This window comes from Larimichthys crocea, chromosome XVI (assembly GCF_000972845.2).
Source record: "Larimichthys crocea isolate SSNF chromosome XVI, L_crocea_2.0, whole genome shotgun sequence".
Lineage (NCBI taxonomy): Eukaryota > Metazoa > Chordata > Actinopteri > Sciaenidae > Larimichthys > Larimichthys crocea.
The window spans coordinates 17,292,243-17,547,157 of NC_040026.1; the positions used below are offsets into that span (position 1 = coordinate 17,292,243).

General features: G+C 40.9%; 10 protein-coding genes across 21 annotated transcripts in view; 3 read left to right on the top strand and 7 right to left on the bottom strand.

Moving 5' to 3' along the window:
• The window catches only part of LOC104931469 (adenosine kinase), a 104,155-nt gene extending 86,244 nt beyond the window's left edge, over positions 1–17,911 (bottom strand). The window contains exons 1-5 of one of the 3 annotated variants that reach the window (XM_010746517.3): positions 17,843–17,911; positions 17,563–17,761; positions 14,105–14,179; positions 13,944–13,997; positions 1,245–1,323 (exon numbers count right to left, since the gene is read on the bottom strand). In XM_010746517.3, coding sequence (XP_010744819.1) covers positions 1,245–1,323; positions 13,944–13,997; positions 14,105–14,179; positions 17,563–17,591 — 237 coding nt within the window. In that variant the 5' untranslated portion in view covers positions 17,592–17,761; positions 17,843–17,911. The other 2 variants (XM_027289291.1, XM_010746594.3) reach the window with 2 other exon arrangements.
• Positions 17,912–20,981: 3,070 nt separating this feature from the next.
• Positions 20,982–44,467, bottom strand: LOC109139843 (vinculin). The gene is made up of 21 exons (XM_019264794.2): positions 44,300–44,467; positions 34,060–34,130; positions 31,750–31,900; positions 30,146–30,254; positions 29,555–29,677; positions 29,311–29,471; positions 26,867–26,957; positions 26,613–26,760; positions 25,899–26,052; positions 25,627–25,802; positions 24,725–24,915; positions 23,750–23,949; positions 23,102–23,230; positions 22,825–22,974; positions 22,564–22,672; positions 22,185–22,487; positions 21,969–22,093; positions 21,695–21,880; positions 21,404–21,607; positions 21,212–21,316; positions 20,982–21,128 (listed from the first exon to the last, which is right to left on the bottom strand). The coding sequence occupies exons 1-21, from the start codon at positions 44,465–44,467 to the stop codon at positions 20,982–20,984; spliced, it is 3,201 nt and encodes a 1,066-aa protein (XP_019120339.1).
• An 8,403-nt stretch (positions 44,468–52,870) lies between these two features.
• Positions 52,871–57,781, top strand: LOC104931779 (C1q-related factor). Its single transcript, XM_010746902.3, has 2 exons — positions 52,871–53,801; positions 56,698–57,781. The coding sequence occupies exons 1-2, from the start codon at positions 53,154–53,156 to the stop codon at positions 56,875–56,877; spliced, it is 828 nt and encodes a 275-aa protein (XP_010745204.1). The 5' UTR covers positions 52,871–53,153; the 3' UTR covers positions 56,878–57,781.
• Positions 57,782–66,926: 9,145 nt separating this feature from the next.
• dcakd (dephospho-CoA kinase domain containing) lies at positions 66,927–72,371 on the bottom strand. Its single transcript, XM_010747012.3, has 5 exons — positions 72,038–72,371; positions 69,623–69,734; positions 68,936–69,139; positions 68,363–68,450; positions 66,927–68,099 (listed from the first exon to the last, which is right to left on the bottom strand). Exons 2-5 carry the CDS (start codon positions 69,732–69,734, stop codon positions 67,814–67,816), a joined length of 690 nt encoding a protein of 229 aa, XP_010745314.1. The 5' UTR covers positions 72,038–72,371; the 3' UTR covers positions 66,927–67,813.
• A 4,980-nt stretch (positions 72,372–77,351) lies between these two features.
• Positions 77,352–80,499, bottom strand: pus3 (pseudouridylate synthase 3). Of its 2 annotated transcripts, none has more exons than XM_019264740.2 (7): positions 80,369–80,499; positions 79,688–80,084; positions 79,319–79,596; positions 79,054–79,237; positions 78,737–78,846; positions 78,434–78,606; positions 77,352–77,777 (listed from the first exon to the last, which is right to left on the bottom strand). In XM_019264740.2, the coding sequence occupies exons 2-7, from the start codon at positions 80,081–80,083 to the stop codon at positions 77,530–77,532; spliced, it is 1,389 nt and encodes a 462-aa protein (XP_019120285.1). In that variant the 5' UTR covers position 80,084; positions 80,369–80,499; the 3' UTR covers positions 77,352–77,529. The 2 variants fall into 2 exon arrangements, with proteins under 2 accessions (XP_019120285.1, XP_019120284.1); XM_019264739.2 differs by having other exon boundaries at positions 79,688–80,087; positions 80,369–80,496.
• On the bottom strand, positions 80,471–85,997 carry LOC104935520 (CD63 antigen). 2 transcript variants are annotated; one of them, XM_027289487.1, is made up of 8 exons: positions 85,901–85,997; positions 84,806–84,994; positions 84,462–84,536; positions 84,255–84,359; positions 83,145–83,282; positions 82,970–83,053; positions 82,311–82,399; positions 80,471–80,508 (listed from the first exon to the last, which is right to left on the bottom strand). In XM_027289487.1, the coding sequence occupies exons 1-7, from the start codon at positions 85,952–85,954 to the stop codon at positions 82,328–82,330; spliced, it is 717 nt and encodes a 238-aa protein (XP_027145288.1). In that variant the 5' UTR covers positions 85,955–85,997; the 3' UTR covers positions 80,471–80,508; positions 82,311–82,327. The 2 variants fall into 2 exon arrangements, with proteins under 2 accessions (XP_027145288.1, XP_019120288.2); XM_019264743.2 differs by lacking the exon at positions 80,471–80,508 and having other exon boundaries at positions 82,169–82,399.
• A 3,914-nt stretch (positions 85,998–89,911) lies between these two features.
• Positions 89,912–98,570, top strand: LOC104932056 (myosin light chain kinase, smooth muscle). Its single transcript, XM_027289486.1, has 19 exons — positions 89,912–90,042; positions 90,533–90,684; positions 91,378–91,524; positions 91,704–91,832; positions 91,930–92,061; positions 92,308–92,346; positions 92,455–92,585; positions 92,675–92,831; positions 92,946–93,248; positions 93,349–93,445; positions 93,574–93,777; positions 93,988–94,205; positions 94,842–94,897; positions 94,943–95,010; positions 95,651–95,803; positions 96,188–96,317; positions 96,452–96,533; positions 96,733–96,873; positions 97,936–98,570. The coding sequence occupies exons 1-19, from the start codon at positions 90,026–90,028 to the stop codon at positions 98,139–98,141; spliced, it is 2,562 nt and encodes an 853-aa protein (XP_027145287.1). The 5' UTR covers positions 89,912–90,025; the 3' UTR covers positions 98,142–98,570.
• A 556-nt stretch (positions 98,571–99,126) lies between these two features.
• Positions 99,127–106,656, bottom strand: coasy (CoA synthase). 2 transcript variants are annotated; one of them, XM_010747351.3, is made up of 10 exons: positions 106,515–106,654; positions 103,918–104,692; positions 103,614–103,828; positions 103,186–103,317; positions 102,827–103,016; positions 102,641–102,705; positions 102,464–102,548; positions 101,678–101,775; positions 101,151–101,297; positions 99,127–101,025 (listed from the first exon to the last, which is right to left on the bottom strand). In XM_010747351.3, exons 2-10 carry the CDS (start codon positions 104,603–104,605, stop codon positions 100,966–100,968), a joined length of 1,680 nt encoding a protein of 559 aa, XP_010745653.2. In that variant the 5' UTR covers positions 104,606–104,692; positions 106,515–106,654; the 3' UTR covers positions 99,127–100,965. The 2 variants fall into 2 exon arrangements, with proteins under 2 accessions (XP_010745653.2, XP_027145372.1); XM_027289571.1 differs by lacking the exon at positions 99,127–101,025 and having other exon boundaries at positions 101,073–101,297; positions 106,515–106,656.
• A 1,137-nt stretch (positions 106,657–107,793) lies between these two features.
• zdhhc6 (zDHHC palmitoyltransferase 6) lies at positions 107,794–114,882 on the bottom strand. Of its 3 annotated transcripts, none has more exons than XM_019264708.2 (11): positions 114,802–114,882; positions 112,751–113,297; positions 112,484–112,575; positions 111,566–111,725; positions 111,255–111,413; positions 110,806–110,859; positions 110,322–110,489; positions 110,058–110,099; positions 108,776–108,924; positions 108,575–108,621; positions 107,794–108,483 (listed from the first exon to the last, which is right to left on the bottom strand). In XM_019264708.2, exons 2-11 carry the CDS (start codon positions 113,015–113,017, stop codon positions 108,383–108,385), a joined length of 1,239 nt encoding a protein of 412 aa, XP_019120253.1. In that variant the 5' UTR covers positions 113,018–113,297; positions 114,802–114,882; the 3' UTR covers positions 107,794–108,382. The 3 variants fall into 3 exon arrangements, with proteins under 3 accessions (XP_019120253.1, XP_019120255.1, XP_019120252.1); XM_019264710.2 differs by having other exon boundaries at positions 108,776–108,921; positions 114,729–114,866; XM_019264707.2 differs by having other exon boundaries at positions 114,729–114,866.
• Positions 114,883–115,049: 167 nt separating this feature from the next.
• vti1a (vesicle transport through interaction with t-SNAREs 1A) lies at positions 115,050–231,319 on the top strand. 5 transcript variants are annotated; one of them, XR_003463985.1, is made up of 10 exons: positions 115,050–115,253; positions 121,234–121,292; positions 122,189–122,299; positions 138,564–138,641; positions 143,922–143,942; positions 150,543–150,627; positions 189,786–189,856; positions 193,708–193,769; positions 207,642–207,766; positions 226,518–226,626. XR_003463985.1 is itself a non-coding variant. In XM_019264777.2 (9 exons), exons 1-9 carry the CDS (start codon positions 115,160–115,162, stop codon positions 226,609–226,611), a joined length of 675 nt encoding a protein of 224 aa, XP_019120322.1. In that variant the 5' UTR covers positions 115,050–115,159; the 3' UTR covers positions 226,612–231,319. The 5 variants fall into 5 exon arrangements, 4 of the variants coding, with proteins under 4 accessions (XP_019120322.1, XP_019120323.1, XP_010745952.1 ...); XM_019264777.2 differs by lacking the exon at positions 207,642–207,766 and having other exon boundaries at positions 226,518–231,319; XM_019264778.2 differs by lacking the exon at positions 207,642–207,766 and having other exon boundaries at positions 193,708–193,776; positions 226,518–226,639.
• The last annotated feature ends 23,596 nt before the right edge of the window (positions 231,320–254,915 follow it).

A 254,915-nucleotide genomic window follows, 5' to 3' on the forward strand; every position in this document is an offset into this window, starting at 1 on the left:
GGCCATGACGGCTCTCTCTCTCCGGCTTGGGCCAGAAATAAAGATCTCCTTCTCCATCTGATTTCACGAGGGAGTTGATATGAAACTTGGGGAACTTCCTTCTTAAATGAAACATGAAAAATCTTGTCAAGGTCTATGTCTGGCTGAACTAAATCTTACGCTTTGGCGAGTGCAATGACAAGAAAGGATGGAAATAATCTCTACCGGAAATTTGGCAATTCCAATTTTCATGGATATTATTCACTCAATTGGAAAAGCGAGTTGTTTTTAATGCAACTGCATCAATCACGCAAGAAAATAGGGGAAGTTATTTTCCAAGGAACTTGATTTTAAGTTGGCATTTAATGTTTGTGAGTGACTGTAGTTTATGTTAACGCTTCTGATCTTGATAATTAAAGAGTGTTTGTATGGAGATGCACAGCTCCGCGTGTCTTCTTTAAAGGATGCTTACCGTCTCCAAAGCAGAGACATGGTGGCAGCCTGAGGGCCTGCCTGCTTTCTTTTCCCTCTCTCTCTCTCTCTCTCTCTTTCTCTGTATCTATCTTGTGCTAAATACACACAAACACACATAGAAACGCTGTGCACTGCACTGACACATACAAAAACAAAAACCCACACACAAGAAAGAGTCGGAGATTTCACAAACAACCCCCTCTCAATTAGCTTCTGCACTCATTTTTTTTTTTTCTTGGAAGAGAATTATTTTTCAGCTGGATGCTTTTTCTTTGTTTATTGTGAGCAGACCAAAGCCTTATCGGCGGCTAATCACTGCACGTCAAATTCACAGACTCGCTGCAGTCACTTAAAAAAAAAGAAAAGAAAAAAGGATTGAGTGAATGATCTTCTCAAGTTTAGATTGCCATTTTAGATTTTAACAATCATCAGTTTCTTTTAGATGCTAAAATCTGTCTAACAGCCAGGGAGAAGATCAGCGTTTCTTTGATATAATTTGTTGTGACATGTTAATTGCATCTACTTGTAATTCTCTCTAATTGATGTTTGATATGTCTCAGGAAATTAGGCCAACTAGATAACACTGCAAATATTATGAATCCTCCCCGCCTTTCTCTTTCCGTGGCAGGGCTGATGAATTCACAACACCTAAAACTGTAATGTGTCAACATGCTGTGCAGCTATGCTCTCTATTCCCAGGGCTGCCAGGCTGACAAATCTAAGGTTACAAGCATACCACTGTATATTCAAAACACATTCAGGCACATTGTAGAGGGCCAGAGAGGACTAACCTGAGCAATTTTCACTGAGTTTTGGGTCGAGCCACCGGCATGGTATTCAACTTTGTTCCTCTTGACAATTTCATCAAACCTGAAATGAAGAGAAGCACAAGACTTGTTACAAAAGACGTTCAGGATTAACTACAAAGTGAATTAGACCAGAGCTTTTGATAAAGGCTTAGTGTAAAACACCAGATACAACCACCTGTAACATGAGCAGGCTACAGGTTTCTCAACACTTGTCACATTACAACATGTGTGGGAGGAGTGCGGCATGAGCGCCACAAATTGGTCAATACAAAATCCATCAGGAGAGGTTACATGGGTATAGTTGAAGAGCAGCTGTGAACAAAGAGGATGTGAAATTTCCGTAAAGTATCTTAAAACCATTAGACAGACTGCCGTGAAATCTGATAAAGACATTCGTGGTCTCCAGAGAATTGATCCTGATGACTCTGGTGATCCCTCAACCTTTTTAAATCACTATCAACATGTCATAGTTTCCACTAGACCAACATCAATCACAACAACCAAGAGAGTCCAGGGAGTCTCAGTTGTAATATGAACCAAGCTAGCATATGATAAAACACTCATGTTACAATCACAACCTACTAATATGCCAAACACTTCTGAGTATACTTACATAACATACTAAACCTGCCAAATACGTTTCCATGTTAAGTGATAGATTACGATGTTGCCATGTGTCTTTAGTATCTGCTTGGAAGGCGTACTGACATGAAGTGCTTATAATCTTAAGCATGATAACATGCGACCATTATTTTAGCATGTTAAGTTGCACTAATTACTATTTTCAAATAGCTCACTTGCAGCTGTAAACTTATCACCAGACTCCCTTCAGTTCTACACAGCATTTTAGTCTTTTTCAGCTTATTGTTTTGGTTTTATAGCCCACAAATTTATTGTTTTGGTTCTGTCTCGCTGCTCTGATAAAATCGTGTTTCTAGTGTTTAATGAAAACATTTTTTTAAGCAGAAAAACGCAAACTAAACCAATTAACTCAACTATTTTCCCAGTAGGTGAACCGTCACGGCAGAGAAAGTTAGCAACTAGCTAGCTATAGTAAACATATGTGACGGTTTAGCAGCTTAAGAGTGAAATATTTTGTAAATTTGGAATTGGTGGAGACAAAAACGGAGCTAAAATGACATTAGACGTTGGACAGATACGTGACCCCCAATTAATGCTAACGAATAACGAATGTTCAGATGTTTACAGCATGCTGTATGTGGATATATTTTTCTAATCAAAAAAGAGCTACACTGGGTTAAGTCACCCCCATTTCGGTCTGTCTGTCAAGCAGTATGTCAACCCTACAATATTATAAACTTTAAAGTGGCACAGAGTTTTTGCCATCCTTCAACTGTGACATTCCAGGTGCAAGTTGTTTATATGAGCTAAAAGAAAAAGAAAAAAAAAATGCAGCGAGCGAATGCTGGATTTTGTTAAATGGGATACTTGACCACAAATGTTGCCTGAGTTGAAAAGAGCCAGTTAGGGTCTGAATGTCAGCTTGATAAAAGCAAAAGAGGAACATTGTCCACACATGGTTGTAGTTAAGCGTACAGTATTAAAGCAAGATGAGCAGAGAAAGTTATTTCTGAAGAAGTTCTTCCTCAAAGAGATGCACGAGATAAAAGAAACTATTCATCTTTCTCTTGGCAGAGATAGGCAGGCTATTTTCTGTTTTATAGGTGCTGTTTTCGGAGTAATTACAAAAACAAGTTATACAATTTCCTTGTGCAGAAAAAAACTCATAGCTCATAACTTGTTCAGGGAGGGATCGCATCTGATTAAATGTTTGATGTATGAACCATACAGCAAAGTTTAGAGACAACTGTAACAGACTAAACACAATGAGTCAAGAAAACAGGCATGACATTGGGGAATAGGGAGTAAACAATTGCTGAGTTTTTCAGACATGAACCACAGGAACACCCTTTGGTCTGCAGCGAAATACTGAAGGCGGTTCTATCATTTTTGTATTTTCCCCCCATCATAATGCCATTTCAAACATCAATAGCTGCTATGCTTGGGCATAACATGATGTAAAGCTGGGCTACGCTGCCAGATAGAGTCTTTATCTGGGGAGCTGAGGACATGAATAATGTGTATTCTCCACGTCGTTCATACAAACAACCTCCCAGGGGCCGGCTATATAAACGTGTCCACCCTGCTAAGGAAATTGACCTAACTGCAGTCAAGATGATACGCCACATTAGGAGGTCCTTGGCTTTTTTTCTCCCCCCTCAACTGTAAATTGAAGACTGTCCATTTGTGAGTGTATTTACATCATGGGAAATAATCCACTGACATGGTAAATAGTTCAAGGTGCACCATACCATTCCCAATGGTGTTATGTGTAATTCCACATTAAATTAACTGCGTAAGAGGGGTTGTTGAGAAAATGCTTGAGTGTAATCCCAAGGGGTGCCGGTTATGCAACAGAGTACCAATGCATTCCCTTTTAAGGATTAAAAAAAAAACGGTTTCCAGGGAGGTCAAAGGTTGCACGTGTTGGGGAGCAAACTCGTTGAACCTAGAAATATGTCAATCTATTGCGTATACTCGCTCACAGACAGGAGTAATATGTATGCAAAGTGCATCATGGCTTACAAACATCTGTCAGCCAGAGGTGTTCAATGCTTCAGCACAAACCTGGTTTAACTAGGCATGGCCAAATTTTGAGCGAGTGTGAAAGTAACCTTTACTGCTTCAAAGAAAGTCTGCATATCATGTCTCAAGGCTAGGGGTCTACCCAGGGCAGAATGTTCCTAATAAAGAAAAAAAAACTTTCCATGCAAGTGGAAAATATGCTAACCGGGAAAAAAAAAAATCCTTCCTGAGACACCTGTTATGACTCCTTGACAAAGGAAGAATTTGAGCACTGTGGGTGTTTATAACATGAAGGCAGCCAAGGGACTCCAGAACCCATTTCAAATAGACACACAGCTTCTGAGGATTTTAGTTTTTTTTTTTTTTTTCCCTTCCTAGAAGTATTTGCTCCACCTTTCAGTGCAGACAGCATGGGGCCCTGGTCTTGGATGCCTTGAAAATCCCATCCGAAAAGGAGCAGCTGCCTCGAGACCTTTACACCCTCAAACATCATGTGATCCCATAGTAGTGACACCGTAAACGGCCCCCTTGGCCATTTAGGAAGAGAAAATCCCTTTCCATCTACTGCAGTCTAAGCTCACTCTGCGATGGGAGGGAGCAGACAAAAATGAAATTGTTTTGAACAAAATGTCCTCAGCCTGTAACCTCTGCTTTTAAACCCCACTGGTGCTGTTCACTGGAAGAGCAATTCCAACTATGCCGTGCATTCCACTAATGTATGGACAATCTGTTATATAACACACATGCTTTACAAGGGACTGCCCCTGACTCTGGTTAAATACCACTCTTAACTAAAGGCACTGTGTTATTTTTCAATTTCATACCTTCCAATTTGAGACTAATAGAGCACTTATTTATTCAGCTTAAATCAAATTAGGGGAATTAGGCTACTGAAAGGAATATTTATATTCAGAGGATAGGAGAGTCCTCTTCAAAAACCTAATACCTCTCCATCTCCCTGGTTTAACACATTCAAATTGTTGGGACAGATCACACAAGTCAGGAACATCGTGTTGTTTACATTCCTGGGAATAGAGCCCCCACCGTTGTTTCCCATCAAGGGAAATCTGAGAGCTTCCAAAGTACTATGAGTGTTCTCTGCCCCCAAGTGACTCATGAGTTCCTCTCTCACCTCCCCAAAAAACCCAGCCAAGTAGATTATTTACATGAGGCAATAATTCAAGATTTGCTCCTCTAAGTCTCTTACATGGAGGGCAAGGCGAGCCCATTTACCCAATCCCTCTTCATTCGCCTTTGATGTTAGCCTATCTCGATAAGACCGGATGAGTGCCCTAAAATCCCCGTCGAGTGATTTCACAGGAAGAACAAGTCTCTGTTAATCAATGGCTAGATTGGATCTGGATCCTCGGGAGTGGTCTGCGTGAAAGTCCTCCCGAGTGTTTGAGTGCACACCGGGGTAATTCATCGCTAATGATCACCGTGGCACCCACTCTCCTCCGTTCGTCCTTATTTAATTGCCTCGTTCACGTTTAAACAGCTTACAAATCACAAGGACAGGCAGGGAAACATGATCAAACAGCCCCTATCACTAATCAGAGGAGGGCAAAGGAAGAAGTGAGAGGACTGGGGCTTCTTTGCCGCTCTCCTTGGGGGATTAGGGAGGAGGAGGGTTGTACAGGAACACTAAATTATCTCTGCTTCAGCCATAGCAGGCAGGTACATTTAAACAGGCAGATCCATCTTTCTCTTTCTCTGACAGAAGCAGAGAGGGGGCAACGTAGCTAAAAAGCTTCGGTAATCCCAGTTTCAACACAGGCATCTGGAGTGGAGACAGGTTCCACCATTGATTAGATTCGCCCCAATCAGTGTGTGCATCCTACACCAGCCTTCCTTGGTAGTCTGGAGGCAGTACAAGGCCTGATGCACAGTAATTGTTTCCATAGGTCAGGCGGAGGAAAAACAGCTCGGGGACGTGATGAAAGGGAGATGGAAAGGGTGAGGAATATTGTTGTTTTTCCCCCCAATTAAATTGTTTGTCAAACCCTTCACAAAGGGTTACGCAGTTTATCTGTTTAAAATCAATACGCTCGTCTCAGTGTGAAAGCTTGTCCCGACACAAGACAGGCCCATTAATTATTCTGTTCTGCGCGCTATCGCCGGGCCGCTCAAGGTTGAGCCTTATCTTTTCTTATTTCAAATCAATAATTATCTTCTAGCGTGCTCGCGCTCCCCCTCAGAAATGGATGTGCTTTTCATTCAATGCCTGTGGAGTTTCTCTCTCTCTCTCTTCGTCTCTCTTGTGTAGCAACTGGTAAAGAACGCAGAATGAATAGGACATTCTTATCAGTGGAACATTAGGGCAGGATGGGAATAGATGGCGAAGAATGAGACGTATAAAAGTACTGAACACAAATGAGTCATGATTCAAACAGCGAGCAAGGCCTTGTTCCCGTCCTCTGACATCTTCTAATACACGGTAACAGTAAAAGGATGAATGTTGATTTGCACAAAAGCATTGCGATATCGCCATCGCTCAGGTATCTCAGTTGGGCTGAGAAAACCAGGGTCCCTCTGTGGAGAAAAGCGGTAGCCTCGATGAGCCTCCCTACATTTTAGACTGGATGCACAATTAATGACTGCACAATTACATGGTCATAATGGGTGAGTAATTGCATTAGAATGCCGAAACAACAAATGTGCATCCCTTTAATAATCAGCCGATCCAGCAGCAGCAGCAGCAGCGGCGGCGGCGGCGGCAGCCCATTTGTTGGCATTAACCAAGGACTGCTGTTTGTACTTAATTAGGCTGCACTCAAGGATTAGGCGGCGGGGGCAGAATCTGGTCATGGAGGATGAGTTCATATTATTTCCTCTAAAATGTCACAGGTTTTTTGGCTTTCGCGCTGCAGAGGGTGGCGTTGTTTGTCACACTGTACTGTGTGGATGCGGGAGAGGGAGTGTGAGAGTGTGTGTGTGTTTGTGTGTGAGAGGACATGAAAGGGAGAGAGAGAAAGAGGGACACATTGAGGGAGAGAGTGGGAAGACGGAGTGTGTAAGCAAGGATGGGGCTTCTGGTGTTCTCCTGAGGATTGAGATTTGAAGCCAGAGCACAAAGCCTTTGAGACATTCCCCTTATCTTGGAGGTTGATACCAGGATCTCGGTGATTCAGAGCGCTCTGTGTGAATAATTCCACCAACACCCCCTACTGCGGGGACCATATGGCCCAGTGTGAACTTTAAACACACGGGGAGTGTTGCTGCTCACCAGTCAGGCCTCCCATCTCTACCCCCGCACAGGCTAGGTGTAGAGAAATGATCAGCACAGATAGTATACTAACTAGTCTACATGTATGAGGGCTGCTGCCATCAGTGGCTTTTCCTGTGTGGCTGCTGGGGATCAAAGATGACTAAAAATAGCCCTGAGCATGCTTTTCTGAACTGAACATGCTGTATGTACTGGCTGAGACGCCCACATTTTAATTATAAAACGCTCTTTAAAAAAGGGGGAGTCGGAGGGAAGAGGAGGGGAAGAGGAGGAGGAGGAGGAGGGGAGGGGGACGCCCACATGCACAGAGATGTGGATTATGTTTGTTACACTCCCTTTGACTTGTGATGTTTCCTTCTGGCACCACCTGCTGGCAGCCGCCGTCAACAAGAGAGAGGGGAGGCACGTTTGCAGCTCCGGCGAGGACGAGCCTTAATTATGATTGCATCAGCCATCTCTCATGATGCAGCATGTACGCTTTAAACGCAGAGCGATCGCGCTGCATCGCCGCGCACGAACCCATTTCATCAAAAGGGGCGACGGCAGAACAAGATATGAGCTCTCTTTTATTTCCATTATTTGAAAAGTTTTATTGTTTTATAATTCAAAAAAGGTCTGGATCCACATTTCATTGAGGTTGAGTACAGCTCTGGTGGTGAGCATGTCAGATTTATGCAAGCGGCCCCGAATCGTCAGATTCATGCATATCAATAAAACATCAAGAGCAGCACGCGGTTGGCGGCTGAACATGTTTCTGATGTCTCAATTACCAGTTGAGTGCCATTAATCTCTGCTCTCTCTCTCTTTGGCTCAGAGGCTGGCTGATGGATGCAGGCCGGCGACCTTTGCCCTTAGCTGCAGGGGGAGCCGGATGTTTTGACCCCCCAGCGGGCCGGCGGAGGTGAGTTTAAGTACTGTAGTACAGCACTCAGTCTCAGCAACAGACAAGGGAGCTGAGAAGGTAAAAAAAACAAAAAAAAACAAGGAAGGTGGGGGGGGGGGGTTGTAATGTGTCTACACACTCAGTCAAGCATGAGTGCATCCAGTGAAGTGGCACCATGGCAAGCACATGCAGCTTCTGCACGCATGCTTGCATGTGAGCACACACAAACACACACACACACACACGAGGGGGGAGTAGTGTTTCTCCTCCTGACACACCAGGATAGCTCTGCCGGGGGTTTCTAGCACTCACGATTCGCTTCGAATGTATGTAATGTATTAAAAAAATAAAAATAAATAAAAAAAGAGGGGTAGAGTCAAGTATGTTTACAGAGCAGAATCTATCACACACACACACACACACCCACCCAGGAGCCAGAGTGTTTAGCATGTACTCAGTGAGAGAGGCCTTTGTTGTTTTCCTCCCAGTAAGCAGATTGAGCTGCACGGCAGCAGCAGGGGTGTGTAAGATGTACACAGACAGCGGGGTGTGTGAGTGGAGAGGCACCTCCACTGATCTCCCGTGTCGTGTGATGATGTGTGTGTGATGTGTGTCTCAATCCACGGCTGATCCCCCTGAGTCAGCCCTGTCAGTGATATGAGCCTCTACCTCTCTCCCTCTCTTTCTCTTCATCCGGAATGCTAATAACAGCCAGCCACTAACGCTGCAGCCATGAATTATTCATGCAGCAGAGGGTCACACGGCATAATGAGGAGTTTACTCTCATTCTGGATGCGATTGTGACGCTGCTAATCTGCATTTAGCACAGAGAAAGGGAGAAAAGGAGGGAGAGGGTAGGTGTAGTAGTGAGTATGTAGTTATTAGGAGTCACTTATGAACTTAATTGCTGTGAGCAAACAACCTCTGAAAAGAGTCACGCCATCATCCAGAGATGAGAAAGTAAACAATTAATTATCATTGGACAGAGGGAGTCATAAAACAAATGTTTGAACAGGACTAATATTCAAGAGCCAGCTGATGTTTTTTTTTTTTCCCTCTCCCTCTGAGGTGACAATGCACTCACTGTAACAATGACTCATTGTCATTTGACACGCTAATAATCATTAGCTCTAATACGATATGGTTAACAAGCCCAAGAGGCTGCGGGAGGATGGTATGGTATGAAATGCTGCATGTCCTTAACAACCTGTAATGCCTAGTTATCCTAACATAAAATGTCTATTTGCCCACATTATAATCTCCTGCAGAAAGAGGCGTGTTTTCATTATGTTGACATGTTGTTTCCTATGGAGACTCCTTGGGGTAAAAACAGCAGGCTACTGTTGCCCCCTGCTGGACATAAAAAGGCACATACCCCCTTTTTACTGCAACTCTAACACTGACAAAAATGTAAAAATGACATATCAACCTGCTGCTAACAATGTAAACATATAAAAAGCCTCCAGTCAGAAAGTTAAATGCAACAATCTGAACTAAAAGAGACACAACTTAGCCTCATACATTGTTTTCCTTATTTGTCTGATCATCACCCCAAGTCTTTGCAAGTTACACAAAGGTATTACATATTCCCCTCCTTGCAGGTACCAAACTTAAGCCACATGATGGCAGCAGTGACTACAAGACACGAGCGAGACCTCCAGCGTTACATCTCATAATATCTCCCGCAGAAATGTATAATGATGCATATCTCGGCAGGCAGAGAGGAAGTCAAACACAGTGCTTTGGTTTCCTTTCGCAGCCCAGTTTCAAAAACACACAAGGCTTTCTATGAAAAAAGAAACAACCCTTTCAACTGCAGCTCAAAAACCACAGTGGAAAAATTCTTCGAATAAAAGCAGTTACAGTGCAAAACCTGCGCGTTCGGTACAACATGACTCACAAACCACTGCACTGTAAACTTTAAAAGCTGATACTGATTGATTGGTATGGCGGTGTTTGAGATTGAGCTACATGATTTATGGATTTACTTTATTTGGAAGTATTTGTTTGCATTTTCGGGGGGCCTTTATTTCACAGGAGAAAGTATAAACACCAACAGGAAAGAGAGACTGCGGTGAACAGTAGAATGCAACAAAAGTCTGAGGCCGGAAATGAACTGGGACACTGTGGTTACATGGTATGCGTCTTAACCACCAGGAAACCAGGACACCCAGGAAGTCAGTGGATACTTCAGCAGAGCAAATACAGTACTCCAGTACAGTTCATTTTGGCTGCAACTAGTGACTACTTTCATTAACAATTCTCAATCTCGATTTGTAATTTAGGCTATGGTGGTGAATTATTTTAATTATCTTTTATTTTATGCTTATTTTCCTTGATAATTATCTTCAAATTGCTCTTTAAAAACTCAATATTCACTATACTATCATAGACAACTAAGAAAACCACAAATATTCACATTCGAGAAGTGAATGTTTTGGCTTTTTTTAAATAACAAAATAGTTGCTGAATAATTTTCTGATGATCAATTATTCGATTGATTATCCATTTTCCAGCGCCCAATGTGACATCTTTAAACATTTGTTTTGTCCAACCAATCGTCTTAAATTCAAAGATATTCAGTTTATAATGACGTAAATCGGAGACAAGAAGCACATCTTCATATTTCAGAACTAATTTTTTTTGTTTTTTGCTCGATAAATGACAAACAATTCTCAATTTATCAATTAATCAACTATTTATTTCAGCTCTAGTTTCCACAGTGAGACACTAAAGCCTTTTGAATTAAAACTGGGAATTAATTGTAACTTGTGAAACATTTGACACGACTTGAAAGGCATCAAACTCACAGTTGAGGCGTTTTCAGGGGGGGGAAACAACAACAACAACAAAAAAAAACATTAAGTCCCCAGCCAGTACTAACAGGGATGTTGATGGTTTCTACAGCAGGCAATTTCTCAGCCACAACAGGATTATATGGGCTCTGCTGTGACTAGATAATTGAATTCAGGCATGGCCACAGTGCACTGCATCCAATGATCTCTCTCCCACCAGGGTGATGGGGAGAAAAAATGAATCGTGTTACACTCTGTAGATTCAGAAGCACAACAATGGTGTTAGTGGACTAGCCTGGTAAGTCTATTGTGGCCTTTTAAGTAATGATGTTATTTGTCACAACACTTCCTCTTCCATGGACCGATGACCTTGTGAATGACCTCTTTGCACTTTAAAATTTGAGTGTCACTCCACCAAAATCCTTAATAGGAACGCTGCAGCTCATATCACAGCATCTAAAGTTGTCCAGAAGTCAATAGATAATGAAAAGTGATGTAAAAATACCACATGTACATTCAGATTTAAACTGACTGACATGAGGGCGAGTATGCGGCTGTGTGTGGTATTGAAGGGAACATGCATTGAAATGCATTGTGCTGGGAATAAACCACCAAAGCCGCATGTTAATCCTGCCCTGACCTTGCGCAGAATGTAGAGTGAACGGTGTCTGTGGGGCTAAAGATAACACCGCTGCCTTTGTGCTGGAGGAGAACAACACTGCTGATGATGCTGCTTTGTGCTGCTGCTGCTGCTGCCGCCGCCGCCCAAGGTCACATGTGTCTCTTTGTCAAGTAACAAGACCTGACAAGGTAGCCTATTGTGAAGGTACAGCCGTTCTGATGTACTGATCTGTCTTTATATTGTATATGCATGAGTCCGGTGCTCTGATGTGTGATTTGCTTGGAATCCATCACTTCTCAGGTCTGAAATCGATCAACAAGCACTTTTGAAGCGACTGAGACGTGTCAGATGAGTTCAGAAAATGACATGACTAACTTTGAAACTCTCTGTGCGAGATGAATTAATCTCTATCTCTCTGCTCAAGGTGGCCTCAGCGTGTCATCGAGCCACCCTTTAAGGACCGCCCACAAAATTCTGGACTGAAAAACTGTTTTAACCTCTAACTCTAACACATGTTTTCAGTAACTATTTTCCAACATATTTAATGTATTTTGAAAGAAACCTCAGAATTGCCTTCACACAGACTTTAAGCTACCAAAAATATGTATCTGTATTTACAATAGTGATGTACCTGAAGATGTGTCTCCAGTATACAGTATGTGTAACTGATCTATCCAAAAAGTCTCTCCTCCCATTGTCAGTGAGGCATCTAAGTGTGTAACTTAAGATTGCACATACTGTACAAATACTGTGAAGAAGTGTGCAAAAACCATGCTTGCTATAGGCTGTCATCCCCAGACCAAAAGGATGAAACTGGGTTAAGGTATTTAAAAAGAAGAGCACTTGTCCCTCCCTCCTCATTACCACCGCTGAGGTGCCCTTGAGCAAGGTACTTAACACCAAGTGTTCAAGTGGAGCTGCTCAGTGGCCAGCAGATAAGAGTTCTGCTGTTATCTAACATCCAACAGATAAGGCTGCTGTACCAGGCAGCTTGGAGGTGTGAGTGTGCCCAAGTGTGGAGGAGCAATGAATTCCTGTAGAAGAGCATTTGTGCTCAGTGACCCGGGTGAAATAAAGGCCAAAAAAAAAAAAAAAAAGGAAAGTCATTTGTGGCACCCTTGTGAAAGCGGGCCGAGTGAAGGAAAGCAATCTGGCCACAGGCTACGTCTGAATATTACACAGTGTGTCTGGTAAGCTCCATCATGAGCAAAATGAACAAGAGAAGCTCAGGGATCCTATCAGTGAAGCCATGAGTCACCACAGGAGCTGCAGGACCAGTAATCTCATTTATGACTGAACGATGTGTGTAAAAACTTTAAAATAAAAAATATGAAGCAAAACTGTGACATAACAGCCTGATTGATTTACCAAAGACGAGACAAACACTGTCTCAGGATTCCTCCAAATTTAAATCATATCTTGTTTTCTCAACAGTGTTTTTTAGTATCTTCCTGATATAGAACTGATCCTTAAAAACACATATATTTTACACGTTTCTCATATTTGTATGATACATTTCTATTTCTATTTATGTTCTTTTGCAGCACTTCTTTGTTCTTCTCTCTTTTTATGTTTGTTGTACTGCATCAAAAGGAAAACTCCTTTTATATAAAAACCTACCTGGTAATAAACAATAATGATTAATCCCTAAAACAAAAGACAGACATTCAGCCTGGTGTGAAATGTGCCTCATAAAATTCATGAAAACCCAAGGCCACGGTTTACAAGCTCCAGGGAGTCTTGTGTCATTTGCTGGCAAGGTAATTATTAAAGATTATTCAGTGCTAATTAACAAATCAAACATGTACAATCTCATTTATAATGTAACTAGCACTAAACAAACGATTACATATCCCAGATATGGACTATGTTATCTACTCATGAATGTTAAAATCGCTTGTTTCAGACTTCAAAGAAAACTCAAACACTGTCATCTTACTTACAGATGGTGAACTTTTTTTATGTCTGCGCTAAGATGAACACAGACCATCTGCACGCTGTCAAACAGAGGGAAGAGGGCAGCGTAAAATCAGTCAATAATTAAGGCCTTTCATTTTAGCTAGTTTCTGTTGTTTACAGTCTAAGTTTACCTCCAGGTGCAGTTCAAAAGATTGGAGTATTACATTCAGGGAGCCCCCGACCACGTTTTCGAGGAAGGATATAATATTACTGATGTAGCCGCTTGCAGTGTGAAGGAGGGAGGGTACCCTTCTCTGAATAAATACTAACTATTCATTCATTTTGTGTCAATCTAATGGCATGCAGTTCAAATATCTATGTAGAGCTAGTCGAGCAGTAGTAAATTCAGACCATCTTGGTAAAGTTTGGAACAAATTTAGTATGGGAAGAATGTGGGTGGGTCCAGTTCTGAGGCTCCCAGTTACAGAGGCTTGATTTATAGCTTTGCTATTTTGAGCACAGCTTGAGTGTCAAGATGGTAGTAGTATGAATGACCAGTGTACCCCTTATTTGGTTCCACATAATTTTAAAAAGACTCTGCACGTTACACTACAGAAGCACGTGCTGTCCCGGTGAAGTTTTGACTCACAAGGCTTTGTGTTTGTCTTCAGCGAGGATCTGGTCATTAGGCTTCAGTCCAAACCTTTAAAGAAAGACGACAAAAAAAGAGGAAAGAAATAACGCCGGTGTGTTTTAGGACACAGAAATGTGAAATAGTCAGTGGGGAAGAAATGAGCCACTCGGCCTTACTTGTCAAGGAAATCTTTGTCCACAACAGCTGAAATGTCGAGCAAGGGATTTCCCATCCCAAAGAGCGTGTTTTCACTGTGGGGAGACAGAAACATATTGTATTATGCAAACTCCCACTCACCAACTCTGCACAAAAAGAAGACACAAACAATCTGCTGTGATACAGAAAATCATCTGTTTCAGATTTTGTTGAATTAAATGAATGAATCTATGATGAGGGACGACTCTGTTACCTGATCTCCTCTGTACAGTCAACACGTGTTCAACACAAGCTGCAAAATCACCGTACAATTGCAAATGTATGAGATCATAACTAAGTCTAATGTATGCTTTTTTATTCCTTTGGGAGAGATCATTTCCTTAGCTTGCAGTGAGAAATATAAAACTGCTAATGACAGCTTATTCTGGCCCTATTCAGATGGGGATTAGTCAAATGAAAAGCAGGCACGATCAAAATAAAGGATTATCATTCTCCACACAAATGATTTGTCAGTGTTCTCAAGTACAGACATGCCAGCCAAAAGCTTTAGGGTAAAATCAGTTGATGTGTCAAGACAGGAAAAACTGGATTCTCTTTGAATTGTTTTGAATGTTTTCCCCTCCATGACCCTTCCATCTCCAACGAGATATCGTAGTGGTCAAAGTCTACACCTGACAACACGAGTCTTCGTAGCACAAGACACAAATGTGCTGAATGCCTAGTCGAGAAATAACTGCACTCCTGGGCAGTGGTTTGACTTTTACATGATCCGTATTAACACATCCAGACATCCTGAAGCCTTAAACTCTGACACACGCTTTCTTGCAGCATGTTCAATCAACCTATTGACAGACTGGCAGCACATGTTTGTTTTTTTTAAAGACAATCACAAGAGTAGATTTGTTCCCCATGGAAACACAGGTGGGTATAATCATTTGGATCTTACCGTGCGGTTGGCTTCATTTTTTAGAAAAACCCAGCAGTCTAACCAGATGATTAAAATGCTCAACAGCTTCCTCCTCTCTGTCAAAGCAATGTGCTTTTTGACTACAGGAACTGGAGCTGCACTTTGGCCAACACTGACTGGTTGGTGGAGGAAGTGGGTGGGCCTCAGTGTCTTGTAGGCATATGATTGGCTATACATGTTCCAATTATTGTAAAGCTTTCTATGCTGCATTTGAGGCCAATGGGAAAGAAGGTGCATATTGTAAATCTTAAACAGTTTGAGTTATATATAGAAAAATCTGCATTTTTCATATTTTGTCAACTGATCACAATGGAAACTATCATGTTTTATTCATATTTTTTGTTGTACTTTTATTCTAACTGTAGTACACTTGATGCTATGTATCAAGATTCATTGATACCGAATTTAATCAGAATTAAATCCTCTTAAGGGGGAAGAATGATTTCATGACATTGAAATAGACTGGACATGATTACATGCTAGATTAAGCCTAACATATTGCATAAGCATCTCTTGCGTGTTCATGTATATGTTATATGTATTTTGTGTCGTTTTATTATGCGTTCAATAAAATGTTCAAGTTTTGTCACTGTATGCAAACATTAAACACTCTCGCAGGATCAGAAAACATCTAAAACTATCTTAATCTAAACTGGAGTAATAGCAAATTACTTTAAAATAATTAATAACAACCATAATTTCACAACTTAGGGTTTTATGGGAGATTTAGCAATATAAGCTTATCATCCTAGTGGTGCTGCCAAGAGGTGGCCTGTCGGGGAACCATGTTCTCCCTGATACAATCACTGGACCTACTTCTTGTTCCCCACATTAGGTGCTATTCATTTAAATCAAAATGTACATGTAAAGTAAAATAACAAATGTATAAACAGCCATCTCTGCATCACACTCCAATCCTAGTTTACTATCATTGAGAATATGTAATTAAGTGTAACTTAAATTTCATTGATGTTGTTAAGTATTTATTGTGTTCAGATGTCGGTGGTAACTGCTCACCTGCATCTTTGTCATCTTTAAATCAACACCCACAATAGACTATGACCATATTACTCTGATTCTAGCCTCCCTCCACTGGCCTCAGAGACCTGAGATGCTCTGAACAACAACCTGTCAGTTCCTGGGTGCAGGACTGGTGCTATGGTGACATGACTCTTTCAATAGCAACACGCAAACTATGCAAATAGGGTTCTCATAGTAAGCAAAGCACAGGTGTTAAGAATAACTAACATTGGCTCTGTTCTATTGAAGTGTCCCAGTAAGTAACAGCAAGTGAGCCAGCATGCACAATACTAGGCCCCTGAAACTGAAAGATAGATGTTTTCTATCTTTCGTCACTCTCCTGAGGTTCACACTTTAAACTAATTTTTACTCCTTGGCCAAAACATACCTGCTCCTATATTACTTCTGAAGCATTAAGTTGTTTGTGGTTTCTCTGTTAGTCATGACCATGTGATTGATAGATAGATAGATAGATAGATAGATAGATAGATAGATAGATGGCATAGAAGAAAAATATACACATTAACTCTCTCTCATTGTGCACTAAGCAGAGTGCAAGTTGTGTAAAAGTGTCCATCATAGTTATTAATAACATCCTTTTTGCAGTAGAGCTGCAAGAGTCTCCGACTGAATCTGCTTATGTTGAGATGCAGTGTAGCAATTCTGAGAATTGGTTTTGACGAAAGCAATTTTAAAAATGTAAAAAATAACTTGCTCAATTGCTTTTACACACTGACAAGACTCGTGGACTATGGAGAATAATAAAAAAAGTTTTCCACAAGTCAAGTGAACGCACCATTCACTTAACATTACTGAAAATGTCAACAAGACACTAGCTGCATGCCAACATTGCATTATGTTCTGCTCATGAAACAGAAAATAGTGAAACTCTGGGCTAATGTTTGAATTAAAGACACATAGTACATTATTAAACATTATCCTGCTATTTTTTTTTTCATATTTCACAGTTCCTAATATATGTTAATAATTGCAATTAATTTTTTTTAATTATTAAAATATATAAAACACTTGATGCTGAACTTTAACTTTATAGCAAATGTCAAATTATATAATTAATTAACCTATTTAAAACAAACCTTTTCCCGCTTTTTTCACGCCAACCTGACGATATTTTGTCATTTAATAACCACAGGTTGTTATAGGTGTTACGGCAATTCTTGCTTCCCAGTCAACTGATGCACCCACCCTTTCTCTCCTGCTAGCCGTAGTTAGCATCGTAACGGGGCGAACAAACGGCGTCTAACGGCTGTTAGCAGTTTGATGTAACGGTTGAAAAAACGGTTCAAACCGCTCACTGCTCCTTGTCGCCCTGCACCTCCTACTGACAGTTTACCACAACAGCACAACACTGTGAATTAAAAAAAAAAAACAGCTAAATACAGCTGCGAATACAAGGCAAGGCTAACTGACTGAACACAGCATCACGCTTGGCGTTAGATAACACACATTTACAGTCGGTGTGTGTTTTACCTGAGCGGTATTTTCCTCCCTGTCGACATGTTTGTTTTGTTGGTTGTGTTGAGGCTGCTTGTAGAGACAGGAGAAGCCGAAGCTCACTCACTGCTGCTGGGGGAAGAGTAAGTAAAGAGAGGAGGCTGCTGCTGGTGCTGCGGCGGCTTTCTTCTTCCCCACAGATGATGGTGAAGAAACTGGTCAACCAGCAGGCAACCTAAGGGAGAAAATTTATGGTTATTATGTGGGGAAGGAGCCGAGCCGAGCCGAGCCGAGCCTGTGTGTGCATTGGACTCACATTAAGAGGAGAAAGATATCGCGGGGCTTTCCCTTTGCACTTGTTCCTCCTTAACTTCAGACAGCCCATTTCACACATAGGATATTTAGTGTGGCAGTGTTGCTGACTTCAACATATTATTATATTATCAAAACAGTTATTATTTACAGGATTTTGTTGCATTAATGTGTCATATCTCATAGTTCAATTTTTAAGGGCTGATAACCAAACACAGACCCCTGGCTGAAGGTCCCAGAGGGGCCCACATTCATTTCAGGTTGACTGGTTAAGAGTAATTTCATTGACTGGCAAATTAGTCTGGTAATATGCAAACTAAAGAACAGCATAATCTACTTTATTATAACCAGATTTGTCTTCTCATAGCACCAATTTACATGGTCCATATTTCCAAATACATTTGTGTTTAATCAAATTACCAGTAACAGGACGACAGAGACGTTTTAATGATATTAAATGACATAATTCAGATCATTTATATAAGTTAAACCATAAGAACCATAAGAAATATTATGGTCTGCAGTGGTAAAAATGCATGCAAGGTTTGTTTTTTTTAGTTTGAATCTATGCTATTATTATTGTACACTATCCAATACAAAGGACAATAAAATAATAATTATAAAGAGAAGGATGCCTGAAATTCTGGGCGAATAAAACTGTCTGCATGGCTGAATATCACAAAAATGAGGATATGTTTTATAACCAACTATAAAAAATAAAATTAAAATGTATGTCTTTAACAATCATCAGTTCAGGTCCAGCTTTACTCATACAGTCACCAGCGTGCCTAGTTTACTAATATGCACCATGTCAATATGTGTTAACAGTAGTATAATAATATTTAGTTTGTTGAGATTGTTCTTATTGCATATGCATATCTCTAAATTACTTTAGTGTGTAGTTAATTAAATTCTCTCAAACACAGAGCAAACCTAGGGGCAGGTAAAATTCCAGTCGTGGTTTCTTGGGCTCCAGGCAAAATATAATTAATCTGCCATGTGTGGTCTGCTTTGTAAACTGTTCTTTATGCATACTTGACAGTGACAGAGTGCAACAGAACAATGGGTCAGTGCAGCTTATTTTAGCCCCAGGGACCCCCAGTGGGTTAATTCAGCCATGGTTAAAGCAAATTCAGGAACATTTTTTAATATTTTAACTGTGGAATAAGGGTTAATTTAGTCTGTTTGTGTCCAGAGAAAGTACCCGAGTCTAATGGGCAGAGGTTAAGAACAAGCAGAGCCTTTACATGCTGACTGAGACATCTGATCAGCACCTGCAGGCTGATCCAGGCGGTGTAGCAGAGGTCAGCAAGAGGTTAGATACAGTATACTCAGCTATTCACACAGTGTAATGTAGGCACCTGTTATATCAAATTTAAGCAGTTTCGCTGTAATTTTTTGCACTCATAACAAGCAGGCTATGACCTGAACATAACTGCTGACCCACAGGAACAGAATTTTAAAAGGATAATGCGAGAATGTCTTTTCGCACAGAAAAGAGAAATGATGCTTTTGAAGCAATCTTACTCTAACATGAGCTTCCTCATCATGTTTGGTACACATCCTCGATATAAGAGGAACAGAAATTATTGAGCAAACACACCTAAAAGTGCTATAAAATGCTTTATTACAAAATTGTGAACATTGCCTCATCAAAATATCGTTCAGGCCTGTTTAACCCCAACTGAGTTGCATAATTTTGATATCCTTTCAAACAAACTTTCTCATGGTTTGCATAGAGCATAATTTGACTTGAAGTTAAAGTCATGAAGCAGATTTAACTTTATAGAAGAATCATGTACAACAAGTGTGTTTTTTTTACCTTGTACAAATGATACAAAAACTCTATTGCAAATAAAGTTTCTTTCACAAGGCACATCAGTTGGTATTAGTTAAAGACACATTCACACCAACGGTCTTCAGACATTGCAAAGTATTGACTACGCTAGCCACAAACGGTGGCTAGTTATGTTTAGTGTATTGAGACATGTTGAGACAAATGTAGAACAGAAAATGAAGATTTCATCACCAGCTGCAGATGACACTGTGCTTCATCTCTAAACTCTGGTCATTTCCCTTGACTACCTAGGAGAAGTGTGCAATTCATACATGACAAAAAAAAAAGATTGTGCACGACATTATGAGACGGACAACTGTGTGCGGTGTTTAGAAAAAAAAAAAACAGCAGTCAAGACGAGCCTCTCTAAAAAATGCTAAGCTTGCTGTGAAATTATAATTTTTTGGCCTTTGGGCCTCATATTGTAGCACAAGCCTGTTTCTTACACGTAATCTCAATGCAACATGTGAAACATTAAACGTCTAGAAAGAGTCGAATGCAAGCTTACAAGCTGTTTGCGTCTTTACCTGCTGTTGGTAGAAATCTTATTTACTCGTTTTTAATTAGCTTGTCTAAAAAAAAAGTAGCCCTTAAAACTCAAAATACGTATTGCGGACCAACGAAAGTCACTTTCAAAGATCATGGCAGAATGTCTTTGGCAGAATTCGTATGAAAATAAAGATTGCTACAGTTGCATTACAGTATGTAAAATAATAAACAGTGTTTCTCTCTCACTTGTGATAATATAGAATAGTGTAAACAGGTGTAATACCACTGAATATATTTTGCATGTGCTTGAGCGTAGGGCTATACTGTACTTGTAACAACTCCTAAAGTTCATGTGCTTGCTATCCGAGCAAAGAGGCGAATGAATGATAGTGATCTTAAAATTTTCAGTACAAAGATATAAAAATGTACGGAGAGTCTTTTTTTTTTTAAACTTAAGGTTTGTGTTTCAAAGAGGCCAAAAACAGCCATGTATTATATCAACTCCAACCTAATTTAAACATATATATTCTAGGGATTTGTCAAAATAAGATTTAAAACACATTTTTTACACACTTTAGAAAAGAAAAAAAATAATTTCCCAGGAAGAATCTAACCCATAACTCGCACTGATAGTCCCATTGTTTACATTCTACCAGGACAGCAACTGTTACAGACAGGACATGGGACTAATACAGAAACCTTCCCCATAATAGGGCACTGATATCATAGCTCTGATAATGTATATATCTGTCCATTCAATGTCCTCCTGGACGGCTGGGTAGAACCAGCATGAAGCAGAGGAACAGTGGCCCTTCTCTTACTGGTACCAGGGGGTCTTTCTGACCCAGTGGAGGGTAAAGCCTGCATCTGTTCGGATCTTAATGGAAGCTGCCTCGGCCTCCCTGACCGTCTCCTTCACAGACTGCATCAGGTTCTGAGCATTGTGCACCAACATCTCAGTAGCCTGTCGGAGAAGAAACACAGTGATGAGGAAGGCTGTTTTGAGAAAATACGATCGGACACACTCATAACAAAGACGCTGCTCACCTGCTCTGACTCCTCTTCGCTGATGTTGGTACGACCCAACATGGTGGCCTTGACTGTGGACAGGATTTTGAGCTGAGTGCTGATGGTGGGAATGCGCTCGCACACCTGGAACAAGGTAAGAAAGTTAGATGAGATCAAAAGTTTGACGCCGAAGCAAGTTTAGTTTTAGCTGATGAAGACGACTGAACAGACCTGGAGGAGGTTAGTCCGGATACGCTTGTCAGTGCACTGCTTGGCCACTTCCTTAGCCAGCCGCGTGACTTCATCAGAGGCCTTCGCGATGTCCTTGGCGCACTGGATGAGCGCACGCTTGTTTCCGCTGCCTCCGCGCACCAGACGTGACATCTCTGCCATGAGCAAGGCCATTCGTTTGGCAGCACCGATGATGTCATTTCCCTACAAGTTACAAGAGGAACATGATCAATCTGAAAGTATGGGATTTCAAAGTAAAAGTCTGTTAATGTGTTTGCAGTGTTTGCTTACTTTGCTGGACCACTTGCGAGCTTCATCGTGGAGCTGCCTGGCAGCCACCATCATGGGCTCGTTGACCATATCACCAGCCTTCTGCTCGGGGAACTCCTCATCTTTCTCCTCTGGGGGAGGAGGCCTGGGTGGAGGAACCTCGCCCTCAGGAAGAGGAGGTTTGGGTGGTGCTGCCTCATCATTAAGCTACAAGGACAAGTGAAAGTAATTATGGTTTAGTGGTCAAAGCAGCTTCAGATGATTTTCCAAATTCAAAGTTGTTTACTTCACTTACAGTAAGCTGTTCCAGTTCAGGAGGAGGTGGTGGGAAGTCTGGCTCCTGGGGCTGGAATGCCTCCCTGACCTTTGCCACAGCACCGAGAATCTTATAACCTGAGTCCAAAAAGCCTTTCTGAAGACCTGGTGATCACAAAACAAACACATTCATCACTAATCAGAAGGTTTCACACACGCATAAAACATAACCCTAAACCCTGCGACATCAACTTACTTGGATCCTGGATGTTTCCAGCCACCGCCTTAGCATCCATCACCATAGGAGAAATCGTCTGGCTCAGTTCATCTGATGCAGCCTTCACCATCGCCCTGAATTTAGGATCCTCTGAGTTCTCCACCTCTCGCTTTGCCACCAAGAGGATACGGTTGGCTCTGCGGGCGATGCTGGTGGCACCGGCGACCAGCATCTGAGGCTGGTGGTTGGCCATGGCCACACGGCACTTGTCCAGGTCCTTCTTGATGGCCTCCTCTGAGGCGTCCAGCAAAGATTTGGTATCGATGGCCTCGTCCACCAAACCTAAAACATCCATAACATGTTAAAGAGTGGAAATAGCGATCATCAGTGAATTTACAGTGTCTTTATTGCACCTCACCTGTCATTTTCTCCACGTTGTCAATCCACTGATTCTTCATGGTTTCAAAATGCTCATATGCAGCTTGGTTTCCAGGGTTTCTCAGCAGAATACGAGCAGCAGACACCACCTGAAGAAAAAAAAACAATTAATTGTCAGTCCAAAGACAACTGTTAAAGACTTGGCTCCAGAAGCGAGAAACACTTAAGCTCCGTGACTCGCGATGCGGAGTGGAGGGCAGACACAAACGGAAACAGATATAAACACTAAACCGTGACATACTTGTGGTGTTAAGTCTCTTGTTGACTTGACGGCAGCCTGGATTCCCTCCACTGTGCTCTTGTTGGCAGTGCCGACAGCAGCAGCCTTCTCTGCTGTGGTGCCAAGCTTATTGGCGTGGTTCTCAAAGTTGGCAGCCCTCTCGTCAAAGACCTACACATGATCAAATAAAACAATTATCCAAATGGCTTGTTAGAAAGTATACAACACCCTGCCAATAAATATAACAGCACTGATGGAGGCAGATCACAGTGAGGGGCAGTGTGACTGTACCACTGACCTCATCTCTGTTGGGGACATCCAGAGGGGCCGTGGCAGCCACTGCCAGTAACTTGATGGGGGTGGTGGTGTCACTGAAGATGTCGGACACCTCCTGAGTCATCGCTTCTTGCATCTTCCCTTTCAGGTCCTGGGTGAGGACAAACAGATGTTACAAATAGTCATAAATACATTTAAGGTGACTCACTGAGATTACAGATACATGTGCTACATCAGGACTGGTGATTAAGAGATGAATTAGCAAATGTTTCAGAGCTAAACTGAGTATATGTATTCTGTAGAACCTGTTGTGAGGTTGTATTTGTATACTGTATGTCCATTTTTGGAGAATTCATACTTTTACTTCACAACAACTCATAGCTGTTGTTTACATTCAATTTGGACAAAAGGTTTCTACAAAATGCAGACTTGTAGGGAACTAAAAAACTTGTTTCACAATGAGATTATTTCAAGAGTTTTAGGGAAGTTTCTCAGCCTGTAGCATGTAATCTTTCAAATTATCTAGAAGGGTGGAAATTTTGTATATTTTTGTATTTCTTCCACCACTGATAACCAGCAGAGGGGGTTGTTTCTCCGTCTCCACGTTTGAATGCTGCCCTATCACGGTGAAGCTGCAGATCTAAATGAAAATGTGTGTGAGCAGTCTTACTTTCAAAGCCGCCTGGAGTTGCTGAGCCACAGCACGTGCCTGAGGGGAGTCTCCTTCACCGCGGGCAGCCAGGTCAGCCAAATGGGCCATGAGCTGCTCCACCTGCTCACATTTACCCAGCATCTCCTGCCTGTAAGGACCCGGCAGAGCGTTGGCCAGCCTGCGGCCCTCTGCCACCAGCCCGCGGATGGCTGCCTGGCCTAAACAGACACAAAAAAACAACATTGTCCTTGTTAATGGCTGATCACATTGGGTTAATACCTCTTTGTGCATCAATGCTAACAAACTTATGTACTCAGGACAGTCAGGACATAAATATCCCTTCAAAACTATTTAGTATATTTTTTTATCATGCCACTTCACTGTTAAGATGATTTTCTTTTTGATTTATTGATCAATCATCTAGAAAATGACCTAAATTGTGAAAAATGTCCATCACATTCCCACAGTGACATTTTCAAATTGCTTGTTTTATAGGACAAAATCCCAGAAAACCAACACCAAAAAATGTTCAAATTACAATGACATAAATATTACACCGATACTGTTTCAGCACTACTCAACTGTAAAATGAGCTTGTAAATAGCAGGGTTGTACTTCCTGCAAAGAGCAGTTAACATTAAACTGTGTGGTTTTGGTATTTTGCTGGGTGGTATCAACACTGGAGGTTAAAGAAAGCCTTGACTTCCTGTGTATTCTCTGTGTTTCTTTGAGGTAAGCACTACCTCCACTATCATTCTTAGAGCAACCAGCCTACGGCTCTTTTGTAAACTTATAAAGACGATGTCCAGGTTTGAGAGCAGGACGAGCCAAAACCAAAAGATTACAGTGTGGGGAGAGCGTGGAGTGTCGAGTACAGTGGAGAGCAACATGTACACAAAGTGTCTGGCCACAGGAGCGGTGGAAAGAATGTGAATGAGGGCGAGAGAAAGATAGAGGGATGAGGAAGTCGGAGAAGATGAGTGTCCGACTCACCAACACCGCTGTCATCGATGGTGGGATTGTCAATCCAGCGCTGTGCCTGCTCAATCTTTCCTTCCAAGTGCACAGCTGCCTTCGCAGGCCTGCTGTTGGCCACAGCTTTGTTGGTCTTGGACTGCAGATTCTGGAGAGCTGTTGCAATCTGTTTAGCCAAAGCTCTGGCTTCAGGAGTGTCACCTTTACCCCTATAAGGAAGTAAAAAACAAAAATGTCTGTGGTGGTGTTTTATTAATGAAGGCATGGCTGAAATGTGGTATGTCCATAGCCAGCTAAAATTCACACTGCCAGTTTAGTCCTAAATTTGGAGAAGATGAGAAATGTGAAAAATTACTTTGTATTTTGCAATTCCTGTTGCACAACAAAAACCCATACCCCAGTCCATGTGTACAAGGTGGAATGAGAACAGTACAAGTTCAATTGAAGTACGAAACCAGTACTCCCACAGGAAGATTAACAGGAGAACCGTTGAAGGGTAAACAGAAGAGATAAAATATTTCGCTGATCTATGTGGAAGAGAAGAACTTTTTTTTTTGAGATTTTTTTTTGGCCTTTTCAAGTTTATTGGACAGAGACACGACTGTGGGGAGAGAGAGATGGAGAAGGTGAAGAAGAGAAGGAGAAGATGGGGCGGATGCTATACCAACTGAGCTCATCGACACCCCAGAGAAAAACTCAGAAAGCATTACTCAGCACTGATTCCACAAAATGTTTCCGCATACATGAAAACAAACACTGTTTAGCACACATAGCAACAGCGATAAACAGATGTGCCTTCATGATGAAAAGTCTTGAATGATTCAAGAAATAAATTAAACAACTGTAATTAAATCTAAAAGCAGACCAGTGGGGTTAAGAAGAAGGAAGTATAAAAAAATGATTCAATATTTCCAGCTTACTGTCTTCTGAGATCAGACAGCTTGGCAGTCATGGCAGCAATCTCTCCAATAGAGCGCAAGATGTCATCTCTTTCTTTGGGGTCTTCACACATGTCTGCAATCTTTTTGGCCTCGGTGAGCAGGGCCTTGATGTTCTCTTCTCCCTCTGGGTTGGCGTTAGGGTCTGCCAGCCAGTTCTGCAGCGGCAGGAAACACACGGAACATCGTCAAGCGCTTTGCATTTTAGAGTTTTGAATCCATGTTTTGTGAGGAAAACGGCGTTAATGACTCACCTGTGCAGCATCAATCCTTTTGGCGATGGCCTGCTTGGAGTTAGTCATGGCCTCCAGCTTGCGAGCAGCATTTCCCACCTTGCCAGTAAGCACGTCGAGCCCCTGGGAGACCTGCTGTGCCTTCTGCATGGCGGCTGGGGATGCGCCCTGACCTCTGGGGTGGACAGAGAAAACACATGGATCCCATAAACTGCAGCTTTGCTACGCCTTTAAAAGGCCACACACGCGGGCTTCTATGTTTGTTTACTCAAACCCTTATGGTCCTGCTGTTTAAGAATAATATTTCCTGACTTAATGCCTCTATTTCCCGGCAAGGCTCAGAGGCATCTCTCAGTTTTCAAGGAAGTAAGTCAACCAGGGGTTAAAGTCGATTATGGATTAATGCCAGACAGCTGCTTTTAATCTAGCGTGACTCAGGGTCCCTGGTGACCATCAGATTTCATATCAGAAGGATATCACTTCCACTCTTACACACTACTGTATAATCCTCTCTAACATGCCTCACACTCTCTACCCTTTAAGGATGGAAAATGAAACCACTGTAGCATGTATCAATAAGTATATTCAATAAAAATGATTAAATATAGGCAACATCCAGTAACCGGACATGAAACTATCCAATGAAAGCAACATGGACTGCATGAAATATGGGTCATCTTGTCATAGTTATGACACATGACAGAAAATAATGTTTTTTTATAATGTATTGTTCACCTGGCCCTCATCTCAGACACCTGGTCGGTCATCTGGCCCAGAGTCTTAGCTGTGCCAAGAATATCTCTGCGCTCCTTCCCAGCGCACAGCTCACCGACTTTTCCAGCTTCATCGAGGATCTGGCGGATGGCCTGCTCGCCTGCATCCCCTAAAAGCACGACACAAAGTCGGACACATCAGTAACAAGTCAATAGATATGACTAGATTTCCAGCCCGAGGATGTGATTAGTGTAGAGGACACGGATGTTCGTTACCTGGTGGAGCGTTTGGATCCCTCAGCCAGTTCTTAGCCTGGGCCATCTTTGAGTCGATAAGCCCCAGAGCCCTCTTCATGGCCTCTGTGTCCTTTGGGTTTTAAAGACAGAATAAATGAATAACATAAAAAGGGAATCAATGCAACCAAAGAAAACAAAAAATAAATAAATCAATGTCATCATTCTATGTATACATGTTTCTCTCTACAAATTACGATCACTAGACACACTGGAGTTTATATTTTTCTCTTCAGTATTTCCTGTGAGACTGAGGTTAACACATGTTGTGTTGCTATAATTATATACTTTAGACTCATAGGGTGTCATTAGGTACTCATTGAAACTGAGCTTGGTGTGTGTGACCTCCTGAGTCAAGAAAAGCTCCAAGATCTCGTCATCGTTGTGGTCAAACCCTAGTGTTTAGTTAAAAAAACATAAAATCAAAGTCCATGTGCAGCATCGCTAACATCTGTCAGGCACAACCACGTAGCGCATGCCGTTTCCACCATTCTCCTACGTGATAACGAGCGTGTCATGTTATAAAAGCCAAACGACTCTCCGTTGTATCTCAATCAGAGTGGATGGAAATACAACAATCTGTCCAACAGCGGCTGACTCGACAATGAGTCCAGTCATTGTCTGAGTCTGCAAAACAAAGCAGAGTCCTGTAGGACATGGAGCAAAGCAGGAGACCAGAGTGGGATGAATGAGTGGTTACATGAGCTTATTTTATATGGTACAATAATAGAGATTCAGAAAACCCAAATGACTATTCATCATAATGCAGCTTGATTTTTTATTACAGAGTCCAGCAAGAGTTGTTTTAAAAAACATCCATCACAAAATATGTCCGAGTCCTCACAGAAATCCTTTTGTCAGAATGAAAGAGAACCAAAAAGTATGTTTGTTTTCGCGTAACTAGGAGTGTGGAAGCAGAGCTGAACGAGAGAGGGGGGGGGGGAACAGGAAGCACAAAGGTGTGAAGTGATGTTGCCAGAGCTGTGTGGGTGTGATAGTCTACTGTTTAAACTTGTGCAGCTGCTGTTCTGATGGTAACAATCAGTCTGTGTGAGTGACAAAGTCAGAGAAGTGAAATGTAGGATCTCTGCAAACACACATTCATTTCAGTCTATAATCAAACGCAGAATACTGTTACTCAAAAATTAGACGAGGTGTGGTCCATGGTATTAGTAATAGGGATTATGGGAAGTGAAAGGGCATGTAGAGTGTTGAAATAAAAGTTTTGATCAAATTATGTCACATCTGTTGGATTAAAGCAAAATATTATCCATTTAGACAACAAAATCCATCTTGTTTTTTTCTATATGCTCTCCTCCTGTGGCTGTCAAAGCAAGTACACACCAGGAAAGACCTTAAAAGGTGAATGCTGATTGCTCATTGATGACAGCAAAATCAATACCACGTGAGTCAGGTCAATCAATAATTAGACAGGTTAAGGACATGCATATAGTGAGGTTTAAACGACACAGGAGGAGGACACATAGATGTCAATAAGTTATGAAGCAAAACAAATCAAAAAGGGGGCAAAAGAATACTGCATATGTCAACAATTCAGCAAGTCAACCTGCTTAACACTTCAATAAATCACATTCCATTAGCAGTACAAACGTATTCGGACTGCTAATTTACTCTTTTAATAGTCGACCTCGCTATTGATGAGCACACAATGGCACCACAAAGCAGACAGCACACACATCTGTCAGACATGCTGCCGCACAACCAAGGGGGGCGAGAGAGGGTAAGGCTTACCTTCTACAGGGAGTGAAGGGAGAAAGGAAACGGTAAAAAGAAAGGACATGAATACAAATGTTGAACTGGACATACCAACTGAGAGCAACAACAACAACAACATCAAAAAATATAAAAAAGCGTCACGGAAAGAAAAGGGTAGCACAGGAAAAGAGTTATCTGAAGAGTGCCGACACAGGAAGGAAGAAGAATGTGCAAAGAAGAAGCAGAAACAACAAAAGTACACAGAAGATTAATCATCTACCAAGAGACACAGAGAAAGTCAAAGCATTTCTACTTTAATTAATGACTGTACGTAACCTTAAACTATAGCAAAAGCATGTTTCAAACCTGTCAACCTTGAAACAAAATCCATGCCTTGTTAAGAAAGGAAAATATATACATCGAATGAGAATCACTCCAGAATCTCTTCAGTCTGCAGCCTCCTGCCAAAAGCATTCTGGGAGCGTGTGAGAGCACAGTGGGTAGCCGACAAAATTAAAATTTTTGCTCACACAGACTCTGCTTCCAGCTGTGATCCACAAAGAATGCATAAAAACAAAGTGTAAACACTCAAAAGGGCAAAGTCTCGTGTTCCTTATGTATATTTAAAACACAACAGTGTGTGTGCATGTGACATTGAAGGCCATGGACAGACTGAGGTGAAAGCAGGGACAAGCGTTTCTTGTACATACCTTGTTAGCCCAGGCGTCCTCGTCCCAGGAGGTAAGCTGCAGCACTCTGATGATCTCGTTGATCTCGGCGCTCATCTTCTCAAAAGTGAACTCACGGTTCTTCAAGGCTTCCTCCACGCCCTGGCTGCCAGATGTCTTGGTTGTCACAAAGATTTTGATACCTTAAAGACAAAAAATAATGTGAAATAAACAAAAAAGAGCAACAAGCAATACCTAGGAATCCCCTCTTCATGAAGATGATTACCTGAGATGAGGATGGGCAGCAGCTCTTTGACTGTGTTCATGGAGTTGACCAACATCACGCGGTGCTCCTGGTGCGTCAGCTCCTGCTGTCGCTCGTCTATCATCTTTGCCATCTTTGTCATCCCTGGATACAAGCAAGAAACCAGAAGATCATGAAATATGATTGGATGTATTTCCAAAATAAAAACCTTTCAGCGACTAATAAAACAGACTTGTTTTAGCCTGAGGATAATTTTGGACCTTCTCTTAAGAGCTTTAGAGAATTTAATCAACATGTGGAGGAGCATGTAATCCTTCAACTAATCTGAAAACATAAGACCCCTTGAAATTGGAGGTTGGGGGATTTACTGTTGCATAAATAATTCAACAATGTGATGGACACTTCTTTAGATTTATATTTTATGCTGCTGCTACACATTTTAGAAGAATACAAAGCTTTTACTTGTGATTAAGTATTTTGGCACGGAAGAATTACTGCTTCTACTTTTTTTTGGGTACTATTTTCACCACTGCAACAAACTCTGTAAAGTGTCAACCAAGACAGGAAATCCTTAAGATACTGTCAAGATTTCAAGACTGTATCAGCACTGACCTGGCCCCAAGTTCTTTGTGTATGTGATCAAGTCCTCCATTGACTCCACCACCTCAGCCACTGTCAGGTACTCCAGGATGCCTTTGCACACGCGGATAATTTTGCGGACCTACGATAAATGACGGGATAAAACGACAACAAAAGCCGATTGAAAAACAATGTGGTATTCCCAGAGAAAGTGATTGTGTATACACAGCCCCCCCCTCTTCCTGCTCACTCTTTAATTACACTCTGATAATGCTGCCTACTGACATTCCAGCCTTTTTGTCCCCAGCTTTATGTGGATTGCTGGAGTCACCACTCATGCTTATACAGAGCAATGCCTGAGCTGCACTGGGAAACATGATGGCACCGCTGACAGATGACTCCTGCCGAGTCCTGCTGACTACTGCAGACAGCACTGGGACGCCTGATGTCTGCTCCCAGAGAGCTGATGTGCAACTTTATTCTACTCTCCATCCCTGAGAGGGCCTGATAGATGATACTCCTGCCTGGTTCAAGATTTAAGAAGTGTTTGTGTGAGAAATATGGAGAGTTCCACAGACGTGTGGTATATTTATCTACCTCCCTGTCTTCATTATAAGCTTTTACAGTGCCCAAGAGGAAAGCAGGAATGGATACTGTCCTTGTATCAGAACAGTCTGTGGCAGCAGGTCCCTGCTATGCTGAAGTGTCCATTAAAAAGACACTAAAGTCCTTTCAGGTCACTGAAAATCAATTGTACAACCTTTAACGCAGTCACAAGTATATTAGTTTTGTTCTGTCCATTTCTCAACTTCTGTTGCCTGGCAGTGTTTGATTTAAGTCAATGTATACCCACAACTTTCTATGACACAAAGACATCTTATTTACAGCCTGACAAATACTTACCTTTATTGTTAATAAATGAGGGCAATTGTCAATCAAAAAAACATTTAACTTGAATTAAAGTTGAAATTAAGGTCAAATGTCCATAAATATGCTGTGTACAAAATATGTATCACCCTTTCTTTTTGCATGCTCACTGTATATTTTACTTGCTAAACCTCGTTCAGTGTTAGGCTCCCTCGGTGTTGCAGCTGACTTGCATTCGTAGCTTGCCATTGTTGTATATGGTTGCACTGCAGGTCCTCAGCTTATCACAAATACTGCTTCCTGCTTTTGTTTATGTTTAGAATAAGCCGAGCACACGAGAAATGATGTCATATTGAGGCATTTTCAGTCATGTGAAACGTTATCTGGAAAGCATGAGGCCAGTCCAAGAAAAGAATAAATAAATCAAAGCACGTGTAAGCGTTCACCATTTTGCACCAATTCTTTATTAATGCGCTGGGAGATCTCCAGAGCGCAAGAGGCAAAGAAATCAATTCCTCCACTGTCAGGCATCTCAATAAAGCATTATTAAATTCACATGTGTTTCTGAAGTCGGGGCACAAACGCATCCTGAAAAATGTAGGAAATCACTATCACATGGATGAGTTGTGCTAGAACACACCAAACCTCTAAAACTGGAGATATCTATCTAACAGTGTCACCTCCTTTCCTGTAAAGTCTTCCCTGACAACCTGCTGATTAACTGACTTTTCAAATAAAATAAAAGAAAGAAAGAAAGAAAGAATGAATACCTCAGCCTCATCAAATGTCAGGAGAAGGTCAGAGGTCCCGGAGAGGATTCCCCGGGAGCCATCGATGAGGTAATCCCGAGCAGGCACAGAGTATGGATCAGCTTTCAGCATGGAGGCAGCCTGCACCAGCTTAGTGCACGCATTCTCCACTCTGTGGAAGAGCAGAAGACGATTAATTTAAAGAAAGAAAAAAAAATCCTCAAAACAAGTCATGCCGATAATATGAAGCTCTTAAAAAAGCCAGATGGAAATTACGCATGAAAACAGCAAAATTGCCTACAGCAGAAACAGATGGAAGCTTTGGGATACAGATAGCCATAACATACGATAGCTGAACTGCTGTCTAAGCGTGACTTTTTAAAAAAAAGTTTACTCGTCTTTTTTTAAACAAATACTAACGCGAAAGCCGATGGAGTTAATCCCAGATGATTTTCTACAACATCTTCCAGGGGTTAAATTGGAAATAAAGAAGGCGGCGGTCCTCTCTACACCTTTAGTCAAAGCCTAAATCAATAATTCTTTACATTTTTTTTACAGTGTATGACTCTAAAATGACACAATGTGACTAGATTTGAACCGATGCTGGGTGTTATCAAAAATAACTAACACACGACAAAAATGAATATATTAAAGAAAAAAAAATTCACACGGTTCACAGGTGGTTCACACTTCACTTCACTGTGATGTTACACATCCTACTACTATTTTTAGCAGTCATATCGAGGAAGCGTTGATAGGTAGGTGTTGCACAAACTGATTAAAAGAAGTGAAATAGAGTGTTTTGGGACTTTTTGAGGTATCGAAACACAATGTTCTCACAGAGTAAACTGTGTGTTGTGGTACTGTTACCCTGAAGGGAGTCTGTAAGAAACAGACAAATAAAGTGAGCTTGAATGTTCGTTCTGAACTGACCTGAGTTAAGTTTTTTTGTCAAAAAGCAGAATAAATGAAAGCGGATGGGTCAGTCATTTTATTTCTCAAAGAATTCTTGAGTGAGTGTGATATGGGCAAACTTTTAACTGTTTTAAAGGTTTGGAGAGATAAGAATAGAGGGTGTTGTGTGCTGTACAGATTATAAAGATACATTTCTGACTTGTGATTTCGGCTGTATGAATAAAACTGACTTGTGACTTTAACTCAATGTGCATCTGCAGCTTGAGTATAGAAATCACTTGCTCTAACAGGATATGATTTGGAGGAGGTGGAGCTCCACTCCAGCTGGCTCCAGCCCAATTTAACCCCTGTTTCCACAGAAATGTCAATGATTGATAGTTGCCCCGCTGGGTGTGATGCACTCGGTGAACTGCAGAGCAGCCAAACCTGCAGGCTCAGTCCTTCGATTCAGCGTCATACATGCCACCTGCATAATATCATAACAGCCATATTGCACATCGAAACAGGCAACAAGCCAAGGGTCGACATATGTTCTCATCCCCATACTATATTGTCCAAATGTTGCCATAGTAACAAGGGATCATGATTGCTATTTTCCACATTTTTAGGTATTGCGAAGGGGCCAAAAAAAGAGGAGCTCAGTTTCCATTCTTCTGAAGGAGCAAGTCTCCTGCAGGATAAAGGATAATGTATGTGCATGACATCAAGGTTGACATGAATGTGTGTATGTCTTTGCAGAGCCAGCCAGCAGTGCCCTTCAGCGTGCACTAGCGAGAAACAGCCATGCATTAACCGGATCCCGTCAGACACTATATTTAGTGAAGGAGACGCATTCCAGCACATGTGCTGATGGATGACGACAGGGTGACGATGTGACTTCGAGGCGCCAAATGTGTGGAGCCTGATGACCTGCGCCTGCCAATGCGTTTCATCCCTGACCTTGGGCGGGGGGGAGGCTGTGATATGAACAGACAGCAGCTGGGCACGAGTTAATGATTTAGCTGATGTGGAGTGAGTCAGGACAAGAAATACACTGAATAAATATGTACATCTCTCCTCTTCCACATGTATACGTAAACCCTCTTGTGTGTTTTATGTTTTTAAACATAAACCAAGCCAGCAGCAGCCCTTATATATGAGAACATGGATGAGTTTGTTGCCCTTTAGGGTAAAGGAACTCCTCCGCGCGCAAAAAAGTATTTATGTTACACCAGGGCAAGATTCTGAGGCACTTAACATGCCATGTCTGACCTTTGCTTGGGCACAACCAGCCATTACTGCAACAGATAAAGAGAGAAAGAGAGCCAAAGAGAGGCTAGTGGGTTTCACATACTGTAGAGAGAGAAAGTATTTCATCGAAATACATTTGTCACTGTATGAAATTGACGTCTATAAAAGAGAGCTGTCTGTGCTTACTTGATAAAAGCTGGTGGCATGTCTCTTTTCATGATCTGGTCCTCTGTGGTTTGTACAGTCTCCTTTCCCACCTGGAAAACACAGATTCAAATCAATGATGATTTAATGGAACACGTTTTGATGAAATAAAGAGGTGCTTTAACATATCAAAGACATGACACGCCATTTACAGTCCTTCATTCTTAACAGGAAGACATTCTGTGCAGGTCATTTGTCCATTGCTGCATCAGCACATATGCCGTACAATCACATTCTTGCAACAATTTCGAGTTGTGTGAGGACTGAAAACTGTGGCAGGTGACCCAGATCTTTATATGAGATCAGGTTAAGTGTTTTAATCAACTGAAACATTTAAAACTGAGCCACCATGCCGTGAATCATTGCAGTAAATGACATTAGATGATTGTAACATTATTCTTTGGATAGCTTTGCCTTTTTTTTTCACATCGTGGCTTTATGTGAAACCAAGATAAGTCATGTGCTGATGTCAGTTGACTGCACTCATATTATATTATTGATTCAAATGCTGACTGAAAACATATTTATTTGAATCAGGTTTTTATTAAATGTCAAACAGAGATTGTGTTTCTTTGGACGCCTCATCGGAGCACTCTCTGCTGACAGCACTGATGATGTTAGGAAATAGAACAGATAATACATATTTCTGGATGCTTGGACAGTTTCAGTTCCTTCTCAAATATAGTTCAGATATTCAACCGTTATAGATCAGTACACAAGATCAAACTGCAGTTACTATAGAAACAGCACTGATACTTGTGATTCTACTTCAGTTGAGTTACAAACAAGATTTGAAACCATGGTATAAACATGATAATGCAATATAGATGCAAATGGATTTAGCCGAGTTCCATTATCTCCTTATATTGGCAGAATTGTCATGAACTTAATAATTGGTTATGATTTTGACAATTAAACTGCAAATTACTGGGTTATAACAAAATCCAGATCCGTTCATTGATGTTACAAAAGAAGTAATGCTTTAACTTTACCCCCTGTTTTTAGAAAGATGCTTCATGTTGTTTCTTCATTGATGAAAAGTATCTCTGTCATATTTAGATAGTGGTGAAGGTGGCACTAAGGGTGGTCAAACACCCCCCCCACCCTCGTCTCAGCGCTGATGACTAGTTCATCAGTCATGAGGATTTTGTATCAGTCAACACTTTAAGCTTGGGCGCTATGTTTCAGAGGAGTTGGCCCAGTTGCGCTGCCTGAGAAATATTCAGTTTCCAAACTTTTATGCAATTTGAGCGCACATAATATACATCAATAGCATGTCATATGCATGAGTAAAACTTTGTTACCACAACATTCCCCCTAAGGGAGTTTTGTCTTTAATCATGCAGTTTTCCAGACTGACGTCCTGTTACTTGTCCAACGCACCATTATTTCAACAAGGCAGCTGCTGGGGGGATGCCAGGCCTCGGTACAGTTATAATGTGTAAAGCAGCTGAACGCCTCCTCTCCCTCAAATGCCAAAATGACTCACCTCCCCCATCATGACCTCAGCTCTGTAGGGAGACACGACTCACCCACGTTGAGCCGCCATGGGTGAGAGATCACAGGCGTTCATGCCGGGACATGGATCACGCTGACTGGGTCAAATGAGCTACATCCATACCCAACAGGGAGACATTAAACCATTTTCTTTTACATTATTATAACAAATATTAACTACATGAGGGATTACCTCACTGTCACATAAATAATTTATATGTTTCACTGTGTTGAACACCGCTGCACAGTCCTGTACCTACTAAATAACAGGGTATAAGCTGGTCAAGGTTTACTTGATGTCCATTTTAGGCATCATAAAGAATACAAGGTGGGAATGAGTGCGGAAACAGTTTTGTAAAACAATTTTTACAATTGGTGGATTGTTTTGGTCATTTAGTAAATGAGCTTGAGTCATTTATATAATTGGAAATTTCATATCTTTGGGTTTTGGATAGAAGGTCAGACAAAACAGTAATTAAGGCATTACACAAGGCTCTGGGAATAGTTAATGGCACTGTTTAGGCACTATTTAAAGATATTTTATAGACTAAACAATTAACAGAATAATCATAACATAATCAAGCAGCTCTACTGGAAATTATTTTAAAATAATTTTACGTAGATTGTGCTTTTCTTTTGGAGATTTTGGATGTAGTCTTGATGCTGTGTCCAGCACTCCCAGAGAGCTTGTCAACGTGTCCAGCTACAGGCAGTAGCAGAGTCATTCCAGGTGGTTGACGTGGAGGCTGTAATGGAGCAGAGCAGACATACATCTCCTCACTCTCTTTTCACCAGACCGGAGGGACTCACTGACTAACGGTGGGGTTATAAATTAGGGCCAAAGGTTGTGCCGAACTAAAACTGGAGCTTAGCAGAGGCTGTCCATCTCGTAGAGAAGTGGCAGCATTCGTATACCACCCTTACATTCCACCAATGAGTGGCTCTGAACAAAAGCCAAGAGTAACAACTAAAGCTGTTCTGTCCCGTTCAACTAAAGGGCAGCAGATGTGGGATATAGAGCACTGATGGGGTAGTAAACATAAGTGAAGGGGGGGAGGAAGTCCCACAAAGACCTTATAACCTTGCCAACACAACAGAACACAGTAACTACCCTTAAGAAAGTAATATACCTCTCCTGCCTTGTGACTAATATACAAGCAAGAGGTGTTGCCAATGTATGATACATATTTTCACTGACTGACATTGGAGGACAACTTTTCTAAGACACTGAACTGCAACTCTGACTGAAAAACCTGCTTGAGTAATCTCATAGCGGCACAGTTAACGCAACCCTAACATTTATATGAGATCAAGTCAAGTTTAGACATGACCTAATCTGAACAAAACGAGAGAAGACAGACTACATTATAGGCCAACAATGTGGAGGCCAAAAGCGGAGTGCAAGTTGTGTTTAACAAGTGCCGAGTCGCCCACAAAACATCGTGCAGAAGTGTGTGAAACCAAGCAGAGTTGAGACTTTTTGGTGCTGTACTCAAGAAGGTCAGTGCTGTCTTCCTTTTCCTCCTCCACAGGGATTTTCTCCCTCCTGTCTGAAGTTCAAACACAGTCTGCAGTCCAACAGCGATCCAAACAATTCGCTGTAAAAATAGAACTGTGGCCCAAGTTTATTATTGTTGTTGTCAAGCAGCTCATGATTGGCCTGGCCTTTCCTCGCTATTTTGAGCCTCTGACAAAATTTTGGACCACATGCTTATGATAGAAACACTGACCAGGCTTGACATTAGGGCTGCAACTATTGATTAATCTGTTGGGTTTTGGGGCGTTAAACATTCATAGTTTACTCTACACCATCTGAAAATTTCCATCTGTAGTTCCAGAAGTCCCGTTGCATCTTCAAATTGCACATTTTGTCTGACTAACACAATTGATCTGCTTTTTGCCTTTATTTGGTAAATGATAGTGGAGACAGGAAACAACACCGGGGAGAGGGTAAAAGATGACGCAAGGACGTACAGTGTCAACTCAGCTGAAACCCGTGGGCCAAAACCACAACACAAATATCCTGTTCCTTCAATAGATTCGAGTAAACCACTTTAAGGAAGGGCAGTTGTTCACTTCCACCTTCTTTTTAAAACCTTTCATTGATTCAGTGTCATCCTTTTCCAAGCTGTCACATACCACACTACTGGCTGACACTCTCATTTACCATTTGTGTCTGGAGTGGAAACACTGACACTCCCTTTTACCATCCGGGAGCACTGTGTTGAAACTCTGTTGTGAAGTAGCTTGATAAAGTGGCCGCTCCTTCAGAACAGACTCGGCTTTGTTGACAGCAGCCCATCGCTCTGCCGGGAGAAGAAAGGCCACTCTGAAAGCCTCAAGGCTGCCCAAGACACAGCCTGCCTTTCACATGTTGGGTAGTTTTAGCACAATGCTGTGTTAGTCATGGTGACCACTAAAGATCTATGATGGCAAATTTCTGGCAAGCACAGTCACTGCTGCCCTTAGTGATGTCCTACAAATAAACTCTACGTTATTCTGCAGAGGTTTAGTCCTTCAAAGTGCAACTCGGACACCGATTCCCACCCAAAAGTGACTTTGTACTGCAATCTGATGAGGCCTGCTCAGACAAACTGATGGCGCAGCACTCCATTAGCTCTCAATCAATAGTCTCAAAAACCAGCAAGTGCTGCTTTCTGAGATATCAAATGACATCTGACTAATAATGACTCAGAGGGTCATCTGAGAGGTTCTATTAAAGGCCAAACCCTTGATTTATACAGCCGTCAAGTGGTGTCAACATGGTCTTATCAATTTGATTCAGGAAGTGGCTACAGAAGGTGAGCCAAAGGCGATGAAAGTCACAAATCAAATTCCCTGCTTGGTTAAGGCGAAACGGACCATGCAGTCAGAGAGAATATATCACAACTGTCCATCTCATGTTACAGGAGCTTAGCAGCTCATACAGAGTTACCGGGGAGGGGCACTCATCAGTGTGAATCCTCCTCATAAAAAGAAGAGTTAGTCAATGCAAAGTTCGTCATGGATGAGCTGTCATTTTTCTCAAAACTTGCTGCACAAAGATTACTTTTTTTGGCTTTTTATGCCTTTATTGATAGTACAGCTGAAGATAGACAGGAAGCAGGGGGCAGAGAGAGGGGGAGTGACACGCAGTAAATTAGGCGTCCGATGCGGGATTGGAGCCGGAGCCAGCTGCAGCGAGGACTATGCCTCCACACACGGGGCGGCCGCTTAACCCACTACGCTACCGACCGCCCCCCACAAAGATCACTTTATTACATTTACTAAGGTTTGGGGAGGTAGAGACAAGAACACACCCAGGCACCCAATCAGGGTTGCAACGGATGATAAACCTATTTATCTTTTAAATCTTTCAGTGTATTGTAGAACTACCACTTTGTATAGTTAAATACGCATACCTACAATTTAAAACTCGCAAAGAGTAAAGCAATTAGTCTTATTATTAGAATTTTGAGTTCTGTTCCATAGATGGCAAAATTATGGATGAATGTGGTGCTTGAAATAGACCAATACTCACCAATAGGGAACACAGACTTATTACTCAGTGATGACACTTTCTAATGAGTGTATGTACACGTGATACAAGCCATACTGGCCTGTTTTCTACTTGAAAGAAGCAGCTGCTAAGTGAGGTACAATATGTGGTCTAATTCAGTTGGGAAATGGCTCAATAAAAACTATATACGAATGCTATATTTATGCTCGCCCTTCTGAAATCCTGGCAGCTACTTTTTGTGAGTAAGCACAGGATAGAAGAAAGATTTCTCTGACTTTATAAAATCCAACACAGGGTACATGGTTCCTGCTCCAACAAAGTGTTTGTTCTCAAACTTCACTATTTTGGAAAATGTGACAGGCCAACTGCATTGTCTTCTTTGTCATGGTGTGCAGCCATAACCATCTCGCTGCAGATGGAGAGGGGTTTCCCCTTCATTGGCTCACACTCTTGTTCCCGAGTGGGGCCGACAGCTGCCAGGTCTTCCTGACTTGGCTTCCTGCATTTCCTCATCAATTCTCTCACGCACTCCTCCGTGTCCTCTTATCCGGACACATTTTCATCCCAAAAAAAAAAAAAGAAATAGACTGCATGTGCGGTTTGAATCCATAACATAACAATGTGTTTCTGTAAAGACTAGATTATGTTTTCATTGGAGACAAACATTTCAGACTCTATGAGTCTTTCCTTGTATTGTTGCCAAGATGACAGAATTGTATAATGCTGCATGCATACAGCATGAAATGATTTCCCTGGACGAATCACAGGAAGCATTAATACAAGGCAATAGGAAGTGTTTTCTTTTGTATGCATATAAGCACTTTAACTAATGAACACTTTTGTTTCCCGTCTGTAAAGGACATAAAGAAGTAGGTCTTTGAAATTACTGTTCGAGAGCTCATCGCACGCTGATCGACCATACCTTAGAAGTTAAAAACATTCTCATGCTGTATTTCTCTCAAACTTTCAGAGGTTAAACACTCCACACAACTCAAAGACTACAGTTGTGCCCAACTTCCAGTATTTGCATTTTTTGGTGTTGTTGCATAGAGCACAGTGGTATTTCATAACTGAAACAGCATTTGCATAATATGGTACTTTTTTTAAGATCAGCTGTACAGCTACTGAGTAATCTGCACACAGAAGCATATATACAAAACATGTAAGCCTGTGCAATCTGTGCAAACCGGAAGGCTAACACTTACTACTTCATCCGCTCCAGGAGTGTGCATCACTGGCATTCTTTCCTATTACAAAAAGGAGCTATAAAAACAATGAGCTACAACTGGCCTGACATAAAAAGGGCCTGTGTAGTTAACTCAATAGAATGACTGCTGACACACAGCAACATGTTGTTCTTCCATTTACCACAGTAGGGAAAATACCTAAACCTCTTAATATAAGCATTCCTGTGTGTGTGTTTAGCTGCGATGCCTCATGTAATGGTTAAAAACATTTCAGCTCCACGTTCTCAGCTTTAAATTTGAAAACCTGACAGGGATGAGACAAATCTAGACTGCTCCACCAACCACCAGAGATGCATGAAATTACAGGACAAACATTGGTTTCTTACATCGTGAGCACATTTAGGCCCTGTTACCAAGTTAGTTATTTATCTTAGTTTATGTCATCATTGCACAAGACATTGCTGCAATGGCGTATGGTTTGTTTATTGCACAAGCATTGAAGACAAAGCCTGTCAGACCTATCTAAACGCACCATTTACCCAGAGTTTTATTGACCAGAGATACCCACATCCTGTTAGTTAAGACCAGTTTTATGCTGCAGCTTTGTATCACACACAGATATTACAGACATGAACAGTTGTGTGAACACTTTTCTCAGAGGAAAAAATGATAATTGTACTTAATATTTTAAGAAAATTGTTCATTCAAAAGATCAACTCAACCCCCCACTACCCCCCTCTGAGCAGAGACGCATTCCTGCTTGCTGGGAATTCTTCAGATTCCTCACATTCATCTTTAATTGAGGTCATTGTTTCAATCAGGAAACACTGAAGTCAGAAATGCTGAGCACTTGTGAAGGGGTCTCGGTTAGAGCGACTAACCATTTGACTCACACTGGTTTGTGGTCATGCTGCGTTTAAAATACTGGGTCAGTTTATGGGAGCTGCATTTTTTATCTCCATGCATCTGGAATGATAAGATTAGGCCTTTTGAGATTATTAATTTAAAAAGGTCTACACATTTATCACAGTGGGTGCACCAGATCTCATCAGACTCAATCATCCGAGCGCATCCTGAAAGCTTGCCTTCCTTTTTTTTGTCTAGCAATCGAAAGCAACCATCAGAATATGTCATTTCAAAAGTACAATCATTTGTCATCCAAAATCCCCCTTGATCAAGTGTTTAGCTTCTGGCTCAAGATATTTTGAACAGAGTTCAGGAAGGAGGAAGTCTCTGCAACATGTGGTTTTTCTGAGCAACATGGACAATGAGGTAAATAGCTTTCCTTTGACACAGCCCCTCCCTGAGCATGTCTAGAGAAATTCAATTAGACAGACTCATCCCTCTCCCCTGCGAGGATTCACTTGAGGCTCCAGTAGATGTTTACCAGACTCACTTAAACTGCTAACAGGTGCAAATGACTAAAGATGCTAGAAATCCAAGATTTTAAAATGAATAAAACTTGCAAATGCAAAAGTGGAAAGTTTGAAGCAGAGTCATGTTTCCTGAGAATATTCAACCGTGACTACTAACAAAGAACTCAAAGATAAGAGACACAGACTGCGTTCATTTTCTTATTTGAGCTCTGCGATGTATGACTCACAGGACCGGTGGGATTGAAACCAGAAGAAATTACATCTGATCCTGAACTTCAATGAAAACATAACACTGTCCATGTTGTAATGTTGCTACGGCAACTGGAAATAATTACAAGTCCCATCCATTCATTCATGCCACTGTTGGAAACATCTGATCACAATTCAGAATGTTCAGAGAGGCTGGACCGTTTCACCCCCAGGCTACGCTCAAGTTGGACAGCACATCTGATGCTAACAAGAACTCCATTAATCAGTAACAATATAGTGTTTTTTTATTTGAAGCTGCATTCGATTTTCAAGCCGCTTTGACGGCAATAAACTTTCAAGCAAGCTGATGTGTTATACGATCAAACATCTTCCATAAGTAGCATCGATGAAGTTTAAACAGGCTGAAGACTTCTCAGCGGCTTCATCACTGCAAGCAATATACCTTTCGATTCATTATTAATATATAAAAGTACAGATTAATGGAACTTTTAGCACTATTGCAATATTTTCCACTTTACCGAACACACTTGAACTTTGCATCTGAGCAATGTTTAAAATGAGAAATGCCTTCGAAGGACAGATTTGTAGATGAATCTTCAATAACCCTTCAACAACGCTGTTATACTTTACATCCAGATCGCTTCATGATTCGTACCCACATCTAATTACAAACCTAAAAAACATAATTGGTAAGCAACTTTTACCATATATTCAAGTCAAAGGTTTTACTATGTGCAACCAAGAACTGTTATCCAAGGTATTACTGCAGTACGCTTTGGTAGAGGGTCTTCTGCCAACATATAACATCAAAATCCATATGCAAACAACTCTCTATAATGCACCTCAGAGGAAGGAAGTCTTGTGGGTGTAGACAATTATACACACAATGGGGCACAAAACTATAGTTTGAGAGTGGGCACTGAGGAAAAACAAAGGCTTAAGAATTAAGTCAAGCAGCTAGAAAATGTTTATGGACCATAAACTGCTGCTTAATGGTAGGCAATACCTCTAAACAAAGAATTCCTTTTCTGACAGGAGACGCCAGAGCAATTGTCCAAATTTATCACCCAACAACTGTCAGAGGCTCTGTGCTTGGACCAGAATGACAGCGAGGACACCACACAGGAACCAAGACTGCCTGAATTTAGTCTTTATCTCTTTCCTTTCCATGCAAGCAACAATATCTAACATCCTCTGTATAGCTCCTTCTTTCCTTTCTAAGAAACATTCCATGTACTGGTTTGTGTGTCAGGCTAACATTGTCATTTCCTTAATTGTTACCATGACAGTTACAGTGCAGCTCGATGCAGCTTGTGGTTAGGTTTATTCTAAAATATGCACGAAAACCACGGCTGCATCTGGTCAAGAGGTGAACATCAATTTAATGTTTTTAAAAAGTGCATAATTGATAGCCCGAAAGACATTTTAACTGCTTTGTGTGGGTAGAAAAACATCACGGGCACCGACTAGATGTGATGATGTATGAGCACTTAGTGCCATAGTGGGTAAAGAATGAGTCACAATTACAGCTAGCGTATGTCTACCATGGAGGTTATATTTTTAGTTTAGTTCACTTGTTTGTTGGCAGGTTCAGTTCTGGTTAAACCTTGTGGTTCTGGGTTCAAATGATCAGTTCATGTTCATTTTGATGCGTATTCTCTTTCTGACTTTGTCCAGACCTGCAGTATTCACTGTTGACTGCACATTTCTGCTATCATACCTATTAAAATGGGGTCACAGTTATCAAAATACATTATGTAACCACAGTTTTTTTTTGCATAAGTAATATACAGCTGAGGTTCCTAATCAGGCCATCCAAACTGATGTGTGTGCACATAATTGTCCTGTTAGTGTCCTATCTTTTTATTTCATTGCATTAGACAGAGCATAGACAGCTGACGTGAAATATGACTTCACATGAGTGAGCAATCATTTCTGATAACTGTCCCATGCAGAGCCTGATTGCAAAAAAAAACTGCCCCACCTACTAAAGTGATTTAGAGAACTGAGGTTTGAGGTTCATTCATATTCTCATTCACAGCCATATTCAGTGACAACCACTTGAACCAGTTTCTTTAAATGGGGGGGAAAGAAAGGGAGTGAGTGCAGCCTGCTCCAGCACCTGGTTCATACATACAAGCAGCAGTGCCTACGTCAAGATATGGCAGTCAGGCAGATACAGGAGGAGGCAGGGCATAGTTTCAAGGGGAAAAGGGCGTCACTGCCCTTTGCCCCGAGTCAAACAACTCCAAGAAACTTTCCTTAGCATGAATTAAACCGCTCTAATATTAAAAACAAACGAACGCAGAGCAAGGCTGCGTTTGTCATTTCGTTCGTTTAATTCGAGAGTGGACGGTGGCGGGACAAAGAGCAGCGACAGGTAGCCTACAAAACACCCGTTGGGGCAAGCCTTTACTTTTAGGTATAATTTTAAATGGAGGAAAGTTACTCACCCGAACAAGGTTGCTAACAGCCGCCTGTACGGCAGCCACCGGTGCCGTCAGATCTGGGATAGCTTTCCCGTCAACTTCACCTTCTTCGTGCATAATCACCAGATGGGATATCTGCTGAGCCACCGGCTCCAGGATACTTTCTATCGTTTTCGTGTGAAAAACCGGCATTGTGGCAACTTTTAGAGCACTATCCAAGAGAAAAACAAGTCAAGCTCCTACCACCTAAGGTAGTTTTCTCCCAAACCCCTTTTACAAAAGCCTAAAATAGCTTTCTCTACCCCCTCCAGGACAGTTTCTCTCTCCGGTATGAAGACTACAACAACTCCCGTGAAACCGTCAACGTAAAAAAAAAAAAAAAGAGCTCCCAGCCTGAGAGAGGGAGCACCAACCTACGGCGTCACGCACGTTGGTAACCCCCGTCTGACCAATCAGCGAGCGAGAAGGCGAGTTCCACAGCGTCTGATTGGTGGACATGAGTGCCGCTCTCTCTCTCTCTCTCAGCCACCTCCCGCTTTAAATACAGGCGAGTTTGCTAGAGCTCCTGAAATTACGTAATAGATTCTCATGCCCTAAAAAGGGAAATATGTGTCTACTGTTAGTGAGGAGTAGATTCCAGCCGCTGTAAAAATCACTGGACAAGCTTTTGGAGCTGTGAGTGACTTAACAGGATATTCCTACTTAAGCTGATCCTTCCAAATATAGGCCTATCCATAAAAAAGGGATAATGAAATGTCCTTTCACAGCTATTTTTGTCAAGACACTGTAAAAACCCACTGTGTGTGTACTGTTTCAAAATAAGAGACTGCATTCCTTTGTCCGCTTATTATAGATGACACCAGCCATACACAGTTGTTGACAAACTCATGTACATATTTGTCAAAAGAAAAAAACATGGACACATTTTTTCAATTCCTTCTCCATCCCCAACCTCACACCCTTGAAATAACAATATTCGTGCATGGATTGAAAAACCAACTGTCAAGCAAGCCAGCTAAGGAATTCCCACAGAATCCCAAGAGGGACTGCAAGGCAGCGGCCTATTTCCTAAAAAGGAAGAGTCCTAAAAAGAAAGAATTAGCTTGAACCCTTGTGTAAACATACAAGGGGCTGGTATGCTTTCCTTTTATATAAGGGGCTGTTGTACCAGATGTCAATGAAAGATAACTACACAGAAGGGATATTATGTTGACTTTGACTATGAGTTATCAACACTGCAGACACCTACTTTTAAGTAAACACACACAAGATAAAAAAGGTAATTAAACAATTGCGAAATATTTTTCCACCATGCATCTCCCAAAAGTCAAAGAAAGTCACTATCGAAGCAGGGTCCATCCTGAATATAGACGTCAAAGATGGCCTGCCGTTTCCACAGCTCTCCAGTTGCTGACAGGGCTGACCGTCCTGTGTCCACACTGGAATGTAAGCAGGGCTGCAGAAGATGGGTGGTCTAGACCTTCACCACCACCCTCTCTGTGATAAGACTGGTTCCTGCTGCTGCATGAGGGTGGAGATAACATCCTGACAGAGCAGTGTAAACAGTGTGTGTACTCAACACCATAAATCTTGAATTTGTAGTGCACAAAACATACAGACAATAGACAGTCTTTTATGTGGATGCTTTTAAATACACATCGCGACCAAATTAGTGACCAAGTGTTACTCAATATGGCAATATTGACAAAAAAGATTTTAATATAAGGCTCTTCATTGTGGCCCAGTTATTAGTTATTATAGTGCCAGCTATGCTATGTTATTGCTGTTAATCCTCTCTTTTTAAATGTCTACAAGAGTGAGCAGTGGGCGACATCCTCTGGTTGAAAGAAGTAAATGCAACCAGTGAAACAGGAATATGGAGAACATATATCAACAGTACTAGTCAAAAGTTTGAAGACATCTTCTCATTCACTGGGTTTTGGTTTCTTTATTTCTATTATTTCCATGTATTATTTTCTGAGCTTCTTGCAGTAGCTCAGTTTGTAGGGTTTGGCTTGGGAACTGGAGGGTGGCCAGTTCAAGTCCAGCATGGACCAACGTATGGAGGGTGGATTGGTAGCAGGTGCCAGTTTACCTCCTGGTGCTGAGATGCCCTTGAGCAAGTTACTGAACTCCTAACTGCTCCCAGGGTGCTGCTTGTTGGCAATCACTTCACAATCTCTCCACATTTGCACGTCTATGAGCCCTCTATGTGTGTGGTTGTATTTCAGGGTAAAATGTATGTAAAAAGGGATCAATAAAGTATATATTCTTCACTGAAGCCATCATTACTATGAAACAGCACATAGTGTTCTTTAAAGATTAAGTATAAAACCATAGGAAGAGAAACTCACACCTGATATTTCTCTAACAGAGGTTTCCTATCAGGAAGATCAGGGATATATATGGGATGGACTCCTACTTGATTAACAAACAACAAATTTGCCACAACCAAATTACACAGTTGATAAATAGATCTGTTAGAGAAGCTGCTTTCCCTGATTGTTTAACAGCTGCTGTTATCGCACATTTTTGTCTTGGCCAACTATAGACCAGTTAACTTCCAAACATGGTGGCTAAGAAGCTAATAGGCCTTTTTAATGATGGTCACCATTGTCTGAATCCAATGTAGTTTGTTTTTTAGATCACACAACTCAACAGAAACAGCTCTTCTCTACTCTGTTTAATAGTTAAATACATTTTGGATAAAGGGGGGGTGGTAGCAGCCATACTTGACTTGAAAGAGTCAATAAAAGCGTGTTGTTATCTAAATTATAAACTCATAATGTATCAGAAAATACTTTTGAATAGGTGGCATTATATCTGAATTATAGACAACAAAGTACAAGAATTAAAGGGACAGCCTCATAATTTCTTACTTAATATCTATTTTATCTACCATCCATCTGTTCAGAAGTTAATATTTAATTGTGCCCAGTAGACAAGGTAATTTATGTACATGCTAATTCTAAACAGTAAGCTGCATCTTTACATGGAGAAATTAGCAGATTGGATGACTTACTCATGCTTGACATTTTCCATTAGAGGAAGTCATTCTGGAGGACAGAGATTACAGGATGTTCAACATGTTAAATATTTAGTTCATTGTTGATATCAGTTTAAACTTCAAATAATAAATAATAACATAGCCCATTTTAGATGTATAAGAAATCAATTTAGTACAGATGCAGCAAAACTGTACATATGCGCAATGATGTTATTATTATATTATTATATTATTATATTTTTGTGTACTGGTCTCAGGCGAAATTAATGCAACCACTTCAAATTTTGTGTAAAAATTTGAAATAGCGCCCATCAGTATTGTAATATAGTTTCAAAAGTATAATCTTTTGACATTTGAAAACTTTATGTTTTTGTCCAATGCATCTTTATCTTTTGACATTTGAAAACTTTATGTTTTTGTCCAATGCATCTTTAATAATAAAGTTTGTAAAAGTTTGTAAGAACATGCAGACCTTGCTCAAGGTTACCAAAACCTTTCTCCAGAGGAGTCTGGAAATTTTCTCTCCACAACATATGGGCAAAGCTGATTCAGGCAGCCGGGATGTGGAATTCTTTTCCACAGAGTATCACAGTGCAGTACTTTTAAACATTTTAAATTTAGTTTGACATGGTTGAAGGACAATCAGGTCAATGCTGTAGGCATTGAGCTGTGAAAACACTGAATGTGGCCAGCATGAGTGTTTGGGTTTTTGTATTCACGAAGTGTCTGTTTTTAATGGTGTTGGGATTGCAGATGGAGTGCTCCTCAGGGGAAGCCTATTGTTCTTCTGTTGTTTGTTTTGGGGTGGTTGTTACTTTTGGTTATATTTCTTATTTTTCATATGGTGTTTTGTTTTGTCTGTTTTTTTTAAATGAGTTTAAGGTTTTAATTGCCTGCTACTGATATTTTATTATCGTGACTACACATCACCAGATGACAATGAGCTTTTAGCTACATCTGGTACAATACACGTATTGTGCATTTTCCCTGCTGAATAAATAACATATAAATAAATAAATAAAATATACTTTTTACTATTACTGATGTTGGCTCCATGTTTAATACACAAATTACTTTGTTGTACTTCCCATAGAGGATTAATGTTGGTGTTTCAATGGTAAAACTTCCTCCTGGCTTGAGGAACCATGTAACTAATTTCACAATTTCTCTATACTTTTTTGAATACAGAAGTAGGTTTGTCAGTCCATCACTTTGATCCAGACTGAAATTTCTCTACAACTACGACATGGTTGAGATTCTTTACTTTTAATTGAATATTTGAACAAGTATCAGACAGATTGCCAGGGAATTTGGTACCGATATCCGTAGGGCGAAGAGGCTGTATTCTATTGACATGAGGGATCCCCTGACTTTACCTTTAGCACCATCATGAGGTCACTGCACAAAATTTCGTCAAGGCATTCATAGTTCCCAGATGATGTATCATAATGACTAGTCTTGCTGGTGATTTCGCTGGTTTGGTGTTCTCTGCTGCAAACTGTTACCTTGAAGCTTTGTTATTATTACCTCTCCCAATGCGGTTATGTTTTTGGTGCTGTTTGTTTGTTTGTCTGTGAGCAGGATTTCCCAAATTTAAGGGTAAGTAAGGGTCAAGGCAGGATCCATTACATTTTGGAAGGGATCTGAATTACAAGGCAGATACACTAATTATTTTTCAGGTCAATTGTAATGCCAATTGATACCCTATGACAGAATTAACTTGTGCATGCTCAAATCCATCATAATTAAAGTGAATGGCGTGTTACTGTGACTAAACTAAGCCTCCTCAAACACTGTATAAACAAAACACCTTTGTGGAGCCCTGAGCTCTCCGATTACCCTTCTAGTTGAAACGGTGTTTGTCTCACTGTACAGCTTTGAATCTAATCACATGAGGGCAGAAGAATGTGACAAAGAGAAGTCATGTGCTGTGTGGATTAAATATTTTGTAATAACATAAAAGGCCACATGAGGGCACTAAAGTCTCTGAATAGAGCAAAGTCTTTGTGCAGCAGTTTATAGAGAAGACCGGCCTACATTCATAGATTGATACAATGCATGTCCAAGTTTAAAAATGTACAGGTTTAAAGTACATTATTTTGACTAATTTGGCTTATGTTTGGTTCTCTTGGGTTGATGGGTAGCTAGGCTGGTGCTTGCGCTGTAAGCCTGGTGTGATTACTCTTCAAGTATTATAATTTTATCAGTCCTCTAACATAGAATAGAATAGAATAGAAAGCTTTTATTGTCATTGTAAAACAGACATACTGCAAGTACAACAAAATTACAGGGGGCTTCAACGAGGTGCTGGTCCTCAATATAGATAAGATAAAACCACAATATAAATACAAATGCAATGTTAAAAATATAGATGCTATACAAAAATACAAGGGGTATTCATCATCATCATAATCATCTTTTTATAGGTTTGGTGTTTTTGTCTGTCCCATGTGTTCACAACAATAGTTTCTATTGAACATAATATATGATATACGTGGGCATGTAGAATATTTTAGATGATAAAAGATTTAAGAAGATTAAATACCCTTTCCACCCTCTCTGATTCAGTGTGTATTGTCGTCAGCATGAAAGACTCAGCATAAAGCACTGCTCAAGGTGTCTGACTCAGTACCATTTTTCGTATCCTGTGACAACAGCAGCATCAAAAATGTGGAGAGGGCTCACAAAATTACTCTGTGCTTACTGTCATGAAAATCGAATATCACTGGATGATTCCAGCATTTTTAGTATGTGTATGTATATGTGTATAGTTGACAGATGAACACATTGTACCTACACTACGTCTTTGCATTTCTAAATTGCATGAAATGGGACAATCTAGATGTTTTGGGCATTCTTTAAGACACATTTTCATCTATTGCAGCATTGCAGCATTACATATGTAGTACACTTGGAAATGTAGGGTCTTCCTTAAATTTTAAATAAATATTCTAAAGATATGGACAATGCCTTCATGCACAACAGCCAGCTGTAACAATTAACAGGGTCTAAATTAAAATAAGCCAGCAAATAAAATTCCTCTTGGAATATGTAGTAGGATAGCAGTTACATGACTGAACATATTCTCTATATTACATTCATGAATGAATGAATCAATACATAGTTTTACATGACTCACCCCACACATTAATATATTGTAAATATTGTTTTAAAAACTGTTGACTGAACAGTCTGCTGGCAATGGTTACTGATCAAGCAGAGTCCTACAGACCGAGTTTGGTGAGTGTGAGTTTACTCAGCCAACTCATGTGGAACGGATATATTTTTTAAAAAAAGAAAAAATCCTGAATATGTAATGTCGATGTGATAATGCATTGACGTCTTCATTTCCCTCAAGCGTACACTGAATCAAGAACAGCAAAGAGCTAAACATCTTATCAAGATATGGAGTCCAGCAGCAGCAGCTATTATGTAATCCACTGCATGAGGACACCATTCGCCACAAGGACATCCTTCAACAAAACATCTCTAACAAGTACAAAGAATATACCATATTAAAATGAAGACTGATACACATGTAAGATGAGAAATCCACGTGAAATGTAGCAGCAGACTAATACTCATCAGCTATGCAGGTGTTATTACTAACTTAAGCATGTTAAACTCACAAACATAGCAGCAGACAACTCTGCTAATGTGATGTTACACAGCAGCATTAATCAATAGTGCAGATTATGACTATAGTCTATATGGCGTACAGTAGATAGACAGTTGAACAGGTGTTCTGCAGTTTAGGTGTAATTATGATGACTAGTGAAAGAAACTAAGATAAATATGTTTATTCTGAGTTATATTTGTTTAAATCTTTAACGAAAACGTGTGTGTAGCAAATGTAAATGTGTCTGCCTTGATCTGTGGTGCCAACCTGTCTTGTGTGTGACAAATCTGTGTTGAATTTCCTTTGCCAATGTTATAGAAAAAGAAATATGCGAATGGATGCTGTGTGCAAGACAACATTAATATTTAAAGCCCTGTAGCCAAAACAATGTGTGCTTATAGTTTGCAGGGAGCCAACAGCATAGGACAAATAAAATATGTGCCAAAATAATATATATTTGAAATGTTTATGAAAGGTTGCAAAAACTTAAATGATTCTTCCACCACGTTTCATGAAAATCGGGCCAGTTGTTTTCTCTGTAATTCTGCCGATAGATAAACAAACAAACACTAAAAACATAACTTCGTTGGTGGAGGTAATCATAAATCCACAAGTAATACCAATTAAATATTAACACAGGTAGATAACAATATCATAAAAACATAAATTATCAATACAGCTGACACTATAATGGTGCCATAAACAGATAAGCGGGAAAACTATTAAAGCAGCTAGCAGCCTTAGCAGCAGACTGGTGAAGGGAAGCTGTGGTCCTTTGTATATCAGAGGAAAAGTCTCAGAATATTCAAAATATTTAACTTTGAAATAAAATTTAATTGTCCTGGAAATGAAATTTTAGCCTAGTGTGCGTACTGAAATACTACAAGAGCAAGCAACCAAACAACCAACCATTTTCCCTGTTATCACCATGTTTTATTGAACCATCTGCTATTGCTGCTAAGTTGTTGCAACAGGGGATTTTTAAAGCTGACATTTCACATGTTCTAGCAGTAGAACATGTGAAATGTCAGCTCATTAACAATATTCATACCAGGTGCGTTATGTTGAGGTGTGCCTGTTCCACGACTCTCCTCCTGTGAGTCCAGATTCACTGTCACAGCTTACTTTGACATCTTAAAGCCGTGTTTGAATAATGTAATAATCACCTTTGATTTCAGAAATGATGCAGGTCTTGGTTGTGATCAGTTTCAGTGCCATTTACTCTACTGGTGTCTGATCTAGTGATGTTGACACACAACTCCAGATCTGAGAAATTTAGCGAGCAAGATCCTTTCATATCCATAATCGAACCGAATGTTACCTACAAATTCTGAACTGCCCCTTTAAAAGTTTGCAGATTTTGTGAAGGTCACAGCTTGACTGACCACAGATGCTTGGCATCACTCCAGTATACAAGAGCCCCCGCTACATAAATACTCACAAACATGTAGGCAGAAGAATACACACGATCTGACCTTGATAAAGATAAAGACTCGCTTTAAACTAAGAAACTATATCAGCCTAAATCTATATCTCTACCTGGCCGCAGACTATTAAATGTCTCAAATGACTTTTTCATGCACTCAAAATAAAATATTGTAAGTGCAGAAAATCAATGCCGACTGTTTAATATTATTGAAAAATGTATAGCACACAGCCCTGAAAACTGGGCAGCAGTGATATTTAAATCCTTCTTATCAAGCAAATTTCACTCTAATCTTTTACTCCACCTCTATCTTCATCATCCGATAAACATGAATCAATTGTGCTCTTTTTCTCTGTGCTCTGTATATCACACTCCTTCTTTTTGTCTTCCCTGGCTTTTCACATCTGCCAGTAGGAAAGTGCCCTCCTCAGCCCTGACTCAGATGGTTACAGAGTGCATGTTGCTCACTCTCTCCTCCCCTTGCTTCTTTTTTTTTTCTTCTCTCAAGCTGTCTTACTCTCTCCCTCCTCCTCTTCTCTTACTCTCTCTCCTCAATCTCTCTCTCCTTTTGATCACTTCGGTCCCTTGCTCCACTCCCTCTCCCTTACTCCTACACTGCTCTGTCACTCACTCACACACTCATACCAGCTCTCCCTGGGCACCATCTCCACCATCGGAGATCCTCTGTAGTGTGTCTGCGTTTTGCCAGGTGGACGCACGCCCCACAGTCACCATTTCCACCCCGGAGAGTTCCACGGTGGCTGCGCAGCCCCTTCCCCGGCTGAGCATCGGGCGGAAGACCCTGGTGGCAGCTGCTGTGGGGGTCATGCTGGTCCTTGTTCTGGTGGTCCTCATCCCTGTGCTGGTCAGCTCAGTTGGCACAGGCGGCATAGATGACAGTGCGAGCCACTTCGAGATGCTGGGTACCTGCCGCATGGTTTGTGACCCCTTTGCCAGCACGGGCACGGCTGGCACAGGTGTGCACACAGGAACAGATACAGCAACCACAGGCCTACAGGTGGACAACGACGCGGATCTGGGTGATCACAGCATTGGCCCACCGCTGCCTACTTACAGTGCTCATGGCCCACAAGGCAAACCAGGACGTCCGGGCAAGCCTGGACCCCCAGGACCACCTGGAGAGCCAGGCCCACCAGGACCCAAGGGACCACCGGGAGATGGTGTGGACATTGTACGGACGGGGATTTTAGGTTTAGGGGGTAAAGGGGCGGTTAGCACAACTACCTACAACACCACACCCAGGGTGGCATTTTATGCAGGACTTCGAAACCCTCAAGAAGGTTATGATATTCTGCGATTTGATGATGTGGTGACTAATATTGGTGGTAACTATGAGGGCGCAACGGGCAAGTTCACCTGTAAGATTCCTGGCACCTACTTTTTCATCTACAATGTGCTGATGAGGGGAGGAGATGGCACCAGCATGTGGGCTGACCTGATCAAGAATGGTCTGGTGGGTAAACTCTTCAAACACTTTCTAATGTTTAATGTTTTTAACAAATGTAATAAGCTCTCTTCCTCAACGTACAAATATTAGAGAAGTATCCATTTACTGATGTTATGAGTTCCCTGAATCATACAGTGGGATGAACCCACATCAAAATGCTCAGTGTAACCAGTGTGCTGGCAGTCTAAATTGAGTAGTCATGCATTCATGTGGATAGTGATTTCAGGTCTGTCTTGGTTGGTGTAGTTGTCCAGTATAATGACAATGCACAGTGGCACACTGCCAGATTGTGTATCTGTGCATATTACACATCCAATGATGTACACGTTGAAGTGAGTGCAAGGAGTGCAGCGCTATCTCAACTCTGCACACATCAAAACGCAGCCTGGGGTAGTGGCTAGTTCAAAGCTGGTGCCCTTTGAAATACAACAAACTTCATGGAGCCATGATGGGCTAGTATGCATTATCAGACTGCCTGTCAGGCCCAGGCGTTTCACTATCAAAATCATCATATTTGCTATGTTCATGGATAATTTTGCAATGTCTTTAAAGCCCCAGGTGATGACACTGATCAAACACCATGTAAATCTGAGACTCGACATTTCCCTGCAAACATCTCAGCCTGTCTGCAACAGGCAGGGAGTGGACACAATAACATAAACACCTGTGCGTTATCCAGCAATCTCGTACAATAACCACACGTTTGTGACGTTAATGGAGATTTCATAAAACTGTAGGTTCAACTCTGTGGCCATCATTTTTAGTGTTTTACTGGGTTGCATTGCAAGACCTACAGCACACTAAACATATTTTGTTGTCTTATTTGTTCCAGAGAACAAAATACACTGCAATCAACACCATCCTCTCCATCCACCCCCACATAAATAAACATATTAGGTATTTCTTGGAAGGCTACATATTGATAGTATTAGATATACTTTGGGTATATAATATTAATATTACCCCCCCACCTCCAATGTATCGTGACTGTGAGCTTGTATTTTGGTAAATAAGGGTTACAAGCAGGACTGTGCACAGACTTTTTAAGGGGCAGTGGCCACATTTAAAAATAAAAAATAGACACCGCCACCCTTCCTCAGTCCTCATCCCCACATTTTTAATGTAAGTCCAAACACACACATACTTCACTTCTTATCACAAAGAATATCTTTTATCGAACTAAAATGCATAAAAAGCTCATTAAAATTATAAAATTGATGATAAAAAAGGTATTAGAGTTACAGTCCATAAAATTGGCTTAATTTTTAACTTCAAACGGAAGAAAGAGAAACATATTGTTACTGTAGACACAGTAAGAACTGGCTAGATGTTTTAATAATAGTGATTCACCTGACTGTTACCTTGTAGACTTATGGAAGCTGCCTCCTCCAGCTCTTAACTTCTCTGCCTGTCTGCTTTTTTTTTAAGGTCAATGACACTGTGTGTAACACTAGATATAAAGTATCATATATAGAGCTATATTTACCTAACTTTACCACAGTCAGAAATATCTATTACAGCCTCCCACCATGAGCTCCAAGATGAAACTCCATGAAACCAATAATATAGCTTTTTCAGTGTGGGCATTTCTTTGAAAAATATTTAAGCATTACTGGAATCCTAGCGCACATGATCAAGGTTCTTCTTGTTACATAACACTTACCGAGAAAACAAACACAAATACAGTGTCTGTGTTTAACAAGGACTAATTAAGAACAAAACAATCAGCAGTCAGGAAACTTGGCTTCAGGCAAACATGCATATCAACTGTAACCGCTGATTAAATCACCTGAATAATAATACAACTCAATTTGATGAATTAATGAACAGCTTTAACAACAACATGATTATTAATTATGTATTCATTTGGTCCGAGGGGAGAGCGCTTCAACAACAGAATGAGGGTAAAAAGTGGCGTTGAATCACTGAGTTCACATAAATTATGTTTACATATTACTGTAAATAAAATATTCACTCAGTGGTGGACATCATGCTGCTGCAGGAGAGAGGGTGGGCACAGGGAGGGGAGAGAGTTTAAGCTGCATTGACCTCGTGTCTCAGAAATCCATCATCATGTCATGTCATCATCTGTCATCTGTGGCTCAACCTCTCCTCTCAAACCCTACGGCCTCCTTGATATACACTTTTGAACTCCTTTGGCACTAATTAGAACTCCATGTTTCTATTTTGGTTCTAACTTTAAGACCTGTCGCCACAAACCGGTCGAAGCAGGGATTACACTTTTATGCTTGGTGTGGTGAGGTTGCAGTGTAACGGCCGACCTGGCAACTTAGATCATTGCAAATTAGCTAAAGCTTAGAGGGGATATGTCCTTCAGTGGCCAGCATGCAAAGCAACTTCTAACACCCTTAGTAATTACCCCCACGATGACACTTATTCAGGAAAACATGACGTTTTCAGTGCTCCACCCAGAAAAAAAATGTGGATGTACTGTAAGAGTGGCACATGAGGCAAAGGGATAGTATGCGATGCCATGCCTTCTCAGAGGCAGACTGACTCAAGCCTGACCCTTTCAGTTGAGCCATAAGAGAAAAAAAACAAAGATATTCACCACATGAGAACACTACACTGGTTCTCAAATTCAGGCCACGCTTTTTGCAAAATATTATTTTGTGCAATAAGCAATCTGTTTGGTCAACTCACAAATGTGACAAATAAGTGGAGGAGCGAGTCATTTAGTGCATCAAATTAAGCATTTGTTTGTTTTTTCTCTAATGCCATCTTAATATTAGCCTTTTGCTTATTGGTAATAATTTATGGTGATTCAAATCTGCATTTTGTGATAATAAGTGACTGCATTTTGCTGACATCCATTAGTAACTAAGTACTGTATTCTAACATTTCTTCACTTCCTCTCTGTTATCTCTGTGTCATATTCCAGGTCAGGGCGAGCGCCATTGCCCAAGATCAGGACCAGAGTTATGACTACGCCAGCAACAGTGTCATCCTTCACTTGGATGCAGGCGATGAAGTTTTCATAAAATTGGATGGGGGCAAGGCTCACGGGGGCAACAGCAACAAATACAGCACCTTCTCAGGGTTCATCCTCTACGCCGACTGAGGACTGCGCAGGACATGGGCTCAGAGGTGAAAGGTCGCGGCAAGAAGACTGACTGACTTTCACTTGGCTCTCGCACTAAGGTTAATGTTGCCCATAGCCACTGATCCGCAGTCAGATTGTTTTAACAGATGCGTGAGATTAACATTGATACAGCGACTGAGGCTGTGAATCTGTGGTTATGGGTAACTGTCTACCTCCTCATCCATATGTACCATCCATTGTATACAGGGTGCCTATGGCGCTATTTTGATGGACGCGAGTGACGTAACAGTGACAGTCACTGCCATGTGTCATGCTGAGGTGCAGTAACAATTCTGACAGTGCAGGAGCCTCGCCATCATTTTTGAGCTGTCATTTCAAATTCGAGTCTGGAAATGTGGCGACCGCGGTGTTTGTAAATGTGCTGTTTAGATCTCTGTTTTCTCATGCTGTTTGTATGTTAAGATGTTGTACTTCGACGACTGAGGAGATATATTCTGTCCCAAGAAAATTTATATGCATTTGTCAAAATATTGGATGCCAAAGTCAGATTATGCTTGTGTTGAATGGCAGTGTCACAAAATGTATTGTGTCTTGGTGTGATGAACATGTCATATCAGCTCATTATATTTGGCATATTGTTAGTGTATATAAGAATCTTGATGTCTGAACACAGTCAAAGTAGTGTCCATACACCATATTGTGTGTCTATTAAAGAATATAGCTATTGATAGATTGTACAATTATATCATGTAATGGTTAATGTGCTCACTTGTTAAAGGTTTATTTATTTAACTCATGCATGCAACAAGTGTGTGCGAAATGTTCTGTATGTTTCCACCAATGATAAAGAGAAATACAGTGATTTTAAACAGCTAGACGTGGCTAGCTGTTGCTTTTGCTTTTAATATCCATGATTTTTCATTAAAATGTTGTTGTTTTTCGCATCTCCTCACACATTATGTGGTTAATGTCACCCATCTCATCTATTTCTTGATCAACCGTTCCCATTTCTAGCAAAACCAGCATTTAGTCCCGAAAATGTTACAAGCAAGAGAGCCACACCATCTCAGTGAGAGGCAATCAACGCAGAGGTGATCACTGAGGCAAAAGGAGAGGAAATCGCAGCTGTGTTAAATGCCAAATGAAGCAGGAGATGATTGTGTTTCACAATCAAAGGAGTTGTTTTTTTTTTCTCTCCTCGAATGGGTGAAGAGATGTTGAGATATAGCTGGAGAAAGTCAGGGGACGGGTGTTAGAACATATCACGATAAAAGCTTATATCAGTGTCGGAAAGTAATCCAGGGCAAATTAGGCTCTACTGTGACGGCGACACAAGTGTCAAGAGACAAGAATACAGCTTCCAGGCCTAAACTGTAGAAACTAATATATTTTTCTGTTTTCTTAAGAGCTCACTTTTATATTGTGAAATCCTTTGGACATGACTCTCCTTTGAGATTGGCTGCGTAGGCTCCAAAACTGTCTCTTATATAGTTTGGAAGTTAAAAGTTTAAGAACTAGAAGTTTTGACAGTGTGAAGAAATGGAAACTAGGAAACCATGTCAAAATGCGCATTTGCTCATTCACTGACGCTAATAAAAACTGAATGTCAGCCCAGTGTTACCTCTCAAAATGCCACTTGAAGCTCAATTAAATTCAGCATTTTATGAGCTGTAAATTGGTATAAAAGTGTACAGATTAAAATGACAGAAAGAGACTAGATTGCCGCACTGTGCAGCGTTCGAACATCCTGTTATCTGTTTAACTGTTCCATGCAGAGAAGGCCAGGAAGCCCTCAGGTCTAAACTCAACTTAACTGTCTTAAGACAGCAGAATTCCTCCAGTCACAATTAATACTGAGGGGTCTGTGCCTAAGCAGAGGTCACCCGAGCCACGGGGCAGCTGAGCACTAGCACGGGTTGTTTTCTCCTTGCAGGGTGTATGAGCACATCGTCAAATTAGAGACTTCATGTCAAAGTGTCAAAGACAAAACGCCCCAAGTCGACGAGAAACAGCTTTCGTTCCCACAGCTAGAGGAACTGAACATTGCCCGAGAGTCTGCAACATCTGTACTATTCCTGAAGTCCTTGGGGAGAAACACAAATGCACCATTCTTACATAAAAATGCTTAAGAGACAGTATTTACTGTGAGGGAAGAAAATGCAAAAAACAAACAAACACCTGAATTCATCTGTAGGCAGTTTGTACATGTGTTCTTTCCCAGAAGTAGGCGACTTTAGTCGTGCTGTCACGTTAGCAAATAACACTAATTATTGCATCACATTGCATGGATAAAATGAACCCCCCCATTAAGCCATCTATACATCCTTTTTTGAGGTCAGAGTCACACTGGTGACAGGGGTAAGCCCAAAACCAACAAAGTCTGTGGAAACCTCTGTATAAAACGTAGAGAAATCTTCTTGGCAGGCACCGCCTTCGCCTCATCCTGCAAAACTGGGTTATCCTTACTCAAGCTATTGTGTTGTTTCCTCAGGGTTTGATGGTGACTTGGCAGAACAATCTAGCCAACAGGATACTGATACGGGACAGATGTTTTAATTTGAGATGAAACAGCACCTGGACTGTACATGACTCTTGAACCTTTGACTGACATTTCATCTCATGTCCTTCCTGACTTTAAGCAGGTCCAGGGTTTGAAGATAAGTCCTCCCTCTGAGAAGCGCTGTAAGCTGCTTTTTGTTGACGTAAGCTTCGTCTCATGGATTCAGCTGTGGGGATATTTTGAGATTTTCTACTACTGTATCTCTTTTCATCATGTGTAAGTAGAGGGATTTGAAAGATTATGCCTCTGCTACAGACTTGTTTTAATTTAGGTAATCTCCAGAGTATGCAAACGTAACTGAAGGAAATTTTGATTCATTCACTCCCACCCACTCACTCACTCCCTATCAGTAAACTGAGATGGCTTCAGCCTGACATTTGCAGAGGCCAATTGGTGAGGTGTGAGGCTTATCAGCCTACTGCAGAGTGCTCGTCCATGTTAGCGGGTGTGTGTGTGTGTGTGTGTGTGTGTGTGTCTGTGTGTGTGTTTTTGGGTCAGTGTATGGGTCAGTGTTCGTGTGTGTTCCTGCATGTGTCTTTAGTTCAAACGAGACAGGAAAATGCGTGGCTCAGAGAGACTACCTCCTCTGAAATGTCTGAAGTGACGTTAATAAGCCCTTGGTGGTGTTATCTTGAGCGTCCCCACTTAGCTCACCAGGGGGACATCCAAATTAGAGATGGATGCTTTAATTGTCGAGCAAAATTACCCTTTGTGCTTGTGTACATTTCCTCCCACCAAGTACATTCACAAAGCACTGTGTGAGTGTGCATCTAAGATGTTTTCTTTGGATCTTAGCACGGAGGCTATAAAATCTCTATTTGGCTGCACAAATGGTCACATAGTTATTTTTGACAAACAGCAAGCACATCGGAGAAAACACAAGAGTGATGCTAGCATCTCTGTGAGGATGCAGTCTGAGTGGTCCTTTGATACAATAATATTGTTAACATACTGATATACTGTATAATATTGCTGGGGTTTATAGGAATGTCATGAGTTTTGGTAATATTTAAAGCAACATTCAGTAGAAAATAGTAAAATAACAGTCATAAATATGGACAGTTGTAGTGTATTTGTTATAATTGTATTAATTATGATCAAAAACTGGCTAGTTGACAACTTTGCTGGTCACTTTCTCACTTAATTTGCTCCATCAACGTTCCCTTAGGTCTTACGTCCATCTCTGTTAATATGCCCATAGAGGCTTTGCCCACTTGCCCAGCTCTAATTCTTGCCCCAGGCTGAAAATTTCCTTTTCCAGGTGGTCCAAAACACCTGTGCTACAAACACTCCACTGGTGCGCTGGACTCACAGTCTGGGCAGCCAAGCTAACAGACTGAGCTAACATTTGCTAACAGCAGCTATAGTTTGAAGCAGTTTACTGTCCATCAGAAAACGGTGTAAATCATTGAGAGTTTTCTCCATAAAATATGATCAATTTTCCCCCAAACAAGTGAAATAGTTGGTGTTCTGCAAAAGACGGAGACACCATTCATCTGATAACATCTGTGTAGCATCAAAATGATTTAAATCTGTTATTTTATGATAGAAAAAGTTAGGCAATGTTTCTTTAATAAGGAAGCAAACTATTGGAAATACTAACTAGATGGTGGAACTGGATGAAGTGAACGGATCACCAATGTTACAATTCATCCTTGGGGGACATGACTATGTATACCAAATTTGAGGGTGATCTATCCAAAACTTGTCGAGACATTTCACTCAAAACCCCAAATGTGAACCTCGTGGTTGGAGGAAAAGTCAATGTGAAGAGAATTCATCATCTGTTAAACAATGACTGCTTGTACAAACCTTCATTGCAACCCATCAAATATTTGTCAAAACATTTCAGCCAAAGCCAGAAATGTCAACCTGCTAGTGGCGCTAGAGGAAACGTCGGGACCATCAAAGTCACTAGGCTTCATCGTCTATCCGTACCAAATCTCATGGCAATCCATCAAGTACTTTTTGAAATATTTCAGTCTCGACCAAAGTGGTGGACTGACCGACAGACTGACATTGCAATCCCCAGAGCTGTGCTGCTAGCATGGCTTAAAATCAGTGTCTCCTCAACACTGTCTGGCTGTCAATAACCACTGACATCGAACAGAATCTTTCCAGCTGCCCTGCCATCCTCTCCAGACCTGATATCTCAAGGGTCACCACTAGCCTGTATGTATCACCTTGAATACTAAAACTAAACAAAGTGTTATGTGTACACTAGCTGAACTTATCCTTCAGGCTACAATCTGATACAGCATACTCTGAGCACCTCTCTGTAGTTTGTACTAAGATACAAAGAGTTCTATTGTCAGCAGTGCCGTGTTTATGCATCATTTTATAAGGTTGGTTAACAGTTGCAATATTTTTTTTTTACACGTCATGCAGCAATCATGTCCTGCCTGTGCAAGAAGGACCCTGTTAACATGGAAACCTGGTTCACAGTATGTCCTCAGAATCTTACTGATTATAATGAAAGGCATGATCACAAGGAAGTAGCACGTAGTGACTATAAATCTTGCTTGTATTGTAAAAAGGACAATACTCTCATCAGTTTCTTTAAGGCAAATTGATCGTCAAAAACTCAGGAGACATTTGTTATTAGCTCTCCCACTGCAGTGATTTAAGTCGTAGTGGTAATGCTTAAGAGCAGACATGACTTGACTGACCCTAAGTACTGGGTGCAGTACTGGGAAACAAAACTGAAGTAGGGGAAAATTTTGTTTTGTCTAAAAATGACCAAATCGAACTGAAGAAAAGTAGCAAATCTTGGAATAATGTTGGACTTGTTAATCATCAAGCAACTTAAATAAACACATTTAAACTAGTATTTTTACAATTCAGCACCCCCAAATGTGAGAGTGCTATCATACAAAAAATTTAACACTAAGTGGTTTAGATTTCACAAACCCTGAAACCCCCCACCCATTCCCAACCCTCAGCTCTGCTCCCTGTTAACATTAGCCCACACTCCGGGGCTGAAAACTACAGTGGTCCAAAACGCTCACAGTCTGGGCATCCCAGCTTACGAACTGAGCCAACGTTAGCTAACAGCAGCTGTAGTTTGCAACAGTTTACTGTCCATCAGGAAACTCTGAGAATTGAGGACAGCAGAGAACATTTTCTCCTTAAAATATGATCCAGTTCCACCAAAATTGGTGGTGGGTGACTCAAAACATTACGTGCTTCTTGTGGCTGATCATACATGAAGTTACACTGTGCAAGAACAATGGGGGGAAAGATACACAATGTTGCTTTAGGAGGTTAACACAAGCCCACTGCATCCGTGATTTAGCCTGACGACACAGTAGATGCCGTTCTTATGGTAAAAACAGTAGTACAACAAATGATGGTTCTCCCTTTTGCTCATGGCAGTTGTTAGGTAAGGTTGCCTGAATAATACACATAGTCGAAGATGTGGGGCAGACATACAGGTGCAAAGTCACTACATTAGAGGATGTGTTACCCCTTCTCCTAGCACTCTTTGGGAGAGCATGACAACATGCATCCCCTACGTTCCTTCCCATCATTGTGCTTGATCTGGGGACTGTCCAGCGTGTCAGTGACTCAATACTAATGTCCTTGTTCCCTCATGGCCCTGACTGAGCTCGGACTAACACGTAGGGACAGGTTGAGTCATGTGGCTGGGGACGCTCCGCTGGCGTGTTGCCTGTCTCTTCACCTCACCGCAGTCTTGTGGATGCAGTTTGACAATGGGCTACGGAGGCGCTGCGAGTGCCCCTTCCTCAGCATGACACCAGATGCCAGAGTTCAAGAACACTACAGTCGTTACAGTCGCACAGGCCAATTTATTCTACCCGTTGGTGTCGAGCTGCATCTGTGACCTGTTAGGGGAGTGGGAACATTGGTGGCTTTGTGGGTTTTTCCAACGTTGATCTCTTTGTCGATTTGTGCTTGATCAAAATGACCAAAACCTGAATCAACATTTTAATATTTCATCTTGAAGAAGTGGTCCTCAACTGTCAATAATTCACAAATTCTTATGTATTTAAAATACAAATCCACCCTAGAGATCAACAATATGTTGTATTATATTTTTTTCTGTACTCGTGTTGCATTCAGTGTTTTCAATTTAATATTTCCAAGAAAGACCTTTGTCAACCCAGAGAGCTGAAACTCCCTACTGTGTGTTCCTAAGCTACAATAATTGTGACTATTAATAGCAAGTTTTCCCGTCAAGTAAAAGTACCAAATAATGTGAAACCTTGGCAATTATGTATGAAAAAAGATCAGATTACCAAACCATTAAACGTCAAGACATATATGTTTTATTTTCTGGTACACTGAGGTAAGTGGTCTCAGAACAAGTCACAAACAGATTTACTATTGACGTTTTAGATGGCTACAAAATGATGTGCAATCAAACATTGCAGCTACATAGAGAAAGTCTTGGCGGATGTTTGAGTCATCTACTCTAATACGTCAGTCCACCACTTCAGAAAATACCTCAGCAAATATTGATTGCCTCCTCTAGAACTAGCATGAGGTTGACTTTTGTGTTTTTGAGTGAAATGTCTCGATAACTATTGGATTAATTGCAGTGTAATTTGATACACGCATTAAAGTTGTCCTTCAGATGAATTTTAATCACTTTAAAACAAAAACATTTTAATCAATTGTCTGTCTAGCAACTTTTCCAGCATTTGCCTTGCGAAAATACAAATATAACACAAATATACTACTCACATTTTAATATTGCAGTGTTCCCAGCAACTGCTTCAGCTCCAGCAGCTTCCTGGGCCGCCATTTTCACAATACCATGTGGTCTGACACTCAACATTTTGACCGATATGCACTACCTGGGTACTCACAGTACACTGCATTTTGACATAACTGACAGTGTGAACGTGCCTATGTACTAAAAATAGCAAGTATAAATATGAAAGTATGAGAATAGACCTTCATGAAAGTCATGCCATCATAACAACTGCTACAAAACAGGACAGTGAGGAAATATCAACTGAACATGGCATGTGCAGTCCTGAGAGAAGATCTGATTAGTCAATAAAACTGTGTACGGACTTTAACATGGAGATCCAAGTCAGTTTTGGGACTTCACTCTTGCATATAGAAGAGTTGTCATCCTCCACACACTCATTTTAATGAATACTAAAAATATATCTATATCCGCCAACTGATAATTCACTAAAATTGTACAACTGAATTGCTTGTAACAGCCTCTGATGAATACTGAAAGTCCATTGCCCTCTGGGATGGCACGTACTTTCATTGTGGTGAAAAGAAAATTAGCCCCTTGAGTAAATAATTCAAAACTAGGGGCAGAATTTTTTCAAAACTAAAAACAAGACTGTCTAATGAGTTATTGAAAATTAACTCAGACTGTCAATTATCCAGAGTTGCGGCTGAGTTTGTTGCAAAGCTATTTATTTTGTTTGCCTTTGCACAAGCTGTTTTACCTTCCCTGACGGCAGTAGGCGGAGGGAAAATGATGAAAAACCACTCAGACAGGAGATTCCAAAATGTCGACACACTGTGGTGCCGTAGGCCAACTCTTTGAGCATGATGGTGAGATTATAGAAGTCTTTACCCCCTGCCATCAGAAAATTATTTACTCTGCTCCGGGAGAGGACGCACAACACACAATAAAGCAGCGGGTTGAGCCTGCATCCGTGCACTTTTACAAAGTATAACAAGGCGACTTAAGACTTTCACCTTTTAGCTTGACACCTTCAGAATTAAACCCAATTTATATTCAGACTGAGACTTCGCCACCATTCTTTGCCTAAGGCATTCACACTTGCTGGTACAGATATAGTCTTCCTTCCATGCTCTGCATCTGGCCTCTGTCTGTGTCTGAGAAAAAAGACTGAGAAAAGGCGCACTTGAAAATCTCTGCTGAACAGCTGGCTGCCCAGTAAAGCATGTTACCCCCCACCGGATTGCGGTGGAGCCAGGTTTAAAAAAAAAAAAAAAAAAACACCCTATGAATAGATCTCATGCTTCATCATGCCTCTGAATGACAGACAATGCCGGATTGATTACGTATGTACACTGGGATTGTGTGTATTATGTGGACACTTGTATGTGAGTAAAGGATTGCATTGTGTTTATAGCTGTGATTTTGTGTATTATGTATGTATCCAAATGTGTAGCCATGCAGCTTTGGTTCACTTCCCTGACTCCCGCCCACCGCAGTCCAAGTCACTTTGCATTAATTCTGCAATGGCTTGATAAAAACACAGAGCAGACCAGTAGGGGCTTTAGACAAGAGCCAAGTGAGCCACGCAGCCTAGTGGGACCTCACTGCCAGGATGATGTCACCACGCCTGCCTGCCTGCCTGCGGGTCCAAATTTTCATGCTTAAGCTTTAATGTGGACAAGAGCAAGGGCATCACAACAACTGACCATTAACACAAGTTCATTATTTTCTTCTCTTTTCCTTTTTTTGTCGACAATATTTGGTTGGATGTTGATGAATTTCAATAATTACAATTATACAATTAATAAATCAGTTGATTAGTTGATCTGAAAATGATCTATCAACTGTTTTGATACATGAATATTAATTATACAGTATTATCTGATATATATATAGATATATTATACCATGCTATACTATCATCTATTTGGGGGGTAAGTTTTAACCAAAAATGCCAAACATTCCTCAAATGTGACTTTAAATCTTTATCTTTTTGAAGATCTCCCCTTTGTGGGAAATTTAAACTTTTTTTTCAGTACTTCCTATGAGAAACATGATGAAGAACAATACTTAGTTGCAGCTTTACTGCTCCTCCTGGATAATTGCGATGTCATCAAGGATATGCTGGATTGATTTAAGACTTGAGAAGGTCAAACAAGCATAACACTACTTTCACAAGCAAGGGGCACAACATCAACATAAAACGTTTAAATGATTTAACAAAAGATTGTAAACGAAGTGTGAACTCTTGTACTTGCATTGCGGGGAAGCATCAGGCGGGTAGAGGGTATGAATGTATTTATAGGAATGTTGTGTCATGGTTGAGGCGTGCTCCTGAAACTAAAAAGTTTCAATAAGTGTTTTTTGGAGTTGGACCGATACTTGTGACTAAAAGTCAGGATATCTGGCCTTTTGAAAATTTTATTATTTTATTTCAGCTCTGTCTCTATTAAGTCTGTAAACTTAATGAAGGTCCAATGCTTAATCGCTGGAGTAACCCTTTAATTTCTTCATTAACTTTTCACTATTATCTTGACGAAAGGAGGCCAAAGTTGTATAAAGATTCCTTCCGGACATGTTCGAAAATGTTAATTCCTTAAAATTACATCTACTCCTTCTCTCTCAAACCAGAATCTACAAGTAGACTCAGTCCATTCTCAATGTGTGGTCTCTCTTGTGTGAGCTGCATATTGGACCAAATTCCACATTACTGCAAACTGCAGAATCATAATTATGCACAGCAAAGCTCAAACATCCCGGAGAGGTAACAATAAAAACAAAAAAAGTTTCACCTGAAATGTTGAAAAAAAGACACCACCTGACAGCTACTTTAAAACAGTAGTATTGGATCATTTATATTTCATTTAAGCAGCTACATGTTACAAATGTTATGTTTAGTTACACGTGAGTGTGGACAGAAAAAAACAAACAAAAAAAACAAAGATCACACACTTGGTATTTACAGAGGACAGCTTCAAGTGTAAGAAAATACAGTGATACATATAAAGTCTGTTAATTCACACTGTTCCCATTAAAAATGGATTGTCAGTTACATTCTGTCATACATCTTCATTATACAGCTCATTAGCATACAATCGTTACATATTCTGTGGGCGTCAGATCGTTCCTAAACAGCATTTTAATTTTAAAATCTTCGTGGCTGGGGATTGATAGTTTGTTTGTGACGTACGTCTGTGTTCGTACAGCCTTCTAACGTTTTCATCTGCTCTCTCTACTGTCCGGTGTTTGTATTTACAATCTATACAAATCACCCAAAACGTCAATTTCATAAGGTGTAAAAGGTGTAACAAAATAAAATCTCTCAGTTTGTACATGTGTTAGAGTTGATTTTTAAGCAGATGCACCAAAATGAAAAGTTTAACAGCTTTATAGGCCCCAAACTGCGACCACCGTTAAGAGCATCTGGGAGCTTCTGAAGGGATCACCCTCCTTGTTTAAGTGTCTCAGAGTAAAAACAAATAGAAATTGCACATAGAAACCCTTCACACCAAACCACGTATGTCAGTGCATGTTGTGTCGATAATGTAAGTCTGTGTTAACTGCAAACAGAGCAAGTCACACCTGTTGTGGGCGCTATGAAACTAATCTCACAGTAAACACCGGAACCCCCGATGTGCCTTTGCCTGCTCCTATTCACACCCTTGACCACATCCTGCACCAAAGAAACCTCTCTTCCCATCATCTGTCCTCTGTTAGGACAAAAACATCTTGGCTGCATAAAGCAGTATCCCACTTAGACCAGCAGTGGCTGCAACAGCAATGACCCTCACTAAGAGGAAGTCCATGGAGTCCTCCAGCTTTGTGTGCAACCGCAGGACCTGCCGGTGGGTGTCCTCTCGGCTGCCTGAGTTCTCGATAACGTGATTGGCCAAGCCGCGCTTTTCATTGAGGGGCATCTGGGCAGCCACGCGCTGCTCGGCCTGCTCCTGGGTCAGGCCGTCCCTCTGCATCAGGCGCGATAGCTGAGTGGCAGGGTCACTGAAAAGGAACAGACAATGGAGGTTATTTATGGTGCAAGCCAGGGTGCCTTGTTAAAAAATCCAGAGGCGGTGAGTCATGCTAATAAGGCACAGAGAGGGATGGAGGAAGGTAACCAATAGCACACAAAACCGGGCTTAATGGCCATATTCTGTCAGAAACAAAGCAACAAATATTGACGGATTTTAAAATATGAAACCTGTAAACAAACAATTTACAGTGATGGAGGCGGATAACTGAGAAAACTGAGCGTGTGGTCTTACCAGTAAACTACGACAGTGTGGTTTAGAAACTGAGTGAGACGCCTCGTTTCGAAGAGAAGGGGCACATCCAGCACCACATAGCGGTATCCTGGGGAGAGGAAAGAAGGGAGAGATGAAGAGGAAGTACTGTGAAACGGAATTAATTAGCGTCAGCGCATTTACACTCCAACGTTGTGAGCACACTGCTATCACAATTAAGTTAATGACTTTTTAACAACATGCAACAAGAGGTGTATGAGAAGTTTATTTTAAAACGCTTTTTTTCCGCAGTTGCTAAAGAATTAATGTAGCGAGCGAGAGTCACAGCTGGGTTTTTTTCTTAAAGTTTGAAATGTTTACAGCAGAAGTGAGCACTTTTATTTCCCTTCACCTCTGACATAATAAAATGTTGGGAATATTCTGAAATATCTTTACTTTCTGGCTCGCAGAGACTAAAATCATAAAGCTTTGTGAGAAACAGCCTAAAACCCTGAAGCCCATCGCTGCACTGCTAAAACAGCCTTGGCTCATTTTCAGTAAATAATCCTCCTTTTCTAACTGATGACTGAGCCAAACTCAGTTCCTTCACCTCACCTCTGAGGAAGTAGAACAGGATCTCTTTGAGCATTGCTTTATGGATCTCTGGGTGGGTGATAGAGTTCAGCAGCTTCCTCTTCTCCTCGCTGGTGAAGATGAGCTGACCCAGCTTCTGCCGGTCGATCTCCCCGTTCTCGAGAAGGATCTCTGGCCCGAAGTGGTAGACGATGCGGGAATAGGCAGGAGTGTGCGGCTCCACCACTGGTATCGAGACAAGGCAGTGACATTTGGTTTAAACTATGTGTTTAAATGACTGAATAACTCAATTTTGTAGCAATTTTGTAACGGTTAGTATGAGTCGTCAAAAAAAATGGATGTGGGGATCCGAAAATATTTAAATGTATCTAATACGGGCTCATCAACCACCTGAGTGTTTAGACTCGTGCCTATTACTTCCTCCTCTGTTCATCCACAGTACTTCTGTGACCTTTTCCACTACATAACTAAAGCGTCATCCCCGCAGTCAGCCAGAGACAGCCGTCATGATTCATGTTCTCTCTTCAAGCGTTTGTCTTAATGAACCTCCTAAAGGCTTCAGCCTCTTTATATCCGATTCACTGTAATAACAAACCTTATTACACCGATGTGAGCCAATCGTATTCCCACAACGGAGTTTATTTTATTTCAGCTGGATGACTTTGTAAAATATAAATCGTCTGCAGCAGAGGGGAGATATTCACTTACCTTTCCTGGCCACAACGTCAGCATCAATAATGGGACACCCCAGCTCTCGCAGCATTGAGGACACTGTGCTTTTCCCCGAGGAAATACCTCCAGTCAGCCCCACCAGGAACATCTTAAAGCACAGCAACGCAGCAACGTTAGCAAATGAATAATACTGTTACTAAATGCTGAGTCATAGAAGCTCAGCAGAAGGAGATAAGAGCGGCTAAAGTTGGACTAGTTTGTAGATAACAGCAATGAAGAAACAAGAAATGTAAAACATGAAATGTCACTTCTCATTGAAAGTGAAAACACATATTTAAAACAGCCCACCCTGCAATGATAGGGACGTTGACTTGCCTGGTTATATAACTGGGTGTGGTTTTAATGTTACCTTGCTCCTGAGATGTTAATATTGTGACAGAGAGAGTATCGATGTGACCCTGTGGACAGCCCGGCAGCCTTTTGCTCTGTTCTGTTTGGTGTTGTACCTTTTTAAAAAGGACATGCAAACTCATCTCATCTCACCCGCCTGTTTCAAGTATGAAGGAGAAACTTCAGTAAAAGGTCCTTATCTAGAGCCCCAGTGTTAGGTTTGTCTGTTCTGGGCTGCTGTCGGACTCCGTAGAAGAGGACTCTGTAGATGTAAAAGTCTCATTCTAAAGAAAAACCATGAAGCCAATGCGAAAGTGCTCAAACTCCTTGATCTCCATAAGCGCATGTATTAAAGTGCCAAACTTTACAGCAGGAATAAACATGTTTACCGCCTCAGGTCTGCTAATGATCGACGTCTTTGCCGAGTTTCAGATTAACAGGGTTTTCAGCTTTAAAAAAAAACAGATCTACGGAAACCTACGTGTGACGTCACTCATGCTCTGTCCATTCTTTATACCGTCATTGGTTAATGTTATGGAATTTTCTATCCTTAGGTTACACAAGGTCACGTGTGGGCCTTGAGGTCCTCAGCAGTATTACTTGTTTGGCTTTGGTTGAGAACAGTAGGTGCCAGTCTATCTCAACACTGTGGTGGCCAGGGTCGAAGAGACCTGTTGCTGCCTGTGAGACCGACTCAGGCACTTCTGATGAACTTTGACAGTGTCTCTAATTTTCAGCATCAGTAAATAATACAGCATAAGACATCAGAGGCTCCTGAACACTTTCTTCCTTCCTGACCTCACCATTGACTTTAGCAATTTCTCCACAACAGTTAATAGACACAAATTAAAACATAGTTCTAAGTTATTATATTTAATTTCACTCACTGCACCTTTAAAACACACTTTGCTGACGTAACATTCGTAACCAGGCTGTATATAAATTAGATAGAGTATATCAGAAAAAGGAGAAAAGACACTTTTAATCACTCGAGGGGAAACTATTTTTTAACGCAGACACACACACTCAGGGGCGCCGTATAGGAGGGAAAAGTTAGGACAATTCCAGGGGCCCCAAACAATAGGTAAACACCAATATATAATTATTAAACCATCATCATTGAGTATATATATATTTCAAATATAATAATGAAATTAATCATCTCTTTGTTTTTACGTGTTTTGGCCAGTAAAAGTTAAATAAAAATGGCCTTTAGCACATTTTTATAGGTAAAAGTTAAATAAAAATGGCCTTTAGCACATTTTTATAGTGGCTTTTAATCCTGCATCAAATAGTGATACTGTATGCAGACTTGCATGCATGCACAAATCATCAGCAGTAAATATTGTGCTAGTACTAGTATTGAACTACAAGACGCAAAACAGCTGCAAGCCTTTGATTAGAGTTATGTAAAGCTTTGGATGGGATATTTAGGTCCTAGAGATGTGGGGACAACAACTGCGCAGAGGAGGGGGGCCCAATTTGATTTTTTTTTTGTTGTTGTCATGGGGCCCAAAATTCCTGGCGGTGCCCCTGCAAACGAGTATCGATATATCGATACCACAGAATTAATACTCCCATCTATAGTCACCAGTTAACACGGTCACTAGTTAAACCGAAACACCGGCCCTGCTTCGTACAGTCTTTATGTTCACATGCAAACGTGGAGAGAGGTGGAGAAGCACCCTGCGAGTAGTTGGGGGCGGTTTGGTGCCTTGCTCAAGGGCACCTCTCCATAACCAAGTCCCTATGGACTGAGCTACTGCCTGTGCAGCCATTATCCAGTGTCAATGAACTTTAAAGTGACTTACAGGGAGTTACATTAAAGAGCTCTAGGTGTGTACACAGTGCTCTGCGTGTTTCTTGCTGAGTATTTAAAGACTCCCCACGGCTGACATGAGGTTTAACAACACGCCCCCTGCTGTGGAGGTGCCGGGCTACACTCCTTAAACACTTTATGTAAGTTTGGGAGTGAAACTTTGAACCCTGACGAGGCTTCACAGCTTCCAACACACACACAGCTTTTAGTTGCTGTCATCCACACACACTCGTCGTGTTTACCTCTTCAGTGTGTGCGTGCTGCTCCCTTAAATCAACAGTCCGTGCAGAGACACAGCAGCTAACACAGGCTAACGTTAGCACAAGTGTCTAACAGGCCAGAGAGAGCTCAGACACGAAGCCACACGAAGCCGCAGCCATGTCCACTCCCGTCCGGTTCAATGTGCAGTCAGACAGAGCAGGGTGGAGACAGGTTCCTGTTTGCTGGATGTCTCTCCGTCTGCGACTCTTGACTTGTACTCAACTGACTGCTAGCGACCTAGCTCCTTAGCTTTGACAGACGCCACCTCAAAATCCTTCCCTGCTTCACACGTTGGTTCCGTCTCGGTCATCTCCAAAAGTTCCCATTCACAGTACCAAGTCAAGTCAATTTATTTATATAGCACATTTAAAAAAAACAACAGAAGTTGGCTCAAAGTGCTTTACAGTCAGAGCAGATCGCAAGGATAAAAACAATAATGTTATAGGGAGGGAAAGTTAGGACAATTCTAAGGGCCCACGACTTGTTATAGGGAGGGAAAGTTAGGACAATTCTAAGGGCCCACGACTCACAGGGGCCCCAAACAATAGGTAAACACCGATATAAAATTATTAAACCATCATCACTGAGTATATATATTTCAAATATAATAATGAAATTAATTATCTCTTTGTTTTTACGTGTTTTGGGCAGTAAAAGTTAAGTTAAGTGGCTTTTAATCTTGCATCAAATAGTGATACTGTATGCAGACTTGCATGCATGCACAAATCCCCAGCAGTAAATATTGTGCTAGTACTAGTATTGAACTACAAGACGCAAAACAGTTGCAAGCCTTTAAATTAGAGTTATGTAAAGCTTTTGATGGAATATTTGGTCCTAGAGATGTGGTGACAACAACTGTGCAGAGGGGGGGCCCCAATTAGATTTATTTTTTTATTTTTTTTGTCATGGGGCCCAAAATTATATAATAATATAAGAGGGATAAGAGGGAAACACAATTTCAATTCTCTGTATGTCCTGTACATATGACAGCATTGATTGAACATTTGCATAGAAAATAAATACATAACTGTGTTAAGAAGTTAACCCGTGCTATACACATAGAAAAAATAGAAAAATGTTTTATAAAAACATGAGATACAACTACAAATGGCTGTAAACAGATGAATGAAAGTCCAGGAAGTAGTGCAGAAGTAGGTGAGGGTGATCTGAGGAGATTGCAATGTGATTATACCACTAGAGGCAACTAAATCTTACACACTGGAGTAGCAACACTAGAGCATAGAAGATTCCTTGTATGTGTAAACATATCTGGCCAATTAAAGAGATCCTGAAATACTAATTATTCAGAATGACCCATTTCAGATTCATAGTGGATTACTGGATTATAATCGTTAATGCATTAACATGTAGACCAGTTAAAGAGGTGGAGTATTTACTTTATATACTGTTTGGTAGCTTACCCTATATGTTAGCATGCTGGTTATGTATGTTCTGTATTAATAATCTTTAGCCGCAAAGTAACTAGTATATCTTTAAAAAATACATTTGCCTCCAAAACAAAGTGGAGTAGATTTAAAAAACTACTTTAAAATTAAAATACTCAAATAAGTACAAGTATCACTACAGCTGTGTTGTAAATCAAACTTAGCGACAGCCACTTTCTGCAAAATGTATTTATTCCAAAAGCAAAACAAATATTTGCATGAGTGAAAATGTGAATACACATTTACACAAGATAAGGGTATAACCTGTCCTGTATCAGATTTTAGCACATGAGCATGCTAATATGTGGAAAATGGACAAAACTGCTGTAACTGAGCTAAAAAAAAAAAAAAAACTGTCGGACTGACAGTTCAACACATCAATAACGTTAAGTCTAACACATGCCGCAGAAGGTTTGACAGCAATAAACAAACCCAGATTTCCCTTTTCTTCAAAATGAGAAAACAAAATGCTGAACTGGAAAGCAGCAGCTTCCTATGTGTCCAAAATATGAATGTGGGAGCTTGGATTTAACTCTAAATTAAAACAAAACAAAAACAAAAAATAACACAGCAGGAAGTGTTTACTGACTTTAACACCATATATGGGCACAGAACCTTCCTGTTCCAGAAGCAGAATTCTGGAGTTCTGGTCTGCCTATGATCTCCAGAACCAAAACACAACACAACACAACACAACCAACACTCACCTAATTACTTCAGCAGAGGCAGAGCGAGCAGACCCGCGGGAAGATGGGTGGTTTGATCCCCTCCTCGACCAAAAAAGACAGAAACCCCCCAAAAAGCTGCTGAAGGCATCATAAATGTGTAAGTACACGTGTGTGAGTGATGTGTGCACATGTGTGAATTAGTTAAGTAACTTTATGATCAGCTGTTGTAATTGGCACTTTGCATTACTGTTAGGGTATGAAAAGAAGTAACATAAAACCAGATTTTAAGGGTATTAAACAAAAGGTATTTTATCAAATGAAAATTCAAATCGTTAACAAAAGGAGGTGAGGCAAAAGGTAACTAAGGGCGAGCGAGTGCTGTTAAATGAATAAATATGACAAAAAGAGAACTCTAAACAGAGCCTATATTATCTAAGTAGCAAACCAAAACGAGAAAGAAAAACCTCACTAACTAAGCTACTATCTAATGACAAAAAACACATCAAAAACAGCACTCCTAAACTAATGGGTCTAACAGAAATCTTCTCAGGTGCAATCAGTCACTAAGGGTCTAAACTAATCCCTGCCCAGTCCCAGAAGAAATCCTCACCGATTTTTAACAGTTTCGAAATACGATTTTAGTAAGACAAAACGAGGTGAGCGCATAACCATAATACACAATGAAGCTGCCACGATGCTCTGGCGGCTGCTGTTTAAATTGCCCTTTTGGGCCCCGCGGATTGGTCGGCCGGGAGAGGATGCGGAGGATCTCGCAGGCAATCCCAATCCCATTGGATTCCGGGATCGGCGCCGTCAGGATCCAACCCCTCACCAGCAACCGCAGACCTAGAATTACATAAAGGGTAGACACCATACACACATATGCGCCAGGGCGAAACGGTGGCGGCCGTAACAATTACAGAGTCTGAAATGCTGTGTGTGGTCACCACCCCTCCACCAGAAGAAAGGGAATGATCAGGATGTTGTCGCTCTGAAGAAAACCGTTGCGTATTTTATTTTATTTATTTCATTTCTTATGATCAAGAAAAAAGCAGTCATTACTATTTCAAAAAGGGTGCAGTGTGTAACATTTAGAGAGAATGGCAGGAATGAAATATAATGTTCATTACTGTGTTTTTATCTGTGTATATCAACCTGAGAATAAGAATCAGGTTTAGGTACTGCAAGGAGTCCCCCAGTTTTTGCAGCAAGCCTGAGCTGCCACTGACTTACCGCGGCAGTTGCTGGTGTCTGAGGCAGCTGCCACTGCCTTAGCGGTGTCTGAGGCAGATGCCTCTGCCCTAGCGGTGTCTGAGGCACCTGCCACTGTCTTAGCGGTGTCTGAGGCAGCTGCCACTGCCCTAGCGGTGTCTGAGGCAGCTACCACTGACCTGCTGCGGCAGTTGCCGGTGTCTGAGGCACCTGCCACTGCCCTAGCGGTGTCTGAGGCAGCTGCCACTGCCCTAGCGGTGTCTGAAGCAGGTGCCACTGACCTGCCGCGTCAGATGCCGGTATCTGAGGCAGCTGCCACTGACCTAGCGGTGTCTGATGCAGCTGCCACTGACCTGCCGTGGCGGTTGCCAGTGTCTGAGGCAGCTGCCACTGCCTTAGCGGTGTCCGAGGCAGCTGCCACTGACCTGCTGCGGCAGTTGCCGGTGTCTGAGGCAGTTGCCACTACCTTAGTGGTGTCTGAGGTAGCTTCCACTGACCTGCCGCGGCAGCTGCCAGGCAAGTCAATGCCACTACTAGCTGCCGCTGCCACGAATTGAGCTAGCCCTCTCTCAATTTTTGTCATAATAATTGACAATTTTTTACCAAAATAATGGTCCAAAGACGCACAGCTACTGATATTTAGTAACCAATAAAAATAATTATGCATGGACCCTTTAATCAATCATGATCATAAATCAGCTAATTACCCAGCATATGTTAATAGGGTGAAGATAAAGTTAAATTGGGTAAATATAAAAGGTATCATAAACCAGCCTTAAAATGTGACATGTGACACCTTTTAAAATATTAATTACATCAGGAGTATTCCAACCTTTTTCAGCCCAAGGATCCAAGGGTTCTTGGTTGAAGACCCCTGATCTACAGTATATCAACCTGTAAATAAGAATTTTTATTGTCTTATAAGCTGTTTTCCAGAGTCCACCATGTTGAATTGCTATGTTGTTTCTATAGTAGCTAATAACAGACAAGCTAAAATATGTCTTTAGATAGGACCTTTTCTGTTTTTTGCGCATTTTTACAGCCAGTAGTTTAGTGAGGTGAACAGTATCCAGTTGGTTGTAATCTGCTACTAAATCTTACACGCTGCACCTTTAATGATTGCTTTTCGCTTAATGTTTGTTGTTTTTTAATGAATGCATTTAACATCTGAAACTGTAAAATGTTTTTTATTTCCTTTTTATACCCCTAGAAAGTGTCTAAGTTTGTTTAAGTCTGGCAAAGTGTTCAGCTCGGGTCTGTCAGACACACCTGTACCAACAAACAAAAAAACACCTTTATCTAGGGTGGGGACAGCGCAGGGACAAGAGTCTACCTCACAGACAGGGCATGAAGATTTAGGTTGTGAACTCTCGTCTTCTCTGTCGGGAGTGACTACGACCCTGCTTTGCCGTGGGTTTACCCTGGGGCCTCTCCGGTTTCCTCCCACACACGAAATAATTTCGGCCCAATCTGACCCTGCTACACATCGGCACTTAGGGCTGAGGTGTAGATATTGAATTTCAATAAATGATAACTGTTAACTGTAGTTGATGATTGTGCATGTCTTCTGTTTACTCCTACCACGGTCAGAATACTTTTAGAGAAAGGTTTGCTAAGTTGAGGGTAAAAGAGTCAGCTGGTCACCAGCAAACTTCATTCAGACCACCAACTTTTAACATCGGACTCTTGTTGCCAACAACAAATCGTCTCCTTCATTTTCACTTTTCTTAAAGTTTTTAAATCTCTGAGAAGCCCTCTCAACTCACTGAGAACAAAGGTTTAGACTCTTCTGAGGACGTCCTTGTTGCTAATGCTCAGTTTACCAAAAACACTTTAGCGCTTGCATCACCTGTATCCCAGTATAAGCCGGTGGAAAGGAGAGAAACTTGATTCTTTCAGGGAGAAGTGATTTGTAACAAGTCTCAGAGCTCAGGCCAGGGAATTTCTGACAGAAGATGCAAACACAAAAAGCTATTTAACGAACAAATGTATTAATATGACACAGTTTATCTGTACCATCACATCAAAACAAGGGATCTGTGAGATGAGATCAATTATTTTGCTTGCTGGAATGAAATGTAAATACAACAACTAAACAACAAAAATGACTGCAAAATAAACTCAAGTCCTTTTTCTTGTGAGAAAATGTCAATCTTCTTTTTGATCTGTTCTCTGTTTTGTCGACATGCTGGGGGAATGGTGGGAATGTTTGGACCTTTTCCCTCTGTGGACCATTTCACCTCCGTTCTCTCCTTCCTCCCGCTCCAGCCTTCCTCTTTTGACAAAATGGTTTATCCTGGACTCGAGGCTCTCGCAGCACGGACGTTCGAGCAGGGGCCGGTAGTTTTTCTGTCTGGTGCCTTCGACTAGCCAGCAATGCTTAGAGGACACTCCACCTGTGGACGGAGCGAGGCGAAACGATTTACATTTGACCTTTTGATGTGTGTAATACTTTAGGGCTCAGCAACATATTAAGAGGCTACCTAAGGATGTAAGCCTATAAATACCAGTTGGTGCCATCAGTGTTGAAGACATTTATGACCAAATTAATTTACATAGAATACCATGAAGGAAATATAATGGTGCTGAGTGGGAGCACTTTAGAAAGGAGGAAAGCCTTGAGGAAAGTGCAGATAAATTCTCCAAAATTAGAAGAGCAAGAGACATGGTTGGTGTGTAAAAAATAATAGCAGGGTCATGCCATACTAAGGCCCAACGGAAGAAAGGCTAGGTGCAAAACAAACAGCATCGAAAGTGCACAAAAACTATATATTAATATTTTTTTTAGCCTTAATTATTTAAGTGCAGTTAACTTACTCTTAAAAATTAAAGATACTTTGCTTGTTGGTTTGTTTTTAAATATTTTGGGTGTTTTCTAATAATAAAATAAAAGATGTTATTGGCATAAACATTTAACACACCCAAAAAAAGATGTTCTGTTATGAATTTGTGGATATGGGCCTGGGCTGACGATAGATTCTTGACTGGAATTATCAAAACAGAATATATTTCAAAATGTCAGAGTTTGTTCGCCTCTCATTGAACATCTCACCGATGGCTTCCAAACCCTGGATCATCCCGTGGATGACGTGGGTCTGGACTACACTCTGGGTCCAGTGTTGCTGTAGGTCAGACAGGACATGGTTCACCTCTTCATTCTCCTGTTTCCAGCTCAAACCTTCAAAGTGGCAGTCGTACAGCACAAGCGGGTAGTCGACCGCCATGCTGGAAGGGAAATGTTTAAGAAACAAGATCAAATTTAACTGCACCATTACTTATTTAGTTTCTACAGGAAAACTTATTATTCCTGCACAACCCCGACCCCCTCCAACGCTTTCAACAGCAGTCGCTTCACCTGTATTGAGGCTTTCTGGGATTATTCTGAACATCCAGGAGCTGATTGATGATGTCTGGGGCTTCCAGTTTCTGCCCTATCAGGAGAAGCAGGGCCATCATGCATCGAACCTGCAATAAATCAAAAACAGGAAATTTACGGCAGTAAGATACTGTAAACCTCTTGTTGAGACTAGCTCAACAAGAGGTTGTACCTAATTTGCAAAGATCAGAACTGGTCTTACGGTTAGTGAAAGCTGTTTTTATTATTATTATTATTATTATTATTAGCTTATATACTAATAGCAATTAAAGGCATGAGTTTGTGTCTCTTGATACCTGGTGGTAAAGGAAGGCCAGTCCTTTGATCTCAAATATGAAGAGGTCGTACTGGTCTGTGCTGGAGTTGTGCTGAGGCTGCACAGGGTTCACTGATGCCGATAAGATTGTCCTCTCGAACTGCAGCACTCCGTTGCCCACATCCATTTTGCACACATTGCGAAAGTCGTGAGTCCCTTCATATCTGTCGAGCGTGTCAAAAAGGTCTTCAAAATCAGAACTGTGACTTCAAGGGCTGAAATTAGCGCTTTGTGTCTTCACCCACCTTTTTGCAGCATCCGCCATCAACGCCACGTCTAAGGATCCACGGGGGAAGTAGTACCGGTACGTGCGGGACTGACAGTCGAAGCGTGCGCTGAAGCCATCTGCTACTGGTGCCCAGTCCAAGATCCTAATGTCCTGAGGGAGGACTCTGTTCAGCATCTTCACGTAGGGAAGCTCGGAGCCAGTAGCTTTATTCTTGGTACTAACGTCAACGTTTTCAGGCAGCGTGACACCCAGTCCTCCAGAAAACTGGGTAGAGCGCAAATCGATGGTTATAACCTGCGGAGAAGAGACAAGTTCACTCAACATCTGCATGGGAAAGGAGACATATATAAATTTATTGTTGCGCTTTGAGTCTCCGTGAACTCACTTGGGAAAAAGCGCTGACTCCTTTATCGGTGCGGCCACACCGGTGATAGTTGGAGGTCTGTCGGCTCTCGATCAGCCTCGTCTTTAGCAAAGCTTCAAAGAGTCTGGCCTCCACGGTGTTCTCCGTGTTCTCCTGAACTGCAAACCCCTGGTAGGCCCATCCCAGATAAGCCAGCCGCAGAGCCACATGACGCCGAGGGTGTGCAGAGAAGTCAAACGGGCGGTCTTTGCTTGCCTTTTTGCCCTTTTTGCCGCTTGTGGTGTTGCCATCCGGCTTGAAGTCTGTGTTTTCATTAAGAGGTGGGTCCAGGTCTGCACTGCTCTCCTTCAGCTGGGACTTGAGCTTCTCCAGCTCTGCCTCCAGCTCCTTTATTCGCTGGATCACAGCCTCTGACATGCTGCTTAATAAAAGATAATAACTCCAATATTTAGACAAATAATGAGCACCTCTGTTGCCTAACACATAACACACACTCTTTATTAATTTTCTTCACATGGTGAAACAAAGTTAAGCAGTATAATCTAGACTTTTTGTTAAAATAAATCTGGATGTATTCAGCTTAAGTCTGCATACTGTGTGTTTACAGGCTAAATGTTAGCCGGTGTGCTAACCTCCATAACAAACCGATATCAACACAGGTGCTGCTGTTTTTATAACAACACAATAAAACTCTTTCTTTACCTTTGATTTAGTCTCAGTTTCTCGCTGATAAACTTTGTTTTTCAGTCAGTTTTGTCGGTCGCTGCCGCACACGTTACTTCTCATGCTGTTGCCAAAAGTCGGACCGATTTGAGAACGGACGCCTTTCCTGTAAAGGGATTCTGGGAAATGTAGTGCACTACTTAAAGCGAGCCAGTTTACCTAGATTTAAGGTATTACTAAATACAAAAGTATTAATGAACATTTTAATACATTATTCTAGTAAAATATTGGACAGATTTACACATTATACTGTTATACTTTTACTTATATTGTATTTTCTATAATCTGTGTTTGTGAAATATGACTATACTTTTCAGCTTCTTATCTCTGTGACTTAATACAAGGCACGGTCAAAAGTTTAGGTAGTAACTTATGTCTAGTATAACTGGCTGTTATTCATGAGGAGTTATTTTGATAACATTCAAGGCCAGGATAAGGATTCACATGGATAACGACTGAACTCCAGTTGAACTCATAATGGGCATGAACTGTGTAAATGTATGTTGCTTTTTCTGAACCACCTTGTATGTGTGAGGATCTCTGACTTTTCAGCTGTAATACTTCAATACCAATAACTTTTCTATGACATTCTGTGACATTCTTGTACTCATTTGCTCATATTGTCTTATTTTCTTCTTATTCTGTTGAATAAATCAACAATAAAGACAATTCTGGAGTCATTTTGTTTGTGTATTTGTCTCTCACTGAAATTTCCTCCACATAATGTTTCATTTTACTACTGAGAGTATTGGTACTTTTTTTTATTTTATTTCAACTCTTTCACTTACACAGAATCTACAGAATATATGTGACAATGCATGAACATACCCTTATTAAAATGGTTTTGTGCCTGAGCCTAACCAAACCTTAACCTCAGTGTTAAGTGAACTGTTGAATGTAAGTTCTTGAAATGTCACAAATGATCTGTAGGCGGACTCTCCAGATAAAGTATTTTACCTCTTCGGTTTGGCTGCTGTTCCTCGAAAATTCTCAGCATGTGATGATACAGTTTGAATACAAGCCAAAGAAATTTGGACTCACAAACGGCAACATGTTGATCATCCTCCTCCATATTTGATATCCTTGCACTGTGCACAGTTCAGCAGTGGAAGAAGTGTTCAGACTTTTTACTGAAGTAAACACACCAATACTATACTTTGAAAAATCCTACGAGTAAAAGATTTGCATTCAAACCTGTAGTTAAGTAAACATTTGTCAGTATTATCTGCAAGTACTCATTGTGTGAGTGTTTTTGGATGCTTTATTATTACTGCTGCACTAATCTGTATGTTGCATTTTACTACTGTAGATGTAGATGAAGGTCAAGCTTGTTTTAACTTCTTTACATACTGCTGGATAGTTTGATTTACAGCAATTCATCGGATGAAAAATTGTAACCAGACAGCAGTATGGTGTAAAGTACAATATAAATGATTAATTAACAGCGTTTATCTTATGTGATGTTGTTGATCGATATTGAACAACTGTTACTCTACTGAAGTATTTATGGTCCATGCTGAACTCTTCAACTCACAAACCTGTTTGAAATGAGCTCAAAGGAAGTTCTCAGTGATCACATGCAAGGGGTGTCGAATGTGCAGACTGAAGCAGACAATGTATCTCACATTTATTTTAAAACATTCATAGTTTGCATGAAATTTAAACTTGATTATAACAGGTGTTTTCAATGTCTTACACCCATAAGAGACCAAAAAAATGTTCAATTGTTTGATAACATATTGATATTTAAGCATGAAAGTAACAATAAGGTATCTTTTTACTTGTTTTTCCAAACATATCAGCAAAATATGAACTACATATTTAAACTTTAGGTCACATTTTTAGAAAGCGTAGCACGAATAAACTGAGAAATCAAACCCAATAGATCAAATCTGCGGCTGCTGTGAGAAATCATCCATACTTGAGAAGGATGACACATCACTCGATGTTTTGGTATTTGTTTCGTCTTATGGTCATACAGAAGCACACCCCGAGTACCACTCCGAAAACCTGTAACAGGTAAAAAGGTTACAACTTACTGGCAGCAAACAAACTCAGAGACGGGTCAGAAAGGTTCTTTTCTCTTTCTGAAATTCTAATTAAGTCTGGATTTCACTTCCCGAGGCAAACGGGATGAGATAGGCTTTATTATCATTCATGCCATCCCCTACTTACTTTTTAAATGTCTGCATTACCATTGGTTATCTGAACATTTTCTCATGCAAATTGTTGAAAAGTGTATCGAAATAGCTGATTTAAATAAATTAGCAAATCTTGCAGGGAAATATGCAATTTTTTAGTTTGTCTCAAAATGCATTTATACATTTCTGTTTGACTTCTCTGCCTGTAATGGAAGATAAAATATTTTTTTTAAAACAGCCTTTTGGGCTAACTCTGCCTCATTTACAGTCTCCTCTTCATCAATAAGAAATTAAACTAAACTAATTAATGGCAGAGAAAGGGGGAAAGGGATGACATGCAACAAGTATCTTGGATTTGTATTATCATGGACCCTCCATACGAGTATAATTTATTACACAACATTCTCATATCAGGATGAATATGTGAAAAACAGTTTACCTCTAGAATCCCAAGAGTAATGCAGAGAGCGCCGACCCACACCAGATTCTTTAGCAGAAATATGTTGATGGCCTCGACACAACCCTGAGGGGGAGCATAAAATAAGTTATAAAATACTGAATCATTTTCTCCACAGAAATTAGCAGAAATGGTTGTGATCTTTAAATAAGCAGACCGATTCGTATGCGTTCTTCAGGTCCTTCCCACAATCATCACTCTTCTCCTTGCAGCAGGAATCTGGCACGGCATCGTGGTTTTCCCAGCCCACACTCGAGGACCAATCACCGGGGCTCATTGCACCACAGCATTTAAACTGTAAGGTAAGTATGATATATAATATGTGAGGATTGCACTAAAGCACTCATACTGCCTCTACAGTATGTGCGTCTCTCTATGCAAAGCCAAAAAAATAAAAAGATGCTCACATGTGCATTGACACACAAAATGGAGGTTGATCTTTCATATTGCAAAGGTGAGATCTCTTCATGACCAATATGGACAGTAGGAACAGATACAGCAGCTCAAAAACGCCGCCCTTTAAAGAAACTGTGGACTTTTGACTGAAATGGATGGTTAGGAACAAAGACCACGCCTAGAACTCACCTCAAGTAAACCTTCTCCATCTCTCTCCTTTTTCTCTTCTCTCTCTTTCATTCACGTGACGAAGAGACAGCTCCACCACTCACCGCTCACCTCCTGGTTCCCACCTGTCTTACCCCCAACTAGCTGACTCGATCCATCTCTGAACTCCCCCATCCATTTACAGCCCTTATTTCTGCTCTTGCCTCTTACCCCTCCATCCACCTACCCTTTATCCCTCTACGCTCATCCCTTCATCTCACAGCCCTCGACCCTTGACCCACATCCATTCGTCTCTCATCCCTCCTGCAGTACATCATCTTAGTCCCTGTCTAAATCTAAATCCATGTTGCTCTGGTCTTTGTTGGTGTAATGCCTATGTTGATTGCTAAAAATAGGAATTATAGTAAAGGGGTGGGAGACGATCGATCAGAATGTAACTAAACCTACAGTGATTGACTCTGAGAAAGACCTGAAGACTTCAGGTTAACTGTCCACAAAAAATATAATTACAGGGGCCTCAAGGGGACACACAACTGCATGTGCATCATGTCCCAGAGAGGACTTTTAATTTCAGTTTGTCAGTTTGTATTGTGTTGATATGGTGCAATTCCCTGAATATTTAAAGTGATTTCTAATTACAGCTATACAATGCACAGAGAGTGAATGTTATCTGAAATGCAAAACAGAAATCTTTGCATGTCACCTTTTCCTGAATTCTGTTGATGGCGTGTCTCTTCTCTTGACTGTATTCATGGACCGCCCCTGAAGCTTTTTTCTTCATAGCACTTTTCATCTTCAGGAGGGCAGTCTACAGACATGATAAGATAATAATATCTTAATAATTAGGAAGTTAATGTTTTGACTTTGATCTCTAATCATTTCATTCATGGGCAGAATTTAAGTGTCTCACCTTGCTGCGGAAGAAATAAAAAGCAGCCCCTGTGAGTATCTCCATTATGATGATCGCTATGAGGACACAGATGAACTTAAAGAAACAGAGTGAAACAGTGTTAAAGGTCAGTCGTGTCTCATATCCTTTAAAGAACATTACAGCAACTTTCCCGTCAGTTACATTTCTGTTGAAACATCTCTTTGGACAGTTTTCATTTAATCTACTTTCAGCTCTTCAACCACAAAAATCCATAACCAAAATACTGACATTCAATATCCTCAGAAGATTGTCCCACAGGCTTGTTCTTAATAAAATTTAGGGGAAACAATTTCAAACTCATTAAGGGACATTATGTTACTTACACAAGTCACCATCGGACTACTATTAAAGCATGCCCCAATGTGACCCAGGAAAGAGACGAGTGTTATGGTGACACCCACTGCGATGAGGACTATAGCGATTTTAGACAGGGCGCTCCCTGCGAAAGTGCCTATCTGCATGTAAGTGGTGTGTTGCAGTACTCCGACGACGATGAGGGCAACCCCAGATGCCTAAAAGACAAAAAGAAAAAAACCCAACAAATTTAACAAACTGGAAAATTAATGCAGCGGTTTATATAGCGACATTAAACTCAATGAACCCAGTTCTGCTGCTGCAGTGTGGAACTAAAAACATTGTAAGGAGGAAAGCCAGGAGCAAATAAATGGTGCAAAATGAGACTAAACACTAAAATCAAGTTTATATCATCACATTTTCTCAATCTATGAAATTTTGCATGTAAGGTTGGTTTAAAATGTTGACTTTAATACTCTTACATTGGTCATTTTGCTTTAAATAAAAGCAGATTTTCACTTAAATTAACAACTGGGTTACATTTTATATTCTGTGCTGTTGGGTTACATTTTTTAAAATCTACACCTGTTAATCATCACAACTTTCCCAGTTAATCATTTTAGCATGCTGGCACCCTGCATGCCTACCCAGGACCCCCCATCGGTACATCCCCCTAATAAGTCGGACTGATTATCTGCCACACTTGTTGCTGTTCCCTCAACTCGGCCCGTCCACTGAGACCCCCGAGACCATTTAATATGAATATGTTTGATACAGCCGAAGGAACAAATTAATTCTCTTTCAAATGATGCCACAAATTACTTCCACCCTCCTGCGACTTCTTTTGAGTTTCCTTGCATGCATTACCAACATCTGACAGATTACAGTCACTGTGGACTTCCTGTACTTCTTCAAAGTCGTGTATTGTCACGAGAGTGAAAATGATTGTGTCTAATAATTTGCAGAAAGATAATAATTTCCCATAGTGTGTTTAATTCTATTCAATCAATTCTACACTTATATCAGCCAAAAAAACCCCAAAAAACTGGAGATGCAGTTTAGTAGAAAATCAGAAAATCTTCTTTTACTAATTATAATACAGTTTAAAAAATCACATTTCTTACCATGAACAGCACATTGAAGAAAACAAATGCACATTTACAGCTGCAAATTTTCATGCTTATTGTGAAGCCTTGATGCGGACAATCCAATGTGTGTGCTGTATTGTAGATAGACGGAAAGCGAGTGTGAAGAGACAAGGGCTGTGTATCTAAATGTTATTCAGTGGCGAGGGTGTCACATGATCTTATGAAAATGAACAGGTGTCCTGATAACACTTAAATATTCATGTGATCTGTTAGATGATTTGAATGAAGATCATAAAGAACCATAAAATGCCATCATGTGAATATTGGGTTGTAGTCTTGATGTAACCAGTGGCCTAAAGGAGCCTGTTTAGGTAATTAATTTAAAATAAGACGGTAAAGACAGAAGGTTCACTCCAATATAAATCCTCATTCTTGGATCTTATGAGTTATTATGGTACTCCTGCAGTTTACTGTACAAATAAACTGTCCAAATACAGCCACGAAATCATTTTGCCTCCATAAAATATAAATAAACTCACAGAAAAATAACAAGAGGGTATGAATCTTTATTCTTAGAGAAATATAGAAATGCAGTTTCTTTCTGTCGCACAGCTTTGCTTAAAGCTGTCTCGCTACTGGAACTTGCTTCTGGGCTCCTTCCATCCTTTTGAGGACCGAGCTCTTCCCCAGAGCATCTCCACCAACATATGGAGCAGCTGCAGGAAACCTGACCCGACTCCAGGGGCTGGAAGAGGACCGAGGCCTCTGGCTGCAGCACAGTAATCTTCATCACAGTAGAGCAAGCGAAGGATGCTTGTGACACACAGTGTCCTCTGTTCTTCACATCTCTTTCTATCCATTTATGTCTTCTTTTTTTTTTGCGTCCTTCACCCTCCTTTTTTCTTTTTTTTTTTTGCTTTCTTAGAGCTCGAGCCAAAGTGCATCAGGCTGTGAAGGACCATGCTGCTTTCTAATTTCAGACATAGCATCAGAAATTCCGTTTTCTTTACTCTGTCCTCATTAGCACAGCAGTTTCACAGCGGACTCCTTGAATATATGTGCGGGGGGAAAAAGATTGTGACAAAACACACTCAGCTGTTGGCTGAGTCACAAAGTTGAGTCTGTCTGGTGAGAGGATAGTTGACACGAGTGAGAGGCTTTGTCTTTCTATTTGCTCATCACTCAGTCCCTGTCCGTGTAGCCTTATCTACACCCTCTGATTTGCCTGCAAAGAAATTCAGTCTGAGGAGATACAGAGGAATATTTCAGGCGACTGAAGCTTGCATCAGTTCTCACTGTATTAAAACAATGTGATCTATTGTTATTTTCAACATTTAACTGATTTTAGTCGACTTCAGTGGTCTCGATTTGATCGTCAGTGTGATCATTTCTGGTGGGCAACCACAGGAGGGCCCCATTCCACTTTTGTTTTTAAATGACCAATGGCCTTCAGCGTCTGAGTTGCCACGCTCAACGGAGAGATGTGTTTGAAGGAGTTTGTGGGAACAGGATGACACAGAGTCATGTCTTTGAAACACTTCTCTGGAACAGGAAGCAACTCAATTACGATAATTGAAATCACAGAGAGAGAACATTGTGCTTTCCCCTCTTTCTTTTTCCTGTTTTGAATTCCATACGAATTGGTCAAAGCCTTGTATGATGTCTGGCTGATAAGGATAATTGTCCGGGATGTTGGCTGGTATGTTTTCACCTTATATGGGTCTTTCTAAGGAATGTTCCAAAGCTCAGAGGATCTGAACACAACCCAGAACATGTCTTTTTTCCGAGGGTGACGTCATGCGCTCTGAAGTTCTTTTCATTTATTATCTTCATGCTTTTCAACACTAGTCAGATTTACTTGTATAACAAACTTTTGTGAACAATCATTTTGAATGGTCCGACATTTTGGTAATTGGGGTTTATATACTACACCACATAAACAAGGCAGTGGCTGTTGTGGAGAATTGTATTTATCAATTGTCAGTTCATGCAAATGCATGAACAAGGCGTGTATATAGTTTATATTTTTTAATACTTGATGCTTGTTATGCACCACGACACATTCCTGGTAGGAGAAAACTTACTTGGCAATAAACCTTTTTCTGGTTCTGATGTTTTATTAACGATGCCTCCTCATTCTCTGGCTCAACTAGTCCGTGTCCATAAATTGTCATACTCAATGCATACTTAATGCTGAGCTGACTGGTTCCTCTTGTCCAACAACACGTTTCATTGTTTTGTTGACCCTGTGTTAACCTGCATATGATAAATAAACCCGAAACTTGGAACTTGAACAAACACTGACTACAGTATTTACAGAGTTCGGCTGGAAGGCTCCAAACCTCTCAGCTTTGCTGTCTGCTGTAGTTGCTGCCCTTTGCTTTACATTTACTTTTTTTAGCCACGAAGCACATCTGTGTAAACTGTTATCATTGAAATGTTGGTGCTTGTGTGTTTGTTACGTAATGTATGTGACTTTCCTTTATATAGGAGCGTTTAGAAATGGGCGGAGCTGCTCTGTCCGCCAGTGAGCACTTAAGCTTGTGTTGATAACTGCTCCATCAATCAAGCGCCATGGGAATGTTACATACCTCCCACCATATGGTACAACTTACTCGTACCGGTTTGTGTTAGTGCTTCTTTACATTCTTGTACTGTTGAGTGAAATGTGACCATTTAAAAACACAACATGACACAGGAACCTCTCTATCTGAGGCTCGCTTTCAGAAAAAGTATTATGCAACCATTGTTATTGTTGTAGCATTGTATGTGTGTTGTGCAGGAATCAGTCAGTGTTTATCTCTAATCAGCCACGAATGTCGTGCTCATTCCATATTTCCATGCTAATATGTGTAAACAGTCATTTGTGGTTAATACCAAAGCCATATATCAATATAATTGTACGGTATAATCAATATGATGTGTATCTACACAAATGATAATAATCCATAGGTTTATTGCACTGATTAAACTAACAAATAAATATACAATATGAGGATGAATGTATTGTACTGATCTCACATTTAACAGGCACATTGATTTTTACATTTGCTGTGGCTCTAATTCAGTGGATTGACAGGAGGCAGGTGTGTCTGTGTGTTCCACCTGTCTGTGGTTTATGGTTTTACGTCACATGCAGCAAACACTCACATCCATCTGTTGTGCACAGCAGGGTCCACTCCAGGTGGCTGTGGTTTACAGGGTTCCCGTAGGCTGAATTGTGTTGCATGGTGGTGGAAGCAAGCATCCTAAACTCCAGCCTTGGACAAGTAAAATGTCATTGAGCACTTAGACTGTTTCCCCCTCCTCCTCCCTTCCTCTTGACTGTTTCCCTCTTTTTTAAACAGAATTAGAAACATGCCGTATTTATTTCAGAGTTTGGCTTCCTGGAGGCTAAATTGTGTTACACGGTGGCGGTAATGGGTTAGAGACAGCTGCTGTAGGGATAACATGTGAAGGAAGCAAGCGACCCGACCTCCAGCAGTCGACAGTGGAGTGTCTGTTTTCCCCGTCCCTTCCTGCTATCTTCCTCTCGAGTATTTCCCTCTTTATAAACATTTGGGGAATTACCCTTGAGCCAGATTTATTTCTCTTTGATTTGAACAGATTTAATACAATCAACTGAGCTTGTAAACCCTTTTTAAGAGTGCCTGAAACTGCAGGCCCCTCTGCAAAGGACAACACTGGCTGATGAAATGAATTGAAGTACGTGAGGCTTCTGAACAATGCCCTATCAAGGGTGCTAAGATAAGGTAAAACCAGTCTGCAGTGAACATCCATTTAACAAAAGGTAAATGAGAGCACACCTTGGAGACACGCCCAACCAGCTGCTCGTCCCATTCCCATATCAATAGAGCTAAATGTGTCTTATTTACAAGTGAAGCTTGTTCGTTTTTGGTCACATGACTCCACTTCTCCACTTTCATTCAAAGACACTCTACCCCGGAAATCCACAGAGCCACTTCAGTGATTTTTCTTCATGTTGTCTGTCGCACAGTAGTAAATGCGTGCAGAAAGCTGCCCTACAGGCTCTACTTGATTCCTGTGGCGACTGGCAGTGTGTCCCGATCCACAGTTGGGTGTTTTCAGGGACTTTTTTGTTTACAGGAGGTAAAATGGCAAAAAGAAGCTGACAGTGGGAATCTGTAATTAAGTGTTTTTATGACGAGGACAGCCAGGTAAAATGCTTTTATGCTTCTTTGTGTGAGTTTCTTTTTATCTACCTGTTTGCTCTGTTTCTCTTCAGCTTGAATGTTTATTCTCTCCCACACACATTTCCCTACCCTGTCTTACTATCACATGTGTTTCTGCTTCACTCTCTCTGTTCTCAGCACAGAGGGACAGTTGTGGGGGCTGGACATGTGTGTTTTTAATTGGCCTTTCCGATAAAACTGGCTGTTTCCTGTGTACTGTGGGGCTAAGCAGTGGGTAGTGATTTCAGAGGCAGTCAGAAAGCAGAAGCCCCTCCTGTTACCATCTCAGTGGATGTGTGAACAGAGACAGGGTGAAAATTCAACACTTCAGCTTCACGTTACATGTATACACACTGAGAATAACACACCGCAAACCAAGAGAAAAAGAAGAAGAGGAGGAGGAGGAGGAGGTGTGACTGCTGAGTGATACTTTGACAACTCAGGTTGTTGTCTGGTTATCATTTTTCTACTCAAGAATGGACAAGGATGGTAAGAAGCCAAAGACTTATGTGTCTACTTTCCGGTTGGCCCTCAAACCTCAAGCCAGACCTCTCTGTGTGGACAAGAAGAAAGACGATAACAGGACATTTGTGGGGAACAACAAACTGGGAGTCTCGTCTGCAACAGGTAAAGACAAATGTTAATGATGTGTTTGAAATTGTAGCATAACTGAGATAACATGATAACATTTACCACAGTTACACCTAATCCCAAACCTCAGCCTACTGCAACCCCCTGCAGGCACTTTATGTTTTAATTTGAACTTCCTTTGCATGAGGGGCTTTGCAAAGTGAAACCAGAAATACTGGAATTGGTTGATTACATACAGTATTATGCAGTGAGCTCCTGTGTTATTACTGTAATTGTGTTGTAGTCGTCAGAATTGTCCTTGGGCACTATGCAGTAGTGGCACGCAACTTGGCTCCCCCATTTCTTCCCTTAAATGCACACAAACACAGATGGCATGCCGCGTCCCCCCTCCCCCTGACTGACCGCTCAGTACTCGGCCTGCTGGACATTCCAACAGGCAACATGTGTAAACACACATGGTGAGAAAAATGTTGTAAACACACCCCAAACTGTAACACAGAGCAGAGCATACGGTCACAGGTAACTGATTAACTGAAGTGCCGTGCTACCTGGAGGCATTTTTGGCACCAGCATCTAAAGTTCAGTTCAGTTTGATTGGTTATCCCCCTAAAATACAGTTGTTTTGCATAACTGGCACGATTTTTGTTTGGTTTTGAATAAGGCAGTTAAGGAAACACTGGTGTATACACTTTGCAAACCCATTGTCCCTAACTTCTCCTCTCTGCTAAGCCTCCAAACCGACCCCAGTCCAGTGGGTGAAAACATCTCACTTCAAACAACCTCTCGGCGACTGCACAGACTGTGAAGGAAGTGATGCTACTTTTCAAGGTGTTATCACAGGAAGTCGACCTCTGAACGCTTCCTGGCAACACAATGGTAAATGACTGATTACTGTACTTTCAAAATGTCTACATGCTCTCCATTGTGAACAAGAAAATGATGCTCGAATATGTGAATCGAAAGTCTAAGCCTCTATATCCAGTATTTAGAAGGATTTTAATAATTACCAGCTACAGTAAAATCTGTGTTTTCCCTTCCCTTTTTTTATCATTCAGACAAGAGGGTGAATTCAAATAAGACTTCCTTCAAAAATAGTGATGCAAGCCCAGCTCAGACTCGGTGTTCATCAGGAGATGCTGGGACGTATATAAAACAGTCAAGCAGTGCTGTGCTTCATAACGCAGGTAAAACGGGGTTAAAGTGTCGAGTTAGAAACATCAAGCACAGTGTAAGTTGTCCTTGAATTAACCATATTGAATTGATCTGTGTGCAATGGAACAGCATCAAAGCAAATCTCCAGAACAAGTGACCGCGGGCTGCACGGTGAGGTCACGTCCAAGGCTGCGTCACCTGGAAACGTCCAATTGTCTCCGGCTTCTAAAGAGGAAAGCCATCAGAGACGGGAAGACAAAGGTAAATAAATTACAAACATTTGTCAAGCTTCCTAAAAAGCCTTTGTGTTGTTACACACCCATGCTTTCCTTCTTACAAAGAAATCCTCCAGCAAATTCTTAGTAAATATGCTAATAATAGAGGATAGGGAGGCAGCAACAAACATGCCCAGCAACCACCTAGCAACTACTGACCAAACATGACTGCTCACATGTGATTGGTTAGATACTTCCTATCATTATGCACACACCTGTTTGGTCTCCACAGATATCACAGACCTTCAAACAAAAGTCTCCACTAACAAAGGTGAGTAGAGGGCACTGCAAGGTGTGAGAAACTGGGGGGGAAAAAAGCTTCATTTTGTTGCACTTTAGTCATGTTTTATTGATACAAGCAAACTCTTCTTCTCCTCAGGACCTCCTGTGGAGTTTCTAGACCCGCCTGAGCAGGTGGAGGTTCGAGCAGGAGAGCAGGCCCGGCTACACTGTGAGTTCAGGAGCAGCTCTGTCCCTGTGGTCTGCTGCTGGATTTACAACAGAGACAAGGTAACAGTGGTTGTTAGTATCCATCACTTTATACTTTTTCAGTGCTAGTGAAGGTCTTGATATGTACTTCCACCTTGCTTTCTCTACAGGTGGTAGAAGGAGGGCCGAGGATGTCTTTGAGGAGCAGTGAGACACAAAGTGATGTGGAGGTCTTTCACACCTGTCCAGCCGACACAGGCTCATACACCGTTATAGTACAGAACAGAAAAGGCTCTGCCCAGCATACAGTCTCCCTCAGTGTCATAGGTGAGACTCACTTTGGTCTAAGTCGATGCAGCACTGGTATTCGTTGTGCTTCTTGTTGTGCAGAGATTTCGATTTATTTATAACAAATATTGGCATTCTGCTCTTGAATTTCAGATCGACCTGATCCACCTGCATCCCAACCTGTTGTTTCCCAGATGACCACTCAATCCCTGGTCCTGTCCTGGACCGGTCCAAGCTATGATGGTGGCACAGCTGTGTTGGGTTACGTCGTGGAAGTGAGGAGTAAAGGGGCCCAGGACTGGACTGAAGTAATAAGTCGCTGTAAAAACACATCTTACCATGTCCAGTCAGGCCTGGAGCCTCAGGGGCTGTACCGCTTCCGTGTGAGAGCCTACAACTCAGCAGGGATCAGTGAACCAAGCCAGGAGTCTGAGTGGGTGAACATGGCGACTGCAGGTAAGCGATTTTGTAAAATGTTTGAGGATATTTCATGTTTTCTGCCGTCTGTCAGGAGGCGTATTTGTCATCTCTGTGTATTTTTATTTTGTGTTTGAAGAGAAAAAGAAGGAAGAGCGTATGACGTATATCACCGTGACCATTGACACCAAACACAAGGTCAAAGACCACTACAACGTTCACGAAAAACTTGGAGTGTAAGCATCTTTTTAAAAAATATTTAACACAAACTTCAAACTTGCCAGATGAGCGGTACATTCAACACAGTTCAGATTATTCTCTGACTCAAACTGAAGTCAAACTGTACTGCCTCATATATTTCCAGTGGGAAGTTTGGCCAAGTGTTCCGGCTGTCCCACAAAGAGACGGGTCAGGTGTGTGCTGGGAAGTTCTACCGAGCCCGAACCTCCAAGGAGAGGGCGGCAGCTCGCAAAGAGATCGAACTAATGAACTGTCTTCACCACTCAAAACTGGTCCAATGTCTGGCAGCCTACGACACACGCCCAGAGATGGTCATGATCATGGAATAGTAAGTAAATTAGTAGAAAGTAGAAAAGTGATTTTGATCTGGTAAAATCATGTGTATTTTGTGATGCTGCTAACAAAGCCACGAGTGATTTATTGTCCAGGTAGAGTAGGGAGTCCCTTGCAAGGTGACACTAGTGGCTTTTCTGTTTGGCATGACTATCCCAAAAAGATCTCATGAAATGCCATATCTGAATGATATTTGTCTGCCCAGTATTGCAGGTGGAGAGCTCTTTGAACGCATCGTGGACGACAGCTTTGAGCACACCGAGCCCACCAGTGCCCGCTACATGCAACAGATCCTGGAGGGCATGCGGTATGTCCACAAGCAGAATATTGTCCATTTGGACCTCAAACCAGAGAACATCGTCTGCGTGGATACGACTGGCACACAGATCAAGATCATCGACTTTGGCTTGGCTAGTAAACTGGGTGAGTTTGCTGGTGGATATAATGATCTCACTGGGACCTCTTTTTATAACTTTTGCAGTTGTTCTCTAGGGGAAGCAAATAAATCACCCAATGAATTCTAATGAATGACACATCCTGTTTATCATCTAGTAAAAACATACAATACAGGGAAATCCAAGAGTCCTTATAAGGTCTCAGTCAATGCTGTGAAGCCGAACTTTGTGTCACTGGCTTTGTGCACCCAGCACAGAGGCTGAAATGCTTCCTGCATAAAACTCTGCAAATATATTTTAGTAACTTGCCAACATGAGTTTACCATATTTTATCCTGACAACACAGCAAGGTCTGCAAGGATCACACGCTTTAACATATACCAAAATAACCAAAGATAACATCAAGGAATGTCCTAGAGGGCCATAATGCCGGGCTATGTAATAGCTCCTCCTTAGCTCAACTAGATAAATGTAGCAAAAACACTGTGAAGCCAATTCAAGCAGAAAATTGGTGATGCTCCAGCCGCTGCAGCTCCACACTGGGTGGTCTATTTAGAGATAACAAGAGCCATCTGTAAATAGGCTAATACAAACAGACAAATCCAAAACATTCAGTGGGGGGGTGTTTTTATTTATTTATTTAAATTTTTGTCTTGTTCTTTAGAGGATGATAAACCTCTGATGGTGATGCACGGGACGCCTGAATTTGTGGCCCCTGAGGTGATCAGCTTCGAGCCTGTGGCGCCTGAATTTGTGGCCCCTGAGGTGATCAGCTTCGAGCCTGTGGGCCTGGAGACGGACATGTGGAGCATCGGAGTCATCTGCTTCATCTTGTAAGTTGAACAAAGGCTGTAGTCGTTTAAAACTATATCCACAGTAACATCCACTGAAAGAGAGAATTTCCGTTATTTATAATATTTATTAAGTTGAGATCTATAGGTGAAGTCATATGAAAATAGTTTGAAGTGAAGTGAATACTTTACCAGCTTGGATTATGCCAATGATGCCAGTTTAAGTAAAATCTGTCCAAATGATGTCGATTCAAATACAAATGCAGATTTGGCGCCATCTACTGGTAATGATATATCACTACAGTCCTACATAATATAATAGTACTAAAATATTGTGCATAATTTCAACCGAACCCAGCAGTACCTCAAGGGATTAATTAACTCAAGACAATTAATTTCCCCCAGGTAAATGTTAAAGAACATTCCCCCTTTTTTTTTTAAAAAAAAAATTTTTTTGGCCTTTTCAAGCTTTATTTTCGATAGACAGCTGAAGAGTGACAGGAATGCAGGGAGAGGGACATGGGGAATGACATGCAGGAAAGAGCCACAGGTCGGATTCGAACCGTGGGCTCGCTTTTTTAATGAGTACAAACACTCAAGGTTAGAATGTGCTGTCTATACAGAAACATGACACTTGGGTACATACATGCTTCATCCATAGTTATGTTGTTTTGTGTCCTAGGCTCAGTGGAGAGTCTCCCTTCCAGGGGAACAGCGATCCTGAGACTTTAGCTCTTGTCACTGCCGCTCGCTACGAGTTTGACCAGGAGAGTTTTGAGGACATCTCTGATCAAGCTAAAGACTTTATCAGCTCCCTGCTGAAAAAAGACCGGAGGTTGGTCTGGTTTTTATTTCTTTTCCCCCTCTCTTTTTTTTTTCTTTTTAATGATTATGGCCTGTAGCAAATTCTCACCATGGTTACACATATATAATACACTCTGGATTCAAGTTTGTGATACAGAAGGTTTTAAGCGTCTGGAAAGCTGCCACAAGAGTATGGGAAATGGATTCCCTCTAGCTGATAATGTCACCTTTATAAGTCACACATCCTTGTGACATTTCCAAACATTTGCAGACAATTTGCATGGTTCCAAACTGTTTAGCAGGCTCTGAAATATGAGTTGGGGGGGAGAGAGTCATGATCTCATTTATGCAGCAGAAAATCTCAGGAGACTGCTGACAGCCTTTGCTTCTCCTCCTCGATCCACTTGTATTCCAGATGTCGACTGTCGTGTGCCGAGGCCCTTGCCCATCCCTGGATGGTCTCTTTTACCCCTCTGAACCGCAGACCTACAAAATCCCTCAATAAGGGGAAGATGAGGCGCTTTCTGGCCAAACGCAAGTGGAAGGTAACACAGCTGAAAAAGCACAATTTTCTTATCGGTGCTTCCCTACGATGACCTTTTAAATCCATTGTCCTATATGGACCTGAAGCTTGGTTATGACTGTCATCCAGAGCTATTTGTCCTTTTTAAACTTCTAGAAAACTGGCAAGGCTGTTTTGGCCCTACAGCGGATGGCTAACCTCTCTAACAGGCCAGACTCTCCTGGCAGCTCCTCAGAGGGTAAGACAGATAAAAAAATAAAAAAATAAATAAAGGACACATGCACACACAATGCCGTTCTGTCCTAGAGCCATATACATATGGCAGATGACTCACGGTTTACGATTGTCACTTCAAGTTTACCCTTTTGTGATCAGTAAAGCCTTGTTTTTGTTTTATTTGTCATCATCCTCTCTCTCTCTCTCTGTTTCTCATCCAGAGCCAAGCTGGAGCCAAGAGGCAGAGGAGGCCATTCGGTCATTGGATAAGCAGCTTCAGAGTGAACCTCGCTTCCAGCAGGCCCTGAAGGACACCACCCTTCCCAGAGGAGCAACTGCCCGGCTAACATGCCTTGTCAATGGTAGAGTGACAGGACTGTGATGCACTTCATTAAATAATGCCCCACCACATTCCACAAGAGCCACGGGCAAAAAAAAGCCAAGCTGTCTGAAATGACAGAACTAAACTGCACAAACTTGAAGCTGCTATGATTCATATTTTTATAATATAATCATTTAAACTATGGATCTAATTACTATCCAGAAAGGGATCACTCATAGGAACAAACCCACAGATAACAGAGCATGTCACCATCTTTCAGCTCACTGTAGTGATACTAATAATAAAACTTTGTGGTTTTATGTGGCATGTGAAGATGGTGAAGAAAGGAAGGTCTTTGTTACCATTTGGACAGTTCGGCAGTCTTTGTGCCAAGGTTTATATCTACTGTGTATTGCAGTGTACTTGGTCTCAAAGATAAAACTTGAAACATTTTAAAAATCAGCTTTATCTGAAACATCTTCGCTGCTAAAAACATTTTGGGTAGCTTGAATGGAAATGCAAGTTATTTTTTTAGGATAATATTGAATACTGTTTACTTAGAACATACCATTTTTGTTTAAAGATATTATTTGTTTGGTCTTTTTTGAGCTTTATTTTGATAGAGACAGCTGAAGAGTGACAGGAAATGTAGGGAGAGAGAGATGGGGAGTGAATACAGCCATTCAGACATTTGATGTTGGTGTATTTGATTATTTAAAGGTCCAGTCTATCAGATTTTGGGGTCTCTATTTACAGAATGTAACAGAAATGGAATGTAATATTTATAACTATATTTTCATTAGTATATATTTACCTGAAGATAAGATTAGTTATGTTTTTGTTTGAGCATTTTTATATCTACACACATCACTGGTCTTCTTCCACATTGTCTTCCTCCAGTAGCCCAGAACTGACAAACCAAACGCTCACTCTTGATAGGGTTGTTTTGTGGCCACCTCAGTTTCTCCTTTTTAAGGGGTTACGGTTGCAATCCACATCCTACACCACTAGACGGCACTAAATCCTACACATCGATGCTTTAATCTCCTGTGTTATTTCATGTTCTTGACTCTGCTGTAACGTCTTATTGTTTCAATCTTAGGTTACCCGCAGCCGGAGTTGAAGTGGCTTCACGATGAGAAGCCAGTGTGTGAATCGTGCAGAGTGACCATGGAGCAAAACGAAGACGGACTTTGTTCTTTGGTTGTGGCTGATTTGGAGTCTTCTGACTCTGGGATTTACGTGTGCAAGGCCAGCAACAAACTGGGAGAAGCAATGTGCTCTGCCAAACTGAAAGTGGAGATGTAACTGTGACGGAAACGACTTCAGATTTCCGACATTTGGAAGGAGACTCTTTAGAAGTAGACTTGATTTTAATGATTTGGTGAAGCCTGGACTTGGACAGGACATGTCAGTATATGGGTGGACTGTTATTCACCGCTGCACAAAAGGCTGCTTACACAATTTCAAGGCCAGGAGCATGTGTTGTGGTTTTCTATCACGGGGATAATGAGGTTTGGGTATATATTCCCAGAGCCCTTTGTTTCACAAGTCACCAGTTACTAGTGCACATACTCAAGTCTGCATTCTTTTAATGTATGGCTAACGTTCAATGCACAAGGTTTTGTTGTACTGAAATTAGGTGATAAGATAAGATACCTTGTCTGAGCTTGGCACTGGTCACATGAAAATTGTATATTTTGCACATTTAAATGCATTAAAATTAAAAAAGCTGAATTTAAAAAAAATTACTTCATTGAAAAAATCAAAGAAATGCATACATTTAAAAATAGTTGCTGAAAAGACTTTGAACGATATATTACTGAAGTGAGTTAGAGTTAAACCAGTTTTTCATCAGTTTTCAGTCTATGATTTTTGTGGGCGGTCCTTAAAGGGTGGCTCGATGACACGCTGAGCATACCCCTGCACCCCTAGCAGAGAGATAGAGATTTATTCATCTCGCTCAGTGTTTCAAAGTTAGTCATGTCACTTTCTGAACTCATCCGACACATTTCAGTCGCTTCAAAATTTATGCTTGACTTCTCCCACGAGTGGGCGGCGCTTCAGCACATTCAGTGGACACGCCTCCACAGTCCTGGAGCTGAGAATACTGCTCATTTTTACCTGGGTGGTTAATAACATTTTCTTCTTTGGTCTGTCAAACTAATATATTTCACGCATATTTAATCTTACTTTACACAGACTTTATAAAAACAAACAAATCCAAACTAAGTTTTCAGACTGATAAACTTTAACACCAAATAACAATAATTTGAGGAAAAAAACAGATCACTTGGAGGTTAAACATTTCATTTAATGCCAGTTTATTAAAGTGTTCCAGTGAGATAACATGCAGGACGATGAGAATCAAAGACACTTGACATTTCTCACAAACCGTATTGACCACATTACATTATTATTACATAATTGGACAAGTCTTGTAATGTTGAAGGTATGGCTAAAGCAACAAAGCAGTATTTTAGTCTCACGTAAACAATTGTTTTTAATTTTTTATGCTGTGGTATCGGAGAAGATGAAATTTACTAAAACACATCATGACTTATTTCCACTCTGCTGTCCTTTTTAGCTTTTTCCGCTACTTTCAGAGACATTATTTTTGAAAGATCAGAATTTCATGAACGTTCCTAAGATATTTATCTCAGCCTGATAACTTTAACTATTTCATTAATCAACTCATGACCTTTCTTTTCATTTCCAAGTATATTTTGCCATTCAACATGACCACAGCACTGACAATCATTCTCATCTATTGCACATAATTCTACATAATGTACCTTGTGTGGTCATTTATAGTGAATTATTTAAAAAAATTATCTGAGCACTGAAGCTTCAATAATAAACATTTCATTCTATGTATGATTTCCACAGTTTCAACATGTTATCTCACTTTTCCCGTACCATTAGTCACTTTTCTAAACTCCATTTATTTTATTAGACTTTTAAAATGATGTAGGAATCACTGAATGTTGGGCTGTATCATTTAACCAACAGTATCCATTTAAAGCAACATCACACAACTATTTCATACTAAAACAGCAGCTTCAAAATCATTCGATTCTCACCCAGTGCCCTGACCGCCTGTCGTTCTTTTACTTAAATTGGGCTGAGCAGGTACGATCCTCAAGCTTTATGGCACTAAGTCTCACACCGCCACCAAGTATGGGTCTCCAGTTAAAGAGAGGTTCCATGAAACACGACAGCTATGGTAACTTGGAAAATAGCAATATGCTGCAGTGAATTTGTTTATCAAAACATGAATGAGACTAGAATTTGGAAAAGAAAAGGAGATGCCAGAGCAGAGTGTTTATTTTTTTATTTAGTATTTATTTAGTATATACCTTAATCAGTGATTCTGGTAAAACTAGATAATATTCCATGGAGAATATCTGATTTATACTGTTTTCCTAATGGACAGATAGCTTGACCTGTTGCTTAAGTAACCACCAAAGGTGCTGCTTATAGTTAGTTAGCTCGGTTAACCAAGCCCCTGACCCTGCCTGTAGTATGGGTGTTTACAGCCCTAGCACAGAAACCGGGCCTGGAAATCTGTCCATTGGGAAACTCCATAAAATCACGAGAGTTGAGGCAGAGCAGCAATTTCTCATAAACAGGATTCAAATCACAGTCCTGGTTGGTCTGGCCTCCATATGACAGTAGTGTAAAATTAAATTGCACTCTGAAACTGTAATGGCAAGTTGCATAGTGATGCTTTAAAAAGGAAGGTGGGCCATTCATAAAAACATATTTGGATGAAAACAGACCTACAATTCTTTGGATAACACTTTATTAATCCCAAGCATCCAGATTTCCAGAAATCATTTTGTTAGGGATCATTTCTAAAGCTGTGTTTTTCCTCGTCCATCGATATTTAATTTTCGCTAAGCATCTAGAACTAGAGTTTAAAAACCTGTGGAAAGTCAATCAGGCACTGAGTCTTGGTCAAAGAAGAAGCTCGCTGGGTTTTGCTGCAAAAGCACAGTAACCACCCTCGCTTCTTTCTAAGGCAGCGTTTCCTCGTGTGGATCGGTCATTTGTGTGCACGTGACCCTGGGCCCGATACATGCTTGATCTGTACGTCACAGCTGAGATGATGTAGTGATAAAGCACATTCCTACTGTGCCTGTTGCCTTTTCTGGAGTCTCTTCTGAAGAAGATCCCACGCTTTCAGTACCTTTTTAAATAAAAGACAACGTGGAAATTAAGACAAGAATACAGTTTTCTTACATTACATAATCAAATGCTCTTATGTAATGCAGATCTGTAGACCCCACACTGATGGCATGGTGAGTGTCTGACCTGTTTTCGAGTGACCTCTGGCTGCCACAGCGTGCTGAGCACCACGTTGGCGTGCTCTACTTGCTTGCTGTTGGACCACTGACTCTGTAGCCGACGCAGGGCTTCTTCTTTGGTCACACCGTCTCGCTCCGTTATCCTCGTCACTGCCTGGAAGAGGGAAGTTGGTTATATAGTGTTTATTTTGGTAAAGCCAGTGTGTGTAGAATTTGAAAATGTCTAACTTTAGTGCCCCCAAGTGGTAGTATTAGTCTTAACTTTAGCAATATGTGCATCATTAAACTGGTTTTACCACTTGATTTAATATGTAACTACATTTGTTACTTTGCTGCTCTCTGTAGCCTTTGCTTTCAGTGAGGAATGACACAGCAAAAAACTTGTTTTTGCTCCATGGATTGATATATACAGTATACAGTAAAAACTCTTCACAATCTGTGATGAGCTGCAGTCACCTTTACAACACTACACTTTCCTTCCGGTCAGTCAAGCTGATGTGACTCCACGTGTGCAGACACAAACACAAATATTACCTCCTCTTCGGGGATGACGGTGACCCAGACCTCGTGGACCATGTCCGTCCAGCTGGCCTCCAGAAGAACTGCCGCGTCCACCACGCAAACCTGTTTACCTGCAAAGAGCAGAAAAGGAAAAAATGACCACTGGGGAAATCTCTTCCTATACAAACAGTGGTGAATCACATTTTCAGTGACTAATTAGAGAAGCAGAAGATATTGAAACTATGAATGCCATCACTCCACAATTGAATGCATACATGTTGCATGCTATAAATCAGCGGTCCCAAGCACCTGGGTCATTTGCCGCACAAAAAGAATGATTAAAAAACATATTTTATTGATTATTGGAGTCTAAGAGATGTTTTATTTTGAAAAACGACCAGCTATAGCTCTGTAGTCTGTGCGTCTGTGCGTCTTGACACAAGTTAAGACGTGTCAGGATGCTTGTGTTGATGATGAAACATTCTTTGGAAGTAGAGTAGGGAACATGAGGAACACACTTTGGGTGTCATTGTCTCACATTACCCCTCAATGAAACCGTCTCGTTGCAGAGAAGCAAGCTCAGGGCTCTCGCACTAATTCAGCATAATGATGAGTTGTATTTTTATTTTATTTATTTGTTTTTATGCTGGTCGTATCATTTTATTTTGCCATATTCATCCCCCACACCTTGAAGGCCGGTCTGTTTCTTACATGAAACTGGAGAACACTGCTATAAATGGTCTGTGTATACAAATACACCTGCAAAAAACAGTTCTGCAGTATTTGGATCAATAAATCTGGGTTCATACTGTGCAGTACCTTCCTCTCTGGCTTGGCTGATTATGCTCTTCACCAGAAGTGCAATCTCAGGCCACACAATGTCTGTTAGGGCTTTTAACCGCTCCTGCAGGAAAAATAACATCTTTGCTTATTTGCAGTCAACATTTTTTTTTAAACCCTGTAATGTGCTGAAATAGGTCAGACTTGTTGTATTACCTGGTTTCCAAAAACCTTCTTTCCTAGTGCTCGTCTGTTGATGGTTTTATCTTCATTCAGGAGATCTAAAAGTGATGCAAAAAAACTCATCATCATTGCACTGCTGTGCTCCAAATCATCTAATCAGATTAATATCCCCAACCCCCTCTAATAGTTACATGTCCTCTGTGTAGATTGTTTCCTCACCTGACCCAAATTCTTCAAGCACTCTGTGATAAGCTGCTGTGCCTGGCTGGTACACCTCATGGCCCAGCTTGTCGCAGTCAATCCGGACTGCACCCAAAGCCTCCAGCTGCCTGGCGATGGAGCTCTTTCCACTGCCGCTGCCTCCTGTCAGGCCGATCACGTATGGAAGGGGAGGGAGATGGGATGTGTCCTAGTGAAGTCGAAAGAGGAGATATTAAAAACGGCGTAGGAAATGATGAAAACTCAAGAATATTACAGCATGGTGATGGTATGAAAACTATTCCTCACCATGCTGTGAGAAAACAGCTGCGCGTTTAACAATCAAACGCAGTCTCGAGCACCACTTGACAATGACCTACTTTAGGTGGAGTAAGGAGGGTGCCCAGCAGACGAGAGCGCAGACTGGAGGAGCTGATCTTCTCTTCCTCTATCTCAGTGTGGTGGGCATCTTTGAGCAACTGGATCTCGTGGAGGATGAGAGCTGGAAGGCCCTGGTTTAGGAAGCAGACAAAACTAAATATCAAATATGTGCTCATGTGTAGTCAGGCTAGGATTGCTCATGTCTGGACCAACAAGCTCCTCTGGAATAGAACTGTTTTAGACGGTCAATCTCTCAGTTTTATTTCAATAACTCACAATAAAATCAGCTTGACACATGAAAAAGGACAAATCTACATAAATCTAGTAGCTACTCCTAAAGAGACATATCTACCAACTAGAAAAAGTCCTGGGAAAAGAGAATGGGAAAGCTCTGCATAACACCTATTTATTCAGTTTGCTAACTTACATTTTCTGCGCGTTTCTTGTTGACAGCCTCGCCTCCCTTTCTAGTCTCCTCGCTAACCACAATGCACTGCAGCAAGGGGTCAACGATAGAGGCTCCAAAGGGGTCATCAAGGGGCACGATCTCCACGTTCAGCGAAGGTTTGACGTCTTGCAGGAACTCTTCTAGTTTCTGGACCCGCAGAGAGTAGGGCTGGATCAGCTCCTTTAGCACTTTTTCTAGATCAGTGAAGAAAAGGATGTTAGCGGGGGAGGCTGTCTTCTGATTTGTCACACATCATCACGCAAAAATACTGAAAACTACTCACTTTTCAGCATTGCTTGGTCACACACACCAATGAGGAACCTTCTGTCGGCTAGCAGGCATGAGATGTTGAGCAGAGTCCTGTGAGCCCCGTGGAGCCGATCAAACGTCCCCCCTACCACCACGTCACTGTAGGTCTCCAAAGGTTTTGCCTTTTCTTCGGGCTCTTTCAGCCCTTCCTCTTTCTCCTGCAGCTTCATTATTTGCGGGTAAAGCAGCTCTGAGTGCAGGCTGGGGCTGCAGACATAGCAGCGGCCCGTGTACCTCTGCAGACATTGCTTAACCTGATGGGACTGACCGGGGTCCTGCAGAGGAAAGTCTGTTAGCACCACCTCGGGGGAGTGAGACAGAGATTGTGGTGTCGGGAAAGGGCAGTTTGGGATCGCCTGGTTCCCGTTGCAGGCGGCTGACTGAGCGTGAACGTTGGTGAGCAAAACACGGACATCCAGGTGCCCGCACACGTTAGCAGCGTTGCTGTAAAGGCGGGAAATGACCGCAGACAGGTCCACCACCGGTGGAATGAAGACTGGCCGAGGCTGGCTCCCACTTCCCAGGTTGAGCCCGGGGTGGAGGTGGACGTACAGCGTGCGCTCTACAAGCTGAGCAGCTGAGCTGAGCACTGGAGCGATGCGCAGGGGGAGTGTGTGGAGAGGAGACGTCAGCACCAGGATGCCCGTACTGAACATGGACATGTTACTGGCTGATATCGCAGAGAATCATCACAGTCGTCACAGGGTCTGAGGAGTCTCGGTGAGGGGGTGGGTAAACGCTGGAAGGAGCTGAAAAATAAGTCAGAAACAAAAAACATCTGAGCACAATGGACATGAGGTAACATATGGCTGTATAAGGGTGTGCAGTAACCTAGACGTGAGATGACCACAGCCTGTATCCGGAGCTTGGTAGCACGTTGACTCAAGTAAGGCCTGATTTTTCTTATGTTGTTAAGTGCAAAGCGACACGACAAAATATACCCTGAGACGTATCAACACAAGTTTTTGTCCTGTCTGCCATTTTTTTCCACGCACTAACGATGTTTATTACATAACATCTGGTTCACACTCTCATATCGGCTGTTATTCATTGTTTGTAGTTACTGATAAGCTCCACTGTCTAAACCAGGCGGAGAACGTCTAAATTAGAGATAATATTATCAACATACTTGCAGTGTCTCTATGGATGTTCTGTTTACCTGATGGACTGTGTACAATGGAACCATTTACTAACACTGACAATAGCACTCTTATTTACAAAAAGTTCCGGTCTGCTGATACTACAACTCAGCAGGTCTTGCAGGTCTGAAAGCTCGCTAAAAAAAACAACACTGCAGTATGTTCGTATTGGCAAACAACACGAATAGTTACTCATAAATACACTCCAACCTTGCTGCAGGGGAGCTCACTGTGTGCATGATAAAATAACAAAGGTTTATACCAACAAAGTAAACTCAGGTCTTCCTTCCCAGTGAACCTTTGAACAGAAATCTGACAAATCCTCAGACAGAGCAGTAAAAATGATTTATATCTTTAACTCCTGTTGTGTGTGTGATCCCACTTGATGGACTGATAGGTCTACTCCATCTCCCTCTTGTCATTGTGGGAACAAAAGTTGAATGAGACACCTCCTTTAAGAACAGTTAAACATTAAAGTTTTCCAAAGACTGACCTGCATGTTTGTTACAAAATCCCTAGCTGCCATTTCTTGTATGAAAACAATATGTCAGACTAGATTAGATAAAGGTTATACTTTATTTATCCCACAACGGGAAAATTCACTTGTAACAGCAGCAAAGAAAAAAAAAGCAATATACATTATAGAAATAAATTAAAATGGGAAAGCACTACGATCAGGCAGAAGTATCTTTCAGCAATAAACAAACTGAGTACTAAAGATAGAAGTGGGCATAATATGAATATTATAAATAATATTGCACACATTTTCTCCCCATCCTGTGAGAAAACAAGTTGCATGTTTTACAAAGAATTTCATGAATCAGAAATGAACTGGAGAGCAGGAAAAGATGGAGCAACAATAAAGTCTGATCAATCTGTTTAATGGCTGCACAATAAAATTAAAAACCATACAGATAAATGTGCATGATCTAAAAGCAGCTAGACTTATTGATACAGATGTTTAGGTGTTGCTTGGCAACAGTACAGTCCCAGTCCAGTTGTTGGCGGAAGAAACAAACCATCATGTTGTCACTTATTACTGTTAATTAATAACAGAGCTGTTCTAAAAAATAAAAAAACAATATCACACTCGAGGTCGTGATGTTATAACTCAATATCGGCACAGCTGTGCGATTATCTTCGGCCTGCGGCCTCGGGTCCACGGTCACGGTGTCACAGCCGTGCCGATATTCAGCATAACATCACGACCTGCACTGCTTCACTCGAGCTGCGCTTCGTCCACCATGACTTCTGATTAACTAGCTGACAGCTGGAGGTGAACTTATCTGTGTAAGCAATGTCGTAGCAGGCGGAGAAAAAAAAAGTCTGTGATGTTACTTAACAGAGCAGGCTGTGTTTAGTCATTAACACTCAGCTGTGACCCGCCTACCGAGCTATTGTTGCACAGTGTGGAGGTTTCTCGTGGGCTTACCTGTGTTTAACGAGTCCAGAAGCGACGTGGACGACAGGTAAATCTCACAGTATCAACACAAACCTGTCCACATATCTACTGAACACGACAGAGCGCTTCCTGCTAATCTTCAACGAGGACGAGGATTGGTTCGGGGGGAAAGCAGTGGATGATGGGATATGTAGTCGTCTGCATCATTAGGGCGCAACATATATATAGCTGAATTGCTCTCGTGTCTTTATTTAAAATAAATAAATATATGTTTATATATATGTTCCAAACTCTGGAGCGACCTGCCCGAGAAGATAAGGCTCGCTCAATCAGTGAATCCTTTTCAATCACTTCTTAAAACTCATTTTTACAGACTTGCCTTTTTGTGAAGTTGTCTATTTTTATTTTATTTTTTTAAATCAACTTAAAAAAAAAAATCTTTTCATCTATTAATTTCCTATGTTTATTAATTGTCCTTTTGTCATTTCTTTTATTATCTTTGAATCTGTTAATATGCAGTGTCACCTGTTCTTACATGGTGTTGCCTTCTGTTGTCTACTGCTCTGTAAAGCACTTTGTAAAACTCTAAATAAATAGTTATTATTATTATATTAAATATTATAAACCAATAGATTAATTGTTTCACTTACATGCATATTTTTCATATCCTATTTTAGTATATTTTATATATTTATTTATTATATTGTTTTTTTACTTCTTTTTTTCTTAGTGCTCTTAATGCTGAGCCGACCGGTTCCTCACGTCCAACACACTGTATTGTATTGTTGGCCTTGTGTTAACGTACATATGACAAATAAACCTGTGTCCCTGTTCTGTTTTGCACCTGTTAAGGCAGGACAAACTGCACCCTCCATCACTCTCATTGGTACAGCTTTGTGATTAGTGAGCATGTTTTAAAAACACCTGTGTGAGTGTGCAGGGCCTTCAAGAACTAATGCCAAAGATACCTGACACCTTCAGACAGGTTGTTCCAAAGCAAAGGCTCCAGTTACAAACTTAAAATACCGGTTAGAGGCTTTTAGGGTGCGCACTTTAAGTTTGTTTATGACACGTAGATTTCTTCTTTATAAAATGCCAATCAGCGTAAACCTGAAAATGTAAGAACAAGGCATTACATCAAAATTAATTTAGGCTAAATCCAATCAGCAGCAGCATAAACGTGTGTATGACACTGCAAATGCAGAATTACTTTTTTTTTTGACGTCAAGCCCAAGGCACTTTAATAAATTATATTAAAATGAATATGTATTAAAACATTAAAAAACAAAGACAGAGATAAAACAGCAACTCTTGCGGAAGATTTTTAATTTTCAATTTATACTTTGAGGCCAACAATTAGTTTTTACAAAAATAATAAAAAGAAATTAAGTGTTATCTCCATACTGTAGAAAGAGTTGCATGATGAAGCCCCCGGGGGTTAGCTGGACAGAGGCATTGCATAATTAGCAAAAACGGACATCAACACAAGTAAAAACAACAGATTCAAGTAAAAAGTCATGTAATCACAATGCAGTCACATTAAAGCCTGGTGGCAATTCTTGGAAATTAAGACTCTTGCTGGGTTTCAAATTCTGGTCAGAGGAGTCAAACTGAACCCAAGGGACCAGTCCATCTCAACTGTCCAACAATGTACTCCTCTTCAAGACTTTATTTGACAGCAAGGCGCTCAGTAAGACTTATAGAACTGTGTTACCTTTTAAAAAATTCAAGTTGGGTTTGAAATATGTGAGAAATTTGAATCAAAGTATGAAATTCTTGATGGTGGGCCTGAAGCATCAGGCATGACATCTTCTGTGGATGTAGATCGATGAACACGGACACGCACCTCTTGTTCAGTTTAACTCCCCTGCTCTACATAAAGCCTGCTCAAATATATATTAATTTACTTTCTTATCGCTGGTGCTATCACTGGCAGCTGTGTCATAATGGCACTTCTCCACACATCGCCTTGGAAACCATCCCCTCACACGCTCCCCCGCTGAAAGAAAGAAAAAAAAAGGAAGAAAAATAGGACACCGTTAACACGTTTGTTGAATTTTAATACTTTACCACAGGAAATCTCAACTCACCTCTTATTTGCTCCTCGCTCAAAGCTTTGTCTCCATACATCCACCATCTGAAGGTAAAGAGCAGTAATTAGAAGAATTCACATAGACGATGCAGTTTCAGTCTCATGGATTCAAAATAAATCCTAATTAGATGTGTAAAAATCCAGACTTCAACAAACAACCATGATCATTGTTCTGTTTGCTCAGCCTAAATGAACTCACTTGGTACCACGAGTGGCCAGGATGGTGTCCCCCTTTCTGAGTGGGATCCTGGGTTCCTCTGTGCAGGGGGTTCTGAAAAAGGTTTGGAGACCTTTGCTCACCGGACAGCAAGCTCCATTATAGTCCTCCACTGCGCGGTACTGGACCTGCTGGCCGAAGAATACAAGAGATCTGATTATTCTACTGATCTGACCTAAATTCAGACAAAATACAGATACGTGTTTATAAAGTCTGACCAGCTATATAACAGCTATATACAGCATGAGCTGGTCATTTTACTGTACAGTGTAGTCATGGTGACTGATCAGAATGTGCTGGTATTTGTCTTAATTACATGTTTATAACTGTTTGATATCATAACATATGTTTTCTGACTGTTTGTTAGTTACACCATTAACCCTAACCTGCATTATTGTTCTGTTAAGTTAGCTGTTAAGATAACAACATACAAAAAGCTACTGAGCTAGTTAATAATGAACGTAATTTTGTAAATATCTGGTAGATGTGTTGTCACAGAAAATGACCTAAAAAGTGCAGACTTGGGTTCCCAAATTTGAGAAATTCACATGATGGTGTGCGTGGCCTGAACAGGCTAAAGATTCAGCAATAACAAACTGAAGTTAAGAGACAAAACTGGAAGTGGAACAAATAACAGAAGTGGCCGACCACAGAAGGTCAAACAGTGCAAGCCGGATTTTTCACTCTATTTTCTTACATTTGAAAATTGTCTTCCTTCCTTCTTTTGTCTATTATTCTATTATGAAGAAATGTTTCCTAAAGTTTAAAAAGACAATTTCCAATGTAATCCTAAGTGTAGATAAGTTCCCACAATAAAGGAACGCCAAATTCTGTTTCCCGATTTCCCGACCTTGTAGTTTGGCACGCACAGCAAATTCAAGTAAACTGACATGCTAAGGCTTTGATCGCAGGAAAGACTCCGTTGGATTAGTTAGTTTAATCTTGTGAACCTCCAAGATTCAATTTATGATACGACTCATTACATATAAAGGGCAAAAAGCACTGGACAATGGGTGAAATAACACTGCATCCTGCTTATATGCACACCAACATGATACACACTAAGCTGCAATGACATTTCTAATGAACTTTTTATAAGAGTCTGTGAGTACTACACGTGGGGAGCTTTAAATACAAACTCAAACTTTTCTCTGAAGTCACACACATCCTAACCAGTCATGCTTAAAATCTACTTTTTTGTGTGTGTGCTTTGTGTAAATCAACACCACAAAGATGACACAATAGGGATTTGGCAGGTACTTACACTTCTCACTCGTTTATCAGCTTTCTGCTTCAGTTGCTCAATCTGTTTAAAGATGAATGAGACTATTGTAATCACTATTGTTCGACAACTTACGGAACTTTTCTCTCACTGTTTAACAGGAAATGTATCGAGAAGACTTAACAATACCTACTCCCTAAAATGCTTTCATACAGTCTACAAATTAAACATTATTTATCATTTAATAAGTGCACATAAGAGCAGTAACGGACAAATCAAAAACAGCATCACATGCAGTGGACATACAGTTAAGGTGTGCTGGTGACACTTGGGATGGACTATCCATTCAAGGCCATCACCCTTGGGCGTCCCTGACCACGTGAAGACTTGCTTGAAGTTCAGCCAGCGGCTGCCGAGGTCGTAGGGGAAGATGAAGTCCTCCCCTGTTTGGTAGTGCTGTATTCTGTCTTTGGCCTAGTGGAAAACACACAGGGAGTGGTTGTGTGTGAGTGTGTGTGTGTCAGAGGGATCGGATGTGTGGGGTGGTGTCTTCTTTCTGTAATCAGCGCACTACAATTGTACTGACAGATGATTCATTCGTTATAGAAGGGGACTTGTTTGATTTAAAGAGCGTTGAAAACAGGTTAATTTAAAGACGTATGTAATGGATACACTCAAAAAGATGACATCCTAGATTGTTGTTTGTAACTCAAACAATAAACATAAAAAGTTATCCATCTGAAACGACTCTAACTTTGCAAAATGTCACCGCAAAACAAAGTCAACTGACCTTTTCCTCGATCCAGGACTCGATCGAGGTCTTATTTCGAAGGATGACTTTCATCTGAAAAGGAGAAAAAGTAGATCAGTTTGTACATTTCTGACTCTAACATGTATAAATAAATGTTTTTTTTGTTTGTTCATGTTCTGTGTCTATTCATTTCACTTGACATTTATACTGTGTTTACAGTTTCTTTCTTACACGGCTGCGAGTAAATCAGAATAAATAAGGATAAGCCATACATTTGTAGAACCGTACTGTCTTCATCTGATACACCTAACTATAAATATTTATTGATGAGCTATGGAAATTTCATATAGGAGCAAGTCAAATCATTGTCTAAATATGACACGATCGATCATATTTCCTACAAACGGCTTTTGTTTTTTGCAAGGTTAAATATCACATTTCATAGCCAGCTGATTGTGTGAACTGTAAACTCCGATGAAAAAACTTGCCTGTATGAAGAAAAGCATGCCAACAGCAATAGTAGTGCCCAGTGCTAAGCCTAAGGCAAAGAGTGTGGCAGCAAAGGCGGGTACACTGAAGGGCATGAGAGGCTGGAACTGACGCACAGCACTCATGTCAATTTTCACGGTGCTCCAGCCGAATGATATCTGCAGTGAGGGAAAGAAAGAAAAAAAAACAACAGTCTGACATGTGTGGTAACATCACTATGAAATGTTCAAATGAACGAGACGTCTGTAGATAAAAGCCGTGGTGATAATAGACCATCGAAAGCAGAGCGCAACCGGGTGAGGACACTCACTCTCTCATATAGCTGCGTGTACATGGTCATAATGAAGATGATGGCAGCGTGTGAGCAGCCCAGCGGAGCCAGCAGCAGGAAACTGGTGAAGTAGGCGTGGTTCAGGTGGCCGCAGCAGTTGTTGATCCAGGGGCAGTGGTGGTCCATCTTCATCACGCACCTGGGGGGAGGGGAGGCAGAGGAGGAGAGGAGTGCTGGGGGAATTGACTGGTTGTTTGGGAGGACACAGAGTGACAAGTTCATCAGCGAGTCACACTGCATCGGTTTTTTAAAATCTGTTTAACGTCACATAAATAGATTATGTGACGCAGCGCTTTATGGGCTGCACAGAGACCTTACAGCACTGAGTGGGCACAAACAACATGGACAAACTATATACACGCGCAAGTAAAATCTAATTTACTGTGCTAGAAAATAAGGATGCAGACTGACTTTTAAACTGCGGTTTATAATGTCACAGATTGTAAATGTAAAGGCTCAGCTACACAGAGGGGTTTTTTTACACTTACGATCATTCAAATAGCCGTGAATTAATAGTTGGGCCTTCAGTGTGACATAAACCAACAGCAATAAAGCAGGAAAATGAACATTGTGCCGTTCATAAATTTAATGCTCACCAAAAAGGTACGTAATCCCCTCAAGGGCTTTTTTTACTAAAATGGCAAAAAACAAACACTTAAACTGAAAATATGCTGATGTGATTTTATTTGTTTGTAGTGTTGTAAAAAAAAAAAGCATTACAATCGTGAAATCAGGGTTTTTACTCAAGACTATAATCGCATAATGAAAGTCTATAATCGTTGCATCCCTACTGATTTCCTAGCTAGAGTTGCACTGGGTGGTTTTATTCTGTTTAGGTCAGAAGCCAGAAAAAAACAACAACTACTCTTACTTTGGTAATAAATTTTCAGTAGCTACCTGTTACACTTGCGACAATGGTGGGATCTGGGGGCCTTGTACCCTTGACACACTCTGCAGTACTGTAGATACTGGGTTTCCTGTTGATTCTCCTGTTTCGAGACAAACACATACAGTTTACAGCCAAACATCTGGTGCAACACCCTTCCTATAATTAAGTCATTTATCTCTACATTACATCTTTATGTGGTAACTTCGCAGACATGGTCCCATTTGTTCTATTTAAATGAACACCACTGACAAATGCCATAAGCTTTTCGTCCTTACTGGTTTCCAGCCAAGAGGGATGTATCCAGGTCCAACAAACATAGCGTTGAAGTAGTTGTAGAGGATGAGGACAGTCCAGTTGAGGAGCATGATGAAGTTAATGCTGCCTCCTGTAGTGTCTAGCGGCCAGTACCAGATAATGGAGTCCAGAACAGCCATGGTGGAGCATATAGCAATGACAGACAAGGCTATGATGGGACCCCAGTGGCACAATCTCCGAACCTCATGGAGGTTCTCAAATGTCACAAAGGTTGACAGGAAGTTCATCTTTTTGCAACAAAGTTATTACTAATATTTTGGCTGTTGAGTTCCTGAAATGTATCGACTGAGCTTCAGTGTGTTACTTTTTTTCCTCTGCTATCTTTCAAAGTCAGCGGTGCAGACGATGCACATGTTTTTTCTCTTCTTCTGAGTACCCAGCAACTGGCCTGGTCTTGGGTCACTGGGGCTCTCTGCATCCCATTGTTGCTTGTGCCGGCAAAGAGCAGCATCCTCTCCTGACAATCTTTAAAGCACACTATCCTTGTGACAGACTCAAATCCCCCATCTAAGAGACAGAGAGAAACATTAGAACCGGCGCATATACACAAAGCTATATCCGGTGACCATGTTTGCTGTAGTCTATGTACACGCCAGTGTATTAAGCACACATACCTAAAACGAATGCAGCAAAATATAACAGCCCTGTAATAAATCATGCATTTATAAAGAGTTTAATGTTCAGCTTTTGTTTGTATCGGTTTAAAGAGGTGCTGATTCAACTCTGAGCTTCCAATATTGAGTCTAACACCTAATAGGCCAGGCTTTTACCTAAGGTGCCTTATGTCCTGATCACTCCCTGTTATTTTTTATCTCTGGTACTTATTTACTGTACAGGTCTTATCTATTTTTACCGCAACTGTTCTTAAATTATGCCTTTTACCCTATTTAAATTTTCTTCTTATTTGTTTCGTTTGTGTAGTTTTATGCTTCTTACTTTTCTTCTAATCTCTATTTTTTTTAATGCAACTGTTCTCTTACCTTAAGAACTGTTAGTTGTCTATTTCTGTTTTTACTCTGCTCTGTGAATCACTTCACTACAATTCTGTATGAAAGGTGCTATATAAATAAATAAAGTTGAAGTTTTAGTTAATATATAATGCCAATGGTCTAACCCAGGGGTCTTCAACCAGGAGTCCACGACCCCAAGGGGGTCCACTGAAGTAATGCATGAGGGTCCACCAATTTTCACCAAAAATAACGGTGACTGTGCGTGTGCAGATAATTGAGAAAATGCAGAGGCATTTGCACTGTCCAAAGACGCACAGCTCTTGGTATTTAATAACCAATAATAATAATTATGCATTAACTATTTTATCAATCATAAACACACATGAGCTAATAACCCAGCATATAAATATGTTAATAAGATGAAAGTTAAACAAAGTAAATATAAAAGTTATAACAGTGTGACACATGTGGGGGGTCCTCATACATATCAAACATATCAGATGAGAAAGCTTTAATTATCATTTCTACTGCCTTATTTTCTGAACTCAACTTTTAGAAATTATTTAACAGCTGATATATTAAAAGGAAGCACGCTAAAAAAGGGTGAAATAATATGAAACAAACACACCAACGCGGTCAGTGCAAGATGCAAAGCGATCAACAGCAGTGACAGCCACCCAACTTCAATTAGCTCAAGCTACCAAGCAAGCAGGAAAACACTGCGTTGTAAACATTGTATTCGCGTGTAAGCAGTGTCTAGCATATTCACAAGCTTTAAAAAGAAACAGAAAATACAATAAAAACACAACCCAAGTGTTGATATCTTTGTCACAAAAAAAAAATGTCTCGGTTTAGCACAAAGGCTAGCAGCTAGCCTGGTTAGCTCCCTTGCTCGCTCGCTTTGACAGAACTAAACGCGTCAGACTGGATTAACTGCCACAAACTGGATGATTCAGCACATTAAAGATTTAATAAAAGAGATGCTCACCGGTACAGGCATACGCGCATTGTTTTTGTTGTTGTTTTTTTATGAATGAAACTGTCACTTTAAATTAACCAACCTGGACACTTCCTCGGTTTTTCTTCTGTGTACACAGGGAGGAACCTTCCTCATCATGGTGTCTCAGAAAACTGTTCCCCTCCAACCGTTGGGGACGTTTTTAAAAAAAAAATCAAAAAATACTACTCAACATTCACATAATTGCAAAAAAATAAAAGAAAAGAATGTTAATTCACGTTCGGCAAAAATAAAAGTGGCTGCTTTTATTTTTTTATTTTATTTATCGTCTAGCTCAGTGTCGGAAATCTTACCGAGCACATTATACTGTGACTCCAAAGGAAGGGACTCCATTCGAGCCTTGTTGTTATTATTCCGAGCTAACTGTCAAGTCACCTGTTTCCAAGCCCAAAACTGTCGAAATGTCTTCAGATTTTGAAGCCTACGAGCAGGACTTTGGCACCCTCACAGCAGAAGTAACCAACAAGATCGGAAGAATCCCCAAACTAAGCGGAGGTAAGACGGTTTAGATGAGTTTATTAGCCGCAGTCGCTAAGCTATCGGTTGCTATCAACATCTCTCAGCTGACGGGCAGCAGGTGTAGCTTACAGAGCTGGTTGTGTCATTTAATTAATTAATCTGGTGTTTTATCGCTCTCGGTGGTGTTTGAGTGTGTTCTCGGCTTGGATACATCACGTAATACTGGCTGTCTTGATAGCTTGGTGTGTCTAATGGATGTAGCCATTGTGAAAATGTTTAACACTGAGCTTCGAGGTTGAAAACATGTTGAATAAATGTTTTTTGGGGGGAGCTGCTGTGGCTCAGGTTAGTGGTTCGAGCCCCAGCTCCTCCAGTCTGCATGTCCAAGTGTCCTTAGGCATGATACTGAACCCCAAGTTGCTCCACTTTGTATAAAAGCGTCAGCTGAATGACTACATGTAAGTCTAGTGTTCATATGATGGGAGTGAACCCAACAAAGCTTAATTCAATAAAGATTTGTTGATGAAATTAACATTACTAGGGGGGTTTCCTAGGCTGTCACCGTGACAACACAGCAGTTTCGGTGCATCAAAATGAAACTGACATCCATGACAGGACATTAACAAACATAAGGTAGTAAGCTTTAGGTAAACATAAGGTGGCTCAGGAGTTGTCCACTAATCAGATGATCGGTGGTTCGATCCCCAGCTCTTCCAGTCTGCATGTCGAAGTGCTCCCTGTAAGTCACTTTGGATAAAGCGTCAGCTAAATGTAATTCTAGTAGAAGTATTCACATGATTCTCCAGAATACTGTTTCTATTAATGTTAATGTAAGAGGAGAACATGGTCCTTTTTAGTCACGTGTGTTACATTGTTTGAAATCATAGAAATGAATGGATAGCGACTGACATTTCACTGGTAAACCCAAGACAACTTAATTTAATAGAGATTTGTTTATGAAATTAACATTACTAGGGGGTTTCCTAGGCTGTCGTTGTGACAACACAGCAGTTTTATTTTCTATGTTCGGTGCATCAAAATGAAATGACACCCATGACAGGACATTAACAAACACAAGAACACAAGGTAGTAGAGTGGGTTGTCCACTAATCAGATGATCGGTGGTTCGATCCCCAGCTCCTCCAGTCTGCTTGTCGAAATGTCCTTGGGCAAGATACTGAACCCCAAATTGCTCCCTGTAAGTAGCTTTGGATAAAAGCGTCAGCTAAATGTAAATCTAAATGCAACTTTTCTATATTTGGTGCATCAAAATAAAACTGACACCCATGATAGGACCTTAACAAACATATGGTAGTAAGCTTTGTCGTCTAACGACAAGAGGTCAGACTTGTGCGCATGTGGCGCGTGTGGGTGCTTTCAACACTCCAGAAACATGTCATGTCAGAAGAAACTGTCAAAAATAAATTGTCCAAACGTGTGAATGAGTATCTGTCAAACATTTTATGTCAGCCAGATAACCCTTCAACTATTCAAATGGGAGTACCTATTTACTAAAGTCAATATTTGTTGTTTCACATGAATGCATTACTGAATAATGTTTGATTGGCTTGAATAGAGAATTTTTGTCCTGTAATCTCTACATTAAAACGATTATACTCCGTAGACTCTGTTGTCCCATGACTCGGCCCGATGTACATCGTATCAGCATACCAGGCTCAGAAACAGCACGTTTACACTGAAAATAATTTTTCTTGGTGGCTTCCAGGTATAGGCAATTCACAGATGGTTCATATTCATAACCAAATGACTTTGCAACTAATATCATGTATAGTAACTGTCATTGACACCTTTAGTTACGTACACACACAAATATGATATGATATATAATACGGAGTCCCACTCACGATGTTTGGACCAAAGCATACACTGCAAGGCTCAGTGTGTTCATGATTATTGAGCACATTTGTGTACCCATGTCTACAATGTTTAAGCTCATTTATAAATGGGCGGCGACAGGCACGGCCCTTTGTATACAGGATAAAGGTGGGATAGATCATATGCTCATGTGGTGCTGCTATACTCACAGGTAGGAGCCACGTAGCAGAAGCTACGGGTGAGAAATGGTTCCCTCTTTTGTTATTATAAAATGCAATTTTTGGTCCATCCATCTATATTCGTTAATATTTAGGTCAAAAATGAGATACAAAGAGTTTTAACAGACAGAGAGTTGTAGTCTATTACATAACACACGTGTGCCTCTCTGTAGATTGATACACCGGTTTGACTAATTTTCATCTTTTCAAAATGTTATTATTATTTTTAAACTTGATTAGATTCTAATGTTTTTTATTCAGCATGCTGTCATGGCATGTTTTTAGTCAGACAATATTTCCTCGTGTTCAAAGACGACTCGATATATATGGCTCCATTTCAAAACACAGCCCTCATCACTCGCCAGTTGTGCACAGTGTATGAAGACCGGCCCTTATTTACACAGATTAAATAGTGACTTTGCAGTGCACATAATATCTTTTTTATACATTTGAGTTGCTCAGTGAATACAAATCACATTTGGAAGTGAAAATATGTAAAACCACAGAAAGAACTGTTCTGTACAGCATATCTTATCTAACAGTTACTGTAAGTAATTCAGCTTGTATTGTGAAATACACTGCATGGTTTTGATTATCATCAGCTGCAGCCATAAAGTGTTGTATAAGTGTTGTACAATAAATGTAAATGCAGTGATGTTTGTTGAATGGTATTGTCTACAACTAGTTCACTCCTGCTAGTTGTTTGTTTTTCAGTTTCGAATGCTAAAACCTGCTTCCATCCCCTACTTGGAACATTTATCTCTTTCTCTGGACTGGCTCATTGGTTTTTCAAAGGGCATTGCTTCTCACAAAACTTCGCCCGACTGAATATTTCTGGTTTGGAATTGGCATCTTTTGAGGATTTATGGCAGCCCATTCCACGGCGTAATTCCACATCGCCTCCCCTCGCCATCTGTTGACTGTGTCAGAGTAAGCCCATATGAATATGTACAAAGCCAGGAAACGCATTACAACCACAAGTCGTTGTTCAACGTCTTTTGCCACCAACAGAATAGTTTACAGTTGAATTTTAATTCCCTTCCTTCTCATTAAGGGTTTTCTTCTTTCCTTTCTTAAGTCCCTTTGGCTCTTCTTCCTGAAGTGGCTGATTTTTTTTTTCACCCCGTTGTTTGACAGCACTCTATTTAATACATTAATATAGCTCTGGACAAAGGGCTTTTGTCATTGCTGTTGTTGTATCACTCTATTTCACATGTGCACAATCACTGATAATGGCCAGGGCATGTGGAAAAACTGTCCTTGACTGTCTTCATTCATGTAACAATGGAATGAATGTGTGTTTATATATTTATGTCTTACCATCCCCCAAAACCCAAGGTTCAAGGAACATTTGAATGAGGATACAATGAAATATTAGGCCTTGTTCCATGAAACATGAATGTCATTTTTCCCCCCTTCCTCCACCTTTGAGTGTTTATGGCAAGAGGGTGCTTGTCAATCATTGCAACTCAAATCTAGAACATTTTTTTCAAGTAACCAAAATATTTTCCAAGCCCTGCTTCTTCTTTATTCGCCTTACTATTGTGTACAAAACTCCTCATCCGTCTGTCAGCAGGTTGTAGTCTTGGTAAATATCCATACATATTTCACAGCCCTCCAGCTCGGGCCTGAGTTTGAGCAAGAAAGCATCATCTCACCTTTCAGTGAATTGCCTCTGGCTGTTTATTCTGTAGGCTGTGGGGTTGGACACAGGTTTTAAAAATGAATTTGAGGACTAGCAAAAGGTAATGTTGGCCCATGGTGCCCGAGAAATGAAGATCTTGGCTTAGCTTTTTATTTTTATTTTTTTTTCCGTGCGATATTGCAATCCCACAAGTGATAACCTTGTGATTTGAAGTTTTGTTGACTTTGAATTTTAATTATTTAAGATGATCTTAATTATTTATCAGGTTAAAGGCACAACACTTGATTCTTGATTCATTTGATTCAAACATTTTCAAAAAATAGTTACTTTTAAGAATATATCTGCCATTAATTTAAAAGAGAAACATTTGAATTTATCTGAATGACTTTTGTTTTTAAGAGAGATTGGTCCTACTCTGTGTTGGATCACTTCGTTTCTGCTTATATAGTGGGAATACTGACATGCTGATATCACAGTGTCCTCTGATAAAGATGCCAAAACTGATTAACAGAGATTGGCTGTCTTTTCAAAGATGTCAAGTGCTTCCTATACTTTTTTTTTCTGCTGATAATCACTATTAGAATCTGCTGAAACGTCATTGTTTTGTTTTGGCGGACAGTAGTCGGTAATTCTTGGGTGTATATTATCTTCTGAGATTTGTAGTTTTAGGGATGCTTAATACGTTTTGTTCAGGTTTGCCAGACTTCAAGGACATTTGCAAAAATGAGAAGAATGTCAGCCTGTATCTATACTATTCATTCATAAGGCTGATTTCAACGATTTAGCTTAAATGTAGAAACTAGTTGAACCTTGGTTCATGGCTAACACACAAGCACACTTGAGTAAAATGTACACTAATAATATAACACTACAGTTGTGGGAGTCTGGGGAGACATGTCAGAGTAAGAAAGGTACACGTGTAAATAATAAAATAAATCTGAACTCTACTTAGCTGCTTTCATTTGAGGGGCCTGGTGTAGTGCTGTCAATTGACACTATTTTCCCTCAATACAATGAATATAGCAAATGGAGGCTCACAGCTGGAAATTGTTAAAAGTATTAAATCTGAAGACCGACACTTTGCCTTTGTGAGGTTTAATTAGCGGTTTGATTGACGTCTGTTGTTACACATATTGAATCATGTCCATATAAAGTGTGTAGATTTCATTTGATTCTTTCTGTATATGAACTGTTTAATTAGTTTAAAAAGCCAATTAGTGAGAAGTATATACTGTATAGAATTATTATGAATCTGGGACACCCGAATGGAACTGGGCCATCGTTCATGTTCAGGCCTGTCCATTAATTCATATATTAATTTATTATTACTATTATTTTATTATGATGTTAACAACTAAACTCTGGTTTAAGACTGTACAAGCATTTCGTCTGTAAGCTCTGTACTAGAGCTATGACTTACCATTGTAACATGCAGTAATTTGTTTTATTATTTGCTTAATCATCTTTAAATAAATGAAATAATAATAATAACACATGCCCATCACATTATGAGAGCTCAATCTGATGTCTTGAAATATTTTTTCTGTTTGGCTGACCCCCCAAAACTACATTTTTTTAAATTGCTGGGATTGCTAAACATTTGAGTCTGTAACGTGTATTTTTGTTTCATGTTTTCTGGTTAGATGCTGTTAACAACAACTCTGTGGCAATACCTAAAATACCTAAAATTCAAAGACATTCTTTCATCATTATTTCAATGTTTAAGTCAGTCTTCTCTCCTTTCTTATCTCCATTAAAACACTAAACTACCGGACAGGACCTGGTTTAGTTCCACTGCAAAGAGCTGATTTCAGAACAAAGACCAGTTCTTATATGAACAGAAGCAAAGTGGAAATGTTGCTACCCTAAATAACGACGGGGTGTACTGTAGTTTACGCGCTTCTTTGGAGCGCTCGCAAGTCGTAATAAGTTTCAATGGGTAAATGTGGAAGAGCAGCCACGGGGTGAGGTGCAGAACGGCGTGTTAGTCATTCTGAGTGGGACTCATACTTCTGGCAAGTAAGCAAAGCTGACACCTCCCTTCCCTTTGAGTTGGCACGAGGTGTCTCACTGCTCCTCAACAGAAACCAACAAAGGCCTCATAGACGCCAATAACTAAGAGACATCAAATGTTGGCTCGTCATGTAGAGAGAATGTGTAAATATATCTTCAAATGTGTCCTCGTGTGTTGTTTTCTCCCAGTCTCTTTCTTTCTCTCTCCCCCTCTCTTCCCCCGTTGCGGGGGAGTTAGGTTGTTGTCATGAAGCGCTGTTCCTCTGTCGGCTGATCAATATGTTGCTGTTTTTTTCCCTTTCAGAGGAGAAGACACAGCTGGTTCTAAATGTCGACAAACAGCTTGAAGAAGTCAGAGAGTTGGTACGTCTTTGATCAGTAATTTTCTCCTCTTCCCATTTCCTAAATAATGAATTTGTGCAAAGAGGGAGGGGACAATTTTCACTGGCACCAGACAACAGCACCTGTATTATCCCGGTGGTGACATGACATGCAGACACACACTTCACGTGGCGGAAAGGAGGCTTCCTCCTCGCATGATTACTTTCCAGTAATCTGCTTTTAAGTGACACCCCTATGACACATTTCAAGCCATTATCTTGAGGTGGGAGTCTTCATGTTGCTGTTTTAAAAATGAGCAAAGTCACCTGACAGAAACAAATTGTTGTCGCAGTTGTCTTGTTATGTCACAGTGATTAGTTTCCTCCAAATCCGCCACACAGAGACCTGTCTAGCCATGCATCAAATGTACTTTTACTTCATTCACTGTGACATTGTTGGGCCTGTGCATGTCGCTGCAATGAAGGGGGGCCTCATATCTGATTGTGTGTTTATTTACAGAACATCCTTCCTCTGTCGCAACTTTTATCACAGCTGAGTGACGTGAGAAGGGAGACATTTTCTTCTTACAATCAACACCGGATTATATTAAAGTTAATGTCGCTGAAGTTGTTTCAGGAAGTTTTATATATTCAGAGTTGTCACAATTTCTATTTTGAGCAACTTTCTGTCATAGAAAATAACCTTTTTTTTAGCCTTAGCATTATAACATTTGCAGAAATGTGTATATACGCTAAGAGAAATATGATCAATAGAGGCGTAGATTTTTTAGCATCTGATGGGAGTGCTTTAAACAGGATGTGTTTTAACCTGTGAATTTAGTAATAAATCATATTCCAAATTGTTTGTTAGTTGTAGAATTGATCTTAAAATGTTGGCCAGGAAAAAATATGTATGAAATGAACTGGATTTAATTTTAGTTGGAGCAGATGGATCTCGAGGTGCGGGAGATCCCCATCCAGAGCCGAGCCATGTACAACAGCAGACTGAAGAGCTACAAGCAGGAGATAGAGAAGCTTGAGAAAGACTTTGTAAGTACTTCAACTTCTTCTTAAATCTTTTTTAATGGTTATTCGAATGTTAAAAACATATTACATACAATAAAACTTTCAAAATGCTGTCCATACATATGACATCTGTCAAGTCCTTTGTGGTTTATATCCACATCCACATTGTGGCCCCTCGACCAAACTCTCTCTCTAACACACACACGCATACACACATACACAGTCCTGCGCTGAAGCTCGGTGGTGCATCCACTGAGGTTAATTCAGGGTTCGTATTTGAACTTGCGAATGATGCCTATTGAGAACAGGTTGTGTGTGTTTGTGTTGTTGCTGCAGAATCTGGCCTTGTTTAGTAATTCATAAATCACTGTATGTCTTGACTTGATCTCTAGCCTCTATCAAAGCTTAATGAACAGCCCAGTCTTGTGGGTCCCTTGCTTTTAGTCCATATTGTTGGCAACCAATGTTGCTCAAGGTATCTCACTTAATCGATAATATGATAGAAATTAGCATTTACCTGTAATGTAAATGAAACTCAAATTAAATGTTCTGTTTTTTGTCCTGCCATCGTAGCTTTTCCTATTACCCTAAGTTGTTGAAGAATCTTTAATTCATTGTTTGTATTCAGATATTTACCTTGTAAAAATATGTATCTTTAATGATATCTTTATTTTGTCTATTGTCTGTTATTGTTTTTTGTTGTCAGCTTTGTTGTGCTGGTGCTCACAGCATCGTAATAAACCCGTAGTGTAAATGCAACCGACCTTGAGTCCGAGAGCAGACGAGTCCTTCCACAAATCAAATACGATGTGAAATAAATCCACAACCTCCAAATGGGCTGGAGAAGTAAATACTGAATCGGACGTTTAAGAACTTTTAAAATGTAATTCTCAAATGACTGACCCGGAGTAGGAGCAACATTTAATCTTGTCCTTGATGTGGTTTCAATGAAGATTTGTTATTTTAGATTTTGGCAAAAATAATCAACAAAACCTTGAAATGAACTGAAATTGTAGCTTTCCTCCCAAATGTGAACATTTCTTTACTTCACTGGAGCATTCATTGTTGGGTAGCTAAAGCTTGGAGGAAAAGATTTCAGGAAATAGTGGTCACTACAAAACTCACCATTGACAGTGCACCAGTTTAGAACAATTGTCTTTTGAAGTAAAGGCATTATAGTCAGAACCGTAAGTATAAAATGTTGCAAAATGAAATGTGAGAATCACATTTAATCTAAATGGAATGATCAGTGTATATACGATACTCAATATTTTGAATGTTCCTATAAATGTTGTGTAAAATAATGCTGTCTGTGTGTGTCTCAAACTACCACAGTCCATGCTCCTACCTACTTGAGACAAACAAAAATAATCTGAATTAAACCTGTTTATATTTCACCCTCAAACATTTCCTTAATATTCAGTATCATTCACCGCAACGTACTTCTTACAACCGGTTTGAATCAAATTAGGGAACATGACAACATTTCCCCCCTCCAACACATCACTATTCCAAGTGCAGAACAAACAAGTAAACATGCATAAACAACACATTTGGATGAAGATATCTTGTGCTAGTCATCTGTGAGCGCACCACAGAGATGTGCAAACTGAGATCACAGAGGAGATTCCCGTGCCAAGACAGTTTACTTTCCTCGCCATGGGCATTTAATTGGCTGCTGATTAATCTTTAACTTTTTTTTCTCCCAACACTTACCGTGCTTAATCATCAAGCAGTAAACACCTGCTGGGGCTGATATCGGTGCTAATTTTTTATTACTTGCGTTTTTAATGCCCGTCTTAGGGACTTTATGTTTCTTTATCCTGGGAAAAACGTTGCATTGTCCTCCATCCACTTGCTAAAACTAAACCTTGCATGCATAGTAGCAGGACACGGCAGAAGGTAGCAGTAGTGGATAAAGAATATTGCCCAGTTTGTAACTGTGACTTCCCCAGTTCGAATGAGTCATTTTCATTTATACACCTCTGTGTGTGGTATGGCGACCTCAGTGTACATTTAAACTAGGATCACCCACCTCACACAGTAACATCTAGTATATCTGGTCTCCTGCAAATCTGATGCAAGTGTTCAGAAGGCAAGAACTTTAGCCCCCTCAGATGTGCCTCAGATGTGCCAAATGCTCTAGCCGAGCTCAGCCCCTCGCTTCCTGCAGGCCTAGGGAGGACATGACACTCTGCTCGAAAGGCGTCTAGTGGAAAAAAGGCAATCTCCTTTCTTTTTAATGTAAAAAGCTCCGGCTTTGTTGTGCTTTCCGTGGATATCAAGGCCTTTCCACTCCCTCACTACCCAATCTCCCCTCTAACCCCACCCCCTACTGGCCTCCCACGGGTGTCTCCCCCCTTAACCTGCTCTCTCATCCTCCCATTCACCCGTGGTTTGAAGTCTTCCTACCACCGGTGTGCCAGCTTGAGACCTCATTCCTGCTCCTTTCCAGACAGGGCCCTAGTCGACCTTAGTAACCCAGCCATTTCATCCAGGAAGACAACTTATCAAACGGGCATCCCAAAGGTGTATATATGAGATTCCGCTTTGTTGGCCTGGCTGACAGCTTCATTGTGATAATAGAGGGGACAGTAGGGGTCTTAAAGTTGCTGGGTCGTGGCAAATGGGCATTGCAGCAGCAAAAGGGGATGCCAGCCTGACCAGAAAAAAAGTCAGAGAGTGAAAAAAAATAAAAAAGGACAATGAAAATCCTATTTGATGGAGTCGGCTTGTTCAAGTCAGGGGAAGCAGGGTGGCATGGCTCTTAGCAGCAGCTTTGATCAGGCAAAGAAGAGGCCTAACGTAAGCTTAATTTAATGAAATCTATCGGGTAAACAGAGCCAGCATCTTCAAAGGGCCACCTTTGGTCCATCCCAGTAGGGAAGGTGGGGGTCTGCAGACGTCTGCTGTGTCTCTCACGGAACACAATCCATTTTTTTGTGGATGTGACTCAAATTATGTACCACGCTAATTGCAAATGTGTGATGCCTATGACATGAGCATGACGGGATGTCAGAAGCTGTCATAAACCAACTCGGAGATTGTTAGGTGGTTTTGTCAGTCCTGGAAACTCGTGGTGGTGTCTTCTCTGTTGTCAGTACATATTTTTAATATCAAAGCCCCTTCCTTTCTCGCCCTTTTCAAAGCGGTTCCATGTTGTATTGTTCGCTCTCTGCTTGAATATGTTGAGTAGATCGGATATATTATTAGTCTCACGCAGGTCTCAGTGAACCTACAGTTAAAGGTAACTGTAGGAGTATGTAAGATTTAGGGGTTTCTATCTACAGAATATGGCAGAAGTTGACTAATATGTGTAATTATGTTTTCATTCTTGTATAATCACCTGGAAATAAGAATTATTATGTTTTTATTTCCCTTTAAAATGAACCTTTTTATATCTACATATCCCACGGGTCCTCTCCCATGGACTCCTCTATATTGAACTGTATTAGCACAGAATGGACAAACTTAACACTGGCTCGAATTAGGACACAAAGTTTGTCGCACATTTAGCGGCTACCGTAGTTTCTCCTTCATACAAGGAGAGGGTGAGACGGGGAGGTTGCAATCAGTATCTACACAACCAGATGCCCCTAAATCCAACACATCGGTCCTTTTTTAAGGATGTGTCTTAACTAAATTAACTTAAACACCTTTTTAATGATGGGAAAAACAGAAACAACTGTGTCAAACCTTCCAGATTGTTAAATACATGTGACATCACAAATATGAAACTTGCATCACTAAATTCACTGTCAGTACTTCACATTAGTTACAAACCACTTAGTTTAGAACATTCTGTCTTCTTAAAGTTATTACTTGAATCTGCATCTTATTTTATCAGTACCTAATCTCAAATCTGCAGTGTTTTGAAGTCCCTCTTAACTGTGTTTCATAGATAACACGGTGTGTGGAGAGACTTTGAGGTCAGTATGATTCGGTTGTTGATGCCTTTGTGCAGCAGATGGCGGTATTGCTCTAAGAATTTATCCTGCTTAAGGTATACGACAAAGACAATATTGAGCACATTTACCAATTACGTTGCTTTTCTAATGTATGAGTGGACTTGCTATGATAAATCCTTCCACTTATTATTAAGCATGACCTCACCCTTTATGCTTTGTAATTGAGATTGAAAATAATGTTATGAAAAATGTCCTTGTGGAGAAAGCCCATTTAATACAAAGTGTCATATAGTAGTCAGACTTCCAACTTAATGTATTTTCTGTAGTTCACGCAGTCGTTTTCTTAATGTTAATTATGGAAGCCAAACAAAATGTGAATGAATTAATGCCTCCTCAGCAAAGTGGAATGCCTTTTTATTTATTTATTTTTTTTAAAGATATTTTTTTGGCCTTTTTCAAGCTTTATTGTATAGATGCAGCTGAACCGTGACAGAAATGTGGAGAGAGATAGGGGGAATGACACTCAGCAAAGGGCTTGCAGGTCAGATTCGAACCCTGGGCCGCTGCGACATGTTGTACATGGGGCGGCTGCTCTACCAACTCAGCTAAACAATGCTCCAAAGTGGAATGTCTTTTTGAAATGACATTATAAACATTTCTCTCACATGTCCTTTCCTACTTAATCTTTCTGACATTAGATGTCAGTTGTGCTTAAAGAAGTGATTCTCTTTCTTTCTTTCTTTCTTTCTTTCTTTCTTTCTTTCTTTCTTTCTTTCTTTCTTTCTTTCTTTCTTTCTTTGCCTTTTGTAATAACAAAAATACTTGTGAGAGGCTTTGTGTTCAAGGATCCTTGACTGGTTAATTGATAGTCATTAAATAACTTTCCCAAGTTTTGTTGTTGAACACTTTGAACACAAGACATAAGGTGTGAATTGGTGCCAGTAATGGTCAAGGCAGTCATTGGGTAATTCTTTGGTAGCAGGATGAATTTTGTTAGATCAACGTCAGTTCAAAATAAAAAGCTATTCTTGTCATAATATTCTTCATCAAGGTCCATGGAGATATCATTCATTGGCCAAGCACCAGTATTCCTTTTGAAAAATATATGATTACCCAGTCTTTATATGATTACATTTTATTTGTAAATATGTTATCACTGTACATAATCCAAGTTATTACGAGATGTGAAAAATGTGATACTGTCACATTTTTGATTCACCTGGAGTACAGAACATCACTTCAAAAGAAACCTATTCAGCAAACTTTCACATTATGATGGAATGGTTTTTCTTCGTCATTCCTAACTTAATTTATTCCATTATTGATATTGTGATAGTTGATCTCGCCTGAGTTTTTCTGATATTGAATCACAAGGCCAACTGTCACAGGGCTATAACGGACATTGCCTAATTTCTAATTGTCTAATGGGTTATTGTTTGGAGTAACAGTCATGGTCAAGTACGATGTCTGTACTGCCTTTTCCTTTTAATAAAAACCTTTCGATGGAATGCCTCCTAGTGTCCGCCCAGGGAGATAATTAATGCATTTCCAAAGACTGAGCCAACCTTGAAATATTGAACAGTTTATTTGCCAGGTACACTGAGGTGAACTGAATAAAAAAGCCGTTGGTACTGATTCCACTTTTTATCTCTTGATTTTCCTTCTTTTTCTTTTTTCTTTTTTTTTAAATCTCTGTATATCAATTTCATAAGTGGTATGACCTTCTGCAGATAACTTGAAATGTAGCTGTCAGTTGGGGCAAACACTGAGTGCTGTACTTAATGAACTGGCATATTGGACCTTTCAAGAGCATCTTGTGATTGAGGAGAAATGGTTTGATTTGAAATATGGAAACACAAACAAGATCAGTTATTCATCAGATTGGATGTGTATCAAAAGTGAAGACGACTCTGTTGAGGCCAAGACAAACTTCTGTAACTCATGATTCTTATTTGATCCCAACGTGTCAGAATAAATGGACTTGTTGTGAAAGAACTAATGAATGACTCTTGACTTAAAAACATACAGCTCAGCTCTACATGGTTTAGTTGCCAGTAAGAATACTATCAGAAGTTTTCCATAAGCCTCTACTCCTTATTCCAAACCACAGAGCTATTTGTTGCCTCTCCATCTGAGGGTCGTCCACGGTCAGTTTATCACTGGCAATGAATTAACATTTTTCTGTTTTTAAAAAAAAATACCTTAGAAAGTATAGGGTATTGTGTCTATGTGAATGCTTTCTTTTCTAGTGTGGGAACTGTTATTTACTCTTCACCGAGAACACAGGCCAAATAGATGAGGGTGAGAGTGCCCTTCATTTATGTAATGAATGAATGTTCATGCTGATTTTTTTTTTTTTTTTTTTTTTTTTTAAATTGGTGGTCATGGACAATTCAAGGTTGTGGAGACTATACAGCTGACAGTGGCCATTAAATCATTATGTTTAGCACACTTAGCAACCTAAGTGGGGAAAGAAGAGTTTGCAAAGTCATTTATTACAAAGTCGTATCGTCGTCTTAAGAAGCTCTGACATAAATTTGATTTTATAAACCAGATGCTGATAATTATGTTGAGATTTAGGTTTTGATGGACTGTAGGACTGTACTTTCCACGCTAGAAGCACACTAATAGTGATTATAAATTAGCCTTGTTGTAATCCATCTTGAGGGGTTCCTGTTGTTTGCCCCCTGTCCTCATTATGATGACTCCTGCAAACAGACAACATGACAGACCGACATTAGTTGGATGTTAGACACTTTAAATCGCCTTAGGTTGCCTTGGCTTACTTGCTCTTATTAAACTCAGAGGAGTAAAGACAGATTGACTCTTTTCATGGTTTGTTGCCTAACAACCCATCAATGACACCAAAGTCTAATCACTCATAACCACTTTTAAAAGGAGTCCCTCAATTGACAGGGATTTTTTTCTGTATACTTCCTCTGAGCTGAGATGTAAACAAATAGATCTGCTTTTCTACTTATGAAATACGTCTTTCATTTGGAAGTTGTTGTGCGCAGTATGTCTTCCTCGAGCCCTTTGTGGATTTGTGGCATTGGAGGCTTTTGCATGTCTTCTTTATGAACACGAAGATGGGATTCATTTGCGGATTAGCCTTTTGTCCGTCGTGTTAAAAAACATTTTTTATTGGTTTGATGGTGCAGTGGCAGCAGTGGGTCAAACCTGGGTTGAAGGACAGTGTCACAATAAGGACAAAAGGATGAAAAACATGAGTGACGCACAAACCAGAATTAATTCTTTTTGTTACTCTTTAGCGAATAAAATGTATAGATATGTTAGGTTTAAATTATATAAGACGCTAATGTCAAACCAACTCTGAAAAATGTTGTTTGTTTGATCCTTCCTACACAGTGACTAATTAATAAGTAATCGTTTTCACTCTGTGACATGTATAGCATGTTGTCAACCAGATGCAATGGCAGTTGAGCATGAATAGTGGATTATACAAGTCTTCAACTCCATTTTTCTACTGCTGCTATAACAGTCTATGTTCAAGTTAACACTTTAGAGTCATTAAGTAAGTTATTAGCACCATTAATGACCACTGGAAGTAATAAAACTGAAACCATGCTGGCCAGTCTTACACTGGTGTTAACTTTATTTCAACGAGACCTGATTTTTTTTGCACAGAAATATGTTTGCCAACCATTTTAAAGATATGATAAAGTATTAGGATGAGTATCCCAGACAGACATGTGGGAATAAATTTTGGGGTCATTTGCTTTCCTGTCATCCTTATGAGTTTTACGGTCGTTAACAAGATGAGTCCTTGTCAGTAGTCGACTTGCAGGAACCACATATCCTGTAATTTGTAAGCAGATCACCCCCAACTCCCTCTCCGTCTCTTTATGTTAACACTTGTCTGTATGGAACGGGTATCTGCATTATGCCTGGAGCACAGGTTTTGTTTGGCAGTGTGCAAATTTGGCCGTTATCCTTCCACGCGATCGTTTCCTCTCTCGCTTATCTCTCCTGGCCCCTCCAAAGTCGCCGTACTTCCACACACACTGACAGTGATCAGTATAGCTTTCAGACGCTTGTCTGGCTGAGTCTGCCATGAAGCGAAGGCCCTCCCAGGTCCCCTCGCTGTCCTCAGGGCTTGTGTGATTGAGTGACTGGAGTGAGTGGGGGCCAAAGATAATAAGGGGGAAAATATAAAGACATGGGGCGATGATATGATAACACCCCCTTCCTCCCCCTTCCCCTCCTCCCTCTCTTTACTCCCCTTTCCACCTCCCCTTCACTTTTCCTTCTGTTCTTCTTTCTGTCCTACCCCCGATTTCCGTGCACTGAGCCTGTCCCACGCAGTAGTGTAAACCAGAAGTGACATGTGACACCCACTCCCCAGTGATGTGCTGACAAGCGGGTACTAGAATAGGTGACAATGTTTTCTTTTTTTGCCAGACTGGCTTAAGTATGGTGAAGGGATTCATGAAGTATTTATGAAATATATTATGAATCATTGGGTCTGTGTTTTTCCTCTGTATTTTAGGCAGTGGCATTTGCTTTTTAATAAGTAAGCCTCAGAGAAAGCAAGAGTCAGGAAAGGGGTAAATAGAGGAAGAGTTTTTTTTTTTTCATATTGCATCTTGACTAGCGTTTCTTCATAGTTAAAGTGCCATGTTTACAAATGTTTTAACCCCGGCTCACACCCCCTTCATACACAAACAGGCACACACATGCAGACACACAATTAAACTTAGTTTCTTCCTCTCATCCTAAGTGTTTCTAATGAGGGAGTGTGCCGGAAAGAAAGGGATCGTGTTTTTGCTCTCAGCGACCAACAGTTTTGCCTTTTCTCTGCTGTTTTTGAAGCCTGCAGTGGAATCTGGCTGTGGCCTTGATCAGAATTACATTGTGGAAGATGAATTACTTTTTCTTTTTCTTTTTTTTTTCAATTATCCCAGAGATTGGCCACCATTAGAGCATCAGCCTACTCCTGCAGTGAGACTAAACTCTTTAGTTTTATTGCCCTCATCACCACAGAGCACTTGTTTGTTCTGCATTGTCAAACTTTTTGCACATTTTTGTCTTTGTGCACTTTTATTCAGAAGTGACCCGTTTCACACATTCTCTGCTTTAAGTGCTGGTATCAAATGGCCAACAATTCCCAGTAGGAACAAAAAAAAATCTGCTGCCTTTTTAATAAAACAAAAACAATCAAATTATCAAATGGCTTATTAAAACTGTTATATGTGTAATTTTTACTTTGCAGCAGCAGTCCTTTTTATATTTACTGCTACTTTTTTTTTTAACGAATGAACCGCAGATTGTTGTGTGTTAATTATTCAACTCTGCTGTTTATTCCTGATTTGAATATAGCGAACACTATTTGCTGTATGCATTTGTTTTTTAAATCCGATTAAGAGGTGTAAGCAGGTCTTCGCCGTAGCCTTCACTTGGCTATTTCTCATAATTTTTGAACCACTGTTGCAAATTCCAGTACAAAACCTGCAGACTCCCAGGAAACTGCTAAGTGTATTGGGAAGTTCAGGAGGGCACATGTTGGAAGGGCTTTGGAGGGGGGCCTTACTGGCCTCATCAGCATTTGAATGTGTTCCGGCTAGTGAAATAACAAAGTATACATAAATATATAGAGATAATGATCTGGCTAAGTCCCTATATGTGCTGCTGTATTCTTATGCTAATGAGCGGGCTATTCAGCGCCAACAATGGTCACATTACAAGAAAAGGCAAAGCACTGAAGGAGATAGTCTTCTGTGCGTGTCCACTGACGGACGCGCACACGCACATGCTCAGCAGGCCCGACTCTTCTCCCTTTGTGTCTAGGTTTTCTTTTTTTTTCATTTTTTTTTTATTACATTTTCAATTTTAGATAACACTCCAAGAATAGACATCAAACAAAAATGAATCATAAATCGAGGTCAGGAGTGAACCTCCTTCCAAAGCAGAGAAAGGGTTAAAAGTGAAGGTATTTCTTTCTTTAAAAAAGATGGGAAGACTGATAGGAGAGGAGCTCTTCTCAGCAGAGGGTTCAGTGAACCATATGTAGGTAGCCACAGGCTAATGGGCCGGTTGGTCCCTGGCTTGCCAGGTATCCTGCAATGCACATCTCCTAACACCCCCACCACCGACACCCCCCACCTCCTCCACACACACTTTTTCCTCTCCTCGTCATCCTCCCAACACCCACCTCTACCACCCCTCCCACCTTCACTCTGTGAAAATCCCTCCTCCACTTTCCTCTAATCTCACCTTTTTCTCTGGTGCTGACCCGGGGAGGCCCACTTTATTCCCCACTGCACGCCAGAAGCCAGCGTTGTGATCGGAGCCCGAGCCCCTGTGCTGGTTCCCCCTCTCCTCTCCTCTCCTTGCCCTGGCTGCCCGCCTCCCCGATGGCTCTGCTCTATTGATTTACTCCTCCAACCAATGCTGTCTGTCTCTGTTTTGCACCACCAGCACCTAGGTCCCTCATCTCTATAACCCTCCCTCTTTCCCCATTTTCTCTCTTTCCTTCCCTTGCTCTCTTCTTTCTTTCTTTCTTTTCATACTTTCAGTCTCTCTCTCTGTCCCCTCCTACACAACCACAGGCTAGGGGAGAAAACCTGACAGAACATGAGAGAAGGAGGGAGAAAGAGATGGAAGGATGGGGGTGTGGGAAGGGAAACGGGGCCTTTGATTTTTCATTAGAAGCGCCTCCATATTTTAATATTGGGTTTAATCGGGCCCTCATGCCTTAAAGAAATAACCATTGAGAGATGATCCCTCGGCCTTCAAAAAGTATATGGCGCTTCTTCAATCAAAGCCCTCCTCGAATTTGCTCTTTTTGTTTGGAGTTCACTTGCAACCTCCCCCCCCCAACTCTCTCGTCTCTTGCCGCCTCTCGGCCTCTCGCTTTGTGGGTACAGTCGTTAGGCTTATTGACTGATCTCGGCTGTACTTAGCAATAGAAATGACTTTGACAGAGAAATACACCACCAGGTATCACAGAGGTACAAGCATGAAAGGCCCATATCAGAATAACATACTCTTTTCACCAGCGAGAGGCTAGGTATTTCCCCCACAGAGATAAAATCCTGTTTATTTGTGGCCTAATATAAAAATCTGATAGACTCAGTGATATTATGCTAAAATAGGAATTAAGGTTTCAGTTTTTTTATGGAATTAAACTAATTAAGAAAAGTTTTTTCACAGTTTTCTTTGGCCACGTCTGTTTTTGTTTTTCTTTGACATATCATCCATTTGAAGCTGATACCCTCTGTCACCCTAAAAAAAAAAAAAAAAAAAAAAAGTCTCTCATACCTGTTGTAGATGTGTCGCACGTTCATTTATTACCTTGCCTTGGTTGATCATTCACCTTTATTTGTGTTTTCGACAACCGCTTTTCTGAGACTCCTTGAGGTTTTTCATGGAAGTGGAACACAATGCCGCGTACGTAGAAGCCACCAAAGCACCAACCTGTGAGCTAATGAGAGGCCCCATGCTGTTATCTAAGGCTCCGGCTTCTCCACCACTGCTGCACTTCTATTAGGGGAGAGAACACACACCGGGCTACTGTTCACATATGTCGCGTGCGTGCGTACGTTCTCTAAAGGAGGTTTTCCCCGGCAATGCAAAGGCTTGTGGGAGCCTCCGCCTTTCACACAGTAGCCCACGCGCACGCGTACGCTTACACAAAGCACACACACAACAGTCAGAAGTGGAGGATTCGATGGCACCAAAGACCACAATAAAACAAAGGCACAAATGACACCCTCCTGTGACAATCCCAGTTGTAGCTACTTGCCTTTGTCTGATAATATATCAGATGCATTAAAGAAAAGCACTTACTTAATTGAACAACCTCTCCCGATTTTGTTTGTGTTAAAGGAGAGTTGAAGACTAGACAACAATTTGTGTGTGTGTTTGTTTTCCTTTGTGCCGGGTGTGCGCGTGTCTGTGTTAAACCCCTGCCAAGCAGAGATGCATTATTTAAGATGCTGTTGTGATACTTGTGCCTGCTTAAAGGTCTCAGCTTCCTTTTTAACGCCATGCCGCATCAGTCCACCTCTGCCCCCGCTTGTGGGGGGAAACCAGAGTGGGACCTGCTGGCACTGGTCCACACATCACCTGGGAAAATATCACAGCAGGGGGAGGAAAGGAAATGATATAGATAACCTTTTGAGTTTAGCACACATTTTCAAGAACATAGATGCATTTTATTCCAACTTTATTGTCATGTCATTGCTGACTTTAGACTTTTGTATTTCTCTTAAGGATTTTAAAGGTGCCAACCTGAAAGTTATTTTTAAAATGATTGTTTTGAAGGAGTAGCTCTGATGGTCAGGAAAATAAAAGGTTTAAATACTAGTTTCAGACAACCACATAGAGCTGGACATGAGTATTATTAGGTCTAAATCTGGAAATGCCCTGCCACTCTCCTGCTGGTGAAAAAGCCTGTAATGGAACATAGTATTGTAAATTGAATATGGTTAATTACTCTTCATGCTATGCCACCAGCCGTGTGTGCTGGGCGTAAAGGAAAAGCTTGGGAAAGTAGAGGAAAAAGCATCTGCAGAGGAACTTCAGGGCCCCTCATTACACTCTGCCCCTGGGTATTTTTACGCCTTTTATTTCCCATCTAATGAACTGTTTACATTTTTCAGCGTTCCAGGCGCCACAATAATTTGCGCTTGTCCTTGTATCACTCATTGCACGGGGCAAAAAAAGCAAGGAGAAGTGTTGGAGGGCATTGAAATGTGTGTATAAATCTCTGTTTATTTGATTTTAATTATTGTGAATTTTCTCTTTTTGTAGATATGGAACTTTTACATTACAAAGGCTATTGTTATTGTCGACCGCTTGAAATTAGGAAAGGTCACTGTTTTGCAATTATTGATACACTTTCTGTAAACAGATGTTTTTAAAGATTTACTTTCTTCTTTCTGAACTATGAAGCAACTTAAAAATCCACGTTAATTCAGACAATATATACACATGCATGCCCATATATAGTAGAAAGAAACTGTACACAAAGAAAAGATCCATATATTAGCTATAATTAAATAAATATCATTTGCTGCTTAGAGGATTATGCCAGCCTGATTAGCATATCTGATATGAATTGTTATGCATGCATATGTAATTACATTTTGATGGGTAAAGAAGAGTGTTTTTTTTTCTTCTGCTGTCCATGTCAACAGAGGTAAAATGTGTGTTTTTGACAGGACACCAGCACCTCCATCGCTGCATTTGACGGGATGTGTAGAGTTTTAAAAGGCAGGCCACTTTGCATAAAGTTAAGATGTACCTTTGTACTTCTCTTGTGTGCTTCCGGGAATAGAAGCAAACTCTCACCCAAGATTAAAAAAGTGACAAAAGACAGACCTTTCAAAAGGATTTAAAAAAAAGCTCCCTCTTTTTCTTCTCTGAGCAATAAGGTATCTTCTGAAAGCGCTCAGTCTTTTTTAGATTACAAAGCCTGATTAGGTGGTTTTGTCTTAGGATGCGGACCTCAGTCTCTCATTGCAGTTACATACTGTAACTTCACTTGTCTTCATAGAATAGAAGATATCTACTTTCCTGACCTCAAGAGTGATCCCTGTTGTCACTTAGCTTTTTTTTATTATTATTTGTGCAAAAATCCTAACTCAAAATCATAATCTGCTACTGTATTAGGCAGTCGATATTGCACAGCTGTTTATGTTTTACATCAAATGAGCAGTAGTAATCACTCAGGAATCTGTTGTTTTCCAGAGGGGGAATCCAAAAACTGGAGTGTATACTGTAGGAACAGGGGAAGTAGCGGCAACACTTTCATTTCAATGACATTTTCCATTCTTTATACTTTCTTTGTTATCTTCACTGCTCTCATTGCAGAAAACGCTTCATACATTCATCTGTAACAGACAGCTATTTAGAAATACCAAAAAAACCCTGCATATAGTTTGAAGGCGACGTAAGCCTTAACATTCAAATCAATGCTTCTCCCAGGCTTCCTCGTCTCAATTACTGGTGAAGTCATCTTTCCCCCTAAGTTGCACTGCAGCTCTTTAAGATGAAACTCGACTTAAATGGAATATGTGGGTGTTTTCATGGCAACAAATATATGTGTGTGTGAGTGTGCCTTGTGTACAAGTGTTACATGCTGTTTCCAAATTGATGCTTATTGTCTTTCTGGTTTTACTCAAATATGAAATTCCTTTTTAAAGTCCTGACGGCAACAAAGTGACCACTTATTTACCCCTGCACAGATGATGGGTCTCAAAAATGTTGACATTAGTATTAAGATATAAAGTCAGCATAAACAAAACAAATTTTAGAGCGACGAATATGAACACTTTAATTATTTTTTTGTATATATTTTCCTCCAGATATCAACAAAGGATGAAGAAGACAGAAAAAACCCCAGTTATTATTATACTATATATGCATGTTTATGTCACATATATTTACCACACAGCGACATCAAGAAAGCAAATTGACTTGTGTGATTTAAAAAATATATTTTTTTTTCTATATATTTTGGAATTTGGGTGTTGCAACAATTATAAGAAACTTAAAAGTTTAATAACTGAGCCAAGTGTTGTATGGCACAATCACAAAAAACATCTTGAACAGCACATTTTGACACAGTGCTCCAGTGTGTGGAAGGAGGGGGTGGCGGTTGTGTTTTATTTGACTCAGTGCTGCAGATCTTCTTCTTTTTCCCCACAGTAGGCGTTCTGTGGTTTAGCTTAGGTCCCCGCGGTTGAGTATTGTTTGGGTGCGCTCTTTATCTAATAGGTTTTGTGGTCTGGGTCAATCAGGCCCTCCGTCTAGTCAGTAATTACTCCAGAGAACTGTGGCCCTCACCACCATGATAATAACAACCAAATCACATCAGCCATGACTTTCCACTCAGTGCTCCAGATTATGAGGAGAGACAAAAAAAAAAAAAAAAAAAAAAAAAAAAAAAAAAAAAAAAAAAAAAAAAAAAAAAAAAAAAAAAAAAAAAAAAAAAAAAATCAACTGGCTCGATTGTGATTGGTTCCAAAGTTATTTCAATCAAGGAACTTGATATCATCACTCTTGAGGTTCGAATTGGCTTTTTCAAGTTTGATTTGTGCTTTTCTTAAGAAAGGTACCATCAAAGTACTGCAATAGCTTCTTCAAACTTTAACTGATAATAAAGAGATACTGGGAAGGAATACTGTATTTGAGGAAAAAAAAAAGTCCCCACCAGGTAATTGGTGTTCCTCCACTGATTCTCTTACTTTGTTTTATTTATTTAGAGTCGAGAACTAAATAAATATAGAAAATAGAAAGAATTCGTGTTGTGAAAAAGTGATATTTTCATTCCTATGCTGGTATTTGTCTTTGATTTTTGCCCACCTCCTGCAGCCCACCTAGAAACCCTGTCAAGGCAGGGAGAGAAAGCGAAGGAGGCTTAGTAAACACTTTCTGTGTCTGCTGCTGGTGTGTATTTAGTTTAGAGGGCATGCCAAGAGGCTGTTTTTCCATGGGTCGGGCGTCTGTAAACAAGCGGTACAACGGCAGCCCACTCTTCGACAATCGGAGGTGGCACGCTCTGAAGTGTGCATGAAATGTGTGTGTCTGAGTGTTTGTCTTTTTGGGTTGCTTTTTTTTTTTTTTTTTGGACATGGCATTCCCTCTTATTCTAGCCTATCTGGAGACAGAGAAAGAGAGAGAGTGAGAGAGGGTTTGTGTGTGTGTGTGTATACGTGTGTGTGTGTGTGTGTGAGAGAGAGAGATAGATAGAGAGAGAGAGAGAAAGAGAGAGAGAGAGAGGCAACCCCAAATCCGATGGGCCGCCAATGGGTGATGAATTATTCCCTGTCTGAGTCTCAGCATTGGTGTTATCACAGAGCCTGCCACTGCACTGGGATGACAGCGGTGACAGCCCCCAGAAAAGATTTAGCGCTGACAAGTGATACTTCCTCATAATACATCTCCCTGGCCCTCTCCCCTGTCCCCCTGTTCCACAGCCTCTCCATGCACACAAGATGAGGTTCTTTATCCCTCAACTTATATTTGTTTAAGTGGGCAAGGTGGTCGGGGGGGGGCTCTTTGCCACCACTTCTGTGGCACAAGTGCACTAGGTACAGTAGATCACCTCGGAAGGGAGTCACGGGCACAAACCTAGATGTGCTTGTTTTCAGTACATGTGTTGTAAGGGTACACACACACACACACACACGCTCCCGCAGACACATTCGCAGACATACTCACAACCTGCAAGTGTATGACTTGTCACCGAGTTCCATTAGGGGGCTCTCGTGCTTAAGGAATGCCTGTTGTGTTTTTGCATCAACAACAGTACTAAGCCATATTTCCCCACTTGTTTTCTCTTTTTGCTCTCCTCTGTTTCTCCCTTCTCTTCTTCTTTTTGTCCTTCTTCCTCATTCCTCCTCCCCCTGCAGAAAAGGTCACGTATTGCCTACAGTGATGAGGTGCGCAACGAGCTCCTGGGGGATGACGCCAGCTCCTCGGAGAACCAGGTGAGGTGCTAATCAGGGGCCCAAACGACACCAGTGTGGGTGGCTGACTGGCCCCTAGGGTGAGGAGGTGGGCCCCTCATAGGGGCCATCGAGAGCTGAAACCACAGTATTGTTACCAAGTCATGCGGAAGGAACACTGTTTAATGCAAAGCTGTGCTGCCAGTGAGTGGGCTTGGGGCATGGGACTAGTGTCTGGCTAAAGCCAGATTGTGACCGGCACGCACGCACACACACACACTCTTATGCACATCTAAACCAAAAACCCGGCATCCCAACTCCAACCGTCCCACAGCTGTTCTCCAGCCGGGTGTGGACTTAAGGCCAATAATAGATCCTCCATCCTCGCATCAAGTTCCACAGACATACGTGCACACGCAGGATCGCTAAATATCGTTCTCTTTAAACTCCAAGGGTGACAAACCTGTACATTGCAGATACTCTGATATAATTCAGGTTGTCACATTGTTGACAACTGATATAAAAAATAAAAATAAAAATCACTGAAATATTTTGGTGTAGTACTCCATAGAAAATTATCCTTTCACCTCTACATATTTATTATTATTTAATGTCAGCCTTTAATCAAAAATATTAAATTCTATTTGACTTCTTAATCACAGTATTCACAATTGTTTTATCATTTATTAAAACACAATGACATTTTCTTTGAATATCAGTTTAGCCTGTTGAATTGGGGACACAAACAAAAGATAAAGAGCACATTAACAATTTCCATTCATTGTCAGCAATGTCTACCAAAGATTAATTCACAGCAGTCGTGAAAATGGCAACGAAGAACAGCAATTATCGTGAATTGTGATCTTAATTGGCCAAAATAAGCCACATGTTATTTTAAACTTAAGCTGTTTTGAACAAGCACTTTTGGATAAATGCAGAACTGCATCAAAACAGCGATACATCAATGGATTCAGCAAACAGCGTTTTAACATTTAAGATGCACTTACCTATTGCTCACCTGCACAGCTGCCACTCATACGCAGCCACTCTCAACTATGACCAAACGTCTTTTGACTAATTATATATTGCCTTTTACAATCGGCTGTCAACTTGGAGGGGTTACTGTGTCTCAAGGCACACACAATCACACGCTCACATGCAAATAAATACTTATGCATTGCAAACGTGCACATTCAAAAAAGAAAGAAGACAGAGATGAATACTCAAATGCATATTTGCACATTTAGTCCCACAGTGCTTTATGAGTATATTTAGATGATTCACAGCTAAACAAAGCCAAATAAAGTTGTCTGTTTTGTTTTTTTGAACGTTTCCCTATTACCATTTCAATGATGACCCATGAACTGCACATCTTGCAAACATATGTATCACGAGCCACGATGTGTAATTGAAATGCATATTCCCGGCAAATTAGTGAGACACAAAAGTGACTCTGACATTTTATGCACAAGTTGGAAGAAGATTTGCTGTCAGAAATGTCACGTTTGAGACACGGATGAGTTCTATCAGAATCCTGTCATGGAAAAGCTGGATCACATTTAATTTTAAAACCTATTCTCCTTTCATTAAAAAATTATCTAAAAATATTTAGAAATAAATATTAAGAAATACAGAATTTACACATCTCAAAGAAAATTCTAGGAAAATAAAATGTAATAGTGTGGAATTAATATTGTGGAATGATCTTCAACATTTATATTCAAATTTTTGGAAATTGTTGTTTTATTATTGCAATTATTGTTTTAAAAATAATTACTATTCTTGACAATAATTATCACATTTATTTTATAGTGTTTTATGACAAATTATTTCATTTCGAAATGGGGGAAAAAATAAAATGTTGAGCTACTTCAATCTGTGCATGCACACATGTCAGGAAGAATAGAGGTAACAGAATGTGACATCTGTGAACACTATCCACTGCTTCATTCCCAGTTCACATCATCATAATAAATGTTAAATATCATTTATAAAATCAAAGGTTATGTTAAAATATATAAGATATATTTACCATAAAACAAATTTATAGCCAAACATGATACATTAATATACCAGGCTTCATTTTATCTTATTCTCCCAATTTCTGTTTTGCAAAAAAGACTCCAATCCTTAATATGTTTAAAACATACACTCTAAATGATTTCAATTAGGAAAAACACAGTAATAATTAGCAATAATAATGTCTAATGTTAAACTTCAAAAATTGTAATTATACAATATATCTAAAACACGCCCAACAAAGCTTTGGAAAGAGTTCATGCCAGGGGCAGAAGCAACGTAAACAGATGGTATACATTTTCCCCTTTTCTCCCAGGTGCCGCATTTACCTCATTTTCATTTTAAAACTTGTGGAGATAATACTTGTCTTGGTCTTGCTGTGAGTGGAGTACTCAGAACTTCAGGGTTTTTTTTTTTTTTTTTTTTTTTTATCTAAAGAGACGGCGGTGATAGGAGAGGGGAAAAGATGGTGGGGGCCGGGGCAAGTCGGTCAATTTAATTCCTGACGATCTGAAAGAGGTCAGGATCATTTCATATAGCCCTGGCTGAGCAGATCATTACCAGTCACAAATCTGTTGGTTACATGGCAAGGATTTATTGCTAAGTAAATAGGGAACCGTCATAAGTTCTGAAAATGGCGTGTTGGCCCTGCGATAATGGCTAAAGGACGATTTAATAGAGTTCGGCATTTATTCGTTATCTGTATGCGGACAGAGACTGAATTGGCACTATCGCTCGTTTTTTTAATAATGTGGTAGGCTACTATTGCACATTTTTTCTTTCTGTTTCCTCTACATGCAACACACGCACAAATGTTGGTGCACACACACACACACACACACACACACACACACAGGCGCCACACACAAAGCAGCAAATGCACACACATTTTTCACACACGAACACTATACGGAATAGTTTCGATTTCAGTCACAGCAGAAGGCTTGGCCACAAGAGATTGTGCTGGTTTGAGCCGGCATGGACCAGATTTTACAGGCTACAAAGGAAGCAGATTACCACTTGTATCGAATTCCGTATTGGATAAAAAAAATAAAAAAAATCTTTTGTTTGAAAAAAAAAAAAAAGAAAAAAGAAAAATTGCTGATTATCATAACAGAAAAATTGCAGCAGTGCAATTTTGAATACTGGCTGGCATCACAAAAACACAAGGAAAGGCGCTCATGCAGGAGTAATTATAACATTTACAATATTCTGTATTTACTGCTCTATATCTCTTGAGCAACGCGAGCATCGTTGGTTGTACTAAAGAATGGATGCCAAAGAAAAATAAAGCTAAACAGGAAGAAACAAGAAACACAGCTCAACATGCCCCTCGTATAGTTTTAACAAATCCTCCATGAGGACTTGCAATCAGTCAGGCAGCACAAATGAGCTAGAACAAGTTTTGTTTGGTACCCATTGACTGATGGCAGAGCTGGGGTGAGGGATCGCAGATTCTGCCGGGTGTTTTTTTTAAGCCCCAAATAACCACATCCACAGTGTAGTTTTAAACTTTAGCCTCTTCAATAATGCATTCTTAGTGGGGAGTTGCTGCTTAAGTTAGAGAAGACAGTTTCCACTCTTAAGTGCGTCTTGTTACTGCCAACATTTTCAAGGAAAAGAAAGCTCTTTAGAAAAACATGCAATTATACTTGTTTACCTCCCACATGACAGATATTGACAATATGTTTATATTTGCAATATTGCGGTGAGACATGGTAGATGTATTTTTTGATTGGTGGAAAAAACAAAACACAAAAGTGATGCAGGAACTATTTTTGAGATGCTCCTAAAATGACAAGGAGGAAACGCTGTGACAAATGTAAGATTGTTATGTGTGAAGTACCTGATGTATTTGTTTGTGTTTTATATAGTATAGATTGCTCCTGGATTTATTATTGTATGACAAATTTCTTTCTGTTTACTAGCGGTGTAATATAAATAGAGGCAAATGTATGCAGTACGGCGTTGTTTTTGGTTATGCAGGTTTTCGCTATAATGTTAAATGTTAGCTCTTTAATTTATTCTGGTCACAAGAGCAAGTAGAAGGACCTGATGCTTCACTTGCCCCCCTTTGTCACTTGTTTTAAATTATTTGAACACAAAGATGCCATTTTCTGACCCTCTCCCAGATGCATTTCTAACCTTTGAAAGTTAGCAATCAAGTTTGTAATTCAGGATCTAAGAACTACGTCCTTTTATGTATATAATATGAAATTATTCCAGACTCACAAAATTTGCAATAAACAGCAGAAGCAATACTGGCCCTGAGCCTCCCTTTAGATCTGCTAACCTTTAATGTTCACCAAGAAATGTGGATTTAAAAAAACAAATCACCTCTGAAAGGCTTGCAAATCAAGAAATATGTCCTTCCCCTTTTTTCTTCCAAACGTGTTGCATTCCCACGATAAGCCCCATCCCTCTTTCCTTCTCTACAGCCCTCGCTTAAGAACAGGCAAGGGAAGCAACCTTTCTAATTGTGATTAGGCATAATTAATGGCAAATGGGATTGTTGCACTCCCACAAATGTCTGATTCATTATCAGAGATGCAAGGTTTCCCAGGACAGGGAATAGGAATAGCATTTCTTATTTACTTCACTTTAAATTCGCTATTCTCTTTCATCAAAAATGTATAGCTATGCTAAGATTCATTTTTCATGATCTGTAGCTGTCCCAATAATAAGCTGCACTGTATGTATATACAGTGGTAGCCTCACATGGCTTTCCACACATAATCTACACCACATGCACCTTTACTGAGATGCATAAGCTGCATGAAATATTGACAGCATATCAGCATTGATAAACAGTTGTACAAATGGAGTGGCTCAGCATTTCTCTAACTTGGTTCCAAAGGGCACATGATTCTTTTTATCCATATCCAGAGAATTCAGCAAATTGACAGATAAAAAATATTTTTCCACAACATTTAAAACTGTAACTGTGCAGACTATATTTTGCTCTATTTCTTCTTCCCTTTTGCTATATCAGCGTTTGTGATGTGACTTTCTTGATAATGTAAGTGGAGCGATCCATTCCCTCTCTTTGTTTAATGTGACAGCGCCAGGACTTGATCTTTGTTTGTTCAAAAAAGTCAGCCGGAGCGGCGTGTTTAGCTTCGTTTAATGTGTTTGTCTTGTGATTTCCAAATGCTAAACATGCAAACGGGTAAATCGCCAAGGTTAATTCTGTACCCAGCCACATGATTGATCTTCTTCCTGCCATGTTCTTCTGCTTTTTTTTTATCTCTCCTTCACTCTCTTCCATCTTTCTCCCTTCTCCCTTTTGCTCTCATGATGCAGTTGATTAAGTTACGTGAAGAGGTAAGTGCTTCTCCGCTATAACAATTTAAGTTCTGCTTTCCCACTGAAATTTAAATTTGCTCTCCTTTTTCTTGTATCAAATTAAAATCGGCTCATTTGGACACTTTTTTGCGTCTCTGATTTAGCAGCTTACGGGTCAAGCCAAAGATAATGAATTCACTGAAGACCAGTTCCTCCAGTTTACTTACCTCGAATACCAGAAAGTGGAGATAATATGGTATTTCTGATCCCCCCTTTTTGAAGACAAATATTGGGGATTGAAGCAAGGCGTACAGTAGCTTCGGTTATCCTGGCCCAACACAGTTTCTTTAACTTTTTAGCTTCAAGAGGGAACCGCTGCTTACAAGATTAACTTTGCCTTCATTTTCTTGAATGGGGCCATATTAGTTTCTCTTTGCCTTTTGCAGTGAATGGGATTGAGGTTACATGTTATGCTATACATAGCAACAGACTGTAGGGTAGTTATTGTTTTGTCATTCACCACTGCATTCACGTCACCACCATTGTCAAAGATTACTGAACTCGAATCATTTCAATCTGTTTCATTGTTTGTATCCTATAATGTGCAATGAACGCTGCCAGGTACAGTCTGTGTCAACTTCTAGCTTTATAGTTGGTGCTCAATGAAAATGTAGATCAGCTCCAACAAACAAAAATATTAAGAAACATGTCAGCTGTTAGGCACTGTACATTGTTTACCTGTAGATTATGTTTTTTATGAAGATGCAACACTTAAAATACCATTTTGATACAGCAGATAAAGGTAACTACAATACACAGTAAGCAGAAACACAAATTATGGTTAGCGTTTCACAGGTTTTAGGTTTTGTGAATTGATTAGAACCAAGTGAGAAGTTAAGCTAATACGCATAAATGATTATTTTGCTATTCATGTAACTTGGTGGTGTTTAACGAAAGGCACTGATGCTGGAATTAAAATTGTGGTTCCATGAACCTTTGTTTTAGCTGTAACTTTAATACAGATGCTCTAATTGAGCCGCTCCACTCATAATTAAAAACAAATTAACTTTGTAAATTGAATTCATCTTTCAGTTGAAACAGCTAATTGAAACAAATATGATATTGGACTGCCATGACAACCTGTCTATTTGTCATTAGTTTTTTTTTTTTTTTAAAGACTGAAACGTCATCAAACGTTATTTAGCCAGCGTAATAATTCAAATCTTCAGCCTAAGAATGCCTGAAATGATGATTTAGTGGCAGCGAAGTTAGATAGTGGTATTTAAAAATCACATAAACTTACATTGAGCATACACAGCCATTTAGATTTTAAACTTTAAACATTGGTTCCTGGACGGTCCAGCAGTAATACTCATATAAGCTCAAATGCCATCATACTTTACATTACATTACATTTAGCAGACGCTTTTATCCAAAGCGACTACTTACACCTGTAATGTCAATTTTATAATATAACTGCTTCTCTAAATATAAGATATGGCCGATATTATCATAATGTTAATAATCAACGCTCAGTAGTATTTTAAGTAATGCTCCAAAACATATTTTAGAGATATTTCTCTCTAATTGATGCCGATTTTGTGTGTTTGTGTTTGTAGGTTACATTAAATTGTCCTTTGAAGCATGACTGAACTTGTATTTGCAGGTGTACTTACAGTATGTTGTTAAATGTTGCCTTTGAGTGAGGCTGTGATCAAGAGAGCTGCTGCTGAAACAGAGTAATTCAGTTCCTATCAAAGCCTCACCATTCACACCTATCCATAATTTAGAGCGCCATCCTGCCCCAGATGCCATGTTATCATGTTTTTTTTCTTTTATTTAGCTGTACTTTTGTTTCCCCTCCTTCTCCCTACGTTTTTATGCATCCCTTCCTAGCCTGAGATTCAGAAGACGTCTTGAGTTACCTCACCTGTCTAACCCCTTTGGATTGGCCCAATCTGTGTAATCGGGCTTGATTCTGCGCCCTCTTCTCCATTGCACTTCTCCATTGCAGTCTTTTACCCTTCTGCTCTTCCTGCATTTGAATCAAAGGCTGGTACAGCTTATACACACTTAAGCCTTGCTTTTAAAAAACTATACTTTTTTTTTTCTTCGGCTGAAAAACATGTTTAAATATTTAGCACCCATATTCACAGCTGTTTGACACTTGTAATTCCTCGTCTTACAAGTCCCAAACAAACGGCACAGAAGATCACACAGTCAGTCTGAATCACAGCTGTCATCATTATTCACTTTGACTCTCCCCCACCCTTATTGAAATAATAAGGAAATCATCTGAACTTTGGAAAATGGTGATAGTAACCGCCTGTGTTTGATATTGAAAAAAGGCAGGAGAGCGAAAGAAGAGGGGAGAGATTTCTTTTGAGCTACAGCTGCATTGTTCTGGGGCTCCCTGTTAATAACTTACAACTGAAGAGTGTTTCTTGACGCAAAAAAGCACAACAAAAAAACACCATTTTCATGGTTCCTAAGAAGATCTTTGTTCAAAATGTAGGTGTCAGATGAAAAGGCATACATGCATGGGCGTGCATGTGGAGGGGGGTGCACAACTGCACTCAGAGATGCACAATATTTATCATATATTGTATTTAAATCCTTTGTTAGAACGTTCCACGAGACAATCAGATGTGATTTTGGTGAGATCCTTCTTTTTGCTGAAGTAGATTAATGGCAGATATGAATTATAAGCCGGTATTCGAGCTGGAATAGATGTTAGGGTATGTGTGCCTTTGCTTTATTCTGAAGGTTTTCACCATGGTTATATCAGTACCACGGGGGTCAAGTCTTGATATGTGACGTTGTAGCACAGTAGGGGCTGGCAGACACTTTGCATTTTCCTCGACAAAAATGCTGACAAGTATGTCTTGGATTTTGCTTGCTAACTGCAGAATAAAATGGTAGCTGAACGCTTCGATACATTCACATTTTTGTGGTTGTTGTGTGACATTTGCATATTGGAACAAAATTGCTTTCCTGAAAAAAGTAAGTCACTTCATTTCAGATTAAGTTTGTAGACATAATCTCTCTATCAGCCTCGACTGTGACTACGCACTGTAGGATGTTTTTAGTTTTAATTGTACATGTTCCTTTTCATTATTTTTCCACAGTATCATCCTGTGTCCATGGCTGGATTGTTTCATTATTAGGGCCATCACAGTGCACCATTACTGGATTCTTAGTGGCTGAACTCTCACCCTTTCCTTCAGGTTCTGTCACCGTCAAACTCGGGGCGCATTATTCTAATGATCACACACACATATACACAGCCATTGCCACCACTACTACCCCCCAGCAACCCCCCCCTCTCTCTCCCACCTCACGCACCCACCCACACTCACCCTCCCTTCCCCCAGGCCCTAAAAGAAGACAGAACGAGGTAGAGAAAAGAGAGAGAGAGGGAGAGAGAGAGAGAGAAATTCAGGAGGAGAAAGCTTTGAAGTGGCTTTCCATCGCAGTGAGTCTGCCGGCCGTCTCCCCGAGACGTGTCACCTTTGCCGAGAGGGAATAGGAAAATCACGTTTCGAATGGTAATGATAACATACTAATCACTTGAGCTCTTTGAAGAACCCGGGGAGTGCGCTACTCTGTCAGTATCCCTGGCTGCCTCATGCTCCCAGGCACACGCAGGCACTGCAGCCATGGTCTAGGTGTATTAGCTTAAGCATTGCATGTCAATACGTCCCCTCTGATCCATAGGGGCTCATTATAGCCCAAGCTTGGTATCCATTTTCTCCTGCGTGCACACTGCCACTTTCTCTGCCGGTGCCACTGCCACTTCCACACCCATGTAACCCCTCCCTGAAATCCCCTACCACACCCTTCCCTCCAAAAAAAAAAAATGCATCCTGTCCCGCTCACCGTCTCGTCATTACTCTCCTCCCTACCAGCAGCCCATTTTACCACCCACCCGCCTGTTCCCATATCCCTCCATCCTCCCCCTGCCCTCCCTTTAACTATTAAAAAGTATCTCTGCAATTTTAAATGACATCTGTCAGCGGCACGAAGAAAAAGGAAGCGAGGGAAAGAAAAGAGTTCAGAGGGAGTTTTCTCCACCCTGCTCCCATCCCTCTTATTGTCAAACTTTGAAAAGTGTGTCGTTGACTTTTTTTTTTTTTTTCCTCCACGTTTTTCATTTCCTCTGAGTGATTAGCTGGTACACATTTTGACAGCCTAACCAAAACTAGAGATTTCACTTCTCCCCCTGTCCCCTTCGCTCATGTGATGGGCATAAACCCTTGTCAGAGAGGCGGTTGTCATTCGTCGGGTTGTTTTTGAGTGTCAAGTACGTTACATCTGATCAGTTTCTTAACATAGCACATTAGAAAGGCCATCAAAACCAACATCGTTCGAGTAAACATTTAAGTCTTCCATATTTATGCTGTTTATGATCCTCTCTACTGAATCCAGTCTGGATTTAATGAAAGCTGGGTCTTAGTTTGGACTTGCAGGTGTATATATACATCTGAAGTTTATGTGTTAGGTAGATACAGATTAAGGACATACTAAACTGAAATGACACTGATTACATGATGGTATTGACTACTTTTTTTATATGGCAATATGGTATAGAGAATAAACTTGAGTTATTGTAGGTAGTCCTTTAAATACATCTAAACGTTTGCCGGACAGTTTGTAGCATGGTGAAAGTACTAAGTTAATTTTGAAGCAATCACCAAAACACTTTGTTCAATCTGTAACATATGTCACCAGTAAGCATGATGATGAAATAAAAGGGCAACAAAGGAAAGAACTTAGCTATAATTATTAATATCCAGGCATTATTTGCAACAAAGAATGATCAAACAGATTCTTCCATGATTATCCTTCTTCTCATATAGTACACCAGCCTCATTTAATGAGAGACACAGCTTATTAGATCTTGGAAACACAGAATCACATGTAATATAGACATTTGGGAAACACCCTTAAATAAACAGACCATCCTCATGACAGTTACAGGTCATGGGGAACTGTACCATTGGTTTGAGGTGGAGGGGAACCTCCATCGTAAAGCTATAGTAAAAACTACCATTATCCAGTACTGGCATTTTATGGCAACAACCAAAGCAAGTGAGATCAGTGATAGTTAGTGAGCCTCTTTTTGTACAATGATTGCAAAAAAATGATGTCACGTTTAAAACATTAAATTGGGTATTATCCAGCAAGAGATTTAATGGTTACTTAAAATATGGTTTCCAGCCCTCAGATTGACTACCTGTAGCTCTTAGCTGCAATGAAACTCAGGGTGCCCTGATGGTGGCAGTGGGAAGAATTGTGTATAAACCAAATCTAAGACAATCACTGGCAACATGTGTACAAAACTCACTAAAATCCCACTAATTGCTGAAAAGGTTAACCTAACTAATTCAGTCATTGTCGTTAACTCAAGATTTTGTCTTGATGTAGCATTGGTTCCACGTTGTTAATTTTTATTTGGATGTAAGAAAATGTTTGTGTTTCTATTTTTCCATAGAACAGCATACATGTTTTAAAAGTATATCTCTTAATACGTGCTGCAGTGATTGAATATGTGAACACAACGAAAAAACCCCCCCCATAAAAGTACATTCCTGCGTTTGAGAGCCCTTAAGATGGAATTCAAGGCCATCAGTCAACCGATCAGATCTTCTCTCGCCTTGCTTATCAGACATGAATTGTTTAGCTATAGAGAAGAAACTCAAACCACTGATTTTTCTCGGTGTCCAAGGAACAGCTATCAGTTGATATGTGTACACATGATATTTGAGCCCTGCCTAACACCTTGATACTCATAAACATCCACTTTGAAAAAAATGATCAAATTGCTTATTTAATTATTTATGAAACGCATCTTTTTCTTGATATGCTCTGTGAACTGCATGCTTTCAACGGGCAGCCTTGTCAATTGTTGATAGCTGTGAGTAAGCCAAGGGGGGATGCCGGAGCTCATATATGATGAATAGTGTTTTGGTCCTCCTAATGTGGAAAAACAACAAGCAGAAAATAAATGTGATGCTTTAGTTAAGGATAATTAACATCTCACACATCTGTAATGCTATGTTTTATATAATGATAATAATGATAATAATAATAATAACAATAATAATACTTACACTTACTCATCTCATTACTATCTGTAGTTGAGGTGTCAGTTGTTGGTTTTGTTTTAAATTTCTTGGACTGAGTTGGAAGCTTCACCTGGACAAGATTTTTCCTTTTTTACCTGGAAAGCTTCAGATAAAATGTTATTTTATTTTAATTCGCTCCACCTCCCTGCCTTAACTTTTCTCTGCGTGCAGCAGAAGGCTGTGTTGTGAAACAATACAAGGAGGCAACAAACCTCAAAGTAGTTCTTGTTTTTATGTCCAAGATGAGGCGGCAGCGCGTCTTACATTGTCAGCCTCAACATGCATATGCTTGATATTCCATCAGCATATAACACATTGTCATCCATGAAGGTTATTGCCAACCTGGCTTTATTATGCTGTTGCTGTGGATGTGGTCTGTCTGTTTAGGTGACAGTGTTGATGTGTTTCTTTGAAATGGGTCCCAGCCCTCTCAATCAATTTTTTTTTTTTTTGTGTGTGTGTGTTTGTTTCTCTGGCTTTATTTATTTATTTTTTTTTCCATTTGTTGCAGAGAGCGCATCTGTTGGACAACACAGAGAAGCTGGAAAGGTCATCACGGAGACTGGAAGCCGGCTACCAGATAGCAGTAGAAACTGGTACGTATTCTGTTTTGGATTGGGTTAGGAAAAGAGTAAGGGTGGTGTTGGGCGGGGGTTCAAGATAGTGGTGAGGATGAGTGAGCGACAGCAAATTGTCTTGCTCATATGCGAGATGTGTGTGTGTGTGTGCGTGTGTTTGGGGGGGCGGGTGGGGGGTCGAAAAAAAAAAAAAAACTCTTTCCTTGACGCCTGATGACATTTTCGGGAGCACATCAAAGGCGAGCCAGGGAGTGAGAGAGAGAGGTGTACCGGCGACAGATCGGGCGCCGCTTCTCCTCGCACTGCTCCCGAAGAAAATTCGTGCATCACTGTGGCTGTGTGTGTTGTGCATGCATGCGTGTGTGTTGGGTGGGTGGTGGTGTGTTTTTCTTTTTTTTTTCCCCCTACAAACAGACAGGGGGTCTATGAAAATAAACAACGTCAGCGTTCCTCCTGAAGTTCTTAATTCAGGTGTGCAGAAGCAAGAAAAAAAACCCATAATATCACTTTCTAAATAAACCATCCAAAAAAAAAAACACACACAACTCCTTTTTTCCTCATTATCAAGGATGGTTTTTATCTTAAAATAGGAAAAAAAGCTCATTGAGATCTTAAATAGATTTAACCAGTTAGCATATTTTTTTTCTTCTTCCTGTCTTCCTTCCTGACAGTCACCACATTATTGAGGCAGAGTGTATTCCTCAGAGATGTATCAAAGCTCATTCTTGAAGTATCAACCAGCTTTCTGTGGCTTCCGTTGTAGTTTTGAAAAAGTTTGTCAATTTACACTATAATCGCGGGGTGGCTGGTGTGTGCGACATCGACAGATTTAATAATTCAAGTCAAGGAAGGTTCGCACGCAGACCACCGGCTTTTGATGTTCTCTGTAACTTGCATTCACAAATTCATAAATACAATCTACATTCTCTGCTTAAAAATGTTGATCCAAATGCCTCAGATGATCAACCGATATCCAAGTTTCTCAACTGTGTTGAATTCTGCGAAAGCCGTAATGTTTTCTAAAAAAAAAAAAAAGAATTCTACCCAGTCGCGTCATTCGCTGGAGTGGCTCGTTTTTTGATGTTTTCCCTCACAGCTTGGTTGGTGTTAAAGAAGTGGGCCGTGGCTTAACAGTGTTCAACACCTACTGGGCCCTAGTGGTTTCTCCTGCTGTAGTCGTCCACAATGGCCCCTGACCCTTTGTCACTGGTGGCCATCTTATCCACTGAGTGTGCGTCTAGCTAAGAACAATGCTCGTTTATCCTGCCTTGGTCCCACACACTTGGCTTGGTCCACACCAGCTGGGGCTGTGTTTGTGTTTTGGTGGGGAAGCTTCGCCCTGCGTCTTTAATCCATGACCCCTTCCTTTACTCCGCTGTCGATACCAACCCTCCGCTCAGATGCACAACCTGAAATGGCAGTGTCTCCGGGTCAAACAGGGAATACATTTGCACAAAGAACACAGATACACAGGGAATATGCACTCCACCACCACCACCCTAATTACTATATATGCCAAGCTCTCAAATTCAACAATCACACTGGGAACAAACATTAGGCAGCCATATTTATCCTCTGGTTTATAAGGTTTGACAGGGTTCGCCATCTGATCCCGAATTCAGTTTGGTCTTTAATTTAGTGTTGTTCACCCATCTCAAACTATATATTTACTCTTGCGGTTCCACTATGGCTCGTCACAACACTTCCCAGACATCTCCATGAAATCCTGCACTATTCAGATCATAGTCCTGCCATAGTTCTTAAGAGTATTGAGACAGAGTACGCTATGGACTGGGATTAGTCCTTTTGCAAACACTAAACTGTTTATTTTTATAGTCCAACCAAAGTTCAGTTTATTGTAGTTCCTTCTCTTTCACACCAGCACATACAAAACAATGAAATAAAAGTGCACCCTCTTTATTCATGCACATTATGAGAATGGCATTGGCAATTGTTGAGGAATAAGCTTTGAGTTTTAAAACACAGAGGTGTGGCACCCATGGACGTTAAACAAGAATAATTAGAGCATTAAGTATTTCTCTAATCAGACACTTTCTAGTCATACTGTAAATACTTTCCTTGCCACAAACCTCAACTCTCCTCAGACATCTAAGCCGTGCTTTTTACGAAGTGCAGTTTAACGTCGTTATTTTGCAGTAATTCAAAGTTGCATTTTCCATCCACAATGACACAGTAGCCCTTAAGAACTGTAATTGACCAATGGGGGAAGTGGAACTAAAAGATTTTTTTTTTCAAAGAGATAGATCCCGAACAAAGAAATGGCGTAGAAACTCAGCTTTGCCCCCTTTTCTCTTCAGTGGCGACAATATATCTCTTAATGACCAGGAACCAAAAAGCCAGGATGCTTCTAGGTCACATTTAAGTGAAAAAAGAGGACTCTCAGTTCTAAGGAAAGATGAATCTTCAGACAGTACCATTTTATCAGATTTAAGCTTTTTTTTTTCTACCATTCTCAGTGTCTCCAGTGTATTTAGCAAAAACAAAGGCTTGCCAAAAGCAGTGAGAGTCCTCAGAGGGATATAGAGGAGACTCTTTGGACATGCAGAGTTATTTACCACACGCACCCTCAAGAACCAGGGTCCTCTGTTTGTCTCATAAATAAAGTATAGAACTTCATTAGTGAAGAGCACTGACTTAAAAGCCCAGGCATAGCAACAAGCAGACATGGGGGCTAGCCCAGTTAAAGAGGGCCCTAAATAAAGAGGGAGGGCATGCAGTTAGCCAATTTAAAGACATTTGAGTCAGGGGTATTTGAAATGCCCAAATGTAGTGGCCCGACTGATGTTAAATCAAAGACATGCCAGATTTTAGTCCTTCCCTCCCCAGTTGAAAAGATTTTGAATGATTTATGATTGCTTGTTTAGAAATAAATAGCATGTCAGATAAGACATCTAAGTTGCAATGATTAGCTGTTCCACCTTTTTGATTATTATTCATCGAGGGGGAGACAGTCGAGTCTTGAGATGCTGATCGACAGTACATACAAGACGTGGCTGAAAAATGTTCCATCAAACTCCTGCTGAATTTTCCAGTTATGCTCATAAAAAACAACAACAAAATTTTGTTTACTGCCATCACTCTAATAATCAAATAGCTGTGTCAACACAGAAGATGGCACTGTAAATGTGCAGTAGGACATTAATAGTAACTGTAAACTTGAAGGTAAACTCTAAATTTGAATTGTGACCTCATCATAACAACAGTAGTAGTAACTTTTTAGATTAAATTTCAAGATATGTAAAGGCTTTTAAATTTTATTATTATGAATGAATGAATGGACCCTTTTAGCAATGTTTAGAAATTGTATGACAACCAGCAAACGCAGAGTTAATTTACTTTGAAAATTCATCCCCCTTTATGCTTGTTCAGTTGACACAAATAACTTAGCAATGCCAGCAGAATGAGCGGCTGAAACAAAGACGGAGACAGACAAAAGCGTCGCTGCTGTGCATTTTAAAGGTGGCCAGCAAGAGGCTGAGAACACTTCATAGGCGAATGTTCTTGGTGTTTAGGGGCCTGTAATCAATCCTGCGAAATGAAAACAGCTCATTAGGGATTGATTTCAGTCCCGTTTAGATAAGCAGAGAGGGCTGGGACCAGCCCCCAGGGGCCCTAGCCTAGCCCAAAGTTCACACCATTCCAGGTAGAGAGCAGCACCACAGGCTATCAACTTTATTAGGATGGAGATAAGCTGATTAGACCATGTCAATCAAAGGTGCCAGTGACTCAATCATGATCCAGGGGACTTTTCTTTCTGTCTCTCCCATTTTCTCTCTCTTCCCACTCTCACAATCTCCCTCTCTCTTTTTTTTTTTTTTTTTTTGTGATAAATCATTGAAGCGACCAACAAAGTGGCAGCCATCGCTGGGCTAAGCTAAGCAGCCCTGCAGTTGTCACCAAGGCAGACGCGTGGGGACCCTGTGATGATGTGACGACTATATTAAAGAGTACATCAATTTGTTTTAGAGCAGTTTGATTTTCAACTGCAGTGGTATTAAAAGAGAAGAGGGGTGAGAGAAAAGAGGGGAGGGAGCGGCGTGTCAGCGTCATCGAACATGATTCCAGTGGCAGAGCAAGGGGTGCTGGGACAGCAAAAAAGAAAAAAAAAAATAGATAAATGACAGAGTGACGAGAAATAAATAAATATGTTTTTGTAAACATTAAAAAAAAAAAAAATCTTCATGGCTCCCTTTTGAAGCAGAGTGTGGCTTTGAGTCTTGCTGAGAGTCCATGGGCGCTGGAGTGGCCCAGTAACACAGCACACGTTTGTCCTGATTCTCTATCTCTCCCCCTCCATCTTTGTCTCGTTCTCTGTTTCTCTCCCACTCGCTTTATTTCTCCCTGTTCCCTCTAAAGATCAGACTCGATGGTTCTTTTGGTGCTGGGCCACCAAAGTGGCGCTCGCTCCTCAAATCCATAAGCAAACACTTAGCAAATGACATAATCAAGTTACATTCATGAAGTGATATTTTGAGGCTATTATTAGCTCTCGACACACGTTACTTTATTATTTACAATATTTAGTTCATCCAGAGCAATACACAATCATTTGTTTTTATGTTGATAAAACTTATTCCTACAAATTAAAACCCTACAATAAAATAATTTTAAAGAATGAATGTTTTACATTACATGTTTTTATTTTTAGAAATTAATTCATTTTTAGAAATTGTTCCAAAAGTCCTAAATAAAGTCACCATAACATCATTTATTTTTTAAGTAAAGCAGTGTTAAATTATTTTTGTTAATTCCCTTTTAACAGATCAATTTTAAATTAAGTTTATATTATTCATTTGAAGTTTTGTATAACCAGCTAATACACCACCATGTACTTCCTGATATTAAGTTGTTTTTTTTCTGTCACTGCATAAATGATTTGTAGAATTAGATACAGTATATATGCAATCTAAATCTTTTTCTCATGAACATGCAGCTGAATCTCTTCCCACTTCTATTTTTAGTTTATTCTCTCTGTTATACAATGTAGTCTGAATATTTTAAGAATCTCTTTTTCATTTCTCTTTTTAAAAGGACAGTTTGCTAAAGTGGATTTCCTTTAGGTATAGCATAATAAATTACTTTTTTTGTAGGCCGATACAATCAGCATGTTGTATTGTCTTCAAAAAGAATATGAAGTTATTTGATAATTGTTTGATTGCTGCAGCTGAGAGCTAGAACTTAAATATTTCACAGCTTGAGTTTTCAGCTGAGAAAAAAGAAGTTTAAAAAAAAAATTAAAGGAAAACTATGTTTCCTATAGCTATTTAAACAGAAAATAATTATTCAAAACGCTACCGAAATTTCGCTTGAGACCATATTTCCTAAATATATATGCTTCAACGCATCACATCTCACCCTCAGAAAATCTAGCCGTGGGTGAGCTGTTTATCGGTAAACCCCCGGTGGATGAAAGGCATAGCAATAATGATTTTTTCTCTCCTAATCGGACCTTGTCAGCAAGGCGTCTTATCGTGGAGAGGAAAATGACACCGATCCTATCGAAGAGCCTGGAGTCCGAGTCGGCGGCGTGTGTCCCCCCCAATCATGGCCGGCCGTGGCCCAGCCATATCTAGCGCCGCCACAAACGGCGAGCGACGCTTTTTTCATGTGGACTTCAAAAACGTTGCGAGTCATTAAAATTGCACCCGCGTTCGGCAGCGGGGATCAGCCGCTCTGGAGCGAAAATGGGATGTGGGAAGAGGAGACTCGCTAAATGTGTTAATTCCATCCTCACATGTTTAAGGCTTAATTTTAATCTGTTTGAGGACGATTGGAAAGGGGGGCGGGAGGGGCAATGAGAAAGCCTCGCACTGCAATAAATCGCCATTATCTTTGACACCCTAGGACTCAGCTGTTCCAGGGATTTAGGGGTCCACTGGCAACAGTGTATATCGTAGGGCATGAAAACACTGTTTACGCTTGAACTGCGGTAGCTAAGGTGCAATCACCAGTTTCAGGCTGCCCAGACAAAAGGCCTTACGTGCACAATGGACAGCTAGCATACGCACCCTCAATGGAAGAGCTGAACCAACAGACTCGAGTATGTGTTTGTGTGTGTGTGCACCCCGTTTCCCTGTGTGTGCATGAGCAAGTCTGTGTCTCCCTGTGCAGCGACAGGTGTTGTCGCAAACGTCCAAATATTAGCTTAAGTTAAGTGGACCTACAAAGATCGCAATAAGTGAGACGTTTGTGTAAAATTAGATCGATAGAAAGACTGAAAAACGTTGCTTCAGTCGGGTCTAGCGTCCTCGTGTCCCTCTGTTAGGTCTGCACAAGGTGTTAGCTAGCATTAATAAAATTACGAGAAAATCTAATAATTAGACCTTTAGTCGGTTATTAGCTTCAACAAGCCTCTCAACATAATGAGACTCTTGGAAGTAATGATCTGACTAGAGAGCTCATTGGAGCTCTCAGGCTCAGTAAAAAAAAACGGGGCATCATTGAGAAATATTGGGTTTTCCATTTTAAAATGTTGCTTCCATTGTCAAATAAAATCTGAACTTTGTAAGAATTATTTCAAAGGTGCCCAGATGTAATCAAATAAATATTTAAGACAGGTCTTAAAGTGTAATAAATAACTTTTCACACATTTAAAAGACTTCACACAAGCGTCACATGATTGTGATTGCCGTGCGGTGAAAACACCGGAGATTGACCACGTAACATTAACTCGAATATGTTCGGAGGCAGCAGCATTAGCATAGTTGACTGAACACACGCGACCCAACGACCTGATCAACGTTTTTGTCAATAGCAGACCATAAAGAACGTCCACGATCACGGTGAATGTGACCGTGTTCACTCCACTACACCACAGATGGAACAATGTATTGAATAAAAGAAAACATTGCTGGTTTCAGCTTTGAATAACGCACAGTGCCACTCAGTAATAACCTTGAAAATTAAGTCATTTTGCCACAGTTTGTAAATTGCTCTATATTCTTGATCAAACCTCATCCAAATCATTTATTGATATGATCTAATCCTTATCTCAAGATACGAAACACCCTCCAATTGCTAGATAGTGGTGTGCCACTATATCTTAAAAGACACCTTCGTCCCAACCTTTAAACAGATTTTTTTTTTTCTATTTTTAGGTTACAATAACTAAAAAGATACCCCCTGCCTTCATGCACGCAGAAGAAAAAAGTGTAGCATTGACCTCTGGCTGACACAGAGAAAGCTGAGGCAGGGAGGGGTGGCGGAGAAAAAGAAAGCAGAAGAAAGCGCGACAGAGTGGAGAGAGCTAAGACAACAACTGTGAAGAGCCGCATAGGGTTAAAGAAAAACTGTTTCAGAAGGAAATGGGAGACAAAAGAGAGGACTTGGAGCCCCCATGGGCGCTTTAAAGAGCCGCTACATCTGAGGCGGGGAAATATAAAAAAAAAAAAACGGAAAGGGAGAACCAAAAACAGAAAAAGAAAAAAAAAATGAAATAGTGAAATAAAGTAAAGGAGTGGCAGTGAGAGAGAATTGTGCCACCTTATCACCCGAGGACGTATATCAGAAATATTAATTTGGTGATGAGAATGACGCGCTGGATGACAAGAGGATCGATGTCAGTTAAAAACCCTAAAAGAAGTTTAAAAAAAAAAAAGGGACATTTATCAGAGTGACTGTGGATAGGGCTGCTGTATAGGTACAAGAGATGGAGACCGGGAAGGAGATGACTGCATTCACAACAGCCACATCAAACCTTTTTTATATATATATAGATATATTTTTCCATTTTTCCACTTGTTTACAATAAAAGAAAAAAATCTCCTCTTTGACCAGTCACCTCCTTTTTACATTTGATCTCATCGTAAAGTGACGACCATCTTATTTGAAAAGAGGCAAGAGGCATGCGACTACAAAGCACTTGAGTAATGACAACTGAGCCAAACTACCATTAGCAGTGTGTCTTCACAGTGAGACTTCTGTCAAGCTGTCACACATAAATGGGCAGTTTCTTGATGCAGATTCAACAGTTTTAAGGAAGGAGGTTGTATAGCCATTACTGCTTATCAAGACTTCCATTTCGCCTTTCTTATAGTTATATAAAATGTAAATATTAGTTGGTCACAATAAAATTTGAATGGATTTTAGCCATGCATCATGCTGTCAGTAGTAATACCTTTTTTTTTTTTAATAGATCCAACAACAGTGTTTTTTTAATGTAATTAATTACTTAATTATTTGTTTGCGTTCGAGTGAAACTATAATTTTAAAAAGGGATAACACCCATTGTTTGACACACATGACAGAAGTTAGGAACTAACATGTAACTGATCTATGACTGTCAGCCACTTATAAACTTATTAAAAATCTTACCCCTTATTGACCCTAAAGGCACAAGAATGAACTCTAGTATTCAAAGATAAAAAAGAAAAAAAAAGAAAAATCACATTCACAGTGCTGTTGAAGTTGTGTGTCAGATTCAGCAGTAGTAAGCAGACAGTTACCAATAGCAGCTTGCTACCCAGCTGAGTGCTGATGCCATTTTAATGTTGGTAGTCTGCTATCATTCTCCTACTGTAGATGGATACATAAAAGTCAGAGTCTGCAAAATATATTTTTTAGGTCTCTGCCTCAATGTAACAGTGAAATACTCAATACAAGAAATAATTAGTATTATTATTTTTCTAAACTTAAATACTTTGCTCACCAAAACATTGAATAAATTAGGTTTTTTAAATAAATCTTCTTCTCTTTCCCCTCGTGCCCTCACTATCTTAAATATTCTCGTTTCTCAGTTTTCTCTTAATGGTTGTCACTTTTAACAGTAAATATAAACAATACATTTTTCTAGGAAAAAGTATGCACATTCACTTTGTGACTCATGCAGTATTTGAAATGCACACTGAAGAGTTATGAATGATATATTGTAATAATATTATCTTATGTTAAATTTCTTCATGAAAGGTTCCCGCAATTCGGTACTTACTTAATAGTATTTATAATACTTCGATGCGATGCAGTTTGTTTGTTAAATTGTAGATAAAAGTTCCACTAGGTAACCCTGCGGAAATATTGTCATTTACTTTTACGAGATCATGGCAACAACAATAGTCACATTTCATCTGTTAATGTGTTTTAGTATGCGTGCCAGTATGTTATAGGTCATCACTGCTTTTCAATAGTCTAGAGGTTTTTAAGGTTTATTATATTATTATTATTACTTTTTTAAGTCATCAGTAAATAATTTTGAAAGTAACTTTTCCAGATGGGGACTACATCCAAAGGTCTGTGAGGTAGCAAACCAACAACAACGACTCCTTTTAGCTTAAGACGGTGAAGCTGGTGCTTTGTTGTCAGAGTCATTCAGTGAATGCACTGTGTCGGTTCTTGTATAGTCACACAGATGTTTTACAGTTGCACAAATAGAGACCCTGTCGCCTCACGTCTGCAAACTGCAATGTGGTACCTTTTGTGTTACAAGAAGGGAAGGCTAGTACTCAGATTTAAATTACTTAAAAAAATAAAATAAAAACACAACTGCTCACGATCCCTGCAACAGTAGGTGCTGGCTTTAGCCTTGAGGAAAATATTTGATCCTGTGTCAGAAAACCATATAGGGCTAAATGCGGTCATTAGCTCTTTATTAATCTGCATCTTCTGTAGAAGTTCCCTGAGCCTCCCGCCCTGCAAGACACACAATTATACTGTACAAACACAGTGAAGCACATTAGCCATCTCCGTCTGTCCTTGCTCCTCTTTTCCTCAATGGTAGCCCCAAGGAGCACAACCCCCCCTCCCCTGTCAAAGGAGCTTCCTCCTTGGCTGTCCTGTGCCCATCAGACAGGGTGCCCGCCCGTTTAAGACACCCAGGGAACATGAAACAGAGCCGGGCCGAGATGTCAGCTGGTTGCCCCATCTGCCAGTCAGTGGGATGGTAAAGCTTTTGTCCTGGGGGGTAACCTTAGGAGTGCTCTGTGTGCTGCTCAAGCGTGTTTGTGTGCGCGCATGTGTGCGTGTTGCTTTGGGACGGGAGACTCCGCTTCATGGTTTCGAGCAAAGCTAGCCACAAACGGCATGCTGACACTGTCTTTTTAATTTATGTGTCACATGTGTGCACAATACAGATTTAGTTTGCACATTTTGACCAAGAATGACCCAAAATTTTAAATTTGGATTCTCTGTTGTGCAACGAGGGCAAAGTAACCGCTGTGTGTAACACAACATTTTTGAATGGCAGAGATTTCAAGGGAATAAAATGTGTAGGTCTCAAAGAATCGTTCTCGGCTGGATTGAAGTTAATTGGTCTCATTTCAGATCTGCTCACTTCTTATGGATACCACAGTTGGTGGAGAACTCATCAGAATTTTAAATTGCCTGGAACTTGTTTCTATCCTTTCCCTGTTCCCCTGTTAAATAACATAACCTTGACAGTACAAACAGTTTGACTCCCATATAAATGAACCAAGCCACCGAGTGGATGGAGGCTTGGCCGGGCTGGTTTGAAATAAAGCACAGATCCACTCATGCATTCTATCATTTGGTAGATAGGCCGCGCCCTTGAGCTGCTTTAGGAGGGAGGCGCCGCTTGTTCTCACTCTGTAAGAAGGTGCTGAAAGGGGGCCTCTGTGCACGCACGAATGCACGTACATAATCCTTTGGACGGGTCTATGTGAGCCCAAGAGTTCCTAAAAAGAAAATGCACGCAGACAGCATGAACTTATTTATTTACCACTGAGTTATGCTTTTGTAGTTGTGCCTGTCAAGGATATCGGCACAAGTTAATATGTGTGCTTTTCTGTGTGTGTGTGTATGTCTGGATGTGTGTATCTTCTAGTAATATGTGCATGTTGCACGTGCTTTGCACCTCGGTTGTTTGAGGCTCAGATAAAATGTGATTTCTAACAACAAAGTCATCCCTTTCCTGTGTTGTAATCATTTTTAGTCAACTTTGACTGTTGACTGCCACGTAGACAGCTTCCCTTAAGTGGTCTACATAGTCCCCATGCTCACATCAGTCAGTCTCACCGCATGATGTATGTACTGTAGTGGTAGTCCTGAAGGGCTGATGTATGCACAGCTCTGCACCGGCAAGTCCTCTCTGAGCACATCTATGATCTTGGGTTACTCAATCATCAATCAAGGCCAACTGCAGCGTACTGTACAGTCGCCCATCTTTTAAAGCTCAGTTGTGAAGGACTGGCTAAGATGGCCTAAGGGACACTTTCCTTGGTCTGGCCCATCTCAGGTTTGATGTGAATATGGGCGTAGTTATGACTACACACAGAACAGAGTCGACGCATTGATGTAGACTTTTTTAATGTTTGGTGAAGGCCACCTGATAGTAGGGATGTGTTTTTTATTTTTTTATTTTTTTTAAAGATTTTTCTAGTATTTTCTTTGGAAAACATTTTTCAGTAATTAGTTTGACATTTTCCTGCTCTAATTCTGGATCCTCTCATTTTCAACTTTCAGCCTCGTAATCCATGAAATAAAATGGAAGAGGAAATCAGAATTTAGATATATATTTTAGATGCATTATTTACTTGCTACGTAGTGAATTATTTAAATAAATAATAAATCATTTATTCTGAGATAACACAATATAGAATGTCCTTTGTTATCTTGTACCAGTCTGTACTTTAAATTGTGTATTCATTATTTTTAGAAAAAAGGTAGTTTTCTTGTATGAGAAATAAAATGCTAAATCTTTTTCCTGACAATGAATTGATGTAATATTACTGCCAGATTCATCTCATCCAGAATGAGGCTTACCTGAAAAATGCAAAGACTAAATTTTAGACAGTATGGACAGAGGGAGCAGACAAAGAAGGCACAGTGCAAGAAAACTGTGCCAGAGAATCAAAAAGAAATATACAGTACATTCACTTTCTCCACAAAGGCTACTCAGAATTCATTATATTATCCAGAATGGACATTCAGAACCATGCGATATTGCAGCGATAGAGTTGTATGCCAATTTTCCTGTGTGCTTGAAGTGAGGTATTGTGCTATTTTAATGAGCTGTTTAGACTAGTGGCCGGTTGCATTTGGGCTGTAACAACCAGCTCAATGAATAATTGTTATTGCCTCTTAAAGGCCAGATGTATGGAATTCATGCAAATTTAGAGCAAAGGGAAATGTTGGTGTGTGTGTGAGGGTGTCTTGGAATAATTGTATTCCAGATGTCCTTCTTTCATGTGAACCACACACACATGCACATGCACACACACACAAACACACACTAAAAGGACAGAACAGATGATGGTGATGATGATTAAGATCTTAAGCATATGGAGATACGGTGTTGGTTTAATGTTTGTGTGCATGTGTGTGTGTGCGTCTTTGGCATTTTTTATTTTTTTATTTTTTTGAACATTTCTGCTCCCTCAGTCTTATGTGACAGGTTCACCCATCTCTCCTGGGGAGGCCTTCACTCCCAATTTAGACGCAAGCGTCGTCAAGTGACAGCAATGGCTTCGGCACCCTACCTTTGCAATATGACTACAGTTAACTTAACAAGTCTCGATATGTGAGCTCCATCTTTGATGTAATTGATTTGAGTGGTTTTGCGCGTCTTTCTCACAGAGAAGTTGAAATTTTTGGTAGATCTGTCAAGATGATCTTCAGAGGGATGCAGGTCATTTCTGTCACGTTTTAAACTAAAAAAAAAAAAAGATTACATCTTCTCACATTTCTCATAATCCGCACTGTATTGTGTGTGTGTGTGTGTGCTTGAAGACGTGCTTCCTCTTGTCGCTGTATGTCAGCTTCATTAAATTCACAGTCATCAGTATGGGCATGTGTGGCCACAGTGTACCAAGGGCTCTAAACAGGAGCAGAGAAATACAATAGTACAATCCGCCCGAGCCTTCTTGTTGCACAGTGATCATAAATGCCAAAAGAAGAACAAAAATCAAAGAGCCCTCTGGTACAAAACTGTGAGGAAGGTGGTACAAGCACAAGCAAATGTTGCATTTCAATATGTTTAATGTATGCATTGGACCTTCCGTGGGTCGGGCTTTAGTGTAGATGTGGACATATTCTGTAGGGGCTTTTGGTGATGAGATTCAAATACATTGTGTCTGTTGTTTGCTCTCGTCTTTGGTGTTGTTGTTGTTTTGTTTTTTTGTACTGCCTCTGCAACACCTTAAGCTTGGATGTTACATCTGCTTTATAAAAAAGTGAGGAACCACTGTACTGCAGTAAAATGAGCACATCAATATAATATGTACAAAAAAACAAAGAAGTACATTAAACAGAATTAACAGTCGGATAATAATGTAGGTAAAAAAAAGAAGTAATCTGAATCAATCTGCATCAATTGTTTAAATTAAATGAAAGTTCTTGATTCATTCTTAAATTATCTGAGGAGCTTTGAATTCACAGCATAACAACAGATATTGTCTCCCTGTCAGTTATGCTCATAAAGCTTTAAGCAGATTTCAGGGAACTGCAAGTGTGTGAGTGTATCTGAGTGTGTGCATGTCATCACGTGTGTGTGTGTTTTTGTGGGGGCGGTGAAGTTGCGTTGAATGACAAGGGCATGCGTCTTGAGCCACCTGGATTTATTTGGGCCAAACAAGAGGGGCCCATGTCTGTCTGGGCAGTGGGGCCTCAGAGCCACGAACAGAAGGTGCCTCCTCACAACTCACACCTGAGCTCCTCCCAGCCTGGGACCAACCTCTCTCTCTCTCTCTCTCTCTCTCTCTCTTTCCCTCTCTCCATCCATACAGCCTCTTCTGTCTCTCTTTCTTTCACTACCTCTGTATCCCCTCCACTTCTCTCCCAGGCCATGACCTGGCCTACTTTTACCTTTTCCACTCTGGACCTTTTTGATGTCGACTATGTTGTCCCTTTTTTTTACAGATCATGTGTATGTTTGCAAATGGCCCCTTTGCTCAATCCTCAGTCTGTTTATGAATATACATTTCACAAACAGGATATGTAGTTAATGGTCTACAAAGAGAAGCATTCTCTCTCATGTATTAGCTGTGCTTATCACAGTAAATGATGCTACGGTTCACAGTGAAAACCACTCTTCCGTTCACTTGATTCTCTCCGTTCTTTTTCAGTCACTGCTGAGTTTTGTTTCCCTTTGTTGTTTACATTTTTTCCCCCCTATGAATCTCCCAACTCAGTTCCTGGAAAAGAGGCTTTATTCTGGGAGGAAATGTGTGTTTGCTTGTCTGTTAGCATCTTTTTCATTTAGTCTTGAAGTGACAGGGTGTGAAGCCGGGTAGGCGTGTGCATCTCAGAAGTCAAAAGCACAAACACTAACAAGACACCAAGTTGGCTGCTTTATTTTTGAAGGTAAAATGAACTCAAAATCAAGAGGACTCGTATTTCTCTGGTCAGTTTGGCACTGTATCAGAGCATTGTCACATGATATAAATGTATTATAGCAGATCTCTCAGAATCTTAGAGATGAGACTTTGCCTTTAGCTACAGAGAACCATTCATAATGCACATTGGTTCAGATGGAAAGACTTGTGCAAATGCTACGAGCGCAAACTTGTAAACTGACCTTTGATCCAACAAGAAAAATAGACCATACTTTATCCCTCAATGGTAAAATTCAGCCTCGAACTGTGAAAGTTATTGGTTTGATTGTTCCATCTTCTGAGTGATACTTTCTGGAATGTTCTTCTTTTTTCTTTCTCTAACAAATACAATTTATTATAAATAGGAAAAAAAACTAAATATATTGTTTGTCACACAATAATTCAGTATGTCACTTAGTGCAACAAAATGGTTTTCTGATGCATGTAATAGTTTTGGACAGTTTCTATATGTAGGCATGTAAGATATGATCCTACTCGTAATGCTCGCAGGATATATTTATTGTTGGTTTTCGTCTCTTGAGGTGGAAGTGTTGATAAAAATAAAAAGATGAGATAATATCACCCTCAATCTTTAGCTGTGGCTGTGGTTGTAGTTACTATAGTCCTAGAATGCACTTAGCATTTCCCCATCTTAGAAACCTGTTTTGCAAAACTGCATTGCTCGCTCAATATAGTTCCAACTGACATATTTCCTGGCTTTTTATTTTTGGCCATCCGTCGCCACCAAGGCTGTGCAACATCATCATCACAGCGTGATGGGGAGCACATCCTCGATGAACTCACTTCAAGTTTCTTACATTCAGTTCCATTATTCAGTTTGCATTATGGCAGTTTCTTGTCACCCCTTCTATGTATAGTTTCTCTCTGTGTGCGAGTAGAGTTATGAAACTACCTCTGAGGGACTGAAGTGGTAACCTCAGTCATCAGGTTTCAAATTCTCATCCCAACCAACTTCAGTGCATATATCTATATATATGCAGAATTCACAACTAAATTTAACTGATTGTAATAGGGCATATTTCTTTAAAAAAATGTCTTCTGATAACACAGACCCATTATCCATTATCCACTTTTCCACATTAATCATAACATTAGAGTTGCTGTATTTGGACCATTTATCTGCTGTTGTTATAACAGTCTCTGGACTCTAAATCACAAGGCCAATTGGCAATCGGATATGTTTATAGTTCATTCTTGTCAACCTCTTTTTTATGACCGCTTTGCTTTCTGGGAAAAGGCCAGCACACACACACTACAACTGTTGACCCTACAAGGTAAATGGGTGGAATGTACAGTGCACCAAAGTGCTAATCAGTGTCCCTGTTGTCAGTTCTTCCACACAAAAGTTTGGATAAAGCATTTAGTGTCCTGATTTCCTCCCGGTAACTGGCTTGGTGTAGTTAGTGATCAACACTAATTGATCCAAACCGGTCTTAATAGGCGAAGCAGCATGTGGCTCACAATCGTAACTAGTGGCATGGGAACCATGGCAATTAATGGGACATAGTAGATGTCTCAGATTTAGTGGTATCAATAGAAAGTCGCCCCCTCACACTGCAGCAATGGTGCAGTAATTGAGCCATCAGTGTCCTTGGGCTCTTTCAGTCATAGAAGCTGAACCCTGGATCCAAATGTTAAATTGCTTTGAAAGTGTTAGTAGAGCCACTATTACGTAAAATCTAGAGGTCATCATTAAATTATGAATATTGGGACAGACAATTAAGATAAAGAGGTTTCTTAAAACCGACACACTGTTCTTAAAAGTCACCTGCAGTGCCAATACAGGTTTTTGAATGTCCGTCCACTCATATGTGTGTGTTGAAGAGGCTGTCTTTTCTCTATCAGACTAATAGCGTGTTAGTCCATTCTTCAAGATGTCTGAGACTGTAATTAGTGGATTGCTTTGAGTCAGGCCAGCCCAGGGCGATGGGAGGGACTGCAAGGAGTGAAGGGAGCAACAACATGAGGGTGGCTAGAGAAGAAAAGGGCCGCCCATTTTATAGTCCTGATGGAGGTTATATTTTCTGTGACAACTGGACCAGAGTAATCAAAATGTGTTAATAATCCCTTCAAAGGGCCTGGCGGCACATCAGTGAGACGCCTCAGTGAACGCCAATCCCTCGCTAGACCCTGGTTCTGGCTGCCCCACCCTCATTGACCCCTCCGTCACTCTCTCTTTCTCCCTGTCCTGCTCTGTCTTCACGTCTTTTGATCTTGATCTTATCTGTCATGTTCAACCAGTGTTTCAATTGACCGTGTCTAGACAAACTTGCATCAAAGTTGCATATCAAACTGAATATCCTTATTTCCAAATCACACAAATAGCCAAGCATATGTGTCACACATTTTGTCAGGTTGCAGTAGAGGCCAGATCCCAGAAGGGGGCATTGGTCTGAGTTTTAGAGTCTGTTTTGGCACCCTGCCGCCTGGGTCTAAACCCCCCTTGGGAAGCTTCCAGGTCAGACTGTATAGGTTCCAATAAGTTCTATCTTTTGTTTGGGGATTAACACAAAGGTCAAAGTTTATAAAGATGGCCAGATGGGGTCTCAAGTGCTAAATATCCATACCTTCCGCTCCTAAAAGGAGGTTGAGCGTCAGGATCAATGGAGTCAATCGATGGGCATAGTGGTGGAGGTAATGCTGGCGAAAAGTTTGATTGCATGCATATTGATCAGAGTGAGGCTAAGAGGCTGTAAGGCTATTGATTTTATTTTGGAATTACACTCTTAGCTCATATAATTTGATCCACATGTTTAGATGAAATATAGTTAACACACACAGGCACAGGTAATGGTAATTATCTAGATATTTGAATGACGCCAGTGTTAACTACTAAGAGTCAAGTACTACTTCTAATCTATTGATTAAATTATGGAATTAAAATGGAAATGCAATTTCACTAACACTTTAAAATGTTTCGCCTGCAACAAAACAAGTAAGTAAACGAAATGATATTTCCAGTAAATTTCTGGACATACTATATGCAAGAACTCCACAGTAACTTGAGTTTAAACACTTATAATGCCTTCACAGGCACAACTTGTCATACTATCCTTGTGGAAACCCTTCATTAGCATCATTTAAGGCCCTTTCGGACCAGGATGTGGTCATCTGCTGTGTTCAGAGGCTTTGTTAACCACTCCAGCAGCAAATCCACCACCGCTTGGCACTCAGTGGAATGAATAGTCTGCAGCTTGCCACTTTACAATCTGAAAAACCCTTAACCATTGTCCTAACCATCAGAAATACATGCCTAACCTAATTCAGTCTAATTCTAACTTTAACCCCTAACTCATATCATTAAAATAACAGTTAACCTCATAGAAATGTGTTTTTAGACCCAGAAATACACATTTGATATTTATGATATTGTTATTAATATGAATGTCTTTTTACAGTTATGTTAACTTGAATTTCAACTTAAATTAAGTCTTTGCCAATTAGAGAAACTCTGCCTCATTTAGTAGTCTTGTCTGAAGCTGCGTGTCAGGATCAGTTTGAGGCATTTAAAAATGCATGGGGTCCAGGTGAGCTGCCCGAGCCCCAATGTGACCTGGGAGCAGTTTGTGTGGCGTCTCAGGAGAGGCTTTGTCCAGTGTAGGGCAGGAGAAGGGACAGCGCTTATTAATAGAGTCACAGTATCAAAAGATGTAGAGTACAGCTGGCTGACTTTTTTTTTTTTGGTGCTCCATATTTCAATGTAAGCTTACATCGAGTGTTTTGGTGCACAACACCTTTTTATATGCAGGATATGCTGTGTATATAGCATTATAGTGCGTTTCTGTGTGCACATGGATGTTCACAATAGGGCCCTCACTAGGTGGTGTGGCTCCCTGGGAAGGCTCGCGTAGCTGCAAGCGCTAGAGGACTCATTGACTTTCTAATGATTAGTGGTCAGGCCCCCAGCCCATGCTAGTACCAGGGGTTTGGCCTAGCCACTGCTGCTAGCCTCTGGCCACTGCCGCGCACCACTATCGACTCACCCCCAGCCCCCTCTCTCTTTGGCCTGCTGGCGATGTGTCAAAACCCATTAGCACAGAGTTCCGTAACTATAGAGAGGGATCATTTTAGGTTTATCTTTCTTGCTCTCCTCTCACTTCTCCGCAGCCGTCTCCTCTCTCTCCCCCTCTCGTTCGTTCTCTCTCTCTCTGTCTCCTCATCCTCCTCCGCCCTTGCTAAAATGAAGAGAGAAACACAGAGAAAAAGGAGTAACCTTTGACAGGAGTTGTTCCAGTTGTGGTATGTATGGCTGCGTATTGATCTGCATTGGCTTTAGGAACTATAGAGAAGACAGACAGCGAGTTGCCGCTGCTTTCAAGTCCCACACAGTTTTTTTTCTGGGGAAAGACAAGGAAGTTTTAGATGCATGTTGACCTCCTTAGGTCCCATAAGCTATGGAGATTTGTTTAGAGATAGAGGTGGGGTGTTGTAACATGTATATGCGTTAGAAAAAAGTTCAGACTCTATGACTCTATGATCCCATATGTTATCTTCTATCATGTTAATTTCCGTTGTGTGTGTGTTTTTTTTTTATGCGTGTGTGTGTACATAAAAAAGAGAGAGGAAGTGTGTGTTTTTGTACTCCGTTGTATTGTGTACTATGTATAATGTATCCGTCTGCTCCCTTGTTGAGTCTGACCTCTCGACACACTTGGTTGTTTCTTTCAAGTTATTGACCGACCCAGCCAGTTTATCCAGATAACTATTTTACAGAGTGGAACTTATTTATTTCTAAAAAGCTAAGCCATGGTTTGAATTAGAATAGTCCTCCACACACACACATACTCACTCACACACACACAGCTCAGCGAGACAGCATCCTTCTAACCCAGCATTTCTTTTTCTGATAAGCTCAATCTCCCAAGGGACAAGTGCCTGTCAAAGACTTTGTCCAAACAACAAGAAATCTGTGGAAAGAACCCCCCCCAAAAAAACCAAATACTTCTACATCACTGTTCATCAATCCATCTAGTTGTGAATTCATTATTTATTTATGGAACTTTGAAGCGCGTTATTTGAATAATGCGGGGTGCGACGAAGGGGGGAGCTGTACGAAAAACAACAAAATGACAACCACACCAAAACCACCCGAGGGCACATGCCAACACATCGCATCAGTGTCATCCTTCCTCGCTTTGCCCCTCTGGGCTCACCGCTCAGCAGGTAGCCACACATATACACGCACACTTGTGCATTATTACTTACTATATAATATTCTAAAACATGCATAAATCTTATAAATGCGCTCTCTCTCTCCTGCTCTCTCACACTAAAAAAAAAAAAAAAAACCCAGAGTCAATAGTTTTCTGATAGACAAATATAGACTAACAAACTTACTTTGACTCTCTCATACACACAGACACATGCACACACACAGACGTATGCACCACGCCCTCAGGCCCTGGAGACGGCAGCAGTAGCATCAGCGGTCTGATAGATAGATCCTGTCTCCTTGTGATCTCCACTTGTCAGACAAGCGTCACACAAAGCCCAAACACAAATCAAAAACACAGGTATGGGGCACATGTCAGTTTGATAGGACCTTGCGGATGCCTCCCCATCCATCAGCAGCTAAGATGCTCATCCATCGACTTGCAATGAGGGTGTTAACCTGGGGGCTGTCAGGGTGTTTGGGCTATTGATGTATCTGGTTTGCAGACTAATGGGTTGAACAGTTTTGTTTGGTTTACGCTGTTAGTGCTGTTATGTTGAGCTTTGTTGTCAGTGAGAAACAGACGGGGGCATTAATAGTGGTTTTGGAATTGGCCGGAATAGTTCTGTACCATTTGTCCCAGTATGTGTTTACCCAAACATAGTTGAACATCTTTGGATCAGAACGCAATACCTTGTTGGGTTAGGAAGCTAAGAAAGCACCCTTCACCACCACCATCCTCCACAACCAGATACACACATGAATAAATTCTTACTCAAGCGTGATCCTACAGTTCCTACAACTTTTGCTTCCAGTTGTGGATCTGTCTCCCCACACCTAGCAACTGCTGTTCACGTAACACTTGAATGTCACAGGCAAACCCCAAAGACACGCCAACTTGTCCAACAACACGACGCAGCACCTTACCCCCTCATGCTTGCCAGACAGGAACAGCCCAAACCAGACCACAACAAAAAAGAAGGAGAGCCCACCTTTTGTTTACTATTCTCAAAGGTGCATCACGGGCCAGGACTGGTAAGGGATTGTGACAGAGGTGATGTCTAAATTAATCATTCATGCTCTTTCACATGGGCTACAGTAACAGCCCTGAAATATTAATGACAGCTGCAGAATAAATTTGATTCCCTTTTCTCTCTGATTATAATCCACAAGCGCGCTCACACACACATGTTTATTTATGCCCTGGAGATGAGGTATGGGGTCACTATCAGGAGTTTGTCTGCACACATACACACACACACACACACTCTTTCCCTCTTCCTGTTGCCACTTGCACTTGTGTACCACCTCATTGTTTTGGAATATGTACATATTTTTCACATGTGGTGGGCGAGTGGGCTATACATTATACATTATATGCTTGCACCGTCTAGGTATGATATACAGTATGAATACTGTGCAGCTGGCAGGCAGGGTTTTTTGTTTGTTATTTTAATTAGGTGAGGGGCTTTTTTTTTTTGTACTTTTTTTTTGGAGAGCATGACCTGAGTGGAGAAAAGAGGGTGTAGGATGTGTTGCGGTGTTCCCACCTCTTGGTGGAAATTCAACTTACTGTGTTGAAGTAATCTGACTTGCAAAATGAGACACGCCTCTGTTTAGGTCATGCCACTTTCGGGTTTTAGTAGCTCCACTATTTTACACTTTGTGGAACATTTCAGACAACAACTCCCAGCAAATGCTTTAAAGCAATTTAATCCGTCTTTTAAAGTCATAAACATGACAGAATATATACAGTATGTGACACATTCTTCGAATTAAGTATGCTAAAAGTTTCGCTGAAAGTCAGCGATCAAAATGACCCCTTCCTTAGCTGTGACCACTTGACAACTCTGCAGCAGAGTGAAGGTTGTCTGTCATAAAATGTCTTGGGATTTTGTTTTTCCCCATCTCAGACATCATTGCTGCAAGCCTAACTCACAGCAACATAACCTGGGCTTGGTGCACAGATAACTATCAGCTGTTTATGTCTCAACATGTCATCTGAGATCTCTGTCTTTCTCTGTCACCTCCTTGTATCCCTCCTTCCCTCTGTTCACCCCCATGCTTCCTCCTCTGTAATGAGGAATACAGAACAAGCCAACAGGATAGAAACCCGAGCTATTTCTTTAAAAAAAAAAAAAAAAAAAAAAAAAAGCTCATACAGAAATCCAAGTTTCTCACGGTTCTGGCAAAAATAAAAAACAGACTGCAGCCTCACTAAAATTCATTTGAGACATTAAAATATTTCTAACTAAATAGGTGCTTGTTGAGACAAGGTGTCTCAAAACGGGTTTGGTCGAGCTGCAGTTCAGTTTTCACTTAGTTTACTGGTTGGTCTCACAGTAATTTTACATTGGCTAGAGGCATTTACATAAAAAGTTGTCTGGTAGATTTGCTTTTATCCCTGTTGTTTGTCTCTTCAGCCCCTGTTTGGACAATTAAACAAGCGATGAGCCTAATTGCACATCATTCACTTGTCATCTCCTCTTCTCTGTCATACTCCCCAAGTTTGCTCATTTAAATTCATCACAGTGAGCTAATGTTGTTGTCACGCCTGTCTTCTGCTGTCCGTGTATCAAAGAATATTTTGCTGCTATTTAGAGTTAAAAATAAAAGACGAGTTTCGGGGTCAGGATCTGATTTGATGTATTTGGCATCAGTCCCTGTTGGTTAATTTTTCATTTCTCTCGTTTGTTAGAGCCACCAGAAGTATTCATGCCGATTTTGAAATTGGTTTCTTACCCACTGCAGGTGCTTCTCTTTATGACACCATATGGCCACCGGTTTTTAGCTCGCAAGACTGTCAGGTAATTTCAGGCTAATCAGTTTTAATAAAAGTGTGCTGGCAGTGATGTGTGTTTTCTATTATGTCATGCCCTGTGGAATTACGCTCAGTCATGTGTTTATGTTTATATTAAGGCTGTGTATAACTAAAATGTAGTATGTCATATAATCTGTTTTTTCCTGTCTGTCTTAGTTGTGTTTAGCCTTGTCTGGCTCCGCAACAGTGTTCTTGCCACTCTGACATGACAGCGGCCACGACGTCATGCTCTGTTTGAGGTAGAAGATATCAGTCAAGAGATGTTTTCTTTCTTTTTTCTGTGCAAGCAGGCATGCACACAATTTCACAAATGTCTGAGGGAGTGCATGCAAGTATTCTGTACATGAATATTTGTGCGTTGATGTGTGTATTTGTATATTTGTGTGTGTGATCCTAATGATGCCTTCCTCCTCTACTCTATTGGGCTGTCAGCACGGTGCTGGTGACTGTCACACACACCGGCCCCCCTCCAAATCTTGCTGAGATAGGTCATTTTTCAGTGTCAGGACAGACGATTCACGTTGGCACTAGATAGATCCGGGACACGTTGGACTCATTATTCTCTGTTTGCATGTGTCTGCTTCATACAGAAATACAAGTTGACACGTACAGAAGGCTTGAGCTGAAAAACCTATAGCACTTCTCAGTGCTTTGTTACCATTAGCCTAAACAAACTGGTTCGCTGTATATCTCAGGTGTGGTACAAGTGTGGAAGAACTATCCAGCACTCATAGATTAGGAACTGTGTGTTCTTGATTGCTCTCTGCTCTGGTGTTTTATGAAGTTTAACTAACACAGAAGTCTGACAAAAATTCAAAAACGTATACATGGAAAAAATACAGCAGTCAGCAGTTGTTAGCAGTAGAAGACATACTCGATACTTAGTAGGAGGAATGCATAGGGGATCCCAGGAGAGCACATGTAGGATTTAATCCTAGATTTCAGTGTAGGATTTAAGACATATATTCTGTATCATATTTCATCGTGTATCTGTTTTGTTTTGTCTTTTTCTATTTCTTTCTGGCTTCATTTTGCCTTTTTTTCTTTCGCTGTTCACTCTTCTCCCCATATTATTTTTTATTAAAAGTCAGCCTACCTATTCCTAACTGAAAGTCCAATTACTCTTCATCGACTGTCTCTTTTTAACATCTCTCACCTTTGCCAGCGTTCCTCGCTCTGTCTCTCTCCTCCCCTCTCTTTCAACAGGGTGGGTGACTGTGTGGGTAGACATGTGGCAAATGTGGGGGTAGTTGGGGGGTCAAGGCTTGTGCCCCAGGAGTGTGGTATTTTAATCTGGGCTATTTGTAATGACAGGCCTCCTATGAGCACAGAGGAGTGGCAGGTTGAGAGGCTCTGACAGGTTCTAATCGCTGTCAGGAAAAGTAGCTGAAGAATGTGCCAGCTACCCCCCCACCCCTTCCTGTCCTCTCCCATAGCTGTTGTTCTCTGCTGTCTGTGTGTCTCCCTCTGTGCTCTTTTTGACTTGCACCTCTTAAATGTGAGTAAAGGATCTTTGTCTCCCCCTATTTTCTTTCTTTTCTTCCCCCCTTTCTTTATTTTGGCTGGCATCCAGGAGCAACTACCTGCCAGTGTAATTACTTCATCCTTCCTCCCCTTCCTTTCTCTTCTCCCTCCATAGTCCCCCACCTCTCCTTCTTTTCCACTGCTGTGGACAGTTGTTGACATTCCTTGGGCATAAAGGCCAGGCCTGTCCCGGTGTGTCCCATGGTCATTGGCAGCTTGCCTGGTTTAGTGTCTTTGCCAAATCAAATTGGCCAGTATGTGATAAATGAAAGGATGAACTGTGATAATATGACTTGTGTGTGTGTGTGTATGTGTGTATATATATATATAGATATAATATAGATATAGATATATAATATATATATATATATATATATATATTATTTTATTTTATTTTTTTACACAACTTGTAGTATGCAAATCATTTTCATGACAAGAAAACATGACAGACTATTATTAAACTACCTTATAAGGTAGAAAATGATCATTTTCATAATTTAAACACACATTTCTAACAGGGATTCAGTATTTTTGCCACAAGGTGAGTCCTGTCCTGTAGACCAAGGCGTTTCACTGTCATGATCACCTTTACCCAAAACTCAAAAGTCTAAGCATTACACATTCCAAGATTATGTCAAAAGCAATTCTGATAGAAAACATAATAAAGGAGCATACACGATTATTATCAGCAACATTTCAACATTTTCTCACTCCATTCAGCACTCATTTACCATTTAGTTTTATTGTCATGTAGTGCACTGCTTTGTCGTTGCATGACTGTTATATGTCAAAAGATTTAAAGAAAAATATGTATTTGTACTCAAGAATAAACATTACTTACATATAAGACAGATAGACAGTGCTTTAAGCTCCAGTGCTACAATACAACCAATTCAATTCATTTTTTTTGTTATAATATTCTTATTGTTTACTTTTTTTCTTGAGACATGTCAAATATGTTCATTCAACTCTCTTCACTTTAAACATAATGGTTATCTCTGAGGCTATTTGTGCTATTTTATTGGAGTGCATTATATTACAAGGTGTTCAAGAGTATATTGTTTAAAACATATACAGTAAAAATAATAAATTAGAAACAGTCTACCTTAATCCTACTTAACTTATTTTCCATATGTGACATACTCTCACACATTGAAATGAGGGAGCCAAAGAGCTGTGGCTGTGAAAATGCTAATTAAGTGACTGGTTGTCATTGCCATAAATGTGAGATTCAGTCTGTATTCAGGGTGACACAGGATATATTTTGACGGCGATTAATAATAAAATTTCAGCAGTGTTGTGTCTAGGCTGTGGATGACTCACAGCTGGAGTGTAACCTAAATTCCACGTTGTGAGGCTAATCAGAGAAGAGAGATTAGATCATCGCAACCCAAAATCAGATTCGAAAGAATATCTGAAAAATGTAATGAAACATACCGGTGAAAACATAAACGTATAACAGTAGGTTCATAAAGTTAAGGTACACTTTGACTCTAAATCAGTGAGCGTCTCTGTACTGTTAACAAGTTCATTTATTGAGTATTTGACTCATTTTACTCACTGTTCTGTTGAGCCTATAGCGGGTATTTTTTAATTTGAACATCCCAACTCTTACACAATTTTTACACTTGTTTATCTTGTTTGCTTGTTTGCTACAAAGTTTTAAGGGCATATATAGGCTGACACAATAGAGAACACATTTTTCATTTCCCCTCTCAAGGACTCAACGATGAGCAAAAATAAAAAAAATATATAAAATACAAATATAAAAGTGCCTCAAATAAAAAACAAGAACTTTTCAGGTTCAACACAAACTTCCTGCTCTGCCTCTCTTCTCCTTTGGCACAAGACAAGGGTGGCCAAGCTTTGCCCAGGTGCCGTCTGTGCCATTGGCGTTAAAGCGAGGAGAAGCTGGCACACTTTGGGCATGGCTGCGGCCCCTTCTTCCTCAAAGGCTTGCCTCGTCTCCCTTCTTTCCCCTCATGGTCCCTGCTGCTCCATAGCCCAGGGAGCTCATTAGGCCAGACTTCCTCTTCATTTAATCCATTTTTCATAGCCTAAAAAACAGTCCCTGATCTTAAAAATCCTGGCTAATTTAAGCCTGGATGTTGGGGAAAAGAGTAAAAATATCATGAAAAAGGCAGGCCCGTGCATGCTTTTTCATATTTCTGATGTCAAAATTAAATGTTTTTATAGAGTAGTGCTATGGTCAGAATAGGAAGCTGCAGAACCAGCACTAATGTGAACAGTTCTTGAACAGAGTTTTAGACCCTAGTAGGCAGCATCCTATCCACTTCCTTGCCTGTTGTCTGTAGCTCTTGGGGGAGACCAATGTGTTAACTTGGCCTAATGAAAACATTGGTAATAACATGCTCCCTCTCCGTGTTCCTTTAATTATGTATCTCCGACTGGATACCAGAAGGCCCCTGTAGGCTTCCAGCTCCACTTGTTGTGGAAGTGAAGTTTCATTTGTAACTTGGATCCTGGTGGGGAGGATCTGTACAGAGAAACTAACGCGTTTTCTTGCTCTTTCTTTCATGCTTGTTCTTTTCCTGAAACTCCCTTGCTCTCTCTCCAACATCATGTTATTCCTATCTATCTCAGTAACTTATTGATCAAGAGAAACCTTATATAAATATAGCTTCTTTTTTTCTAAAACACATGATCATGTATTAGTATTTCCGATGCCTGTGATCGGTCTCTGTTTCTGAGACGTGCTTTTATACCTTTCACATTATATCCACATCAACACCGCCAAAGTTAACATCCTTAAAAGTTGTCCAAGGCTTTGTCCTTTATCTCTCTCCATGAGGACAAAGCTTTTTTTTTTTCTTCCCTCTTCCAGGAAACCATCACAGCATTAATATACCTCCCAGGTATAAAGTGTTGATGAGTGCCTGTCTCCCCAGCCTGACACTTATTTCACCAAAGGTCTTAGAGCAGGGGGGAGGAGGAACACTGAGGGAAGAGAGGAAAAAAGAGCTGCTTGCATATCCAGCCAACGGATGTGGTGGAATTGTTAAGCAGTCTCGGCTGCCCTCTCGTTAGCCTCCGAGATGCCTGGTGACAGAGGTGAGGCAGCGAAAAGTTGCGGTGAGTTGAGAGGGGGAGGGTCAGTGCCCCTAAGGGTACCATGCCATGGCCGTGCCAGGCCAGGACCCTGTACCACTGTCTCCGGTGCCTCCTCTGTCAGCACGCCCTATGCCCTGGGCCACTGCAGAGAGGGCACATGGGGGGCTGTCATGCGTCGGCCTCAATTACAATCAGGGGATAAAGCATGCAAAGGCTGCCCACTGTCACGGCTCATATTGCAGTTGTAATAGCTGCACTGTATCATATCCTGTCTCCCATGCCGATAATGTTTGCTTGGGATCTACTGACAATGGATTTTCAGTTTCTTTTCTTATTCCATTATTGACAAACCTAGGAAACCTTACATATGCATCTATAAAGCTATTAATATTTGATAGGAGTCCAGAATTGACATTTTATTTCAAAAATATTCACTGTTCACTTTTGAATTTCCTATTCTTGTATTCAGCCTTAACCTTATGAGTAATGGCTTTTGACAACCCACTAAAATGAGAGATTTTACTAAATAAAAACCACCTGAGAACCTTGGGATACATTTCTTCAGTCAAAGGACACACTGAATTGTAATCTAATTTGTTTGTTCCTGTTGAAGTTGTCGAAGGAAAGTTATTTTATTAGATGAGGTCTGCTTCTATTTTTCATACTGCACAAGAGATGACCTTAAATTAGAGCTGTCAAACTTAGAGTGTGCTCATTTCCATTATATGCCATAAATATTTCCATGCAGACTAACAAAATAGTGTCTAGTACTGTAGTTGTTGGTGCACTTTTAAAAGATGTCAGTAGTTTCATAAAATTGACTCATCTATTCAAGTTAAAGGTGCCCTGTGTGTTTTCTTGTGAACAAAAGTTTACATTCACAGTTTGTCACCAAAATACATGGTGTGTGTCCTTGAGGTCTAACAAACATGTTCAATGTATTTCCTTCCTCATAAAAAACTTGAGAGCTGTTTTTCTTTAATGTTTCAAATCCTGCAAAGTTTACATACTTTGGTACTTCTTTGCCTTTGTTGACACTTTGCTATGTTTCTTTGAGCGTAAACGGCCAACAGTTGGCGATCTGCCGAGTAACATGAACATAAATATCATTGCTACATAGTACTATTAGTGGACAAATACTCCAACGGATTCCTTTTAACAATGCAATCAGCAATATTTCTTCATCAACACTGAATTAGATAACTCATTGTTTTTGTTCTCTTCGCCTGCACATAGACTGAATTGTTGAGTCTCGCTGCTGACATCCATTCCTCATATAAAAGTGAAGGTAACTATTTCTGTCAAACAAGCAGATAAACCAAGCCTTCAACTTTAATTCTTGGTGGACACGTGCCCAGAATCAGTATGTGCAGGGATGTTAATGTAGGTCTGTGTCTGTTGGACATCTACTTGGCTGACAAATTAACTGCAATGAGAACTAAGATTTTCTTTCTGCCCCCTAGTGGCCCAAAATTCCTAAATGTACATTTATATAATACCTTGAGGCTGCCTACATATGATTTGTATGCTGCACTGTTAGGTTTAGAGTGGACAGTGTACAGTTTTTAAGTACTCTCAAATGATAAAAACATGTGTATATGAGCCCTGCCATAAGGTATTATAAGTGTCCTGTGCCTACTCTGTCACAGTAAATATATTGCAAGCACTGAAGTTCTTGTTGGTTTTTTTTTTTTCCATTTCGGCTGCCTGGTTATGAGGACCACATGCTGATTTGCACAGAGGATCCACATACTTATGTGAGGAATCAGCATATTAGTATTAGTTTCTCACTATAGGGTGTTGTAGCCCTGCCTGCCTACTGCTGTTCCTGTCAGTCATGACAGGGTCACATACCATCGTCCTACCCCTGAAGAGAAAATGACACCTGGCTAAAAGAACCACTGTGTGTAAAAGAAATTTTGTCCCACCTCCTGGTGGCCAACCTGTCTAAGCAACGTTATGGCAAGATTAGCTTTGCCAGATGGCATACATTATTCATGAGAGGAACATAAAATGTATCTAAGGTTGTGTTATTACAGACTTGATGACTCTATTGTGGCTTTCTTTTTTTCTCTATGGTTGAAGCTATACCCAGCTCAGCATGCCGTAGAAATCCACAGGGAAAGAAACTCACCCTATTGTCACCTTCATCGGCAAACTTCAAAAATAAAACAAAAAAAAGCAATTTTGTTCTGCAGCAACAATGACAATGTGTATTGCTCAGTTATAGATTAAAAACGAAGGACTGGCAATAAAAGAAAAAGTCCAAGACAAAAGAGAGCGACAGGCAGGAGAAGGTTAAGAAAAAGGGCCAGCAGCGGAGTTGACAATTGAGTTATAATATCATGTCCTTTATGAATAATTAATTTGATGGTGCGGAGGTCTCTTAGAAGGTAGATTAAATTAGTTCTGCCATGTCTTAAAACTTAGATATGCTTCATTAGTGTGGAGGATGGCAGCAGCCGTGTTGGGTATTCAGTTAAGCCTGCTTCAGTTCACGATGAGGAGTAGGAGACACCATGTCACCCCAGCAGTGGTGCAGAGTGTTATATTACATTTATGTCAGTTAACGGACAAATCCAGGAATCTGTTGTTCCCTCGATGTCTGCTGGTTGGGAGATTCTGGATATACCGTAGTCTTCTTTCTGTATTTGGTTCTGGATTTCACGTAATGCAGTATGCAGCCAGTGTGTTTCGTAGAACCAGTATTAAAGGAATTTATTGAGGTTTGTAGTTTCTTTCCACTTTCCAATGTTATGAACCCCTTGAACAGTCATAGCTGTTGTACGTCACAGATATGTTGTAGGTGAAGACGTCTGTTCAGAATTTCCATCAACTTCCAATGATGCTTTCAAAGAGAATACTTAAAGGATTGAATTATTGAAACTGTAAAGACTGTTCACAATAAGTAATCTCGAATAAACAATGTATACTGTACGCAAGACCTTTGACGTGCCCTGACATGCCGTGCCATGTTGTGTTTATTCACACTGGAAGCTGACAATAATCTGCCTTCAACTCTGTGGCCCCGGTCATTGTTAAATGAGGCGCATGATGTGTCTCTCTCTTGTGAGTCCTCTCTGTGCCTCATATTCCCCTTATAATAGCAGTATTATTTTCCTTTTACCAGAGCAGGGAAGTGTGATGGTGTTACCCTAAAGTAAAACACAAACTTCTGTTTGTGCTGTCCGTCAGAGCAGACACAATGACGCAGTGTTCGGATAACAGGCTCCAACTGTTGCTTGCTCAAAAGAAATTGTCAGAGCACCTTATTGCTAAAGAGAATTTGATTTATCATGTGTGAATAATAGAGCAACTATGCCTGTTGCAGTGAAGGAGTGAAACGCATGCCATCAATACAAGCATAAAATATTGACATTAAGTTGTAATACAAGAAAATATATATGTGTGTGTGTCAGTCATCAAGAAAGTTGAATAATCCTTTCTGCCTTCAACTTATTATGTTATTGTGTAGTTTTGTTTATCATTCTTATGATGCAGAAACACTCCAACGTATTTAAACTTTTTTTCAGTATAAATCTATTTAACCATTTAATTAATTAATCTATTGAACCACTTCTTCACCAAAAATGTCTTTTAAATTGTACATCGTAAGTGTTAGATTCGATTACGTGCTTACAAATGTTTGCACAAAGAAACTGTGACAATATTGTGTTTAATTAACAGACAAATAATTGCTCAAATCAAGGACATGAGTTGCAAGTTAGCTCACATACAGTAGATACCTTGTTAATTGTCATTAATATTGCTCTCACCCTGGGAATATTGAGAAGCTATTTGTGTGAGTGTCGGAACGTTTTGGTCCCATCAGAGGTTCTTCTACTGGAGAAACAACCATTCTCAAGATCGTTAAAAGATCTATTGATCATTAGATCAGTGCGATGAGTGAGCTTTAGAGTGTTCAAATCAGGTTGACAATAATCTACGTATTTTCATTTCATGTGAACATTTCTTTCACAAGACAGTTTTGTTAAATTAGCTCAGTTTACATTAGCTCTTGAGGTTTATCCGTTTCTTTTTTTCTTTCGGAGATCAGTCATTAGTTTGCATTATTTGATGTACTGAGTCATAAAGAAAAAAATAGAAGCAATCTAGGCTTTATATTCCAAAATAAAATGTCCCTAAGAGATGAAGCGGAACAGATGTAACCAGGAAACTAGTTACCATGCTAATTGGTACCATGAACATGAGCTTCATTCACAGAGGTTGAACTGGTCTCCGTGGTACAACCTGTCACTCTACAGCCAGCTTCAACACCATCTCTCCCCTCTTTTGCTGTGTTTTGGGAGCCCTTTCTCAGCTCATGAGTATTAATGAATTCGAAGTTTGAGGAAAATAATCTTTAAGTGTTTCCAACTGTCAGATCCTGTCAGTGCAACCACTTCTAATGGCCTGCGCCTTCCATTCAGGCTAATGTTTGATGTGTCGCTTTCATGCCCTCCTTTTTCTCCATTGCTAAATTGCTGCCGACAGTCCTGTGTCCCCGCAGATTGTTTGTTTGTTTTCGACCATGCTTGTTTTACATATCATCAACGTAACGAGGATTCATTTAGTGAGCTCTTAATGGGGGAAGGGACAGAATGGTCTATTGCTTTCTTATGTGCTTTCTTATATTCAAATAGGATGCGATCACGAGTCAGGTAGCAATCTGTTGTAGCGCCGAATGTGCTAAGGAACATGTTGGACTTTTGCGAACCTCCAAAGCGTTGCCAAATCTTTTCTAAAAGTCGTACAGTTTTTTCATGTCTAAACCACTTGACAGGGAACAGCTGGGAACAGTCAGGCTGCGGAAGGCGTCACATCCTCATCAGTTTGAACAAGCGTGGTGATCAAGCATTGATCAAGACAGTCTAGAGGCTCCTTTGTGTGTACTTCACTCAGTGTTTGCATCGGTTCTAACTTTAACTCACAAACCGTAGGGGCTGGGTGGGCGAATACAACAAGCACATTTAACAAGTTATTCCATTCATTTAGCAACAAAAACCTATTATCAGTAGGTGTTGAGAAGTGCTAAATACTCCTAGCACTCTGAAGAAAAATAGAGAGAGGCTCCCAACAGGCCCTGTCAAAACATGCAAATGAGCTTGACGCCAAGTCCGATTTTGACAAACATAATTAAGGTGTTCCAATTCGGGACATGTTAATAAAGAAGACTGCAGGCCTCCCCCAGGTCTTCGCTAATCATAAAGCCTTAAAGCTTTGTGTGCGGCTGTGTGTATTTGTGTGTGTATTTTCTCTCCCCCCATCTCCCGTTTTATTGGATAATGAACTGTTGTAGAGTGTTAGATCTCCTTTCGGAGTCTTTCGCTGAGTTTGAGGAGATAGGCAGGGAAGAGCTGCCCGAGGTGTGGTGTTGTACAGATAATTAAAAGGCAAGAAATTTGTGTTTCGCTCTTTGATCTGCCTGTCAACGTTCTGATTAGAGACGTAAAACTCTTTAATCAACTGTAATGTGATGATTAACGCTCCTAAACTGTTGAAAACGAACCAGAGGAGCGTCGAGTTTAACCCTCCTCCTTCATACATCTCTGTCTGAGTCCGTTTCTGACAAATTTGCAAACTTTTCTCTTTCTTTTGCTCGATGTGTTTGTTTTCCAAATCCAACAGAATGTGTTTCTATTAGCCTTTGCCAAGGTCTTTGTATAACTCTGACCTTAAGCTTAGATATGGTCATTATGTTTTGCCCATATACTATGGCACAACCATTTATACAGCTACTCAGCTGATAATAAGATCAAATTAATTTAGGTTGCAGACTAAAGTACTTAAACTCTGGTTTTATTATTTAGGCGGACTGTGTTCGAATAAAGTTTGATGTACTGGTGTTTGTTTTGTTTTTTTTATTCATGCACTATTTTTTTTTTTTTTATATTTTACATGCAGTGTGGCCAGCACAATTGTGTGACACAAATGTCAGCACTATGAATAATGCATACACAAATTAGCTCATTCGAATATGACTTTTAATTCTTCACTTCATACATTTTTTACGATTTTGACCAAGTTTAATCAACACATAAAAAATAATTTTCCCAGGACTGGAAATGGAATTAATAAGTCCGCTCTGATTGAGCTTCACAATTGACCAATTGGGATACACGTAGAATAGGTGTATGGGCTGACCAGCCGTCTGTAGAAATTCCCTGGTTTTTAATTGAAGACCTCAGAAAGCAATGCTCCTGCCCACACATTGTTGCATGTGGGGCAATCACAGCAAGCACCCAAGTCCATTAGTTTTCATTTGGATGGTTCAGTAAGGCTGGTTGATTAAGTCCAGGCAATTTACTCGTAGGAACCCTCATTCTCCACTCACCCCTCCTGCTTCTCAGCCCTCTGCCACCAGAAGGGTTGTCGTTCAGGTTAATTTAATCTGGTTTGTTAGAAATTTTTAACACAATACCTTTGTGGCTGTCTAGATTCCTTAGCACAGTATAGGGAGTTTTCTGTAGTTTATTAAGGCATTACTTTGCATATGAATTCTCTTAGACGTCTGATTGTATTGGTAAATACGCTTACAGTCAAAAGTTTGTTTACATTGTCACTAACCAATGGAAAGAAATGTAATATACGAGTGTCCATGTCAGAGTGTCTGCAGCTTCGTCCACAGGTGCATGTAGGTTTGGGTAATTTCATAAACGTAAAACAAACTATTCCTTTCCAAGCCTCATCAATTCTCATTGAATGAGAGTGAAGGAGACTTTGCTTTTTAAAAGAAATGTAAATCTGGTGATCTGACAATTTGACTTTGAGGCTGAGGTGAAGGGAAAAGAGGAGGGGGAGCTCAAATAGAAGGAAAATGCAGCTTTCAATTCTCTCCACCCCAGTTCAGCTTTAAACAAATGGTTCTATTACCAGCTGCTCTCCTGCAGGCCCGGTCATTTATACCCATTAAACTTGCGTCTTATCACCCATAAGACGGTCTTACGTCTCTCCATCCACCAATTGTCTATAATCAGCCATTTAAAACAGCAGCGGAAATTTCTTTTGCGGCTCGCTTCGGTCTGACGGACAGGCAAACGAGCCGAGAGGAGGAGGCATGGGGGAGGAGAGAGGGATATTTTCTATGGAATGATGAATAGGCCAAGTTGAGTGGCTCACTAACAGAGATCTGTCTTAATCAGAAGTGATTTGTCAGAACAGGAGCTCTGCAGGGTCAGGGCGCAGGCGATGAATAAAACAGAGGCTGGCGGAGTGAAGAAAGGCCTCAGAAATCCACCCTGACTGCCCACCACCACTCATGCACATGCAAAGGGAAGCGCCGATGCATGGGCTAAGTCAGGATGGACTGTTATGGCCCTGCTTCTGCCTGCCCAGAATATTAGTTGTTTGGGCTTTTTAACTGCTTAGACTTTTGCAAGAACAGACCAGAGCCTCCTCTACTATGTAAGGCTCAGTACAGTGTACAGTGTCCCGTTAAAGAAGAATCAGTGTCAAACACAGGGTGGAAACGTCAAAATTTTGAGGACAGTGCATCAACTCTAAAGTCCTTTCTTGCCGATCTTGCAAAGTAGCAGTTCCTCCAGATACAACATGTCCCCCTGTGACCTAGTACTTGGCACCTCTTTATTTTGTGCTATAGCTCAGTGCATAGGCGCTAGCCTCATGGCCTGTGGGCTCAGCATTACAAATACATCCCAGTGTGGGTACAACTTTGATGGAGGTGATGAAAGTGTGTCACTAGGCGGTTTGAGGACTTGAGAAGTCCTTAAAAAAGCTTCTCTGGAAGTGTACAAAGACAGGTAACTTTATTCATGTGGGAGTCAGACATATAAGTTGACTGCTGCATCGGTGTGTATCTGTGTCTATTTGTGAGTGTGTGTGTGTGTGTGAGTGATAGACAGAGCTTGTGAGAAAGAAAATGTATGGTCTAACATTTATCAGGCTCCTCCTTACTTCCCCTCAACCCTCCCATGGGTTTCCATACCCCGTTTGTTGGAGTGTGTGGCTTGTGTCCGGAAACAAGTGTGTGTGGTAACCTTCAAAAAGTGGTCTCAACTGCTTAATGAAAAGGAGCTGTGCTGAGCCTCAGAGCACACCACTGTCAGGTCTTGTACCCTTTCAGCTCTGGGGACGGAGGGAGCAGGCTTAAAAAAAAAATGTAACACAGAAAGAGAGACAGAGCCCTTAGACAGTGTGTAACTGCTCAGAAACAGTTCCTGTAAAATAGATGATGCCTCCAATTAAATGTGTCCATGAACTGGAGAAAGTTGAAGACTGTGGAGGTTTGGATGGTGCCAGAATAGGCTTTCGGAGGTGTATTGCCTTGTGCCAGGCTGGGCGGAAATAGAAAGGTTTTTTTTTACATTTTACTCTGATTTATAAATGAATACTTGAGGATTTTCTTTACAACATCTGACAAGTGAATTAGAATCAGATTATTATCATTATCAATTAATCTGCTGTTGATTCCTTGCTCTGTAAAATGCCAGAAAATAGTAAAAAATTTAGCTTGAGTCTAAAAGAATTTCCTCAAATTGCTTTTGTTGTTCCTCCAACCGTACACAACACAAAGATATACAGTTCACTATTAAGAAGAAAACCATCATCCTTATAATTAAGTAGACTTGAACTTGGGAAAGTTTGGCATTTTTGCTTGAGAAATAGCTTAAACCATGAATAATATATAGATAGATAATATATATATAGTTGTCTTTTAATCGACCAGTTGTCGCGGCTCAATTACTGTAAAGAGTCAGAGCAGACAGAAATGTTTGAGTCTGTTTGGCTCGTTTTATGGCGCTTGCTTGTTAGCATTACAGATTACATTACTGCATATACTAGCAAAGTTAATTGTCCAGTAAATATATTTTCCCGTCCACCTTATTATTATTATTAGCAAAAACGGTGAAGTGTTGAGCTGAGATAAAATAGAGCTATGTCACTAGTGTGTCTTGTTCCTGGTCCAGACGCTATTTCCCAATTTCCCAATCTAATTTATGTCTTCAACTTTCCTATACTAATTCTTTTCTACAGTTACATTAGAGGAATGAGTTAAATTAAGGCTCTCTGGTGCTGGTGTGAGTGTAATGTAATGGAATAATGGGCTTGTTAAATGGACCTTGGGGGATGGGGATCTTTAACAAGTGAGTCAGAGCAAGGCCTCTGGGCCAGGGTTATTTAAATTGTTAATAGCTGTTTAAACAGGAGGGGAATATTTTATACACTAACGAGCAACAAGTCAGGGGCATTAAGAGTAAATTATTTCTCCTCTCCTGCTTTGTTTTTATCAACATTTATATGTTAAAAATATTTTTTTTCTCTCTCTCTCATTTATTTTGTTTTGTGCAATTAAAGATAATGTATGAACTGAATGTTAAAAATGCTAAATCATATGCAACAGGATGCAATTTAAGGTCAATAAAGACTAAAAACATTCCCACATCAACATGACCTAAGATAATATTACTGCAGGGACCAGTTCTTTGTATTTTCTTTCGCAGGTGTTGACAGTTTTCGGGGTGGAAGCCTTGTCCACATCATGATGATGAATCGGTATATCACATTATGGGAGTATTCTGTTACTTGAGCGACCTTTTCATTTTGTTTTTAACTCAATAATTTGCGCCATTTGTTGCCCAACAAGTTCCACCACCCCCCAGTAACTAATGAAGTTTTACACAGACCACTGGACAGAAAGACTTAAATAAGATGAATGGAAATGTAGATACATGCCAGAGAATGAGTAATGCACGGAAAGATACATGATAAAGACAATAAACACCGTACATTCCCTCGGGAGGTGTTGCGGTGGGGTGGGGGAAACCCAGAAAGTATTGATGAGAGATTTTGGACGACTGGAGAGAGACCTTAATGGTCGCATAGCGAAGGAAAATGTTTATTTTAACAAGCTATGATGAAATCTTTTGTCAGCCATTGGGGTGTCTTCACTGTCATACAATTTCTTTTTCTTCTATTAACATATAATAAATTATCGGCCATCTTGTGTAATGACTCTGCTCTCGTAGTGATCAAGGTTGTGCATTGGAGCTCTCTTCTAACAAGGAAGGATAAAAACAATCTCAGTTTAAGTATAAAGAATTGTATGATTTGTTCATTTCTATTCAGCAGGTGATACATGTGGGTCACCATTCATGTATGGATCATCTGTATGTTCGCTCAGTATAGACAACATGCAGAGGTGGTTGTCTGTATTTACAGAGCTCTGCTGTAAACCTTGGTGTCATGTCATTCTTTAGAAAGCACTGCCACTGTTCTCTCTACAGCACTCAACAACTGACCAAGGTTATTAGTAACATGATTTTATAACTTTATTTGCTTCAAATGTCGCAGATTGCTAAATGAATAGTCTCCCACCCTTCACCCTCTTCTGCCAAGCATGTAGGAAAAACTCTGGCTACCAAATTCATATTAATTTATAAAGGCCATATCCAGATCAGTTAGAGTTTGTCTGTTCTGAGCTACTGTACAAAAATGACTCCATGGAAGAGGACCCGCTCTTACTGTAGATATAAAGGGCTCATTTTAAGAACAAACAAAAACACATTGATTCATACATTCAGGTTATTATACACTAACGAAAACATACTAATCAATATTATATTTAATTCTTGCAAAGAAATACTCACAAGTCTTACACACTGGACCATTTATGTCAACCGTGATTGTCTTGCAAATAGATCATTAGAGGCCTTTTCTCCCACCACCTCATTCGTCTTTTGGCACATTGCAAACCTTTCCAATAATGCACTTGCCATCAAAAAAACTCTTCTGCTGCTGCAGTTCTTGTCACACTCATTTATTTAAAAGAAAAAGCCTAAACCCTGACAGAGATGGATAGATGTGCTTATTTGTCTCTTTTAACAGAAGATTTCCGCTACAACTCCCTTCCTGTTTATCCCTTGTTCTTCTCCAGCGGGGACGGGGGAGGGCTTGTATTTTTATGGTTATTAATACCTGCACTCAGTCTTTTAATCTGCCCTATTTGTCACATGTGACTGTCTGACTGCACTGTTTAATCTGGGTATCCTTCAATCTGTCTCGTCCCAGATTAGAAATTAATGAAGGCAGGAAGAGACACATTCGAGTCAGTTACAGTGTAGGGGGGGTAAAAAAGAATGGATGAATGGGAGACGAATGTCGTTCATTTGACAGTGCTTTTCTCTTTTTTCTACTTTTCCCTCATCCCCTTTCTCTGTCTCTCCCTCTCCATCTTTCCTCTCTATTCCTCTCTCTTCTCTTGTTTAGCTGCCAGATGTAGCCCATTTTTGCACTACTCCCCCCAAACAGGCGCTCAGCACGTGGGCCCTTTGGTGTGCGGCACCTGTGTAGTGTAATACAGTCAGCAACTGCGTTGTTTATTCCGGATTTGTTTGGTGTGCTTGAAAGCCCGTCTTTGATCCATGCAAAGATTCTTCACTTCTTTTCCTTTTTTTCCCCCCCGATTCATCGTCTACCTCTCTCATTTTTAAACGCTAATGCTGTAGCAGTATGGTTACATTGATGGCAGCACTGTTTTTTTTTTTTTGGGGATGATGGGGGGGCAGCTTATTTGATTCCTTTTTTTTTTTTTTTTTTTTTAAAGCTTTCTTTTCTCATCCCCAACCCAAGAGACAGGAAAATGACAGTGACCACTGACAAGCTTGTCAGGTGCCTTGTTGGGGATGTTTTATAACTGTGCGTTAATGTGTTTACATCTACAACTGACGTGAGGCATTTAAAAAAGAATGGCTTAATGAATATTACATTGGCTGAGTGGACCCCACTGGCAGGCTGGATGCTGGGGTATTGTTGCCTAGAACTTCATGTCTATTTATCTCATCATTTTGAGAAGGTTTTAAAAAGAAAAAAAACATTTCCCATAGCTATAATATTCTACTGTCTGCCCACCTGACACACTGTAAACTTTGTGTACAAAATTGTGCACAATGACATACACAATACGGTTTCCATTAAAAAGACTCACTGAGTGAATCCAGGTATAAACAACACACACATTCATTTCACAATATTTCCACTGAGACATAGCTGAAGGAGACAGAAAAGCAAAAAAAAAAAAAGTGTTTTATACACTTGACTTGACATGACTTGTCTAAAAGGGACAACAAATCATTAGAGGCCACTCTTAATGTTAGAGATATTCCAAGAATGGATGGATATGACATCTTTGCAAGTGTACAAGTGACAATTTTCCATTCTTTCTTTACTTTTCTTTTTTCTTTTTTTTTCGATTCATGAATTTTATTATCGGTCCCAACATTTTGACATTTTCATTTTGTAAATGTGAGACACATCTCTGCTCACACTGCGTCTGCTTCTCTTACAGAACAAGTGGGTCAGGAGATTCTTTCCAACCTGCACGGTGACCGTGAGAAGATCCAAAGAGCCAGAGAAAGAGTGAGCGCACACACACACACACACACACACGCCACCTGCACACACTCATCTGTCTATTCTAACAAGTGTTCGTGAGGCCGTAAAGGTGTTACAACTGCTAAGCAATGTTGACAGCATTCACCACTTTCTGCATGTCTACACACACACTCACACACACACACACACACACACTGTCTTCGGTATGCTTACACTGGTGCACTTACTAAGTCAGCAGGATTGTATTGACAAGGTACTGCATGTGTACTATATACTGATAGCAAGGAGATATTTTTAGTCATGAGTAGCACCTCACAGTTTGAATTTGAATGTTTTTCTTTAGTTTAATTAGACGTAAAATACATATTGTTGGTACCCGTGCACCTTTTATACACGATATTCCACCTTCTTCTCACCTGAGTGGGGTTAACTTTACCAGCTACCATCCTTCCTCACCCACGCTCCATTTACTTCTCAGCACTCCTCTCCAGTTTCCCCCTCACACCTTCCCACTTTCCCTCAGAGAGTCCCCCACAGTCCTTACCAGTGCCCCTCCTTACACCCAGCCAGCCAAACAGACAGGTAGGCAGACATAGAAAAGACCAAACACAGGAAGGGGGCCCAGACCTGACGGCACCCTCAACGCAGAATGTTTAAAGACCACAACATGGCAGTGGGCCTCGCACAGGCGATTTCAAAGGAAATCAAACATCTCCTTTCAAAACGGTCCACAGTGTCTACTGAGAGTACCTGCTCTCTCTTTCTTTTGCTTTCTTTCTCTCTCTCTGTCTCTCTCTCCATTCTTCCCATGAGTCTTCTTTGCTGAACCCTCCCACCACATGTACACACATGCACACACACACACACACACACACACACACACACACATTCAAAGGGATTTAAAGGCAGTTTGTGGGGCAAAAGTAAAAAAGAAATCAAGATGTAAAGACACAGGATGGAAAGGCCGGTTTAACAGCTCTCTCGCATTGAAGAGATGGAAGGTGTAGGAGGTATAGTTTTAGCATAAATGCCAACACGTGGATATAAAAACACACACAAACACACACACACCTCGATGCTCAGCAGGGGGTGTGGCCTTTTGTTTTGCTTTTATGGTACGAAGAGAAGTCAATGACAGGTTTTAACACTGGGTCGAAGCAGGATGCTCCCAACTCTAAACCAACGACTGGATTGAATTATGGGGTTTAACTATTCTCCAGACTAACTCATAGGGAATCTGACAGGTAGCAGAGTAGAAAGTTTTAATATTTGTTCCTTAACATGACTAATTTAGAACCTTGAATTAATAATTCCTCTCTAATAAAATATTAATTTTAGGGTAGGATATACTTATTTCAGGGAACAAAATAAGGAATTTGCGTGCACAAATTATTAATTTGTTCCCTGAAATGAATCATTCTTGTCCTCAAATGACTAAATTGTGCTATCAGGTCACTACATTTATGCTCTCTCTCCTGTATTGATTTGATAGATCTTTTTTATTTAGTTCAGAATCTTTGTATTTAATGCCACAGATTAGGCACCATGAATAAAGTCATTTGAGGGCACCTCAACACTAAGACCTAGGTGTTTCCCCTCTTTTCCCTAAAGTGACCAGACTAACCACGACAAGCTGCAACTTCAGTGCAAACAGTAGCAATAACTAAGCTATTCATTTAAGGGAGTTGAATAAGAATTTTGAGGAGCAGGATTTAGTTATTCGAGAGCACAGATTATTAATATAAGAGGATTAATGGTAATTTGAGGAAACAAATTAGTAATTTTGTTTCCCTTATCATGCTCAGTAAGATTACAAGCCATAATACTAAAATAATTGCATCATCATTTTGCACTTTCTATCCTCAAGGCTGTACTTTTTTCTTTATTAAATGCTCTGTTTAAATAGATATATTGAAAGGTTATAGATCAGAGACTACTTTGAGTTCTTTACATAATATTAGTTTTATGTTATAATGATGGTAACAGTTTTGAATCCTGGAAAGTGGCCTAGAGTTATATTATTTTTAGCTGTACATTCAAATAAAACACAGAGGAAACATCTTACTCTCTTTTTTACCATATAGACAAACTGTTTATTTAAGCACTTTAGTGCACTGGTTTCCATTTCAGGTTAAGGAGGAAAGTATGAGATTCTGCGAGAGGCTGTGGGGAGAGAAAGAGGAATGGAAAGAAGGAATGATTCAGAGATGTATTTTGGGAGAAAGTGTGAAGTATCTAGGGGACAGATCTGTGGGTAGAGGCAGACATCAGGCAACTGCAGGACTTGTTGTCTTTGCCAGAGGGCCCAAACCCCAGGTCCCCCACCTCCTACCCCGAACCACATGTATCCTTGGCTCTCGCAACCTGCATCGCACCAACACAGGCTGCCAGAGGGTAGGAAGGAAGGATGGAGGAAGAGAGGAAAAAGTAGCAGCAAAGGAGGGGTAGGAAGAGTGATGACTGCAAGGTGAGCCAGAACAAACAGGAAAAAAGAGTGATGCTGGAACCATTGTGGAGAAGAGGAAGGTTCTAAGAAGATATGTTAGGACGAGGAATTAAAAATAGAATAGCATATAGTATAATACACTGATGAAAACACACTGAGTGAGAGTGGCTTTATTGGGAGAGCAGTTATTATCTCAGAGAGCGATGAAGATGAATGACTCCCTGCTGACTCTAGAGAGAACCTCTCTGCAAAGATTCTTCCCCACAATCCCTCATCATCCTCTAGAAATGCGACTACAGGTAGACGTTAGTGGCAGCTCACTCAGTGCAGTGTCAGCACTTTTTTTTTTCTTACAGTCACACTCACACCTTGTCTGCAACATCTCTGCAAATTCCTTTTCCAAGTGAAAGTCCCTACACCTCATAAGAGGGTGGAATGAAAACATCTCTGTGACCCCTGAGGGGAAAAAAAAAGGCAGAGAGAAAGAAAAGACAGAAGATGGAGCAAGAAAAGGGAAAATATACAAGGCAATTAGCCCTGAAATAACCATGATCATTATTTCAACTGTGCCTTCATGGACTCCCCGTGCTTGCTATGCATGTCAAAAGTAAAGGGCCTATCTCACTCTTTTTCGTACATCATTCTAACATTTGCTTTGCAGCCAGATGAGCAGTAGGCTATTAGGATGACATGTCCTCCTAAGCAGGAAACCATTGGCTACTTGTGTAAACTTGCAGTGATTTTCTATCTATCATGATCACTCTAGTTTATCGGCTTACCTAAAAAAGCAAACACAGATTTAATTTATGGGAGCAATTTGTTTTTTCAGTAACCCATGCAACTTCTATCTGAAAGTATGTTTAAAAGTAGGTTTAGTAAGAGGTTGTCTCTAGAGAAGTGAACCCGTAACCTAAAGGTTAAAAAAAAAGAAAGCTTCAAATCAAAGGATCTCTGAGCCGCAACTAACAACTTTGAGTGGAAGGATAAAGCATCAAACTTTAGAGGGCTTTCTCACCTTGCCCTTGAGCACAATACTTTGCCTCAAGGCCGGTGGTACAAGGCTGTGCAACAGTATAGCCTTGCACAAGCCTAAGGTATTGCGGTAATTATTGTAAAGACTTTAATGATTCAACACCTTTTCAGCAATTATACAATATATTATGTAGCCATGTATACCTTGGCATTAATCCATCAGACTGGTGCTGATATTAAAATGCACTGTGTTCATTGCTAGTTTTCAGTTATGTAAGAGTTTAACTTAGTTTCCTTTTCTGTCTTTTAATTGTATAATGAGATCAGTTGTCGTAGCAATGTAATTTGGCACTAGAGGACATTTTTCTGCTCTTTCATTTTATTGAGTCGTTAGATCAGAATGGAAACTAAAACCTGTCCTTCTCTCCCGCCCCCCCCTCCTCTTCTCTCTCCCCAGCTGAGAGAAACAGACGCCAACCTGGGCAAGAGTTCTCGCATCCTTACCGGCATGCTGAGAAGGTAAGAGGTAGGTAGGGACCTTGTTTCTGCACCTCTCTGTATGTGCCGTGCTCCAACTGTGCTGCTCCAAGTCATCACCATCTAATAAAGTTTATAATTAGATCGAAATTATCCATCTTTTCCCCTTTCCATTTATAATTGGTCTTAAAGACGGTGTTGCTGTTGGCCGCATTTATTTCCATTACATCGCTTTTCCAGAGAACACGGGTTAGGATGGATAAACAAATAAATGAACATGTGAATTAATGGGCGAATGTAAACCAAAGTGTTTACATTTTAAAGGAAATATAGTTGTATCATAATCCATCACCTGTAGTCACTTGTTAAACTTTGACTAGTTGCTTTTGGTCCACTACTCAACAATGTACATTATTTAGGCACTTTTTTCTGCAGTATAATCAACTCAAAATCTCGAGGGTAATATTTTATTCTAAAATACTTTTTGATTTTAATCATCCTGATTATTGTCCCATCAATATGACACTTACTGTATGTGTTAATGAACACATTAACTAATCTAATAATGTGAATCCTTGTTCTGGTACATGCACTGTTTTCGGTGTTTAGTGTCTGGGTAGACTGAGAAAAGAATTGCACAGCATAGCACGCTGCAGAAAAGGGCTGGAAAAGATAAATGCATACTGTACATGTCTCCATTCTTTTCTTCTCTTTGTCTTTGTTTTTCACAAAATGCACTTATCCAACTTGCAGTCTTTGTCTTCTCTTGCTCGCTAGCTCGTGCACAAGGCAGCCCCCAACAATCACACAAACACAGGCATTCACACGCAAATATTTCAATAGTCCTTGCATTATCTTATGCAGTCGCCGCCACCTAACACACACGCACAGTCACACAGTCCCACACACACACACACACACACCGTAATGTCTTGTCACATCTCCATTTCATAAAGTGCCTGTGTGCCTACCCCTGAACCGTGACGCCACGGTTTTGTTTCTCGCTCCCTCTTTCTTGTTTTTTTTTTTCTCTCTCCCTGTCGCCCACTGTGGATTTTGATTAAGAGTAATATGTAAATGACACAGACTAAATGTAAAATCCTGGGGCCAGGAAGGAAGTGCCAATTGAAATAGATGCTTCAGTGCCCGTAGACAATTTGGAGGGCGGCTCACAGGGCGGCCGGCAGTTACTAGAGAGGGAAGGCCTGAGAAGGGCTGTGACGCCGACTGTAACCAATATTTCTGCATATGTCTCCATTTTGTCAAGTCTGATTATGGGAAGAGGAGGAGGATCGCGGGGGGGGTCAGCTTGCCTGGCATGTCACCCGAAGCTGTCCAGAAATCATTCATCATTCCCTCCTCCTCTCCTCTCTTCTTCCCTCCACCCCCCTCCGGTGCTGAAGTAAATAACACACTTATTTCAATATTATCATATTAATGTTAAAGTTCAGCTGTCACCTAATGGGAAGACTTAATCAGACGTAGCATTTTAAGAGGCAAGCTGCCACCCCCTCCCCGCTACCACTCTCCAGCCCCCCTGTCTTGACGTGCCTCTCCTCCTCTGGTTAGCGCCCCGCTCAAATCAGGATTTATGAGGGCCTTCCAAAGTGGGGCCCGGCTGCGAGCCTCTCCGACTACCACCCGCCTTTCTGCTTGATGGGAGCAGCACAACATACACCCCCCTCCCCGTCTTTCTTTAACAAAAAGTCTTTTTTTTTTCTCTTTTCGTTTCTTTGCTGTTTGAATAAAAGACAGTGTGTTTTGTTGTAAGCTTGTGGGCTGGAAACGTCAAATCTGAAGTCATTTATAACCAGAGATAGAGAACTGAGAGCGAAAAGTGAGTTCAGGATGGTTCAATGATATCTCGCCCCCCCACCCCCTTTTAGGCAATTCTTCCTCATTTCGCCATTCATTTCATTATTTGCTCCCCTGGTTTTATGCCTTTTGATTAATTGTGTATTTGTGTGCAGTGTCAGAGCAATTGTAGTTTCTTTACACTGCTGTTGGAGTCGGGGGTGTGGTTGGTTTGTCATTCTCCACTTGTTTGTCGCAGCTATAGAAGTAGTGCATTGATTTAGGTCTGCCATGAATATGTAAAGTTACGTGAAAGTAAACCTTTTCCTGTTCTGTATTATAAACTCTGTGCGTGTGATATGAACCTGAGGTTGACACAGATATGTACTTAATTACGGGATGATAAATATTACATCTTTTGTTAAATTATTTTGTTTTTATTTTTGTTATAAAAGGCGACATTTAGCAAAATTTGAAAGCCGGTATCATATTTGTGTCCAGGCCAACAATTGTTTTACCTCCACAGAGAGGTAATGAGGACATACATAAATTTCGAAGCAATTCCAGGTTAATTTTGAACAGTCAACAGTTTGGTTTTGATCCATGGTCAAACATCAGTGTGTAAGTGCAGGGATTTTCATTGTGATCCACTAAACAGTGTATTTTTTTCCATTGTTGATGTCGTTTCTTTTAAACTCACACCTCTTCTTGAAGTGTCTTTATGGTCTGGTGCATATCACCCCAGCTGAGAAACAATTAGACACTCATTATGTTAGCTGTCAGGGTTCAAGAAAGCCAATTAACTTAAAGACTCTGTGAATATCACTTATAGTAAGAAAACATTCAGACACACACACATCTCAGATAGCTGTTGCTTTGTTTGAAAATGAATCTTTACAACTTTATGACTGTGAAAGTCATCACTGCCAATGAGGATAATTACTATAAAACACTGCCTATAGGTGCTGTTGATTGGCTGGGTCACGGTTGATGACTTGTCTCACAAACATAGCTTCTGTTTTATGTCATCCCTATTCATCTATTCAGTGGATGTCAGCGGTCGAGTGGTGAGGATCCACTCTTAGTTAATTTGTAATTCAATTTTCTGAAATCCTTTGGGTTTTAATTATATGGTGACAGGCACAGTGATCCCAATGAGGCAGAAAAGCAATCCTGATATTATATTAATATAATATGATCATCAAATGATCTATTATCATTCTATTTAGCACCACCACCACAACTTTGATTGGTTGAATTCCTCATTAAAGGAAGTTGATCTTTAGCGTAGATAATATTGGATACATGAAATATAAAATATTAACAGCACCTTAATCCTATTAGCATTACATGTCAGCATTTTAGTACTAGTCCTAAATTCACAAACCTTTTAGAGTGGTGGCTTTAGTTCTTAAAAAAACATACACCTTATCTCAGGCCAAAGTCATTTCTTTGAGCCTTGATCAGGCTCACAGATATTAGCTGAACGCTCTGATGTCAAAGACTTTAAATGTTCACTTTGTCTAGTGGATTTTACTTTCAACTAATTGGTCTAATTGGTTTGGGTTTGGTACAGTCAGCATTAGGAACGGATGTAGCTCATAGTGTGGATTAGAGAAGCCACAGACCTTTTGATAAGACCTCTGTTATTTCTATGATACACTGACACTATGGCTTCCCGTAAATACAAAATGGCCCTATGAACTGTGTACTGTGAGCCTTCCTGCTGCCATACTGAGCATCTCACCCACCACGGTCAGAACCGTTGGGAATGGGATGCAGCTCCAGACCCAGTTAGGATCGCTGGGTCTCCTGGCAGCTTCACGGAAGGAGGGGGCACAGTGAAGGGCAATGAAGCAGGGAGGATGGGGGATGTGTGGGGGGGGGTGATGTATATTTTGAAGCAGAGGGGTTGTCTGCTCTCGCTGGCAGCTGATCCCACATGCAGGTGGTCGACTCAGTCGCCAGGCAGATCAAAAAGTCAAGGCCCCGGGTGGACCTCCCTTTGAAATGGGAATGGGGCCTAGATATCAGACAGAAAACATAAGCAAGCTCCCAGCCACAGAACAGCTCCATATTCATGGCTGGGACTGGCAGTAGCGACGTGCAGACAGGATGGACACAGCCTCAGCCTTCAGAAGAGGACTCATGCACACTCTGGACACTGATTAAGAGATCAGCCCATGAGCTGTGGTGAGGAAGATGCAGTTGCTCACAAGCTAGTGCGGCTGAACTGTTACCAAGACACTAACATCTGGACAAGCTGTCTTAATGTGTGGCCAAGTTTGTTTCCCTAATTTTACACTTACATGCAGCGAATTCAGTGTGAATATAATAAGCTAACCAAGAAGTAAGCTTACAACCTTCTGAGTTCTGTTTTCTGTTGTTCTTTTACTAAAATAAAAAAATTGATTTATATGATTAATTGATGTACGGAGAGCTAGTATCGGAAAATCAAACGTTTCCTGGCTGTGTTATTAACAGGCAACCGTTTTTCCTCATTTGGCCTAATAAACCTAAGTACGATCAGTGTCATGGCACAAGAGACCAAAGTGCATGGCCCCAGAAAAGCATCTGGAGAAGGGAACTTTTGATTCCCTAAGATCTACAAGTTTTGCCTCTCTTCCTGTATTATTGGCAAATATATACTCTCTCTCTCTATCCGTCTGTCTGGAATATTAACTACTGGTATATGTAGGTCACATAAATTAATGGAATTTAACTGTACCAGTGAGCTGCGGTGGGATCGGAGTCTTGGGGCCCTCTTGAAGTCGCGTTATGTAGTTGAACAAAAAGATCAGATTTTTTTTTAATTGAAGCTGAAACATGGGGCAGTTCAGATGTTTTTTTTTTCCTTCCTCCCCTTTTTCTTTTTATTTATTTATTCGTGTTGCCCTGTTTTTTAGGTTTGAGAAGAGCGGACGAAATACTTCATGGTGGTGGGTCATGAAAGTCAACCCAGTGGAACAGTGGCAGGATTCCTGACACTATGTCCTATTATACCCACAATCATATGCAACATGCATCTACAATCCAACTCGCTGATATATTTCCCCCTGTGTTTCATCAGAATATATATATACTCCATGTCTATGACATCGTGTAAGACATGTCCGCCTATTTTACATTCTATTGTACATTGTATTACAGCTGAACTCATCATAGTAGCCATAGCCGAGCTTCATGTTTTCCGTCCCGAGAGTGGCAGATCACTCCCAGTGGATCACAACTCTCTCTGATCTCTTGCTGCCATGTTAATTCCATGTACTACATTTAAACGCATTCCCTTTGCTTTGCAATTTGTTCGGCCTGGCATCATTACCACCCCACTCAACTCCCTCAACTCCCCATCCCTTCGGGGTCAGTCCTATCCCTGGCCCTTTTCGGCCCCCTCCAAAGGGTAGCATTCTGCGCTTTTTATGTCCGGTCTGTTTTTATTCTGGCAAAAGAGCAAAGTGCTAAAGCATGAATCGTATCTGCCCTCACCGCAACCCCTAGATAAACTTTTTACATATCAAGATGAGCGCAGATGTTGCGTGTGTGTGTGTGTGTGTGTGTGTGCATGCATGCACATTATGTTCAGTAGATTAAGGATAGCATTTTAGCCTACTGTAGGAAGAGATTTGGTGTTAGTCGCAGTATTCCTGCTGTTGGGAGACAAACAAGTAATACTGAAAGACCTTGATTATCTCACATTTTCTTCAGCAAGAAAAGCAAATGCAAAATTTCATCAGCTGCTCATGTCCACACGGACGTCTGGGGCATCTGTGTACAGTGACCACTCAGATTTCTAACCATACAGACATAGTGTAGTGTGCTGACCACTTAATTACTGTAGTGGAGATACATTTTGATATTAAATTACTGTTTTATTTTTATCAAGGCATTTCACTTCTCTTTTTTTTTTTATGGTTTTGAATGTCAGATAAGTGTCTTGTTTGGACATGGGAGATACTTTTTAATGTTCCTGTGTGTCTATGTGTGTGTGTGTCTGTGGCTACAGGCTGCTGCTGGGACAATGACAGGGTGCGCCTCAGCCTCATTACTCACTGCTCCTGAGCCAAACAAGCACCACTGCCACCTCTCTCTCTCGCTCTCCCTCCTGCTTTATCTCTGTCTTTTTCTCTTTTCCTCCACCTCGCCCATTAGAGAGTGCTGATGGGACGTTTTTTGCAGAAAGAAAAAGATACACACACACACACACACACACACACACAAGCCTGGGCTGTAGAGGAAGGGGTTGTTGACAAGGGCAAAGACGTGTTGTTGTTTTATATAAGGGATGCATTTGTCTGTTGAGGATTGACTCGCTTTAGCTGGCTGCCAAAGCCCCTTTTTTCTCCCTACATATCTCCTTCTCTCTATTTCATAGCCCATAGCTAGTTTCTGTTTTTTCATAGGTCAGGGCAGAGTTGAATTCAAATTATTCCAAGTGTGATTTTTTATTTATTTATTAAAAAAACCCAAATTCATGCAAAAAATGTCAGCGTTTCAGACAGACAGCTAGCTTTAAAGATGGTAATTCATTTTAAGGTTGATGGCATTCGCGATCAAAGCACAACAAGCAAAAACTAGACACATCACGATTGAACCTGCTATATCAGCACAATTACATATGACTCTTGAACCGGGCATCAATGCTGAACTTGGCAACTCCAACAAAGAACACTCTTTGCACCATCACTTCTCCAGTGCTCTAGGGTCAACCAGCCACGACATTGAGGTGATGTTTCGTTCGACCTCGCTCATACCATCCTAGTTGATGGAGCTTCTTTTTTTTCCCCCCCTCCTTTAACCCTGACAGACTGTCGTTCTGACGAGATGACTGGAGATCAGTGGCGCTCTCATCCCTTGAAGTGGCTCCAGGTGTCACTCCAAGGGTACCCGCCCTGTTTGATCTGCCGTCGAGCGCCTGTCGGGCCGCGGCACCCTCTGATTTCCCGGTCAGAGGGGAAACAGGCTCTCCTGTCCAAAAGTTCCACTGCTACTTTTGAGTGACAGCAAGGGAGAGGGATTGGCGTCCGTAGAGCAAACCATAACCGTAACTGTTTGGGAATGAAATGTTTCCTCCTGTTATGATTCCCCAGCTCACGTTTAGCAGCTATAGGGAACTCTCTCACATACCCCCTCAGGAGATCATTGTATAGAGGTGATCTTGATTTGATATGCCAGGCCCCAGCAGTCCAAATAAAAGGAAAGGAAACAAAATAAACATCAGATGAAACCAAACCATTTTCACTGATCATGCTGTGGGCCTTGTCTTAAGAAGAAGAAAAAAAACATCCTCTCAAACAACTTCAGATGCTGTCCAAAGGAGGTCCCTGTTTTCACTGAGGAGCTGCACAAACAAAAAGGACAGATGAAACAAAATGGAGGAATGGAGGTATATATCTTTTCAGCAAACATAGATGCCTGTATCCTTCCTCCCTTTCATTTTATTATATCCGTTACGTTTTTCCCCCACCTACTGTGAGCTTCTGTAGAAATTACAGGTGAGATCTCAGTCTGTGGCAGGGCCTGCCTTTCGTCTAGAGAGAGCAAGGGGAAGGGTGGGGTGGGGGGGGTTTGGGGGGGGGGGGGGGTTTGAGAGGGGAGGAAAGACTGAGAAGGAGAGGAAAAAGAGATTCATGCTTTGCAGTACTGCTGTGTTGTTTGTGGCACTCTTCCCTTTGTGTGTCTGGCGATAACTTATTCAGCACAGGGCCATTCATCCAGGGGTTGAGCGCGGGCGTCCGTCAAGACGGAAAATAATGAGGCGACAGCAGCGCAGAGGATAGCTTTCTCCCTCTGCCTAGGTCGCCCCCCTCCTCTACTCCTACTCCTCCTCCCCCATCTCCATCTCCTCCTCCTCCTCCTAGCCTCCCATTATCAGCCGATTTAAATAGATAATAGGGGGCCTTCTTCAGGACATTTTGAAGCAATTAGAACCTATCACATTGTCTCTTATCTGACTGTTGTTCCCTCCCAGCAAGCCATTGTGCATACTTCTGGGCTTACTATGCAACAGCTGCCTGGAATATTGTGGAATGCCACAGCATTACTGGATGCCAGTATTTGTGACAAGGAGAGAGAAAAAAAGGCTATTTTGTTTCCTATATCTTTGCAATAGACTCTGTACCCATATGTGCATGTCAGGCACTATTCCATCTCGAGCTATGCCAAGACATGGGATCCCTTTGCCATGATAAGGTACTGTTTGGCTGCATTGCTTGGCAGAATAAAGTGGCTCCTGCCCAAACACTTGCACTGTACATGCCTTCCCTGCACTTTGAGTCAGCTCTCATTTAATTCTTCCTCTCACCATCACTGTGCAGTCCATTTTGTTGGCTCAAAACGTACAGTGACATACAGCAGTGGAAAGAGAAGATCATGTACCCATGTACTCTTGAATTTAATACAAATTATGACAGCTCGTAACCTAATAGAAAAGCATGTTCGATAGGGTCCACAGGTCTAGATTGTTACTGTATATAGTTGTATTTATAACAAAGACATCTAAATAGTTTTTCCAAAACTGTGATTGTCTCAACAAGAGAGAAGAGACAAGTCAGCTGTCTAAGTCATGTTTGCATCAGGATAGATGGTTAAGCATAGTTTTTGCTGTTATTGGTGTTGGCCCTCAGATCAATCTTTGGAAGGGTGCAAGAGCTTGAAATATTTACAAATGCTGAATTTTGACTTGTTTCTTTTTTTTTCTTCTCTTTTTAATATTTTCTTCTAACCCATCAATCATTTACTCTGTCTGTATCTCATCCTGGCAGACCCCCAGGATGGTGCAATGTAACAAAGGCAGTACATTGTTGCCATGCCGTTGATGGCATAAAAGATCCCCTTTATCACAATGGGCAGAACAATAAAAAGACAGACACTTTTTTTTTTCAAGGAAGTAAGGTTGTAAGGCAATCCATTTATAGGCCTCAGGATTTAAGAGGATTTTCCATCAAAATACTTAAGCAATGCATTGGTCTCTTTTCTAAGCAAAACACTCCTAACCTTGAGTGCTTTCATACTAAACACAAAAATAGAAATGTATTTCTTCTAACCCAAAGACAAGAAGCTAAAGGGACAGACCTCCTTGCCCCTCCTATTCAATACTTTGGTTTGGTGGTGCTTGGTGTGAAGGGCATTCCATGATGTGTATAACGACATTTTTGACAAGAAGAGCTTTCAAAATATCTTTTTTGCTAAATCTAATCTCACAATGGAGTCTACTATTATCCAAAAAAAAAAAAAAATCAATCTGAATCTTTCTTTGAATCCCTTCTATTGTCATATGAAAGTTTTCGTCTGATTGTCTGCTAACAGGATACAAGCATCACAGACAAAATAAAACAACAAAAGAAGTCTAGTGAGTGCAAAGTAAATCTGCACTTTTTTGTTTTTTGAGTCATTGTATTTCAGTTCAATAGTTTCATTTGTCAATAGTTGTAAATAATGAAATTTCTTCTCACCTTTTGACTGATGTTTATCCAAAGAGGTTTTGTGTCTGTAGCGACTGAATGTCAGCCTTGCAACACTAGCCTAACAATGCCTTTGTTTTATTGTATTAAAAGGGCTGTGATAGCAGCTTAGGTCATGGTGGAATAGGTGTACACAGCTCCTGTTTGTTCGGCTCACTTAAGTACACCCTCGAACTAGATTCAGTAGAGCTGCTTATTGCTAGGTGATGCTGTATGTAAAATAACGTTAAATGTTTATTGTGCCATCATGTGCCATCTCATAAACTCTTAAATGCTAATTTCTTTTTAAATCAAGGAAAATACCAAAAACATGTATTATTGGTCTTCTCAGACTATTATTTAATTACATAATTTTTGACCAGCTCACCTGAAAAGGTTTGAGTTCGATCTGTTTCACGAATATTTGTGGTATATGAACTCTAACTAGATCTTAATATGCTAATGTATGTAGTGATGTTTCAGTGTCGGAGCACGTTTAGAGCAGTTCCTTGTTTTCTCACCCTAAAAATGATAAGACTCATTCGAAGGGCCCACTGACTCTTCCTGCTTAGGCATTGTTAACATATAGTTATTTGAAAAACGAAATGCTGCAATAGAATGACAGCGATGTTTGAGATGGTGCATGTGACAAATGAACAAAACGGAGACAGATCCATAGTTATTTGAATTAGTAGGCTCTGACAATGAGTCGGGCATGACCACTGAGATGTCTTGTATGCTTTTGTGTGGATGCAGACAATTGAATTATGGCACTAAACCCACTGAAACACTGTTTCTCTCTGTGTGTGAGTATTGACCGTGTCAGTTTGTGACACAGGTTGTTTTGTTTGTTACTCCCTAGATGCCTTTGTCCCAGCGGTACATTCCAGCGAAAGCATAGTTGGTTGGACACTGAATCGTAACAGTCATCCCTCTGACTGATTCATATTTAGTGATGTTGAAAAGGCCTTTTTTCATGATGGATGCCTCAAACCATCATGTGTTGTAGCCAAAATCATAAAGACAAAGCAGAGTTGTGCCACAAAAGCTTTTAGAACCTTGATCAGTGGAGAAATCCCCAGTGAAGTCCAATGCCCATAGAGTCCATTTTTAGCCCGGGGACCATAGGAAGTTTTCTAGATGTTGTATAATTAGACGGCATACAGTTAATCTTAAGAGACTGTTTGGCAGGCGCCATCTTTCCACTCTCAAGTTTTTCACTCTTTGTCAGCCATGACTTTAAAATCTTTAAAACCTTTTTATTGCTTCAAGAAGTGTTGACAATTATGGTAAACATTATTTACAAAGGGTAAATATAAACACATACCTTGATATACTGACAGTCTAATAATTCTGAAAAGGGATTCTCTGATGACATACCCTGGCCCGGAAATTTGAGTCAAGTGCAGTACACGTTCAAGCCCTTGGCCTGGCTTGGGTTTTGGGGAGTGAACCAGCCATGCACGGCTGGTAATGACAGGTTCCATGTTGCCCGTGGCTTGTGGCCCACTGCACTGTTTGTTTGGAGAGTGGTGCTCGGCCGTGAAGTGCTGGCCCAGCTGGCAGCAGTTCCATTGCCCCTTTGGCCCGATGGCTGGGGCTTGTTTGGCCCACACCAACCAGGCAGACTGGCATCCAGGAGGCTGTGGAGGAAGAGGTGGCGCGGGGTGGGGGTCTGACAGAGGAGAGGAGCTGTTGGCTGAGCACCCTGGTGCTAGGCCAGGCCTGCTGCCAACTGGAGAGAAGACTTCCCCGCTCACACCACGATCTTCACGTCTCTGTGGCGACAGGGATCTTAGTTTGCACCTCAAGGGTCAACATCATCCCATCGTGATCTGTCTCAACAACCTTGCTCACAGAACAGCACTGAAAACCTTGCAAATATATTTTTTTCATATTCCTTTTGGCAGCCAGTATTTTTTTTGGTCGATTACCACAAGCCTGTATTTTAGACAACTGGCCACTTTGTTTATTTCATGTTTTTATTGCATTTCTGAGTACCCCTGTAGTGTATTATAACACAAATAATGTTATTTACACACACATACATATACTTTGCCTCCACAGTCAAAAAGTTCAGTTGACCGTCTTGCATCTGCCAACATTCTTGCAGGGTTGTGAAAATGAAAAATGCTGCCCCGTGAAGTCATTCCCTTCACTCTTTCGAATGTTAATTTCAGGACTATATACTACACTCCAACAGATTTGATTATATATGCAGCTGTGTTTAACAAGAGACCCTGAACTCTCACCTCTGACCCTTAGTGCACCTGTACGGCCAGATGTAACTCTTTCAATGTGCCGTGGACACATGCTGTAAATTTAATTAGTTAAAGAATTATGTGCAACATACAGCTGGTAGGGAAAAATAAACATGACAGTTGTACATAACCTGTAGCATAGCCTGGTAGCCATGAAGATAACCCCTGTACAAATATCCAGTCCTTTCTAAACCGTCACTTAAAGCCCTGAAAACCATTGCCTTTCGAAATTTAGAGCTGCTTTGTTTATTTTCTGAGTGTTTGCTGGGTCACATGGGTACATCCTGTCAGCCATCGTATAAACTTTAAACCCCACCCCATATTCTGATGGCGCCAGGGCTAACATTGCTTCAGTGTTAAAGGGAAGTTGTGAGGACATTGATGTCTTGGCCTAGCATCCTAGTGTCACTTTCCCAGCCTGTTTGTGGAGCCCGCCAGTCCCCTCATTCTCCTCAGCTGACCTGAATGCATCACTGAGTATCACACACATGTGAGGAGCCTGATATCCCAGCCAGCAACAAATGTTTTCCTACCGTTACCATTGCATTACTATTGTACACAGCCTTCGTCCTTTGACCTGGCTCACACTGAGTCTCTGTTGGTCAGATGTTTTGCCTGACTCTTTAGGCCAAGACTCTATTTTGTTTAACAAGACGTTGATGCACACCCATCTCATCTAAAAGTTTCCCTGTGGTATGGCATTTCAGAACAGACTTGACATAAACCATTTCTAAACACTGGTTTCATTTCACCAATCTTTAATTACATCGTTTGGTAGAGACCGAGGTACAGAGTCGAAGCTAAGCACCATGTTAGCAAAGCGTATAATAGTGAGGGATACCACAGCCAGAGGACAGTGGGTCGAGAAGAGGGAAAAATATCGTACACAAACAAATACTGAAAAAAAGCTTTAGGTGTTACAGACTTTTAAATGTGATTTTGATAAATTGCTCATGGCCTAGATGGCTGTGTCTACATTTAGCTTTTTAAAACAATTTGATTCATAATGGGATGTCTGGTTTGTGACGACAGTGGTGGAAAGTTATTAAGTGGAAAGTTATGTGGTCTTTTTTAGAGTATCTTAAGTTAGTGGTCATCCACTTAACTGTGCACAATGTACTACATATTATATAGAAGACGTTATCGCAGTTCCTTTGCCATGACCTTTGTATAAACTTCAATACTACTCCACTTTCCCCGTCTAGGTATTAATTTTCATTCAATATGTATTTCGGGATTCACAACTGACGCCAGCACTGTACCAACATTGTTACAAATTAAATTGGTGCAGTTATTTTGTGCCTGTATTTTTATTTATTTTACCCTGTTACCTTATTGCTCAACATATTTCAGCTTAGCGTCAAGAAGCTAGCCACGGTCAGTCAATTAATTGTAGGTTTTCAAACCATTGGGTTGCATTCCAGTTGCACAGTGTTTCAGTGTATTATGGTGCCCTGAAGAATATCATTGTAGCCCAGAGCGATGGTTAAGCCTTCCTCCAGCTCTGTGACAAAGGCGGCTGTGAGGTCGTGCCCGAGGCCAGGGCTATCAGAGCTATCAGTACAGCAGAGAAAGAGCATAACAACAAGCCCTGTCAAATAATGGTGTCAACAGTGGGATTGTTTAGCTTCATTTGTGCAAGGAATGTCCCCGGTTTAATGGTGACGTGCCGCTGTCTATTGACTCAATGGGTCGGATTTTACCCTGTCGTTGATTCCGCTTCTCTTTCTCTGAGCGTGTTTTGCTATATAATGCTATATTGTAATGTATGCTGTGCGTTGATTTAAAATATTTCCCTTTTTTTTCAAACTTTTAAGATGTCAGAAAGGTCAGTTGTCAAGGATAGTTGGCCTAAAGACAGATGTGGGAGGTGACATGATAACTCTTTTTTTATTTGTATTTTTATTCAAGCTTTTCTTGCCTCCCACTGAGACCTGTAGTCTGATCAGCAAGAGTTTTTTCTTCCTTGTTTATTAAGTTTGGTTGTAGTTCGGTCATCAATATTTACAAGTATAATCCTGGAAGTCAGGCGATGAGAGTCAGTTGATGGGCAGCAGTGTAGGATTTATTGTCCCTGTGTTGAACTTGCAAATGGATAATCGCTTCTTAGTGATCTTGTGTCTGCAGTCACGATGGGCAGACAGCAAAGTATCTATGGAAAGTTTTGCTTATTAAATGTGGCTTTTCCGAGCAATAAGATCACCGTTAAAGCAAAAGAGAAAAGAGTTTTCAGTGTTTATTTTAGCCATGCCATTGTGAAGTAGTCTTTCCAGGGTTCCGGATGCTAGTTGCTCTCTGAACTGTCAGAATGCCTGTTATTATTGAACCCATTCTGCCATGCCTTACCCTCTGACTTTCAGCACTTCCTTTACCTGACTCACTGGATAAAATGATTTCTTTTCTCCCCTTTTCTTCTCTAGTCTGAATATTGCTTCCCCCCACCACCACGCCACATCCCCATCCCTCTCTCCTAACGGTAAACGCTAAGATCCAGGAGTGGATCAATGGCTGTTATCCTTTGATGTGCTAGGACGCATTACGAGCGGTGAGTTCTAATTGGAGCAGAGAGCTGAGGATCAATGTTGGCTGTAATTGCCTGACACAGGGATGGGTGTGAGACTTTATTATCATTAATATTTAGACATGATGTGGGAGGACCCAGCCGAGGCTAAATGTACAACGGCGGTGCAAGCCTTTGATCTTAGGAGATAAGCAGATCGATTGGATGTTGGTGGGGGGTGGCTGAAGGAAAAGAGGTCGCGGAAGTGTGGCGAGCTGGACGCACGAATTAGCGAGGCCCACACCCTGGATTTTATCGGATTTCTCTCGGAAGTTTCCCATCAGCTTGGGAAAGGTCATTCTAGGCCTCAGTCCTCCCCATGGCCTGGCATCTGGTCAGTGTCAAAGAACGAAAGAGGGCTAGTAAGTTTAATTTCAAGTTCGGTCACAAATTTACAGAATGGACAACATTATTTATTCATTAATTCAGTTCCAAAATAAGCATGCCCGTGCTGTTGTCTAGGTGGTTTTGTGATGAGATGGTTTAGTTTTGTCCAGGATTCTAAGTAGTTTCGGGATAGATTTAGATTTAGCAGTGAAAAGGAGGAGGATTGAAGAGATATTTAGTGTTTGTCTTTTTGACAGGGTCCATTGTTTGCAGGACGTAACAGAATATGACGGAGGACAGAGGCCCTATGGGGCTCGAGGCTGCTTACTTGGTGTCAGCAAACACAAGACGATGTTACCTAATCTTATGGGTGAAGGAGGGGGGTTAGACTGTCTGATGGAACACTCCCTGTCTAGCAGCGTGACCAGAGGGAACAGGGGCTATCCCCCGTGTCCATTGAGGCTAAAGCCATGCTGAAACTGTAAGGCATATATAGGCAGGGTATATGTTCAATTCTGTCTCCTCCTTTTTGTCACTTGGTTCCCCAGGGACTGATACCTTAATCATTGTACTTAGCGAGACAAAGCTAGGTAACAGGTCTCACAATAGCAGGTGTGTTAGTTTTCATGGCTGTGACCTGCTGCCTGATATTGGACAAAGTGAGAAATGCAGCAGGATTCAGGTCAACGGGGATAATGATCCTGAAAAGAGGCAGACTTAAATCCACCGATCAATTATTCACACAAACTTTACTTTATTTATATATTTAGAAGACATGCAGCTCAAAGTGTTTTAAAGTTACAAACACAGAAAATTACAGGTGAATACATAAAAAAGCAACAAATGTCCCAGTGCATAATCAAAAATTACATGAAAACATGTTGCAGCATGAACTATTGTTGGAAAAAGTGTGTTTCAATCCCATTTTGGGTTTTTCTGTTTTGAATTAGGGTACTGTGGTTATCGTTTATTTGAATTCCCATTAGTTGTTGCCTTGTCAACAACTACTTTTGGCGTCAACGACACTTCCTGGGGTCTATATTAAAAATAGACACTATAATTACGCTGTAGTGTTTACACTTTCGCTACACGCAGTAAACAATACAGTGTGTTTTTTGGTTCGGATAGCTGCAAGAAAATTAGGCTCATGTCAAAAATGACCTAAATTTAATTAGATTTTACATCATACAAGCAAAAGTGGATTATAGTAGAGTAGCTGAATACCAGATTTCTCTCTTTTTCTGTTTTATTTTTTAAATTAAAAGCCTATAGTTGTTGGGGTTTTGCAGTGGTTATTGATGATAGGTCTACTTTGTCTCAACAGTCGTGGCTTTCCATTCTAGTGTACATCTCTTACAGTACATTGTGCCGATGTTTGTACCATTGTGGAAAACCTCAGGGTTGCACAACAAATGGCCCATTGTAACATTTTGATCATTACAGCAGCTTCAGCAGTGTTAACACACACACACACACACACACACACACACACACACACATTAAATGTATACAAATCATTCACTGTATTTAAACCTATAGAAGTAACCAAAGAATAAGATGTTTTCACAATTATAACTTCAAAATATACACTCAAATAATAACTGGTGAGAAAATATCTCATCTTTGCAGGAAAGAGATGACATTTGCTCTCATGTAGAACCTTCTGTTTCATCAATATTGAAAGCCCTTTTCTTTGTGAAAGTCTTTTTCTTTATATAATATATATATTTTCAGTTATACATACATTTTAGTTCTTGTTTAGCCACTTGTAAGACGCTCGTCTTGTTAAAAGTTAGCTCGGTACACACTCGAGTGCAAATGTGTGTGTGCATGTATGTTTCTGAAGTTTATTTGTGTGTACATGCCTGGATTTGTGTATTTGTCTCTATTTCTGCTTTGTGACTGTGTGTGTGTGTGAGTGTGTATTTATGCACATGCCTGAGTGCATGTGAATGAGGGAGTGTGATAAGTAGATGAAGAGTCGTTCAGAGGAGCTTTCTCACTCAGAGGCGTCCCCATCTGTTCATCTGGGCCTAATTGTTCCTGGGTGCGAAGACACTGAAGAAAGGGTGGCAAGCAACTGTATTCGTCCCCTGTCCCGGATTTATTTCTGTAACATTAAAAGAGCACCACCAGTACGCTCCAGATTATCGCCATGTAAATAATGGCACTTGGCTCGATTCCCCGCTAATGAATGTCATTTACTTTTCCAAACGAGGATTAATTATCGACCGAGGACCCCTCTCTCCTCCCACAGGGAGCACGTCGCAATTAACTGCCAAAAGATGGCTGCTAATATTTGTGTTTTTTAAAATATGTCTATATGTACGTACGTGTGCATATGTTCCTGTGACACAGTGAATAACCTCCCAATTAACTGTCTGCTCAATTCTGTGGTATAACGGAGAGAGAGACCCAGGAGAAGAGAAGAGCAAAAGAGACCCGTGTTAGCGTAACGTCCTTGCCTCAATTGAATATAAGGGCTTTTGGATGTTAGTGTTGGACACTGTTGTTGTGAAACTAGGGGAAAAGAGAGAGTTGTGCTGCTTTGGAGCCAGCCTCCTGGTTGCAAAATAAGGCCGGGAAAACAAACACAGGCCTCAAATTAGATTTCCCAAAACATTGCATTCCCTCTCATTTTACACACCACTGTGGCCTGCAGACGAGAATAGAATAACCCGTGAAATCCGCTTCAGATTCAGAATGGCGCAGTCACTGGAACACTTGACAAACGAGTGTCCTTTGGATTTATCTGATGACCCCTTTTTCTTCAGAGAAAAACATCTGAAAGTCTTACCTAATTTACTTACTGGTGGTATGTTGTGAAACTGCCCAGCTTATGATAGGATAGTCCAGCTATTAAAATCTTTTCCCCCTTACTCCCGCTCTTTAATTCTCAAATCCACCTCTCTTTCCCCACGAGCTCCCATTCCTCCTTTTCCCCCGTCAAATTGCCTCTCCTCATGCGTGGGCCGCTTGAGCTGATGCACTTAACCCAAATGAAGGGGAAGATGGGGATAAGGGTTATTTCTGTCGACAGTGGCACCGTTTGAGGTGTGGACCCCCTCCTGAGAACCTGAGACTTTGATAACGCTGCAGAGCTGAAAGGGTTAAATTCAAAAAGGCCCCAACATCTGAAGGGGAAATATGAAGAGATCTGTATTGCCAGGTTTAAGCCAACAAGTCATTTTCAGTAAATGTGAGCATTTTTAGTTTTTGTTTTGTTGCAGTGTTCGTTTTTTTTTTTAACTTCCAAGTTGTCAAGTAGCCTTTGACCAGCTGACAGAGGAATGATCGCTGACTTTGAAGGGACAACAAAGATCAAAATAATTTTAATTTCCATATTTAAAGAATATTTATTCAGTGACATATTTCATTTCTCAGCGTTTCTTAATTAAACCACATTCCTACCTTCGTTGTTTACGTCCGCAAGAAGCCAGTTGAGGTGAGAGCCGTCATGCAGAAAGTGGCTTGTGTGTCAGACAAGCCCACTGAGACAGGGGTTATGATAATGGATAACTGTGAGAAAGGCAAGTAGGGAAGGAGTCTAGAAGAGGTGGCATTTGGATACATACTATACCATGGGGCTATAGTCATGCCCCCACCTCCCTCTTTTCCACTGCGTCCATGTTTTATGGCTAGATTCTGTTACTGCTCCCTGGCTCACCTCGCAGTGTGAAATGAGCAAGTCTCGACTATCCTCCTCACCCCACCCCATGAGCTCGCAGACACACGTGAGCGCTGCCAAGAATGGTGTTTCTGTTTGGGTCTAAACATGTGGAGGTTTATGATCTGCTGAGTGTGTCATTTGAAATGCGGTCGTGCAATATGTCACAGTGCTTGAGGAAATGTTTGCGTGTGTACGTTCAAGTGTGTGTTTGCGATTTTCTGAAGAGAGACAGACTTCTTGCCTGCGTGTACTTACTGCTGACATTACATTTACATTAGTAAACTATAGAGGAGCCTCATGCTTACAATCCTAAATAATATTGAACAGTATAACAACACCCTCCGAGCCGTTTCTACCTTCTTTTTCCGAGTTTCTCTGGCCTTTTCCTTACTTTCTTTCTCTCAGGGGGAGGGTGAGGGGCACGCTCCAGGCTGCAGCAGGTTTAGCAGGTTCTGAGGCATGCGAGAATAATTTTGTATCAGCTCTGTTTCATCATCTCGCGCTGTCAGAAGTTTGTTTCTGAAGCAGGAGCCTAAACACTTGCTCCCTCGGATGATGTGTCACAAGTGGCACTTTGTTGAGCAGTTGTATTCGTCTCTGGCAGTTTTTACATAGTGGAAATGAACAGGGATTGTGCAGTGAGCTAGTTGTGATCTCTGTTTAGTGGAAAGCAGGGCCTTGTCAGAACTTGTATTCTTGTTGTGTAGTGTTTGTCAGTGTTTGATTTATTTTCAGGTTTGGAATTTCCCCCAGTTTCACCCAGATACTATACCCTAACCTAAAAATTTGGATGACCTTTCAGGATATTAACAAGTTTATCATGTGTAATAGTGCCAGAAATCTTATACTTAAGTATATAAACTCTCTTAAATTAATCTCTTTACAGGATCACTTGCCAAAATATAGGCACACACAAAGTGTTATCAGGTAAAGCAGGAATTGGCAGGATAAAGTGAATGTAAAACTTTCTTTACTGCAGTAAAAGATACAGTAATATGATAGTACTCATTAAATAAATGTTTTCATGCAGGTCTGCTTAGGAATAAGAACCCATTCGTTATATAACTGATTGTTGCAAACTCTGCCCGTGTAGTTGAAAGGAGTGTGTTGTCAGAACCTGTGGAAGTGGGTGTTAAGGAGTTGAAATGTTTTTGAGAGCGCCCATGTGCATGAGGTTTAAGTGAATAAATAGATAAATAACCACTGGCCCTTGTAGAACGAGTCCCTCTGGCCGTGTGCCAAACAGGTAATTCCTCCGGCATAGTTTTGGATGGACCGCAGCGAGCCAAGCCTGCCTCAGCAGTCAGACAGTCTGCACATTTCTGCCACTGATGGCATACCAGGGGCGCCATTTTCCTCTCTGAGACAGACAAGCCGGAGGATCTGATTGGCCTTCCGCCAAAGCGCACTCACAAAGGCTCCTTTGACAGCAGGTCAGTCGGTTAACCAAGCAGTAGGCAGAGGGAGAGAGGGATAAGCCAGGAAAAAAAACTCGTCTTCACCTCTTCACCCTGGAGCTTCATTAAAGGGTTCTTCACAATAAAAAAAGATGCACTCTTCTGTTTTTAAAAAATATAAAAACACATTGTCAATTATTTGTTTTTGTTTTTCAGGGAACCAGGTACTCTGCAGGCCTTCAGCTCTCATTTGTCTGTTGCATTCTCAGCGTTGTGTGGATATTCATATTAACTAAAAGCATAAGATCTGCTAGAACTTACAATAATCTGTTAATCATTCTTGCTTGCATTTAATTAGATGATAGAAGAAACTTTATTGAAGCCACCTCTGTACCTGTGATGAAGGTAAAATGTTCATATTCCGTGAAAATACTTTTTGCAAACTCTGAGAAATTTAAAAAAGTATTTTTGTCAGAATTGGTGGATGTTGCAACATTTTTGTATGGAAATGTTTGGGTGTCGTCGAATACATTAATATTGAGTCTGCATTTTGACCAAGATAAATATGCGCTCAACCATTAGCTCATCCTTGTTGTGATGCTGATGGAGCCTCGCATCTTATATTTTCATCATAAAGCTGTGTAGGAGCTGACACCGTAGCGTTAAATAGCTGCTGATGTTCTCCTGTGTACTCCCATGCTCATTATCTCTCCAGTCCAGGCCTTGCTTCTCTTCTTTCTCCTGCCGCCCATCTCCTCCCCTGTGTACCAGCCGCTTTGCATACGACTGATGTTTAAATGCTGCATTGTTAACTGACGTGGGGTAGCCCTTTGCTGACCCGGGAGGTATTTGCTCGTTTGATCATGGGGCAGCAGTTTTAATGTATCGAAGCGGTGCCGCTCCGTAAAGCCCCTGGTATAAGTGGAGATGGAGGGCGAAGGCAGGACGAGGGATCCATTGGTTGCCGGCCTGACAGCACAGAAGGAAGGTGATTATTAGAATATCTGTTGGTCAGCAAGGCCAGAGGAGACGCTGCTGACCCTGCACTTCCACTTATGCTGTGATGGTGGGTGTTGGTATTCCAGGGGGGGCGTTGAGGAGAGGGTTGTGGCAAAGACAGAGAACAGGGCTCCATTGATGAACAGTTTCAATATTTCCATCATAGTGTGTTTTTTTTTATAAGGGTACAAAATGTTTGTTTCAGTCCTTGTTCTGTGGTTTCTCTTTTTTCATTGTTCATCCTCTTGCTATCTGATTTGCATCCTCTCAAATGGACCACCACAGACATTAGCCGCAAGGGCTTTTTCATTCCCAGAGAAAGTTTTGCTCATTCTCTTCTCATAAAGTTAATATTTTGCATGGAAGTCTGGCGGTTGCCTTTACATCCAGCCAATCAATTCAATCCTACAGTTAAGTTCTTGCCCTTAGTTTGTCACAAATACTGGAAGAGAAAACTGAAAGGCCCAGAGTTAAAGAAAAACCACTTTGCCTTTACATCTGTGTCACTGGGCACCAGAATCCCACTTCGACAGCTGACAACACAACAGAAAGAAGTATTGAGAAAGAGCAAAAACAATGACACAAACAGTGTACAAGTTTGTGTTTACACCTTGGGACCTATGTATCAAGACCCTGTTTGTGCTGAAGCTAACCAGGCTCTGGACCCTCAAAAGAAAATATTGAACACCCATACACCCTTCTAGCCTTTTCCTTACCCTCCTTTGCCCTTTTTCTCTTTCTATCTTCTCCTTTTCTCTTTGGTTCATATCCTGTGGGAAGTCTCTTAGAGCGGCAGTGACCATAGATACCAGGGGAAAAAAACACAGCAAGAAAACCCACATCGCTCGACTCGATCGTTAATATTTGATGGACAGTTCCCCCATGAATTTCCCATAGCATTCCATAGTGGGCTTGTGATGTGCAGAAAGTATGGCTACAGATGGAGATAACTCAAGGGTCCTGGTCCAAGGCTCACGGTCAGCATCAGGGTCACTGTGACCAGGTGGATCGACTCGACCACGAGCAGAAAAATACAGCCGTTTGTATGTTTGTTAGTCTCGTAAATGTCACAAAGTCAGAAGGATTATCTTGTCTTTTGATGTTCACAATGCTAAGCATATCATTAAGCAGGCATATCTTTGGCACAGTTTCATAAAAAGGCCTCCTGTATAATCATGTTAACATGCTGTAGATTAACTCCTTCGATATCAATGTTAAGCACCATGGATCCTCTTGAGATCTCACAACTGGATTCTGCAAATATGGATTGGCTCTTGCATTTTCCAGAAGTCCCAAAGCAGCCCAGATGCCCCTTGACCTTTGAACCACGGAAAGCAGAGGTTAGGCAGCAATCTGCATCTCTCATGGTGCCTCACGCCCACACCGCTGCTGAGAAAGAGAGAGAGAAAGAGAGAATGCCACATGAGTTTACCTCTAGCGGTGGAAGGGGAAAAAAAAGAATTGAAGGCGAATTCTTGGTCGATTAACTCAAGCTGTCATTGTCAGCCCTCACAGTTCTTTTTCTCCTAGTGTTGCCCCCGATCTTTTCCCATTTTCTTGTGTCTTTCTTTTCTTTTCTTTTTTTATTCCTCTTTTCGTTCTCTGAGTTTTGTGCAGGCTGACCCCACATGGCTGCAGGCCCTAGTTAGCAGTGCTTCAGAGCCCAGAGTCTATTGATCGGGCCTCCAGAGCACTAAGCAAATGTAGCTGGAGCAACAAGTCAATAACGCTGTTACTGCAACAATCCCCGTCGCACTGGTGGCTTCCCCCACACAGTGGTTGGTGGTTATTTTTTATGGGTTGGGGAAAGGAGGAGAGATTTTGCGGTGAGGCAGGCAATCATGAGCAAATCAGTGTCGCTCAAAGGGCTGCGTGTGAACACTTGCTTCTCTATCTCTATCTGGATCGTTCTCTTTATAAACCACATCTTTTCCCCAATTCTGGACATCAAATTATGGCTTTAACATGGTTTAACTGGAGATTTCTCCCATGTAAAAGACTGCTGCGTGAGTTTATTCTGAACCATTATCTAACTTGCCTTTCTCATCTCTCCCTGTACAACCCCTCCCCTCTCTCGGGCTCTCTCAGCTTAGACATGGACTAGGGAAGCTAGTCTGCAAATTTAATGGAACAGCATGGATTATTTAGACTGACTAAAGCCTCCCTTGTAGTGTCAAATGGGGGGTTGTGGGATGACATTATACCCCTACATTCTCTCTCTCTCTCTGTCTCTTGCTCCCAGTCTCCTCCTGTCTCTCCCCCCCTTTCTTTCTGCTCTGCTTACCTGCTGGATAAAGTGATCTGTACCTGCATGTCCAAACAAGATTTACCTGACGGTTCACATAATCCTTAATTGTTCTGTGTTATTTCACACCACATTGCCAGACGCTCTCCTGTAGTTTTCACACATTTAACTCAACACTCGCCAGATGCGGAGACACACACGTGCAAAATTGCCCTTACACAATCTTTTACACACATGCAAGTATAGTCTGACACGGTGACCTTTGGCTGGCTTTGTCCTTTCGTACCTGCAGGACAGAGCAAAGGGCAAGAGTGGCTTGATGGTCATGAGGTCAAGTTCAAGAAAGTTTCTTCACTTGATCACCTGTGGTCCTGACATGAAATCCACATTTGGTTTGTCTGCATTCTGTGCACACTGACATGCAAACATAACCTTTAGCCTCTGAATACCAACACTACTAGCTTTAGTCACTTTCTGTACTGGCAGAGTTCCTGATGTCCTCGATATTTGATCCATTGCATATTGAAACCGAATTAACAACTCCAGATGAAGAGAGGTAGCCTTTCACTTTATTCCCCATTCATCTTGGAGGTCTGTAGCTGTTGTATCCCCGGTGGCAATACACAACTATTGAATTACTGTAGTTCCTTTACTATCCTCTCAAGGAAAAAAACAAGAAGACATTAAGGTGTCCGTATCATTTGAACTGCTCAGTATTTTCAGAAGTGTTTTAAGTTACCTTATTTTGACCCACCAGAGCATTCAGTTCTCTACAGTACTTTAAACAACTCTTCATACATTAGTCTTGTCAAACATCTTCATCGGTAAGGTTTAAAATGTAGATTCTTTTAATCAGCACAGGAGACGTTATGTTTCTGCTTCATGGAAGGGATTAAAATCCATGAAAAAGAAAATTTTACAATGCTGTCTTTTTAAGTTACTTTGATTTATTTTTTTTTCCTTTGTGTATAATCATGTAAACACGCTGCTCGAGTAACTGTCTGTAAACCAGTATTTGTTCTTTTGTGACTAGGAAAGTGAGGCAAGCACACTTTTGACAAACCTTTTCATAGAACGTAGCCTCAATATATAGGAAGATATTTTATTCATTTATTATTTTTTAATTCAGATGTATAGTAATGTTTGCAGGCAAAACATTGGCTGTAATCGGCCAGTGCAGGCTCTTTGTACATTTGTATAAGAAGTGGGTCAGCTTGTGTGGGTGTGTGTGTGTCTGTGTGTGTTTTTGTATGTTCCTTGTGTACATGTGTTTGTGTGCGCATGCTGGTGGGCAATATTGCAACATCATGTGTATCTTGAGAGACACAGGATGCAGAACTAAAACCACACGGGACTTGAAGCAAATATTTGGAGAGTTGATTTAAAATGGCAAACAAACACCACGCGGAGGAGCTTCCTTACCAGTTAATAGAAAGACTCAGACATAAACACTAATATCCTCATCGCTTCTTTGTCGCGGAATCCTAAACAGACGTCTTTTTCTTTTTCTTTTTTGGCCAGAAGAGTTTAAAGCATTTATCTGATGAATGGTTTTGTTTTGAGCAGAAACCAGTTTGAGGCACCTTACGAAATGAAACTGTCGGGACAAGTTCTTGTGAAGATAAATGCTTTGATTCCAGCTTGTATATAAAAAAAAAAGTTAAACTAATAACTATGCGAGAAGAGGCACGATAAGGAAATAAGGATGTCCTGTCGTTTCCCAATTATCATATCTTTAAATTATGTTTAAACAGTCAAAGAAACTTCACCAGAGTCTTTTGTGTTGTGACTATTTTTACATTGCGATTCCAAGCATTTCATCAGTAAGCTTGAGGAAGTCAGGTCACATTTCACAACAGTGGAGTCGGTGTTAGGTGTCACACTGGATGTGTTCTGTTTCCCTGAAACGAACGCTAACAGAAAAACATCTAAGTATCAGGTAACATTAATAAAAAAACAAACAAAAGAAAGTTATGCTAAGAAAAACCTATGCAATATATAGATGAGAAACAGAGCGACACCTAAGCAGCAGTCTCTAATCTGTTTCAGTGTTGTACCGGTAATAAAGCATGCAGATGCCTTTAACTGTTGCCTCAGGTGTCCTACGTTCATGAACCATCCCAGCTCCACTTCTCCTTTTCTGTCTTTAGTGAAAGTGAGCACTAGTGAGTGCGGATGATTTATGTGCTTTAATGAGATTTCAATACTGAACAAACAATAAAAATTTATGGACATCATAGTTCTGGAGGCCTATAGCTTTAATGGCTAATGTTACGCCCTTTTTCACCGGGGTTAGTAATCGGATCTGCAGCTGGCCCCTGGCCCCTCGCAGAATGTATACAAGGGGGATTTTGTGTTAGCAGGAAGGAGAAATCATGAAGAATCTCATGTTATCTGGGTGTAGGAATATTACATCAACATATTTTATAATCCCAGAGTCACCGAATAAAGTAGGAGTCAGTTCTGTGTTTATTTCTTCATAATTAGGACCCAGATGTACTGAGCTGTGAGTAAAGCAAGCAACAATCACTGAGCACAAATTAGATACACAAGTAATGGATCTGGATATCCTTTCCGTCCCAAGTATAGCATACTGCAGTGACTACCAGCTAATTATAAGGGGCATTATTCCTGATTAGTCTAATAATTAAATCATCTAATTTCCTTAACTGTCTCTTTTGGCGTTGTGAGCTCCTAAGCATTAAAACTACAGGGGCTTCAGGCCTGAGGCTACATCAACAATTATAAATACGGGCTGTTGACATGTTCCTGTGGACTGTAAACCAGTCACAATCACATAGTAAAAAAAAAAAAAAAGAAAAGAAAAATAACTTCCTTTAGCAAGAGTGTGAAGAAGTCGAAAAGGTGAGTGTAAAATAAGCAATATCACTCAGCTGAATGAAGGGACTGAATGTCTGAGAAAGGAGACAAAAAGAGGCCACATAGGAGGATAGAGGAAGATGGGGAAGACAGAGGAGGGTGAGAGCTCAGGCAGGTAAGCAGGCAGGCTCAGAAAGCCACCTGTACTTCACACCGGGATGAGGAGAAGCTGCAGCAGCTACCTGAAATTGCTGCCGGCAAAAAAAGTTCGTAAAAATTCCAGACACAGTTGCAATGTATTCTCTCTTTCTCTTTCTCGTTCACCCACTCTGTCTATTTTCCATTTCCCTCTCTATCTCCTTTTCTCTCTCTCTCTCTTTCCACCTTTTTTTTTTCTTTTTTTCATGTCTCACATACACTTGCATATACACACTCTCCTCCTACGCTGAATTTCCTCCTACTTTCTACCTCCATCCCTCCTCCTCCTCCTCCCTCTCTCTGTCTCTTTCCGCCCTCCCTCTCTTCCTCCTTGCAACACTTTTCTGGGAGAGAACTGGGTCCCAGTCTAGGCTGCTGCTGGCCAGGGTTGTTAGCCGCCAAATAAAAAATGGATGAACTTGTAGAGCCTCGGTACTGTTCTCCTGCATCAAGTTGGTAGAAAGAGAGGGAGTAAAGTGGGAGACAGAGAGAGAGAGAGGGAGAGAGAAAGAGAATCAGGCTGACATGAAATATGATGCTCAGACCACATCCTGCAAATAAAAACCTGTCCATCTTTTATCTGGGTTTTCTCAGTTGTGAATTTTTTTTGTCAATACAGGTCAGAAAAAGGTCTTTTTTAGGGATCAATAATATCAACGAGAAATATTAAGAAGCTTTGATTACTAAATAAATGAATAAAATCTTTTCAGATGTCTTTAATATGTTAGAATACACAGCACAGTACATTTAGTACATTTAAAACAGATTTTAAAGACCCAGTCACCAAGTGATTGAGGTAATTGAATTTTGTATAGTACAGCTGCAACAATTAGTCAACTGATCACTATTTTCTATTTTCTATTTTTATTTCTACGTCATTGTGGCGTATATTGAAACTACAGGTGGAATGCTGTTGCTGCAATGCCATTTTCCAGTTTGGGATAAATAAAGTATTTCTAATCTTCTTAATCTAATCTAATCAATCAGTTAATCAACAGAAAAGTACATTTTGATACCTGATTGAAGTGATTCCTGGACAGTTGATGGTCCTAGCTTTTCAAATGTGAGAATTTAATGCTTTTCTCTGTTTTACATAATTTAACTGAATACCTTTTGCGTTATGGATGGTTGGTCGGATAAAACAAGACATCTGAGGATGTCACCTGGGGTTGTAGTAAATTGAATTGAAAGCCATTTTCACACCAAAAATAAAAATGAATCAAAATAATGAGCAGATTAATTGATAATGCAGCTTGAATGTTTACCTCCGCAAATCATAAATCTACGTGTTTTACCCCATTGTTAGAAACGTTGCAGATGTAAACAAAACATATAACAACCAAGAATTGTTTTTTTCATCTGTTGCAGTGATACATGGTTCCTGTCTTTTATTTTTCAGCTGTGTATCGACCTTTTCCTTTACATACAGATCACAGACTGTGCCTTTTATGTAAAGTAGGTAACACACAGAAAAAAACATGAATCCAGTAGACATTTATGTATACAGCATGACATAGTACATGGTTACTAACAGACTATCTGTGTTTACAGTAGAGCGTGTGAGTGTTAAGGTGTGTTAAGAGGTGCGTTCTTAAATATTGTTTTTCTTTGGGGAATTACATGATGTTAGGGACTGCTTTCAATAATTACAGTAAACAGCGTTCAATTAAAGAGCTGCTCATACTCCTCCTACTCCTGTTTGTGTGTGTGTGTGTGTGTGTGTGTGTGTGCGTGCGCCCGAAATCATCATTTATCTTGAACACCCCCTTGGGGGACAGTAGGCTGAGCATACGTGGTGGGATCAGATCTCTCCAACAAACAGGTCAAGTCATTATCCCTGCAGAGCAACATGAACCCGATCTGATTGTTCTGGATCGCTCATTCTTCATCATTTCAGCCGCTTGATTGAAGCGTCGCACGTTTCTCACCTTTCTTCACTCAAACTGGATTTGATAGCAGGCCCCCATCTTCACCTCTTGTGTCGTGTCGTGTTCATGTGGCAGATTTGTGTGTGTGTGTGTGTGTGTGTGTGTGTGTGTGTGTGTGCACACATGAGCTTCTACAATGAAACATGTATTTGTATTAGTTTGTGATAACAAGTCGATGCGTTAGTTAGGACTTACTCCCACAAGCGTTCCACCTCCATGTCCATCACTCAAACCATTTGTGAACACATTGATCCTCCCCCCACCACCACCCGCCTCCCCTCCCCTCTCCCATGCTGTATATTCCCAGGAATTGGAGGGAGGAGAGCCAGAATGGCTCAGACAGCCATTGATTTTTATTTTATTGGTCTACTAGTGGAAAGAGGAGGGATAGGGGAGGGCCTGAGAGATGCAACTCTGCAGCTAAGTTTGTTCTTAGTGTAGACAGTGTGTGTGTGTTTGTGTACGTGTGTGTGTCTGTGTGTGTGTTTTAAGGTGGGTTGGGCCTATCTGCTTATGTCTGTCTGACTGCTGTTTTTGTTTTGGGGTGGGGGGAGTAGTTATCTGTCTGAGAGGTGTGTGTGTGTATATATATATATATGTGTGTGTGTGTGTGCGTGCATGTCCAGCCACCACAGAGAGCCATCAAAAGCTGTGTGTGTGTGTGTGGACACGTGTGTCAGGGTGTATCTTTGTGCCCACCCTTATGTGTTTTGTGTGGGCACACACAGATGTGTGTGTCATTGAAGGGACTGGGGAATCTGGGGCACTGATGGAGCTGGCACTAGGGACCTGGACCCCAACACACACACATACATACATACATACATACATACATACACACACACACACACGCACACACACACACACACACACACACACACACACACACACGCACACACAGCTGAGGTGTATCCCGGTGCTCATTAGAGCTGGTAATAAGGCTGTGCTGCTGGAAGAGGAGGGAAAAAAACAGGGAAAGGAAAGAGGGAGGGAGGAAGAGGGTGGGAAGGGAGAAAAAGAAAAAGGAAAAAAAAAACGGGAGATTTTAAATTTTAATAACACTGGTACGATTTTGTAAATCTTTCCTGACAGAAAAGTCCTCATTATTTTCATCTGTCTCCGAGGAGCCTCTCCTCTAGCTCTGCCTCCCCGGGTAAATGGACTTCTCTCTCTCTCTCTCTCTCTCTCCCTCTCTCTCTCTATCTCTCTTCCTTCCTCTCTCTGTCTTTCTTTCCTCACGCTACCTGTTTCTTTCCACCTCTCTATTTCTGTCTCCTTCTCTCTTGTTTTTCCACTCTCAGCTGCTTTATTGTCCATTTCCGTCCTTCTTGCCTGCTTTATTTTTTTCGCTCTCCTTTGCACTCATCATTTCGACTCTCTGTCTCTCTCCCCTCTCGCTCTAACATTAGTGCCGTATATCTGTGTATTCCCGTCTAGTAAGGTGTTAGCTGACTGGCTGCCTTGCGATGAAGGAACACCAGGAGCCAATAGAACGACCAGTATTATGTGCTGTTATTGGCTGCCGTCTCAGTTACAATTACTGTTGGTCTGTCTACATATGAGTGTTGGAGATGGGAGGTGGTGGTGGTGGCGGGTGGAGGTGGGGGGTGCAGAGAAAGAGACTTGGGGATCATAGTATCATAGTACGGAGCAGGGTAAAGGTAAGGCTTCTCAAGCTTGGTGTGTGTGTGAGTGTGGGAGTGTGTATTTGTGGGTCAGCATGTACGTCTGCACACTTGTACGTGCGCTGTGTGCATCACTCACATTCCCAAACCTTCCCCTCTACACACACACACACACACACACACACACACACACACACACCACTCTATGTCAAGTGTCAAAGCTGGAGGATGGATCCGGTTTGATAAGTTCTGTTCTGTCTGGCCACGTGTCAGGACGGGATCAACCATACAGCAGAGGAAAACCATGTTCTTCACTCTTCTACCTCCCAATTTTTGGGATTTTTTTTGGGGGGGGTGGGGGTAGGGGGGTTCATATGTTCTGTATTTGTGGGGTAAGTTTTATTTTAGCTGCTTCTGTTGCCGGAAGAATTTAAACCAGAAACTAAAATGACTTCTGTCGAAGCTCATTTGACTAGTGAGCTCATAGTGAAGTGGATATAGAATATAAATCTGTAGATTAAATCTGCAACTGGCCAGTATGCAGATGACAGAGGATTATGAAAACGATCTGTCCCACAGGGATTTCCTTCTCCTTTTAACAGACACCAGTTGTTGTGAGTGAGCAAATGGAAAAAAAAAAGATTAAACGGATGCACAAAATAACTTTATTTGTTCTGGTTTATGCCAGGTATTGATTTGTATCACTTTGTGTGATTTGTAATTCTTAACAGAAACAGATTAATTTCCTGCCCAGGCTATAATGTAACACAAGTAATGACTTTTCAGCCTTCTCACCTCTGTGGTGGTTAAAGGAGAGTGATGACATTAATATCCTCGCTCCTCAAGCTGTGACAGGAAAAGACTCTGGCTCTTTACAGTGTCACAGGCGCTATTTCTTTTTTTTAGATTTTAACATTGCTCGAGTGAATTATGACTGTTACCCCCCTTCTACTATTTGAAACTCCTCCCAGTCTGTCTGGCAAGAGCTTTATGTGTGTAAGTGTGTGTGTGTGTGCCTACAGGTCCTCTGGTCAAAGGTAACCCTTGGTTCGTAACCTTCACAAGATCTCACTTGAATTATTGCGAGCATTAGAAAAGAGGTGTGGGAGGTTTTGATTACTGGTCCAGCCTTGACGTTTTGTTGCTCACGGTGGATTTAAACGCACAGCTAGAAAAGTGAAAGGTATACTTAAGAGTTTGAGTTGTAGCAAGACTGAGTTTAACTTAAAGTCGTTGACTGGGTAGCTCGTGGAGTGTTTGAGTTGCCACAAATGAGATCATCTACTTTACTTCAAGACACGTTTTTGTTAGATTGGAGTTCAGAGAATCGGTTTAGGTCAAAGAAAGTGTTTTTTTTAATTATTATTATTAAATATCTGTCTCCTGAGAAGAAGTTGTTGAGTCGCATCACTGTCATATTCTTCACTGCTTTGAACATTTAAGTGTTTGAAGTTATTCCACGTTGTTTGCTACAAAATCAGACTCCTTTCAATTAATGCAGTTTTTTACATATTTCTTTCTCTTTCTCCAAGCACCCAGGACTCCTCATCCATGAGGCTAAAACTAACTTCCTGTTAATATTTCCACCCCACCCCCCCAGGGCCACAAGTCACCCTCCCTTTTTTTTCCTCAGCTAAAAAAGTAACAAACAACACAAAGCGATCTGGATTCTCCCAACATCCTCACACACATACACACACACACACACACACACAAGCAAGCACCTCCTCTGGGTATTTGCCCGGGATAAATAATCATTCTAAATAATGAATGTCAATTAATAGGGGGAGACGTGGCCTTGCTAAGCATGCTCTGATTAGTGTTTCAGTGGGATCTCCTCCCCAGCTGGCTTCAGCCAATCATTTCATCCAAACGCTGGGATCAGGCTCGCCTATCATAACATCCCTGATGCTGCTTCGACTCTCAACACAACATAGACATGCGGGAAATGTGACATAAGCAGCATGATGTTTTTATTTTTATTATCATTTTGTTGTTTTTTTTTACGATATCCTGTAGGGTGACACCTCAGCATGGCTTAAGACAGGACCTGTAGCAGCGGGCTGGAAAAAATATACCACAATTGTTACTTGTGTTGCAGAAAACGTGGTTTACTATATACATTGTGACACTGTCATGATAATGTATGTATTTATTCAAGGATAAACTGTCTACTTATAAAGCAGTGCTACTTACAAACAGTAGTTGTAATGAGCTCTCTGGTGTTACCCAGTGAGAGCTTTACAGTCAGTAAAAAGACAAAGTGTCTTGTTGTAGAGGAGACGTTCATGGTGTGTCACGAGTGATTGGTTATGGTTTTTAGGAGCTTATAAAAGCGTCCTATGATATACAGCAGCCGGTGTAAATATGTGTTGTGAGTGGCTGGAGAGTCTTTGTGCAAATGAGAAAATCTGCATAAAAGCACCACTCTGATACATAACAACGCTTTGTGGCGTGGTGTTTCTGCCGTCCTGTCTTCCAGAGCGGTGTGTTTCAAACTAAGTGGCTAGTTGAGGCCACTGCAGGTCCGAGCTGGTGGACTGGAGGAGGCTCTGATGCTCGGCTGGTGTGTGTCGGGCTCAGACTTGGGCTTTAGAGGGTAGAAGGGTGACTGAGCAGCCAGCCAGCCCCCCCACCTTCCCCAGTGATAAATGGCCACAGCATGGGCTATTCATCTCCTGCTTAGAGAAGTGGACAGTGCCCCGCTCCCTCCCTCCTCGGCCTCTCCTCCACCCCTCCACATGTCAGCAAATGTGATAATTCTCTCATTTGTCAGGAGCAGCGGAGGGTTCGGAGTTTGTGTGTGTGTGTGAATTTTAGGGAACACACACATGAGATGAGTTGCTCGCACTCTCGATGCTAAGGCCTAACTCCTCTGCACACCGGCACCCATTCTCCCTCTCTCTCTCCCTCTCTCTCTCTCCAGCCCTCCACTCTTTTGTAGCTTTGTGTTTTTTTGGTTCAAAGCCCCCTCTTGTCAAGTTTACTTAGGTCACAGTGGGAACGTTTAAATGTGCAAAAGAGTGAGTCGTTTTATGGCAAATTCCATCAGTAATTCACTGATTTTATTACCTCCAGGAAACTACTGAGCCACTTTTTCCACTTTATTGTGCAAATAAAGTTTTAGAGCCTGCGTGTCTATGTTTGTGTGTGTCATGCTTGTTTATAAGAATTCTGCTCTCCTTTGTATGTTCGTATGCGTACACACGTCAGAATGCAATTTATTACAGAGCCTACGAGCGTGTATGCAAGTCAGAAATTATTTGTCAGATATTTTAGACAGGAGTTTTGGAAATATTACGTATGTGTGTGTGTGTTTTACACTCCCGTGCCAGTGGTTGTATACCAGTAAATACCATGTATGCAGACCTCATGGTAGCTATTAAACATGATAAGCCTCCAGTTGATGGCTGGTCATTTAGTTTGCACATAAACATGTGACTGTTTTACTTTTCTGTCTGGACACAGTGACATGTGTGAACCCTGCCTGATCTCTCTCCTGTCTCTGTCTTCCTCCGTCTCCGCAGGATCATCCAGAATCGTATCCTGGTCTTCGTCCTCGGAGCCATCATCGTCCTCACCATCATCTTGGCCATCTATTTCAATGTGCGAGGCCACTGATCTCCTCTCCACACACATAAAAGCGCACACACACACACACACACACACACACAAACACACACACAAATACACACACACACACACGCCCCCCCGCCCCCCTGACACAAATACAAACACACACACTCGTGATTAATAGCGACAAAAGCGTTGTTCTGTTGTAATTAGGACAAATGGTCCCCATGAATCACTGTTTCCAAAGCCTGACAGAGCGCTTTTTTCCATTCTCTTTCTCCTTTCCTGTTTGCTGTTTCTTTCTCTCTTTCGTTCTCTCTCTACCGTTTTTTTCCCCACACTTTGCACTTCTCTTTCTTTCTTCTTTTTCTTTTCTCCCCTCATTTGTCCTCTCTCTCTCTCTCTCTTTCTCTGTCAGGCTGTTTCTCTCTTACGTCTGCCAGGACAAGAACGGAGGGAGATGTTTTATGATAGTTCATACCGTTCACGGCGTCGTCCTCAGTATGGTTTTGCAGCCCATCCTGTCTCCAGGTGAACGAGTCCTGGGGATGTGTTTTGCAGATTTAGATATGTAGATTTTTTTTTTTCCCAGCGATAGGTGGGTCAAGTGTTATTCAGGATGTGTGTGTGTATACATGCAGGAGAAGACGGTATAAACGCACATGTACGCATGTTAGCACATGTGCATGACTGACAGTCATGGATTCGAGGGCCCACACTGTGTTTGTTATTAACGCCAACAGTCGACACACACATGCTGTAGTAAGTATGAGCTCCTGTAACTAAACGATTCAGCTGTTTGTCATGTAGCCCCGCACAGCACAGAGGACAGTGCCTTCAGATGAGATATGCCGTTCATACTCCTCCTTTTTAAAAAGCTCGGCAGAGCCCCCAAAAATAGACGAGCGGCGCTGCCTTGAAGAGCGAGGACGTACATGAAAAGGTCGAGGTCAGTTCAGCTTCAGTCGATCAAGGTGAAAGTTTTGTTTCATGAGGAGGGAATGTTTATTTTCAATTACTGCATTCAGGAAAGGAAACATTTTAGGAGAGTTTGGAGCTAAAAAATAAAAAGTCTTTTAATACAAAACAGATCTGACCCCAACCATGGCACAAACAATACATGAATACAACATGGTTTCTTCAGACATTAAAACCAGCTTTAATATCCACATTTGGTACCCTGCACCTCCCAAACACAGATTTCCACATCGCACTCCCCTGGACTTTTTAACATAACCATGTGATTATGAAAAACGATAGACAATACTGTACGTACTAACATTTACATCTACATCATGTATAGTGTTTTGCTCTTAATACTTAAGTGATTCTGTTACTATTTATTTATAAATGCTTAAATGAGTTTTCAATGAAAGTTTCTGTGCTAGATCTGTATATTTTATGAAGTTTAAAGGTCTTCAGAATTAACATTAGCAATGTTTTTTTTTTTCTTCGTCTTCTACTTGATTTTTGGTGTTCAGTGATTAGATTAACACGCAGACACCAGGACCAACTGAAATGTGTGTGGATTGTCTTTTTCTTTTCTTCTTCTGTTCTTTATAAAAGGATCTAACTCGTTTTAGAACTTGTACTTTTTGTTTTCTATATTTCTCTCGTCAAGTTCTGAACATTGTGATGCAGTCCTTGTTTCTGTGTTTATGTGTACGCTGACTGATGATGTGATACATTTGCAGGTGTTTGAAAAGAAAAAAAAAAAGACGTGTGTGAGTTTACTGCTGTTTGATTCTTCTGGGGAAAGCCATTCTTCTAAATCTATCTACATTTAAGAGCATATTTGGTGGATTTATTTATTTTCTATTTTTTTAAGTTGGAGACATGGAGGTAATGCTGTGCACGGCACACACAAAAAAAACAACACACACACACAGACAGAGGTGAGGTATTGGAGTGTGCATGTGTCTCCTGTGGTCGGTGTGTTGGTTCCCGGCGAGGACATTTGCTATTCTGTTTCAGGGCCACGGTCTTCGTTTTTCGAAGATGCAGGGGTGTCGAGGTGGTGAGCCCCCCCCTCCTCCTCCTACCAACCACCATTACACAGGCCCTCACCAGCCGCAGCGCCGCCGTCTGCTTCAAAGCCTCAAATTAATGGCCAACAAAATAGTGTGCCTCTGACCGTCCCATGCGGGGCCGACCCACCAAGACTTATCATTAAAGTGAAGCAATAATGAAAGAAGGAAGGGAAGGAAGGGGAAGAAAAGGAGGGAGAAGGAAGGAAGTGAATAAGGAAGTAAGGAGGTTGGGGGGTGAAATCCCTGGCAGTTTGACAAACCTCATCTGGTAATGACCCTCAGTGATTGTTTTTTCACCCAGTGCACAGTGTGTGTGTGTGTGTGTGTGTGTGTGTGTGTGTGTGTGTGCGTGTCTCTGCATGTGCAGCCAACCTACGTGCTGATGTGGTCTCTTCTCTTCCCCTCTTTCTAGCTCTCTGTCTTTCTCTTGCACCCCCTCCCTCTTCCCTTTCTCTCTCTCTACCTCTCCTGCCACCTTTTCTCCTCCTCCCCCCTTCCTCCCCCCTTCCTCCCTCCTCTCCCAGCCTGTCAGATGAGCGGAGCAGTAGCTAGCGAGTGAGCGGTGGAAGGCAGCGTGGCGGCGGCTTCTATTTGAAGTTGTAATGGTGTCAAAAAGTCAGGGCTGACTGACAGACGTCAGTCCCACAGGGCCTCATTAAAAACAGACCCACTTGACAAGGAAATAATTGAGCGCCGGCGACAACTCGGGGGCCCCTCCGCGTTTTTAGATGTTTTTATTTTCTTTTCATTATTAGCGCCGAGCTATTATGTTCATTAAGAAATGGCATTAAGACAAGTTTTTAAAAGCAGTTAAAGGAAGGGAGGGGCAGAGGGAAGGCAGGATGCACGGAGGTGGGAAGATAACGATTTGTTTAGAGCCCCCGTCCTGTTTTATTATTTAAACAGGAGCACTGTCATGTGATACCTTGGCAGACGTCGGCTATCATCTGCCACTCCTCCCTTTTTTCCCCTCTTTTTTTATCCCCCCCTTCTTCGCTCATCCCTCACTTTTTCCTCCTTGCTTTTATCTTCCCCTCCTCTGCCCGTCTCCCTCTTTCTCCACCTGCCCGTCTCTCTCCCTCTCTCCTCATCCCTTTCTTTCTCTCCCCTCTGAGAGGCGGGTGTCGTTGGAATATGAACTAGATTATTCATCGATGCCCCCCCGCCCCCCACGCCCTGCCACCACTCCCCCCAGTCCGCTGATTTGGTTTTCGACAAGCGTCTCACCGCAGAAGGCTGAGGATGAAAACTTGTCAAAAATAGGTTATATCTTATTCCAAGGGGCAACAATAGCAGCAGGTACAGACACCTTTTAATATTTAATTTAGACGGGTGTTAACCCTCCTTAAGTGACTGGAGCTGTGTCTTCCATACAGACACCAGGAGAGAAACATGGGGTGAAGCGAGCAAGAGGGGAGAGCAATTAATTATTTGATGTCTGAAAAGTGATTTTGAAGCTCTCCCTGCCTTCGCCTGTTTGCCAGAGAGAGGATCGAGTCTTTGGGTGTCCCTGTTCATTTCCTACACCGACCACGTCCTCAGCCTGGCTGTCCTGTGAGAGCTGAAACATTTCCACCTGAATCACATTTAAGGTCCTCGCTCCTTCTGCGCCTCACTTGATACAGCAACGATAACATGAGTGATGATATAGCAACAGTTTTGGGTCTCTTATTTCATCAGCGGAATTTATTTCACACCACCATCTTGCATCAGTCTGTCTCGCCAATATCCCTCGTGCCCAGCTCAGCAGTTACTCTCCTGTTCTCTCCCGGTCCTTTTTTTTTCTAGAAGGTTTACATACAAGTAAAAGTAAAAGGAAAAAAAGGTTCCTCGACAAGGAACTTGTGTGACGCACCACCATTACAAGGAGCCTCATGTTTGTCAGCCATTTAAGACAACGAGGGATTGTGACAAGCGTCGTTTGAGCTGTGTGTCCCACGGCGAAGGGCGGGCCTTAAACGGGATAAACAGCCCCAGTGGTGGGATCACGACGGGAGGGTGGGTGCCTCATCTCCAGGAGTGTCCATGATTGTGCCACACACACACACACACACATATTAAAGGAGGCCCTGCAACAACAGCTACCCAAGAAAAACCCACAATGGCACTGTTTGAGAACTACAATGAATCTTCCACTGTTTGATTCAGCGCACACTCGCACTGTCACACATATGGTTGGACGCCCCCACCCACCCACCCCCCCTCCCGATAAAAAGACACACACACACACACACGCTCTAGTGTACGGCTGTTAGAAGAGGAGCCATGTTCTCCGTTTGTACACGCCACCAGTCCTAGAAGAATGGCTTTCTTTCTCTCCTCGGCCCTTTATCTGTCTTTTCTTTCGCCCCCATCAGCGCCGTCGACCATTTTTAATGGTGTTTGTGGTCACAAAGAAATGACAATGCCCCCCATTATTTGAGGAAATCACAGGGGCTGCAGTCATACATGCATACATGGATGTTTGTGTGCATGTGTGTGCACAGGATGTGTCCCCCTGTGAGATGGAGCAATGTTGAATCGCACAGATATGTTTGTGTACATCCAGAATGTCCGCATGACTCATTTTTTTTTCTCCTGTCGCCCGGGATCTTCACTTCATCTCGTTCCTTCGGTATAACCAATCAAACTCTGAGCTGCTCCTAAAACTATAAAGACTCTTGTGATCTCTTGTCTGTCGTTGTCGTTTAACATCTGTCATTAAAGCAGTTCTGAATCTCAGCAAACCAAGACGGTGTGTCATAACTTGCATTTCCCTCCTCTAGCCGCCGCGTGCTGTCACCGAACGCTCAAAAAGCACTCCTCGGGAACAAGTAGAAGAAGTCGTGAGCTGACATTTTCAAGCCCTATGGCAGCACTGTCTGCCTGCTTTTTTTGATTTTTAAGGGCACGGCTTAGCCTCGTGCAGAAGAAGCTCTGATACGCTTTTCGCCATGGAGACAATAGAAACACAAAGAGCTGGATCAGAGCTAGGCTGAGCCAGGCTAAACCACTCAGCACACCTCCTCCTCCTCCTCTTCCACCTCTTCCACGTCTCCCCTACATCTCCATCTTACCTTCCATCGCTCTCCCTGTAGAATACTGCCACAGCCTTTGAACTGAAATTAACACTTTACCACTACAAAGACATACAGTTGTAACCAGCAATGTCATTTGCATGATAATGGGGGAGTTGGAGAAAATGGAGCTGTTTTATAGCAGCAGAAGCTTCTGCTAACATGTGTTTGTCAGTATACGTGTGCCCTTGGCCCTTTTCAATTAAATTTCTGAATGGACGTGCAGATGTTGTAGGTTGAATTTGAAGGATTTACCCCTTTTTGACCACGTGTTGAATGGATCGCCCTGGTACCGGAGTGGTTTTGTTCAGTAAGCCTGGAGGTTATGGAGCGTTTGGTCTTGCGTGTCCATGTGTGTACCTGTCCGGCTGGTAAAGACAACTGCTTTAGTTTGTAATCTTGTCTCCGCTGGAGATAACGTATGTGGCGGTCACGTTAGTGTTGGAAGATCTTTTTGCCCTTTTCACTCTGAAATTGACATTTTACATCGCTGACCACTACTTTGATGCTTATTGTACATGCCGGACGCACAGCCTGCCTTGCACTCCCTGTTCCCCACCGATCCCCTCCAGACACACACCTGCTGGAGATCTTAACTCTACTGAATGCCCTCTTGTAGTTTGCGGTCCGTTTTAAAAGTGGACGAATGATAGTAAGTGACAAATCAGAAGAAAGGCGCCAAGGATGCCAGGTTACCTTGAAGGCACTCAGTGGCCTGGACGTTCATAGAGAGACAGAGAGAGAAAGAGAGAGAGAGTGAGGAGGGTTTAGTCAGGCTCACCCCTGTACAATAATTTACTTTGCATATGGTGTCTTACTAGACACGATTCTAAATTTCCAACTGGGAGGCATCAGTGGAGGAATCACTGTCTTCAAAAGACGGCCTGCCAGTCACGCTCCTCCCGTAGCCGGAGATCTGAGCGCGCACTGATAACCCGCGACATCTTTCTGGAAAAACGAGGAGTCGATCAGCTTTGATGGAGCACATCCGCCATGACAGGCTACTGAAGAGTTCGCTAATCAACTGTGGGGAGGGAAGGGGGGTGGGCATCGCTTAGCATGACAGCCCAGAGGAGTGGGGGGATGGATGGATGGATGGACGGACAGATGGATGGAAAAGGTGTGCACTTGTTCGCTGTGAAGCAACCTCACCTCCTAGGCGTGCAGGTGGATGCAAGGGTAGCTGGATGAGAGAGAGAGACAGGAATGTGTGTTAGTATTGTCTGGTTAAAAAAAAAAAAAAAAGGGGCACCCCTCCAATACCCCCAGCAGCCTGTTACCTACTCCCCCCCTCTATGGAACCTCCGCCTCAGATGGTTGGTGGCAATTAAATATTCATGAGAGGGCGTCCAATCCCCGGGCTCGCTGGCCAGTTTTCTCCACATAGGCCAGGAAGTGGAATTGGATTCTTATGAGGGGGGGCCTGGTTCAGGCGGTTGCAGGGGTCAATTGAATCGAGAGTCCAAAGGTTACAGAACCTGTATGATGTCCTCTCATATCCCTCCGCCTCTCTGAAAATAGCGACACATTCGCCACGCGGAGCACATGAAAGAATCTTATCTGTTTCTCATTAAAAGGCAGATATTCAAGTCGTTTTCTCGGACTGTTTTGACTAGTTTAGAAGTTGGAACAAGCCTGAATCCCGTTTATTCACACTCAAGCTTCGAATTATGAACCAGCCTTTACCTCAAATTCATACAGCCTTGCACAAACACAAAGCTGCATCTCCTAGAACAGGCAGGCTTACTGTACACACACACACACACACACACATATGCACACAAAACACACAGCTCTCTATTGAGACGTATGGATGTGGCAACAAAATGCACAACTTTTTGTTCATCTCAAGGACTTGTGAGGGCCCCAGTGAACTGAGAGGCCATATTGATTTTCCCTCTTTTCATGCTGTGACTCTGGGATTACCCATTTTCTCATTCATTTTTAAAGACAACTCGTGAGATTCTTCCTTTCCCTGTTCTCTACGCTTTTCCTTTTTCCATCAACACACAACCCACCCCCCACCCCCCCTCCCCAACCTCAACACACACATACACACACACACTCCCCCCCCACCAGCACAGCGGTTGTACCCACCCTTTTTCCACAGCCAAGTCCCTCCTTGACCCTGAAAATTGTAATTCAGCCATAGATCACAGCTGCTGAATATTAGGGCTTACAAAAGCAGTTAAATAAAATATGTTGAAATCGTCCAATCCCAGAGGCCACGGCAGAAATTCTAATCAGGTGAGAGAAAGGGGAAGGAGTCAGCGGGGGGATTAAGGGTAAAGAGAATCGTCTGGATCTACCGGGGAAGAGTGAAGAGCTGACATAGAGGTGGGATTGAACCCAAATCATAGCAATCATAACTCTGTGTCATGCGGCAAGATGGAAGGTTGTTGACACATCATGATTCTAATTTCACTTTAATAATTTCCCCCTGGGATTATTAAAGTATTTCTGATTCTGATTCAATTCAAATGAAATCAAGACGATGCAACCAGATACCCAAAATACATTGACAACAATAAGTTATTTTTACAGGCTTTGTTTTGATTCATAAAAAATATTCACAAAATGCACATTTTAAAGTAATCTGTGCATTACTGCATAATCTATAATTAGTGCCAATACCAGCATTATTCCGGCTAAAGGTCTTCAAAGTCAGCAGTTCGTTGTAACCTGCAGTGTCAACCAAACTATTTGCAAAATAATTGAGTCTCCCGGTATTAATGCACTCATTTTATGCTAAACAGGCCAACAACACTTTTGGCCTATAGGCCTTCGTTTGACCGGCGTAGGAGGGGGTCAGATATATATTAATTATTCTGTTGGCATGCTTGTTAAGGTGAACCTAAAAGGTTGACCCAAGTGAGGATCATTCATGGGACAATGCTGCATCAGATTATCGGGTTTTATATTATTTTCCCATAGAGAGAAGAACAAATATTTCTAGCAGGTGCAAATCCAACATAAACAAACTCCTAAGTCTAAGTGAGCGTCATGCCACATCGATGTGATCAGAAAATCATCAACTTGCCTCGTACACAAGCACGTCACCAGTGTTCTGAAAACTTTTCACGCCTTCTCCCTCTTCATCGTTCCCACCAGTGAGCAGCTTGGACTCAGCCACATGTAAAACGTCCGGACAGTCCAGAGAGAGGTGATTGATCGCGCTTCAATCCCTCAGCGGTTCTCCAGACAAGGAGACGCTCGATTACACTCTGGGATCAAAATGCTGAATTCACACACTCCCCGTCCAGAGAGAGAGACAAAGAGAGGGAAAGAAAAAAAAAACATCCAGAGACCTTCACCAGGCAAATTCTACACACCACCCAGCAGTCTAGTTCTCAGGACTTTGTGCTTTGTCTTTGGCAACGAATGATGCATTCGCCTTCATTCTGTCATGTCTGAGTTGGTACAAAATAAGCAGCAAGGCGCGCTTGTTTTTACAAGCTAAAACGAATGGAAATGAGCATTTACCTCCCTCAAACCACAGTTTTGTGTTTTTGCAGAGATAACGGTAGACTGTCAATACTTCGTGGTCTGTGTAGGAGAGAGCAGAAGACTTACAAATGATGCCCAGTCTGGTAGTTTAAGAAAAAAAACACGACCAAACTGATCAAAACACCTCTTTTTCTGGACATTTGGTGGTACGGGAGATTGACAGCTATCAGATTCCTTCAGTTCTACCCTCACAGATGTGATGTGAACACAGTGTCTTAAAATGCAAATACCGGCTCTGTGCACAACATATAAATATATCTATGAAAAAGTGAAACAGATGTGAGACTTTGTTATGATTATTTTTTGAGACTTCCTGGTATGAGTTGAAGTTTTAATCCAGTTATGTGTATTCACTAATTCAACACCTTAAACTTTTGACTGTGTCGCGTCATGATCGATTGCCGTTTTCCCACTGTAGACGTAACCTCTGCTTTCATTTTTTTTTAAGTTCAAATGGATGCCCTGCCTTGAAAATAACAGCAACTTCAGATATTAAATAAGAAACATAGTTTTTTTTTTTTGTACATTTGAAGTGACTATCAGTGGGAGAGATTCTGTTTATCATACCCGCCTTCAAAGAATGATCATATATTTATCCAGACTTTGAAACCACATGGATTTATTTTAGGATTTACCTTTCCTTTCTTCGTGTATTTATATTGTGAAACCAGACTGAACCACCACGAGAACAAAGGTGATTCAAACCAAGTCAAACAGTCTTTGGCAGACAAAAACATGTCTTACTTTATCTCTTAACTTGTTTTTTTTATTCTATTCTTCTTTTTTTGTGTGCTGACTGATGATTTCTAATTTATTTGGGTCCTTGAAATGTTCACGGTTTTTTGTATTATACTGGCACAGAATTTAAGGCTATACAACTAACAAATGTTTGCATACTCTGTAGATTATAAGTCTTCAGCCTTGGATTTATGTGGCGGGGTGAGGGACACAAAGGGTAGCAGAGGTGTCTAACCTCATGTGGACACAATAGCAGCAAGGGTGCCATGGTCAATGCAAAAGCACTCTGGTATTATTAGTATTTTTTTAAAAAAATAAAAACGATGCCAATGGACAAAAAAAATGTCTTTCATGAGTTTAATAAGACAAGCTGCTTATTGAATTCAGCTCAACAGTTTGTGCCCTTTGAAATCAATTGTAATCTTGTATGCTGAGCTGAGTGTTTGAAGGACAGACCGTTTAGAAAGAGAATGATCTTACGGCTGAACACATCTCCAGCTTTTCAATGGATACTCGTAGTGCTCACTAAAGTAAAAATGCTCTCTGCTTTTGGGGACAATGGGATTAGAAAAGTAAGTAAAAGCAGCAATAGTGTAACTAAGAACATTATATTGTGCATGCCTGTCATTAGATAAAGAATGCCCGGAGGTCAGTGGCTGGACCACTCATCTCTATTGGCGTGTGCGGGCTGCGTGATTGTTCCGTGGCCTTGGGTTCCCGTTGGTGCAGACGGGCAAAGTATGTTAGATCCACTTTCAGGTAGCACCCTCACTCCATATTTCTCTATACTCATACAAATTAAAACCTTTAGAAACTGTCCCGAGAGCCTGATTACTTTTATTTGCACGTTTGAAACTGAGATTTAATCACGAATGCAGTTTTTCCCGTGTGGTTTCCCGAAGCTGAGCTCTATAGTTGTTGTCATTGACATTAATCTCAACCAGGACGGCATTGTGATGTGATGCCACTTTGGATCTCAACTGAGTCAGTTTACAGTTGATATTAGAACATAACTGTATAACAATGTAGATGTAAAGGGCACAAACCTGCTTTTGCAACCTAGAAATGTTGATTATATTTGTCTAAAATGGTATCTTTAGTTGCTTCCTACTTCCTCTTCATTGCACTGAACAGATATTTGCTGAGATCTGGAAACACGGCAAAGCAAAGTCTGACAGTAGTCGCACAGTTGTTGTAAACAACAACAACAGTTCAGCCAGATCATCTAAACCCACTTTATTTGTAGATGTAACAGGAAGTATGTGCACCCAAAATGCCATTGTACAGTAAATCTGGGTGTGCACAGTACAAAAGTACACTAAGCTAGACAGTCAGTCTGTAAACTGGATCTTTACAGCTGACAATTAACGTAAGAATTTTATTGTTTCGCTTTTGTTTTCTCTTCCATTCCAAGTTTGGATAAAGTCTTTTTTTTTTTTTCAAAACATGTTGCAAAATCTCAAAATTTAACTCTGCAAAACTTACTTCCCTGAGCTGCATGAGGTCTTGGCTGTTCCTTTTATACTTTTTATATGTTTGCACAACTTCTGTAACTTGCCTCCTAACAGGGGTTCAAGGGAAGCTGTGCAGATACAGCTGCTCATCCTAATGGTAAGGTGGGTGGTTTGAATCCCATCTCCTCCTGCTCGCATGTCTACATGTCCCTGAGGTTAAACAAGACTTTCAACTGACTGAAACATGGTGTTCTGCTTTAAGGAGATGTTTTTAGTGCAGGATTTAACAAACAGTAAAAGATCAAGTTAAACAGTAAACCTGTTAGGTATCATATTGAGGATAGAAAGGCTATTTGATTTGGGGTCAGTGAGGTTGGATTCATTTTGGATTGCAGCTATTTTGTTTTACGCCTACTTAACAATTTACTGTTGTTCAGTTTTCCAATAAATGAAAGTCATAATTTCATGTGTAATCATCTGTCATAACCACCTGCCGCAACCAAGATATTAAACAATACTGCTACTGTGTATGTTCCCTCCGAATTCACCAAAGGGACTGACTCGGGCATCAAAGGAAACTTTGACACTACCTGTTGTGTTTACCAAAACTTCTGTGAGCTCGACATGTTTTTTTTATTCTAACAGCACCTGAAGGCAGCAGTACTGAGGAAACACACAGCATCATGGGTCTGTCCTCTGTCTGTCAGGTACGAGGGGCCACTGGAATTCAGAGAAGGGAAAGCTTAGAAGGCATCAAAATGGTACCAGCCACTGATAATGCACCACTCTGGCAGGAATGTGAGTTCAAGTTTCTAGGATCTAATGATAAGTAGTTTGCTATATATGCGCCTTACCTGTTGAGTATAGCACTGAAAGGATTTAAATTCCAGGGCTGAGTAGATTGGAGCTGTGCCTGTGAAAGGTCCACAGACCTTTTCAGGTGTACATCGTACAGCCTCATTAGTTTGTCTTACACTTACACGGCTTTTAAAGTACTCTTCTTAGGAATAGCAACAGAAGAAGACTTGCATACAAGAAATGTCACATAGATGTGGATGAATAAATAAGCTAAGCTATGAACGCAAAGCTACGAACTTTGGAAATATATGCAGAGGTGTCCGAGACAGTTCTTAAATAATGAGTGATGCATGTCAGTCGACACAGCTCTGTGAGTCAGCAGAGACAAAAGGACACAAGGGCCCGAGTATATTTCAGCTGTCAGGAAGTCTCAGTAGGTGTCTGTCAGAGGTTTAACTCCACAGGTTAAGACATACAGACTGATGGATGATGGCTATCCACCAGAGAAGACATCATCCAAGGAATGGCAGACTGTGGTCAAAAACAACCCGAACATGAACCTGGAGGCTGAACTCTAGGTTGGACTGAAAGATGTGCTTCAAGGAACAAGAAATCAACATAGAGGTAAAGGAAGTGGTGTGAACTTGGCAGAGAAAGATGGTCAACGTGAGTCTAAAATGGACCATTTTTAATTTATGTGTTGTGCTATGTAAACAACTGAAAGTTATTTTATTTAGATTTTGACTTAAAGCAACTTTGTGTCATTTTCTTCCATAAATTTAAAATAATTTTGATGTTACACTGACATGTAATCAGTAAATAGTGTCTGTCATTCCCACTTTGCACCCCGTACGTGTCCGGCATCTATCAGTAAGTTTCCTGATGGACAGTAAACTGCTGTGAACTTAATTAGCTGAGTTTATTAGCTGGGCCGCCCAGACTGAGATGCTGATGGGAAGCGAAACCAGTGTGGCACCAGAACCAGAGCTGAGCAAGCAGGCCGTGTAACCGGGCTCAGCAGCCTCTATGGACATAATGACACAGGCAAAAATACCGAAGGGGACGGTGACGGAGGAAGCAAAGAAGATAAATGAAAAAATGACCATGTCGGACAAGACTAAATCTGGGACTAACTTTTAGTTGTTGGCGAGAGCCAAGCTGAGCTGGGCTTCTTGCTGTTGGACTAGTAAATAATATTAGCTGACTGCTATCAGTTGTTTAACTTGCTTAATAATCATCATAAGAAATACACATACACAAACTATCCATATTTTCTTACTTATAAACTTACTTAAAGGTCCGTGGTGTAGGATTTAGTGGTATCTTAAATTAAATCTAAAATTGCAGATTTCAACCAACTAAATGCGGCTCTGTCCTCATTCACCTATCCAAGTGTGTAGAAGAAACTACGTTGGCTGTAAAACCGTACCAAGGCCTGAGCTTAAGTCGGTGTTTATTTGGTGAGCTACCATAAAAACATGCTGGTGTGGGGTGGTTGGTAGCGTAGTGGATTAAGCGGCCGCCCCATGTGTGGAGGCTATAGTCATCACTGCAGCTGTTCCCGGTTCGAGGTTTTCTTTTCTTTAACACAAATGTACCAAAAAAATATCCAACTCAGTTTGATTAGAAACTCTTTATAGTGTCTCCACCCATTGTATGCTGGGTTATGTCCCCCCCCATTTAACACTAGCCATGTTGTTTCAGCACCATGGACAGATTCAGCAACATTCAGAGACGAAACTTTCATGGTGTCTAACCGAGCCTTTTCTGCTCTAATTCTGCCCGTCGTTATGGTCCGCCTTTGTCTTTTCCATCTGTCTATGTGAGTGAGAAGTTGATTACAAATGTTCATTGGACTATTGAAACCCATAGACTGAGCAGAGAATGCACAGGTATCAAATCAGCTTTATAAAAAAAAAAAAACGCACGCCGACTACAAGAGCTCCATTATCATTGGGAAACCAAAGTAAAGCAATACCTCCTGGCCAGAGATGAAATAGTTGTTTTACATGTGACGCACACTGATACTCAGCCAGACAAGGTGGTGATGAAGCAGAGGCCCTTCCTGGTTTCTACTACGTCTCCTTAAAAACAAAAAATCCCCGAGCGCAGCTCCAGCTTCAAGCTGATGTGCTATAAGGGAGCCGAGGTCACCGGTTCATCCGTCAGAGAGGCTCCTCGCTGATGGATGGCACTCAGAGCAATGCGCGCCCAATCCGCTGTAGCCCTAACCGCCGAGCGAGGGCCTTCGCAGGCAGAGAAATAAATAAATAAACAGCAACATCAAAGGGATGTTCAAAAGAAAAACAAAGCCTGCACACGTTCGTTTGCAAACACACACACACACGCATTGGCTCTCTCGCACACATCCGGTGAGAGAGAAAAAGGGAGGCGGAGGGGGGAAAAAAAATACAAAGGACTGAAAGCATACACATAGTTTACTCTCCAATGACACTCGGCTTGAAGAAAATCTAGACAAAACAAGGCAGAGTGGCAAAAATTGAAGCGTTTGATGGTTCGATATTCATGCTGAATAGACTGGAAAACAAAGATCAGGCCAAACCTGTGTACAGTTTTAGGTTTTTCATTGAAATCTACCAACACACACGATGATCTTTATCCTCTCTGCTGGTCTACCGCTGTCTCGTTGGGGGATAAACACAAACACATCTGCATGATGTCTATTAATGTCACATTTAATATTAAATTACTTTAAAATGATAAGCCTGGTGATATTTTAGATTTTTCTCCTGTCCATTATCACGATGCACTTGGGAACTGTAGTTTATTTTAAAGTCAATTCCACATGCACCATCCTGCTACAGCTGTTTAAAGTCCATGTAAAGTAAGAATAAATATGTGTTCTGAGTTTGTCAGACCAAAGAAGAAAGTGTTATTAACCACCCAGCAGAATTTGAGCAATTAAAAATATCGACAAGTTTATGAAACTAAATGTTAAAATCATGTAAAAATTAATTCTCAGCTCCAGGATTGTGGGGGCGTGTCCTCTGAATGAGCTGAAGCCACGCCCACTCGTGGGAGCAGTCAAGCAGCCACTTTGAAGCGATGGAAACTTTAAAAACACTCTGAGTGAGATGAATTCATCTCTATCTCTCTGTTAGAGGTGCAGTGGTATGCTCAGGGTGGCCTCAGCGTGTCATCAAGCTACCCTTTAAGGACCGCCCACAAAATCCTGGACTGAAAACTGGTGAAAAACTGTTTGAACCTCTAACTCCACATTATAATATATATCATTCAAAGTTTTTTCACATGTTTTCAGCAACTATTTTCAACATATTTAATGTATTTAGAAAGAAATCTTACCTACACACAGATTTTAAGGGTATTATTTAGGCTTGTAGGTCAGGAAGTATTCAGGATGTTTTTGTGAATTTGAAAATGATTAATAAAAAAACACAGAACATCGCAGTAATAAATATATGCTATTCGGTGAGCACCAGCTGGGATTAAACTACAAACCTTGTCCATGTTAGTACCATCCTCTACCCGAGCACTCACAAAGAATCAAACAAATCTAAGCGCACCTTTTGTTTGAGTGTGTTAAATAATTTAGCAGAGCATGTGACCAGTTAAGGGTTTTTTTTTTTCTGTCTTTTTCTTGTCTGCTGAGATGTTTAAGGAGGACCAGCAGACAAAACTGGAGACAAAAAGAACCTTGCATGAGGTAACTTCATGCAATCAAGCAGAAGAAAAACAAAAACAAGTTTGAGCTCGAGAACTTTTACCTGTTTGAGACCCACAGGATGCTATTAAAGATGGAGCCCACGTGTAATTGTGTTTGGGTTCAGCCTTCCAAAATGCCCAATTTTTTTTTTTGCTTTTTATTACACCTCACTATAAATTTGCTGTGATGCCAGTTAACACCTTTACCTTCGTTCTTTTGCTTTTGGAAGCACGCTCAAAAAAAGGAAAAAAAAAACAACATAACATCATTTACATTTTATGGCAGTCATCTCGGATTCACTCTGTTCTTCTTTGTCTCATTTATCTGATTCCTGGGAACTGCAGCTAAATGTTATTGTTTCCATGATCGTGAATATTGGCAACCAGGAACCTCAGTAGACTGCGAGCGCTTTGGTTGGTTGGGGGGAGCCTTGCTTGCATGGCCTTGAGTTAGTCAGCATGGGCTCATCCCATGAAATATTGAGGAAGCTGGAAGGGCTGGGCTGGGGCCTCATGTAGGTGTGTGTGTGTGTGTGTGTGTGTGTGTGTGTGTGTGTGTGTGTGTGTGTGTGTGAGAGAGGATTGCCTGACGGTGGAAGCAGTGGATGTTGTGTCAGCTCCCCCAAACCAAAACAAACTCCTTAGCCCCCCAGTGTACTCCTAAAATCAGAAAAGTGGATTGCAATATACCTTCCATTGAAAATATACCATTCTCTCTCTTGTTTTCTCACCGTCTCCCTCCCCTCCCTCGCTGTCTTACACACACACACACACACCTCAGCCCGGCTCTAGTAGATTTAATCTCATCCTTATTCCCGTACCCTTAATCTTTTCGTTTCTTTACATCTCCATTTCCCCATGCAAATCAGCTCCTCTCATCTCTCTGCCTATTCACTTTCTGCTCTTTCTCTTTCTCTCTGTTTTCCAATCAGCCGACTCAGAGCTGCTGTATGTGTGTGCGCGCGTGTGTGTGTGTGTGTGTGTCTAGTCAGTCAGCGAGCTGAGCTACAGTACAGACAGTTTAGTACAGTTGAAAGAGCACATCAGACTTCTGCCCTGCTCTCTCTAAGGGCTGATAATATGGGCCCTTCTTACCTGTTAGGAGCTAGTGAGCCGCTGCTCCTCCCTTTAAATGAACTTCAGAGGGGGAGTCAGATTGACAGGAACACAGAGAGGGCTGCCCTGTTTGACTGGCGGTCCTGTCAAGGTGAACCCAAGGTGCTCTCTCAGGCCCCGCGCTGCTTTCCACAAGGCTGCCTCGCTGAGCTGATTGGATCTTAATGGTACAGTAATGACCAAAACAAGCCCCCCTCCGTACACACACACACACACACAGCCTCACACACTATTGTCTCAACCGAGGGCGTGTTATCTCAAAAGATTTTGAGAAACTTAAAGGTCTAAGCCAGCTAATTTAGCAAGTTAACATCAGTTGAGCCTCGCTATTAATCTTTGTTTCAAAGTGTGCGAGGGAATAAGGCTGAGTGTGGTAGCTGTTTGAGAAACCATTAAGGGTGCGTTGTCTCGTTTTTCCTCCACTGACAGATTCTGCATAGTAATAAAGGCGAGGGGGAAGCCTCTCTTTAAGCCTCAGCACCTTAATAGCCTGTATGATGACACTTTATCTATAGTTTGTGCATATAATCACCAAACTAAAGGGGGTGACCCCAGGGCGTGGGTTCATCCGCTGACATTTGACATCTTTATAATTAACTGGGAAGGTCTAATCTCTGCCTTCAAAATGACGCGTGGCCACATTCCATTTAATATGCTTATAAGCACTATGTATTATTCAAATATGCAGATGAGGCTCTGTTAGAAAACAGACTTTTTGACACAGGTTTTCCTCTCTCGTCGAGGTGGGCTATTGGGGCCACTAATGGACCTGCAGGGATCGGAGAGCGACAGACCCTCTGAAATTTTCATTCTCGGAGAAAGATGCCGAAGTTTTCTTCGACGTATTCTTCGTGTGCATGCTGGTGCCACTCAGGAAACACAAACCTGAATTGAGAACTTTTGTTTGAGATGCACAGGCACTGAAGAACCTATTAAAATCTAAGAGTGCAGATTCATCTAGGCCTCATTGCTCTCTAGAAAACATTTTTGGGGACAGGGCCTTTTTTTTTTTTTTAATAGTTTTGGTCAGAGATGTTTGGAGGAGTCTGCCATCTTTAGACTGAATGAACCAGCAGAGCTTTTTATGGATGCGAGCTCTAACAGGTCTGGAAGAAAGCGCCTCTTATGTTCACTTTTGGCTTGAGTTACTTTTGAGAGGCTGGTGGTCGCTGGGTCAGAGGCTTCAGTGAGCCGGTAACCACTACATGAAGCCCTCAGTCCTCACCGGGGCTCTTCAGCTGCAGCAGCGCTTCGCCACATTCACAACCTTATATCCTCTCACTTTAGGGAAGGAATGAAGTCAGACTTATGAGTAGCGTGTACTCTCTCTCTCTAAAATCCTATTCAATTTTTGGGCTTTGCTTTCAATCCATATTCATGAATCACTCAGAAATTAGAGAAATCAATACTACACTGCAATCACACCGTGGTGAGGTCATGCGGTCTTATTATTTGGAAATCATGCATGCAGCCATACACATGTGAACTCAATAAATATATAAACTATTGTGAAATTATTATAATGAATGCATTATGATACAAGATCATTACAAACAAGAATATTCATTACATCTTCTGACAGAATCTCTTGAAGAAATACTACTTGTAATGTTGTTGAGCTACAAATTTAAGCATTTAATTCACTTTGCAAAGAATAATAAATGTTTATAATGTCTCTTCAGTTTAAGGTGAAGGGATTATGTTTCAGGAAAATCAGACACTATTCAACCTGATACGAAGCAGCCGAAACCAACTTTGATCAAACATATTTTCACTTCCTCTATATATAAATACAGACCTAAATCTGGAAATGACCCGTTTCTCTATTTGGCTTCTGTTTACAGTTTGCTATTTAAAGATTAAACTTGCAAATGTATCTCCAGCCTGTGTGAAAACCCCTGCTACATTTTTAAAAAACTCTGTACATTCCTTCTGCGTACACTTTCGAGGTTTCTTGCTGCTCTCTGGTCTTCTCCGTTGGGTCTTACTGGTCCAGATGTCTCAACAACTTTGCGTCATTTGTAACTTGAATAACAATAGTTCATGTCACATGTTGAAAAGGGAGGAACGGGCTTGAATCAGATCTTTCAACTCTTCACTGTACGGCACTGTTTGCTCTCATTGTGTTTGACAAAAGCTGGATAAACAGTAAGTCTGAAAAAATCATATTAAAGACCAAAAAATAGAGAAATATCTGCTGTATTTGACCCCTGTTTCAGGTTTATCCCCAGTTTGCTATTTGGCCATTACAGGGTTGATATCGAACGGCATCAAATCACCTTTTTTTGTTCCTTAAAGGTTGTAAACATTTGTAAATGAGTGCTTGCATGTGTTGAAGGCATATTAGGTTTTCTCCCTGGTGTCCGTGGGGGTTTATTGAGTGTGCTGTTGTTGATCCTGGGCCATGAATCCTTCCCTGCCCTCTCCTCTGCCTGGAGCCTGCCCCCAGCCTCTCCACAACCTCCCACTGAGCTCCCTCTGTCTCTGACTTCATCTCCAGCTCTGTCTATCCAGCTCACCATCGCAGCTCCCTCCTCCTGTCTCATGTCCCTTTTAACTAAACTGTGGGCTTTTCACATCAGCTTTATTCAAGTCTTTGTTATTCAACCTTCTCTTATTTATGATTGTACGTGTGTTTCTTCTTTATCTTACTTCGACTTTGTCTTTTACAGGGAAAGTGTCTTCTGTTTTAGTTAAACACACACGGTATTTACACAGTTCAGACAATCTCCATTGCCTAATTGTTCTGCTGTCAATTTCACCTGCTGATAGCACATCAAGAGCTAGTCCTCTTCACGACTCCCACGGGTGTTTTCCACCTTCTCTCTGCCCGATTGTACACTTGAACACACACTGGGTCTCTTTCAAAAGACATAAAACTAAAGTAGAGCAAACAACAAAATGCATAAAGCTGGATTTTGTTGTTTCCTTGTTAAGTGGAGACACATACGAATATTTCAAATTCAGCGTTTCATGTTTTTGAAGTTTCACATTTGTAAAAAAGTTATACATTTTCTGGAATGGAGGATAGAAGTTGGGCACTTCTTGTTTTTTTTAATTCTGAATGATGATTTATGTGATTTAAAGTGTAATAAAGTTCAAAGGTTACAGTTTGTCATGATACTGATGACCTGATCATGATCGATACTGCTTGCATGTTTGTGAACCAGCAGCTGTTTAGTTTAGTATGAAGACTGGAAGCAGTAGGAAACAGGTAGGTATGACTTAATGTGAACGAAAACCCACCCGTATTAATTAAGACAATATATCTTCTTTGTATAGTAGTTACAAAAGTAACTAAACCATGCCAATAAATGGTACATGCAACACCCCATGAAGACACGTACTGTCATTTTTACAGCTCACTTTTTTGTACAGATTTAACAAACAATAAAAAATGACGTACTGTAAAACATGCTGTTCAGAGTCCACCAACAATTCCTCTTCGCAGACGCAGAAAGAGAAAAATAACAGGGAAAGCAATAGGCCTGTCGGCAGCCATACCGGCTGAGTGATTTATTACCTTTCTCACATCCACCTGTTGTTTTTCATAAGGCCTAATTAGAAGCCTACTGTGTGAGTCATGATGTAAGCGTCACTCACAGAAACACAGGGCGCAGTTGTGTTAAAGATTTGCCCAAAATAAACAAGGTAAGAAATATTTCCCCGTCATCGGCCGTCTGAGGTGACAGCACCAGACGGCTTCAGCTATTTTGGCTTCCTGAGACTGAATCATACGGTGATTTTTTTTTGGGGTGAGCGATGTTGATGTCTTATCTCAGTTTTTAAACACCCTAAATCTAACAAGCGACAAGTTCCCTCTTTATGCCCTTTTCTCCCTCTGTCCTCTCCCTCGTTCTCTCACTTACCAACTCCTCTTTATCGCTTCAGCACATCTCTCTTCCTCTCCCTCTCTCCTTCTCTCCGTTTCCAGGCCCTGCAGATTGTCACTGTTATTTACCAAATATAGTCTGACAAAGAAGAAGTGGGATTTTTTACTGATTGAAGATCAAAGTAGTAAAGTCTCCTCCTCGAAGCCCGCCCCTTCTATTAGCCGCCCTTAAGAACAGAGGAAAACATCAATTTCTCGCACATCAATGGCGGCTTCATAATCAATTGAAAAAGACACTTGTATGGGGATGCAAATCTTATCTTTGTCTTATTAGAGCTTTTAGAAGATGCATGTCGGGATTTAATGTTATGAAATAAAAGGGGGTCGCTTTTTTTAATCTAAAGATGCAGAGGCGTTAGTAATGGTCGAAATCAAAGCCCAGAGACTGTGGTAATTACTGGAGGAGTTTGCCTATCCTTATTAATATTGATCAAATATTACTGTGATCTGATCTCTGGGCTTATGATGAATTTGGAAGGTGGTTAACGAGCACAAAGAAGAACATGGCGTTCGTTTTGCTGGTGCAACAACCACCAGCGAATGTCCGTTTTCTTTTTGTTGAGATGTTGACCATAAAAGAGAGAAAGAAAAGGGAAAAAAATTTAGCTGTGTTTGAGGCGCAACTGTTAAAATACTTAAAGATTTTAGCCTCGCGTCTTTCTCACACGGCCGTTTTTCTCCGTTTTGCCTTTTGCCTTGAGCCGTAACAAGGTGATGCACACTCGCGCTGTTTGAGTGCTGGAAAAAAAGACAGTTGTGTCAAAGGGAATTCAAGGTTGCTCTTTCATTGACCTGATGATGATGTGCAGTGCTTTAAAATGGCCCTAAATAAGCTGATGTCCTCTAGGCAAGAGGGATGCACAAAACACGCCGAATCATCCACCAACAATGCCGCGGATGATCACAGAATGTTAAAAGATCCTCATTTTGAAGTGTAAATAAGGCCGGCTCCAAAGTGTTGGTGGTAAGGGCACAATTTCTGCACAATATATATCCCAAACCTTTAGAAATGTTTTTCGCGTTAAGTGATACTTAAGTGGCGACCAAAGACATCATTTCATGCCCCGAAATATACATTTTGCATCACAGGGGATTCCGAAAGGTGGAAAATTTGTGTTTATTTCATTGAAATTCATATATCAAAATCCTCCAGCTATGAACACATAAACAAAAGCGTAAGGGGGCTTTGGAGCCACCCATGTGGAAAGCATTGATTGTTGCTCGCTTGAAGCCTTCAGGAGTCTATTGGACACAAAACTTGAGGCCAATTGATTTTTCTGCATTAATTTCTCAATTAGGATCCTCATAGAAGACCACGAGGGCTGCAGCCAAAAAACTCTAGTTAAAGCATGAAGCTTTGGGGCCTTAATGGTGTGTCTCTAGTTAAAGCATGAAGCTTTGGGGCCTTAATGGTGTGTGTGTGTGTGTGTATAGTATGTGTCCACGCTGTATCTGATCTACCTAACACAGAGCTATCTGTATGATTATGAACGATTTTGGGATCAATTTTAAGAAAAAAAAAAGGATACCTGAGAGCTAATCAATATTTATACACCATCTATGCCCTTAAACATCATGCACTCACATCCCTCCATCAGAGTCAAACATTAAAACAAAAGGCCGACAGACCTTTAAGAGCAGCTGTGAGCTTACAGTGTGTGTGTGTCATATTGACAACAAAAAAGCATTTCAACAAAGAGAGAAAAATACATCGTTGGGTTTGTATTGTTTCATCTTTGTTGTTTTTCACCCTTTGATTTATTACTACCATACCCGGAAAATAACAACTGTTGCATTATATTGTCCTTGACAATGGGGAGGGGGATTTTTAAAAAAAAAAAAAAACTGCACATTTTTGACAAATACAGCAGTTGCAAACCTTTGACAGACTGATGTGTAACGTGAGGAAATCTTTGCACTTTCCTGCTTTAATCTCCACTTCCACAGCTGTATGCAGAGGTGTGACAGTGCTGGAAAGTAAATCCATTCAAGCATTGCACTTGTACACATATGAGGTATGTCTAATTTACTTTACTATCCCCATTTTATGTTACATGATTACTCCCCCTCCACACTGCACACCTCTACCTTTAATATGGAAGTATTCAACTTAACTTCACATTTATCTGACAGCTATAGTTTCGAGTTGCTTTGCTTTGATGAGGATTTGATGATCATCTTATAAAATATGATGAATTGTTAAAGATTAGACTAATCATCAGTATATGAAATAGTCAAAATTAGCATCTCAACAAGCTACAACATTAAGATTTTGCTTCAGTTTATCAGTAATACTCATCTAACATGTTAATATAGTAATATAATTCTCTTAAAGGGACTTTTCTGCATAAATTCTCAATTTAAAACAACAAATAAAACATGAGTTTATATACATGTAGCCACGCTTCACACAATGGATTTCAGTTCCGATCCACAAACTGTTTCTCTTGTTGTCTTTGAGATAGTGTTAGAAATAGAGAAAACGGGGCTTTGCATCAACCATAACCTGCTCACGACTTAACCTTGGATGATGTTTACTGTTCTTTTGACTCGTATTGTACAAAGAACACTGATGTCGCGTTAATGAAAACACAGCCAAATGAACATGCCGTCGCTCTGATTGTACTAAGAGGCAACTCATTTGACACAAGGTCACGTCTCCATTGTGTCGCTCATTAATAAGTGTGCATGTAGGCCGTTAAAGATGCAATTGTTTTCCTCCGTACTGAAGCTTTTTCCAGTAATTTATGGCGCTGAAAGGAAAACAGCCGCTACTTTACAACTCAGCAAATGAGCAGAAGTGTCATGTTCAAATGAAAGAAAGTAGAGGTTTCTTTATGTTTGCTATAATTTCTTAAATTCCACTCTGAGGGCTTGATTTGATGTTCTATAGAAATGATGATGCAAACAAAACTAAACTTTGAATAACTTGTAAAATAGACCCTGAACTCAATGTTCACTGAAAATCGAGAAGCACTTCCATGAGTAGCAGCAGCACTGTAATATACTGTCCTTTATAGCAATATGATATGATTTCATTCATCCTACAAAGTTGGATGAGTCATCTGTGAGGCCTTAAATGAATGGACATTTGGAAACAAAATAGGACAAAACATTTCTCAGAACTCACACACACACACACACAGTCAAGCACAAAGACAACCAGCCTGCATGGTGCACATAATGACCCTTCATTCAGGTCCCAAAAGGTCAACTTACCCTCACTGTGATTTTAATTATGGCCCCATTGTCAGGAACATGAAGAAGACACTGTTCCCCCTTTTTCTTCTCTCACAATAAGAACCTCCTGCTTCCTGTTTGAGGAAGTACCTTCCATGAGATGCTCCCAGTCTTTTAACCAACAATCAGAAAGGGTTTGTACCCCATTAAAATCATAGAAATGTGGAGGGTCCTGCATACAAGCCCATCGGAGAAAGGGAGAGTTTCTCAAACACAAAGCAGGGGTCAACAGGAAGCTCTGCATTTGTCCTGTGCATCTGCTTTTGGTAGTCAATGGGTTTCAAAAAGGTCAGAGATTAAATCTGGTGCCTGACTTTTGCTTTAGTGGCACACCAGCTGACGAATTGAACAGCTCAAATTCATCAGGATCTTGCAAACATGGACTGGAAACACCGAGATAAGAGCTTATAGCCTCCTGTTCACAAGGGGTCATAATCTTAAGAACCACACCTGTGGGGTTTAACCATCTATGATTCATTTTCTGGTTTAATTACACAGTCTGCCAGTGATTTTCTGTGTGATAAAATCAACACTATGCTCTGTCATGCAAGGAGGATAACTGGACTTTGCATTGGACTGCACGTGAACCTGAGTCCACAGAAAGTCCAGTGACAAACACACACCGTCTTCCCTCCCGATCAAGACATAAATCAGTGAGTAAAAAAATCCCTTTGGCTACCTGACGGCTGATGCATTCACTGTAAAGCCAGTGTGAAAATATGACTCAAACCATTAACCTGCTGGCGTGTATACCATTGACCTTTAAGTAACATTTACCAGCCAGCAGCGGCTTGGCTCGCTTCTCCCTGAGAGATGCTGCCGTGACGGACAGGTGAACGGCATTTGTGGCGGCCGCCAAATCTGCAGCAGCCGAGTACATACTGTAGGTTACCTTGTCTCTCAGGTGGATTCCATGTTTAGAGAGTTCAGGGCCTGCCTCAGACCTTGATTAATGACTATCGCGTCCATTTCTGAAAAACGCTTGGCTGTTTGTTTTGGAGGCGACGGGAGACAGCTCACGTAGCTGGCCTAATATGGTTCCCACGATGCTGTGTGGATGAGTTCTGGAGACACTCAGCTCCTGCTTGAGTCCAATACCTACAGTGATATGAAAAGCAGTGTGCCTACATTAATCATGAGTGTCCAGGCTGTTCTCAAGAAATACCACTCCTGGGATTTTTCTAGGAGGAAAAATGAGGCTCCGCATCCAGAGATTTGATCTATTTTGATTATTGATTCATAAACTTTTAACCTAATGAAATGCTCGTTGAGCTGTTTGTTATATTAGTTGCAACGTCTCTGGGGGGTGGTATTGATTTTAGATGAGTGTAGAGTCACAGGCCAATGTGACTCACTCCTCATTACACTATTATTTCCTTCCACTGCTCTCTTCATTGTGATTTGTCTTGTGGGTTGTAAACAGATAGGAAATAAGTTTATGGGAAAAAAAAAAAATGTCGCCATATTTTCAATAATCTTTCAAAACGTTGTGGCATTTATGTACAAATATCACCGATAACAACCCTTCAGAACAGCAGTTCAGCCTGTAAGCTTTGGTCAAAATAACACTGTGCGTATGAAATTCAAGGACTTAAGGATTCCTGCTCGCAAAGCTTTTATTTGTATTTATCAAATGTATTGTGCTATTATGTCAAACGAACGCTGAGTGCTGAGGGGCAAGCGAGCAGAGAAGCTCCTTTGCTGCAGATACAATGATAGAAAACATGAATTCAAACCTATAGTAGTATATACAGAGTACACATACACTAATTCATTTTCCAAGAAAGCTACTCTTTCCTCATCATTTCACATGTTTTGATGTATAGAATAGAAATCACAGGCTGGCAAAGACTGACTGGCGAGTATATAAAATAAACGCTCGCAGAAATATTCTGCATAGACAACAGCAACGTGCTGGATTATAAATATGCACGGTAATAATAAAAAAAAACACAATTAAGCATTTCCACACAAATGCAAGCAGAAGCTAGATATTTGCTTTTACTCTAATGAATAATATACAGCATGAAACAGTCTTTTCATAATCAGGTAAATCAGACATCTATTTGTCCATCCTGTCCATTCCATAAAAATAAAAATAAAAACGTCGAGGACCATTAGAATACATGTAATTATGGCTAACCAAAGTATTATCCCGGTGATAGAATTTATATGAGCTGTGCTGACAATAAATGCCAAAATACTTAACAGCATCTCTCCCAACAATAGAGGAAATTTGCACTCGACTGAATGCAACTAAAGTTAAATGTTAAGTTCCACTTACTATCAAGTGAACAAACTTCATTACTGGAATAAATCAAACCAGAGTTGCCATAAAACAAGCATATTTTTGTAAAGGGGAGGGGGAAGCGAGAGAAAATGTCCAGCAGTAATATGTTAATGAGCGATGAGAGACCTTTTAGCTGGTGTGGTTGGCAACATGGATGCATGATGGGTAATTAACTGTTTGCAAAACACAGAGGACGTGCACTGTGTGCTCGCTGCTACCTTCTCCTCCTGCTCAAGATGAAACGACGAGGGTGTTCACAGAAAAGTAGGTGATTTCTCAAAGTAGTTTTAGTGCTCTGTTTCAAATCTGTTTCTTTGAGTACTTATGTAGTCATTTCTTTGACCAGGCACTTCTACCGTATGTGCTAAAAAAAAAAAAAAAAAGCTGTTAAGTCAAAATGAACAAAACAGTCGGTGAAGGTTTGAAAAATAATTCACAACACGTTAAGATTAAAACGATGATCTGTAAAATATATATCAGCTTTCTCACGCAGACTGTGGATAATGTAGAAGTATAGCTTCATTCATTCAGGTTCTTTTATTTTTTCTTTTTACGTTCAAATCACAGCAAACATAAACATATGTGCAGTGGGATTAAGAGGACTTAAGAGATTCTTGATATTAAACACTCACCCCTCTTTGTAAAGCTCTAGTCAAACAGCGCTTACTGACTATGGATCGACTGTTTAATTATTCAGTATTAAAAGAAATCATGTCCCTCGAATCATTTGAAACCGAGAAATGGTTAAAGCTAAAATGTCCATTAAGAAAAAAGCTGTAAGATTGCAACCTTTTTTAAAAAAACAAGAAACAAACAAAAAAAAACAGAACTCGCCATACACAAGCTAAATTAATTGGCACATGTATTGTATATGGTGCAAACATATTGTGGAGTTTATTTGTCATCATCATGAGGTGTAACTGTAAGTATTGTGTATTATTGGCTTGTGTTTTGCATTTTTATAGACTACAGAGACAGAATCATCACTGCTGATGAAGACAGCAGAGACTTATGATCAGACACTTGTGATACCTCTGACTTCCTCCAAACTCCGGAGGCGTGGAAGTGCATCTCCATTTGTGCCCAAACCACATCTGCACGTGGAGCGGAGGTGAGCACGCAGAAACACAACAATAGAAATAGCAGCAGCAGAAAGCAGAAAGCCGTGCATGCTCCTGCTCCATCATTCAGAGCAGCGGCTGCATCGCAGCCTATCATCATCTTATTAAAGGGTCCTGTAGATTAGAATCACCAGGGCGGCATCAGAGGCAGGTGTCCCCACGGCATGCATGATAACACACTGCCAGCCCGCAGTATACTCTCAGGTACCTGCTGAGGCAATCCGGGGAGAGAGGCCAGCTTGGAGCTCCTCTGCTTTGGTCTGGTCTGTGTGGGCTCAGTTTTGGAGGGCCCCGAGCTGCAGGGTGCCTCTTCTTCCACGGGCTGCCTAAACACAGACACACTGGATGAGAACCAGAGACGGCGGATCCCTTTCCCTTTCCTCCCTGCACCCTAACACTGCTGGCTGGGCTGCAGCCAGCTAACACAAACACTGTGCTCACCTCATCCAGATAAAGCACATCAGTGATCACTGAGTGGAATAGTCTGCTTTCATGGTGTTGCCTGGTCTAGGTGCGTTGGTAGGCAGATTCATCACACTTTGGTGTGCACATAATACCTCATCACTGCTGTTTGACAACACTGCTGAGAGCACATACACAGGAATTACTGTCATAATATTGTTCTTTTTTTTTTCTTCACGCCTCTAACAGCACGATGACATGAAACAGTATTTTTTTTTTAATCAGCTATTCTATGTCGCCTGTTTGATCTTATAGTGATTTATTTTGCTTGAAAGGAGCCAAACCATGTTGCAACAGAGTGTAAGTGTCACCAGGATGTATGTTTCAGCTCCACTCGCTTGCAGTTTGCATTTGAAATTCATTGTTGATTCTGTGATTGCTCCATCAAATATCGGCTATAATAGAAACTGCATTTCCTGAGCTGATGAGATAAGGTTACTGAATCACCGGTGCTGAGCTCATCACTGATGTACACACACAATCGCACACACACACACACACACACACACACACACACACACATGCTCAATCCCCTTGTTCAGCTGGAGGAAGCATTTTCCCCCCCGTATTGCTTTTATACACATTTCAGGAGGGCAACGCTTTTATTTTTATTGTTTTATTGAGTCTTCATGCCTAATTAACTTGTTTTTACTCAACAGGAAATTATTCAGCATTTTAAATTTTAGCCTTTTTTTCTCTTTTCTCTCCATTTTTCTATCTTAATTATTAATTAATAGGAATGCAGTAAATCAAAAATGGCTATGTGACGTCATAAAATAACTGGCGTGTGTGTTGTAAGAGGAGCAAAACTAGGTAGCACAAACTATTTTTTTATAGACATGCTGTAAAGGATTTCTTATAATTTCATTAAATCACCCTAACAACTACAGTACACGTGATAATAAATGTCTTTTTTTTAGGCTGTATTTCGACAAGGATAACACACAGAACTGGAGCATCCAAA

What these genes read in the sequence shown, in the direction of transcription:
- pus3 (XM_019264740.2), bottom strand. Translation starts at nt 80,083, where the DNA reads ATGTCAGAGGCTGTGATCCAGCGAATAAAGGAGCTGGAGGCAGAGCTG. An exon ending in CCCAGAAAGCCTCAATACAG is followed by an intron (nt 78,607 to 78,736) that starts GTGAAGCGACTG and finishes TTTCCCTTCCAG; the next exon opens with CATGGCGGTCGACTACCCGC. An exon ending in CCAGGGTTTGGAAGCCATCG is followed by an intron (nt 77,778 to 78,433) that starts GTGAGATGTTCA and finishes CTCCGTCCACAG; the next exon opens with GTGGAGTGTCCTCTAAGCAT.
- LOC104931779 (XM_010746902.3), top strand. Translation starts at nt 53,154, where the DNA reads ATGCTGGTCCTTGTTCTGGTGGTCCTCATCCCTGTGCTGGTCAGCTCA. An exon ending in ACCTGATCAAGAATGGTCTG is followed by an intron (nt 53,802 to 56,697) that starts GTGGGTAAACTC and finishes GTCATATTCCAG; the next exon opens with GTCAGGGCGAGCGCCATTGC.
- vti1a (XM_019264777.2), top strand. Translation starts at nt 115,160, where the DNA reads ATGTCTTCAGATTTTGAAGCCTACGAGCAGGACTTTGGCACCCTCACA. An exon ending in AATCCCCAAACTAAGCGGAG is followed by an intron (nt 115,254 to 121,233) that starts GTAAGACGGTTT and finishes TTTCCCTTTCAG; the next exon opens with AGGAGAAGACACAGCTGGTT. An exon ending in CCAGCTCCTCGGAGAACCAG is followed by an intron (nt 138,642 to 143,921) that starts GTGAGGTGCTAA and finishes CTCATGATGCAG; the next exon opens with TTGATTAAGTTACGTGAAGA.
- LOC109139843 (XM_019264794.2), bottom strand. Translation starts at nt 44,467, where the DNA reads ATGCCGGTTTTTCACACGAAAACGATAGAAAGTATCCTGGAGCCGGTG. An exon ending in CTGAACTGGAACAGCTTACT is followed by an intron (nt 21,881 to 21,968) that starts GTAAGTGAAGTA and finishes TTGTCCTTGTAG; the next exon opens with CTTAATGATGAGGCAGCACC. An exon ending in CTCGCAAGTGGTCCAGCAAA is followed by an intron (nt 21,608 to 21,694) that starts GTAAGCAAACAC and finishes TGTAACTTGTAG; the next exon opens with GGAAATGACATCATCGGTGC.
- coasy (XM_027289571.1), bottom strand. Translation starts at nt 104,605, where the DNA reads ATGTCCATGTTCAGTACGGGCATCCTGGTGCTGACGTCTCCTCTCCAC. An exon ending in TGACCAAGCAATGCTGAAAA is followed by an intron (nt 103,829 to 103,917) that starts GTGAGTAGTTTT and finishes TCACTGATCTAG; the next exon opens with AAAAAGTGCTAAAGGAGCTG. An exon ending in ACAAGAAACGCGCAGAAAAT is followed by an intron (nt 103,318 to 103,613) that starts GTAAGTTAGCAA and finishes TTCCTAAACCAG; the next exon opens with GGCCTTCCAGCTCTCATCCT.
- zdhhc6 (XM_019264708.2), bottom strand. Translation starts at nt 113,017, where the DNA reads ATGAACTTCCTGTCAACCTTTGTGACATTTGAGAACCTCCATGAGGTT. An exon ending in TCCCTCTTGGCTGGAAACCA is followed by an intron (nt 112,576 to 112,750) that starts GTAAGGACGAAA and finishes GTCTCGAAACAG; the next exon opens with GAGAATCAACAGGAAACCCA. An exon ending in GTCACCAGCACACCTTAACT is followed by an intron (nt 110,100 to 110,321) that starts GTATGTCCACTG and finishes ATCTTTAAACAG; the next exon opens with ATTGAGCAACTGAAGCAGAA.
- LOC104932056 (XM_027289486.1), top strand. An exon ending in GTTCACGAAAAACTTGGAGT is followed by an intron (nt 93,446 to 93,573) that starts GTAAGCATCTTT and finishes ATATATTTCCAG; the next exon opens with TGGGAAGTTTGGCCAAGTGT. An exon ending in TCCTGGCAGCTCCTCAGAGG is followed by an intron (nt 96,534 to 96,732) that starts GTAAGACAGATA and finishes TTTCTCATCCAG; the next exon opens with AGCCAAGCTGGAGCCAAGAG.
- dcakd (XM_010747012.3), bottom strand. Translation starts at nt 69,734, where the DNA reads ATGTTCCTGGTGGGGCTGACTGGAGGTATTTCCTCGGGGAAAAGCACA. An exon ending in TGACGTTGTGGCCAGGAAAG is followed by an intron (nt 69,140 to 69,622) that starts GTAAGTGAATAT and finishes TCTCGATACCAG; the next exon opens with TGGTGGAGCCGCACACTCCT. An exon ending in CACACTGTCGTAGTTTACTG is followed by an intron (nt 68,100 to 68,362) that starts GTAAGACCACAC and finishes GTTCCTTTTCAG; the next exon opens with TGACCCTGCCACTCAGCTAT.
- LOC104935520 (XM_027289487.1), bottom strand. Translation starts at nt 85,954, where the DNA reads ATGAAAATTTGCAGCTGTAAATGTGCATTTGTTTTCTTCAATGTGCTG. An exon ending in TGAAGAACGCATACGAATCG is followed by an intron (nt 83,054 to 83,144) that starts GTCTGCTTATTT and finishes GCTCCCCCTCAG; the next exon opens with GGTTGTGTCGAGGCCATCAA. An exon ending in TTACTCTTGGGATTCTAGAG is followed by an intron (nt 82,400 to 82,969) that starts GTAAACTGTTTT and finishes TACCTGTTACAG; the next exon opens with GTTTTCGGAGTGGTACTCGG.